Source organism: Eucyclogobius newberryi, unplaced genomic scaffold (assembly GCF_026437365.1).
Source record: "Eucyclogobius newberryi isolate DKJ021-1_F unplaced genomic scaffold, fEucNew1.0.hap1 SCAF_11, whole genome shotgun sequence".
NCBI lineage: Eukaryota > Metazoa > Chordata > Actinopteri > Gobiiformes > Gobiidae > Eucyclogobius > Eucyclogobius newberryi.
This window is the reverse complement of record NW_027315735.1, coordinates 30704329-30955278: the sequence shown is the minus strand read 5'-3', so window position 1 is coordinate 30955278 and position 250950 is coordinate 30704329. Positions and strand designations below refer to the sequence as shown.

The 250950-nt window shown below is 41.6% G+C and overlaps 10 protein-coding genes across 16 annotated transcripts in view; 5 read left to right on the top strand and 5 right to left on the bottom strand.

The window, feature by feature from the left end:
- micu3b (mitochondrial calcium uptake family, member 3b) overlaps positions 1-3720 on the top strand; it is a 36365-nt gene extending 32645 nt beyond the window's left edge. For both annotated transcript variants that reach the window (XM_072439895.1, XM_072439894.1), the window contains one exon: positions 1502-3720. The gene's annotated coding sequence lies outside the window, so the exon portion shown is untranslated. The remainder of the gene's footprint in view (positions 1-1501) is intronic.
- Positions 3721-7374: 3654 nt separating this feature from the next.
- On the top strand, positions 7375-32896 carry zdhhc2 (zDHHC palmitoyltransferase 2). Of its 2 annotated transcripts, XM_072433892.1 has the most exons (13): positions 7375-7541; positions 17212-17238; positions 19286-19380; positions 22104-22224; positions 23702-23771; positions 23858-23890; positions 25431-25551; positions 25638-25676; positions 26650-26782; positions 27730-27856; positions 31177-31269; positions 31453-31568; positions 32825-32896. In XM_072433892.1, exons 1-13 carry the CDS (start codon positions 7418-7420, stop codon positions 32863-32865), a joined length of 1140 nt encoding a protein of 379 aa, XP_072289993.1. In that variant the 5' UTR covers positions 7375-7417; the 3' UTR covers positions 32866-32896. The 2 variants fall into 2 exon arrangements, with proteins under 2 accessions (XP_072289993.1, XP_072289999.1); XM_072433898.1 differs by lacking the exon at positions 25638-25676.
- Positions 32897-38470: 5574 nt separating this feature from the next.
- Positions 38471-54002, bottom strand: cnot7 (CCR4-NOT transcription complex, subunit 7). Of its 2 annotated transcripts, XM_072439892.1 has the most exons (7): positions 53812-54002; positions 53377-53500; positions 52421-52614; positions 50690-50851; positions 41400-41544; positions 40929-41039; positions 38471-40130 (listed from the first exon to the last, which is right to left on the bottom strand). In XM_072439892.1, exons 2-7 carry the CDS (start codon positions 53491-53493, stop codon positions 39999-40001), a joined length of 861 nt encoding a protein of 286 aa, XP_072295993.1. In that variant the 5' UTR covers positions 53494-53500; positions 53812-54002; the 3' UTR covers positions 38471-39998. The 2 variants fall into 2 exon arrangements, with proteins under 2 accessions (XP_072295993.1, XP_072295994.1); XM_072439893.1 differs by lacking the exon at positions 53812-54002 and having other exon boundaries at positions 53323-53500.
- A 319-nt stretch (positions 54003-54321) lies between these two features.
- mtmr7a (myotubularin related protein 7a) lies at positions 54322-78281 on the bottom strand. The gene is made up of 14 exons (XM_072439891.1): positions 78163-78281; positions 76973-77095; positions 76075-76267; positions 70328-70485; positions 69634-69762; positions 66015-66149; positions 64787-64919; positions 62652-62761; positions 61943-62068; positions 60762-60811; positions 60497-60697; positions 57787-57921; positions 57593-57719; positions 54322-56885 (listed from the first exon to the last, which is right to left on the bottom strand). The coding sequence occupies exons 1-14, from the start codon at positions 78184-78186 to the stop codon at positions 56568-56570; spliced, it is 1962 nt and encodes a 653-aa protein (XP_072295992.1). The 5' UTR covers positions 78187-78281; the 3' UTR covers positions 54322-56567.
- Positions 78282-88220: 9939 nt separating this feature from the next.
- On the top strand, positions 88221-118901 carry slc7a2 (solute carrier family 7 member 2). Of its 2 annotated transcripts, none has more exons than XM_072439890.1 (12): positions 88221-88317; positions 92194-92571; positions 93659-93814; positions 95695-95860; positions 96940-97076; positions 98234-98456; positions 104229-104365; positions 106857-106959; positions 109246-109445; positions 110188-110354; positions 113117-113225; positions 114583-118901. In XM_072439890.1, exons 2-12 carry the CDS (start codon positions 92202-92204, stop codon positions 114741-114743), a joined length of 1929 nt encoding a protein of 642 aa, XP_072295991.1. In that variant the 5' UTR covers positions 88221-88317; positions 92194-92201; the 3' UTR covers positions 114744-118901. The 2 variants fall into 2 exon arrangements, with proteins under 2 accessions (XP_072295991.1, XP_072295990.1); XM_072439889.1 differs by lacking the exon at positions 104229-104365 and adding an exon at positions 102572-102711.
- Positions 118902-122060: 3159 nt separating this feature from the next.
- Positions 122061-127940, top strand: pdgfrl (platelet-derived growth factor receptor-like). The gene is made up of 5 exons (XM_072432408.1): positions 122061-122356; positions 123600-123751; positions 125262-125555; positions 126207-126343; positions 127584-127940. The coding sequence occupies exons 1-5, from the start codon at positions 122061-122063 to the stop codon at positions 127788-127790; spliced, it is 1086 nt and encodes a 361-aa protein (XP_072288509.1). The 3' UTR covers positions 127791-127940.
- A 2384-nt stretch (positions 127941-130324) lies between these two features.
- mtus1a (microtubule associated tumor suppressor 1a) lies at positions 130325-165028 on the bottom strand. Of its 2 annotated transcripts, XM_072439886.1 has the most exons (16): positions 164985-165028; positions 163955-164058; positions 160125-162394; positions 159864-160053; positions 157615-157848; positions 154309-154401; positions 153951-154040; positions 149666-149901; positions 142817-142883; positions 139440-139654; positions 138353-138458; positions 138208-138281; positions 137457-137543; positions 135124-135249; positions 133298-133395; positions 130325-132050 (listed from the first exon to the last, which is right to left on the bottom strand). In XM_072439886.1, the coding sequence occupies exons 3-16, from the start codon at positions 162333-162335 to the stop codon at positions 131819-131821; spliced, it is 4059 nt and encodes a 1352-aa protein (XP_072295987.1). In that variant the 5' UTR covers positions 162336-162394; positions 163955-164058; positions 164985-165028; the 3' UTR covers positions 130325-131818. The 2 variants fall into 2 exon arrangements, with proteins under 2 accessions (XP_072295987.1, XP_072295988.1); XM_072439887.1 differs by lacking the exons at positions 163955-164058; positions 164985-165028 and adding an exon at positions 163560-163776.
- Positions 165029-169308: 4280 nt separating this feature from the next.
- Positions 169309-174029, bottom strand: sybl1 (synaptobrevin-like 1). The gene is made up of 8 exons (XM_072439885.1): positions 173890-174029; positions 172791-172969; positions 172219-172276; positions 171753-171890; positions 171587-171677; positions 170423-170490; positions 170228-170320; positions 169309-170135 (listed from the first exon to the last, which is right to left on the bottom strand). Exons 2-8 carry the CDS (start codon positions 172934-172936, stop codon positions 170067-170069), a joined length of 663 nt encoding a protein of 220 aa, XP_072295986.1. The 5' UTR covers positions 172937-172969; positions 173890-174029; the 3' UTR covers positions 169309-170066.
- Positions 174030-174326: 297 nt separating this feature from the next.
- On the top strand, positions 174327-178948 carry polr1d (RNA polymerase I and III subunit D). The gene is made up of 5 exons (XM_072433882.1): positions 174327-174434; positions 174881-174978; positions 175391-175467; positions 176300-176382; positions 178773-178948. Exons 1-5 carry the CDS (start codon positions 174396-174398, stop codon positions 178818-178820), a joined length of 345 nt encoding a protein of 114 aa, XP_072289983.1. The 5' UTR covers positions 174327-174395; the 3' UTR covers positions 178821-178948.
- A 7011-nt stretch (positions 178949-185959) lies between these two features.
- LOC140354697 (endothelin receptor type B-like) lies at positions 185960-201142 on the bottom strand. 2 transcript variants are annotated; one of them, XM_072439884.1, is made up of 7 exons: positions 200662-201138; positions 196719-196831; positions 195127-195331; positions 192504-192653; positions 192285-192418; positions 192095-192203; positions 185960-191156 (listed from the first exon to the last, which is right to left on the bottom strand). In XM_072439884.1, the coding sequence occupies exons 1-7, from the start codon at positions 201046-201048 to the stop codon at positions 191013-191015; spliced, it is 1242 nt and encodes a 413-aa protein (XP_072295985.1). In that variant the 5' UTR covers positions 201049-201138; the 3' UTR covers positions 185960-191012. The 2 variants fall into 2 exon arrangements, with proteins under 2 accessions (XP_072295985.1, XP_072295984.1); XM_072439883.1 differs by having other exon boundaries at positions 192095-192418; positions 200662-201142.
- Positions 201143-250950: the final 49808 nt, after the last annotated feature.

Here is a 250950-nt window from a genome sequence, read left to right as displayed (position 1 = left end):
TGGTAAATATGTATTATAGTTTTACTTTCGTTAAGTTGCAGTTAGTGGAGACATTTTGAAAAATAAAAGACAGGAAGTGGAGCTTAAACAGAATCCCTCTGTGATGTCATCAATGTGCGACGTGCCACTGGAAACACAGAGACAGTTTACACTTAACTGACACTTTTCTGACAGTTTAAATGACAAAATAAAGGTGTTGTATGGTATTATTGTTGGGTCATTTATATGGATTCTGGCTCTTGTTTACAGTCTGGTTGCTAGGTAACAGTTGTGGAATTACCTCTACCTGTGTCATGTTTGCTGCTCATGTCCTAACAGGAAGTACAATTATAAACTTTAAAAAAATGGTCAAAATGGGGAGAAATAGTCAAAACTGTTTAGTAAAACCTGAAATATAATTGTGTTCACTGCGTTTGAGTGAAATGTGTAGTTTAATCTGTCACGGAGACTTTAAGTAGATGATTGAATAAGAAAGGAATTTGCTTTTAGTTCAAGTTTAGAAGCTCAAAGTTGCAGCTCAAACGTGGTTAACAACTGTGAACATGAGACTGCAGACTGAATTATGGATGACACAAGGACTCAGGTTTACAGAGTTTCTCAGGTGCTTTGAACACAACGTGTGCGACTATTGTAGGCTCTAAAATATATGATATTCATATCTCTACATTGCAATAACACAGGTCTTTCACAAGATTTATGTTTCTCACTGAGCCTAGAGTTTTGTGACTATAGAGGTGGATAATATATCACCTGATCCATCATTTTGTGACTGTTGTTTTGACAATATGCTAAGTTTGAATTGTTATTTGAATTATTATTATGTGCTATAAATTATGTCAAATAGTTGTGAACATCAATCGAGGGTTTAATATTTAATTTTGCACATTTCTGCACAGTTCTTTCACCTTTGAATCCTTAACTAACACATTTAAAGACAGGTTTTAGCACATTTATACTGGATTGCCAAAATATCTTCTGAATATCGTAAATTAGATCATAAAAAAATAATTTATTCAATGTTTCCCACTCTTTGTGACCTAAAAATACAGCTCTAAAAATGGTTATAAATCATAATTTCTCTGTGTATTTCTTGTTTTTGTATTTTTTTTGTATTTATTTGACTTGCTTTTTTTTTTTTAACATGAAAACTGTTGCAATAACGTTATCAAGATTATGTTTTTTTCCCTCACATCATAGCAATATCATAAAACATGTACAATGAGTCACTGCTGAGGCCGAAGTGAGACATTTCACGCCCGAAAATGTGACAAAACGGTTCAATTAAAAAGAACACAACGCGACAGCATAATCTCTGGTAACGAGGCGCACATCATTCACACGCTCTTCCTGTCCAGGCGCTAACTGCTTTTTTAAAGTGTGACAAAACAGTTTATTTCAATTCTCCGGACGCCAAATTGAGTCAAAAGCAGCACATTCAAAAACAAGCGTCTCCGTTTGACACTTCACCTCAATCAAATGTTCTTTTGGTTTTGTTTTGCAGGTGAAGTGTGGCGTTCGCTGCATGTCTCGCCCGCCTCTTCGGCCTCATCCTGGAGTTCAGGAGGTTCATGGTGAAACAAGAAGAAGAAAAAGAATGACACAGTGATCTAGTTTGTAGACGGTCAAGCAAATTATTATGCTGATATTTTCTTTTCCAGGTTCTTAAAACGGGTCATTTATGATTCGTATATATAAATATGTCAATCATAAATTAATCCCTTTATGACGACGCAATAGTCCCTTTAAGACGACGAATAAACGAAGTTTATTTTTAGGTTTATAATTTCACTTCCTGTTTGTAATTGATCACATCCCACTAGGTAATTACCCAGCAAACACTGGGCAAAAACTCATCAAACGTCATGAGTGCAACTTTATTTTGGTTGAATTAATGTTTAGAGAGTCAAAAAAGTTGTTTCTTTGTGTAGATTCTGCATAAACTTTGACTGGAATGAGTGTCCCTAGAGTGATGTCACTTCCTGTCATTTTTGTCAGATTTTTCAAACTTTTCTCCACAAATACTGGCTCAATTGGTGTAAAACTATAATTTATATGTACAACAGGTATAAATGCACTTAATGAAGTCAAAATTTGTAAAAACCTGTTATAGGCACTTAAAGTCTCATTGGGTCAGATCAGCTTAGAACTTGCTATTTAGTTTTTAATTCATAGTGATGATATAGTGCTTAAATAATAGATAATTTACTCAAAACCAAATAATCTTAGTCCTACAATGACTGAACGGATCGATTTAGACGCGCGTTTTGTAATTTACGCGAGACACTGCAGGCAAAACCCTTTTATTTATTTTGTTTTGTTTTTTGGGTCAGTTTGCTCTCTCAACATCTAAGTTTTCAGCTGGAAACAACAGCAGCCTCCAGTCCACTCCTAAAAGTGCTTTATTGTTTCGTTTAATCTTCATCTATAGATTTCTCCTGGACATTGCAACTTCAAAGGCTGTTTTCTCAAAAAGCACTTTTCTCACGCAAAGACATAAAGATCGGGCCTTAAAGCAGCACCTACACACACCAAACTTTACACTCTCATATTTAACAAGGTTTTCACTGGACGTGCCGAAGGATTTGTCCATATCTAATTCAATGGCTGATTTATTTAAGTTTTAGCTCCAACATAATTAGGCGGAATTTGAATCTGTGAGCTCCGTTTTACTCAAATAATGAAGAAATCAAACATTTTAATTTTTTTGTGTGTCACACTAAATGGAAATGTGTGTATGAAAACATTACGTGATGAAATAATAATAACACATGTTTCCGTGCTTTTCTGTAATGACAAAAGTCATTTTAAGAATCTTTCCTGTTGGCCTGCAGCGTCTCGTCGTAAACGTGTAGTTTGTAGCTTTAGTGGTGAGAGAATGTTACTGTTGTATCGCATCGTGTCATTTTTGAAGTAAATTAAGTCTTATTTATTATTAAAATGTTATATGTTCTTTGCAAAAACCTTTAGAAGTGCGTGTGGAGGGTCTAAGCCTGTCGTGTACTGTGGCTGTGTCTTAAAGTCTTAACGTGCCCTCTTCATGTCCGACGACTCATTGAACTAAATTGCAGTTAAGATAAATATAGTTTGAATTTGCTAAAAATTTTAAAAATGTCATCACAGAAAACTCATCAAAAGTCTTTTTTTTTTTATTTGACAAATGAAAATATATGACAGCAACTTTATTTTGGTTGAATTAATGTTTAGAGAGTCAAAAAATATGTTTCTTAGTGTAAATTCTGCATAAACTTTGACTGGAACGAGTCATGTCCCTGGTGTGATGTCACTTCCTGTAATTTTCTACAGATTTTTCAACGTTTTCTCCACAAAAAACTGCTCGATTGGTGTAAAACTATAATTTATTTGTACAACAGGTATAAACACACCAAATAAAGTCAAAATTAGAAAATGGTAAAAACCTGTCATAGGCACTTTAAGTCTCATTGGGTCAGATCCGCACAATATTAACATAAAGGAACTAAACCAGGACGAAACAAGGCCAAAACACAACTAATTAAGAAAAGTCTTAACTTATAACTTTTATTTACTTACACAATCTATGGTTAAAGGGCTGAGAAATGAGTTTGAGGTGTGTGAAATGCTGCGTTTTGTCTGTGCGTACACCTTTAGTAAGAATAAATGCATAAATAAGACCCCAGTCCTGTCCAGAAGCTCCGCCCTCTGCATGTTGTGAGCGAGTGTAGTTACAAACCCGCGCAAACTTACATAAATGAGACCCAAACCACATCTTAGCCTGGGTTAATTGTGTGTAAAATCAAGACTGGAATTGGAAATGAGCCGTAAATAGTAAAAACTGGAGCATTGGACCCCGACCCGAGCTGCTTTAAACTAAAACAGGACAAAGAAACGGCATAAAGTTCAAATAAATATCCCTTAATATCTTAAATATCTTGACCACATCTTACTTTAGGCAACTACCTCCATTTTCCACATTCTGAGCTTTATAAATATACGGAAATACATGAGCCATATGTTTGCTGACTCTGGGACGCTTTCCTTAAATGAGTGTTTGTTTTTTAAAGAGTCGTTTAGGCACTTTACCCTTTGACCTTAAATGAGCTGGTTTAAAACAGAAACATGTTGTGAGGTGTAATATTCTGGTTTGTAAAGCACGAGGCAACTGACTGTTCACAAATGTTACGCTGCAATAAACCTACAATTTCTGCAAACAAATACTGTAAATTTTGAGATTTCTTGTAGTTTTGATGTTGGTGATGTTTTTTGGGGATTTTTTCTGCTTGTGGTCCATAAAAAATACACATTTGTTTCGATATAAATATATATAAATGGATAATATTACAATAATTATTTTGGAGGTATACAACATTTTAATATTGATGAACTATAAAAACTATAATAAAAACTAAAACAATTATTATCTGCATAAAAATAAAACATGAAACTCGTTCAAACACGTATATAAAGTGACATTTCTGTACTTTCTGTACTGTATGTGATGACTTTTATTCACTTTTCCTGTGATACTTGAACCTCAACACATCCACAGCCTCATTTGAGCACAATTCGAACAGATCGCCATGGAGATTACACACAAACACATCAACATAGTCATTTCTGTCAATACGGCCCTCCTCTAATTAATAACACAAATACCCATCTGGAATGTGTTTTAAAACGTTACAAACTTTTTTGATGACTCCAGGACAAAAGAGGGATTTTTTCACTCATCACCAGTTGAACAACAAGACAGTGTTATGTTTTAATCGACTTTAATCTACTTTTAGTGCAGTTCAGATCTGATTCCTGATGCATTTGCCGTTATATGACAGGGCAGGACATGCAGAAAGGGGGCGAAGAGTGGGGCGGGATGCTTTTGTACATTTTTCTTCAACTAACAACTAGTGGAGGACTTTATTCAGATCTCAATATAGTTTATTTTGTTTTTGATTGTAGAAAATGTACTCGACGTTCTAGTTTTGGACGAATCTTCAAAACAAGAGCCATATGATCACTTACATGGCCCTGACCTAACATTGACCCCTGACCTAACCCCTAAAACATCCTCCATATTTCATAGTTCATTATCTGGTCGGCTTTGCACTTAAATACTACAGCATTTCTTCACATGTCGTCGGCTTGGATCGTTCTCATGGTAACGCCGACGTCCACACACACTCCTAATGAACCCTTACTCGATCACGTATTTACCGCAGACGTCGCCGGGTGAATGAGTTTCTTTTCTTTGCACCTGAAGCCACGTCGTTATCAGCGTTAGTCATCGAAGCGCGTGGGCGACAGACTCCGATCAGCGACGTTTAAGCTCAGATCCGTTTGATCGCTTCTGCTGTGTCTGCAGGTGACGGAGCGGAGTGGAAATGAGTGGTAAAAGTACAAGTACAGGATGTATATATGTGAACTTTACCTTTTGAAGACGTTAACCAATCCAAAAATGTCAAAATATACTCTGACCAGCTTTAATTATAGTCATGTTTCCAGTAGGACAGTCACAATAATAACTGTGTCGACTTGTCGTTCAGTAAATGATGCAGAGAGTACTTTTTCTTTTTGACTTTTTGTTATTTTTCTGTACCAAGACAAGATTTGAGCGGTAAAAACTCTCATTATAGACGCAAACTAACGACTAAAGTGTTTAATTCTGCCAGTTATTTATAGAAAGGCTCATTCTTAACTCTTAACTACTGCTATTACTAAAAGTGCTACAAACCAACGACTGCGACTTGCTCTGCAGTTATGACACTATACTTAGGCAAATAAATATGTTGTATTTATATTTATGTTGACTGTAGTAGTAGTAGAACTAGTAATGTTGTCAATGATTCCTATAGATGTTTTTGTTTTAATGACATTGGTGTCCAAAATCCTCAATACAATTCTTAAGGATGTAAAATGTAACACAAATAACACTTTTGTCATTCAAACACTTACATTTTACCTTCTTACTGCTACTCATACTACAGTTACTACTACTCATACTTCTACTAATCCAAACTTAATATCCTTAATATTAGCATAAACATGTATTACTACAACAACTATTACTACTACTGCTGCTACTACTACTACTACTGCTACTACTGCTAATATTACAAAAACTACAACTACACCTACTACTAATCCAAACTAAATTTAATTAATATCAAAACAAACATATAGTACCACTACTACTACTACTACTACTACTACTACTAGCTGCTACTACTACTACTACTACTACTACTACTACTAGCTACTGCTAATACTACAAAAACTACAACTACTCCTACTAATCCAAACTAAATATCCTTAATATTTACATAAACATATATTACTATTACCACTACTACTACTACTACTACTACTACTACTACTACTACTACTACTACTACTACTACTACTACTAGCTGCAACTACTACTACTACTACTACTACTACTCCTGTTGTTGTTCTGTTTGCATCCTAGACAAGCTAAATGTCCTTAAAAAGCACCATAAACACCAAAAACACTACAAAATAAACCCCAAAAAGCGGCACCATTTTTTTACTGACGCGATTCCCTCAAGTTCATTCAAGGTCACGACACGAGCAACGCGTTTTTGAACTCGTTTAAGCTCATCCCGCGCGCCCCGGAGCTCGTGTCCGTCCCTGCACCAGCCCGGACCTCCCGCAAGAGCCAAACTTAACCTGATCCAAGCACATCGCACAACACTTCAGAGCATCACGCCTGAAACTGCAGCTTTTTTTTTAAGGGGGGGGGGAGACATTACGACGCCACCTTGTGTTTATTCTTTTTCATTATGAGTTTGACGTCTGCGCGCGCCACGAGGAGACGCGGGGACGTGGAGAGCGGGACGTGCGCGCGTGTGGACCCGGCTCCGTGAAACACCAGTGTCGGCTCCCTGAACTCATTGCACCCGCAGTGAAAAATGTGCCAGCTTTGCAGCATCCCGCGGACGTCATGGCAACCGAGGCGCGCGCGCGGGAGCGGGAGGACGAGGAGGAGACGGACGGCGCGCGCACACACACACACAGAGACACACACGCACACGTAAAACACACGCACAAACACGCACACGCACGCACACGCACGCGCACGCACCGACTCCCTCCCTCCCGCGTCCCCCACAATTCCCCGTGTCTGCGTTTGAACCGTCTGTGATATTTGGAGTGACCGCGTCGTACGTAAAAAGCGGAGCAGTGCGGCACCAAAACAGGGGGAAAGACGCATGACACCGCAACAGCATTTTCCTCTGTGATATATATATATATATTTTTTCCTCTGCTCAGTGTTGACAATTTGAAACGCTACGATGATGCAGTGACAGCGGCTTCTTCTATTTTTCTTAATTTTTTTTTCTTTATTTTTTTTTGTTGATTGCGGGCGGCTAAAGAAAAACAAAACATTAGGCGCGTGCGGAGTGATGCGCTCCTCGTAGCGACTATGGCACCGTCGGGAACGCGAATCAAACGCGGATGTCAGAGAGTTCTGTACTGGATCCCGGTCGTGTTCATCGCCGTGATAGTGGCGTGGTCGTACTACGCCTATGTTGTGCAGCTGTGCATAGGTAAGCGGCCCGTCACTATGCGCCACGAGCATGAATGAAGAGGTGCGCGCGTGTGTATGAGTCGCGGGTGTGTGTGTGTGTGTGTGTGTGCGTGTGTGCGTGTGTGTGTGTGTGTGCGTGTGTGTGTGTGTGCGTGCGTTGGGGCCAATACTGTGGATGGGAGGGGGGTGTTTGTGTTGGTAAATGTGCCAGACTGGGCTCCGTGTTTACGCAGTGTTTGTTGACAGTGCCATTACTCACACAATAAGAGCGGGTCGGCGACCAAAAAACGCGCCCGGGAAATAAGTTTCATCTTGCAGCACCCGATGGCCCCCGCGTTACGTCCAGTCCATCGATTTCTGAGGGACATTTCGTGCATGTCGAAGGGGGATCGATGCACACTGGATCACCGCGTGGATTAGCTGTAATAGTATTATGGTAATGTGTGTTGCGCGCACTGCAAGACATGACGGACGGAGCGCAGTGAATGGATTACGCGGGTCTATCATGTGGATGTGTGTCACTGGCTAAACCGCCTGAGGCCCATAGTTGCTGCTGCTGGTGCTGCTGGGACGCTGCAATGGCAATACGATGATTGAATGAATAATATATCACATTTGTTACGTTTTTTCCGAGTAGCAGATGTCTAGCAAAGGTAAATAGAGGAAACTGTATCGGAAAAGTGGTTGGATTTTCAAATTAAATGCAGATGGACAGTTGAGTTACAACTGGAACTGCCATAACTAACATCAGTCTGACTAAATGCACCGTCATGACAAAGCAATGTACAATAATGAACGCCTAATGTTGCTGTATTGTTGCATCGTCTCTACTGCTGCAACCGCTGTTCCCGTTGTGTCATTGTTGTGAAAGAACATGACATTTCTGGTTCCCAATACTACGAGTACTTTTACCACGATTGCAGCGACATTCATGTTCCCAATACTACAAGTACTTCTACCACGACTGCAGCGACATGTCTGTTCCCAATACTACGAGTACTTTTACCACGATTGCAGCGACATTCATGTTCCCAATACTACAAGTACTTCTACCACGACTGCAGCGACATGTCTGTTCCCAATACTACGAGTACTTTTACCACGATTGCAGCGACATTCATGTTCCCAATACTACAAGTACTTCTACCACGACTGCAGCGACATGTCTGTTCCCAATACTACGAGTACTTTTACCACGATTGCAGCGACATTCATGTTCCCAATACTACAAGTACTTCTACCACGACTGCAGCGACATGTCTGTTCCCAATACTACGAGTACTTTTACCACGATTGCAGCGACATTCATGTTCCCAATACTACAAGTACTTCTACCACGACTGCAGGGACATGTCTGTTCCCAATACTACAAGTACTTCTACCACGACTGCAGCGACATGTCTGTTCCCAATACTACAAGTACTTCTACCACGACTGCAGCGACATGTCTGTTCCCAATACTACAAGTACTTCTACCACGACTGCAGCGACATGTCTGTTCCAAATACTACAAGTACTTCTACCACGACTGCAGCGACATTTCTGTTCCCAATACTACAAGTACTTCTACCACGACTGCAGCGACATGTCTGTTCCCAATACTACAAGTACTTCTACCACGACTGCAACGACATTTCTGTTTCCAATACTACAAGTACTTCTACCACGACTGCAGCAACATTTCTGTTTCCAATACTACAAGTACTTCTACCACGACTCCAGCGACATTCATGTTCCCAATACTACAAGTACTTCTACCACGACTCCAGCGACATTCATGTTCCCAATACTACAAGTACTTCTACCACGACTGCAGCAACATTCATGTTCCCAATACTACAAGTACTTCTACCATGACTGCAGTGACAAGAACTTCTACCACAACTGCAGCGACATTCATGTTCCCAATACTACAAGTACTTCTACCACGACTGCAGCGACATTCATGTTCCCAATACTACAAGTACTTCTACCACAACTGCAGTGACAAGTACTTCTACCACGACTGCAGAGACATGTCTGTTCCCAATACTACAAGTACTTCTACCACAACTGCAGTGACAAGTACTTCTACCACAACTGCAGCGACAGTCATGTTCCCAATACTACAAGTACTTCTACCACGACTGCAGTGACAAGAACTTCTACCACGACTGCAGCGACATGTCTCTTCCCAATACTACTAGTACTTCTACCACGACTGCAGCGACATTCATGTTCCCAATACTACTAGTACTTCTACCACGACTGCAGCGACATGTCTGTTCCCAATACTACTAGTACTTCTACCATGACTGCAGCGACATGTCTGTTCCCAATACTACAAGTACTTCTACCACGACTGCAGTGACAAGTACTTCTACCATGACTGCAGCGACATTTCTGTTCCCAATACTACAAGTACTTCTACCACGACTGCAGCGACATTTCTGTACCCAATACTACAAGTACTTCTACCACAACTACAGCAAATTTTCTGTTCCCAATACTACAAGTACTTCTACCACGACTGCAGCGACATTCATGTTCCCAATACTACAAGTACTTCTACCACGACTGCAGTGACATGTCTCTTCCCAATACTACAAGTACTTCAACCACAACTGCAGCAACATTTCTGTTCCCAATACTACAAGTACTTCTACCACGACTGCAGCGACATTTCTGTACCCAATACTATAAGTACTTCTACCACGACTGCAGTGACATGTCTCTTCCCAATACTACAAGTACTTCTACCACAACTACAGCAACATTTCTGTTCCCAATACTACAAGTACTTCTACCACAACTGCAGCAACATTTCTGTTCCCAATACTACAAGTACTTCTACCACGACTGCAGCGACATTCATGTTCCCAATACTACAAGTACTTCTACCACGACTGCAGTGACATGTCTCTTCCCAATACTACAAGTACTTCTACCACAACTGCAGCAACATTTCTGTTCCCAATACTACAAGTACTTCTACCACAACTGCAGCAACATTTCTGTTCCCAATACTACAAGTACTTCTACCACGACTGCAGCGACATGTCTGTTCCAAATACTACAAGTACTTCTACCACGACTGCAGAGACAAGTACTTCTACCACGACTGCAGCAACATTTCTGTTCCCAATACTACAAGTACTTCTACCACGACTGCAGAGACAAGTACTTCTACCACGACTGCAGCAACATTTCTGTTCCCAATACTACAAGTACTTCTACCACGACTGCAGGGACAGGTACTTCTACCACGACTGCAGCAACGTTCCTGTTCCCAATACTACAAGTACTTCTACTGCAGCGTCAGCGGCTCAGTTTGTTACGACGCTTTCTGGAAGTTCAGTTCATTTTAGTTCCTTTATTATTTGACATATCTGATATAAAATAGCGTGTAAAAACAATATGGTTTTGCTTGAGAAGCAAAGTGAAAACAGCACCTGTAACCGCGGCCGTGGCTTCGTCAGGCTAAAGACTAATGTATTATTCATGCAGTGGCGGCCTCACAGTCCATTAAGAACGTGCCTAATGACAACATAAATATACTATCCACTGTCAGCAATCCTTCATATTATCTCTTTTATTTTATTGTATTCGAAGTGCTTGAAGTGGCTTTCCGTGTTGAACGAAGACAATATTATGTTACTTAGAGTTTTGGTACAAACAGAGTTGAACTAATTAGTATATTTAGTTCTCCACAAACACAAATCAGCAAATAAGCCAAACAAAACTCAGCAAAAGTGAAGGAATTTAGAATGAGAGCGTAGACACTATATTTTTGATTTTGGCAATGTTTTTTAGATGGTAAAAAGCTGCTGATGTTATTGATTTGATGTGGCTGTTAAAGTTAAGTCTGAGTCCATTATTACCCCCAGATTTCTAACTTGATTTGTAGGTTTTAGAGCGAGACTCTGGAGGTGACGCTAACACTTTCTCTTTGTTTCTGTGGCCAAAGACGATGATTTCAGTCTTGTCTGAGTTCAGCTGGAGAAAGTTGTTTTGCAGATGCAGTGACAGAGTGATTCCACTGGTCATATTTACCTGCCGACAGTGAAACATAGATCTGAGTGTCGTCTGCATGATTCTATGTACGTCAGTTACTATGCAGCAAAAATGTGTCCTAACGTTAGCATGTAGAGGTTGAACAGAAGGGGTCCCAAGACTGACCCCTGGGGCACCCCATAGGTCAGGGTCATGTGGTCTGAGACCCAGGTACCAATTTCAACAAAGATATCTTCCAGATAGGACCTTAACCCGTTTAGGGCAGTGCCAGTGATGCCCACCCAGTCCTCTAGTCTCTGTAAGAGGATCCCATGATTGACAGTGTCAAAAGCAGCACTCAGATCCAACAGAATTAAGACTGAGGCTTTGCCCGTGTCAGTGTTCAGGCGGATGTCATTTGTCACCTTGACAAGAGCAGTCTCAGTGCTGTGATGAGGTCTAAAACCTGACTGAAAAACATCAAATGAGTTTTTTATTAAGAGGAAGTCAGTGAGCTGGTGGTAAACAACCTTTTTGAGGACTTTGCCCAAAATGGCAGATTAGAGATGGGTTGGTAATGACGAAATACCATTTCCTGTCTTTAGCTCATTCATCTTGTGTGCACATGTCGTATTCCTGAAGTAAAACGGAGATGTAATTTCCTTCAAACAAAACAGTGCTGCATAGTGTCTAAATGTATTAACAAAATCTCCATAGTTCACTATTTCAATCTTCACCATCATCAATGTAGTTATTGCTCAGATCTCGTACATTTGGGCAAGACACTCAACCCCCCAGTGTTATTATTAGCCTTAAGATTATAAGAGGTAAGATTATCTGTTTTCTGTTCCTAATCTGTCTAACATGTATTGCAACATTGGAATTTCCCCATTGTGGGACAAATAAGGGTTATCTTATCTTATCTTATACATTTTAGTCCCTGGCTCTGCATAAGAATTGAAAATATACACCACATTCCTTTTTAAAGAACAGAACAGATCCAAAGTTATTGTACCGTGTCACTGACGTCCCTAAACGACCCCTGGACACGCTATAGCAGAGCGTCCCGTGCAGTTTATGGGACGACACGGCGTGCGAGCAGAAGCCCTCAGAATCTGTCACGTATAAAGTTTAATAAACAGGACACAATGAAGCATAAGTGGATTACAAGAGTCCGGACCCTCTGACCCGGCGTTTGGAGGGTTTTAGTTTCATTTGTTAACAGTGAAAAGTAGAAGATTTGGGGCACCAGTGGTTTCATCCAATATTACAGGGTCGGCTCTTCAAACCCATCTGGGACTGGTGCACATGTGGCAGTTTGGTGGTGGTTGGAGCAGCCACTGGTGCAGCTGGGCAGTCCACCCCAGGGCAGCTGTGGCTATAGAAACACCAGATCCATGTTAAGTCATAATTACGACAGCTTTGAAAGACTCACACAAATGCAAGGAATGACTCATTATTTTGATATTTAAACGGCCCAGTGCATTTGTATGAACTGAAAATGCGCTTAAAGTCACTGCCATCGATGCTGCAAATAGTACTATAACCACCACTCCTGCTTTTACCTTTACTACTACTTCTACTGCTATTACTTTACCACTACTACTACAAAGCAAAACCTTGAAAGTCGTTGAGTTTTGTAGAAGATTTGACATTTTCACGATGAGGCGGAAGTCGCGGCACAAACTTGAAGAAAGGAGAGAGAATGCATTCATAGTTAAGTTTTGGATTTGTAAATGATCTTTCTGGTTGAATCCGCACTTATTAAGATTGATGTGGTTGATGTTTTTCCCCTCGTCACATGATGCCACAAACTGGAACATGACTCTGGGAAAACAGGACAGGTTTTTGGGAGCGGAACACAGGCGGCGTTTGTGTGGAAGTGTCGTCAGCTGATGGTTCAAACGCACATAATCCCATTGTGCCGTTTACATAATGCACCCGGAGCCATCTGCGCACGGCCCGCTCGCTGCACTTTTCAAGACGGGGGAAAATGTGGTGTTTTCATGCGCTCTAAGTGGGTCGCTCGCGGTGAATTATTGAGTTTGACAGCGTTTAAAGCTGCAATTTTACCTTATTTAATCTTTTAACAAACCATTTGAGGCTAAAAAACACTTTGAACAGCTTTTATTTGAAGCCCAAAGTCACATTTGAAGAATACAATTGCAAAGACAGCTTCATTGCAAAAGACTTTACTCTTTGTCTATCATTGTATTCAAAAGATGAATCCATCTTTAACTTTTAATTCATTATTTGTTCCAAGTTTTTAATTGTGAAGTCATTTTCCTTTGAACTCATCCTCTAGCTGATTAAAACCAATTAAAGCAAAGGGTCCTAACCAACGCTGGCACAAAACGATGTCTTCTATATTTGTACTGGGACCCCGTTCGATACCGTTCTACTACAACTTAATTATCAGATTTTTCCATGCAGGGGTCTTACTCGAAAGTCCGGGCCACATTTTACGGGCCCCCACTACCCATTCTCTTCATGATGAATGCACATTACAGACTTTGTAAGGGCCCTTTTGTGCACAGGACCCTGGATGAACGATTAACTCCCCGTTATCGTCCGGAATGCCTCAGGGGTCAGTACTTGGGCCAGTTTTATTTCCTCTGTCTTTATGTTACCACTCAGACATGTTATTACTGAGGCGCAGCTAAATACCTAAAATAAAAGTGAAATAAATATGTGCATTTATTGTTTTACTGTCCCTACACTTTTATGTCTGATTTGTTACACTTCAGTCTGATTTTAATTACATTTACTCCTCGTGTTTATGTATGAACTTGTGTAACGCTCTTTGTAGTTTTGTAAATTGCTCTACAAACGATGATTATTATTATTTGCCCCAGTCTGACGTTGTCCCTGTTGCCATGTCCCTGAACACAATTTGACGCTAATGTTCCTCTTTTAGCTGCTGCGTCGTCGTTTGCCTCCTCAGGCTACGGCGTCTTTAAGATCTAATTATTTATTTCCTGTTCACTTCTGCGTAGCCTCTGTCCTGCTCGTGTCCAGCTCACACCAGGAGAACTTCACAGAGCTCTCCTGATGTGTCCTTGTTTCGTCTCCTCTCACGTGTCTCGCTCTCGGACTCTGGGGCTTTTGTGCTGCTGGTGCTGGGTTTTTGGCTCCGATCCTGGACCCGAATCCCCGGATCACCTCTCCTCACGCTCTCGCTCTCTTTTATGTCTTCTCTCTGTCCCCCGTTCTCTCTACACATTCCCTCTCTCGCTTTCTTTGCAAACCCCCCCCTCTCTCTCCTGTCTCTCTCTCTCCTGTCTCTCACTACATTCCCACTCTTGTTCTCCCTCTGTCTCCTTCTCCCTCTAATCCTCTTTCCTACAACCCTTGTCTCCTTTCCTCTCTTGTTCTCTTTTTCTCTTCTTTCTCTCACTGTATTCTTTTTCTTCACTCCTCTGTTTCTCTCTCTACTCTCACCTCCCTTTCCGTAACATTCTCTTATCTTTTCTCTCTGTTTGCTCCCCTCTCTCTCTCTCTCTCTCTCTCTCTCTCTCTCTGCTCCTTTTTTCTCCTTCCTCTCACTCTTCCTCTCTTCTGTCTCCCTCCCTCTTCCCCGCTCCCCCCCTCTCTCTCTCTCTCTCTCTCTCTGCTCCTACTCTTTAGTCTCCTCCCTCTCTCACTCTTCCTCTCTTCTCTCTCCCACTCTATCCTCTCTCTCTCTGTCTTCCTTTGTGTCTCTCTCCCCTCTCTCTCTGCTCCTACTCTTTTGTCTCCTCCTTCTCTTCCTCTCACTCTCTCCCTCTCCCCCCCTCTTTCTCTCCCCCTCTCTCTCCCCTCTCTCCCCCTCCTTCTCTTTCCCTCCCTCTCTCTCTCCCTCTCTCTCTCTCCTTCCCTCCCTCTCCCCTTCCCTCCCTCCCTCGTTCCCTCCCTCCCTCTCTCCTTCCCTCCCTCCCTTTCTCTCTCCCCTTCCTCTCTCCTTCCCTCCCTCTCTCTCTCCCTCTCTCTCTCTCCCTCTCTCCTTCCTTCCCTCCCTCCCTCGTTCCCTCCCTCCCTCTCTCCTTCCCTCCCTCCCTCTCTCTCTCCCCTTCCTCTCTCCTTCTCTCTCCCTCCCTCTCTCTCCCCCTCTCTCTCTCTCCCTCTCTCCTTCTCTCTCCCCTCTCTCCTTCTCTCTCTCTCGCTCTCTCCTTCCCTCCCTCTCCCCTTCCCTCCCTCCCTCATTCTCTCCCTCCCTCTCTCCCTCCCTCCCTCCCTCCCTCTCTCCCTCCTTCCCTCTCGCTCTGGATAATTCACTGAGAACAGATGAAGTTGTGTGCTCAGCTAATCACTGATTAAACATAATACTTTACCACATAAATATTAACTGTGTCATGCTATTGAGCGACTCCATGGCACAGACGGACTGATAATGTCATGACGTCGTGGTGAAGAGGAGGAGGAGATAGAACGGCTGAGGAGGCTGGTGCTTCTGCTGCTGTGATGAAACGACAGGATAATGGAGGGGAGAGGGAGTGTGTTTATATGAATGGTTTGGTAGGTTTCAGAGGTTATGGTAAAGTTAGTGACGGTTATTTTTTGGGTTGCAAAACAATGACATCGCTCTGGAGACGAGCAGGAGGCGGGGCTTCTAAAAGTTACACAGTGAATAGACAAATTTGAGCATTGAGTGCAATTTTGCCCACATTAATTGAGGTTATTGGTTCTATTCCCACCATTTACTTTAAAATGTCACGATTGTTTTAAATAGATATAGAGTAAATTGGTAAAATAAGGTTCCTTAGTAAACTGTTTATAAGGCGTTAAGCAACAGTTATATGTTTGTAAGCACTTAGACAATAGCATTTGTAGATGGCTTATAATACCTCAGAAATATTAATATTCTATCTCCTAAAAACATGTTTGTGTTAATAAACCCATGAACCAAATGATTGTAAGAGCATTGATAAGCGGCAAATGATAAATGCTAGTAAATGCCTTATAAGCGCTAATAAACAATACTGACTGCAATACTGACTTTAACCATGTGCAATACCGTAACATTCATGTGCAATTACTGTCATACTTTACGCAATAATGTCACACTCATGTGCAATACTCAGACGCAATAATGTCATATTCATGTGCAATACTCAGACGCAATAATGTCATATTCATGTGCAATACTCAGACGCAATAATGTCATATTCATGTGCATAGAACTGCTGTAAATAAGAGTGTTTATTTTACCACTCTGATTAGTATTATTTTGTCCTATGTTAGCTTGTTTTTTTTAATCTTTTTATTTCTATTTTATTTATTTTTATTTTCAATTTTATTTTTTTCCTCTTTTCTCTATTAAGAATATGAGAGGTTCTGTACATAGGAGTTTTGTTTATAAGAGTTTGTTTCTATAAAGAGTGTTTATCTGTTCCTTTCCTCTATATCTCCTTGTGTTGCAACACCCAAATTTCCGCATGTGTGGACAAATAAAGGCATATCTTATCTTAAACACATGACAAATGCTCATTAATGCAGTATATGTAGTTTACTAAAGAATCTAAAGCGTTACGATGTGAAGTGTGGTCAAACGGGCAATAAGTTCAGAATTACCACGTCACATTTAATATAATGCAAAGCTATTCAAAGACGTGATCCAACAGAGTACGCCATGACCTTTTGGCAAACCTAATAAAATAATTCACATTTATTTGATTAGCTGAACTATGGCGCCTGTTTCTAACTGTTTCTTCTTCTTCTTCTTCCTGTCATCTCTGCAGAGTCCATTGACGACACGGGGGAAAAGGGTAAGTCAATTTCAAATCTGCTGAAACATGAATCGGAATGAGTGCGCTTTTAATCCGGGACGGATTAAAAGCGTTTGGCCGGGATGCCCCGCCTGAGCGCGCGCTGCCAAAAACTTCAAAAACACCATGATCTACAGAGGGCCCCGAACGCGCCGCGCGACAGCGAGACCCACTTTCCCTGAGCTTTGAGTCTTCACAAACAGCTCCCCCCAAAAAACAGCTAATTTAATCCCGCCTTGGCCCACATTACAGAAGTTTGTCTGCCCTGAACGGCAAACGGAGAGAAACAAACACAAAAGAAAGAAGTAGACCCAGTTTTGTTTCAACGGGGACGTGTTATGCAGCTTTAATGATCTTATACTATCATTACAATGGTGTGTTTTCCATCATTAGTTTATCTATCCTTGTATCGTACTTTTTTCATAGTTTTGGCCTGCGACTACTTATATTTATACTTATATACTTATACTTATAGTCCAGAGCGACTTATATGTGATATTATTTGTTATTTTCACACTTTCATACTCCACTGCAACTTATATATGTTTTTTTCTTCTCTATTATGCATTTTTTGGCTGGTGCGACTTATACTCCGGAAAATGTCCATATTTAGTTTGATTCCTGCATGTTTATTAACCCCGTGTTGTCCTGTGCTCAGAAAATTCCTGTTTCCACCTTTCCACGCCCACATCCATGAATTTAATTACTGATATTTGACAAATCAAGACTCAGAGTGACACGTGTTGGTTCTAAAACGTCACGTAGCCACTTTTCAAAAACTGAAATGTGTAAATGACTCTGATGTCATTTACAAGTCAAGTCTGATGCTTGTTACTGTGAAAAGTGTTTCTGTTGCTGAGGCTTTCTAATCGATATTTCAGTTTAAAATGAACAAAAAGGATGATCATCTCATGCTGTAGTTCAATATCAAGTACCGGAAAAAGCACAATATCTCTCCTTTAAGTGATGTGAGACAATATTTTCACAATGCATCAGGATTGTGCCCGGAAACGTCTTGGTTGAGTTAAGTACTGCACAAAACAGGAATGGACCAAAAAATATAACTTTACACTCTTGTTTTGATGCCATTTTAATCGTTTTAATTATAGACGATATACTTGATTTTTGAATATCTCCAAAACAACAATTGTGATATTATCCACTTTTAATTGTATCTCCCACCTCTACTGTCCAGGTTCACACAGATATGCACAGTAATAACATTCACAAGATACTTTAGTGCCCATGTTGGTAGAATTTGCCTATAAAATATCACTCTTTGTGTTTTTTTGATGAAGTTAATGACGATACAATTCTAAAAGTAAAACAAATGGAAGTTTCATGACAAATCGGTCGAAGGATCAATTCATTCAGTCATACAACAAACACCTAAACAACAATATGTTTTATCAGGGGGACGATTTAGACTGCAAAGATTAATCATCTAATTATAACTAGTCAACTATAAAGCTATGTCGATCATCTAAAGCAACAGTGGAACTATCAAATCAATACACGTCGAAAATATGTCTCTATCTAGCAGCCTTCAGTCACCATATTTCTGTATTCTGTATATTGTATTATGGTTAAAATGTGTATTAAAATGATTCAGCAATAACCTTTGAGTCCTTAAATAACCGTTGACCCAGTGAAAAGACAGACATTTGGGACAGCGCGATACACATAACGTTAAGCAGCTGTTTACTAAAAGTCTTTGTTATTAATGCAACGTTTTAATGGCGGTGCATCATTTGTAACAGACCGAACACAAACACAGCAATAAACAATTCACCGACTTCAGCATTTGTTTGATAAAATGACACGTTATTGGTTGATTGATGAAACTGAACATAAAGTCTGAAAGCGATTATGTCATATTGTTTTGCTTATAAATGTCTCAAAACGATAGATTTGTGGTTAACATCTGGTCCTGGCGGTGTTAAGAGACTTTCACATGATCACGGATGTCCTGCAGGAGAATATAATTACAGCGGCCTCTGTTATAACTGATTATTTAAAGTATAAATAACATTTTCCTCCTCCTCAGTGGTGTATCTGCTGGTGTACCACGTGGTCTTCGTCATGTTTGTCTGGGCGTACTGGCAAACCATCTTCACGCAGCCCATGAACCCGCTCAAAGAGGTAAAAGTCCTGCCCCAGTCCTGATTTAGTTCAGCTGTAGATCTACTAAAGTCTTTTCCAAGTCTAATACTAGTTTTATTTCAACTATGCTTCTGCTTTAAACCCGAACAAGTCACACTCCTAGTTTAGTTCAGTCCTCTTCTTTAAACCTCTCTCTGTTCATCATATTATAATCCTGGTCTAGTTTTGACATTTTGTTCATTTTATCCGATCAAAGTCCCGGTTTACATCCCGTTTAGTCTGGTTTTAACCATGGCTGAACCTTTTCTGATCCTGAATGAGTTGTGTTAAATCGAGTTAAAAGGTTTAGATCTGGTTTAATCTTGACTCCTTTAGTTCTGGTTCAGATCGGGGTTAGTCCTTGTTTTGTCCATTGTCCAAGCTTGTTTTTTTAGTCCTGAATTCAGTGAAATAGGTCAGGATTATGACTGGATGTCCTCAGGATGTAGGTCACTGTCTGGACATGTGATCAAAACTTGCCTTGAGACAGTTTAACTTTATTCTTGTCTTTTTGGACCGACACAAGACAAGAGCAGACGATTTTGAGGTGCTCTCACACAATTTTAAAGCCATTTTTCCGTTTCATTTCAATGTCTTAATACAGGAACATATTCAAATACAATAAACAGGCCCTGGCTCATTGAAAACAGTGTTGCAGCAGGTTCTTTTCGTGGCGTTCTTTTCAGGACGAGAACAGACAAACGCAGACACTACAACACCCACACAGCCTTGGGCCCAATGAAGTATGCACTGTATGTCTGTTTAAAGTGGGTTTCAGAGCTTGTAGTTCAATAAAACAGAGATACGCGAGTTCTACGGGGCAGTAACAGGTTAAAAGTCCGGGGGAAAAGAGACCAATAGCCACGAGAACGAAATCCTTGAACAGAAATGGCCTCGCTTGACCTGTAGGTGGTCGAAACTTGTCGGCGCGTCCCTGTTCTATTAAAGGATTACACTATTATATCAGAGTGCCTCGGACCTCTCCCTTCTACTGGGTTTCGGAGCAGTTCGTCCTAAAATAGAGAGGACGTGATTTAAGAGCCTGGTGCAGCTGCGGAAGAACAACCTCGGGAGAAACACGCGCTTTTTTTCTATCCAAAAAGTCTGACAGGAAATGCTCTTTACATACAGTCATTTCAAATGTCAGCGCGTTACATTGCGGCCGGGGAGTCTGCAGTGAATTTCAAACGGCCTGGTCTGACCACAGGCTCCGGCGCGGTCAGCGATGGGCGACGGCGGAGAGGACCTTTGCTGTTTGACGGGGACGAGTGCGGCCCGAGTTTGTTTCGGACAGAAAGCTTTAGTCGTGTTTGTTCCCTCGCGCCGAACACGTCGACCTTGTGGGTGTCGTGTGTCAGTTCACACATTTTAAACACTTTTGATGAGCGAAAGCTGAAACATGAACTGCTAAACTAAGGCAAGAACACCATATATTTCAGAAAACAACCCATGATTTTCACCCGGTGTGCCAGGGAACGTTTGTGCGCTTAAGATAATGCAACGTGTGCCAAGGGAAAAAGGCATAATGTCTTAGTAAACGGAGTCACGCGTGGATTGAATTGAGTCATTCATCATTTTGAAGTGTCCTGAACAAATCTCTGTTCCAAAAAAGAAAGAAAAACTACCGCCATTGCCAAATTTAAAGAACCGGACTGTGCCACGGAAACTATTCTGCACATTATCTTTACTAAAATGTCTAATTTGGTCACATTTTAGTAGGTGGTGTGTGCTACGACTCAAAAAAGGGTTGAAAAACACTGGTTTGAACGACAGAATTATCAGTCAATCAGTCAAATGATCAATTATCATTATTTTAGACACAAGAAGACCTTTCAATTTGCTTAATATTCACTCAGATCTAGTTATATTCTATTATATATATAGAAAAACACTTTGATCTACTTTGCGTTTCTCCTAAAAAAAGAAAGAAAACTAGACCATTTATAGTCACGCGTGCTTAAATGATCCGCACTCAGATGTGATGTTAGCGCGTCAACAACAGTGACTCTGCAATAGCCTCTTGTAAAGCTTTTATACGTGGTTTGATTTGGATTGAGGCTGAATGAATGAATGAATGAATGTGCTTTTCTCTCTGGAGCTAGAGTGCCGTGGTCAGGATCAAACACATTATAGATTACAGCCAGAGGCACTTTCATTGTAAAGTATTACGGTCTAAAAGCTCGATCAAACGCCCTGAACGTGAGCCGCACTTAAGTGGATGTGAGAGGTTTTCAAGAGGAATGAACAGAGCATCACACCCAGCACAAGAAGTTCACTCGATATAAATAGTTTTCATGATGTTTTGCTGATCCAAAGCAATGAATTTAAGTCTTACACTGATCCACACACATTATACTATTGTCAGTCCTTGTATGGTTTAGTCCTGCTTATTTAATTTGTACATTTAAATACGCAATATCTCAAGAAAACTCATGATTCAATGTTATAGATTTGTTCAACATTGAAACTAAATGAACACAGTTTGTAAAATCAGTCATTCATTTTTCCATATTTTTGCTCCTCATTGTTCCTATAAAGTGATGTAAATGTATGCATGCCTTCTCTGGTTTAGTCTATTTTATTTATGATGTTGCGACGATTTCATTGAACATTTTCAGCGATTAATGCGGCTAAACTTCACAATATAGGTCACATTACCATATTTTCCACTGTTGCCGTTTGCGCACAAATAAATATGTTTTGTGCTGTTTGTTTTGGCTCAGTTCCACCTGTCGTACTCGGACAAAGAGCTGCTGGAGCGTGAGGACCGAGGGGAGTCTCAGCAGGAGATCCTCCGCAGGATCGCCAAAGACCTGCCCATCTACACACGCACCAACTCTGGAGGTCCGACCTGGTTTAGTTCTGCTTTAGGCTGAAGGTAGACCTGGTTTAGTCCTGAGATAGACCTGGTTTAGTCCTGAGATTGACCTGGTTTAGTCCTGAGATAGACCTGGTTTAGTCCTGAGATAGACCTGGTTTAGTCCTGAGATAGACCTGGTTTAGTCCTGTGGTAAACCTGGTTTAGTCCTGAGATTGACCTGGTTTAGTCCTGAGATAGACCTGGTTTAGTCCTGAGATAGACCTGGTTTAGTCCTGAGATAGACCTGGTTTAGTCCTGAGATTGACCTGGTTTAGTCCTGAGATAGACCTGGTTTAGTCCTGAGATAGACCTGGTTTAGTCCTGAGATTGACCTGGTTTAGTCCTGAGATAGACCTGGTTTAGTCCTGTGGTAAACCTGGTTTAGTCCTGAGATAGACCTGGTTTAGTCCTGAGATAGACCTGGTTTAGTCCTGAGATAGACCTGGTTTAGTCCTGAGATAGACCTGGTTTAGTCCTGAGATAGACCTGGTTTAGTCCTGAGATAGACCTGGTTCAGTCCTGAGATAGACCTGGTTTACTCCTGAGATAGACCTGGTTTAGTCCTGAGATTGACCTGGTTTAGTCCTGAGATAGACCTGGTTTAGTCCTGAGATAGACCTGGTTCAGTCCTGAGATAGACCTGGTTTACTCCTGAGATAGACCTGGTTTAGTCCTGAGATTGACCTGGTTTACTCCTGAGATTGACCTGGTTTACTCCTGAGATAGACCTGGTTTAGTCCTGAGATAGACCTGGTTCAGTCCTGAGATAGACCTGGTTTAGTCCTGAGATAGACCTGGTTTAGTCCTGAGATAGACCTGGTTTAGTCCTGAGATAGACCTGGTTCAGTCCTGAGATAGACCTGGTTTAGTCCTGAGGTAGACCTGGTTTAGTCCTGAGGTAGACCTGGTTTAGTCCTGAGATAGACCTGGTTTAGTCCTGAGGTAGACCTGGTTTAGTCCTGAGGTAGACCTGGTTTAGTCCTGAGATAGACCTGGTTTAGTCCTGAGATAGACCTGGTTTGAGCTGACTTACCGTAAGTAAATAAATCCAGATCACACTCTGACTGAAGCCTTCACAGTCTTTACACATTTAGAGTGTGAGTGATGTGATAATATATGATTAAACATTGGACATATTCAGAACAAACGCTGGAGGAAGAAAACCCGGTTTAGACCTTGTGTAGTTTCGACTGTACCACAGTTTTCCTTGACACATGCACAACGGGTCAAATCCTCCAGCTAAAGTCCTGACCAGGTCTAGGATCTGGATCTGGGCCCCTGAGCGCTGCTCCTGACAGGTTTCTCCAGCACCAACAGGATGGGTCAAATGTAGAGGACACATTTCTCTACGGGGACAATAAAGTGAACCTAAACACTTCGTGAAAACCTGTTTTTTAAATCGCCTCTTTCTCTTTTGACCTTCTCTTTGCCCTCACGTCTCTCGTCTCTTCCTCTCTTCAGCGATTCGGTTCTGTGATCGTTGTCAGCTGCTGAAGCCTGATCGATGCCACCACTGTTCAGTCTGTGATAAGTACGACTCACATCTTTATGCTTCAAATACACCGAAATGCACTGGAGATGGTGGAATCATATAAACTGACTGTACGTGTGTCACAGGTGCATTCTGAAGATGGATCACCACTGCCCCTGGTCAGTACAAACTTTGTAAATACAGCATTTTAAGGCCATTAGCATTAGCTCTGTTTGAATGGATGTCCAGCACAGATCTGCGGCTGTAACTCTATTTCTCCATGTGCTGCTCATCTGATCTCACATTTTTGTATTGGATATTTATTTGCTTCTGCTTCTGCTCTGAACCATTGCAAGATAGGGCCAAAGATCTCTGCAACACAAAGGGAGGAACAAATTACTTGAATTTGTTACAATCATGAAGCTAAATGACCTTTACCTTTCCTTTACCTGTGAACCTGAAGTTAAAGGTGCACTATGTAACCTTGCAGTATATTTTTGGTTGATTTCTATAGTTTTAATCCCACGTAATCCTTAGTTAATCTCTTAATTCAGACGGTTTACACACAGGCGTTTAACAATAACCGCATCTATCCCTGGACACACTGTCACTTACATTTCTATCTTGAAAACGCTGGGTTATTGTTCAGCTTCTTGTTAGCTTTTCTGTCCTTGTTTGCTTTGTAAATCTCTCCTCTTCAGCCGCTTGAGCCGCCTGTCGTCAGCTGAGCCAAGCCAAAATAAACACAGATTCTGGAGCAGATTTCAGCTTTTTCCCTCGACAGACTGAGAGACAGAAGAGCTGAAAACGACACGTCCAATTGTGGCGCGGCGTGAACTGAACCCGACGCGGCTCTAGTTATGAACATAAGCATCTATTTTCAAAACCTAAACGAGCTAAAAACACGACATCTTGTTCATAAATGGATCAATAAACTCACCAGGAAACAAAATAAACTCTGAATATTAACCATGCGTAAACTTCACCAATGGAACCTTTTCTGCTGGAGGTTTTGCCAGTGTTATGGCTTTAAATGTATCTCCATGGAGACAAGCATGTGGCACCACCAGGCCAGGTCAGATCTGTGGAGAGGTGACCCTGCCGGTTTTGGCACATCAAAGTTTGACTGACTCTGATCCGCTTTCTATCGTTTATCAAGACTTTAAATATATAGTTTTTACTGAGTTTGATCGAACAAATCTCAAAAATTAGTTTCTTTCCAACTATGGTTACTGTAGCAACTATAGCGCTTGTGCCAAAGTATCTGGGCGAGTGCAGTCTGAAAAACTGTGCCAAATCTGGCAATGACAGACCTTTTTTTCAATCCAAGGTATTTCTCAATCCAGTTCACTTTTATAGCACATTTCAAGATACGACAAAAAGGAAGATATTTTTGATTAATTTTACTGCTTCTGACGCAATAAAACCAGTCAAATCAAATAAGAACAAAAAACATAACCAGTTTAATCAATGAAAACACCGTTATGTTTAATGTCATACTATGGGATATTCCATGCAAAGCAACACCATCTCCATGGAGACAAGCAGGTGCAAGATCCCTCACCAGAGAAGCTACATAGCACACCTTTAATTAGACCACGCCTTTAAAACAAAATCTCAAATACTTTATTTGTGTGGTAATTATTGTTATCTGCGTCAAACGTCATCATCAAAACAACAGCATTTGCCAATTTCATTTGTATAATTGTGTCCTTCCAGGGTGAACAACTGTGTGGGCTTCTCCAATTACAAGTACTTCATGTTGTTCCTTTTCTACTCGCTGCTCTACTGCCTCTTCATCACTGCGACAGACCTCAAGTACTTCATCAAGTTCTGGCTGGTCAGTTTCCGTCGCTTCACAGCCGTTAAAACATCCTATAAAGTGTAATATTGTATCGTGATTGTGATGTCATTTGTCTCTAAAAGGCCGGCGGTAGAGCACATTTCCGCCTCAGAGAGTACTTGGTATGAAAACGTAGTTAATATCGACTAGAGAAGTGTAGATGAGTAGAAATCCTGGCTAGATTCAAGGTAAACCGGGATCGATGGTGGTTCTAGTCATAGTGTTAGTTGTTGTTGTTGTTGTTGTTGTTGTTGTTGTTGTTGTTGTTGTACACTAGCAGTCAAAAAATGTATGTTATATTTGGATTATTGAGAAATGACTGTTCTTTGCTTTGATCGCACGCGCTTGGTTTTCCACTTCTACGGCAACCGGCGAGTCCCAAACGGTGACGTGAAAACCGTTGGACAAGACGTGATCGGGACGCCCGTTTAGAGAAGGCCAAGGGTTTGCGGCGCCTCCAGGACCAAAGACGTTCGCGGTCGACCAAAAACATGCTCTGCACCTCAATTGGTCGTGGCAAAAGCATCTCAAAAACTCGATTTCCCTGTGTTTCTGTTCCCAAAGTGCACTTGCCGCGATACTACGGGAGAGAATACAGCACCGCACTAGTACACGGTGTAAACAGTGTATTTATCTGGAAGAAGACTCGCAATTCACACCGACGTCTCAAGATAACGCTCTCTAACGCGAACTTTAGTCGACCGAGACGTCACCGACCGATTAATCGACTAAAGGTCCGCCGCCCCACCGTCAACAAAGCAAAGGGAGAACTCTGAATCCAAAAATATATAACATACTTTGAGTTACATTTCGTCTTTGCTACATAATTCCACGCGTCTTGCTTCGTGTGTTTGATGTCTTTAGTTTGTAGAAAGTAAAACGTGGAAAACCATTGAATGAGAAGGCGTGTCCAAAGGTTTGACTTGTAGTTTTAGTTGCAGCAGTAGCATAAGCAGTAGTCGTAGTAGTAGTAGTAGTAGTAGTAGTAGTAGTAGTAATAGTGTTCGATGTGATCCCTCAGTAGGCAAAGGTTTCAAAGGTTGTCTCGTCTGTAGACACCGAACTCATTGACGACTTGCCTCTTTTTCCGGTCAGAACGGGCTCCCGGACACTCAGGCCAAGTTCCACATCCTGTTCCTGTTCTTCTCGGCGTCCATGTTCTCCGTCAGCCTGGCCTCGCTCTTCATCTACCACTGCTGGCTCGTGTGCAAGAACCGCTCCACCCTCGGTGAGCGCCGCACCTTCCAGAAGCCTCGGAAGAGTCTCGCCGGGCCTCTCATCGCGGCCGCACGTTTGTTATTTAGGTTACGGCGGACATTTGCAGGACTACTCTTGTCAGGAATCTGAGGACAGACACAAATCTGGTCCACGGGCAATAGCTTGGACACCTCTGCCTACAAAGCTGAATATGTTTCTGTACCAACTGGGGTAAAGAAAAATCTAAAGAAAGCCAAAACGTCAGATGAAAGAAAAAAAGCACGATTTCGGGGGCTTTTTCCACTGTTCGCCATTCTGTTTTAACAATATTCACTGACATTTTCATCTTAAAAATGTGAAAAATAGAGCTAGTTCACGTTAAATAGTTTGCATCAGTCCAAACTCACTTTACTGACTCATTTTCAAGCATCCTAATTGTTCAACCGCGACGAGTTTATGAGCGCGTTTCATGACTTTCAGAGGCCAGAGCGTAGGTTTGCATGCTAACAGCGCTAACAGCCCTGCTTCCAAGTTCTTGACCATAAAAATGCTCTATAATTTGATACAAACAGCACACAGCAATCTCATCTTGACCCTAAGAGCTGCTTTTACAGTTTAAATCCTGTAAACCAGTTTCTTCTGGGGCAAAACGTTATATTCCACTTTATGTAAGAAATGGGGTCCTGTCCCTTTAAGTGGATTTGTTCTTTGTTCTTTTATGGTTCTTTACAGTCTTTACTCTCCCACACTTTCTCACACTTCACATTCATCGACAAGGTGGATTAAGTGCATTGCCAAAAGACACAACAACTTTATGTATTGGTCGAAACAGGAATCAAACCCTCAACCGTTTAGTTAAAAGTCAACCGCACCTGAGCCACTGAGCCACTGTTTCCCTGCTGATATTTGTGAATGTGTGTTTGCCTGTATTAATGAGTTGTTTGTTTGTTTGTTTGTTTGTTTGTTTGTTTTGCGCAGAGGCAGTTCGGGCGCCGGTCTTTCGCCACGGCACGGACAAAAGCGGCTTCAGTCTCGGCTGCGGCAAAAACTTCAGGCAGGTTTTCGGAGACGAAGTCAAGTTCTGGCCCGTCCCGGTCTTCTCCAGGTAAAGCCCTCGCTCATAAACCACGACATTTTAAACCACGACAAGTGAAGAAAAGTGTGAAAAACTTTGGTGAAAACTGTTTGAAAAGGTATAAGATCCACAGATTTGGTGTCGCGTGTGTTTTGATAAGTCAGTGTTGCAAAGATGTTAACGTTTGATATAAGGACCGTATTTTCCAGAGTATAAGTCGCACTGGAGTATAAGTCGCACCTGCCAAAAAATGCATAATAGAGAAGAAAAAAAACATATTTAAGTTGCACTGGAGAATGAAATGCGGTTGCAAGTGTGAAAATAACAAATAATATCACATATAAGTTGCTCCGGAGTATAAGTATACAAGTATAAGTATAAGTATATAAGTATATAAGTATAAATATAAGTACCGTATTTTCTGGACTATAAGTCGCACCGGAGCTTAAGTCACACCAGCCAAGAAATGCATAATAGAGAAGAAAAAAACATATACCGTAAGTCGCTCGCACTGGAGTATGAAATGCGGTTGCAAGTGTGAAAATAACAAATAATATCACATATAAGTCGCTCCGGAGTACAAGTATACAAGTATAAATATAAGTATAAGTCGCACCCCGGCCAAAACTATGAAAAAAGGGTGCGACTTATAGTCCGGAAAATACGGTTTGTGTTGTTTTTGGTCATAATGGTCTTTAATAAAGTTCAGAAGTAAGTGAATTATATCATCCAGGTTTGGCAACAGTTAAAACAAATCACAAATAAATGCATGACACAGATTGAATCAACTGTAACCAACTCTGTGTCATGTTTTTATTATAATTTTATACAACAATAGTGTCCAAAGAACTCACTCAGGAACTAACAACTAATTTAGGAACGGAAATAAAAGTTGGAGGTTGCAAATATAAAGTAAAAGTAGCTAATTGTGTATCTTAAAGACAAGTAGGGAAAGAGTGCTAAAGTTACATGGCAAAAAATATGCAAATTGAACAGTTCAACGTTGAATTAAGTTGATGCAGTGACGTTTTATGCTTTTCGGTGTAAAAAGAGGCAGAGACAGGTGAGACGATGACAATTTACAATCACACAGTTAGATTTTCACTCAAATCTACTCAAAATAGTGCAATTCAGCAATTACAGCAACGTGAGTTTTTTTAATCCACCACTTTTCCCACTGTAGCAACCGATAACATAACAACTGCCTGCAATGGAATAATTTTGGCCAATTTTTACATGTAACGAGCTCATAATGTAATAACTGAGCCAAAACGTATTAATTTTTCACATGACAATAGAGGACGATGAAAAGAGAAACGCAGACAATTGTATCGGTGTTTTGTGCATTTGATAAAACGACGCTAACTCGTGATTTTGTAAACACTTAAGGCTCATTGCTGATTGCGCCGTGCGGTCGTAGCGTTCGTTCTGTTGTGTGGGTCAGTAAGTGGACGTCGTTATAATTGTTGACTGCTGATTGCCTTGTATAATTCATAATTCATTCCTGTGAATGAGCAACTGCGGATGGAAGCTACAGTATTTAGCCATGATCTGGTGCCTCTGCTAACCTGGAACGTCTGCGTTTTTATGAGTTTAACCTCTTTGTAAACTGCCCTCAAATAAAGACTAAATTAAACTAATAAAGTCTTGCCAATAATGTAATTAGTCATATGTTATTGGCTGTACATGGAACATTGAAGCTTTGACAACGTAATAGCTACTGCCAATGATAAAAAATGCTGCAAAATTACTGCAGTTACGATGTTCTCGGTTGCTACAAACTCCCGCGAAACCCCAACAGAGGTCGTTATGCAATACTGCGGACGATATTTGCTGACAAGCGAGACATCCATCGATGAAGGCGGTGAGTTTTGTCCCACTTGGTGCGAGCAGACCCGACATTAAGCTGCCACGGCGCCCGACGCGGCCGACAGAGGAGCTGATTAGCACGCTTAAGCTCTTTAGACTTGTGGGCGTGATGCTGTCGGCTGCGAGTGAACATTTTGTCCTTGGAAGTTTTTTGGTCGGACGAGGGAAAAGTGTAGATTTAACAGACTTTGACAGGGCCCGTCATGTGATGGAGACGGACAACTGGGTCAGAGCGTCTTCGGGGCTCCTCTGGGGGGAAGCCGTCAGGGTCTGTGTACAGGGAAGAGGAAGGAGATGAAGAAGGAGAGGGAGGAAGGAAGGAGAGGGAGGGAGGAAGGAGAGGGGGGAGTTGCTTGGAGAAACGAGTGTAAGGGGGAGAGAAAAAGAGAGAGAGAGAGTGAAGAGGATGTGGAACTCTCTTGGTCTGTAAAAGGGCTGCAACGATTAATCGACTAATCAAAACTATCTGATTATGATATTAGTTGGGTAGTTATCATTATCTGGACAATATAGACTCTAAAACACGTACAAAAGTGGCATTTTTCACTCAAAATGTTAAATTAAAAATGAATTAAATATTTAAAATCCACTTAATGTGTAAATATTCTCCTTCCGTTGCCATATTTCAACTTTTTTGATCATGTATTTCAAAAGTCTCAGTAGAAATAATCGTATGACGTGTCGACCAATCAAAACATTAAACAGATAAACATGTGACTTGTCGACTATTGAATAATTGTGAGTTGCAGCTTTAGTGGTCAGCTTGTTCGGCCCCGCCCACTTTTATATCTGATCCACACTGCTGTTGTGATTTGTTGTGTGAGACATATTATGTAAAACTGACCTTTATGAATGTTTAATCCAGTTATAATAGTGTTATATTCATTGCTACTTCATTGCTTCATGCACGTTTGAGTAAATCCTGTGTCGTCCTGTATTTGAGGCTTGAGAGTTCATTTCCCTCTTTTCAGACTCGGGGTCAAACATGCTGCGCTCAATAATGTCATTAAAAACACGTAAATGACAATCCACGCGCGCTAAAGTGGAACAGGAAGTCAATGGACCCGTTTCTATTATTAATCCGTTTTAGACCAATAATGTGATTTACAATGACAAAAAAACAACTAATACCGTAATACGTCTCCTTTTACGTGAGAATGACATGAATTTCTGTGAGGAAGAGGAAAGTCTTGTCTCTAAAATGATATAAATTAAGTAGATTTGTGTAAAAATAAAAAATACATTTGCACATTTTCTCTGGCTTCTGGTCAGAACTGCCCCGATGCCAAATCACACAACTGGACACAGGGCACAGTAAATGACGGACCCTGTGGCGATAAAAAATACAAATTTACTAATAGTTTAATACCTACTTCACACTACTTATTGATTTGGGATTTATTGATTTTTTATTAGCACAAATCACTTAACATTTCATTAATTGGACGATTTCCTCTGACTGTTTGGTTTGTTGTTTCCAGTTCAGGAGATGGATGTTCATTCCCAACATGTCTGGTGAATGTTGACCCTGAGCAGCCACCGTCCCCCGTGGGCCCCATCGCGACCGCAAAGAGGTGAATGGTGGTCTTCACTCTGGATTTCAATAAATATGTACTATTAAAAGTACTATTTTTGCTGATTTTAACACACACAAGTAAAGAAACGCTGCTGCTATTACCTGAGATTTGAAAGTGGAGTAACTTATAAACTTATACGTTTAAGATTAAAATTATTTCTGTCCGTGTTATTCTCCTCAGTACAGCAGAGGGGCGCCAGTTCCCCTCCAAACCGCTGCGGGAGTCTCAGAGCCGGCTGCTCACCACCGCTCCCTCCTGGTCTGACAGCGAAGGTGCAGCCGACAAGGACAAGAAAGGTGCAGCACAACCAGACTTAAGTTTAACCAGGGCCAATTACACATTATTCAGTGGTGGAAAGTAACAAAGTACAAAAGTAAAAGTACAAGAAAATGTTGTCAGCTATCAGCACTTACTACTTAAAGGACACATATTATGGACATTTAGCATTTACCCATATAAGTCGCACCGGAGTATAAGTCGCACCAGCCAAAAAATGCATAATAGAGAAGAAAAAAACATATATAAGTCGCACTGGAGTATGAAATGCGGTTGCAAGTGTGAAAATAACAAATAATATCTCATATAAGTCGCTCCGGAGTATAAGTATATAAGTATAAATATAAGTATAAGTCGCACCCCGGCCAAAACTATGAAAAAAGGTTCGACTTATAGTCCAGAAAATACTGTAGCTTCATTCACACTAGTTTGATGAATCCTGGTAAATCCTCTCCCCTCCGAGCATCAAAAACACTCCGTTCTGAATCTCTTCGATAACTGACCTTTTGTCGATCTGTGACGTGCCTCTGAGAATCTTCATAAATCATCACCAGACTCATGCTTTTCTGTCCTCTTATCACATCAGTACAATTTTGTGCTGAGGTCCTGATTTACCCTCCTGTGGTTGTGTGGACTGTTGATTGGTGGCACCATCTAGTGGCTGCAAGGGGAAATCACACCCTTACACCAGTTTGGAGTGTTGGAAATAGAGAAAGATTACAATGTCATTTTGTGTGTTAAAGATATTGTAATTTTTTGTTCTAAAACATGAGATGCCAAATTAAAAGCACTTAAGGGCATGTTTAAAGGCTAATAACAATACAAATAATGCATAATATTTGTCCTTTCAGTTAATTTAGCTGTGGATACTTTACACTTCACTACATTTGAGAGCAGATATCTTTACTTTCTACTCTGTTACTTTTTTGAGTTGAAGTCACGACTAGAAGCAAACAAAAATATGAACTTAAAACTCAATTTAGATTTTCTTTTTATTAATTGGAATTGCTACTGTTGACCAAAGATCAGCACAAATCTTTATCAAATCACCACATTTAACACTTTAACGATTCTCAAAATCTGTGTGAAATACTTTTTACTCTTAAAGTACATTTTTAAACAGGTACTTTCAAACTTCTTTTACTGAACCTTTTTCCCACCACTGCATACATCAGTTCTTATTACTACATTTGTAAAAGTTTGTTTGTATGGTTAAGTTAGATTCTGTTATGTACAATATATTTTGACTTTTCTAATATAAAACGCTGTGTTTCAGGTGCTAGTAATCCAATAATGACCATTGAACATGAGGCGTGACTGACGACGAAATAGATGTGACTCTGAAGGTAAAATGTTGGCATTTTCATTAAAACTGTCAAGAAAAAGAATAAACCTTTTTTTTTTTTTTTTTTTTTTTTTTGAGCCGATACCGATATTTGCCGATATCCATTTCATCCCATGTATTTTCTTTATGAATATGAGGAAAGACCCCCATCATTGCGTAGCTTCTCTAGAGTCTGTCTCTGTGTCTCCGTGGAGATGTTGTTGCTTTGCCTGTGTTGTTCCGCAGTATGGCATTAAAGTCATCTATCAAAGTGACAAGTCAGACAGAGAGGCGACTCAGGGCGCGGTGAGCAGGCATGTTTTTCTGGACCAATAAAACCGCTGTAATTGAATAAATGCGAGATTAGGGCCGAGCAATTGATCAGTTTTACAATTCAGACACGTCTAATAAATCATCCGTTTTTTTTAAACCAAGCTCAACAGTCAATCCTCTGTCAGTAAAAGCATGTTGTTGGGAGCAAATTTATTTTATTTATTTTATTTATTTTATTTATTTTATTTATTTTATTTATTTTATTTATTTTATTTATTTTATTTATTTTATTCATTTTATTTATTTTATTTATTTTATTTATTTTATTTATTTTTAATCTATTTTATTTATTTTATTTATTTTATTTATTTTATTTATTTTATTTATTTTATTTATTTTTAAATGTATGCATGTATATATATATTTTTTAATGATTTATGATTTAAATAATTTCTTCATTTATTTAATGAGGTAAAAAAAAAAAACTTAGAAACCTCTTTTTCATGTGTGACCTGGGCCAGAGTGTGAATCATAAATAATAACCATCATAAATAAAAAAAAACATTTCCACATTTCCACAAACAAAAGAGGCGCGTTAAAGAAGATTAAAACAGACGTATAGGTTCAGATCAATGAGAGTTCCAGTTGTTTATGATCATTAAATCTTTACGGAAAGACATTTGTGTTTTATTTTTGAAAAGAACATTAACATCACCATGGCGACAAGCAGCTGGCCGACACCCACAGTGCACCTTTGATATCTTCCGTCCCGTAACATTCAGAAATATCACATCATGTTTTTGCTGTACGTTTGACCAGAAACAGCAGATTCCAACGTCTTTATGATTGTCTTGTTTTTAGTTTTGACTTTATTTCTTTATGATAATACTGTAATTATAGATGATAGTTTTGCACTAATCAACCTACAATATATTATTATCAAATACGACTTCGTCTACCATGATGCATTTAAAGGTGCCATAACATGCTTTTTTTCACGTTTCGTAGTCTATCCTAAGTGTATAATTGATAATAATAAGTGTTGTGCAACACCCTTAACATAATAGTTAAGAAATATCACCCAGACCTTGGACCCCCTCACCAACCCGGAAATGCAAACGGCTTGGTTTGATATTCGCCCCCACCCTTGTGAAGAGCGATCTGGCTCCCCCGCCCAACCCGTGACGTAGTCTTAGAGCGTGTGTGTGCCCCGCCCACCCGTGACGTAGCCCCACAGCTGTTAGCTCCGCGCTGCGCAGCTCCGCGCCAGTGAGTGAGAAAGAGTCTACTTTGAGACAAAATAAATCTGGTGTTAATGCTACAGCGTGCGCAGAACAGATATATATATATATATATATATATATATATATATAAACGCGTACCTGTGGTTATGATGCGGTCTTGTAGACACCGCCCGTCAGTTTGGAGATTCGCGAAACACTGCGGGAATCAATCTAAAAAACACTCTGGATACATGTATGAAGCACAAATAGCAATGTAAGAAGGTTAAAAGCTCTGAAAAGTCGATTTTGCATGTTATGGGACCTTTAAGTTAATTCATGTTAGTATGAGGCGTTGGTCCTTGCGTTTGTGAAGAAAAGTTGATTATTAAACACATTAATGACATTTCACTCGCGAGAAACCAGAACGTCTCGCACAATTTACACAGGAAACACATTTTTCTGACCCTTTAAACATTGATTCAACAAAATAAAGCCGTTTTTATGTGTCAAACGATCATTTCTGGAGCGTGGCTTGTCACATTTCTCTCTTTTCTCTGCTTGTTTCCCTGCAGGTCGTCCCTCTCGTTGAGTTTGTGCCTGAACGTTACACGGCGGCGGTGGGATTTCTATCCCCACGCGCCTGTTTGGAAGAGGGCTCTACCGCAAGACAAACCACCGCATCACGACTGCTCTCTGTTACTTTTTATGCTGGGGAAAAAAAAAGCAGTTCACTCACGTTTGTCTGAAAAGCACACAGATTGTTTAAAAAAGAAGTTAAAAAAAAAAAGAACACACGACACACACAGTATATCTCACGATATTTGTGTTGCATCTCGACTGTAGAGCGTAGAAAGAGTTGCCAAACATTTTAGACTAGCGCCGACAACAAACCGTACGTCGATGTTGAGACTGTTTTAGCCATTTTTATATCGGAGAAACAAAAGGACTGATGCATGCGTCATCTCAGGATGTCTGTCGTAGTGAACCTTCTTTATGCTTGAGGAAAAACAAGAAAAAAACATACTTTCCATGTAACTAAGGGCTCTTTTCGATTTTAAAAGCATGAATGAGTGTGGATCTTTTGCCGTTACACCCGACTACAATAGCTGCCAAACTCTCTCAACCTCAGATCACCGGTGTTGTGCTGAGAAATGAACCCCCCGTCAGTTTGTTTTGTCTCCTTTGAGTTACGTTGTGCTGTCGCGTGCCACTCTGCGCTCCATATATATTATGGTTTGTGTTTAGGTGCATCTCCTGGTCCAGAGTCTCTCCACAGTTCAGGCTTTGTCGATTCAAGAAATAATCGTTAAGCGGTCCACACGCAGGTTCCTGAACGTGCCACGAGCTGAGAAAAGACGTTTTTACGACTCAAATTGAGCCGCGATTGCACGAAATATGACGCGGAAAGTCTGCGAATTCAGTGCATTTGACAAATACGTGGTTTTTGTCCGTAAATGTGCTCCGCCGGGCTCTTCCAAAGGCTTCACTTCAGCTTTATCCGGGTCAAATTCAGTAAAAATCGTGACTTTTGCGTCCTAAACAAGCCAGTCGGACGAATAACCGCTCGACTAATTGCAATCAGCAACATGATCGTTAGTTGCGGCCATGATGAGAATCTTCACACCCTCGATTAGTTTTTGCTGAGGTACTTTTCAGAGGATCGGACTTACTGCGTTGTACTGCGACAATCGGGACGTGTTTTGCTCAAGTCAATCTCAAAGTCAATGAGAGACAAGTCCAAAGTCAAGTCCCAGGTTCAAGTCCTTTCAAGTGTTTGTACCAAATTATCGAATACAATCTGTATTTTGGTCATTTCTATGACTTCTGTCAACTGTCTCACTTAAAAAGAAAGAAAGAAAGAGTCACAGATGAAGAAGTGGAGTCGTCTCAAGTCGGCTCCAGGTCCAAGTCGAGTCCCGAAGCCTTGGTCCATTTAATCGTTAAAACAGCGACTCGAGTCCGACTTCAGTCCGAAACGCGACTCGTAAATCCGGTCTTCGTCCGTCTTCCCACGACTCAAAAATCCCACAACGTACAATTTAGAGAGTCGCAGGGTCCTTCGATTCGACACAATACACGGCTCACGACACGATGATATCAGGATTTTGCAATGCGTGCGATAATCGATATATTGCTCACGATATTCTACGATACATCACTATTTTTAATACATTTTAACTTTGTCAAAAAACCTGCACAAACTCAAAATGAAAACACTATTCGATGTGATACGCGGCTCACGATACGACATCATCACGATTTTGCGATAATCGATATATTGCGCACGATAATCATCACGATTCTTTACACAACCCGATACATTTTAACAACATTTTTCTTTGCTAAACCACGACCTGCACAAACTCAGAATGAAAATGAAATAGAATCATTTTAATCATCAAAATATAATTCAAAATAAAATAATTCAAGTTCAAAAATGACTCATGGCGATACAGCAGCCCCACGATATCGATACTGTATCACCAAATTTAATATCACGATATATCGATATTTTGGCACGCCTCTGGCACAATTACATGTTACAATTTAGATTTAGGTTTAAAAATGGACTCGAAAAACACTCAATTCTGGCCAAAAATTTACACAGCTGCAGCGTCGCGATTCCTATTCATCCTTAATGTGCAAGTTACCGTGGTTATTCTGCTCGTCGTCGTCAGTAATGAGGCGTTTAACACTTTCTCCGACTCAAAGACAGACATTCTCCGACTCTTAAACTCCCTTTTGTCCTTCGCTTCTCAGCACGACACCGAAGCGACCGCCTCTGCTGCTGAACTCCACACACTCGTCACCGTGAAGTGTGAGCGTTTCTTTTTACCGTCGGTGCAACAAAACAAAAAAAAAAACGAAACCCGAACAAAATCAAAACAGCCGTCTCCCGAAACGTCTCTGAATGCTCTGTACGTTACTGCGGGTCTCGTTTTGAATGTACGCTCGTCTGAATATATCTCCTACCGTGACCGTGACATCTATATTTTTCTATTCCGTGCGTGGGGAACGTGTACTGTGCAGTGCTGATGCCTTATGACCAATAAACAAGCTCTTCTTCGGCCTCAAACCACTGAACGTGTCGAGTCTTTTTCAACGGAACAGCGATCAGTCATATTGTGGTGAATTTGATGTTAATTTGCATTTATTTGGCTTTATTTCATGTCCTGTAGAACCACGAGACATGTTGAGATCATAACTTATGTACAACTACGTCCTAATGGAGCAGAAAAATAAGTTTATTAAGAGAAAAGTGTTGGTAAATGTCTCAAAAGCAGAAGAATAATGGTTACGCAGAATAAAAGACATTAACGGGATGAATAAATACTAAAATACATTGAATCAACTACGTATATCTGTGCAGATTACCGGCTAGTTTGATTAGTTTAGAGTGCGACTCATTTGATTCTTGTTAAGTTTAAGGTAAAATATATGTTTTTAAAATGATTGGGACCAACAGTGGACAGTGCGGAGGTTCAGTTACATTTTCTGAGAAACTATTTAACAAGGGTTTGTAGAGTGGCCAAAACTGTGGGAGAAGTAAGAGTAAAGTTACTTCGAAAAGTACTTGTCTGGATGTAACTGAACTGAACATATTAATAAGCTAAAACAAAAGATCTAATTTTGAATTGAGGTAAATGTAATCTGAAGGACAATAAAATGAATTAAAAAAATAAATAATAAAATAAATAAAAAAATTAAATCAAAATATGGTATTCAAAAGTCAAACCATAAAAATTGTGAAAAACTAAATGATATCCAATTAGTGGCCTACACTACATTTTTTAAAGTTAATGAGTAAATTAGTAGGTACTACCCACGTCTATTGTTTAAAGGTGCACTGAGTCACTTTTCTCGTGGGTGGTGATACTGAGATGTTACTGCTTTGCCTGTCATGTTCCACAAAATGGCATTAAACATATCAAACTCACATTTATGTGTTTAATGGCACAGCATACTTCATGCGTTCTTGCTGTGCCAGAAAAGTTAAATAATTCACATTTAAAAAAAACGTATTAACGCTAGATTCATCACACCATTAAGAGTATATTGTATTTTCTTATATTGATCTTGACATAAACCAACATGAGTCTAATGATGGTAGAAAAGTTTGAAGCCTTTATTTACAAAATAACCTAAAAACAACCCTCAGGTGTATTGCATATTCCTGTTTACAGTGTGTCATGCTGCAAAAACAAAAGAGTGAGCTGTTAAACCTTTATATTATCCTAATTTATGAACAAATCTGCACAAACGTCAGCCTGCAACTCAACACAAGTCCAACACCTCCTTTATCAAACATGTCAACACATGCGGCTCAAAAACGCAGAGTGGAATATTAATCAAGAAAAACAAACTAAATATTTAAAAGCAAAGCGGTTTCCAAAGAATAAAAGTGTTTCCTTCTATTATTACTACCCTAAAAAGCTACAAACAAAATGAATTGCACTCTCTAAACAGGAGTAGTTGTGGTGCGACGTCGGAGCAGCTCAATCTTATCCAGGGTCAATTTGAAGGCTTTGGTTTTGCTCCATTTAAAATATAGTCTCAAAGAACCTGTCAAAAGTTGGGACACATCCGTTTTCGGCTCAGAATACCTCAACTTTTCATTAAATTCAGATTTTCCTTATTTATATTACAGTGAAATCGACCTGTTATACCAAACTATGGATTAAGAAGAACTAAAAATGGACAAAACCAGGGGCAAAAACTGTCCCTCTGAACTCATGGTGTGACTGGGACAAACCCGGGAGCAAACGAGGATTGACCCGGGACTGAAAGAGGCCTACACGCATTTATTATGAAGAGCTGATTTGGAACAGGAATAAAACTCGGTTCAAATTAAAACAAAATCATAAACGACATGGACAAGTCTTGCAGGACCTCAAAAAACACCATTTTGAAAAACAAAAACAAACACACACGTCCAAATGTTTGAAGAGAACGGTTCACTTCGGATACTGGAAGAGCACAATTTTCAAGGTGTGAAACCCACAGGTACAATAGTGCTAGCGTGTTTAACATCATGCTACATTATTACTTATTCCCCCCCATATATCTGATCAAACGATAGCTCGATCTGCATGAACAACAAAGAAAACAAACAGTACTTTGCATGTAAAGAAGACATTCACGGGGCACTCCACTTCCCACTGCAAAATGAAGGAGCTTTCTGACGTGTTTTAATAAATTAGCGTTTCTTTAAAAGATATTATTAGCTTGGCTGAACTTGGCGGCAGAAGTGGCGACGATGAGACAGAACCACACAATGTAAAAAAATAGCAAATATTCAGAAGGCAACAGAGAAGAGAGAGGGAGGGAGAAAGAGGCGTGGAGTGACATTTGAGCTTTCCTTATAAAATCAGGTTAGAGTTTTAAAGTGCAAAAATCTACAGAACATTTCAGGAAAACTAAAATCCACGTCATTTTTTTTTCCTCAAGCAATTCGAACTGAACCGACCATCAAAGCTGCTTCTCGGGAATAAAAAGACTAGACTCCCAAACACAGGCCTTAAATTGACCTAAACACGTGGATGTTTCCCCCTATGTTTATCCGTCACGTTTGGGGCTCGGCGTGGATTGTTGTCATGGCGATGGAGGATGGAGCGAGATCAGGTGGGAGGTCACGACTGCTGCTTGTTGGCTTCCTCCTCGTAGGCGTTTCCCGTCCCGTTCTGGACGTAGGCGGAGCCGGAGCCGAGCCCGTACAAGTGGCCGCAGTACTTGGCATCGTCGATGTGATCCTCAAAGAACATCTGAGAAGAGCACACGTGTAAGTGGTTGTACAGTATGAATGCTCAGAAATTAACATCACCATTTTAAAGATAAATCAAACTGTTTTTTTTTGCTTAAAACTTGCTTAAAGACATGTTTGTGAGTCAGTGTTATTTGTGTATTTGGTGTGGACAGTGCGTGTTAATGATCACACACACTCTTTCACTCACACACAGTGGACGTGGAAGTCAGAAGGGAACATGAGAGCCACACGATGAGAGACACTGACATAATGTGTCAGGATTATAAAGGCCCAAATTATTGTGGTTAACAATAATATCTATTGTTTCAGGCTTCACAGAATCACTTAAATCAGGAAGCAGTCATTTGCCTCAAGTCCATGAACTAAACTAGCTTAAAGTTTAAAAATGGAAATAATCAACTGACTTGTCATGTTCTGGAGTCAAAGAGATATTGATCATTTCTTAACAATAGGTTTTATTGTTCACTGTCAGCATCCCAGATTTAATCAGACTCAGCCCTGGTCAGATCAGGCGTTTAAGCTCTCCACTTTGTGGTGGTAAGTACTTCCAAAGCTACAGCTGCCCTGAGGCAGACTGACAGAAGTGTGGCTGCCAATCTGTGCCTCCAACCACCACCAAACACTCATAACTCATGCTTTATACACAGAAGTGTGGGAAGTGTCTTGCCTAAGGACAATATGCACTAGTCAGAGCTGAACAGTTACAATTTATGGCCTCTTCTAGGTCAAGCATGAACACTAGCCCCTAGATCCTAGCTCCTAGTTCCTAGCTCCTAGCTCCTAGATCCTAGCTCACCTCTCTCATCTTAAAGAAAGCCATTCCTGTGAGTAAAGAGTCCGAGCCGGCCTGATGCTGAGGCCCGATCCTCTCCAGCTCCAGCTGCTCCGCCACTTCCTGCAAACCGCCCTGAAACACAGCAGTGAAACACAACCACAGTCAGTTATACACGACCTCACAGTGAGGAAGGAGGAGCGTCTGGCTCAAGGACACAACAGCACACACCGGTTGGAGCTGGGATTGAATTACCAACCTCTGGATACCACCAATAATGGCCTACTCCATGTTCACTGCCACACACTGACTAATATATAATGTTGTACAAAAACAATAGTTATCTGAGGCGTTTCCTTAGTAACGAGGCAACACCAGCGCCATGATAGAAGCAGAGCCACAGAGCCACATGTCGCTCATCGTCTGCTGCGTCAGGATTGGACCGACTCTCTGACAAAAGACACAGGTTTTTCTCCCCTGGTCACGTCTTCTCACCTTTAGATTTTTACAGCTCTTCATGAGGTACTTGACGTCGTAGATCACCGGGAAATACAAACGCAGAATCTCAAAGAAGTCCACCTCTTCCTCGGGCAGGTTTGCGTTGGACAGAATTTTGATGAGGTATCCGAAGTCATACCCACTGCAAACAAACACGATTTAAAGTCATAAAACTCAAATGTAGCAAGAGCAGAAAGTCACTCATGTAATTGTAGCTTATATATGTCGGTGTAATCCCTCATTCGTCCAGGCGTGTTCCATAGTAGAAAAAGCTTCAGTTGTAGTCATCTGGACTCAGTTAGAAAAAAATAGACGTTTCGACTCTCATCCAAGAGTCATTGTCAATAAAAGAATTTAGATCGAGAACTCCGATATTAATACTGTTCTGTGGTAAGACCCGCCCATTGGGCGGAGCCTTCCTGAAGTAGAAAGAGTTGTTTGTTTCAACAGAAACTTCCCCCTTGTATCTACCGAGCTAGCCTATTCAGAATTTTAATGGGCTATTAGAATCCTCTTTGTCTTTGTGAGACCCTGGCTCACCCACCCTGAGTACCTGATTAGCATCTAAATGTCCTGGTCCTGGTCCTCTACCTTTCCAGGGGTTCAGTATACCATTATAGATACCAGGTGCTGGTATAGATACCAGATGCCAAAGTCCACACCCTCCTCGAGGACACGACCACATACGAACGCTTGAAAAGAGATCCGACCAGTGGCTACAAGAAGAAAGTGATAGACTGTTTACAAAGGCTGGAAAAAGAGGAAGCGATAGACCGGCCTCTGTATTACAGACTGTATCCTGGTGAAGCCATGCCCTGCATTTATGGCCTTCCAAAAATACACAAAAAGGATGTTCCACTCAGACCAATAGTGTGCAGCACAGATTCCATCACTTACAATGTGGCCAAGCATTTAACAACTATATTGGCTCCGCTTGTGGGGAATTCGGAACATCATGTGGAAAACACGCACAACTTTGTGGATAAAGTGAAACATCTCCAACTGGACCCAGATGACCTCATGGTTTCATATGATGTTGTGTCCCTGTTCACCTGCATCCCGACCTCTGATGCAGTAGCAGCGGTGAGGATCAGACTGCAGGAAGACACCACCCTACAGGAAAGGACCAAACTGACACCTGAACACATATGTAAACTGTTGGACATCTGTCTGAACACCACTTACTTTCAATTCCGGGGACAATTTTACAGACAGATTCATGGCTGTGCCATGGGCTCGCCCGTCTCTCCCATAGTGGCCAACCTGTACATGGAGCACTTTGAGAAGAAGGCACTGGCCTCTTTCTCAGGCATAGCCCCAAAACTGTGGCTTCGCTATGTCGATGATACTTTTGTAACAATCAAGAAACAAGAGCTGGAAACCTTCTCTGATCACATCAATGCTGTGGACCCACATATCAGGTTTACAAGAGAAGACGCTAAGGAGAATCGCTTGGCCTTTCTTGATTGTTCCACGATCAGAGGAGAGGACGGGAAACTCCAAATAGAAGTATATAGGAAACCTACACACACGGACCAGTATCTGCTCTTTGGTTCCAACCACCCACTACAGCACAAGCTGAGTGTGATCAGAACCTTACAATACAGAGCTCAAGGTGTGCCCACCAGCTCAGAGGGCAAGAAGAAAGAGGAAAAACATGTCCGAAATGCCCTCTCAGCCTGTGGTTACCCCGCTTGGGCCCTCAACAGAGTGAAGAGAACCAAGAAGCAGGACAAAAGGGAAACTGAACAGAGAAGGAAGGGTGTTTCTATCCCTTATGTGTCTGGCCTGTCGGAAAAACTGCAGAGAATTTTTAGACAACACGAAGTCCCTGTTTATTTTAAACCAGGAAACACTTTAAGACAAAAACTGGTTCATCCTAAGGACAAGTTGCCGACTCAAAAACAGAGCAATGTAGTTTATTCGATCCAATGCAGTGAAGAAAGCTGTAAAGAACGTTACATAGGTGAGACGAAACAGCCTCTACACAAGAGGCTTTATCAGCACAGAAGAAATACAAGTTCAGGACCACAGAGTGCCGTGCATCTCCATCTTGAAGCCTCTAATCACTCGTTTGAAGACGGTGAGGTGAAGGTTTTAAGCAGGGAGAAAAGATGGTTTAAAAGAGGAGTCAAGGAAGCTATTTTTGTTAAAAAAGAAAGACCTTCTTTAAACAGGAATGGAGGGCTAAGATTCAATCTTCCTGGTATCTATAATGGAGTACTGAACCCCTGGAAAGGTAGAGGACCAGGACCAGGACATTTAGATGCTAATCAGGTACTCAGGGTGGTTGAGCCAGGGTCTCACAAAGACAAAGAGGATTCTAATAGCCCATTAAAATTCTGAATAGGCTCGGTAGATACAAGGGGGGAGTTTCTGTTGAAACAAACAACTCTTTCTACTTCAGGAAGGCTCCGCCCAATGGGCGGGTCTTACCACAGAACAGTATTAATATCGGAGTTCTCGATCTAAATTCTTTTATTGACAATGACTCTTGGCTGAGAGTCGAAACGTCTATTTTTTCTAACTGAGTCCAGATGACTACAACTGAAGCTTTTTCTATGTAGCTTATATACCAAATTATTATGTAAAAACTTGTTTGTTCTGATCATCTTATATCTATAATATTTGTCCCAAAAAATTCTCTCTAGTCTTCTTTTAGACCTGGTTTAGTCTCCTTTTAGACCTGGTTTGGTCTCCTTTTAGACCTGGTTTGGTCTCCTTTTAGACCTAATTTAGCCTCCTTTTAGCCCTGGTTTAGCCTCCTTTTAGCCCTGGTTTAGCCTCCTTTTAGCCCTGGTTTAGCCTCCTTTTAGCCCTGGTTTAGCCTCCTTTTAGCCCTGGTTCAGCCTCTTTTTACCCTGGTTCAGCCTCTTTTTGCCCTGGTTCAGCCTCTTTTAGCCCTGGTTCAGCCTCTTTTAGCCCTGGTTTAGCCTCCTTTTAGCCCTGGTTCAGCCTCCTTTGAGCTCTGGTTCAGCCTCTTTTAGCCCTGGTTTAGCCTCCTTTTAGCCCTGGTTCAGCCTCTTTTAGCCCTGGTTCAGCCTCTTTTAGCCCTGGTTCAGCCTCTTTTAGCCCTGGTTTAGCCTCCTTTTAGCCCTGGTTTAGCCTCCTTTTAGCCCTGGTTCAGCCTCCTTTTAGCCCTGGTTTAGCCTCCTTTTAGCCCTGGTTTAGCCTCCTTTTAGCCCTGGTTCAGCCTCCTTTTAGCCCTGGTTCAGCCTCCTTTTAGCCCTGGTTTAGCCTCCTTTTAGCCCTGGTTCAGCCTCCTTTTAGCCCTGGTTTAGCCTCCTTTTAGCCCTGGTTTAGCCTCCTTTTAGCCCTGGTTCAGCCTCCTTTTAGCCCTGGTTCAGCCTCCTTTTAGCCCTGGTTTAGCCTCCTTTTAGCCCTGGTTTAGCCTCCTTTTAGCCCTGGTTCAGCCTCCTTTAGCCCTGGTTCAGCCTCCTTTTAGCCCTGGTTCAGCCTCCTTTTAGCCCTGGTTCAGCCTCCTTTGAGCCCTGGTTCAGCCTCTTTTAGCCCTGGTTTAGCCTCTTTTAGCCCTGGTTCAGCCTCCTTTTAGCCCTGGTTCAGCCTCCTTTTAGCCCTGGTTCAGCCTCTTATAGCCTTGGTTCAGCCTCTTTTAGCCCTGGTTCAGCCTCTTTTAGCCCTGGTTTGGTCTCCTTTTAGCCCTGGTTCAGCCTCTTTTAGCCCTGGTTCAGCCTCTTTTAGCCCTGGTTCAGCCACTTTTAGCCCTGGTTTAGCCTCCTTTTAGCCCTGGTTCAGCCTCCTTTTAGCCCTGGTTCAGCCTCCTTTGAGCCCTGGTTCAGCCTCCTTTAGCCCTGGTTCAGCCTCCTTTTAGCCCTGGTTCAGCCTCCTTTTAGCCCTGGTTCAGCCTCCTTTTAACCCTGGTTCAGCCTCCTTTTAGCCCTGGTTCAGCCTCCTTTTAGCCCTGGTTCAGCCTCTTTTAGCCCTGGTTCAGCCTCTTTTAGCCCTGGTTCAGCCTCTTTTAGCCCTGGTTTAGCCTCATTTGAGCCCTGGTTCAGCCTCCTTTGAGCCCTGGTTCAGCCTCCTTTGAGCCCTGGTTCAGCCTCCTTTAGCCCTGGTTCAGCCTCCTTTTAGCCCTGGTTCAGCCTCCTTTTAGCCCTGGTTCAGCCTCCTTTTAGCCCTGGTTCAGCCTCCTTTTAGCCCTGGTTCAGCCTCCTTTGAGCCCTGGTTCAGCCTCTTTTAGCCCTGGTTCAGCCTCTTTTAGCCCTGGTTCAGCCTCCTTTTAGCCCTGGTTCAGCCTCTTTTTAGCCCTGGTTCAGCCTCCTTTTAGCCCTGGTTCAGCCTCCTTTTAGCCCTGGTTCAGCCTCCTTTTAGCCCTGGTTTAGCCTCCTTTTAGCCCTGGTTCAGCCTCCTTTTAGCCCTGGTTCAGCCTCCTTTTAGCCCTGGTTCAGCCTCCTTTTAGCCCTGGTTCGGTCTCCTTTTAGACCTGGTTTGGTCTCCTTTTAGACCTGGTTTAGCCTCTTTTAGCCCTGGTTCAGCCTCTTTTAGCCCTGGTTCAGCCTCTTTTAGCCCTGGTTCAGCCTCTTTTAGCCCTGGTTCAGCCTCCTTTAGCCCTGGTTCAGCCTCCTTTTAGCCCTGGTTCAGCCTCTTTTAGCCCTGGTTTAGCCTCCTTTTAGCCCTGGTTCAGCCTCCTTTGAGCCCTGGTTCAGCCTCTTTTAGCCCTGGTTCAGCCTCTTTTAGCCCTGGTTTAGCCTCCTTTTAGCCCTGGTTCAGCCTCTTTTAGCCCTGGTTCAGCCTCTTTTAGCCCTGGTTCAGCCTCCTTTTAGCCCTGGTTTAGCCTCCTTTTAGCCCTGGTTTAGCCTCCTTTTAGCCCTGGTTTAGCCTCTTTTAGCCCTGGTTCAGCCTCCTTTTAGCCCTGGTTCGGCCTCTTTTAGACCTGGTTTGGTCTCCTTTTAGACCTGGTTTAGCCTCTTTTAGCCCTGGTTTAGCCTCTTTTAGCCCTGGTTCAGCCTCCTTTGAGCCCTGGTTCAGCCTCCTTTGAGCCCTGGTTCAGCCTCCTTTGAGCCCTGGTTCAGCCTCCTTTGAGCCCTGGTTCAGCCTCCTTTGAGCCCTGGTTCAGCCTCCTTTTAGCCCTGGTTCAGCCTCCTTTTAGCCCTGGTTCAGCCTCCTTTTAGCCCTGGTTCAGCCTCCTTTGAGCCCTGGTTCAGCCTCTTTTAGCCCTGGTTCAGCCTCTTATAGCCTTGGTTCAGCCTCTTTTAGCCCTGGTTTAGCCTCCTTTTAGCCCTGGTTTGGTCTCCTTTTAGCCCTGGTTCAGCCTCTTTTAGCCCTGGTTCAGCCTCTTTTAGCCCTGGTTCAGCCTCTTTTAGCCCTGGTTTAGCCTCCTTTTAGCCCTGGTTCAGCCTCCTTTTAGCCCTGGTTCAGCCTCCTTTTAGCCCTGGTTCAGCCTCCTTTGAGCCCTGGTTCAGCCTCCTTTAGCCCTGGTTCAGCCTCCTTTTAGCCCTGGTTCAGCCTCTTTTAGCCCTGGTTCAGCCTCTTTTAGCCCTGGTTTAGCCTCCTTTTAGCCCTGGTTCAGCCTCCTTTGAGCCCTGGTTCAGCCTCTTTTAGCCCTGGTTCAGCCTCTTTTAGCCCTGGTTTAGCCTCTTTTAGCCCTGGTTTAGCCTCCTTTTAGCCCTGGTTCAGCCTCCTTTGAGCCCTGGTTCAGCCTCTTTTAGCCCTGGTTCAGCCTCTTTTAGCCCTGGTTTAGCCTCTTTTAGCCCTGGTTTAGCCTCCTTTTAGCCCTGGTTCAGCCTCTTTTAGCCCTGGTTTAGCCTCCTTTTAGCCCTGGTTTAGCCTCCTTTTAGCCCTGGTTTAGCCTCCTTTTAGCCCTGGTTCAGCCTCCTTTTAGCCCTGGTTTAGCCTCTTTTAGCCCTGGTTTAGCCTCTTTTAGCCCTGGTTTAGCCTCTTTTAGCCCTGGTTTAGCCTCTTTTAGCCCTGGTTCAGCCTCTTTTAGCACTGGTTCAGCCTCCTTTTAGCCCTGGTTCAGCCTCCTTTTAGCCTTGGTTCAGCCTCCTTTTAGCACTGGTTCAGCCTCCTTTGAGCCCTGGTTCAGCCTCCTTTAGCCCTGGTTCAGCCTCCTTTTAGCCCTGGTTCAGCCTCCTTTTAGCCCTGGTTTAGCCTCCTTTTAGCCCTGGTTCAGCCTCCTTTAGCCCTGGTTCAGCCTCCTTTGAGCCCTGGTTCAGCCTCCTTTTAGCCCTGGTTCAGCCTCCTTTTAGCCCTGGTTCAGCCTCTTATAGCCTTGGTTCAGCCTCTTTTAGCCCTGGTTTAGCCTCTTTTAGCCCTGGTTTGGTCTCCTTTTAGCCCTGGTTCAGCCTCTTTTAGCCCTGGTTCAGCCTCTTTTAGCCCTGGTTCAGCCTCTTTTAGCCCTGGTTTAGCCTCCTTTTAGCCCTGGTTCAGCCTCCTTTTAGCCCTGGTTCAGCCTCCTTTGAGCCCTGGTTCAGCCTCCTTTAGCCCTGGTTCAGCCTCCTTTTAGCCCTGGTTCAGCCTCCTTTTAACCCTGGTTCAGCCTCCTTTTAGCCCTGGTTCAGCCTCCTTTTAGCCCTGGTTCAGCCTCTTTTAGCCCTGGTTCAGCCTCTTTTAGCCCTGGTTTAGCCTCCTTTGAGCCCTGGTTCAGCCTCCTTTTAGCCCTGGTTCAGCCTCCTTTTAGCCCTGGTTCGGTCTCCTTTTAGACCTGGTTTGGTCTCCTTTTAGACCTGGTTTAGCCTCTTTTAGCCCTGGTTCAGCCTCTTTTAGCCCTGGTTCAGCCTCCTTTAGCCCTGGTTCAGCCTCCTTTTAGCCCTGGTTCAGCCTCTTTTAGCCCTGGTTTAGCCTCCTTTTAGCCCTGGTTCAGCCTCCTTTGAGCCCTGGTTCAGCCTCTTTTAGCCCTGGTTCAGCCTCTTTTAGCCCTGGTTTAGCCTCCTTTTAGCCCTGGTTCAGCCTCTTTTAGCCCTGGTTCAGCCTCTTTTAGCCCTGGTTCAGCCTCCTTTTAGCCCTGGTTTAGCCTCCTTTTAGCCCTGGTTTAGCCTCTTTTAGCCCTGGTTCAGCCTCCTTTTAGCCCTGGTTCAGCCTCCTTTTAGCCCTGGTTCAGCCTCTTTTAGCCCTGGTTCGGCCTCTTTTAGACCTGGTTTGGTCTCCTTTTAGACCTGGTTTAGCCTCTTTTAGCCCTGGTTCAGCCTCCTTTGAGCCCTGGTTCAGCCTCCTTTTAGCCCTGGTTCAGCCTCCTTTTAGCCCTGGTTCAGCCTCTTTTAGCCCTGGTTCAGCCTCTTATAGCCTTGGTTCAGCCTCTTTTAGCCCTGGTTTAGCCTCTTTTAGCCCTGGTTTGGTCTCCTTTTAGCCCTGGTTCAGCCTCTTTTAGCCCTGGTTCAGCCTCTTTTAGCCCTGGTTCAGCCTCTTTTAGCCCTGGTTTAGCCTCCTTTTAGCCCTGGTTCAGCCTCCTTTTAGCCCTGGTTCAGCCTCCTTTGAGCCCTGGTTCAGCCTCCTTTGAGCCCTGGTTCAGCCTCCTTTAGCCCTGGTTCAGCCTCCTTTTAGCCCTGGTTCAGCCTCTTTTAGCCCTGGTTTAGCCTCCTTTTAGCCCTGGTTCAGCCTCCTTTGAGCCCTGGTTCAGCCTCTTTTAGCCCTGGTTCAGCCTCTTTTAGCCCTGGTTTAGCCTCTTTTAGCCCTGGTTTAGCCTCCTTTTAGCCCTGGTTCAGCCTCTTTTAGCCCTGGTTTAGCCTCCTTTTAGCCCTGGTTTAGCCTCCTTTTAGCCCTGGTTCAGCCTCCTTTTAGCCCTGGTTTAGCCTCTTTTAGCCCTGGTTTAGCCTCTTTTAGCCCTGGTTTAGCCTCTTTTAGCCCTGGTTTAGCCTCTTTTAGCCCTGGTTCAGCCTCTTTTAGCACTGGTTCAGCCTCCTTTTAGCCCTGGTTCAGCCTCCTTTTAGCCTTGGTTCAGCCTCCTTTTAGCACTGGTTCAGCCTCCTTTTAGCCTTGGTTCAGCCTCTTTTAGCCCTGGTTTAGCCTCTTTTAGCCCTGGTTCGGTCTCCTTTTAGCCCTGGTTCAGCCTCTTTTAGCCCTGGTTCAGCCTCTTTTAGCCCTGGTTCAGCCTCCTTTTTAGCCCTGGTTCAGCCTCCTTTTAGCCCTGGTTCAGCCTCCTTTTTAGCCCTGGTTCAGCCTCCTTTTTAGCCCTGGTTCAGCCTCCTTTTTAGCCCTGGTTCAGCCTCCTTTTTAGCCCTGGTTCAGCCTCCTTTTAGCTCTGGTTCAGCCTCTTTTAGCCCTGGTTCAGCCTCTTTTAGCCCTGGTTCAGCCTCCTTTTAGCCCTGGTTCAGCCTCCTTTTAGCTCTGGTTCAGCCTCTTTTAGCCCTGGTTCAGCCTCCTTTTAGCCCTGGTTCAGCCTCCTTTTAGCTCTGGTTCAGCCTCTTTTAGCCCTGGTTCAGCCTCCTTTTAGCCCTGGTTCAGCCTCCTTTTAGCCCTGGTTCAGCCTCTTTTAGCCCTGGTTTAGACTCTTTTAGCCCTGGTTCAGCCTCCTTTTAGCCCTGGTTCAGCCTCTTTTAGCCCTGGTTTAGCCTCCTTTTAGCCCTGGTTTAGCCTCCTTTTAGCCCTGGTTCAGCCTCCTTTTAGCCCTGGTTTAGCCTCTTTTAGCCCTGGTTTAGCCTCTTTTAGCCCTGGTTTAGCCTCTTTTAGCCCTGGTTTAGGCTCTTTTAGCCCTGGTTTAGCCTCTTTTAGCCCTGGTTCAGCCTCTTTTAGCACTGGTTCAGCCTCCTTTTAGCCCTGGTTCAGCCTCCTTTTAGCCTTGGTTCAGCCTCCTTTTAGCACTGGTTCAGCCTCCTTTTAGCCTTGGTTCAGCCTCTTTTAGCCCTGGTTTAGCCTCTTTTAGCCCTGGTTCGGTCTCCTTTTAGCCCTGGTTCAGCCTCTTTTAGCCCTGGTTCAGCCTCTTTTAGCCCTGGTTCAGCCTCCTTTTTAGCCCTGGTTCAGCCTCCTTTTTAGCCCTGGTTCAGCCTCCTTTTTAGCCCTGGTTCAGCCTCCTTTTTAGCCCTGGTTCAGCCTCCTTTTAGCTCTGGTTCAGCCTCTTTTAGCCCTGGTTCAGCCTCTTTTAGCCCTGGTTCAGCCTCCTTTTAGCCCTGGTTCAGCCTCCTTTTAGCTCTGGTTCAGCCTCTTTTAGCCCTGGTTCAGCCTCCTTTTAGCCCTGGTTCAGCCTCCTTTTAGCTCTGGTTCAGCCTCTTTTAGCCCTGGTTCAGCCTCCTTTTAGCCCTGGTTCAGCCTCCTTTTAGCCCTGGTTCAGCCTCTTTTAGCCCTGGTTTAGACTCTTTTAGCCCTGGTTTAGCCTCTTGTACAGTCCGTGTCACCTGTGAAAGGAAAGCCACTTGACTCCGTCGCACAGCACGACTCCAGACGTCATCAGCAGCTCAGCGAAGTACAAGGTCTCGATTCCCTCGTCCTCGTGCTTCTTAAACTGAATCCCTGAAGTGGTGAGGAGCTCGATGGAGTCCTGCGCGTACATGTCCTCTCTGACAGGAAACAAAACTGTCACAAAAGAAGCTCACAAGAGTCACAAAAGAAGCTATGAGTTATGAAAAGGAGCAAATACGAGACACAAATTCCATGAAATGAGACCAAGAATTCCTTAAAACACATTGATTTCCTTTTGATTGTTAAAATATTCAGTATTTTCCGTAAAAGCAGTGGTTGATAGTGTTGTGATCATCTAATTCAAATGTAATGTACCGATATTATTGTATATTGTACTGATATTGAGACAAGTTTGTGGCATTATTACAAAAAAAGTATTTCTCGAGAAGGTTATCATCATATTGCAGGTCATATCTAGAGATCTATGAGGATTAAGGCTGGAACAAACTATTATTTTTGTAGTCGTCTAGTCAAATAATTACTTCTATTGCACATTAAGACTTTTAACATACATTATCAACCAAATAAAGGGTGAAATGTGCTGACCGAAAGCTTCTATATAGAGAATATTTGGTGTTTTATTGATACAAATCTGAAATTGTTTGGTCTTTTTTGACATTTTGACTTAATCATGCTAAAGTCGTTGTTATAAAAATGGGTTTGAGACTCTTTATTTCCAAATCCAATTACAAATTTCAGAAAACAACTAAAAGAGTCCAGACGAGTTGATTTGAACAGCCCTGATTGAGTGGATTGTGTAGATTGTGGCTCATTTCTGTCGTTAAAGCCTGGACGGACTAAAAAAAAAGACTAAACTAACACGGAAAGAGACGAAACGTGAGAAGAGGAAGAGGAAAAGTGGCACAAAAGAACAAAAAAAGCAAGTACAAATAATATAAAAGCCGATATGAAGCCGCTTTATACATATACACATCGTCAATTAAACGATTATTGCAAATGTTCTCTTTTTTCAATCACATCCGGACGGTCCTGAATGATACGCTCAAGATGATCGGCCGCGGAATCGAGTCTTCCACAGGTTTGAGGAAGCAAAATATATAAGAATAACAGATCTGCGAGTTTTATCAAATGTAGAAACCGAGACAAAGCGCGAGACGTTTCAGTTCTTCAGGATTTAAAGGGTTTCCACTGGGATATTTGAGGCCCAAAGAGGAGGATTATGGATGTAAAGTCAAGCGATTATTCTTTCGATTCATAGATTTGTTGTTTAGAATGCGACAGGCCAGTGAATTTGAGCGTTATTCCTCAATTTTACCCAGATAAAGCTGAACTTAATCCATTTGAGGACGTCCTGGTGGAGGATATGTTCAGACAAAAGGGTGTTTTCATTCAAAACAGTAGATTCCTGCTCGGTCTGAGTAATAAAACCTCTTCTCTCAGCTCATGGCGTGTTTTAGTGTCTGTGTATTGACCCGTTAGCGATTATTCAATTACTTATTCTTCGCTGCCAACTGTTTCCATCATCGATTAGTTGCGATTCATCGATTAAACTTACATTACGTGACACAAGAAGCATTTATTTCAAACAATTCAACTGCATTTGTGGCGTTTACGTTCCGACACAAACTCCAGTCATTCGTTTGGGATTTTTTACAATTCAACCCGCACAAAACAGGACTCCGACGCCCTCGACAACCGCGTCTTACGTGAGGTTGAATTTGAAGTTGAACTGCCACGTGGACGTCCCGGGGGGATATTCGCCCTGCTCGTTCATAAAGGTGAGTCCGAGCTGGATGATCTTGAGCAGGTCCACGTTGCAGCGCAGTAACTGGTACTGATAGTCGGCGTTACTCCTGAACTCGCCGATGGGCCGCGCCACCACGCCGGGAAACTCTGTGTCCTGCGAAGAGACGCCGCCAAACGCCGTTATTCTGACTTCTGACTTACCGCGCGACACACAAGGAGCCAGGACTTATCAGGTGCACATTCTTTTTGCACTGGTTTTTTGTTATTTCAATGAAGTGTGATAAGATCTGTGCTTCAAACAAATGAGTAATTTCTATGACAAATGATTGCTACAAAGTAATAATGACTAAAGGGTTTGTGTTTGAGGCCGCTCACGTTCTACAAAGATAAAGTGGGATTCTCCTGCTTTTGAGCTTTGTGTCAGTGGCATTAAGTAGTTTCAATATAATCGTACATCGTGGTGTTTTAATGTGGCAGTGTATTGTTGACACGTGAATATTAGGTGATGTTTTGTTGTATAAGTGCAAGTGTGAGATGCTCATTTAGCGACTGCTCGACTTTCTGGGGATCCATACATTTGGAAATATGATTAGTTTGTCTTGTACAGCTTCTTGTGGAACACAAATACGCCTTCAAGTCAATTAAGACACACACATTTCTTCTTATTGTGTCAAAATGGGTTGTATAAGTGTCACAAATGGAGACATATATAATGACAGCCTCAGTCAATAAAACTCTGTTTGTTTGTTTGTTTGTTGCATTAATATCTGGTCAGTCATCCATAAAATGGCCTGAATCGGAACAAACATTCAATGGAAGTGTTGAACAGAAATACCTGAGGACAACATGACATTTGACTGACCTGAAGAGAGCTCATGCATTAGGAAAGCTGAATGAACTTAAAGCAAGTCCATACCATAGCAATGTAGTTGTATTTGCGGATGACATGTCTGATCCTCTTCAGCTCCTCCTCCAGGTTGTTGGCCCAAACCTCACATATTCTTTGGCTGTGATCCACAGTAGCTGCGGGCATAGTGCCACTGCAAGCACAGAAACACCCCCATCAGAGCTGTAGTATGTCCTGATGAGGCGCAGGACAGTGACACTGATGTAAACACATGCACAGATGCAGTGTAAAGGACATTAGCTGCTCTCTCCTTTAGCTCAGCTGCAGCAGAACTACCCTAGGCTCCATGAAGCCTCAGTCACAATGGGACATGTTCCATGCACATGTCATGCAGCTCTGGACATGTGCAGAAAGGGCACCGCAGACCCAGGACCCGCAGGACCCGCAGGACTCGGCGTCACTTGCATGTTTTGTGCAGCTGGAGCCTCGTAAACTTAAACTTACCGTTCCCGGACCCGCGACTGAGTGTTTGAAGCGATTACAATGTTAAAACTTCAGCTTTCTCCACGTTCAAGTGTCAGGGGCTTTCCGCCAACTTTGAAATACTTTATATTCTGAAATGTGCATCGGTGTCACCCTACAGCTGCCATCATCGTTTAGCCTACAACACAACGTCACCACGCACAGGGTGAACGCCACCTGCGTAAGTACGCACGCACGTGGCCCGCACGGACCAACTTTATTTAAGTTTCATTTGAATAGAACATTTATTTGTAATGTAAGTTGTGTAGTATTGTTTTCCACCCTAAACCACATCTGAATGTGATAAGAGCTAATAAGAGTTACTGTATTACACAGTGAGCTTTGACATGTGGTAAACAGCGACATCTAGCGGCTGAAAGCCACATGAACCTGTCACGGACACTACTGTAGCAGCTGTGCACTGCACATGCGCACACGACACCAGTACAGGTCTGTCACGTGTTTATGGGATCTTACAAGACAACAAACAAAAAAGCTTTACATTTTATTTCAGGTCAAAATAATAAAACGGTACAAAAATAAAGGGTTTAAATACATGCTTAAACGATTATTTTGCTCTTTTGAGATCACAAAGTGTACAAGATGTGACTCAGACACTCATATTCAAAACAAATGACACGTGCTTATAAAAATAAAATGCAGTTGCAAAACGAGCAGCCCATAGACAATATTTAGCTTAAAATTCTGTGAAACCTTTCCATTTGTCAGATACAAATCATTGCAGGTTGAAGATGAACTAGAACACACAACACTGCAGCTTTGTTCTGCTGTGGCCCCAAGGCTCAAATTACCTTTTACAATATACTTTATAATGTGTTGTTGTTATGGCCCTTAGAGTTATCACAGTTTTTACATTTGATACATAATTCAAACTCAAAATATTACCACTCAATTTAACACAACACCTGGCGCTTCTATTGAGCAGCAAGAAAACCACATGCAAACTCTAAAGTGCAGATCAAAGCCATAAAGGAACGGTGCTTGCATAAGTTGTTAAACCACATAGTCCCATAAGCACCTAAAACACAGAGGGACAAAAAGGAGGCATCAAGCTTAAAAGTGCAGTCAGTGAGATTTGGCAGCATCTAGTGGTGATATTAGAGATCAGATTTATTGGCATTTATTACTTTTTGTAAACAGATAATGAGCTCAAAAAGTTCTAAGTGCCCAAAAACTTAAAATAGCCTTTAACTCATCCCCTTAAACAGATTTTTGCCCTTTATTCTCACTTAAATATATAAAATCCAGGTCTAAAAAGAACTAAACCAGTGTTAGACGAGTTTCTAAATCAACACTAAACCAAAGATCTAATTTTGTTTAATGAATTGTTAAGGAGGAGTAATAGTTTTGCATATGATTTGTTATTTATGCTACACAATTGGCTGCCACGTCTAGAAAACAAAGGAATGGAGCTCAACCGTGGGAGGAATGACTTAATCCAGAAGTAAAAGTTGTTTACATTAAGGCAAAAGTCAGGTTTCTATGGAAGAATTCACCTTTTAAATGTCAAAATGCAGATGGTTTTGTTCTGGTTTGTGGTTAAGACCGCTCTAAATACTGAGCCTTTCCACACGAAACAAGAACCGGCACAAAGTTGAGGACCCGATCTCCAACAAATATTAATATGGTTCAACGTTTTTGTATTTTAAATTGGGTTATTTCTTTGTAAATCTGTGTCGTTTAGGTCTTTAAGTAAATCAACACAACAGATTCACAGTTTAAAAGGTGATATTTTGAGGACTTTTACCCATTTAAAATAGATAATAATTTGTGTTGAATTGATAATTGTGATGCTAGATTTAAAAAAAACTCAAACTTATGGATTGTCATGCATTTCCCCACAGACTTTTAGAGTTCAAAGGCTTGACTCATAAAACGTTAAAAAATTAAATTTTCTACCACATTTTTAACCAACATTTTGACTTTATGGAAGAGTTATATACGAGTAGCCCACGTTGTGCCTTTAAACTCCATTAGATTTTAATTAAATTTGAATCTATGGGGAAAATGAAGGAGAAGCTTTTTCTGTGAACCACGGCTGAGCTTCTTTTCAGTATTTGTCAGTATTTGCACACGTGGGTCTTTACAGTGCACTTTGTGGCTGCACAGTCTGAGGAGGAAGCACAATCTGAGAGAGCAGCACTATTATATATAAATCCATAACTGTTGTCAACAGGGAGGCATCAAACGATTATCTTAGTTTATTTGATTAGCCGACTGTCAAACGATTATTCCCATTTTACATTGAGACTTTTTAAACATATATTTCAACCAAATAAAGGCTGAAAAATGCTGACTAAAGACTTCTAGATAGAGAATAATTAAGAATAAAGTGTATTATATGTTTCGCCATGTGTTTTAGAGTCTGGTATACTCATGGTAACGATTAAGATGATCAAAATATTACTTTTTTTATATAGTTGCCTGGTCTCAATTAGTCGATTAATCGTTGAAGCTGTCAAATAAATAATTAAATATGATGTATAAATGATGATGGGTGTTGATTATAATCTGGCCATTCATTCCAGGTGTAATTTGGAACTTTACTCCACTTTTCTTGTATGTTTCTTATTAACTTATGCTTGGAGTGTGCATTATTTAGTTATTATGTATTTATTATTACTTAAATATTCGCTCAAAGATAAAACGCGCATTCAGGCCGATCCTGCAGATTGCGCCCCCTCCGCAGACCCGCAGCATCACACCTCTCGTCTCATTTACGCCGCGGAATTGACCGCTTCGTCCGAATCCCGGGCGCTGTCCTCGCTGAAAGGCGATCGCCCGCTCAGGTCGGCGATGCCGGACTCCTGGTCGCTGCCGTTGGAGGAGTTGAAGCTGGACGTCTGGTTGGGGTCGTGCGGCGTGAGGACCGGGCTGCCCCCTGCTGGCCGCGGGCTGCTGGTGAGGAAGCAGGAGGTGTAGTCCTGCGGGGTGTTGGCCAGCCTCAGGTCCGGGGTGAAGATCCACGCCGTCGGACTCTTGTCAAAAATATTCAGCGACACGGTCCACTTCTGCTCCTCCAGCTTTGAGATTTTCTGAGGGACGAAATAAACAGGAATTCATATGTTTCCTACAGTTTGTGTCATCAATTACACACTAAATTAAATGATTTGACAGCAAATACAAAGAGTTCAAATGCAAAAACAGGTCTTTTCCTTTTGTTCTACTGGTTTTATCAATACAAATGTTGTTAGAGATGAAATAATATCTTCATTGTACTAAAATACATTTGGCTTTGGAAAACATTGCAATACAAAGAGTAAACTGCAAGTCTCCTTTTACCTTTACTTGAATCTGTTTCTGAATGAGCCTTTAACCTTCTTACAACAGCGTTTCCTCGTCATTAGTTTTCTCAACTCTCACATTCCTGCACTTATTGCAATTATTAGAAAATATAAGACTCGGAGTGACACATGTAAGGTAAAAAAACAAACATCTCATAGCTGCTTTTCAAAAATAAAATCACGTAAATTGCATTCTCGTTATGTTTGAACAGGAAGTCAATGGACCTGGTTTTATCACCAAGCCCTTTTCGATCAATATTGACATTTACAATGAACAAAATGTCTAATAATAATCTGGTCATGCCGTAGTTCAACACTAAATCCGTAAAAAGCGTAACATGTCCCCATTAAAGTGAAATCCGTGCAGGGCTACGCAGGGTTACGCAGGGTTACGCAGGGTTATGCAGGGTTATGCAGGGTCACGCAGGGTCACGCAGGGCTACGGCGCGGACTTTCACCTGTTTGTGCGAGGCCAGCTGCTGCTCCAGTTGCTCCGTCTCCTCCCGAATCGCCCGGAGACAATCCTCCACCGACTGGCGAGGGTGGACGCCGCGGTCGAAGCGGTTGTAGAGGCCCCTCCAAAATCTGCAAGTGCGAAGCGTGCATCATCAACACATGGAGCCACGGAACGCGAGCGGAAAAGGCGACTTACTTGAAGCAGTAGGGGGCAGTAGAGGGCCGGAGCACTCCCAGGGTTTGGCTGTGGTCGGGCCTGAACAGGGGATTGGTGAAGTCTGCTCTGTTTGACCACAGATAAGTCCAGAGAGAGTGGGTCCTCTTCTGAATCCTGGAAAAAGACAGACGGAATCTTCTTTCAGGGACGAAACGAGATCAAAACGCCATAAGATCAAACTTGGATCAACCACAGATCTGCTTTCGATGCAGGTTAAGTGACATTAAACAGCTGAATAATCAATTATAAATCACAATTTGCCATGGAATCAATGCTTTTACTGAAAATAAATCATTAAAAAGCACGATATATAGACAAAATATGAACATTAAGCATCGATGAGCCGTGCATTAAAAGTGTTCAGAGTCTGTTCCTTCACAAAGAGCGTTAAAACTGTAACGCTCGTGGCTACAAACTGAAACACTTCACTCTTGAGACTGAAAAGCCGGTTTACTTTGAATGGCAGATTTTGATTAATTTCTGTTTTAAGTGAAGCTAGTCCCTCGCAACCGTTTACAGCATTGGTTTACCCGTTGCTACGGTGGTGGCCGCAGCGTAGTGATACAGAATGTAGTTTAACTGTTGCCACAACTACACATGCGTTATACAAATTAAGCGCACAGCATTTTTCACTGGCGGTTGTGTAAATGTTTTAAAAGTCTATACGACAGATTAGACTTCACATTTCACTTAAACGTAGTGAAAACTATTTTACTCAACATTATGCCTGTTTGTCCCCAGTTTGACCATTTCTGTAAAGTTTATAATTGTAATTGGTTGTACATGGGCAGCAAATATGACACAGGTAAAGGCAATTCCAAACCAGTTACCTAGCAACCAGACAGTAAACAACAACAACAACAACAGTTATGATTTGACAAACAATAATACCAGGCTGAGCAAAATAATATGTCTGTTTGCCGTAACCCGACCGACCCGGTATAAAACTAGCCGACTGAAAAAAAATCAGCATTTTGTCAAAAAAACAACAATGCCAAATTCTTTTATTTTTCTAATATTTTTCACAGACTCACCGACCGGTCTTTCCAAAAGAGCCGTGTAGAATAATTTTATAGTGCTAGTAAACTTAACTTTTATCCCAAGGGACAAATAACACATTGCGCAACGCATATGAGTCTGTAAGAAACAGACCGTGCAGAAGGGAACATATATAGTATTTTAAATATTGATTTGTCTCTGTCAGCGCCACTGGGCTGGCCACCGCTCATAACGTTCTCCATCACGGTGTGACTTGATTTAAATTTGACTTGCGCATTGCATTCTGGGTGAGAAACACGCCCAGCAGCGTCATCACAACAAACATGGCGGCGACCGTGTGCCCCGCATGTTCCCTCGCTCGGCTTCGCTACCAAAATAAAGGATAAAGGCGTGCAAAAGGTCAATTTAAATATCTTAAAATCAGGAGATTTAGTTTCCTGATTGGGTTGATCGAGACGTTTTTCGTCATTGACTGATGAAGCCTGACCCCTGGACTGTTGAAGCCTGACCCCTGGACTGTTGAAGCCTGACCCCTGGACTGTTGAAGCCTGACCCCTGGACTGTTGAAGCCTGACCCCTGGCGGTCACTCGGAGTCAAAAAATGGCAAATCTTTTTTTTGCCTTCAAAGTAAAAAAAATAAGAATTTACCTACCGACCGACCCACTTGAAAAATGTTGGGTTAGGTTACAGCAAACAGACAATTTATTTGGGGTAGCCCCATATAAAAACTTTTATTTTGTTGAACGATCGTTTAAACTGTCAGTTAAAGGTGGTATGGACGATTTTTTGTATCATATTTCCTCGTGGCGTGGATAAATCATTTGTCCTGCCACGTATCAATCATAAAACGCACCTACCGCTCACCTGCAGCCGCGTGCGGTTCGTCCCCACGTTTCCGCGTGCCTAAGCGCATGGATCTATCATAATATAGTTCCCTCCCTGTACGGGGCAAAATGAAGACGGAGAAAGACAGTTCGAGCTGACGCAGAAGTGGACAGAAATCTATGGGAGACGAGCGATGCGCTCCATTGCGCTAATAAACAAACGCACGTGTGTGTTGTATCAGTCCGCACGGGGGAGGGCGCATGCGCACTTCTACCTGCGTTCTCAAATCGCCGAAAAATCGTCCATACCGCCTTTAAGTGGAAACGGTCTCTTTTGTTTTCAACGGCACGTCGCACATTGATGACATCACAGAGCGATTCCGTTTTAGGACTCAGCTCAACTTCCTGTCATTTTAAACTTTTTTTTCAAAACATTTCTTCACAAACTCCAGCTGAACAGAAGTAAATCTATGATAAGCATTTACCGCAGAGGCAAGACCACCAAACTAAGTCATAATTAGAAAAACGGGAATGACTTTTTCATATGGACTTATGTCTAAATCTATCAGGACTTGTTCTTGTGGACATGTATTGTCTCGTCTCGTGGGATTTATGTCTCCTCCAACAGTGAGAACAACGGTTGCCCTCAGAGGCAACTGTTGTTGTGATTTTGGGCTTTACAAAAATAAATAGAATTGAATTGAATAAATAAAGCCCCACAAAATGGCAATATAGTCAAGAAAATAATGTTTTAGTGACTCTTTAAACTAAACGTGTTGGAATCGTCTGTTCTTTTACATGCGACTTGATCAGATTTAAAGTGTGAAAAGGCCCCGTCCGTCAGGTTTGCCCACTTGACCCTCACCCAAGTCGTTCCCGCTCCTTCTGGTTGTTGCCGATGAAGTTCCCAAACTGGCAGGAGTAGACGTGGTGGTGGACGGTGATGAGGAACCGCTCGTTGAACTCGAAGGCGCAGGGGAACTGCTCGGCGAGCTGCCACACGCACTCCAAGAACTGGTCCACGATCGGTGACGACTCCTTCGGGTCGCCGTCCAAGTGGTTACACCTGGAGAGAAACGTATTCAAGCGTGTGTAGGGCCGGGCGAAAGTGAAGGTGGACTTCATCAAACCTGTGGGAAAACTTGTGGCCAAAGGAAATCCAGTCTTTTTCAATGAGAACCTGGAAAACAAACAAAAAAATCAGGGTAAAAATAAGCTTCTCAAAGTGGCATCTGTTCCAAAACGCAACGTGCAAACGTGATTTCGATACCAAGGAATAGGTTCGATATTCGATACAGATTTTTTACACCACATTGATATGTAAAACTGCTTTTTTTTATGATGAAATGTCATTTTCAACACAAAATAATAGTCTGATAAAGCTCAATATCGTCCTTAAACTGTTCAAATTCTTGTCCTATTTATATGATTTTCTTCTGCGTCGAAACGAGTTCAAATGAGTGTCTAGTTTCGATAAGTTTTCGTTTTCGATACTTTCCGCCGACCCTACTGTCATCGTCCTTCGGTAACACGCTCTGCGCACGTTGCACGTCTGAGCGAGTCTTCTTTTTGCGAGCGGTTGGTGTTCGCTGGAGGAAGCAAAGGCAAATGACGTCTAAAGTATCAAAAATCTGATTCTAATCGATGCTAAAACTAGTATCGAAACCAGATACTCCTTTGCGCACGTACCGATACTTCTCAAACTCTACACTGCAATACAAGAAATACCGTATTTTCCGGAGTATAAGACAAAAAATACATAATAGAGAAGAAAAAAAACATATATAAATTGCACTGGAGTATGAAATGAAGTTGCAAGTGTGAAAATAACTAATACTATCACATATAAGTCGCTCCGGAGTATAAGTATATTAGTATAAATATAAGTATAAGTCGCACCCCGGCCAAAAGTATGAAAAAATGTGAAAATACAGTACCTCCAAGACAATACTGTTGCAGAACTACACTTACAAAGGATCTAATTTGGATTTGATTTAGAGACTCAAAAAGAACACGGATTCATTATTAAAGGCGTTTCACTGCCCGCTGTGCTCTGCGTGGGGCCAGCGTCCTGAGACAACGGGTGGTCCGCTCCCCGAGGCTTGTATTTCTACCGCAGTCGTATTCCACCGCAGCTCAGAGGGATTTTAAGTGAATCTGAGCTGAGGGTGAAGCCTGTGAGACAAGAGGCCGGCTCGGCGATGCAGAAACCCAGCGGATTTCTGCAGAATCCGCAGGCGCAGCGCTAAACTCGGTGAAGCAAAGACGTTTTCATGCGTTTGAACTGCCGTCTGAGACCATGAATTCTCACCATGAATCCCTTGAGCGTCCTGTAGTGCGGGTCCAGCAGCACCGAGGCCACCGAACACACCTGAGTCGTTCTGTCCCAGCCGTCCGAGCAGTGGACCAGGACACTCGCTCCCTCCTCCGACACGGCCTGGGCGCACAATGAAAAAAGGAACTGCAGGTTAACGCAAAGGGTTCCCATAGTGACGGCCCAAAACGCGCCCGGTCAATTAAATCCGCCTGCCCCCGCTCGGGTCCTGACCAGGCCGAGCTCGAAACCTGGAGCCCGGGTCCTCGAGCTCACTGCTACGGACAGTTTCCCCAGCGGCGTTGAAGGATGGGTCAAATGCAGAGGATACGTTTACTTACAGGGACAATATCTTACCTTACAAGTTAATATATTGTGATAACAATGATTGCCCCAGCCTTTATTGTTATTTAATTGATTTCTGTAACTCGTCTGATCTAGTGGCTTGAATCACAAAATATTGCTAAAAAACTAAGATAAAAATGCACTATTTGCTCTTGAATTGAGCCCGCTTTAGTCCTGTAGTGGACTCGACTTGATCTTGTTCTAGTCCATGTTGAATGTGAACACACTTAGGTCTGTTCTTGCTCTACAGGTTCACTTTTGACAGCATATGAAGAACTGTTTCATACAATCGTGACTGAAATCGTGACCTAAATGATCGTGATAATGTTCAGGCCTGGCCGGCGACACGGTCCGAACTGACCTTGGCGATGAACACGGCTGCGTCCAGAACAGCTTTGATGTGTTTGAGCCACCCCGAGTTCTCCACTCCCTCCAGGAAGTCCGACATGGAGGGGCTCCGCAGCTCGCACACTGGAACCACAACACAGCTGCGTCTCACACACATGACACTGACCAGAAAACGTGTGCAAAACTGCAGGAAAGACAACATGAGTCTGAGGTTCTTCTGAAACAGTCCTCGGCCATAAGAGCTGTAAAGGACTAAAGAAACCCATGACCAAAGACATGACATTGAATAATGGACTAAAAGGGGGCGGGCCATGGTACTGGCAAAAGCTCTCAAATGTGTAAGAAACCAAAAACACACTGAAGTACTTGTAAACACAGCGACTTCACCGGTGAAAAGACAGATTAAGACAGCCACTCAACTGTCAGGTCTCCAATAACGTTTCTGAATAACTTTCATTTCAAGCCATATCAAGATCTCTAGTTTAGTTTAGTTTTGCTCAATGTAAAATGCAATAGTTTTCTAAAATGGTCCATTGACTTCCTGTTTAATCATGACATTTCATTGCACGTATTAGGGATGTGACTCAACTAAACAGGGCAAGTCGTGTATAAAATAAGGATCTTTCAACCTTTATTTGGTCGTATTTTGGTCAATGTACAACAGAAATGGATCTCCGACTGATGGATCACTCAAATTCGTAGTTAGTTGCAGTATTACTACGCCGCAATAGCAAACATTTGTGTAAAAAACATGGTTGAAAGCTCATAAAAAGGTGAATTTGCATTCATGTCTCCTTTATATTCTTTTACTTATTCAGTACAAGTCCAACCTAATCTTATTTATTTCATATATCATTGTTGCTATCGCTGGAGTTGTTCCTGGTTTGTGACTTTTTGCGTTTGTTCACCGACGATGGCAATAGAAACGTTTTCTCTGCGTCAGGTGAACAGGTTCAGCCGCCCCTCTCGTCCTCAGGTCGCTAGTAATCCTCTGGGACGGCGGGGGATTTGCTCGGGGAGGGGAAAATCTAATTACAACCCGGTCTCCTCCCGTCTCCCCAACTCTGCAGACTTCCCCTCACGCCGCCGGGGGCCACAAAGTTATCACAGGCCAAAATCCACGCCGCGACTCTTCACCGTAAACATTTGGCTCTTCTCACGCCCTCCCGTCTCTGTTTGGGGGCGCGAGGGCCCAGCTCGGCCCGCGCCAGGAAACCAAAATAGCCCCCCGAAATAAAGTCCAGATGGGATTTTCAAAGTCTTCCGCGCAGGACCCCCGCACAATACCCAGAACCTCTCCACGGATTCATTACGGGGCCCGATTGCAGCGACGGCCGGTCCGTATGAAGACATGTGAGCGCCGCGGGGAGAGCGAGAGCCCCGCTTGGCTACAGCTGAACTCAACAAGCAGCTATTTGGACGCATTTGGTCGTATGCATGTTTAATAAATATAGATGTGATGAAATATGTCCCGACAATGATGGATGAGGGCGCACTGGATCTGGGTTGGAGTGAAGTCGTGGCTTTAAAAGGACACATATCGTGCAGTATTTGTGCGGTCGACCTCTGCTTTGGCGTTTTGTGTTTAAGAACTTAAAATAATGAACGCATCTACTGAACAAAACTTTGTATTTGCGAATCGTCCGCTCTTCTTGATTTGCACTCCATCTACTGGCAGCAGAGGGAATCACCGCGGCTGTAATGAACGCGATTCAATGGCAGAAATGCTCGAATGACGAATGTAGTTATGGCTAAAAAAAATTAATGCTAGGCAATACTTGATTTTTCCTGGTTATGTCATAGTTTTAATCTGGTTTAGTTCTCGTCTGAGGCTGGGTTGAGTCTGGTTTAGATCTGTGTTGTGTCCAGATTTGGTGTACACTTGGGTAAGCCTAAAGTCTGTTATGAATGTACTTAAAAACACTAAATGAACCGAGTACTGCAGTTTTACCTTGAAATATTAAATCGTACCACGCAATTTCAAAGCTAAAGTTAATAGTTTTATCCACATTCTTTGTGCAGTAATAAATAAATGTAGTAAAACTGAAATTAATGAAATGAAACGGCTCTGTGCACGACTAGTTCAGATCACGTCGTTCTCGTTAACGCTTGTTCTCTCTCTCGATGGCGGAAAAAAAAAAGTACCACCTTCCAGCATTTTCTGCTGACTGTTCCTCATGACGTGGACGTTCTCGATGCCCATGAACTGGAACTTGATGTTGGAGTAGTTGTCCTCGTTCTCGTAGCCTTTCCCCGCTGCTCTGTTGGCGATTGCGTTCAGCTGAAGACCAAAAACACAAGGCGATTTTGTGAATAAGACAAGGAACTGATAGGAGTTTTAGAAGTTCTATTACGGACGCCTTGCATAATCTGGGGGGGGAAAAGTGTGTATACTAATGAGGCGTGCTGGGTATTCTGCATTCTGATTGGACAATTGGACTTGAACCAAATATGAAAACTTCTTACATTTCTATGATGTCAAATGTCGTTATGTCCATGAATAAATCAACATTACGACAATAATTGTGAGAAGAAAGTCACAAGAAAGTCAAGTTATTCATGATGATCAACAACATCGATTTCATCACAAGTTCCATGAAATCGAACTGAAAAAAGAAAAGAAAACACTTTACATTCAGCTCGACTTATTTTAATTTGAAATGACATCAGCTCAATATTTTAATATTCAGACGGTATTTTCAGAGCGCATCAGGAATGTGCTAGAATCTGTCTGTGAACCACAAAAAGTCCAGAAATATTGCTTTATACCTTTGGAGGTTACGGTAGACATTTCTGTCTTTTGTTGACATAATTTTAATTGTTTTAATAACATATATATTTTATACGGCAAAACGTGAATTGAAAGTAGCTTCTCCATTCTTTCCTTGCATATCTCCTAAACAACAACTACTATATTGTTAATTTTTTGATATATAGCCAACCTGTAGCTATTATTATTATGTTTGAGTTCTCAGGAACCAACAGTTATTCTGTTCCCACATTCTGGGAACAGAATAACTACAAAAATCCCGTTACCAAATAATCTGGACATCTTTATACTGAAGCCAAATCCTACAAATACATTTATATATAAAATCATCAGTGATCACAGCCCTTTGTAAGATGACAAATGGACTGGTTTTCTCTGTACATTTTTCCACACGTCACATCTTCGACACCCTGAGCGTTTTACTACGAGCAGCTGCCCAAGCACCGGCCCACCGCAAGGGACCCCCGCACCGGCCCCCCGCACCGGCCCCCCGCACCGGCCCCCCGCACCGGCCCCCCGCACCGGCCCACTGCACCTGGACACACAGAGCCGAACGCGGGGCCGTGTTTGTGCGCCGTGTTTGGACAGCTCTGACGGAGGACTCACTTTGGGCCGAGTGTCCACCACATAGAGGACCTCGCTGCGGGGGTTGGACCTCAGCACGGCCCCCAGCATCTGCTCGTCCTCCAGGCACCGCGCGCTGAAGCCGGACAGAGGCTGGCTGCTGCGGCACACGGCGGCCTGAGGAGAGGGAACGCGGTTCAGCTGGTTATGTTGTGTTAAAGGAGACAATTCAGGCATTTAGTGTTGATCCATAACTTAAGTAGATCACCATTTTACATTTTGTTCAGTCTAAACAGACATATTGATCTAAAACCGCTTAAAAAATAAACAGGTCCCTTGACTTCCTGTACAAGATTGCAGTTCATAGTGGCATCTCACTGTAACAAGCAAAACCACCTCTAATCGGGTGCATAACAGGTACACGATGTGACTCTTCTGTTGGGGGCGTGCCACCTGCTCGTCTTCATGGTTATTGCTTTTAGGGCCGCAACAAACTATTAATTTGATAATCAATTAATCTGATGATTATTCTTCCGATTAATCAATAACTTACTAAATGTTATTTTTATATTTAGCAAAAACTTGCATTCTTACTGAGAGCAGGGTTACAGGTCAGATCTATGGAGAGAGGTCTTGTGGAACGTTCTAAGCAAAGCAATAACATGTCCATGGAGACAAGCAGGTGGCAGACCCTCCACTAGAAAAGGTACATAGTGCAGCTTTAGGCCTAAACCAGGACTGTTCCAGGACTGATCCAGGACTGTTCCAGGACTGATCCAGGACTGATCCAGGACTGATCCAGGACTGATCCAGGACTGTTCCAGGACTGGTCCAGCTCTAAACCACGACTGATCCAGGTCTAAACCAGGTCTAAACCAGGACTGTTCCAGGACTGATTCAGGACTGATCCAGGACTGATCCAGGTCTAAACCAGGACTGATCCAGGTCTAAACCAGGACTGATCCAGGTCTAAACCAGGTCTAAACCAGGACTGATCCAGGTCTAAACCAGGACTGATCCAGGTCTAAACCAGGACTGATCCAGGTCTAAACCAGGACTGATCCAGGACTGATCCAGGTCTAAATCAGGACTGATCCAGGTCTAAACCAGGTCTAAACCAGGTCTGATCCAGGTCTGATCCAGGTCTAAACCAGGACTGATCCAGGTCTAAACCAGGACTGATCCAGGTCTAAACCACGACTGATCCAGGTCTAAACCAGGTCTAAACCAGGACTGTTCCAGGACTGATTCAGGACTGATCCAGGACTGATCCAGGTCTAAACCAGGACTGATCCAGGTCTAAACCAGGACTGATCCAGGTCTAAACCAGGACTGATCCAGGTCTAAACCAGGTCTAAACCAGGTCTAAACCAGGTCTGATCCAGGTCTAAATCAGGACTGATCCAGGTCTAAACCAGGTCTAAATCAGGACTGATCCAGGTCTAAACCAGGTCTAAACCAGGTTTAAACCAGGTTTAAACCAGGTCTGATCCAGGACTGTTCCAGGTCTAAACCAGGTCTGATCCAGGTCTAAATCAGGACTGATCCAGGACTGATCCAGGACTGAGAGATTGTTAACTCAACTTTAACTGAGCGCCACCAGTGACGCCTGTATCACTAATTGAAAATAAAGTTGGTGAAGCATAGGTATTTAAAGGCATAGTGTGTTACTTTCTAGAAGTTGAAAGTCACCTGTAAAGTTCCATTAAAATAGAGAGTTAAAGGACAAATATTTGTTATTGGCCTTCAAAACATGCTCTTGAGTATCTTTACTTTGGCATTACTGGCTGCAGAGGGAATTAAACTTAAATTTAATTAAGACAATTATCCGGCGATGATTTACGGATTTAAAACAGTAAAGAAGATTCTCAGAGCCACGTCACAGATCAAGAGTCAGTTATCGAGATTAAACTTTCCAACCAGGATTCATCAAACTAGTGTGAATGAAGCTAAGTGCTACTGCAGGTGTGTTTTTGATGAGGGAACAATGTTAGAACATGGTTAAAAGCTCAGAAAAGTACATTTTGCATGATACAGTATGTGTCCTTTAAAACCACACTCTAAATGTTATTTAGATTGGAACAATATTTCCATGGAAACAAGCAGGAAGCTCCTCCAGGCAGGTTTGTGGAGAGGCAAGAACGCTCACAGTAAAGAAGTTTTTTTAATACAATTTTAGAGCAAACATTAAAAAATAATTAAAATTAAAAACATGCTTTTGTTTTAGTCTATTTTTTGGCTAAAACTGTACTGTGCCTTTAAAAATAAGCCAAATATACTATAGGCTATAACATGGTGAAACTACACAAACTACACAATGACAAATTATTGAAGTGGAGTGGATATGAATAAAATAACCTTTCATGTTGCCCGTCTGCCTCAGTGAGTTTGTTTTGTTTTGGCCTCCTCTCTGACTGCATCGGCTTAATATAATTGACACTATGATCCTCTGCTCTGGGAATACGACCTCGGGGACATAAAGCATTCACAACTGTCCAGACAATGATTAACGCAGAGAGCTAGAGAAGCATCTACATTAGTGAAATGACATTTATAAACATGCTTGTTCAAGGGAATGACTGTCACGGAATGATAAAGTGCAGTTTGGTTTTTACAGCCTCTCAGAATCTCAATAACTCAGTGAAAATACGATACTTAGCTTATGTTGTAAATAATTCAGTCACTTTTCCCCACCCACTCCTCCTATTGGTAACTCTCTGTTGTTCGAGTGACAGGTGGATGTAACCAATCGCAGTATAAAGTATGACTGAATGGAGCTCGACAGTGACGAGCCACAGATTGGTACAAAGCAAAGTTTCCCATATACAGTAGATTCAGAAAAAAAAAAAAAGGATTGTATATTTTATATGTTTGAAAGTTTACTCAGGGCTAATTAGCGGTGTGTTAAATGAGCACAAAATCTATTATTATTTTTCAATTTTTTCTTTCTCAATCCGTTTCTGAAACTTTATAAGCCGCTAAGTTATTGAAACATTTAGTAGAATTTAGGTGCGACTTATGATATTATTTGTTATTTCACACTGGCAACTGCATTTCACATGTTGATTATTTTCACACTGGCAACCACAAGAGGGCGCTCTAGGCTCTAAGCGACGCAGAAGAAGAATCAGCACTTCCTCTACCTCTGGAGTTTGTGGAGTTGTTTAGAAGTGACACAGAGGTAGAAGAATTCAATGGATTTAGTGATTTGGAGTAAAAACTGATGCTTTGGTAAACTTGTTAGCATGTTCTTTATGCTATAGTTATCTGAATAACTGTTCATATGTTACGTTAACATACCAGACACGTCCGACTTTTTGGCTGGTACAACTTAACACTCCGGAGCGACTAATAATCCGAAAAATACGGTAGTTACCAAAAAGTTGCTTGTCCGCCGTCTTTTAACTCTTAGTGAAGTTGGCATATTACTTCTGCAGTATGATATGTAAATGAGAGTTCAGCGAGTGTAAACGTGTGGGAGGCTCTGATCCTATTGAGACTCGGTTGATCCGAGAGAAACTGCCACGCATTAAAATGGTACTACAGCGTTTGGATCGAGGAGCAAACATTGAAATGAAAGTGCGAATATTCTTAAATTTTCCCCAATCTCCAGACAAAACCAATTGCACTCCAACATTATCGAATAAGCCCATGGACTCACGTGGTTTCCCCGGTTGTAGTAGGACAGAGCGGGGAATCGTCCTCTGCTTCTGAACTTGGAGCTGCCGACGATGACGGGAAGTGTGGCCGACTCGGGGACGTAGAGCTCAGACGGGTACGTGTCGCTCACCTTCAAACAGGAATACAACAAAACACGGCCCGAATCAGGACATATTCAAGATCCAGTGCAAGATGGACATAAAGGAAGACCAAACGCACAACTAGTACAAATATATAGATTTGACTGTCTCCAGGGTGTCATTTGACTATTTTTGTTGATTTTTGAATGATCTTTCGTGACATACAGTAGGTTCAGAGTTTTGTTGTCAGGTTGTGACTATCAATACCACGTACCAAAAGTATGAATAATGGACATTTAGAGGCGGGATTTTGGTTCAGTCGTACTTAAAATGTACGTCAAACTTCTTCAGTTTCGCTCACGTGTCATTTCCTTCAGCTCGGATCACGTTCAGACTCATTCCCGTATCCCGCACAGTACATATCAGAGGTTTTGGACCATTTTTGTCGCATTTCCATGTAAAATTTTCTTTTTATAGACCACAAATGCAACTGTGAAACTAACGTACGCAACATTTTTCGACATGCGAATTGTAAATGAGACCCCCGGGCATTTCCTGCACCACCACGTAGGCCACATGTGGATGTATAGAGCACGTTTAAATTCCCGTGCTGACCTTGAACTTCTGGTTGGCCGGGGACAGTTTCCAGTGGGAGTTCGGGAGCCCCATCCTCTTGTATTCAGCTCGGAGGTCCATAAAGTCCCACTCCCGCTGCCTCTCGTCTTCGGCCATGTTCGGTTTGTAGGCAAAGCAGTAGAGCTCCTCGCACGACTCTGAAACACGCGGCAAAGTTTGAAAATGAACCAAAATCAGCAGCGTTACTCGTGTTTTGTTACAACGCCGGCCTCTGTAGCGCGTCAGAATAACGGATATGATCGCAGAGGAACGCAAACAAATCTATTCTAAATGTACAATATTGTTTAAAAAAAAACGCAAATACAATGAATAAATAACACCATAGTTAGTGAGTGTCTTAGAAAATTTAGAAAAAGTCCCAATATTACAAAAAAATGACTGTTCCACAGTATTGATTGCGACCAGGAGCAACGCCATGTCTCTTAACAGGAAACATTCCTAAAAAATGTACTTACATTTTGGTTTTATTATTGCCTTAAGGCTTCCTGGCTCAGCACAGCACATTGTGTAATTCATGTTGTGCAGCGGTTTGCATGTTTTATGTAATCGTTCTACAGTTTGGAGTATTAGGGCGTGTTAATAATCCTTACACGACTCAGAAACGTGCAGGAATAATTATAGAACATAAACAGAACAGTCCGTGCTTTTACATGTGTACTTCTTTGAATATCAGAGGAACAAATCTGATCACGACAAGGAGGAGCTATGACAAACTCATCTACAACTGTGTCTTTAAGTCAGGAATACTCTCGATTCTGTAACGATTTTGATGCCACAATGATAATTAAGAAAGCTTGTTTTCAGCTCAAGGCTATAAACGATAGATTGACATTTTCAACACAAAATAATAGTACTTTCTTTATTAAACATTGCGGTTTTATACTAGATCTGACAAAGCTGAAGAACATTCTTAAAATGTTCAGGAAAGATCACGTTTTGTCCTGTAAAATTGTTTTTTTTTTTTTAGTATCAATACTTTCGATTCTAGTTTTAGTATTAATTAGAATCTGATTTTCAATACTTACCCTAGATTATGTTATAATACTGAGGCAAGTAATATTGCAAAATGTGTTTTTACAGAGCAAAGGCTGCATAAGTAATACAAATGTAGGCATAATAACAAATGTAGGCATAATAACATGACATCTGTAAAACAAAAACAGGGTTAAATCTGGGGCTGAATGATTTTGGCAGAATAATCTCATTGCATTTTTTCTCACGATCGAGAGTCGAGATTAGATATGCAATTTGTTTTGATTGTAGAATTCAGTTCAAAGTTCACATTTTACACGCGCTCAAGGGACAGTAACATTTCTGAAACGTGAGCGCCAAAATGAACACAAGAATCACCACAAGCAGCGTTTCAGAACAGGCCTGAACTACAGGGTTCACAGCTTTAAGAGATATTGTTATTCGCACTGGAAATTGTAACTTAAATAATTGCAGTCTTTGCGGTTTTGATTCGATAGATGTATTCATTCAGCTTCATAATCATGTGCAATACTGTCATAATCATGTGCAATACTGTGATATAATGTCAATCATCCTGGTGCAATATGTTCTGTCCATATAACAGCTGTAAATAAGAGTGTTATTCTTATTAAGAGTATAAGAGGTTATAATAAATTCTGTTTTTTTATTATTATACTTCTGTGCCTTATCTGTTTCTGTACCTAATCTGTGTTGCAACCATGGAATTTCCCCATTGTGGGACAAATAAAGTTGATTGAGTGTTACAGGGTTGTCACAGGGTTTTGGCCCAAAAGATGCCGCCAGGTATAAAGATAAACGTGCAATCAGCCGCAGCTATTTTTAAGTACTTTTTTTTTGTTCCACCGCCACCTTCAGCCTCAGCCCAGCGAGAACACTGCAACATGTCTTGGCTTGAAAAATTGTTTACAGTGTGCAGTAATTCGCTATTCATTTAGCATTTAATCAGATGCTGTTCCCTCACATCTCATTTGTCCCGGGCTTGTAAGATAAGATAAGATAAGATATTCCTTTATTGTCCCACATGGGGAAATTTCATTGGTGCAACGCAGGTAGATACAGAGGCAGATACAGAAGAACAGATCACTTATAGGAAGTATGAAAAACACTTTCAGTAGAAGATCTCCTATAAATAAATAAAAACTCCCATAGACAAATAAATAAATAAATAAATACCATTGCATGTGATCCCGACAGTAATTGCACATGAATATGTGTCACGACAGCACATAGATTGCACATGAATTTCACATGAATTGCACATGAATTCCAACAGCAATTGCACATATGACAGAATTGCACATCAGTATTAGGTTAGGTCAGTATTGCGAGTGTTCAGTACTAACAGTTTGTTATAAAGTCTGACAGCAGCAGGAAGGAAAGACCTACGGAACCTTTCCTTCACACATCGAGGGTGGATCAGTCTCTCACTGAAGCTGCTCTCCAGAGCGGAGAGAGTGTCCTGCAGGGGGTGACACTCATGGTCCAGCATAGATGTGAATCTAGCCAGGACCCTTCTGTCCCCCACCTCCTGCACCGTGTCCAGAGCACAGCCCAGGACGGAGCTGGACTTCTTGATGACTCTGTCCAGCCTCTTCCTCTCCCTCTCTGTGATGCTGCTGCTCCAGCAGGCCACACCATACAGGATGCCACCACAGAGTCGTAGAAGGTCTTCAGGAGTGGCCCTGTCACTCCAAAAGACCTGAGTCTCCTCAGGAGGTAGAGCCGACTTTGGCTCTTCCCGTACAGTGCGTCTGTGTTATGAGTCCAGTCCAGTTTGTGGTTCAGATGAACACCCAGGTACTTGTATGAGTCCACTCTCTCAATGTCCCGTCCCTGGATGTTCACTGGTGAGGGGGCAGTGGGGTGGCGTCTGCGGAAATCCACCACCATCTCCTTGGTCTTCCCCGCGTTGATGAGGAGGTGGTTCCGCTGACACCAGTCCACAAAGTCCTGCGCCAGTCCTCTGTACTCCTTGTCATCATCGTCCGTGATGAGTTCGATGATGGCAGAGTCGTCAGAGAACTTCTGCAGGACACAGCTGTCCGTGTCATGTCTGAAGTCTGCAGTGTAAAGGGTGAAGAGAAAGGGCGCGAGGACAGTGCCCTGGGGCGCCCCCACACTGCAGGTCCGAGTGTCAGACACACAGTTCCGGGCTCTCACAAACTGGGGTCGGTCTGTGAGGTAGTCCAGGATCCACTCTGCCAGGTCATACTCCACACCAGCCGTCTCCAGCTTGTCCCTCAGGAGCAGCGGCTGGATGGTGTTGAAGGCGCTGGAAAGATCGAAGAACAGAATCCTCACAGAGCTGCCAGGCTTTTCCAGGTGAGAGAGAGAGCGGTGCAGCAGGGAGATGACGGCGTCCTCCACTCCGATGCCAGACCGATATGCAAACTGCAGCGGGTCCATGGCTGAGCTCACGGTGGAGCGGAGGTGGTCCAGGACTAGCCGCTCCAGTGTCTTCATCAGGTGGGACGTGAGAGCCACTGGCCTGAAGCTGTTGAGGTCTTTGGGGCGCGGTGTCTTAGGCACAGGTACCAGACAGGAGGTCTTCCAGACCTGTGGTACCACCCTCGGCTTCAGGCTCATGTTGAAGACATGCTCCATAACTCCACACAGTTCATCTGCGCAGGACTTAAGGAGCCTGGGGCTGATGCCATCAGGTCCTGCTGCCTTCCTCACTTTAATCCTCTTCAGCTCACTCCTCGCCTGTGCTGCTGTGACAGTCAGTGGTTGGCAGGGGGACCGTGTGCTGGGGGGATGGGTGAGTCCAGGCGAAGTGGGGAGCTGATGGTCCGGGGTGGAGAAATGAAGAGGAACGGATGCAGGGCATTGTCCAGCTGTGGAAGAGGGAGCATGCAGCTGTGCAGGGGGAGGGGCGGGTGACTGATCAAACCTCAAGAAGTGAGCATTTAAATCATTCACCCACTGTAGATCCCCCTCTGTCTGGGCAGGGAGGATTTTGAAGCCCGAGATGGTTTTCAGGCTCCTCCACACTCCCTGAATGTTCTTTTGCTGCAGCTGCTCCTCCATCCTCCTCTTGTAGCCGGCCTCAGCCTGCCTGATCTTCCTCCTCAGCTCCTTCTGCACAGTCCTCAGCTCCTCCTTGTTCCCTGACCTGAAGGCTCTCTTCTTCTCCTTCAGCAGAGCCTTCAGTTCACGGTTAATCCATGGCTTGTTGTTTGGAAAACACCGCACCGTCCGGGAGGGAACAATGTTCTCAAAACAGAAGTTGATGTAGTCCGTGATGCACTCTGTGATGGTGTTGATGTCCTCCCCATGTGGGTCATAAAGCTCAGTCCAGACAGTGGTGCTGAAGCAGTCCCTCAGAGCCTCCTTGCTCTCAGCAGACCACATCCTCACCTCACGGGACACCACAGGCTGCCTGCGCACGATGGGTTCATACACAGGCCTCAGATGTACAAGGTTGTGGTCCGAGCTGCCCAGGGGAGGGAGGGGGGAAGAAGAATAAACCTCCTTGGTGTTGGCAAAAAACAAGTCCAATGTTCTATTCTCTCTGGTGGGGCAGGTAACATACTGGGTGTATGTTGGTAGAACAGAAGAGGGAGAAGCGTGGTTAAAGTCACCAGAGATGCCTGTGGATGCTGTGTTTGCAGCCTACAAGTGCAGGAGAGCAGTGTTTCACAAGCATCTTCAGCATTGGCAGACGGGGCCACATAGACTGCGATCAAAATCACATGTGAGAACCCCCGGGGCAGATAATATGGCCTCATGCCAATAGCCAATAGTTCAATATCCCCGTTACATAGCTGCTCCTTCACTGTGCAGTGTTCAGGTTTGGACCAGCTCGTGTTCACATACACCGCCAGACCTCCACCACTTTTCTTCCCGGATTCTCTAGCTCTGTCCGCTCGCAGCAGATGAAAATTGTCCAAACCTACAATAGAGTCTGGCATTTCTGCTGTTAACCAGGTCTCTGTGAAAATCAAGACGCTGCTGTCCCTATAAATCCTCTGGGACCGCATGAGGCTCGCTATTTCCGTCATTTTAGTTTGAAGGGACCTCACGTTACCCATGACTACGGCGGGAACCGACTTCCTGTTTGTCCCTCTCTTCTCTCGGAGTTTACGTCCAGCCCGTCTGCTTCGTTGCGTTTTCCTTAGGATGTCCGCCGGGATAACGTGACGATCTCCGGGTAAGACGACAGTTCTCCGCAGTTTCATGAGTTCCTCCTTTGTGTAAACGCGGTACAGCGCCGGCCGGGGGGCGGGGCTGGAGCCGGGGGACTCAGAGCCAAGACACATCGCAACGACACGACGAAAACACTCAATCCAGCCGAATAAAGTCAAAACAAGTTAATTTAAAGCGATTCCAGTGCGTGTCCCGATCGTTCGTGAAGTTCCTCTTTCATATAAACGTGTATATAAACGTGTACCGACGACACGCCGTACTTTAGCGCGGCCGGAGGGCGCGGGGGGGGGGCGGTGGGCTCGCTCGGAGCTAGCTCACGTCACAACAACACAACGAAAAACGCTCAAATCCAGCCGAAAAAAGTCAAAAACAGTTGAATTAAAAAACTATTCCAGCGCGTGTCCCTATCGTACAGTAAAATAGAAAAAATATACTAACTATATTTACAAAATATAGGAGATAAAGCACAATAAGTGTGAGAAAGAAGAGAGAGCGTTTACACCGGGCTGCCAGCTGTACCAGCGCCTTATGACGTAAACGTACTGGTTCACAGCGCTTTAAGGCGTGTCAGGCCCTGGGTTTACCTGGCTGCGAGAGGCGCTGCAGGGACAGGAGGATGTCCTGACAGTCCTGCTCCTCCGGGATCACAAAGTGCAGCAGCTGAAAGTTTTTACAGTGAACCATCAGAGACACGACGGGGGAAGAGGAGGAGGAAGAAGAGGAGGAGGAAGAGGAGGAGGAAGTCTTCTCCACGCTCGACACCAGACTGTGGAGCACCTGCAACGACGGGACACACATTTACACTGAATTGTGGAGTATTATTATTATTAGGTTTATTCAAGCAATGTAAAAAATAAAATAAAAACATTGAAAAAACCTTGCTTAACATTGACATTAATTAAAGGCACACTATATAACTTTTCTGGGGGAGGGCCCGTCACCTGCTGTGGAGAAAATAAGTATTTGAACACTCTGAAAAAGTCCGGAAATCTTAAAATAGTCAACGATTATTTTAATAGCGAGAAATAGTCCAGATTGTTTGTCAAGTGTAACGACGGAAACCCCGACATCCAACTAAATTTGGTGATACGGTATTGATATCCTGGGCTGCCGTATCAATATATTGCCATGAGTCATTTTTTATATAATTTCCCGAATAATTTTGTAACTGCACTACAATTGTGTTGCGTGTTTAACAAAAGGGAAGTCGTTTTGATGATTAAAATGGGTGTATTTCATTTTGAGTTTGTGCAGGTCGCGGTTTAACAAAGAAAAACGTTAAAATGTCTCGGGTTCTTTAAAAAAATAGCGATAAATCATAGCATATCGTGAGCAATATATCGATAATCGCAGGTATGGCAAAAAATCGTGATATCATTGTATCGTGAGCCGCGTATCGCTCCAAATCGTGAGGGACCCTGCGACTCCCAGGCTTAGTTCGTATGTGCGCGCGCTACGGTCTCGTTTTCGCGCTCGACTTACCCATGTCTCGCTGCGCACCCCATCCTCGTTCTCCACAAAGATGGTGTGCGTGGCGGTCAGGTACAGGGTGCCCGCTCGGCTCTTTCTGGGCGCCACTCGGTCGAGCAGCTTCACGTGCTCCACCTGCGGAGAAACACACGCCTGTCACACACCGCGAAAATGTGTTTCTTCAACGTGCAGACGGTGGTGTCAACTCTGTACGACAAGTCAGACTACGCAGTGAACGCAATTATATTTCAGATTTAATTAAACATTTTGCCTATTTGTCCCCAGTTCGACCATTGTTGTCAACTTTAGAATTGTACTTCCTGGTTGAACATGGGCCACAGCAGTTACCTAGCAACCATACAGTAAACAAGAGCCAAAATCTATAAAAATGACAGTTATGATTTGACAAACAATAATACCATATAATACATTTATTTTGTTGAATGATTGTTTAAACCGTCAGAAAATGTGTCCGTTAAGTGTAAACGGTCTCTTGTGTTTTCAATGTCACGTCGCACATTGATGACATCACAGAGGGATTCTGTTTGAGAACTCAGCACTACTTAATCGACAATTGTGATTATTTTGGTCACAAGACAAATTATAGCCGTGACATTTTTAGAAGAAATTATTATTATTATTATTTAATTCAATTTATAGAAAAGTTACAATTTTCGAACTGAATTAGTTAGAAATTGAAGAAATGCGACGATTGAGAAGAGGTAATGTGTTAAGAAAAGAAGAAGAAAATAAAATAGAAGGTTTTATTATTGTTGTTTGGGTTGCGTGATGTTAATAATCACAAACAATCGTTAAATCGCGATAATAATTCTCACAACAATTATTACGCTAAAACGTGAAATCGTCACGTGCCCAATTTAATCTACGGGTTAATGACTCGTGCGTATTGCGCAATGACTTACTGCCAGCGTGGCGACTCTGATTGAATGAAATGAAAGTAAAAAATATGACAGTGCGTTATTATTATTATAAATGAATGATGTCACACTTAGAAAAATCATAAAAACCACAGTCAAAACACGCTACAGTAACATTATAACGGCAAATAACGCGTGAATACTCGAGTGTCCGTCCGCATGTATAAAGACGTAAAGCCTGATTGCGCATTCGGTGTGCGCGCTGTGATACATCTAAACGAGTGCGGAAATCTCGTCCTTTATTTTCCCCCTTTTCTTTTTTACCTTTGGCAGCCGGATGTGCTCCATCTGCAGCGGTGCAAAGAGCCGCGGGCCGACGCAAACGAAGCTTATAACGGGACCACGCGATGCGACATGAAGGAGCGGGCGCGGAGCGACGTAAAGCGGCGGGTTTGAGGTGAAATTCGTGCGGTGAATCTCAGGTAAACTCAGCCATGATGCTCCTGCGCCTCCTTCAGGGCAGATGTGGAAGCGCCGCGGTCCTAAAGCCCGACTTGTGCGGGGCCAAACAGAGGCAAGAAATCACGACTCATTATTAATCACAATAAACGCACTGAATAATTATCTCTATTGTTCTATTGTTAATCATCTCGCTTTATATTTGCTTTTGTAACGTTTTTGTGGGGTACTTTTGGTTATAGCGTCAGGAAACATCCACAATTCAATTAAACTGGCATGTTTGTGTGTGTTGTCCCATTGGTTTTAGGTGTTATTGTCAATGTTAGTTATTGGTTTTAAGCAATAAGCCAATTTTTATTAGAAACTGTCACCCGTAAAACTCCTCTCCAACTTTGCTCAATGAATCAGTACTAATAAAACAACAATTTTCACATGTAAAACAATGTCTAATGCTTAAAGTAATTTCCAATTTTGCCATGAACTACCTGAAAAATAGATTTTATTGTGACAAAGCTCCTTGGTCTGCTTGTCACTCAAAACAACACAAAACTTCCAATTGATTAAAAGTAGTGTACATTGTTAATTCATTGCAAAACGATCTAGTTTATTTGCACTTTGACAAAAACAACAACAGTCCTTGGTGGGCGATATCGACAAATATATAATTTAAATGGCTCAATGTGGATTTTTTTCCATTAACTCAATAAAAATATTCAGACAATATTTCAACAATGCATCAGATATGTGCTAAAATGTGCCTGTGAAGGTTTTGTTTGCGCTTCAAGTATGGCACAAAACGCATTCACTTAACCACTAAAGGGCCGAAACCTCACTCTATACCAGAGGTGTTCAAACTTGTTTTAGTAGAGTAGAGGGCCACAAACAACCCGGCAATGTCGAATTTGAAGGAAGTGAATCATTCGAATTTGGCTTTTGACATTGTTTCGATGCCTCCACCTTTACTAAGACCTGGAACATTAATATTAGGTTTGTATAACATCACAATGCTTGAATTTGTCAAATTTTACAGCAAAATGTGCTACTTTTTGTTGTTTGGACCAACTTAGCAGGAAGCTGGTGGGCCAACAAATGTTGATCTGAGGGCCGCATTTGGCCCACGGGCCGCAGTTTGGACATGCCTGCTCTATACCTCTATTTGGAGATTATTCTACATGTTTCACTCTTTTTGAGGTAATGTTTGATAATTTTATTCATCAATATACTCATTGTTCTAATTTTGCATTCCTCCAAAACAGCAACTCAGAAATGATTACACATTTTCCGATTCTCCGGTTCTCATCAGAGGGACGTTTGGGGTGGATCTTTCTCTGGTTTCTGTCATTGGCTAATCCTCTCCTCTGTCTTGACCCTGATCCAGACTAAAGACCTGTTTTTTGCACTTCCACTGCTCCTCGTGTCGTGAACTCTTAACACACCGTTTTCTGCTGAACTGTGTGACCATCTGTTTGGTCAGAGCCGTGAAGAAAAGCTCTTTGGACTGAAGTGATGGACTGTTGAGGCCGGGCGGTGGACGCTGATGTTAAGATTTATACATTTAAACCAGGAACAAACGGTCCAGTGTTGCTTCATTCACGTTGCGTTGGTGTAAGTGCCTCAGCTACGTTTTACCCTGCACTCGCTTCTGGTTATTTGGTAGGTTTCCCTTGTTTCTTAGAACCACTGAATTCATTTAGTTTGAACTCATAGATCCTGGATGCAAGTACAGACAGGAAATGGCTTTTGGGGGTAGTCGCCGTGACGATGCATGCGTCCATAAACATACAGGTTTCCAAGGAGCTCATAAAAACAGACTTAAGCTGGATCAGGGGCAGGCGAACGCCCCCAGGGTTCAGACTGTCGTTGATACTACAGTAAGTCCGCAGTGAATAATCAGAACGTTTTGGGTATTTATGGTTTTGAAAGTCCTTTTTGACAAATCTTTAGAAATGTTTTGACAATGCACAGGCTGTTTTCTAATGGATTTACGCTGCTTGATGTTATAGTACTGAACATGACACAATGACATGTATAAGTGTGATACGTTGCAACAGAAAGTATCACAAAATATACAATAATACTGAAACTGCGCTGAGAGTGACAACCAAAAAAAAAAAGATTCCACACGCCAAACTACAATCTTGAACATGAACAGGCTTGTGACAAAATGTACTGAAGGATTTGTTGATTTAAATTCTAATTGAAATTGTAATTTATTCAGGTTTTAATCTAAAAAAATGTGGCGAAACTTGAATTTTGCAGTCAGAACTAGTTCACTCAAGAACTAAATAAGATCAAAATCCAAAATTCCCTCCGAGCATTTTTTTTGCAACTACTATGTCAACAAGTTAAAGTTAAATTCTTTCAGATTTAAATATCCCAAATATGAGCAACAATTAAAAAAAAATCGTATGTGAGTAAACGACAGGAGAAGTTTCAGATTGATATCTTTGACTTTAAGATTTTTTTCCTCTTCACCTGCAGCGTCTCATCATTTATTCTCTCAAATCAGGATCTGGCCCTAAAAAAAATGTGCTATAAATACTACCTCCACGTGCTTTTTCCAGTCACACTTTTTTTTTCATCTCTATATTCTCACGTCGAGCGGTGTCACTACTCCGCAGATCTGACCTGACGACGAGAGCACGCAGAAAGGTGACACGGTGCGCCTTTACCGCTATCAGTTTGACCCAGAATAATCTTCGGGCCCGATAGCCCCGCGCTCTCTTGACTCAAGCCCACGCGCTGAAAGCTGTTGTCCACGTATCAGTAATTGTTCACTCGTACATTTCCCCGGCGACGCGGCGGTGAACTGGAGCGGACGCGGCACCGACTCCGAAGTGCAAACACCACTCAACCTGTTGGTGCTGCGTTTTTTGGAGCGGGGGCACTCAGCCATCGGGGGGCCCAAATCTATTCAATTGGCTTCACACAATTAGCGGAGAGTCAACACGGAGCGGTCGGCTGTACTTTCAGGCGGCTCCATGGCGACCGGGCGATCAAACCCCCGCACGAGAGTCAAAAGGCAGAGCTCCAGCGGCGTTGATATGTGCGTTTGATGCGTGTGCGTGTGTGCGTGTGCGGTTGGATGAACAAAACAAAAACAACAAAAGAGTCGACACAATTGACAGGCGACGTCATTGTCACTTGCAATTGAAAGTTGGTGTTTTGCTTGGTTTGTCGTCCCCTGGATTAAAGTGCCCATGACAGCTTTTTATGATGTTCTGATTTTGACTTTATTCTGTGTATTTGTACCTGTTGTAGATATGAATAATTGTTTTACACCAATATAGCGGTTATTTGTGGAGAAAAGTTGAAAAAGCTGGAGAAAAGTAATACAGGAAGTGACACCAGGGACAATCCAAGTTTATGCATAATTTACACAATCATCAATTAAATCAATTAAATCATCAATTAAACAAAAATAAAGGTGCTCTCATATGTTTTTTTTTATTACATGTGACATTAGATGAGTTTTGGGTAATTTCCTAGTGTGATGTCATCAATTACAAACAGGAAGTACATTTATAAAAAAAAAAAAAAAATGCTATTCTGGGATGAAATTTTTATATTTTTTTAGCTCAATTTTAAATATGCTCACCTTAACTGCATTTTAGTTCAACGAGTTGTCCAACCTGTCCAAACTTTAACTACTTACGGGATATCGTCATGGAAATACGATAAATACGGCAACAACATTTCTACACATTTTACTTACATGCAGTACTTTTACTTGTGTACTTTTACTTTTTTACCACTTGACTGAACCTTCATTTTTATTCACTTTATTCATCCGAGTTGGTTGATTAAGCTCTAATTCTCATTTCAGCCCGCACAGATACAACATATACGAGCGTTTTTCCTTGATAATATTCCGTGACAACTGTAATAACGTTGCACAGATTTGGTCCACCGCCAACTTCGCTTTGGTTAATCACTGTTAATCCCGGGGCTAACGTGGTCGCAGATCACGATTACCCAGAAGTCTTTGGACAATGGGAGAAAATGTGACCCGAAAAGGCTTATTTTGAGCATAAATGTTAGGTCTCTGTCCACAAACTGTACTTTCAAATGCACAAAGGGCTGGGCGATACTTGCATAAACGAATCGGATCATCCTGGCGACAATAGTCAGACGATATTATGTCAATCCAACATAAATGTGCTAAAACAAGTCTTTAAACGTATTGGCTGAGGTTTGAATATCAGACAAATGTGAAACGTTTGTAAAATTAATCACAAAAGTGCAAAAATATCACTTTATTTGAAGATTTACAACATACCGTATTTTCCAGACTATAAGTTGCACCAGCGAAAAAATGCAAGAGAAGAAAAAAAACATATATAAGTTGCACTGGAGTATGAAATAAGGTTAGGTATGTTTAAGTGTGAAAATAAGTATATAAATATAAGTATAAGTCGCACCCCGGCCAAAACTATGAAAACAGGTGCAACTTATAGTCCTGAAAATACGGTAGCTTTTTTCTTTATAATCAGCTTTTTTGTGGTATTTTTTACTATAAACTATATATTCAATGTTCAAATTTAGCATATCTTCAAAACAAAAACAAAATACTCTGCTCGGTTTATGCGCTTTTAACGAGGCAAAATAAACCCATACATTTGACTTCTACCATTACATCATCTCGCTGCTCCTTATGTAGGTCATTTTGTTCTCTTTGACTTGCGCTATCTTGTCCAATTCCGCTGCGTCGCCCCTCGCTGCGTCGCCCCTCTCGCTGCGTCGCCCCTCGCTGCGTCGCCCCTCTTGCTGTGTCAACTGTGTGCTTTGTCCCTCGTTAACAGTACGTCTCTCCAGGGGCCCCATTTAAAGCATTTTCTCTCCCGTTTCCCGTCAGATTTCGGGTCAGGAGCGCTTTCTTTTTTGTACAGGGGAAGCTAGTTTCTTTTTCTTGTCCCGCCGACGTGGGCCGGACAGGGGTGAGGGCCAGCTGCCACCTTCCCACCCATGTCCCGGTCCGGTTTGAACTGGTCCCGGCTCAAATACCTCACAATGATGCCACACAACAGAAGCTTTAGTGGTCCAGAAATGCCGCCTCGGAGTTCTTGTCCCCGCGCCAGGATCGCAGCAGTTTGGGCGGCCCACTGTTGACTTTTTGTGAGAAAATTTTTTCAAATGACTTGAATTCATTGTGTTAATCTTGGATAACACATTTAGATTTTTGGGGTTTTCAATCAAGCCTGGAATGTCAGATTACAATTTCAATAGTAACTCAGTTTACGACAAATATACACATAACATCTTTATCGTGCCTCTGCTTCTTTACACTTCATTGTGATTGTCGGTGTAATCCCTCATTCGTCCAGGCGTGTTCCATAGTAGAAAACGCTTCAGTTGTAGTCATCTGGACTCAGTTTGAAAAAATAGACGTTTCGACTCTCATCCAAGAGTCATTGTCAATAAAAGAATTTAGATCGAGAACTCCGATATTAATACTGTTCTGTGGTAAGACCCGCCCATTGGGAGGAGCCTTCCTGAAGTAGAAAGAGTTGTTTGTTTCAACAGAAACTTCCCCCTTGTATCTACCGAGCTAGCCTATTCAGAATCTTAATGGGCTATTAGAATCCTCTTTGTCTTTGTGAGACCCTGGCTCAACCACCCTGAGTACCTGATTAGCATCTAAATGTCCTGGTCCTCTACCTTTCCAGGGGTTCAGTAACCCATTATAAATAACAGGAAGATTAAACCTTAGCCCTCCATTTCTGTTTAAAGAAGGTCTTTCTTTTTTAACAAAAATAGCTTCCTTGACTCCTCTTTCAAACCATCTTTTCTCCCTGCTTAAAACCTTCACCTCACCGTCTTCAAACGAGTGATTATTTATAATGGGTTACTGAACCCCTGGAAAGGTAGAGGACCAGGACCAGGACATTTAGATGCTAATCAGGTACTCAGGGTGGTTGAGCCAGGGTCTCACAAAGACAAAGAGGATTCTAATAGCCCATTAAGATTCTGAATAGGCTAGCTCGGTAGATACAAGGGGGGAGTTTCTGTTGAAACAAACAACTCTTTCTACTTCAGGAAGGCTCCTCCCAATGGGCGGGTCTTACCACAGAACAGTATTAATATCGGAGTTCTCGATCTAAATTCTTTTATTGACAATGACTCTTGGATGAGAGTCGAAACGTCTATTTTTTCAAACTGAGTCCAGATGACTACAACTGAAGCTTTTTCTACTATTTCATTGTGATTGGTTAAAGCCACCTGTCACTCATTCAGAGCCTTACAGCGGCTGACCAATGGGACAAATGGGAGGGGCCAGATTGATTGGTGGCCTTCAGATCTGATTACACTTCCACGATAGAGCTGCATTCAAAAGAAGGGGATAAATGAGGATATCACCAAATCAGAGATCATCACAGGAAGAAGATCACTTTTGTTCTTCTTTCTTTGCTGCATTTTTTGAAAGTACAAATTTTACAAGTGGTAAAACATCTAGCGGCATAAAGCAGCTGTTAACAGTGGTGTTAATTGATTTGTCCATTAAGTAAATAAATCAGCCCAGTTTGGATTATTTGCTAAACAATATTATCTATATGACGGATTAAACTACACATTTCACTAAAACAATTATATTTCAGCCTGTTTGTCCCCAGTTTGACCATTTTTGAAAAGTTTATAATTGTGTTGGACATGAACAGCAAACACGACACAAGTAGCGGTAATTCCATAACTGTTACCCAGCAACCAGTCTGCAAACAAAAGCCAAAATCCATACAAACTCACACAGTAATACCATATAATATCTTTATTTGATTGAATGATCGTTTAAACTGTCATAAAAGTGTGTCAACTGTCTAAACTGTAAACTGTCTCTGTGTTTTCAGTGGCACGTTGCACATTGATGACATCACAACAGAGGGATCCTGTTATAGAATGCAGCACTACTTCCTGTGATGTTAAACGTTTCCATGTCTGGCTGTTTATATCGCATTCATTTTATTTGATCATTTACAAAGTAGGATTTCAGAAAGACGGTCGCATACAGTACATGAGAAATGGTAAATCTGTGAATGAAAGTAAAGATTTTACTGTTGTTTCTTCTCCCAACAACAATATTCTATACATTGACCAAACCTTAATTAGGCCTATATTATTTCACCTGCTTCAAGATAGTTTAAGTTTAATTTGAATTTCAAGCTAAATCTATAGTGCTGGTTTGATCTGGTCTGACTGTCCTTGCAATCTAAAGCCACTTTGACTCTTAAAATAAACTTTGACTAAATTGAGTCAAATGATCTTATATCAACCAAGTATGTAAATAATAACAGATAATCCTTTTTTACTGTGTCGTTTTAGCTCTATTGGTTTAGTTTTTTACGCGGCCACTAACTCAGGGAGCACATTGAGCAATTCGGGCCCTCCAATAAAAGGCTCTTGCCCTCCTCCTCCTCGGAGGCCTGGCTCTGGTCCAGGACTCTGGGTCTAAGTGTGGTCCACCCTTCACTGACCAATCAGGAGCAGGCTTTTAGCTTCCCTCCTGTCGGCCGCGCTCTGCAAACAACTGTCTGTCTCTCTGTTTGTCAAAGTCAGTTTCACAACCATTTATCAGCTGCTGCAGCGCATCTGAGCGAATAAATGGAGTCCTGGTTTTTTCCTGGTTTACTCCTGGTTTAGGTCTGGTTTACTTCTGGTTTAGTCTCGGTGTAGTCCTGGTTTACTCCTGGTTTACTCTTGGTCCAATCCTGGTTTACTCCTGGTTTAGTCTTGGTCTAGTCCTGGTTTACGCCTGGTTTAGTCTTGGTCTAGTCCTGGTTTACTCCTGGTTTACGCTTGGTCCAGTCCTGGTTTACTCCTGGTTTAGTCTTGTTCTAGTCCTGGTTTACTCCTGGTTTAGTCTTGTTCTAGTCCTGGTTTACTCCTGGTTTAGTCTTGGTCTAGTCCTGGTTTACTCCTGGTTTAGTCTTGGTCTAGTCCTGGTTTACTCCTGGTTTACTCCTGGTTTAGTCTTGGTCTAGTCCTGGTTTACTCCTGGTTTAGTCCTGGTTTATTCCTGGTTTAGTCTTGGTGTAGTCCTGGTTTATTCCTGGTTTACTCTTGGTGTAGTCTTGGTTTACTCCTGGTTTAGTCTTGGTCTAGTCCTGGTCTACTCCTGGTTTAGTCTTGGTCTAGTCCTGGTTTACTCCTGGTTTAGTCTCGGTCTTGTCCTGGTTTACTCCTGGTTTAGTCTTGATGTAGTCCTGGTTTATTGCTGGTTTAGATCTGGTTTACTCTTGGTTTAGTCTTGGTCTATTCCTGGTTTAGTCTTGGTGTAGTCCTGGTTTACTCCTGGTTTAGTCTTGGTCTATTCCTGGTTTAGTCTTGGTGTAGTCCTGGTTTACTCCTGGTTTAGTCTTGGTCTAGTCTTGGTTTACTCCTGGTGTAGTTTTGTGTAGTCCTGGTTTACTCCTGGTTTAGTCTTGGTGTAGTCCTGGTTGACTGCTGGTTTAGATCTGGTTTACTTTTGGTTTAGTCTTGGTCTATTCCTGGTTTAGTCTCGGTCTTGTCCTGGTTTACTCCTGGTTTAGTCTTGATGTAGTCTTGGTTTACTCCTGGTTTAGTCTTGGTCTAGTCCTGGTTTACTCCTGGTTTAGTCTTGGTCTAGTCCTGGTCTACTCCTGGTTTAGTCTTGGTCTAGTCCTGGTTTACTCCTGGTTTAGTCTCGGTCTTGTCCTGGTTTACTCCTGGTTTAGTCTTGATGTAGTCCTGGTTTATTGCTGGTTTAGATCTGGTTTACTCTTGGTTTAGTCTTGGTCTATTCCTGGTTTAGTCTTGGTGTAATCCTGGTTTACTCCTGGTTTAGTCTTGGTGTAGTCCTGGTTTACTCCTGGTTTAGTCTTGGTGTAGTCCTGGTTTACTCCTGGTTTAGTCTTGGTCTATTCCTGGTTTAGTCTTGGTGTAGTCCTGGTTTACTCCTGGTTTAGTCTTGGTCTGGTCTTGGTTTACTCCTGGTGTAGTTTTGTGTAGTCCTGGTCTATTCCTGGTTTAGTCTTGGTGTAGTCCTGGTTTACTCCTGGTTTAGTCTTGGTCTGGTCTTGGTTTACTCCTGGTGTAGTTTTGTGTAGTCCTGGTCTATTCCTGGTTTAGTCTTGGTCTATTCCTGGTTTAGTCTTGGTGTAGTCCTGGTTTACTGCTGGTAAACCAGCAGTTCTTGTGCTGGTTTAGTTCTCGTTTGGTCATGGTCTTGTTTTGCCTTGGTTTAGTTCTTGTCCTGGTTTAGTTCTGGTTTGGTCCTGGTTTAGTATTTGTGCTGTAATTTTAAGAAAACTATACTCACTTTTTTGGATGAAAATCTACAGTTGAATGTCTTATTTTCCCCTGTTTTGTCAAATGTCAAAGTTTGGAAAGTTATGTCGCAATCCTTGTAGTACTCCACAAAGCACAAGTGCGTACATGAGGCTCTCTCCCCCTCTCTCTCTCCCTCTCTCCCCCTCTCTCTCTCCCTCTCCCCCCTCTCTCTCTCACTCTCTCTTACTCTCTCTCTCTCTTATGTTCCCCCTCTCTCTCTTACTTTCCCCCTTATCTCTCTCCCTCACCTCCCCCTCGCTTACCTTCTCTCTCTTACTCTCTCACCATCATCCCCTCTCTTACTCTCTCTCTCTCTTATGCTCCCCTTCTCTCTCTCTCTTACTCCCCCCTTCTCTCTCTTACTCTTACTCTCTCACCTCTCTCTTACTCTCTCTCTTATGCTCCCCTCTCTCTCCCTCACTCCCCCTCTCTCTTACCCTCTCTCTCCCTCACTCCCCCTCTTACTCTCTCTCTCCTTCACCTCCCCTCTCTCTCCCTCACCTCCCCTCTCTCTCCCTCACCTCCCCTCTCTCTTACTCTCTCTCTCCCTCACCCTCTCACCCTCGCCCTCTCCTGAGTCGTGGTGGTGAGCGACAGTCCAAGCTGCAGTGCACGGGGCGACACACCTCTCTCTCTCTCGCTCTCTCTCTATGGGACATCTATAATTCCACATTTGTTGTACTTCTTCTGCAGTTCTCCCTGAACAGCTGAAGAGAGTCGCTGTTTGCAGACTTTCAGGTATGTGATATTTGCATTTCACGTTTGCGGCGAAAAGGCTGTGTTTGTGTCACAGGTTAAAACATGAACTTTAGAGGGAAATTAGTATGAGTATGAGCTGGGGCCGGTGTGAACATTATATAAGAGTTTTGAAATGCAATTGAAGTGGTCTGAGCTCACTGTTAGTTTTAAGCCCTGAGTCTAAAGCCTGGATAAGACCGAAGGAGGTCAAAACTAAGTAGTACTATTTACTGCTACTAATGCACCATTAAAACATAAAAGTAAATATATAAATAAGGGTATGGGAAAAGGCTTTTGATGTCTTCTGAGATGAAAAGTGTCATTTGAATACTAATTATATTTAAGTTAAGATTGCTATGTGAAAAGTGATGAAATGATTAATTCATTGTTCACTTGGTGCACAGTTTTTATTGTATTTATTCTGTTATATTTTTGACTGTTGTAAGATACAGTATGTCAAATATTATAATAATTGCGTAAAATGATCTTTAAAATCTATATAGGAACTTTTTAAACATAATGCATATTCAGAAGTGATTGTATCGTTTTTACATTTTGCAGCAAACAGTGATTCTATTTTTTTTAAAAGTAACGTTTTACAGTGCACAGTGCTGAAATGACATAATAAAGCATAATACATTATTATGCAAATTAGCTGTCATTTGTAGCGCCGCGTTCTTTTGATCGGGAAAGCCCGCCGCCGCTTCTGTCGGGGCAAAGTAAACGGCGGTCCGTGCAATTTACTGTGCGAGTTTGGAGTCCTGCCGACAATATTATGTGTCAGTGTGAACATTATGTCGGTCCTTTGCAAAGCGCTCTCTTTTAACCCAAAACAATGAGCACCCTTTCTGCCCTATAGCTCTGGACGTATGAATGCGCCCCTTTGAGGGCTCTAAACCCAAACAATGGACTTTAATGGGCACTGCAGCTCGGACATTGCCACACTACGGCTCCTGGCAGCGCTCCTAGATTACGCTTCACAGTTTGTGGGGTCAACGTCTTCCTTCGGGGTGGACAATGAGCGGGTGCATTGGCCCGGTTGCACAACGGTCGGAATAAATAATAGTTCAATGTGCATTCTGCTTAAAAGGTTATGTAATGGAGATAAGAGCTCGCACGCGTCGGTCGAACACAAGTTGGGGCTTAACTGGAGCTAAACCGTATAGATCTGGACTGAACCGTGTGGACATCAGAGTTAAACTGGGCTGGAACCAGGACCAAATGCACACTTAGACTTAACTGTGTATTACTGGGAAATAAAGTCAAAATCAAGTTTTAGGTTGAAAAAAAGAAAGGATTTGGGGATTTTTAAAAGTGGGATTTTTGTTTTATTTCTGCTGCAGTCTGAAATGCACACCGGGGCGTCACAATCGAGTCATTTTTAATACGGTGCCAAGTTGGAATGGATGCAAAATGTTACGTCTGACGAGGACTTCTGTTTCAGGGCATGTCACGAAAACGTCTTCACATCATATTATGTATAATATGTGATTTACATCAACACAACAACTCGAGTATTTACTTCATTACAGGAAAGCATTTAATCCTCTTTTTAAAAATCAAACGTGAACTAGCTTTAAGGGTCTTCTACCTGATCGTCTCAATGGAGATATTATTGCTTTGCCTGTCTGGAATGTTCCACACTATGACGTTAAAGTGACATTTAATCAGATGTGTCCTTATTGCTGAAATAAAAACTCCAAAATGGAATTCTTACCGAGCGTGAGATATCGTTTCTCCGCAGATCTGACTTGTGTTGGTCGTTACCTGCTTGTTACTATGGAGATAAATAAAGGTTTAATGCCATACTGTGGAGCTTTGAAGCAATAACACGGCAATAACCTCTGTAAAGTGCCATGTGCAGCTTTACACGAGGACCTTCACAGTCTCAGAGTGACACTGAGGCTCTGACTTCACTGTGAGATTAAAAAACATGGTGGCATTTCAAAATTTGACTCGATTCATGTTAGTGTGGGACGTTTTTTGGGACTGACCTCAACACAGCCAGAAATATTGAGGTTTGGAGAAAAACAAATAGCTGGACGTTCCAGGGGTCACCTGAGGTCACCTGAGGTCACCAGAGGGCATCAGAGGTCACCAGAGGGCATCAGAGGTCATCAGAGGGCATCAGAGGTCACCAGTGCACGACTCTTGCTGTGATGGCTCTATTTTCCTTCATTTGAGTTCTGACACTGTCCTTGGTTTAAGTTTGACCTCAGAAGTACAGTATACTTTGTTATGGCACAGGTCGGTTGAACTGGGGCTCATGGAAGCGTTTGCAGATGATTCATTGAAATTGGCAGAACACCAGAAAACTCAGTATATGAAAACTTTCAGTACAGCCCCAAAGGCAAAACCCCCAAAGGGGTTATTTTTCTCACAAGTCATTTAGGAAACTCTTCTGATTGGTTGCTGCCTTGAAATGTGTAAATATTTTGTATTTTCATAATTGCTTGCTTTTGCACTTTACAGACTTGTGAAAACCCCTCAAAGCTCTACTCATTACTCATTCACTCAATACTCCTGAGAAAACCACTTGCCCTGGGACTGTCGGACATGTGGCTGCCAATCTGTGCTATCGGCCGCTCCAACCTCCAACAAACCGGTTCAAAAAAGGAATATCTAAAAGAAAACAATATCTCCATATTTAATAGACTTGACCTAAATAGAATTGAAAACCATCTGAAAAGCGCTTGACTGAGGTTCAAGTATGGCAGAATTCTTGAACCAAAAGTGCTGAAAATATCACTTCATTACTTATTTCTGCAGCTCTTTTTGTTGTGCTAAACACACTTCTTCATAACAACAATTTAAATGTCAATACTTTGATTTATAGTAGGGCTGCAACAATTAATCGACTGATAGTGACTCTTTTATAACTGTGACTGTTATTTGGACCATATGGGGGTAATAATGGACTCAGACTTCAACTTTAACAGCCACATCAAATCAATGTCAAATCAATAACACAACAAACTTAGAAGTACTATGTTCACTGACGCCGAGGAAATCTAAAGAATAAAGTCTAAAGAATAAAGTGGATGGCGGTAAATGCACCTTTGCAGTTGGCTGGCAGCCGCCATTAAAAGCAACAACAACATCAGCAGCTTTTTACCATCTAAAAACATTGCCAAAATCAAAATGATAGTGTCCAAACAGACTTATCCATGCGTTTGTCTCCAGTAGATTAGACTACTGTAACGGCCGCTCACTGGCCTCTCCAAACGAGCTGTCAAACAGCTGCAGTACATCCAGAACGCTGCTGCTCGGGTCCTGACTAGAACCAGGAAGTACCATCACATTAGTCCTGAACAGGAACCAGGAAGTACCATCACATTAGTCCTGACCAGAACCAGGAAGTACCATCACATTAGTCCTGACTAGAACCAGGAAGTACCATCACATTAGTCCTGACCAGAACCAGGAAGTACCATCACATTAGTCCTGACTAGAACCAGGAAGTACCATCACATTAGTCCTGACCAGAACCAGGAAGTACCATCACATTAGTCCTGACTAGAACCAGGAAGTACCATCACATTAGTCCTGACCAGAACCAGGAAGTACCATCACATTAGTCCTGACTAGAACCAGGAAGTACCATCACATTAGTCCTGACCAGAACCAGGAAGTACCATCACATTAGTCCTGACTAGAACCAGGAAGTACCATCACATTAGTCCTGACCAGAACTAGGAAGTACCATCACATTAGTCCTGACTAGAACCAGGAGGTACCATCACATTAGTTCTGACTAGAACCAGGAAGTACCATCACATTAGTCCTGACCAGAACCAGGAAGTACCATCACATTAGTCCTGTGCTCAGGTCTCTGCACTGGCTTAAATGTGTCTCAATCTGTCTGTCCTTCTGCAGGTGCAAAGATGCTGGACAAATGCTTGTCTTTCGGCCGCTCCCTGGTGCGGAGGAAGGTGGTGGACATGAGCTCGTTGGAAGAGTCCAACCTGTGCCGCTGCCTGGGGACGGTGGACCTCATCGCGCTGGGAGTGGGCAGCACTCTGGGAGCTGGGGTCTACGTTTTGGCCGGAGAGGTGGCGAAAGGAGACTCCGGTCCCAGCATCGTCATATCTTTCCTCATCGCGGCTCTGGCCTCCGTCATGGCCGGACTTTGCTACGCTGAGTTCGGGGCGCGAGTGCCCAAAACGGGCTCGGCGTATCTCTACAGTTACGTGACGGTGGGCGAGATCTGGGCCTTCATCACCGGCTGGAACCTCATCCTGTCTTATGTGATTGGTACGTCACTATCAAACTGTCAAACTAGTGTATTAGACCAGAAGGTAAACACTGAGGTTGTAGTCGACTATAGACACGCCCTATCGAGCAATTAGTCCTGTAGAAATATAATGTATCACCATGTATCTAACCAAAACTGCACTCAAAAGACTACAACTCCACAGGAATTCATGCAAAAAATTAACTAGTACTAGTATTTGTAAACAGTGTATTTATATGTTATATACGTTAGATCCCATATAAATAATTTTAACAGTAAATTCAAAATGGTCAACACCATCGACCAAAGGAATACAGCTCCAGTCATCACACCTTTAAAGCTGCACTATAAACTATACTTTTCTGGTTGATGGTCCGCGACTTGTTTGTCACCATGGAGATGTTCTCGTTTTGCCTAGAATGTTCCACAGTGTGGCATTAAACTCATCGATGGAGAGGCCACACTCAGGGATTTTTCAGCAATAAAACATTTTTATTGTATAGTGTGGAACACTATACAACAGTCAAAGCCTCTCCATGGATACAAATAGGTGGCGGACAGGAAAGTTACACAATGAGCCTTTAAAGCTGGAAACTGGAAGCCGTTTTTTAAATGTTTATAACTCGTTCCTTGCTTTAAATCAAAATCAAATCAAATCAATTTATTTTTGTAAGGCCCAAAATCACAACAACAGTTGCCTCTGAAGCTTTAGCGCGTTGTTAACATCCACACATTACGTTTGGGCTCGTGACAGATTTAAAACGGCTTTTTTCAGACGATGAAGTGAAACTGGGGTAGACCACCCGAGCACAGCCAATCAGAGCACTGCTTCCAGTTCTTACTTCCAGGTAGACAAGAGACAACACTTTTGTCACAAAGTACTGCTTTAATAATAATCTAAACTGTATTAAATCATTTCATAGACCAGAACACCAGAATCTGTGCATTTAATGTTCTGTTCGTTTACATTTACACGTTATTATAAATCCAAATATTGCTCATTACTCAAGTACTATTTCCTGCCAGTACCTTTTCTTTGACTTTGGAGTAACAGCATTGTAAAGTAACACGGTCGGTCCTCTTCATTCACTCTGTGTTGTGCATCAGGCACGTCGTCAGTGGCCCGAGCCTGGAGCGGGACGTTCGATGAGATGATCGGAGGACACATCGAGAGCTTCTGTAAAACCTACTTCAGCATGAACTACCCCGGCCTGGCCCCGTACCCTGACTTCTTCGCCGTCTGCCTCATCCTGCTCCTCTCCGGTGAGATTCTGCACTGTTTGTATTCCACACGACCGGGGAAATGGGATAACAGGACAGGATAGTAATGAGTTGCACGAAAAACACCATAATGAGCCAGGCAAAGTTACTCCTCACGCTTTTAATTTCTACATTTTAAAACCAAATTTTAAGAAAGACAAATGAGCTTGGTACTTGATACAATTTTAAATATATATATACATTTACATTAAAAACACAGATAACTGCAGAATAACCAAATGACCCAATTACTAGGTCTGATTTTTGGTGTGATTTTAAAGTATTTAAAGGAAATCTGATGTCTAAACTTAAGCTTAAAGTGTGAACAATCAGAAAGAAATCACCAATAATTGACTTTATTTGTAAATTTTAAATCACCGTATTTCAACTTTTATTTGGTTAAAAAGTCTCGACTACTAAAATAAATGTTAGTTGGAGCCCAAATTACTTTTATATTTTAACTTAAATTCGTTTCTATCGTGATTTTAATGCATCATTTCTTATTTTGTAAAACCTTCTGAATTACTTTTTGTATAAATTGTTAGTACAGCAAAATGTTAAACAGAATAAATGATTGCTGATTTTCATAAAAAACACACTTTATTTGGAAATATCGTTTATCTAGAAGCTTCAGTCACCACATTTCTAACTTGTATTTGGCTGATAATGTATTTAAAAAGTCTTAATGTACAATAGAAATAATCGTTTGACAAGTCAATTGCTAAAAGAATGGTTAGCGACCGCCTAAAGAGGTTGTAACGGTTCTTTTACTGTTGTTGTCAGGGCACGATTTGTACACAAAGTGATGCTTCAGAGCGCTTTACAAAACAAGTAGCAGTCGTGTGTTTGTGTTTGAAATGTTTTCGTAGTGGCCGGACAAACAAACATAACATATTCCTCAGTTTGACTCTGAACCTTTGGCTTTCACGGTTGATTTTGTTTCGGTGCCAAATCACACAGTGCAACTCGTGGCCCCCCGAATTTGGCCCTTTGCCCCGAATCTGGCCCTTTCCCCCGAACTCGGCCCTTTACCCCAAACCCGGCCCTTTCCCCCAAACCCGGCCCTTTCCCCGAACCCGGCCCTTTCCCCTGATCCCGGCCCTTTCCCCGAACCCGGCCCTTTCCCCCAAACCCGGCCCTTTCCCCCAAACCCGGCCCTTTCCCCCAAACCCGGCCCTTTCCCCGAACCCGGGCCTTTCCCCCAAACCCGGCCCTTTCCCCGAACCCGGCCCTTTCCCCCGATCCCGGCCCTTTCCCCCGAACCCGGCCCTTTCCCCCAAACCCGCCCCTTTCCGCCAAACCCGGCCGTTTCCCCCAAACCCGGCCCTTTCCCTGAACCCGGCCCTTTCCCCCGATCCCGGCCCTTTCCCTGAACCCGGCCCTTTCCCCCGATCCCGGCCCTTTCCCCGAACCCGGCCCTTTCCCCCAAACGCGGCCCTTTCCACGAACCCGGGCCTTTCCCCCAAACCCGGCCCTTTCCCCCAAACCCGGCCCTTTCCCCGAACCCGGCCCTTTCCCCCAAACCCGGCCCTTTCCCCCAAACCCGGCCCTTTCCCCGAACCCGGCCCTTTCCCCCAAACCCGGCCCTTTCCCCCAAACCCGGCCCTTTGCCCCAAACCCGGCCCTTTCCCTCCCGAACCCGGCCCTTTCCCCTGAACCCGGCCCTTTCCCCCGAACCCGGCCCTTTGCCCCGATCCCGGCCCTTTGCCCCGAACTCGGCCCTTTGCCCCGAACACTTTTTCAAACTTTGGCCAAACAAATCGTACACTTTAAATCGCTTTCCTTCTGATTATCTGACGTCGAGACACTGCTTTGGCCTTGTTGGACTGCCGTTCGGTACAATTTCAGCGTCACGATCGTTTCCTCTCGGGTTTTTCCCGCAGGGCTGCTGTCGTTCGGCGTGAAAGAGTCGGCCTGGGTCAACAAGGTCTTCACGCTCATAAACGTCCTGGTGCTGCTGTTCGTGATCGTCTCCGGGTTTGTCAAAGGGGACGCGGAGAACTGGAGGATTTCCGAAGGGTCGCTCGTCAACATTACCATAACACGGAGGTGAGCTGCTCTCATTCGGCTTCGGTCGTCGGCAACAGCGTAACCAGGGACTGACCGGCAGGAGAGTTTGCCACCGCCACGGAAATGTTATCGCTTCGGCTAAACTACTATATCTCTATTTGATTACCTGTTTGTTTGTCATTTGCCTGACCCATAGCTTGGCCTGTTTCCATGGAGATGGACAAGTTTAATGTACATTTACGTATTCTGGACGTTTAAATCTGGAAAAATGCACAGAGACAAGGTTTAAATGTCCTGGTCTCTTTTGTTGACATAGAGAATGGAGGAGAATTTTGACATCTCATTTAGTATTTCAGTAAACCAGATCTCACTGAAAACATGCGCAAAAATAATCACAGTTTGGAATGAAAACTCTAATAAATCGGGCTTAGAATTTATGTGAGTAGATCAAAATATCATATTACCGTATTTTTTCGGATTTTTTACATAGTTTTGGCCGGGGTGCGACTTATACTCCAGGGCAACTTATATGTGATATTATTCGTTATTTTCACACTGACGACCACAAGAGGGCGCTCTGCACTTCCTCTACCTCTGGAGTTTGTGGAGTTGTTTAGAAGTGACACAGAGGAAGAAGAATTCAATGGATTTAGTGATTTGGGGTAAAACTGATGCTTTGCTAAACTTGTTAGCATGTTCTTTATGCTATAGTTATCTGAATAACTGTTCATATGTTACGTTAACATACCAGACACTTACCACAGTTCTGTCTGTGCCTCATGTAGCTGAAGGTGTTAGCGTTAGCATACGTAAACCTATTCACCATGTTCTCTCATCTGTTATTATTTTAAACTGCATTTCAAGATTAAATTACTGTTCTTAGTCTTGGATTTTATTTATTTTTTTAATCCCCAAAGAATGCGACTTATACTCCAGTGAGACTCATAGTTCGGAAAATATGGGAAGTTTTTGTGTCTGTACGAGAGAGCAGCTGTAACTCTAAATCCTCTGAACACGAAGACGAAACTGTGACATAAATATTGATCTTATCGTTACCGTCCGTCTTAAACTCACCGCGGTTATAGAGTCGTGTGAATAATGTGGCGTTCCCGTCGCAGGAACCTGACTCCATCGGCGAACGTGAGCAGCGACTACGGCGCGGGGGGGTTCATGCCGTACGGCTTCAGCGGGACTTTGGCCGGAGCCGCCACCTGCTTCTACGCCTTCGTGGGCTTCGACTGCATCGCGACGACAGGTGAGCGCCACGACCCGCCGCCGGCTTTAAGGAAGTGCACCGCGTTTACAGCAATGGTCCAGTGAAGGAAGAGCAATGTTGACCACGCACTGACCAACAGTAGTAGGAGCAGTTGTTACGGTCAAATACCAACTGTGTGTTTGATTATGGATAAACGCACGTGTTGACAAAGTGTTTGCATCGCTGTGATTTAACTACTGTCTACTTTACAGTGTCAGGAACAAAACAAAACTATAAATATCCTGTTTATTGTAGTTCTTAGACTGCAAACAGAGAGATAAGGTTTGAAGTAAAGATTGAATCGAAACGACTAATTTTTGCTCCTAAAATCCACAGTTCTCGTGGGAATCAAACATTCATTATTATTCTTTTTCTAAAACTAAAATGAGCCCCAATTCAAACTGATGCTGTTTCTGAGTGAAAACAAATGTCTGAGTCTCTGTAGTTTTGGCCTCTAAAGCCTGATTTATTCACATTATAAGTGTAAATAAGCTCTGCCCCTTTTTTAAGGATTAAGTAAAAAACGTTCAGCCACAATGTTAAAAGACTTATTGAAATGTTATCAATATAGGCTCATTTTAAGTACAATTACACTGGAGAACGTGCAAGACAACATAGATTGATTTGAGTCTGAAAATAAGATTTGCCAAAAGGAACAAGAATGAAATGTGATGTTTTACTAAAAATAAGGAACTTGACATTAGAAAGAAAATGCTCCTGTTCTTGAATTACCAAAAATACAAAATAATAATCCCAAATAGGTATTCGTACTATTTATCTTGATTTTAGCATATTCTGACTGTCTAAAAAGAACATTTGCCAATAAAATAAGTTGTCTTTTTCTTAATTCAAGAACAGGAGCATTGTTTTTCTAATGTCTAGTGAGAAATTGCTTGTCTTTTCTTTATTTTAGTAAAACAATACATTTTACACTTGTTCCATTGGCCAATCTCATCTTCAGACAGTCAAGAAATACTATTAAGGTAAATACTACTTAACTAAAGCGCTTAGTCACTTCTTGTTTTATTTAAGTCACTGAACTGATCCCGATTCCTCCCAAAGCGGTTGATTGGACTGAAAATAAGAGTAGTACATTCATGTTTCAAACGCCCTGGAGCTCGGTGAACACAAAGGTCTCACCCTGACCCTTTGCTCAGGCGAGGAGGTGAAGAACCCGCAGAAGGCCATCCCCATCGGCATCGTGGTGTCGCTGACCGTGTGCTTCTTGGCGTACTTCGGCGTCTCGGCGGCGCTCACGCTCATGATGCCGTACTTCCTGCTGGACGAGAAGAGCCCGCTGCCCATGGCCTTTGAGTACGTGGGCTGGTCGCCGGCCAAGTACGTGGTGGCCGTGGGCTCGCTCTGTGCCCTGTCCACGAGGTAAGACTGTTCAGCTTCTGTCTGTGAAACCGTGGAAACTGAGAGCAGAAACGCCCTTCAGAGCTTGTGTCAGATCATTTTATTCAGTTTACGACATAAATATAAAAACTAGGACTGCGACTGACGATTATTTTAGCAGTCGATTCGTCAGCAATTCAGTGTTATTGATAAAAATCCTGAATAGTTGGTTCTTTTTTGTCATTTTATTCAAGGCGAAACGCTGCAGGAGAATAGGAAAAAATATTAAATTTAAATGTATCAATTTGAAACTTCTCTTGTAGTTTATTCACGTAAATGGAAGACAAAAATGTATTACACGTTTTTCATCATGTCATGTTTTCATAGAGAAATGAGGCGTTTTATGTGTAAAAACTGACAAAATTGCACATATTTGCAACGTTTAAATCTGAAAAATGGACAGAGCCAGGTTCAAATGTCTTCATTTTGTTAACATATTAAATTAGAAAAAAATATTGAGGGGATTTTGGATGTTTTATTTAGTTTTTGAGTAAACTCGACCTGACTGAGTCAAAATTTTTGGCACATTTTTTGACATAAAACTTGAAGTAAAATCAGGATCAGAATTAAAAATCAACAAATCCTTCTGTACATTCTGCCAAAATCTTGTTAAGTCTGAGTTTGTGCAGTTTGATGTGTTGTTTCCACATAAATATATATGTCAAGAGAGAAAACTGACCAAAAACACGTTCTTCCTGCAGTGTCTCGCCTTAAAAATGCCACTTATTTGTCATAAAAAGGTCATTTCGCATGTGATTTAGAGTCTGTATCGTCCAGATAACGATTACAATGATGAAAATATGATCATAAATATAGTCGACTAACTGATGCAGCCCTAATAAAAACATCTGAGGTGTTTTAGATCCGGGTTATCTCATGTTTAACTCTCAAAGGAGGAAGTAGGTGTTGTCCTCATCAACTGTCATTCCCCAAAACATAAATCTAACTCCTCATCAGGGTTTTACTTTCAATAAAACGTCATACAGTTCGATACAGACGACTTGCAGCAGTTGAATTTGTTGCTGCTTTTACAATATAATCTTGATGACGACATGTAGTGGTAACTAAAGCTTTCAGAACGTCCTGGTCACACGCTGCCGGCTCTGAAGGGCGCCTGTGTTTCTCAGCTCGAGCGAGTCATTTTGCTCACTGGGAACTTCTGAGGCTCAGCTTGACTCTCTGTGCGACACAATCTACACTTTTGCATGTTCAATACTGTAACTGTGACATTGTTTGGGTGTGTTTCCCGTCAAAGCAGGATTATCAATGTGTTTCTTCTTCCTTGAACGTTCAAATGCGAAAGCAAAGACGGCAAAAAACGAAAACCAATCTTAAAGGGCGCGGCGTGTCTTTTTTCCAGAATGAGGGTCCTCCGCTCGCTCATGTTGGCGAAATGTTCCGCAGTACGGCTTTTAACACGCCCGTCAAGCCTTTGTTTCATTGCGTGTGGCTTTAGTGATAGAAAATAACACGCAAAAAACAACATGCAAAAAACACGCATCCTCATAGTCGACTCTCCGCAGATCTGACCTGTCACTTGGTTCACGCCGTTGAAATAGACGTTTAATTAATGCTACGCTGTGGAACATTCAAGGAAAAGCAAGGACGATATTGACAAAAATTAATATTTCTATAACGATATTCAGACGATATTAAGTCAATCCAACATAAAATGCGTCTTTAAACTGATCAATTATCAGACAAATGTGAAATATCTGTCAAATGAATCACAAAAGTGCAGAAATATAACTTATATAGCCTCATTTGAGAGTTTAGAACGGAATTTCTATCATTTTTTTATTCTAAATTAGCTTTTTTTTGTAGCGTTTTTAACTATAAACGATTGATTATTCATTGTTTAAATCTTGCGCATCTTCAAAACAACATCTAGATTTTGACATTTTGCCACCTCTTTAGTTTTTACAGGTGCATTCCGTGCGTGCAGGAGGATTAACATTTATAAGACCAAGAGATTCAAGCTAATGAACAAAATAAACGCAGTTTGTAAAGCGTGCGCGTCTTTACGATTTTGCCTAGAGTTCGGCTTATTGTCCATTTCTAATCAGACGTTACTTTCCACCAGAACCAGAACCAGAACCAGAACCAGAACACCTCAAGCAAACACAGTCTAAATCAAGCCAAGATGGAGGCTGCGTTCACACTTAAACGAGCTCATTTCAGTTCTGATGTGGACTTGGTTCTCGTCCTTGCTTCGTTAAAGGTTCATCGTTGGGTTTCGTCCCAGTTTCCAGTGTGATTCTGGCTCTAAACCGGTGCCAAACGACCACCAGAAACGCGCTTTAACCTCGCGTCCGTCCGTCCGTCCGTCGCTGGCGTAAATCGCAGCTCACGATAAATCCCGTAAATCGCGCGTGGCCTCGGGTCGCGCCCTCCGCCAGGTTGTGCAACTCTTACGCAACAAAACACACAGCCGTCTGTTTGTTTTGCAACGACTTACGGCTCCAAAACATTCCCCCGGCGACTCCCCACGCCCTCTTTTACGCAACAATGAAGGCATTCTACGATTCAGGAGTGAGTGCAGCGCGGCTCCAAAGCACAAACATCTGTCGTCGTTTACATGCGCAAGTTCGGGGAGAAAATGGTGAAAATACACACGCTTTTTATGAATATTGTGATTTTAAACAAGGGAAAAAAAACAGCGATTATTTTATAGTTAGAAATCATCAGGTTCAACATTTGTGAATTTACTTTTTGGACGTTTCTTGTTTCTTTTTGATTCAACAACATTTAAACAAACACAATGAAAGAAAAAAAACATAACCAGAGAGAAAAACGAGATGGAATAAGAAACAGTCGACATCGAGCGAATAAGAGAAAATCAAGGCACACGAAACCCAAAAGAAAACGTCCCAAAGTCTGGCAAATTTGTACATTTTCAAAGTCTGAATGTAATTTTTTTCCCTACTAAGAATGTTTTTGGACGTTTCTGCGTAATTGCCGGGCCGATCCGCGCAGAACAAAAAAACGGCACAAAATCGCGTCTTCCCTGTCGACACGAAAAGCACAAAAGTGGAATAACTTTTTCACAACGGTGTCGGAAAGTGGCGCCGTTGTTCAACTCCAGAGACGCGTTTGCTGTCGGTGGAAAGGACTTTAAGACACGTTTTAAACAAGCAGAGGTGACCGAGTATTAAAAGGTTCTACTCTAGTAAGAATAAAGTTACTTCAAAGCAATTACTCAAGTAGAAGTATAAAGTAGGTGGTCCGAGATACTGCAGAAGTATTAGCGAAACTATCACGCAAATTTGTGAGACTGGAAGGAAAAAACATTAAATAATGGACACAAAAAACAGAATTGAATTGAAGATCTGCACTTTAATAATAATAATGATAATAATAATGATAGTAATAATTATAATAATGATAACAATCAAAATGCTCTTATTTAGATTTAGATATTTTTCATTATTAAACCCACTCGTTCTGATGAAGCCCTGATCACTCTGTAACTGCTTTTGAAAGGTTAAAATGTGTCACGTTTATTCACATTTTTTGTCGTATCTATTGCTCATACGATTATCCAGTTTCGATACTAGTTTTTGTATCGCTTAGTATCTTGAGTTTTGATACTTTTGACAACCCCATCAACTCGTATTAATAATTAGCCATAGAAACACATCCCCCATAATAGTGCAAAGAAAATGTACAGCAAATATTGAGCCCCAAAATGTATCGTTCCAGCTTTCATTTATTGAATGGAGACGATTCATTTAGCAGTTATTTCTCTGGAACACTGAGACCTTTAAATACATTATCAATCAAAAATAGGTATAAATATGACGACCGAAGGCTTCAAGGTAGAGCATATTTACAAAGAAATCAGAAACGGTTTATTCCTTACTGACATTTTAATTTAATAACGCCTCTCTCTGTGTTATAAAAGCATTTTCGCGTGTGTTTTTAGAGTCTGCGCGATTACTTTTCGGTCAAGGAAGAAGCGCGTTGCCAATCCTCTGTTGCGACGGCTCGTTTCTGTGTTGGGACTAACGTGTTTTGGCCTGTGCATGTGCGTGTTGCGTGTGTGTGTGTGTTGTGTGTGTGTGTGTTGTGTGTGTGTGTTGTGTGTGTCGCTGCAGTCTGCTGGGCTCCATTTTCCCCATGCCTCGCGTAATCTATGCCATGGCCCAGGACGGCGTGCTTTTCAGAGCCTTAGCCCGAATCAATCCCAAAACGAAGACGCCCCTAATCGCCACTATGAGCTCCGGCGTCGTCGCAGGTGAGCGCGGCGCCCCCTACGTCTGCTACAACCTGCCAAACCTGTCCTTTTTATTTTGACGTGTCGCTGTGTTTCCAGGTTCATTTGTGGACGCTGTTTATGTTTTTTGATTTGTTTGACCCCGTTTCAAAGAGCAGGTTCAAATAAACTCGGAGAGAAATGCACAGATTACAATAAATTATGCAAATGTATGAGGTTTTTATGAGTGGGAATGTTTAAATCAGTTGTAAGTAACTCTCACGCCTTTGTTTATCCGACATGCTCAAGTTTTCCCGTCAAATTATTAACATTACCACCTGATTTTAAAGTGCCCATGACAGATTTTTGTTATTTTCTAAGTTAGACTTTATTTGGTGTGTTTGTACCTGTTGAAAATATTAATGATAGTTTTAAAACAATCAAGTGGCTTTCTGTGGAGAAAAGTTAAAAAACCTGTTGAAAATGATCACAGGAAGTGACATCACACCAGGGAAACTCCATCCAAAGTCTCTGCAGAATTTACACAAAGGAAACAACTTTTTGGACGCTCTAAACATCAATTCAACAGAATAAAGTCGCTCTCATACATTTTTAATAGTCAAATAAAAAAATTAAAAAATTGCAGGATATTTTTTTCCCAGTGTGACATCATCGATTACAAACAGGAAGTACAATTATACCCCTAGAACACTTTTGTTTTTAATGAGTGGTCCAACCTGTCATAGAAACATTTTTACCTCAGCATTACAAATTAAACCATTTTATTACACTTTAGAAATGAAAGTATTAGAGTTGCAAAGGTTTGGGAATATTTTAAGGAGTTTGAGACATTATGTGATTTAAAAGAGAAGGAGAAAAGTACAGAAGCAAAACACCCAGAGTTACTCAGCTGAGAGTAAGAGACCAAATGAGACCACTCGCTGACATTTAAGGAGATAAACATATTCCTCTGCATCTAAATGTCTCCTGATGTTATAATTGTCTCTCAAACATCCTCAAACTAATTAGGATCAGTCACACGTCATACATTCTGTGGCGTCGCACACACAGGAAACAGATTACAGTCACAACAACAACAACAAACGTGTTGGGGTAAGAGGAGTAAAATGTTCTATAAGGTGATAAATCGATCTCTTAAAAGGTCGGTTTGCATTAAAGGTCCAAAAGTATGAGGTTTATGTAAGTCTTTTTTATGTCTGAAAACGACCAACAGTTTCCTTTTGCACATTTAAAAACAAAAATCACCAAAAACGTTCAGAAATTACAGTGAATTTTCCACCCCTTTGCAACTCTAAAACGTATATTTGGTGTAATAAATAAGGTAAAGTGGCACGCTTTAGTGGATTTAGTTGCAAACCTGACATAGTAACGGTGGGGAATGACAAAAATGCATCCACCTCTTAATCAAACGTTTTGGTTGAACCTGTGCACTCCCGAGTCGTTTAAACCTGCTCACGTGGCCCCGGGACTCACGTGGCCCCGGGAGCACTGCATTTGACCCTGTTTCATGTCCTTTAACCTGACGTCTTTTCCTCTAGCCTGCTGGGGTCCATGTTCCCCCTGCCGCGCATACTCTTTGCCATGGCGCGCGACGGTATTCTGTTCAAATTTATGTCCAAAGTCAGTAAGCGCCAGTCGCCCGTAGCTGCCACCATGATGGCCGGTGCCACCGCCGGTAAGCGCCAGCGCGAGGGCCACGCCTCCGCCGCCGCCGCCATCTGCGCGGGCCATTTTGTGGATCTGTCGGTGACGTTGTTTCGGTGGCGGTTGCATGCAGGAATTTGGTGTTTTAAGTGCATGTTGTTGTGGTGTTTTAAGTGCATTTGCAGAGCTCATTTGCAAACACAGATATTCAGAAACGCTGTTGTTGTTCTAAAGACATGCAATAATAATATAATAATACATGGAGTATATCGTCCATGTAAGAACTGTTAAAAGGCTGCAAAAGAAGCAGTTTAAGAATAAAAATATGTCAAACTTGCCACATACTCTTTAAAATGAAGAGAAGAATGTGATATTTCAAACATTTCAGCACTTTTTTGGGTTAATTTTGCAGTGCTTTCATGTTTTAAGCGAGACTTTAACAGTAAAAAACAACATTTAGCACATTTTAGCACATTTCTGACCAACTGCAATAACATCGTCTGAATAATTGTCATCGAGATTGTAAATTTTTAGGTTTTTAATCACAATGAGTTTTAAAATCTGGTTAAATAAGGGCCAAAATAATTCAATTTTAATACCATATTTTACACATATGATTAATAACAGTACAGTTGCTCCAAAAGAGTGATATCATAGTTTTCTTCATACTATTTTATTGAAAACATTTTGATTATCTGTTTTTGCAAATTAACTCTTCTTTGTGGTGTAATATGTTTCTTTGTGTTGATTCAGCCATTTTTTCAGACCGAAACGAAACCTGAAAGCGTGAAATCAAGCAAAGACGAGCCAATGTGGAATAATCTTCAAAGTTCAGACATAGCATAATTTGCTTGTTCACCACTAAAATATGACACAACTTCTGCACCGTTTCTCTCTGGGTTCCTTGAAAACGATGGATAAATTGTGTTCCGGCCTCCGCAATGAACGCAGAAAACCCCACGAAGCCTGTGCATTTACTCCAAAACCTGCATTTAAAAAAAAAAAGAACACTTCCACTTCAGATAAATCTTCGTCACATTGTGGTTTGTGTGCAGGCTTCGTCTTGTTTTCTAAAATCAAGCGCAAGCCAACAAACACGCGACTGACTTGGACTTTGGGCGTTTTATTATTTGTTCTCTTTAAGGCGAGACACTGCAGGCACAACTATTTATTGTTGTTTTTTGGTCCGTTTTCTCTCGACATTGAGGCTTTCACGTAGAAACAATACAACTGTCCGACTTCATCCCCAGAACTATTTGGCACATTGTAACTTCAAAGGCCGTTTTCGTTCAAATGCACTATCACCACTAATCACCATTTAAATCAGCACCTACGCACACCAAACTTTACCATCTTGAACTGAATACGATTTTGACGGAACATACAGAAGGATTTGTTGATATCTAATGTCAAGCCTGATTTATTAAAGTTTTAAAACCCAAAAATTGGGCGAAATTTGAATTTTTAGGCCAATTTTCAGTTGGATCGAGTTCACTCAAAAACTAAATAAGATATGCAAAATCCCCAATGTGATTTTTAGTTGTAGTTAAGACATTTAAACCTGGCTCTGTCCATTTTTTAGCTTAAAATGTCCCAAAATTATGTGTAATTCTGGCTGTTTTTACACATAAAACGGCTTTTTCTATGTGAGAACACGACATGATAAAAAACCTGTAATACATTATATTCTTACATTAATGCGATTAAAGTACAGGAGCAGTTTCATATTGATATCTTTAAATTTAAGATTTTTTCCTATTCACCTGCAGCGTCTCGCCTTTGCATGAGGCTGAAAATACTTTGACGTTTGTATATTTTTTGTGTTTGCTCAGGGTTCCCACGCAATGTTTGGCAGTGTTGTCACAGTGAGTGGACAGGTATCACTCCCAGTTTGGAAAAGCACACAAAGCTTTTACATACTGTACATACCTTCACAACGCCCATCCAAACCACCTCGTCCTTGTAAATTGCAACGTTCATCTCTAGAAACACGTACAACTAATTAGAAATGGTTCGATAATTGACTTTTGACTGCTACTGAACCACATTTGAACCAACATTTCCGGTTAAGCCGGACTCTGAGTCAGTCCTACGGAGAACTGGGGAAGGTACAGTCGCTAAAATGTGACATAACGTGGGGATTTGTGTAGAAGGTTCAAGGTTCACGTGCTCCAACAAGTCAACGCTGCACCGATTCGTTGCCCGTCTCCAGAACGTATTTGCCGCATTAAACGCCCAGAAAGACGGGTAAAATAGTACGGCGGCGTTCCATGGCAATTTCTGGACTAAGGTGGCTAGAGAGGCGCGCAAACTGAAGTAAATTTGTTGTAAAGTTTGCAATCTTACAACTTGTGACGACACAGACACATTTAGCTCTAGACTGTTTGAAAAGACACTGAAACTGGAGCCGCTCTACACGTGGACACCCAGGAACGCGTGGGGACCCTAATTTTGTCTTTTATCACGTGCTTATTCATCGTTCTACTGCGCCGCATTGACTGTCTGCCCTGTGGTTGCCGTAGCGATCATGGCGTTCCTGTTTGACCTCAAAGCCCTGGTCGACATGATGTCCATCGGGACGCTGCTGGCCTACTCGCTGGTGGCCGTCTGCGTCCTCATCCTCAGGTCAGTAGAACTCGACAACTAAGCTTAAAGGTGCACGTGACGGGTTCTCATCGTTTTCTAAGGATTACAGTACTTTGTTTGTTCCTGTAGTCAATAGTTATCTTACTTTTACATCAATCAAGTGGCAGATTGTGAAGAAAAAAAAGATAAGTTGAAAAGTACATTAAGTAGAGCCGAGTTCTAAAGCAGAATCCCTCTGTGATGTCATCAATAAGCGACATTGAGAACGCAAAGACAATTTACACACAATGGCCACGTTTTTCTGACAGTTTAAACAAGCATTTATTAAAGATGTTATCAGGTGTTATTATTGGTCAAATCATGATTGTGTAATTAATATGGTTTTTTTGGCCGTTGTTTACAGTATGGTTGCTAGGTAACCGTTGTGGAATTACCTCTACCTATGTCACATCTGCTGCTCATGTCCAACCAGGAAGTGACTTTATAAACTTTATAAAAATTGTCAAACTGGCACATTTTCTTGGTAAAATCTTAAATATAATCATCTCTAGGTTTTAGTGAAACGTCCAGTTGAACTTGTCACGTGCACTTTAAAGTCAGAGCTATTTAATGTTTTCCCAAGGTATTGTCAGCAATAAAAACATCAAAACAGCATAAAAACATACACATAAGTTTAATGTCAAGGCAAAGAAATAACAGATCCTTTTCCAGAAAAGCTTCACACTGCACCTTTAATTGCAGCACATCAATGAGGAGAATGTTGTGTTATTGCTTTGCCTGGAACGTCTGTGTGAAAGGTGCTCTACAAATAAAGTTTGTTTCACTTACAAAAAACTCCAATACTAAATACTTTGGTTAAAAAAAATACTTTAAGAGTAAAAGTAATGAAGTATTTCAGACAGATTTTGAAAAACGAATTAAAAACTAACTAACTTATCCTGCAGTGGAGTAGAAAGTACAGGTCCTGCTCTCAAACGCAGTAAACATGACTTCAGCACATATTCTGTTACTCTCCACCTCTGCTTTGTAAATAACCCGTGACCTGTAACTGTGATATACGTCAGGAGGGGCATCCCACACAAATGCACGTGTGCGTAGTGCTGCGTGAAAGGCCCGTGCGCTCTGCGTTTTGCCGCTGACGCAACGGCACTGAATGCTCCTTTTGTGCGCCTCTGAACGCAGCTGAGCGATCGGGACGTGTTTGCGCAAGTTTCCGCGCTCGCCCACACGAACTCCGCCCTCCGGTCCACAACACACGGGGACAGTAAACACGTTCTGAAGCCAGAGAGACGCAAAACACCAGAAACGTGTGCTGGAGGTTGAACTTGTATGAACTGTACGTGTGGATGAGACATGAATACCGTATTTTCCGGACTATAAGTCGCACCTTTTTTTCATATTTTGGCCGGGGTGCGACTTATACTCCGGGGGCGACTTATATGTGATATTATTCGTTATTTTCACACTGACATCCGCATTTCACATGTTGATTATTTTCACACTGACGACCACAAGAGGGCGCTCTAGGCTGTAATCGACGCAGAAGAAGAATTTGCACTTCCTCTTCCTCTGGAGTTTGTGGAGTTGTTTAGAAGTGACACAGAGGAAGAAGAATTCAATGGATTTAGTGATTTAGTGACACATTTACCACAAAAATCCGACTTATACTCCAGTGTGACTTATATATGTTTTTTTCTTCTCTATTATGCATTTTTTGGCTGGTGCGACTTATAGTCCGAAAAATACGGTAAATGATGGAGAAGTTGATACTGGTGCACCGTGGAAGAGTAGAACAGCAGTTTACTCAAGTAAGAGAGACATTATATCAACATTATTTACCTAAAGTCGAAATGCAAAGTTAGGGGTCCAAGAATTTGCTCAATTAAGAGTAAAAAAGTTTTGCCTAGAAAGTCCAGAACTATTTCAAACAGTGCTTTTTATGCAGATTAATATCGTTTGAGTTGATTTTGCACAATGTGTCCCCTTTAAGATTGACCTCTTCCCCTTTAAGGTCGACCTCTTCTCCTTTAAGCTCGACGTCTTCCCCTTTAAGCTCGACGTCTTCCCCTTTAAGCTCGATGTCTTCCCCTTTAAGGTCGACCCCCTCCCCTTTGAGGTCGACCCCTTCTCCTTTAAGCTCGACGTCTTCCCCTTTTAAGCTGGACATCTTCCCCTTTAAACTGGACATCTTCCCCTTTAAACTGGACGTCTTCCCCTTTAAGCTGGACGTCTTCCCCTTTAAGCCTGACGTCTTCCCCTTTAACAGCCGCTCTTCTCACACATGAACATACCTGTGTGGGTCATACATGCTCCTCCCCTTCTCAGGTACCAGCCGGACGGGGTCCTGGAGCGGCGGTCCGGTGCGGGGGAGAGGGACTTCCTGTCTGAGTCGGACCTCACGGAGTCCGAGTCGCACCTGAACATGCTGAAAGGGGGCGGGTCCAGCTTCCAGGCCATGATGCAGCCGCCCGCCACGCCCTCGGAGCAGTCCTCGTCCGTGGTCAACATGTCCGTGGTGGTGCTGGGTAAGAACACGCGCAGCAAGCTACAAACACGGCCTCTTCACGTGATTATAACGTCCATGTGATTATAACGATTATAACGTCCAGATGTGATGGATGTGGAAATAAAGAGCTGGAACAGGTTTGATTTATCGCAACGATCGAGTATTAGGACTCAATTAGTGATGGAATAATTGTTACACAGACTCCGGAACATGCCGTGTGCTGAGAGAAGAGGTTTTATGCACCAGACCTCAAACTGACACAGGAAACATGGCAATTTAGCGTTTTTTTGGGTTAAATTTAGCAGAATTTCTGACCAAACTGCAAATTATGTGTATTTACGGCCAAAACTATGAAAAAAGCTACGGAAAATACGGTATATGAAAACGGATGTAAAACGCCATGGAAACGCGTGACCTCTCTGTGACCGCTGCGTGACCTCTCTGTGACCTCTGCATGACCTCTCTGTGACCTCTCTCTCTGACTTCTCTCTGTGACCTCTGCGTGACTTCTCTCTGTGACCTCTGCGTGACCTCTCTCTGACTTCTCTCTGTGACCTCTGCGTGACCTCTCTCTGTGACCTCTTCGTGACCTCTCTGTGACCTCTGCGTGACCTCTCTGACTTCTCTCTGTGACCTCTCTCTGACTTCTCTCTGTGACCTCTCTCTCTGACTTCTCTCTGTAACCTCTGCGTGACCTCTCCGTGACCTCTGCGTGACCTCTCTGTGACCTCTGCGTGACCTCTCTCTCTCTGTCCCGTCAGTGATGGCGGTGTGCGTGATGAGCTTCCTGACCACGGTCCACGTGGGCGACATCGTGTCCCTGGTGCCGTGGGTCCTGGTGCTGCTGGGCTTCAGTCTGCTGCTCTTCAGCTTCTGCGTCTTCATGATCTGCCAACAGCCGCAGACCACCAAGAAAGTCTCCTTCATGGTGCGCGCTCACACCGTCGCTCACACCGTCGCTCACACTGCCGCCGCCGCTGCCGTTTAATCCCCCAATCCAGCCCGTTCCACGCCCCGTGTGGACTGGGTTCGGGCTCGTTTTGGCTTTCGCTCGCATAGGTCTAAATATAAAGCGCTTTTTTAAATCTGTTTATGCCACATTCACGTTACTTTATCATTCAGAACCTTTGCATTTGTAAACCTGGTCACACGCACTATTAGACAAAGAGGATATATCATAATTAGACAAAGAGGAAACGATATATAATAATGAATCACTGTTGTTTTTTATTCCTGGTGTGATTAGATGTCAAATGGTGAAACTTACCTCACAATAATCGTATCACTAACGTTACGATATCGTGACGATTCATATGCTTTCTTCTGGAGTTTTATTCTACTCTTAGTATTTCCTGTTTAATTCCTGCATTTGGCTGGAAAATCACTCCGGATCGAGAAATATGTTTATAAATTGCCAGAAGAGTGAAACTAAAAGCAACTGGCGAGGGAACATTGTGACGTGGTTAAAAGCTAATAATAATATGAATATGAATAATTTAGGATATTATAGGTTTAAATTACTTGAATTTGAGGTGGGAAAATGGGTCCGACTTGGAGAACGTGTCTTTGTCCAGAAGATTCCTGAAAAACAAGCGGAGGAAAGTGTCTGTGAGTGGTTCTGTTCTGTCGTTTAGCGGTTAGCGGTTCGCGGTTAGCAGGGGATTACGGGATGTTCTGGGGCCACATCAAAGCCTCGACCACTGGAGACATTTCAGACACGTTCCTTTTTTGCATATTCAGCTTGTCGTACGAGCAAAAAAGCAAAGAGGATTTCACATTTTTTTAATCTTGTTTGAGGCGCAGTTTAGGACGGAACTGTAAAAGACACTTTTTTTTCCCTTCCAAAAATACTATTACGATACATCGATACATGTAATAATTTATATACAGCAAAATATATTCTGAAAGATAACAATTATTTACAATTTTTACAAGAGTATTTCTTTGCCAAACCACTGCCTGCACGCTCCATTTATGAAATACATTTAATTTAATCTGATGATGCAGTAATTGCATTATAGACTCCATACTTTTACTCCTACTTGATTCAACTGCGTAATCATTTTCTTACTTGAGTGACATTTTTAAAGTTACTCTTACTACAATGTTGGGCCACTCTGTATTACATAATCATATTTACTTTCTCTCAATAATCAACACAATTCTCGTCCTGCCACAGTTTACTCGACACAGATATCGATTCTGTATCAGCGTCGCCAGGGCCGGCCCCAGCACATTTGGTGCCCTAGGCGAGCTACTCCCCTGGCGTGCACTATGTTACATGCTCCCCTCTCAGTGTTGCATAATGGGACAGTCCAGTAACAGCTCTGTGTTTTGTATGTTTAAAAGATGCATCTGTGGAGTCTTCATTACACAAACACCACCAGGACGCAAATGGCGCTTGGTTAAAAGTGAATACAAAAGCCCACAATAGATGTCAATCTTTATAATGTGTGTCTTTTAGACGTCACAAACAATAATGTCCCCGGTGCAGTGTCACATGTCAGGTCCCGGACCTGTAACATGACGTACCACGGTGTTGGTGCTCACGTGTGTTGGAGCTGCGCTCATCCATATTGTATGGATGACGTATGGATGACGTATGGATGACGTATGGATGACGTATGGATGATGTATGGATGATGTATGGATGATGTATGGATGATGTATATGCGTAAAACATGTCGCTTTTTGGCTGTGCCTAACATGATCCGGGCGTCAGGAGGAGCTGAGGAAGCGCAGACGGATGTTTGTGTTCTGTGTGTTTTACTGAGTTTGTCCAAAGGATCACAAAAGGTTAGAATCCGGGCATAAAACTGAAGTGCACACAATGAGCACGTGAGAAGAGTGACTGTGCTCAAAGTGCCCACGTAGACGATCAACTTAGAGGAGCAGAGAACGTGTGAATATAACACCGAGGCTGCTCCTCCTGTCCCCGGGCGGCTGTGGCGCGGAGCACGGCTGCTGTTTGAGCCCATGATGCACTGCAGCTGCATCAAGGAGAAAGTAAAGAGTTTATCCAACTGTCAGTGAATGATGCGACACAGGAAAGGTGCTGCTAAACGCAGTGTCTTGTCTTGTAATAAACACACGTAAGACATCGTTTTAAAGGCCAGGGAACACTTTGACATCTATTTCAGGCTTTTATGTAGTTCTAAACTGTCCGTTCTTTTGAAGCGACTGCTCACGTCACTTTGAATCAGCGCCTAAACTACGACTTTTTTCTCGTTAATTAAGGAGTTTTTTTCTCATTAATTAATGACTTTTTTTCTCGTTATTTAATGACTTTTTCTTGTTATTTAATGAGTTTAATGTCGTTAATTTACGACTTTTTTCTGACTTCGACTTTTTCTCATTAATTAACGTCTTTTCTCATTAATTAATGACTTTATTCTCGTAGTGCAGCGCTTTTTTTTTTCTTGGTTGGCCCTTATACTCCGTGGTACATATATAACAATTTTCGTTAGATTTATTTGTCAATTCCAAAATAGTGTTTGGATACATAGAAGGGGGCGCAAAAAACTCCGGCAAGCAAAAAAAACAAAAAATTGCCAGACGGGGGCCCCCCCCTGCAGTGCCGCCCCAGGCACCCGCCTATACGGCCTAGTGGAAGGGCCGGCCCTGAGCGTCGCATCTGTAACTTGACTTTTGAGTTGGAATCCAAACCCAGTTGTCCCGTTTGGCCCTCAGGTTCCCCTCCTGCCGTTTCTTCCCGTCCTCAGCGTCTTCGTGAACATTTATCTCATGGTTCAACTCAGCGGCGACACGTGGATTCGCTTCTCCGTTTGGATGGCGGTCGGTGAGTGTCAAGCGGTCAATCCATTTACTGAAGCGGAATCAGTACACATCAGGCACTGTTTGACTAAGAATATATGCTGTACCGTATTATCCGCACTACAAGGCGCACTTAAAAGCCTTTAACCTTCTCAAAAAACCGCAGTGCAACTTATATTTTCTGTAGTAGATGTTTTGTTTCGCTTAATGTGTCTTATAGTCCGCTGCGCCTTAATATATAAAAAAAGATCGAAAATAGACCTTTCATTGACAGTGCGCCTTATAGTGTGGAAAGTACGGTAACTTGTTTGGACTGATTTTGGCTGGGTTTAGTTTGTCTAGTCCAGTTTAGTCTACATTTAGTCACACGAAAAAGCTAAATATTATATGTGCTGTACTTATATATTCCTTTACTTTCTACTGCACTGTATTTTTGAAAAGTAAAAAGTACATTTCCTGTGTTTATTTTTAGCACCTTCACAATGACGAGGAACATTAAAGGAGACGTATTATGCAAAATCCACTTATATGAGCTTTTAATTGTGTTACAACAGTGTTTTCGCGTCATGATCGTACTCACGGTTGTGTTTTGATTGATTCGTACGCATTAAGAGTTAATCCTGAATTGTCCTGTGCTCAGAAAATCCCCGTTTTCACCTACCCCCTGTCCCCGCCCACATCCATTTACGTAGCTGCGATTATCTGGGGAAAGTAAGACTCCAAGTGACGCGTGACATTCTAAAATGTCACGTAGACATTTTTCAAAAATAAAAACATTTGAACAACACAGGAAACGTCACAATAAAGAGGTGGGGCTTATCAGATCCGCGGTCCATTAACTCTTGCTATTACTCAGCCGTTCTATATCAACATTGCAGTTTACAAAGAACAAATATAAAATGATGATCTACCGTATTTTCCGCACTATAAGGCGCACTGTCAATGAATGGTCTATTTTTGATCATTTTTTCATATATAAGGCGCACCAGAATATAAGGCGCATTAAGCGAAACAAAACATGTACCGAACAAAATCGCTTCAAAGCACAACCAACATTAATCCATATATAAGTCGCACTGGATTATAAGGTCGTTTTTCAAAAAAATTTAAGGCTTTTAAATGCGCCTTATAGTGCGGAAAATACGGTAATTATGTTATTGTTCAATACCCAAAACTACCTAAAAAAAGAATATGTCTCCTTTAGAAAATTTATATCGTTGCTTCTGTCCAAAGTACTTGTTCCCCCCCAATAATTTTAATTAAGTAGATTTTTCATGTGATAATATTACTTTATTGCTCATGTATTTGTACTTTTACTTTGGTAACAACATCGAGCATTGCGTTTAGCCTTTATTTTTTATTCACACACGTTTGTTCTTCAGGTTTTGTCATTTACTTCGGCTACGGCATGTGGCACAGCGTGGAGTACCAGCGCCACCTGCAGCATTCGCAGAAGCAAAACGGCAAGAACAAGTGCCACAAAGCGGGCGCCGTGACCAAAGAGCAGAGTCTGATCCGCCCGGAGAAGACCAGCCAATTCTAGACACTTTTAAAAACATTCACAGACAAACAAACAAAAACAACAACAAACGTCCGTCGCGAATGGGCGCCCGCTGCTTTTGCGAAGGAGACGCCGAAAAAAACCACGAAAGCGGCGCTCGCTCTGAAGACCGGCGTCGGCATTGGTTTACGGGTGGTCACGTGACGAGGTGACATGTGACATCACCGCTGTGCTTGCAGCGGCGGCGGCGCGAAGACGACAGGTAAGACACTGGAAGGAAGACGCATTTTTACCACGAAGCATTTTATCGCCGACTTAAAAAAAAACACACGTATATCTATCTTGTCTGCCTTTTGTGTTTACTCCTACTTAAAGGAGCGCTGTGTAGCTTTTCCGGTTCCGGGTCCGCTTCCTGATTCGCTCGACATGTTCCACGGTTTTGCCGTTAAATGTATCTGTCGTTTTTGATTGATGGAATAAAAAAAAAAAAATCAGTCTAGAAAAATCTAGCTTGAAAACATTCATTCTCGCCGTTAGTGTACGCTCTTGTCGCCATGGGGATAGAGACGTTTAATGCCATACTGTGGAACTTTCCAGGAGAAGCTAAAACATCTCCGCGGAGACGAGCAGTTCCGCAGCGCTCCTTTTACGATTTGTAGATAGACGTAGAGATTGTATTTTTGAAAATGTTTGTATCCGACTGTACGCGTAGTTCACAATGAGACAGGAACTACTTTATGGGGGGGGAGTGATATCTGGTTCTGTTCCATCCACGCAACATTTTTGTACGTACGCGACCTTTTTGTACGTACGTGTTGTTTTTGTACGTACGTAACGTTTTTGTACGTACGCAACGTTTTTGTACGTACGTGTTGTTTTTGTACGTACGCAATGTTTTTGTATGTACGCAACGTTTTTGTATGTACGCAACGTTTTTGTACGTACGTGTTGTTTTTGTACGTACGCAATGTTTTTGTATGTACGCAACGTTTTTGTATGTACGCAACGTTTTTGTACGTACGCAACTTTTTGTACGTACGCGTGCTTGTCACAATTATACAGAATTACCGTATTTTCCGGACTATAAGTCGCAGCGGAGTATAAGTCGCACCAGCCAAAAAATGCATAATAGAGAAGAAAAAAAAACATATATAAGTTGCACTGGAGTATAAAGTATAAGTAAATAAGTATAAATATAAGTATAAGTCACACCCCGGCCAAAACTATGACTTATAGTCCGGAAAATACGGTATAAGCTCTATTGTTTACGTTCATTCTTAATAAAACATAAGGAACTACAAAGACCATGATCCTTTGCTCCATGTCAGTGGACAACATGAAGAAACAACTGTAATTAAGCACTTTTCTATCTTAATTGTGTGTGTCTGTGATTCGCATGAATGGTTGTCAAGGTATTTTAAAAACAAAAAGTGTCATTTCTACATTTCCTACATTTTTCTCTTTACAATATCACAAATAAATATCATACCGTGAAATTAATATTGTGATAATACTGTGATTGTACTGTGAGATTTGCATATCATTACATTCCTAATACATAAGACCCCAGGTAGTTAAGTACATTAATAAAATAATAATATCGTATTTTTGGGACTATAAGTCGCACCAGCCAAAAAATGCATAATAGAGAAGAAAAAAAAACATATATAAGTCGCACTGAAGTGTGAAAATAACAAATAATATCACATATAAGTCGCTCCAGAGTATAAGTATGTATATGAGTATAAATATAATTATAAGTTGCACCCCGGCCAAAACTAGAAAAAAAGGTGTGACTTATAGTCCGGAAAATAGGGTAATCATAATAATAATAGTTCCACTGAATGCATTTTTTTCTTGAGTTCTTTTCTTTCCTGTTCGTTTTCTCTTTTGCCAAACCACATGACAGTATAATCCCCTCTCTACCGTTGGAGAGGTCAAATTGGTCAAAAACAATGTGATAACTGGGACATTTCCTGTGTTAAACCGCCTGGGACATGGGACACCGGGGTCCAGAGTGAGACCGTCCCGGGTAAAGGGGGCGTCTGGTCACCCTCGATGTTCAGGTGAGACGACGTGTACTTTTTTGGCACTTGAAGTTGAACAGTAAATCTCAAAACAGAACGTTCACTGCTGTTATAGTTTTCACCTTTTCACGCCTCTGATTCCAGCGATGTTACTGTTGATTGTAAATGAATTTGTAGTTGTTTTTTTAATGGCAGACAGTATTTACAGTATATATTTTGTGTTGCTAGATTGACCTGAGGCATCGAAACAGATTTGAAAAACTGTGGGAAAATGCCTCCAGTGTTTTTCTTACAGATGCTATAGAGTTAGTGAATATGTCAATCATCATATTTTTGCAAAGTACATTTTGTTACATTTGCAATTTCTGAAGATACTTTACATGTGTGGACAGGGTTTGTTTTGGTTCAAGTTGTACTGTTTTATAACTGTTTTAGGCATGTTTCAAACCTGTTTTAAGTCTGTTTTACACCTGTTTTAAGTTTGTTTTCCACCTGGTTTGTTGGTTTAGACTTGGTTTAAGTTAAATCACAGTTACATCTTGGGATAGTTTATTCTTGCATTAGTTCTGCTTTAAGAATCCTTACTGCGGACAACACATCACTGTAATAATGCAGATACCACTTTATAATAAGCACACCTTAATTACCCTTTATACATCTCATTCATAATGAACGATTAGTCTATTGCAAATGATTCAGGCTTTGTAACTACTTCATTAAGGGGTTAGGAAGAGTAAGTATTAATGTAGTTACCAAGCCTAAATCCTTCTTAATAAACTACTATTATTAAGAGTATCAAAAGTGTAGTTATTATAAAGTGGGAATCTAAGATTTAATTGTAGCAGAAATACAATAACTGAAACAAAACATGTCTAAACCAAGCCTAAACTAAATAAAACGGGCCTGAACTAAATAAAACGGGTCTAAACCAGGCCTAAACTAAATAAAACGGGTCTAAACCAGGCCTAAACTAAATAAAACGGGTCTAAACCAGGCCTAAACTAAATAAAACGGGTCTAAACCAGGCCTAAACTAAATAAAACATGTATAAACCAGGCCTAAACTAAATAAAACGGGTCTAAACCAGGCCTAAACTAAATAAAACGGGTCTAAACCAGGCCTAAACTAAATAAAACGGGTCTAAACCAGGCCTAAACTAAATAAAACATGTATAAACCAGGCCTAAACTAAATAAAACATGTATAAACCAGGCCTAAACTAAATAAAACGGGTCTAAACCAGGCCTAAACTAAATAAAACAGGTCTAAACCAGGCCTAAACTAAACTAAACTCTACAGCTCAGACAAACCCTGTCCATATTCACACCTCGATAAGGTCATTACTATAATATACATATATCATTTCTACATCATTTTGAGTTAAATAAAACGACATTCACGTTTCAAAAGACTTTATACATAACATGTTGATGCCTTGTTTTTGTGAATAAAATATCCTCCAGAAAGTATTGAAAAGTGCCTGCGTTGGACAAACTGTATCACTTTGTCTTTCTCATCTTTGCCTTCAAAATGAAACTGTTTCTCGTCTCATTTAGATGGTACAGTACGTTCTCCTCAGCTGTTTATTTATAAGAGCGAGATCGTGTTAGAACCGAGCGTGAGGCGTGCGCTGCAGATGTGACCTCTAGGGGGCAGTGTAGAGACACATGTGGTTCTGCTGCACAAACACTCGTCTTTTGTAACTGTTTTTACACGAACACAATTTTTTACTTCATTTGTTCTGACTCTGATGTCATTTTCCTGACTCGACAGTTTGAGCAGCGTTTGGAGCGAAAACCTAAAATTTAAAGTATTGAATTAGGAATATTATTTAATCTTGATTTGAGTAGATTTGACATGTTAAGCAAAACTATCTCCCAAATGAATAAGACTTTTTATACGTTAAGGTGCACTAGTGTTATTGCTTTGTCTGGAATGTTCCCCTGCAGGGCATTAAACACATCTCGCTTGCATTTATTACATTACAGTGTTTTTATTATGACACACAAAAAACAAAAACGTTTCACTTTCTTCGTCTCCATTGAGATAGACACGTTTAATGCCGTACTGTGGAACATTCCGGGCAAGGCGATCTCCATGGAGACCAGCAGGTGCCAGAAAAGTTACACAGTGAACGATCAAAATAAGAAAAACAATGTTATTTTGCCTGAATTGCTTGGGATAATTTGATTTGACGCTTTACAGATACAAAATAGGATTAATTCAAGTAATGAATAACTTGCTTGGACATTATTTTTTGCAGTGTAAAGGTTAAAGTGGGTCAAATGTTGTTTCACTTGGTGCCAACTCAAAGTAAATGTTTTATTTCCCCCGATGCATCAGAGATTATTCCAGATATGATACAGTATACTCTGCTCTAGCCCTGTGGTATTTTGTGTCTTTTTTACTGCACAAACTCCTCGAATAAAATGAATAAAACTTGAACAAGCCCCTTTGTTGTATTTGCTTCTCTTTCCGTGTGCAAGAAGTCGTATCAACGCAGATTTTAGCCTTTAGATTGAGCTTTATAAACTTAAAATAAACGTCCTTGAAACAACATGAAAAAAGTCACAATGTCAAGATGAAACTCTGAGATAAACTATGGAGATTAATTCAACACAAATGCAATGAAGTGACATTTCCAGCTCTTTTAACAGTAATTCAGACACATGTGCTCAGTGGAGGAAAGACTTGTACGTTACACCTCAAAACCTGCTGTGGAAGTCACTTTTACTTCAATAATAAACTAACAAGTGTTTTTCCTGTGGACTTTGGGATTCCTGTAGAGCCAAGTACCACTAAAGGACGTATTTGGTTTTCCAAGCAGCCAGAGGTCTAAAACTGGTCTAAAACAGGTCTAAACCAGGTCTAAACCAGGTCTAAACCAGGTCTAAACCAGGTCTAAACCAGGTCTAAAACAGGTCTAAAGCAGGACTACTTCAGGTCTAAAACAGGACTACTTCAGGTCTACAACAGGTCTAAAATAGGACTAAAACAGGACTAAACCAGGACTACTTCAGGTCTAAACTAGGTCTAAACCAGATCTAAAACAGGACTAAAATAGGTCTAAAACAGGACTAAAACAGGTCCAAAACAGGTCCAAAACATGACTAAAAAAGGACTAAACCAGGACTACTTCAGGTCTAAACTAGGTCTAAAACAGGTCTTAAACAGGACTAAAATAGGTCTAAAACAGGTCTAAACCAGGTCTAGACAGGACTACATCACAGTATCAGAAGTTATAAACAAGGATTTACCCAAAAGAGGAGAAAAATGTGGATGGAATTGACTCCAAATCAACACTACAAGTACAAGCTCAGAACCACAGCTGAAGAGCCAGTACTGTGGAATATACAAATATCTCACTTTATCTGTCAGTAATCTGGTCTGACGTGGAAATGTCGCCCTCGTGTGGATATTTACAGACATTAGTTTACAGTTTATTCTCAGAAACAACCGGAAACAATCAAACAGGCAAAACACCACATCATGAACCACATCCTTGTAGTTTATCCTGGACAAAAGTGGCTGCTCAGTTAGCCTAATGCTAAACTTAGGAAAAAGTACTTTAACACTGCAGATTAATAATGTTTTTTTCAGTAGTGGCCCAGCGGTTCATCAGGCTGTCCCGCGGCGTTTTACGTTTACTTTTTTGTTCACATAATTTTGGCTAATGTTCTATCACTCGGAAACAAACATGGCAGGTTTCCATGGCAACAGACTTTTTTTCTTTCTTTTTTGACGTTTCAAAACAAATCAACGTCCTCCAATCCAAATACTTCACTGTAGCAAATTAAAATGTCTGCATGTTTTTTTACTCATAAACTATATATCCTGCATGTATTATTATTATTATATTTAATTTATTTTTATTTTTATTTTACTTATTTGTTTATTTATTTGTTTTTTTATTTATTTTTTTAGCAACTTTTTCTAGCAGATTTGCACGTGTAATGTAAAAATATGGCACATGTTTACCTATTTGTTATTCCTCTCTCACATCTACATTCAGCCCTGTAGCCTTCATCCCTCTGCTGCTTCTTGACCATGAAACATCTGCTTTTCTGTCCTTCTGAGGGTTTGTCATTCGGCTGCAGTGCCGTCTTCACCCCAGCAGAGGGCGCAGGATACAGATGTTACAAATGGGAGGAAACTCGAGCTCAGTCCAGTGTTCTTTTCCCCCTTTTCTCTCCATCTGACCCTGAACACAAAGCAACAGCAGCAGATTCCACTCAGACACAAACAGTGAACCCGTGTCCGCAATGAAGACCCGTCTCCTCCTGTGCGTCCTGTTGGTCCTGGTGCAGCTCCAAACTGGTGAGTGTCTTCAGATCTCTGCAAACAAGCATTTTTTAACAGTTTTTTTTGTTTTAATTGTTTCAAGAAGTTAATTTAATGTCTGAAATATGCAAAAACCCAAAGATTGATTGTTAACTAGGGCTGCAGTCGATTCATCTCAACTTATCGATTGTCGAAATGACCGGCAACTCATTTAATAATCGAATAATCGTGAACTGATCGATGCACGAATCCAATAGACGAGCTCAGACAAGACGTTTTATGACTCAAACTGAGCCACAAATGCATGAAAATGAGACGGAAAAGGCTGTAAATCGAGAGTATTTGATGAAAACGCTCTATCGTCTGTAAATGTGCTAAATTCAAACAATTTATTGATTTTGTATAGTATTAAAAACAACTAAAAAACAACTAAATTAACAGACATTAACGGACAAGCATAAGCAAAAACAGTTTTAAAGTCATATTTTAACTCAACTTTGGCCCCCGTTTTGTGAGATTCATCTGCTTCTTGGTGTTGTTCGTTTTCTAAATTGGGAGATTCATTATTTGAATGATAAACGTTGTCGGTGTCACGATCTATAGTTCAAACATAATCAGAAAAATAAAACAAATGCATGTTTATAAAGTTGTGTAAAGCAAAAGTACTGCAGATGCCAGTTTGTGTCGACGTAAATAAGTGTTTTCTTCTTTGTTTTGATGCAGGAGCGAGAAAATACAAACCAGAACATGTCCGTGATTGAATTGCTTTAGTTTGAAATTTCCAGCTTTGAAAGATCGTCTGTAGAAGTCAGTTTTTCCACACGGCTCTAAGTGTTTCTGCAGAGCTTTTCCAGTCAAACTCTCTGGATGAAACAACACCAGAGCTGCAGAGAGAGGAGTCAGAATCGTGCCAGGATTAAGGATCACACGTCAAACTCCATTTCTCTGTCCTATTATTTGCTTTGTTCAGTTGTAATTAATCCAATCCTAAACGAACTTAGATAAAGACTGACCTGACGATCCACAAAAAGGCTGCGTCTGTCTTTGCACGAATGACTTTGCTTCCATTGTGTCCAGGGTTTGGCCAGGACAAACGCAAGAAGGATTCGAGGGAGAACCGCGTCCGACCCGGCGGGAAAAGGGTCAAGCCTCGTCCCCCCAAAAGCAAAGACCCCGGAGCCCGAGGCCAGTCGCTCCTCACCCAAGTCCTGGACAAGGGCCGCTTCCTCCGGCTCGGGAACACGACCGTCCTGACGCCGGGACGGACCGTGGAGCTCAGGTGCAAGGGCAGCAACATCGACTGGGTCTATCCGGCCTATCTGCAAACCTACAACGACTCCAGGCTCAGGTGAAGAGGAGGCCTGGTTCTGCACAGATTCTGCACAGGTTCTGCCCTGGTTATGTCCTGGTTATGTCCTGGTTCTGTCCAGAGTCTGTCCAGAGTCTGTCTTGGTTCAGTCTTGGTTCTGTCCTGGTTCTGTCCTGGTTCTGTCCTGGTTCTGTCCAGAGTCTTCCCTGGTCCAGTCTTGGTCCAGTCTTGGTTCTGTCTTGGTTCTGTCCTGGTTCTGTCCAGGTTCTGTCCTGGTTCTTCCCTGGTTCTGTCCAGAGTCTTCCCTGGTTCAGTCCTGGTTCTGTCCTGGTTCTGTCCAGAGTCTTCCCTGGTCCAGTCTTGGTTCTGTCTTGGTTCTGTCTTGGTTCTGTCTTGGTTCTGTCTTGGTTCTGTCTTGGTTCTGTCCTGGTTCTGTCCTGGTTCTGTCTTGGTTCTGTCTTGGTCCTGTCTTGGTTCTGTCTTGGTCCTGTCTTGGTCCTGTCTTGGTCCTGTCCTGGTCCTGTCCTGTCCTGGTCCTGGTTCTGTCTTGGTTCTGTCCTGGTTCTTCCCTGGTTCTGTCCAGAGTCTTCCCTGGTTCTGTCCTGGTTCAGTTCTGGTTCTGCCTTCTTTGGAGATAGAGTTCCCCCTGCAGTTCCCTTGTGACACACGGTCAGACAGAGACAGAAAAGCTGTTTTTCACTTTCTTTCTTTCTTTTTCTTTCTTTATCATAACAAGACAAAGAAGTAAAATCACATACAAAAACATTTCACGTTGCCAATACGAAAAAGAATCAGGGTTTCTCAGGAGAGTCGTCGGTCGAGGCTGGTTTCACTTAAAGCGCCCCAAAAATACATATTCAATCATCGTTCGGACTTATAAAGACGTTCAGTAAGATGAAAATGTTACTTAGTTTTGCTTTAAAAGACAACAACAACAACAACACAAATAATGCTTAACAAGAGTCAAAAGTAATAATAAGTAATTTTCTGAACACAGTGTATCTTATAAGGCTTATAAGTGGCTAACTAGTTCTCAAAGCTTTTTGTTCACTTAATACGAAATATATTGCAATCTATCTTCAATCAAACGCCTCGTACGTCACAACTCGGGTCGTTTCCAGATTTCCCATTTCTACATCTTCCGGTCGTGAACTCTTATTCACGGTTTTTGCCGCCGCCACATGAAAGCACCATTAGCTCTGGTTTATTCAAGGGGCGGCGCTGGTTTAGTGCATGTCCATGTTGGTCTTGTTGATGTTCTTCCGTGTTCGTTGTGCTGCAGCGTAAATCAGATCGACAAGTACGGCCAGCTGATCCTCACAGCGCCCTCTGCTGCCGACACCGGGCTCTACAGCTGCGGGGTCATTCTGTGCGATGGAAAAGAGTGCTCCAAAGACCCCGACAGGAGCTACTCTTCCTACGTCTACTTCACCGGTAAGACAACAAACAACAACAAACACCAACAACAACCACCAACAACCACCAACAAACAACAACCAACAATGACAAACAACAACAACAAACACAACAACAACACACACAACAACAACCACCAACAACAGCCAACAACAACGACAAACACAACAACAACAAAAAACACAACAAACACAACCCCAACAACAATACATATTTTGTTCATAATCTTTTGCAGTTCCACATCTGGTTATTGTTTTCCTCGGGCCTCTCCTCCATGTTGGTTTTCTCTCCTCCATGTTGGTTTTCTCTCCTCCATGTCGTTTTGTTCTCTCCTCCATGTTGGTTTTCTCTCCTCCATGTTGGTTTTCTCTCCTCATGTCGGTTTTCTCTCCTCCATGTCGGTTTTTTCTCTCCATGTTGGTTTTCTCTCCTCCATGTTGTTTTTTTCTCTCCTCCATGTTGGTTTTCTCTCCTCCATGTTGGTTTTCTCTCCTCCATGTCGGTTTTTTCTCTCCTCCATGTTGGTTTTCTCTCCTCCATGTTGTTTTTTGCTCTCCTCCATGTTGATTTTCTCTCCTCCATGTTGATTTTTTTCTCCTCCATGTTGGTTTTCTCTCCATGTTGGTTTTCTCTCCTCCATGTCGTTTTTTTCTCTCCTCCATGTTGGTTTTCTCTCCTCCATGTTGGTTTTTTCTCTCCTCCATGTTGTTTTTTCTCTCCTCCATGTTGATTTTCTCTCATCCATGTCGGTTTTCTCTCCTCCATGTTGGTTTTCTCTCTCCTCCATGTTGGTTTTCTCTCCTCCATGTCGTTTTGTTCTCTCCTCCATGTTGGTTTTCTCTCCTCCATGTTGGTTTTCTCTCCTCATGTCGGTTTTCTCTCCTCCATGTCGGTTTTTTCTCTCCATGTTGGTTTTCTCTCCTCCATGTTGTTTTTTTCTCTCCTCCATGTTGGTTTTCTCTCCTCCATGTCAGTTTTTTCTCTCCTCCATGTTGGTTTTCTCTCCTCCATGTTGTTTTTTGCTCTCCTCCATGTTGATTTTCTCTCCTCCATGTTGATTTTTTTCTCCTCCATGTTGGTTTTCTCTCCTCCATGTTGGTTTTCTCTCCTCCATGTCGTTTTTTTCTCTCCTCCATGTTGGTTTTCTCTCCTCCATGTTGGTTTTTTCTCTCCTCCATGTTGTTTTTTCTCTCCTCCATGTTGATTTTCTCTCATCCATGTCGGTTTTCTCTCCTCCATGTTGGTTTTCTCTCTCCTCCATGTTGGTTTTCTCTCCTCCATGTCGGTTTTCTCTCCTCCATGTCGTTTTTTTCCCTCCTCCATGTTGGTTTTCTCTCCTCCATGTTGGTTTTTTCTCTCCTCCATGTTGGTTTTCTCTCCTCCATGTTGGTTTTTTCTCTCCTCCATGTTGGTTTTCTCTCCTCCATGTTGGTTTTCACTCCTCCATGTTGGTTTTCTCTCCTCCATGTCGTTTTGTTCTCTCCTCCATGTTGGTTTTCTCTCCTCCATGTTGGTTTTCTCTCCTCAGACAAAGACAACCTGTTTGTTCCGTCTCCCATCCACTTCGAGCTGGTGTACCTGCGTCCGGACCGCCCCGCCGTGGTGCCCTGCAGGGTGACGGACCCCCAGGCACGAGTGTCCCTGCACCGAGAGGTCCCCGCCCAGCAAATCGCCACCAACGGGACGGCCGTGACCTACGACCCCGCCCGGGGGTTCGTCCTGGAGAGTCCGGGGCCGGAGCTGCAGGGGGTTTTCTACTGTAGGGCCCAGAGCAGAGCGGCGCCGCAGATCTCCACCAAGTACCAGCTGCTGTACGTCGAGGGTAAGAGTTAGTCCTGGTTTAGTCCTGGTTTAGTCCTGGTTTAAGCCCTGGTTTAAGCCCTGGTTTAAGCCCTGGTTTAGTCCTGGTTTAGTCCTGGTTCAGCTCTGGTTTAGTCCTGGTTTAGTGCTGGTGTAGGCCACATTTCCGCCAAATACTAGCTGCTCTACATGAAGGTGACATAGTCCTGGCTTAGTCCAGCTTTAGGCTGGGTTTAGTCCCGTTTTTTTCTTGGTCTAGATGTGATTTAGTCTGGTCTAGTCTTAATCTAGTCTTGATCTAGTCGTGTTTGAGTCCTTCTAGTCTGGTCTAGTCTTCGTTTAGTCGTGTTTGAGTCCTTCTAGTCTGGTCTAGTCTTCGTTTAGTCGTGTTTGAGTCCTTCTAGTCTGGTCTAGTCTTCGTTTAGTCGTGTTTGAGTCCTTCTAGTCTGGTCTAGTCTTCGTTTAGTCGTGTTTGAGTCCTTCTAGTCTGGTCTAGACTTCGTTTAGTCGTGTTTGAGTCCTTCTAGTCTCGGAAGAGGAACCAAAGCTTGTTAAATATATGACTTAAGTAGGAGTGTGGTGTATGGAAACTACTGAAGAGTCTCACTTCTGACCTGCAATCGTACGTTTTAAAGGGATTAAAAATGATCAAACTCTCGTCGTATTTGTCCAGTTCCCAGCGGCGCTCCGTTCGTCAGTGTTGAAACGTCTCCAGATGTTGTGATGGAGGGCGACTCTGTGAACGTGACCTGCACCGTCCTGGGAGAACCTGAGGTCAACATCGACTTCAACTGGATCCATCCCAACCAGGTCAGGCCTTTATTACAAGTGTCTTAAGTCTCTTTTTGGTGCAGTTATTCATAAAAAAGTGTGAAAATAAGAAATACCAGAGACTTCAATGTTTCCACAAGACCCAACATTTGATTTAAAACCTGTTTTTGAAACTTTATGAAGGTTTATATGCTTAGGTTACGTTTTGGACTGAAAACCACTGCGTTATGGGCATTTGTAGCCTCTGTTTTGTCTTTAATATTTTATGATTTCTTAAAGTCTAAATAGAAAAGTGAAAGGGACATTTACCTTTGGAACCTGGGCGGGCTTTGAAGTGGGTGAAACTGCTGAGAAGTCTTCCACCATGTTATGAAAGAAAAAAACACATGAAAAGCTTTGATATGTTGAAGGAATCCTCTACAAATAAGCAGTTAGTATAAACAAAGGGTTATATGCACGGCTTATGAATCAGAACGTTCAAGGGGAAGAAAATCAAAATGACTGTATATGTATACATCATTTGGACGGCCCTTCTACAAATTACAAAGTAATTTTGTTTTGACTGATGAAGAATAGGAAAATATAGTATAAATGTGTTATTTGTTAACTAGATAATGTGCAATGGCTGAAGCAATTGCGAGTGTCTGCGTTCTTGCGTAAAAGTACAACATGTGTGTAAGTAGTACTGGTGGTACTACTTAAGATAAAAAATCTCTGATTTAATTGACAACAAATTACATTAAAGCCGCGCTAGCGATGATGATGCTCTCGCCTTCCCGCGCGACCATGTTTTCTGCTGCGTTTATACCAACGACTACACAATCATTCAGTTGATGATTGTGTAGTTTGTGATTCAAATAGTTGTTTGTCTTGACAAATTGCAAGATCAAGCTGAATGAAGACCTGATCCTAATAAATGGGAATACAAGAACATATAGTGTCTGCTTTATGACATAAGCAGACACTCAAAAAATAAATAAATAAAATAGCAATACATACAAAATGGAACAAAATACTGCAGGTTTGAACTGAAATTGAAAATGGACAAATTCGAAAGACTTGTGACTTATTGCATCAGTTTTGCTGCACTAAACGTACAGGACTATGGAAGGGAACAAACTATTGACATGAAACATCCAGTGTCATATTATTTGTTTTGTTTACATTTTATAAAATCTGAGCGTCTAAAACCTGTTAAATTAATCTTTCCTTGTCTCATTGATGTGCGAGTTCCTCCATTGGCCTGACATATATAACCAGCTCCTCTCGTGTTCTGCAGCCGGCCCGTCGTGTCCAGGTTCACTTGTCCTGGCGCCTGGTGAAGCGGGGCCTGGGCCACACCACTCGCGTCTCCCAGAGCGTCCTCAGCGTGAAGGACGTGAGCTCCAGCGACTTCGGCAGCTACATCTGCAAAGCCAAGAACCCGTACGGAGAAACCGTGGTGGCCGCCAGCGTGACCTCTGGACAGACTGACCACAAACTCTAGAACTGTGCTTTGAATCCATCTGGAAACGCGGTTAACGGGAAGTCATTTCATCCAAATGTTTGAATGTTTGATTTCCTCCGAACAGCAAAACCAAAGCGAAACCAAAACTCTCATCATCTGATTTCTTTATTCTTCCAGTGGCTATGCAAACTTTCTCTTCAAGATCCGATCAAGTATGAAGGTTATTTTGTGTTTTTATTAACATTATTTTTTTTTTACATCGAATCTAGTAAAAATATTCATTGTATATAACTATGATTACATTGTATTATTTTTTTTACATCGAATTTAAAAACAATGTAAAAAAAATTAATTCGATGTCAAGAAAATTTAAATTCGATGCAAAAAATAAATTCGATGTAAAAAAATAAATAAATAAAAAAAATCTGAATAAAAACACAAAATAACCTTCATCATCAAGACTCACGCTCCACCTATCTCCGGCCCTTTGCCCGGACCACACAGAAACAAACAGGAATATAAAGGAATAAAACTCTGGAACTCTTTGGTTTGTCATTTAAAAACATCCACTACTGACTATTATTACAGTTTATGGCAATAACAATCAAATCATATGACGAGAATAATTAAAAATGGGGGCGGAAGACTCAACCATTGAAGTGTGGCATGTTGTAAATGTAAAATATAAAACAAGTCGTCTAAACAAAATGTGTTCAGAACAATCTCGTTTTTTTTGTTTTTTGTTGTATGAAATTTCAAGAAAGGGGCAGATATTTATAAGATTTTTTTCCATCTCTCTGCTCCTTTTCGGTTGTGATGATACTTTAAGTTAATTAACAATTGAAATAAAGAATAATAAATAAATAATACATTTCTGGGATTATCAGATTATTGACATGTTAATAGTTCCATCTCATTTCTTTGATTGCCATTTTTTGCCTTGCACAACAAATGTATGCATTTTAAAATATAAAAAAAAGGTGCTTCTAAAATCTATTTACTCAGATTTATCATTTTTCATGTTAAACACACAATCTGATGCAATTATTGAGTTATCTGATGTTTTTCAGTGTAAATGTACCAATGGTGGTCGTAGTTTAATCCTGGTTAGACTGAAAGTTTTATCTAGACTAATCCATTTATTTAAATAATTGCCTATAATATTAGTCTTAGCAAATACATACATTTGAATTACTTCTCAGCCAGGGAAATTGTTTTTTGTGATTAAATGTGTCAGTATTTTGTCCTAAAGCCCCTGAAGCTGCAACGATTAATCGCCTTTTATAACAAAGACTGTGACTAAAAAGAATCAACAATTTCTAATTTCCATCAATAATACACTTTATCTGTAAATATTAAGTTTAAAAAATCTGTAAAAATAAATATGATCCTCTTAGAAGTCTTCAGTCGACATATTTCAACCTTTATGTGGTAAGAAAATGTAATTTGACAGTTAAAACAGTTGTTAGTGACTTTAATAATGCAGTTCTCCCTGACGTGTTGAATGAATAAAAGTGAAACTGGTTCATGTTGCGTCTGGTGTTTTAGGAACTGCGTCTAACGATCTCCATATGAGGAATGTGATCTGACGGACCACAATGCACTGCTCTCATTGTTACACTTTTGCTCAAATTCTTTCCACAGTCGAAGGTTCACTTGAGTCGCAAAAAATCCACTCAAAAATAATGATCAAACTAAAGAAAGTCTGAAATATTTTAAAACACAATCTGAGAATTTACAACAAAAATAAATGGAGTAAAAAATAAAAAATAAAAAAAAACACCCTTTTCCTGGTCTCAGGCCTCTTCAGTGCATTCTTTACTCAGTTTAAAATTGCAACTTCCATAATCATTTTACAATATGATGATTACTTTAGTAATTGACTTGAATCATTTATTTCAATTAGAGTCAAATTATTTATATTGTGTACTGAGACTTTTAAAATATATTTAAACCAAATTAAGGTTAAATATGATAAATTAATATGTTGAATTATGAATATGTTGAGGTTTTTAGATGGAATATTTTCTAAATAAAGTTTATTATTGATACAAATTTGGAATGGTTTATTATGACATTTTGATTCAATAATGTGATAGTTTCCGTTATAAAAGCGTTTTAAAGTTTGTACAGTCCAGATAATTGATGGTCGACTTCATAATCATTCTGATTAATCATTGCAGCTCTAAACAAACAAACGTGTATATAAAATTACAGAGACATTCATCATAGTTCAATTTGATTTTTTTAATTTATTTTCAACTGAATCATCCTCAATTGCACTTTTTCTACATTGAAAATTGTTTGCGTTGCATTTGACAACATTTTGTCTTCAAAAATAGACTCTGGATTTTGAAGAAGAAATATTGTAACTTTGAGGTTTATTTACTTTGACATAGTTTGTGAACTCAGACTTTTGACAATTACCATCACCAATTAATCTAGACGGACTGAAAAAACAAACTCTCTTTTCCTCAATTAAGTTCCATAATGTTTTTCCACACTTTTTATTAAAGCTACATAAAACCAGAAGAAGAACTAGCACAAAGAAAACATTCCATTGTCATTTTTGATACAAGACTTTATTAATTGCATATTTTCGAAGCGTTCCAAACAAAAGCACTCCCACGTGACTCTGACAAACGTGAACTCTTCATGTTCCTCTGCACAGACCAGTTTAAAGCTGCTCTGGGTCATTTCACACAAAAAACACATGTACAAAATGTTTGATTGGTCCTTTGGTCAAAGAAACACAAGTGTGAACAAAGAAAACGGTGTAAAAGTTGCGGATGGATCCCACCAAAGTGTTGAGGGCCAAAAGGATCCTTTATGGCTTATTGGAGGCGTTTGAGTGACATAAGTGAATGGCTTTGTTACACAAGAGATTAAGGCTTGACATATTGAAAAAGGGTGGAACAGTTTGAACACTTTGGACGATTAATGACCTTTTTGGTTGTACAATCATGTAATAAGTGTGTCTCCTTCAGTGTGAGCCGTGATAGTGCCGTGTTCAAGACTTAAGTAAATGTGTTTCCGATTGCCGTGAGCGAAGACTAAACCATATACAGCTTTGAAGAGACGACAATAATAAAGCACAAATAAAGTGTGTTAGGAAGGGCATCCGGTGTAAATCAATATGGACTCGATACCAAATAAAAGGCCGATGGGTAACTGGCAAAGTCGAGGAGAAAATGCACTTTTAGATTTTTTTTATGGTTATAATTTAGAGTTACTGGTCCAAATAAAGGTGTTTTGTTTGTGTTTAAATAATAGCGGTAGTTCGAGTGATCAAAAGTATGAATACACAGACACTAGATATAATATATATTTAACCCTTCTTGAACAGTTTTAGAATGCTCAGAACCGATATAAACGACATTTATTAGCGTTAAACTGATGAATCGACACATGTATTTTAACAGTTATGAACGTGGCTTCTCCAGCAGAGGGCGATGTTCTGTTTGGGGCGACCAGCTGCCTTTAGAATACACATAAAGCTTTACTTTTAACACTATGAACTCAAAGAGCCAACGACATGAAGCGTGACTGCAGTAAAACATGAATTCAAATGAAAGATTCAAACTTATCGAGCTCATTTTCTCTGAATTCGAAAAAAACAACGAAATCAACCGTGAAAAACAATGAACATATCGACGTGTGATATTAATTTGTGTTGAAAATGACATTCTAATAAACAGTTTCACAGTGGTGTAGACATGTAGTTTGAATCGTTAGTATCACGACAACATTAGTGTTTATTGTTGTTTGTTTCAGTTGATTTTACCGACTCGTTACTGGACCTTTTGCCCGCGTCTTTGACCGTCTGCTCTCACAAACCGTTTAGGCCTCACGTTACACACTGAACGACTGTAAACCGAACTATAAATAACAAAAAAAAACAGTGAACGTCTCCTGAGTTTTCCCCCATCCACGTGTCAGATGTGAAAAGGCAAAAAGTCTTAAGTGCTCCAGTGCGTTTTCTTCAGTTCAACGTCAAACACCACAAGTCCGGTTCAAACCTCAAAGTCTCCGTGGACTCCGTGGTCTCCGTGCGGGTGCTCCGGGCGCTATCTGGGCGACACCGGGGGGCTGGTGTAGAGCGAGGGCGGGCGCGGCGACTGCAGGCTGCTAAAGTGGGGCGAGGGCGAGCGGGCGCCGGGGCTGAACATCCGGGGGCTGCCCGCGTCCCCGTTGTGCAGCTTCCACATCAGCTCCTCGTTCTCCATCGACAGACGCTTGTTCATCTTGGACTCTTTGTGCAGCGTCTCCTGCAGCAGAGCCTGGTCTGTGGACAACTGTCTGAGGGACGAGGGACACGGGCGGGACAACGTGAGTGTCGGGACGTTTAAACAGCAGCCAACGTTTAAAAGCAAAAGACACTTGTTATGCACTATATTGCCGTATTTTCCGGACTATAAGTCGCGCTGGAGTATAAGTCGCACCAGCCAAAAAATGCATAATAGAGAAGAAAAAAACATATATAAGTCGCACTGGAGTATGAAATGCAGTGTGAAACTAACAAATATGATCACATATAAGTATATGAGTATAAATATAAGTATAAGTTGCACCCGGGCCAAAACTATGAAAAAAGGTGCAACTTATAGTCCGGAAAATATGGTATGTCTCTGGTAACGATTTATGGACTTACAAACAGCAGAGAAGACACTCTGACACTCTGCTAAATGCTACTCCAGGTGTGTTTTTGATGTGGGAACAATGTTAGAATAATAACAAACAAAAAAACAGTCCTTTAGCGTAATGTTTGATCCTTTTAAATAATGTATGGATTAAACAAAAGCTAGCTTGCCCCCTTCATGCTAATGTAAGCACGCAGTTGTGATAAACGTGTCTGCTGATGATCTCTGGACTCAAATGTCGGAGAACTTAACACAATTCATCAAACTAGTGTGAAAGAAGCTAAATGCTCCTCCAGGTGTGTTTGTGACGAGGGAACACTGTTATAACACGGTCAGAAGCTAAAAAATATGTACATTTTTCATAATAAGAGTCTTTAAAATAAAAGCCAATGACTTAAGTACTTCTTAAATTAATAAACAAGAACACAAAATAAAGCATAGGGATTTTAAAATAAAGTGCTTAAAGATGGGTTTTAGAGGAATAACATTTGAGACTTGAAAGAAATATTGTATTTTCTGGACTATAAGTCGCACCTTTTTTCATAGTTTTGGGCCGGGGTGCGACTTATACTTACATACTTATACTTATACTCCAGAGCGACTTATATGTGATATTATTTGTTATTTTGACACTTGCAACCGCATTTCATCCTCCAGTGCAACTTATATATGTTTTTTTCTTCTCTATTATGCATTTTTTGGCTGGTGCGACTTATACTCCGGAAAACACAGTAATTCGAGATGTGATTATGGCTCTAGAAAGTATGACACTGAATAAAACACATTTGTAACATTTGGTTTTCCAACACCCGGATGTGAAACAAAGACAAACAACATAAATATCCTGCTCTTTTGTTGAGAGTCATTGTGGCGCTCTCATTATCTGACATGTTCCTGTGTTTGTACCTGGACAGCGCCGCGTGCCGGTCCATCCGAGCCTTCAGGTCCTCATTTTCCTGTTGCACTTTCTTCAGAGACTCTTCCAGCTTCAAGCCTTTCTCCATCTGGAACCAGAGCGCGGTCATTATCACCGTGACACGCACACACGGTCATTATCACCGTGACACACACACACACACACGCGGTCATTATCACCGTGACACACACACACACGCGGTCATTATCACCGTGACACACACACACACACGCGGTCATTATCACCGTGACACACACACACACGGTCATTATCACCGTGACACACACACACACACGGTCATTATCACCGTGACACACACACACGCGGTCATTATCACCGTGACACACACACACACGCGGTCATTATCACCGTGACACACACACACACGGTCATTATCACCGTGACACACACACACACGCGGTCATTATCACCGTGACACACACACACACGGTCATTATCACCGTGACACACACACACACGCGGTCATTATCACCGTGACACACACACGCGGTCATTATCACCGTGACACACACACACACACGGTCATTATCACCGTGACACACACACACACGCGGTCATTATCACCGTGACACACACACACACGCGGTCATTATCACCGTGACACACACACACACGGTCATTATCACCGTGACACACACACACACGCGGTCATTATCACCGTGACACACACACACACGCGGTCATTATCACCGTGACACACACACACACACACGGTCATTATCACCGTGACACACACACACGCGGTCATTATCACCGTGACACACACACACACACGGTCATTATCACCGTGACACACACACGCGGTCATTATCACCGTGACACACACACGCGGTCATTATCACCGTGACGCACACACACGTGGTCTTTATCACCGTGACGCACACATGCGGTCATTATCACCGTGACACACACCCACACGGTCATTATCACCGTGACGCACACATGCGGTGGTCATTATCACCGTGACACACACCCACGCGGCCATTATCACCGTGACACACACCCACGCGGCCATTATCACCGTGACACACACCCACGCGGCCATTATCACCGTGACGCACACACGCGGTCATTATCACCGTGACGCACACACGCGGTCATTATCACGTGACGCACACACGCGGTCATTATCACCGTGACGCACACACGCGGTCATTATCACCGTGACGCACACACGCGGTCATTATCACGTGACGCACACACGCGGTCATTATCACGTGACGCACACACGCGGTCATTATCACCGTGACGCACACACGCGGTCATTATCACGTGACACGCACGCGCGGTCATTATCACGTGGCACGCACGCGCGGTCATCATCACCGTGACACACGCACACACGCGGTCATTATCACCGTGACGCACACACGCGGTCATTATCACCGTGACACGCACACGCGGTCATTATCACCGTGACACGCACACGCGGTCATTATCACGTGACACGCACGCGCGGTCATTATCACCGTGACACGCACGCGCGGTCATTATCACCGTGACACGCACGCGCGGTCATTATCACCGTGACACGCACGCGCGGTCATTATCACCGTGACACGCACGCGCGGTCAGCGGTCATTATCACCGTGACACGCACGCGCGGTCATTATCACCGTGACACGCACACGTGGTCATTATCACAGTCACACACACACGTGGTCATTATCACAGTCACACACACATGGTCATTATCACCGTGACACACACACACAAGGTCATTATCACTGTGACACACACACATGGTCATTATCACAGTCACACACACACGTGGTCAGGACTTCACTGGACTCACCAGTTTGTCCACCTCCATCAGCTTCTTCTCTTGTTGATGCAGTTGTTGGTTTTTCAAGTCCAACACGACTTTGATGCTTTCCAGCTCCTGCTCCAGATAAACCGTGTGGGAATCCTTCTGGAACATCTGATCCAGAGTGTGGGAAACAACGAGTATTATAACATAAGAACATGGAATATAAGCATCTAGACTTTGATTGTAAGCAGAAGATTATACAGGAATAAATCAAAAGCCCTGATAACAATAGATGAAAAGACAAAGTTTGACCTTTCCTGAATCGTTTTAGAAAGGTCATAACTAAATAATAAATAAAATAAAAGACCACATTATAATAAAAGACACCGTTATTTTTACATGTTAAAATGTCATTCGATAGCAAAAAGAATAAAATCATGTTCGAATGATTTGATGTAGTGGATTTTAAGTGAATTCTGCTTCACTAAATTGAGTAAAATGAGGAGATTGATCTACAGTGTGCGAACAATACATTTCTGTGACATTATTTACACTGTATATTATTGGCAGAAGCTAATATTATTATGAGCAGATATTATTATGAGCAGAAGCTGATATTATTATGAGCAGAAGTTGATATTATGAGCAGAAGTTGATATTATTATGAGCAGAAGGTGATATTATGAGCAGAAGGTGATATTATGAGCAGAAGCTGATATTATGAGCAGAAGTTGATATTATTATGAGCAGAAGCTGATATGAGCAGAAGCTGATATTATTATGAGCTGATATTATTATGAGCAGAAGCTGATATTATGAGCAGAAGTTGATATTATTATGAGCAGAAGTTGATATTATGAGCAGAAGTTGATATTATTATGAGCAGAAGCTGATATGAGCAGAAGTTGATATTATGAGCAGAAGTTGATATTATTATGAGCAGAAGTTGATATTATGAGCAGAAGTTGATATTATTATGAGCAGAAGTTGATATTATTATGAGCAGAAGTTGATATTATTATGAACAGAAGTTGATATTATTATGAGCAGAAGCTGATATTATGAGCTGATATTATTATGAGCAGAAGCTGATATTATGAGCAGAAGCTGATATTATGAGCAGAAGCTGATATTATGAGCAGAAGCTGATATTATGAGCAGAAGATGATATTATGAGCAGAAGATGATATTATGAGCAGAAGGTGATATTATGAGCAGAAGTTGATATTATGAGCAGAAGTTGATATTATGAGCAGAAGCTGATATTATGAGCAGAAGTTGATATTATGAGCAGAAGTTGATATTATTATGAGCAGAAGTTGATATTATTATGAGCAGAAGTTGATATTATTATGAACAGAAGTTGATATTATTATGAGCAGAAGCTGATATTATGAGCTGATATTATTATGAGCAGAAGCTGATATTATGAGCAGAAGCTGATATTATGAGCAGAAGCTGATATTATGAGCAGAAGATGATATTATGAGCAGAAGATGATATTATGAGCAGAAGCTGATATTATGAGCAGAAGTTGATATTATGAGCAGAAGGTGATATTATGAGCAGAAGGTGATATTATGAGCAGAAGTTGATATTATGAGCAGAAGTTGATATTATGAGCAGAAGGTGATATTATGAGCAGAAGGTGATATTATGAGCAGAAGTTGATATTATGAGCAGAAGCTGATATTATGAGCAGAAGGTGATATTATGAGCAGAAGGTGATATTATGAGCAGAAGTTGATATTATGAGCAGAAGTTGATATTATGAGCAGAAGCTGATATTATGAGCAGAAGTTGATATTATGAGCAGGTGATATTATGAGCAGAAGGTGATATTATGAGCAGAAGGTGATATTATGAGCAGAAGCTGATATTATGAGCAGAAGGTGATATTATGAGCAGAAGGTGATATTATGAGCAGAAGGTGATATTATGAGCAGAAGTTGATATTATGAGCAGAAGTTGATATTATGAGCAGAAGTTGATATTATGAGCAGAAGCTGATATTATGAGCAGAAGTTGAGTGGCAGCGTCACGTTTCAGGTTCTAAGGGGCAGATCGACTTCACCAAATTAAATCTTTCAAAGGAAAACAGCCGCCCTTAATGACATTTATTTATTTATCTAGTGCATAAATCTAGTGCATAAATCCGTCCTCTAATCTCACTTTCCTCTTCCGTTTTGCTCAGAGCGAAGCAGGAGTCTGGTCATGGGACCTTGTGACGAGGAAGGCTTTGCTCTGCACTTTATTTCCAGGGATTTCCATTCATTCACACTCAATGAGCCTTGTTTCATCAGCGTTCTGTACTGTCCCTCGGTTCATTTGCAGCTTGGTGGTAAAATAAGGGCGGTGGGTTGAAGAGGTCCTTTTACCTGCGACATCTCCCGCCTTCTGTTCTCTTCCTCTGCCAGTTTCTCCATCAGAGCCTCGTTCTCCCACGTCAGCTCCTGGATCTTCTCCTGTCGACGAGCACACAAACATTAAGAGATGGCATTACACATCTACAGGAAAAACATACATACAAGAACAGTCAGATGATGAAAGACGAGATTTTTGGTATTATTATTTGCACGTAAATATGATGTTTAAGTATTTTTTTGTTATAATTCTTCCATTCCTTATTTAAATTAGGACCAAGCCGCTTCAGCATGCAGTAAATATGTCACAGATGGCACAGAAAAATAGTAGTAAATAGTCAAATTTACATATTATACAGAAAACAGATTATTTACAGTAAAAAAATCAGTCAGAAGTTAAAAAAGATCATCTATGGAATACATTTACCGTATTTTCCGGACTATAAGTTGCACCATTTTTCATAGTTTTGGCCGGGGTGCAACTTATACTTACATGTATACTTATACTCCGGAGCGACCTATATGTCATATTATTTGTTATTTTTACACTTGCAACTGCATTTCATACTCCAGTGCGACTTATATATGTTTTTTTTCTTCTCTATTATGCATTTTTTGGCAGGAGGTGCGACTCCGAAAAATACGGTAATACATTATTCATTCTCCAGGAGTTTTTTTGTCCAGTTGACTATCAGACACATGCAGAGTTTATTGGAAATGTGCCCTTTGTATACTACAGTTTAACACAAATACCAAATAAACTTACATTCAGGAGCATCTCTGCATCTTTTAGTGTTTGGCTGAGGGACTGCAGCTCCTCCGTGTGGCCGGCGCCGAGCTCTGCAGGGGAAAAGGGAACTTGCGACGAGAGTTTTCAAAGGTCAGTTTGGACTAAATAAATGCGTGTTTACCCTGGAGTGAGAGCTGGTGTTGCTGCGTCAGACTCTGCAGCTCATGTCTGTGGCTCTGCTCCAGCTTCAGCTTCAGGGCTTCATGAGTGACCTCCAGCTCCTGCATCTGGAACACGGCCAAGCGGGACAACTGGTTTCATATCTCAGCAAATATTAAACTGGTTAGATAAATAATACTAATTAGATAAACATTGGCACCGCCCTTTGCCTCTGTGTATTTTGGCAAAAGCTAGAGTGTGGTGTATATTCATCTTTATCAGTTCAGATGTTTTAGTTTGAATGTTTTCGACTAAAGACATTCACAGAGCCTCAATTAGTCGACCAAAAGGGGGGAAAAAAGCTCTCGAAAAACTAAACCAAAAACTGCTGCAAATGTTCAGAGTTCAGACTAAAACTATATTTGTTTAATTGAATAAATGTACAAACTCAAAGCTCATCTCATGCCTTCTCCTTTCTGCAAATAAAACCTTTACAATCACAATAAAATAATGAAAACTATAAATCTAAATGTCGACTAAGACGTCAGCGATCCATTTTAACCCTTATTTTGTCCATAATATTAATATGTAGTGACTGAAGAGTAAAGGACAAAAGCAGGGATTATTTCCGAAACATTTGTGGAAACATTTACAATTATATTAGCAGCTTTATAATCCATGTTGTATTCAGAGCTTGTTTTCCTTTTGAGGGTGACTGAACCATACGGCTGTAAGATGCTGTATAGTTCAATTAGAAAATCACTAAGACTGTAATTATTTGAGAAACGTACATAATGTATTTTTAAGTAAAATAAAACGCTAAGCCTGTATGTGTGTGAGATTCTTGTAATAGTTTAAGAGTTCATATTTCCGTTCTGTTAAATGTTCTGGACGCGTTTAAAATGTCAACTTAGAACAGAATCTTGCCATCAAAAACTAAATCACGAATCAAATCGTAAAGCTCAAGACAATGTTTTAAAGCATATGATGTTTTAAAGCATATGCTCGTCAACTATGAGACCGTTCCTCGATGTTTTAAAGCACATGCTGCTCAGTCAAACGCCTGGTCTCTCGTAGTAAACGCCTGCCCTGGCGTCGTGAGCGCAGACCTGTTGGTGCAGGCTCTGTGCGCTCCTCTCCCGCTCCTCTCGGCTCTTCTCCTCATACGCCCTCCTCTCGTCGTGGTGAGCTTCTCTCAGCCTCTGCTCCAGCTCCTCCAGGTCTCTGTGGTGCTGGGCTTGGACCTGCTCCAGAGCCTCCTGCAGCGCCGCCTGCAGAGACTCCTTCTCCTGGACCAGGCACTCGGACCTGTTCACCGAGCTCACTGCAAACACCAGACGACGAGACCGGCTCAGCTGCATGCGGTTTATGATATCAGACACTTTACAGAACGCCAGTAACTTTCTCTTTGGACAAACACTGGTAAGGAGGAGAATCGAACTGTTCTGAATCACTGATCTGCTACATTTACCCACAATAAATCACCTGCGAGTTCAATTACAGCTCCGACAATTTGCTGAAACTAACCTCGGAAAAGAAAAAGTGCAATGAACCCAGAGTTAATTGACAAAGACCCTGATGAATCGATAAAACAGAACGTGTGTCTGTTGGAGCTTTGTGACCTTTCTTCCTGTTCTTGGCACTCGTCTCCATCACTGGCGTTTATCTGACCGCTGAAGTGGGCAACAGTGACACAGTCCATGAGCTGTCTCCCGTTTAAGACCATGACACCGAACGCACTGAGCCCGCCGGGGACACTATCAGCAGCACGAGGGGCAGTTTAACAGGTCACTGCCTTTAAAAGGGGGCAACGGCGAGATAAACCGGCAAAGCAACACAGATTACACATCAGGCGCCACCAGCAAGACCATTTAAGACCAATCACAAATAGTTCTGGTTTGGTCCTACAGCACGAAGACCAAACAAGGACTAAACCAGGAGTAAATCAAGGTCTAAACCAGAACTGGGCATTTGTGGCCCCAGGGGCAAGATGTGGCCCTCTGTATGTTTTAATCTGGCCCCCAGAAAGTTTCTATTTTTTAACTGTCTGTAACATCTGTCTGCACTTATCCTTAATAAAGATGACATGAAATGAATTAAATAATAGATTCAATAGCCTATATTTGACAGAAAAGAGATATTTTATATATATATATATATATATATATATATATATATATATATATATATATATATATATATATATATATATATATATATATATATATATATATATATATATATATATATATATATATATATATATATATATATATATATATATATATATATATATATATATATATATATATATATATATATATATATATATGTATTTTTTTCTTTTTCACACCAATGATTGGGGGCCGGCCCTCCGCTGGATTCGAATATGGCCCTCGGAGGAAAATAATCGCCCACCCCTGGTCTAAACTGTGCCCAACCTGACTAAACGTGGGCTGTAATGAACGACAGAACTACATCAGGCTTAAGTAAAGGACTCAAATGTGGTCCTGGTGCTGCAAAGATCACTGGTCATAAACATAGGACTGATGGACCACATTGAACATACGTTGCCGTGGCGGCGGTGACTCTCAGACTTTGGCCTGTGCCGCTCTGCATTCCTCGACCATGTGCTACAGATCTGGTCATATGAGGCTTTGGGTTTAAATCCGAGCTCAAAAGGCAAGTCAACCCTGATGTGAACTGACCACGCAGCCTTTAATCTGTAATATACATAATGTTTAGGTGAAAGGGAGGAACAGTGTGTGCGTTTAGAGTTACGCAAAGGAATTAAGAAACCCAACACAAATGTAAGCATGACCAGAAATCCTACTTCCTAATCCTTCTTTTAAAAAAGGTACAATGTGAAAAAGTCAACATTTAGACTAGTAATATAGGGATTAGTTACAAATATAGGGATTAGTTACAAATATGATAGAATATCCATATAACTATTATACTTCATTATTATATAACCAATTACCTTTTTATTTGTAGTAGTAATATTCTGTGACACTAAAACGACCGTAGACATCCTTTTTTTGTTTTATTTTACATGATAAATTGCATTCTAAAATATGTGTTTGAATGCCCTTACAAAGACAAATACAAAACATGATCTTGACTTAATCGCTGAAGGGTTTTTGAAATTAAATGGGCATAGCAGGTTTCAAAGTTGAACAAAGATGCAAATAAATAAAAGAAATAAGAATATCACTACATCTACTGGTTTTCCCTACATAAACACTTCAGTTTTTGTGTTTCTCACTTTGTAAAATGTGTTAAGTTTGGACTCCACAGGCAGAGAGAGAGAGGGGGCAAGTCATGTGTGAGTCTTGAGGCAGAGTCATGGGCGGAGTCAAAGCACCAACAGCATCAGAGGAGACCATAGACCTGCCCCGGGACGTGAGGTCAGGGGTCGCGTGCAGCTCCCTGAGGGTCCTGTCTACTCAGACTGTCTGCTCACCTTTTACAACAGTATTAACGAGACGTGCCTCAGGAAATGAACAGGGGAACATGCCATGGAATCATGACCAAAGAGCTACAGTCATCCTGGTCTGGACTGAAGAAACAATGACACCTGCACTGACCAACGTATGAGGCAAAGACAACTGCAGTGGCTGCGTCCGAGTGTCCACACTTTCCCCTGCACAGGACACGACATTTCAGCAGAGCACTCAAAATTTCTCACAATGTACCTAGAAATGTAGACCGGTCCATATAGACCACAATGCATTGCGAATCCTAAAAAACAACTCTGTGCACAATCTGGTCTGCTAAATAGAGAAGGACCACGTCGTGAAGGAGGGGTGAGCAGTGGGACAGAGACATGTCTGTAAAATGTGCACAACACGACTGAATTTAAGCACAAATAAACACTGTTTAGGATAAAGGATTACATATAATCTTGACAAAATAGTCTCTTAAGGATGACAGCTGAATAATCCTGTCCGTTTTCTTCTCTAACGTGAGATCCACGTTTAATAAACCATGTGTGATTAATAATTGTCCTTAAATGCTGCTCCAATATTATTGGCGTTTCTGAAAATTGTTTTTTTCACCCAAAGGCTAAAGTATTTTTAGAAAACAAACTGTTGCCCGGTGACGGAGTGGTTAAGGCACAGCACACGTACGCCAGGGTCCTAGTGCAGCTGGCTGCAGTGTCATGAGCTTGAATCCCGACAATTTACTGCATGTCCTCCCTTCTCTTTCATCCCCCATTTCACACGTCTTTCCTGTCAATAAAGTCTACGGGCCCAAAAATATTTCAAAAAAAAGAAAGAGAAAACAAACCAAAAATGAAACGTGCCAGAATTTTTTTTGACTGTTGAGCATTTGATGATGGTCACACCACCACAAACTGGGACATTATCTTATGCATTTAGTTTATTTGTGTGGTTTAGTTTAGTTGTTTACATCTTCTCAAAGACATACATCCTGTTGAGTGTGAATGGCCTTGTACTGAAGCGTGTCCTTGTGTACTTACCCAGTTCTCCCCTCAGCTCCAGCAGCTCTCGGGACAGACCCCTGCGCTGCCCCACGGCCTCGTCCCTCTGCACACAAGATGAAAACGGCAGGTTCAAGGACTGGTTACAGACAGAGGGAATTCCTTTTTATGCCTATAAAATAACGATTAGGTAATGCCATGTGTTCTTTCCCTCTTGAGTGGATGAATGTCATGTTATGTCAGGTTTTAAAGCAGCAGCACTGCACAATTAGCTTAATTTAAACCGTGATATCATTGTTAATAGCTCTATGTATTTGGTGAAAAAGAGAAAACAAAAAAAAAAGTAAATTCAAAGCCTTTTTACTTTCGTCTTCAATATCTTTAAACATAAATCACAAAGAAAAACTCATTGCCACAGGTATATTTTCTATATTTATGCTACAAAGCCCATCATTTCCCTTTTAAAATATTCATAATTACAACTACAACCCAACATTTTTTTCTCCCCATGATTGACATGCCAATAATTTCTGACGAGGACGTAATAATCACCCGTAACATTAGCTGCCAATAAAGTCACTATTAGTAAGCCATTCATAAAGTGTAAATCAATGAGAAAGTCACTCAGTCAGATCAAAAACGTCACCGTACAACAACGTCACCACACTTATTGATTTTTGCCAACTTAGTGAAAATACAGTGTCAGCAGTACAAGCAGCAGACGTTTAATCCAAATATTGAAGAGTGTCAACACAAACAGACAAAACATCACAAGTTAAAACTGAAACCACAGATTATTTCATGGTCTAAAGGTTAACAAAAAGTCCTGGTTTCATAAAAATACTGATTCACAAACAAAATAAATACGATTATAAAGCCATTTTTAATCCATTTAAGTGTTTCAAAAGTGTAAGTATTCGTACAGCTGCTTATTCAGTAAGACAGTCTATCTTTGGCTTTTAACTCACTTCTGCAGTAAAGTAAAGTGCTGATGCTGTGGCTTCAGAGCACTTTGTTCTGGGCACTACGTTTAATACACTATTTACATTTAGACACTGCACCATAACTGCTGATTCAATAAAACTAAGCACATCCAAAACACAAACAGTTTTTCATTAACAAAACAGTCCGAATTAAAAAGTAATCTCTAGCAAGAGGCAGATTTGACCAATGAGGAAGTATAAAAAAAACACAACCAGGACCTCATAAAAGCCAGTTTACCCCATCTGCAGCGTAGCCAGCACCGAGGCACGCACGGCTGCCGGTGCAGCCCATGATCGAGCCTCTGTCCCGGGGTTATTGAGCCGGAGAGAGACCCCCCCTCCCCTCCTCCGGCTATGGAGACCCAGTGCTCCGGCGCCTGGAACGATCCGACCACATCCACATGCTGCCTCGCCCACGGCAAAGACAACAACTGAGACTGAAGCCAGACCGTGAGAGAGAGTCAAGAATGCCCCGTGCCTGCAGACTGCGCCGTACAGCTGCCAGACACACAGAGAGAGGCGGGACCAACGTGAGCAACGAGCTGCCGGTGGACCAATCAGGCGACGGCACTTTAAAGCGGCTGTACAGGAGACGCCGATAGATTGTAGTGATGGAAGAAGCAGCCTTGCCCGGTGCAGTGACCTCCTCCTGGGGACGTATCCGGGCGCTTCATTAGCACCATCCCCCCATCCCGCCCCTGCCTCGTTCACTGCGCAGGACCTGTGGCCGCATTGAGACACACCGTCGTGACAGATGGGAGTTCCTGTTTCTGGCGATGAGCAACAGTGTGGCAATAGATGCAAACGGAGAAGAAGCGGTCACGCCGACGGGCTCAGGGTTTGGTGATGACCGGGCTGTGTCATGTTTCTTAAGAGTCCAATGCGAGGACGTCGAGATGATGGCATTTCCCACAGGTTTATACGAGACTGATTAGTGAATAATTTAGTGCGATACCATTTTCTGGAGTAAATGTGTCACTACTATTCAATAAAGGACTGATTTGAAAGATTAAATGACATATTCATGACAATATAACAAGCAAAAAGCATCATTCTCGTTTCATTTTAAGACTATGAGAAAGGGTGCAATACAAGAACTAAAATAAAATAATTGTGGTCAAGCAATATTGAGCCACAACACTTGGAGATTGTGACATCTCAGTCCATTATAACACATTATTTGATCTTAAAATACATCTTAGACTTTGTATTGTAGGTTAATTTAGACTAAAATGTGTGTAAAACAAGCAACATTTACATTATTCTATATGCAAAATGCTAGAAGATGGTGAAACAAAGCAATTCAACTAGGCAAAAGAAAATGGCAAGGTTTACAGGCAGTTTAGTGAAAGCAATTTGAGCTGTGACATGTTTAAAATGAGTAACTTTGTGGATTAAAAGGGGCAAGAAAGTATTCAAATATGTAGAGTATGTTTTTGGTGATGAACAAACGTTATAAAACCTAAAACACGTCAGTGAATCCACGATAGAGAAGCCGATGACTCAAAATGTGGAGGCACGCATCACACTGCGGGGGCGTTTTGTGTGGATGAAGATGAGATCAGATCAGGTGTAGAGTGACACGAGGCTGGGGAATAAGGCCCATGAATAAATGCAGCGGATTGTGTTACACTTTCCTGGAAAATACATTGAATGCATCTGTCGACATTTTAGGGAACGAATTAAAAATACCAACACTCGTTCAATGGTTTTTAGCGCATAGCATTAGCATTTAATAAGATGTAAATATAGGGGTGAATTAGCTTAGTGAAGGATCATCTGCATCAGGTCAGTTTGATTTTTTTACGACCAAATGGACAAGGACATTTAGGGTTTGAATAATTCAAATTAATTTAAACAATTTCTGATAAAAAAAAAATTATAATAATAGATACAGTGCAACTAACAATTATTGTGCCCATTTCCTGTGTCATTTTAATGCTTTAAGTGCTGCTTTGACAGTCATAAAAACTCTTCTCTCAACACAAGCTTTAAGATGATTAATATTAGTAATTATTATTTAAATTAGCCTTTATTTCCCTCGTATTTGACCCCTGCCAACCCCTCTTCAGGAGCAGTGGTCCCATCTCCAGATCTTTGCACTCGGCTTGGTCAGGACTACGATTGACTGATTCACTTCCTATTGCCCAAGTGTCATGTGTGATGTTTATTTCACTCACAACAGACAATAGACCAACTCCTCTGCTCGATAAACACTCCAGAATATCCCTGATGTTGTTGTGTGCATTCAGGAAGCAGAAGTACAAACCAGTTTCACAATCGTCCCACTCAAACATGGGCATGAGTCAATGATCAGAGCCTCTGCACCACAGACTGTTGAGCGTTTAGCAGCGATTTCCATAGACTTTAACCATTTTTGTGTCTGGATTAAATAAACATATCACGTGAAATGAAATGTGTCGCTGTAAAGTTTCTGATATATTTTGTTAAGCTTTAGCTGTAACAGTTTTCTGATAAATATTTCTTCACATATTCAATTTGCGGATTCTAATGTCACTATATTTCATTATATTTCAGCTGTCGTTTTTGAACAGTGTAGTTACTTTTTGTGACAATGCAATGAGCAATAAAGTGTTCTTTTGTCATGTTTTTAGACTCTCGTTGCTTCCATTGTCTCTTCTATGAACAGAAAACACTCCATTTCGAAAAAGATCATAATGGATGACTGAAATCTGCTCGGGGCTAATCAGTTATGTGGCAAGTATTTATTCCAAGACTTCACGGCAAAAATGAGTAACAATGCAGAAATAAGCGGGATCTTTCACGGATGTTTTAAAAATGTTGTTTAGTGTTTGATAAGTTCTCAATTGACAGTTTTGTAAAGGAACACTGTCTAGTAAAGGAGTTTTATTATGGAACAATTGTTGTGACGAATAAAAAAATGGCACTTCTTTATTTCAGTTTAAAAGTATCTTCAAGACAATAATCATAGAAAAATATTTAGCAGGATAAAAATGCAGTTTTGTCGTTATGAAACTTGGAATGCTTGAGGAGGATACTTATGAGCAAACTGTCCAGAGTTATGTAGTGTTGTTTTTGTTGTTTTTGTTGATGAACTGTCCGATTGTGAACTTCAAAATGACAAATGTCCTTCAATGTTGAGAGTTTGAGTGACGGGTCGGCATAATAAGCCTTGGCTTCTGCTACACCTGGTCAAATAACACAAATGTATCTCTAATTCTGTTTTGTGCTCGAATGTTGAGCGCTTTTTGTTTTTGACCAAACCACATAAGGCCGCAGTTATTTTATTACTTGGTTTACGGATTTTTAAATGAAATATATTGCACAAGCGGACGGAATATAAATATAAATAGAATTTCAATTTCAAAAGATGTTTTCTTACAGGTTTGCCCAAAACGCACCACGGAAGGAGAGGGGGTACGTCACAGACTCCCGTAGGAGTTTGGCGAGAAATTGCTTCAGGCGCTCTTGTCTTTTGACTTAATACCGCTTTTTATATTTGATTTAATGCCATTTTGCTTTGTCGGCGGTACTTTATAAAAAAAAGAAAGAAATTGATAATAATTTATTTTATTTATATTGTATAAATCAATAATCTAAGTGCGGCGGATCCGTAAACCAAGTAATAAAATAACTAAGGCCTAATAAAAATAATAGAATAATAACATGATCAAAATGAAAAAAGTCATTGCAGTTTCATCATTGTTGTTAACGCTTTATCCCTCATGTCACTATCAAGTCGTGAGCTGTAGACTGGAGACAGACCTCTCACTCCTTCATGTGCTGGTGTCACTGCTCGACATTGTCCTCTGACTGCAGCTGTCCGTGCTCGTCATGTCATGTATATTATATTATGCAACAGGGAAGTCTAAAGTTATCCACGGTGAGAGAAGCGGTGTTCAAACAGAGACTGGCCCTCTCTCTTCCCCTCTTCAAAGGGTCGATCATAATGGAGTATATTTTAGCTGGTTTGCTGATGGGATAAATCTGTTTGTATTGTAGAGTCAGATGAATAATGCCTCGAGGCGTCAGGTTCCAGGAGAACAATCACACGGCTCGTCTCTTTAAACGCTGAAATGCCCTGAACGTCACACACGCTCACAGTTCCGCTGCCAAATGCACATCCAACAAATTTCTCCACGAGAGCCGCTCATAACACGTGTCCAAAGTAACAAAATATGAAGAGAAACATGTGACTAAGATTTGGCATGAACAAGAACCAAAACCAGGAAGTAAACAAGAATAAACCACGGTCGGACAGACTCAACACTTCAATATATTCAATCAATATAATACAAGTTTACTTTTCCTAGTTAATAAGAAGATATATATTTGTGTTTATCTTGCTCACCAAAATTCAACAGCTACAACCAGTTTAACTGTGGTGGACCAGGTCTAACCAAAGATCCCAAACACACAAGAAGATCTACCTTAAAATAAATATGTAACACAAGGTTTTTGCCATTTCTAATACTTAATTTGAATTTTATTACATTTTATTTACCTTATATTGTAATGTGTGAGCTACAAAGTGTGTCCAAGTCTAACCAGAAGTAGCAAGTCCCACACATGTCACATTCTGTACCAAGAGCTGCACAATATTAGAAAACACTGAAGTTTATGTCTAAACCTTGAGATCCTGTTCAATCAGAGCGCGTTTAAAACAGTTAAAGTTTAAAGTGCTAAACTGCTAAACAAAGTCAAGCAGAGCAACAACAACAACAAATACCCGGAGTTAATAATAGAACCAAACAAGAACTAAAGTCAAAGCTAAAACAAGATGTGTTCAGAGTGCTAATCTCAAACACGTCCAGGAACATTAACGTTTGAGAATCTCATGTTTGAAGAGGTCGAAAAACTAAAATGTTAGCAGTTTTCTATTCATGAACAAGATATTTTGTTACAGTGGACATTGTATTAACTAAACAAGTGCAAATTCCTTTTATATTCTGTCATATCACGCAGACCTATTCATGAGAAGCACAGATGCACGACGACACCACCACTAGAGGCAGCGGTGCGGTCGCTCCACACAGCAGCAGCTTTACAATCCCAGCGAGGTGTAAAATGAGACGTAACAAGGACGCACGAGGAAAGTAAGTCCACTGGATCCGCAGCAGTTGTTCAGTGGGTGACACAAGCAGAGCCTCGTTTCCCTCTTGTTGGACGACTTCCACTTGGACATGTGCGACTCATGAAACTATCTCCTCCACTGAAGAGCGCTCGCGTCATCTACAACGTCCCAGTCCTGCATTTCACTTTTATTACACTGACACGTTACGCAAAAGTCTAGTCTTGGAGCGGTTTGACTATTATTGGTATTAAACTGGATATTCTAAAAAGGTATAATAGCAAGCCAACCACAGAAACAAGTGGAAATCTAGAATATAACAATAGAGAAACAGAAATAAATATGGTAGATGAAAGGAAAAGTTAAATTGGGAAATAAAAAAAACATGTCGTGCAGCAAATTATTATTATTTTTTTAAATGACCAACTTTACCTCTTAGTTGTGGAAGGATTACTCTATATACAGCCATTTCTAGCCAACAAATGACATGTTTTACATCTTTTATATCCATATAACAAACAAGTAATAGTCCATTCCCTAGTGTCCAATAAAAACTACAACACATTACAATTACAAAGCATTAACTACCGTATTTTCCAGACTACAAGTCGCACTTTTTTTCATAGTTTTGGCCGGGGTGCGACTTATACTTATATTTATACTTGTATACTTCTACTCCGGAGCGACTTATACGTGATATTATTTGTCATTTTCACACTTACAACCGCATTTCATACTCCAGTCCAACTTATACATGTTTGTTTCTTCTCAATCATGTATTTTTTGGCTGGTGCGACTTATACTCCGGAGAATACGGTAGTAAGATGACTAGTACTTCACACGTCTTCTTACCTGAGCCAGAGCCTGCTGCAGCACAACAGCGAAAGCCTCAAAGTTGCGGTTGCTCCGTGCGAGCTGGTCCTGCAGGAGCTGGACCTTCGTCGCCGCACTCCTCCGGGCCTCGCTGACACCAGGGGGCCCCGCATCCTGAGCTACCGACCCCTGCTGAGGCCTGGACGAGCCCCTCTCGCTCCTCTGCTGCTGCTGCGGTGGGGGACGAGAGCCGGCTTTGGGCTTGTCCTTGTCCACTGTAAAAGAGCAGGCGTCGAGTGTGGTCACAAAGTTGATCATCATTATTCCCGACTCCATAATCCCACCGCTTTCTGCCCACTGCACTCGTGCCCCGACTCGCGTCTCCTCTGGGCCCCGCGCATGAAAATGGACCTTGTAAATGCAATTTCCACATCCCGATTTATCTCGTCCTCCCGCGGACACTGGTCTCCAAGGACAACTTAATTTAGCAGGGCCGTGTTCCTGTGCTGGTCTTGCTTTACATCAGCGTTATAAATAAACCAATAATATCAACAGTTGTCAGTCCCATTTATTAACAACGTTCAAACGCTGAGCATTCAAAGAGCCACAAGCGAGTGGTCAACACGTATGAGGCTAATCCACAGTACGACTTTAATTGTGCGTGGTTATGTAACACGGCGGCGAGGACAGTCCGTTCTCATGAGAAATACCAGCTGTAATGAATGGAATATAGTGCGACACCGGGCAGAACACGCAACACTTTAGACTGACACGCATCAGTGTAAAAACAGGGCAAACAGATGTAAATATAGAAAAAAAATAAAATGAATAAAACATATGTAGAGGAAAAGTGTATTAACTGGGAACTGAATAGTTAAATTTAGTCAATGTCAACCTAAAGATGACGTCAATAACACCAGTTAGTTATTTACAACATGTTAAAAATAACAATAAATGTACAATTAATCCCATCTATAATCTGCCACTTTTCTCATCAACATGGGCTTTTAAACTAAAGTGACACAAAACACTAGTAATAAATAATAATAGTATAATATTTTTTATTATTATTTTATTTAGTTATCTGTTCTTTGTTGTTTACTTCTGTACCTACTCTGTGTTGCAACTCTGGAATTTCCCCATTGTGGGACAAATAAAGGCTTATCTTGTCTTATCGCTATATTCTTCTTCTCAGGTTAATTTTGATCGTATAAAAGTTGATGATTTAACTGAATTATGAGCCAAATAATCTTTGCCAAAATTGAACAAGCCGAACCATCAGTAAAGACAATGGACAGGTAAATGAAAACTACTGACCCAAAAAAATGCTTTGGATTGTTTCCTTTGCTGCGAATTTGACATTACATCAAATTGTGGCATCCTCTGCTGGTTAAGTAACGTATTGCAACGGTTACAACATTACAATGAGTAAGAAAAATGCAAAATAAGAACTGGAACATGCATTGAAGTGGATATTTGCCCGCGCAGCACTGGGTAAGAAAGCTTTTGTCTACTCCACTACTTTTGAAATGAAAATTGACTCGTCTTATCCTTAAATGCCTTAAAAATCTAAGAGGAAATCGTTAAAAAAAAAGACTTTCTGGATAATGTGCAATTGTTTTCTGCGCTTCATCCTGTTGTTATACTGTCGTTTGCTTGCTTGCATATTGTAACCGAGTTGAACCTTGCAGAGTTTTTAATCTTAATAGGAAAAAAATTCATCCACAAATACATAAATTCCATCTGCTGACATTCTTGCCCAACCAGCAGCACACGCCACATCGAGTCAATCCGAGTCTGCAGGTGCTTCAGTCACAGGTCTGAGTCCCGAGGGAATATTATGCAACACCCTTTATGCTGGACAATCAAAAATTCATGCTTGGCCCAGAAATAAATCATTCAAAACTTCTGCAATGTGGACATAATGTTCCAAAGTGACCTAAACGTAGATCTAAATCGCTCAACAGATAATGGGCATCAGTAGAACTTACTCACTACACACACCCCCACACACACGCACCCCCCCCCCCCCCACACACACACGCACCCCCCCCCACACACACGCACCCCGCGCGCGCACACACACGCACCCCGCGCGCGCGCACACACGCACCCCGCGCGCGCGCACACACGCACCCCCCCCCCCCCACACCCCCCACACCCCCCCCCCCCCCAGAATCGCTACACTCTAGATCACAAACACTGTAAAGGTGACTTCCTTGATTTCCTGCCATAACAAACCCGTTTAACACTTTTTTCACTTGTAATGTAAAGGCAGGTGAAAGGCTTCCATTTAAACCGGTCCGTTCATTCAATCTCGCCAATTAAAATCTCCCGCTGTGCATCGCAGCAGAGTAATCATCACAGTGTTTCCATGGCGTTACCGGGCTACCACGAACCAAAATAACCCTGATGCATCTCCAATGAAAGAAGAGCACACACACACAGGCTCCATGTGACAGGAGAAATGCTGTTTTGACCGATGAAAGAAATGTCTTGATTTGATTAACAAAGGAGGAGGAAGAAGAAGACTGTAATTTTTGCTTTGGACAACGTCAAAACATCAAACTTCAAGCGGCGTCTTCCTTCTTAGGGTCATTCGAGCGACCTTGGTAAGTGACAGTTGAACTCAGAGTAGAAATTAGACTGTGCAAAACAAGGTCAGGTCCGTCAGAAGCGGCCGCTGAACGCTGCCACGATACAAAACACCAACTAAAGCGCTTTGCAACATGAAATGTACAGACCTGTTCGGAAAACCACCACGTTCCTCTTGCATCCCGAGAGCAGGTGGATGTTTCGGAGCAAACCTTTGGCGGTTAAACGCACGTGGATGTTCGACAGGGAAAGCGTCGGAGACCACAGCATCTCCAACAGCGATCAAAGGCAATCCGCAGGTAAAAAACAACAACACGGAGAACTATGAATGTGTCTCTTTAACCATTCTTTAAGCCAATAGTTATAGTTAGCCAATAGTTAGCCAAAGAGTCAATAAACATATCAATCAAAAGAAACTAATGGGATAAAAATCATGAAAGCGTTTGGCTCCATTTGATTGTACTTCCGAGTTTAAATGTGTGATATCCAGCGATGAATCCAGAACGAAACAAAGAAGATTTAAAAGCTAGAGATTTGTGTCTGATTATTGTGAGATGGAAAAACACATTTGAAATCCTTTAATCCTCTTGGTAAAAACAGGCTCGCGTCACAAACCGCAGAGACAGAAATGCCAGAGCAGAGCTGCATCTCCAGGCTTCACGGTGGCTGCTGTGGCAGAGCGGGACGCACCGACAACTGAGGAGGCGAGTGGGAGGGGCTAAGGGTGTCACGTGACCAATGAGAGAGCGCGAGGGAGCGAGGCAGCGAGGGCTCGAGGTGACAGGTCGATTATTCAGCACAAACAGGTTTCTAAATGTCGATTACGTGGATCGGACGAAAGCGGCACAATATCGATATGATTGCAATACCTTTTGATGCAATAATTTCAGTTCATCAAAACAAATATATTCATGCCTTGTTATTTAAGTTAAACTGAAAACAAGACTGAGCTAAATAAAAAATAAAAAAATCAAGGCAAATTTAGACAGAAAATTAGAATAAATCAGCCTTTTTCATTGTAAAAACAGTACATTTCTGTCAGATGGACCCTAGTGTCGTTGCGATACATTTACCATAGTTTGTTGCGATATCCGTTAATGCATCAGCCAGAATTGATACTCTTGTGGTATATTAAAATAATAATTTAATGGCATAATAATGTAGGCTTTGAAGCCAAATACACAAAGCCGCAAGGAACAATCTAATGAAAATGTTGCATTCTGTTCATAAAGAATTTTCAAACCTAAAGCATTTTCCTCGTCTTCCTCTTTAGGTGTAAAAATGTCACTGACAGTATCTCTAACACTAAAAGCAATTTAATGGTACAATATTCAAATATATATTCAGATCAGCTAAAACAAGTCTGTGTTAGAGGCGGGAGGAATATAAAGATTATATTGCAATTGTTGTGTGAAGTGCAAAATAGTAATAAGCGAGTATAAGCTCTATAATAAACACTAAAAAAAGGCTGCAAAAATAGATATTTTGGCCCTTTTCTAGTTAATTTTACAGTCCATTCTTCCCAGTTTTGAACGCACCGTGTTGAACCTGAAACACTGCACATTTTAGAATATTGCTTAATTGTTATTTGTATACTTAAACTACTGCTATACTTGATGCTAAAAGTACAAAGAAAGCCGTTATATCTCAAATAATATAGCACAAGGAAAATGTGCACAACCGATTCCAACACTACAAACAGCAGATTGTTGAAGAATTAAAGTCTTACCAGAAAGGGCAAGTCGAAAGAGCTTTGTGGCGCTGGTGGTTTTCTTCTGCGGGCTGACGTGACCGCTCGCGAGGCCTTTGGTGGTCAACACTGGCACGAGCAGAACAGAGAGGAAACTGGAGTTTAACTGACCCATAATGGCGCCGGAGAAGCACGTGGCATCTGACCGACACGACAAACCCCAAGAGCCTTTAACCCCGACGCTCCGAACGAGTGTTTTTGATCAAAAGGAACGACAACAAAGGCCCGTTTAAACCAATCAGCACTCATCAACACAAAAAAGAACTCAATCAGTTTTGATGCAAATGTGGGATTGATTGAACTACTTTCTTATCACGGAGCGCAGTGTTGTTTTTACCTGCTCCGCCGGCTTTAGCTGGAGTCGTGACGAGTCTCGACTTAAGGATTGGGATTTTGAAAGGAGTAGCGCGTCGTCCCGCTCCAGAAGAAACTGTGAAAACACAAAAGAATTGATTCACTTTTTAACACTTGGACTGGTCGATGGGATCGGGGTTTCACAGCAGCACAATCATTTGCCACATTAGTAACGGTTAAGTGGAGGCTGTGTACATGTTGAGAGTGTTAATTATAATTATAGGCAAGGTCAGGGCGAATAAGGTTATACAAGACATGGGTGAATTAAATGCATTTCCTGTAACGTCTCCAGTTTAATAAAACGAACAAATATCTAATAGTTTGGCCACATTTGCAGATTTTAACAGTAACAAATGAACCAATAAAGAGTGCCAGTCCAGACATTGTACTGAGCATTTATTGCACAGAGAACAGACTTTTTTTGATAAAATTAGATTTTTGACAAATTCAAAATGTCGTTCGATATCAATTTCCTGAACATGGACAAGACAGATCTTTATTAAGTGCCATTTAAAACAAATCTGAACACCGCTCCAAGCCACAGCACTGATAGTTTGGCCTCTCATTTAATAAAATCCAAGCTGATCGTGGTACGATTAAACATAAAAAATAACGCAATTAAATCTGATAAAGTAGAGAATCAACAATTACTGAAGCAAAATACACGAAGCGCTCAGCCTGCTCTCCCGCACCGATGCATTTCCATAACAAAAGCCCACTACCACGGATCGTTTGGTGGTGAAACTCACATCTCCAGAGCGTCCCGCCTTTCCCTCCGAAGGCCGCCAACAAAGGAACGATACAAAAGCGATAGGATGCGACGAGCAGACAAGTCAAGAGGGTGAGATCGCAGCCGCCCCCTGCTCCGCCGCCGCCTGGTGCCCCGAGAGACGAGGAATTGTGGAAAATGTGCCACGGAAATTCAGCCATGGTGCCACTTCGAACGGCGTTGTAAACGGCCATCGATTTAAACAAAAAAAAGCGCACAAATGTAAATAAAAAAATGAAATGAGTGAAAAGGTGATGCTGTGTCTCGCGCTGCAGACAGCTCTGGTTCTAGTGCGTCTGTTCGATGGCACCTCAGGGCGGCGTGTGAACTAGACTGGAACAGACATGTTTCTATGACAACAAACACAAGGGGTCCAGGCTACTAGAAAGCCTGGACCAATCAGAGGAGAGCGAGTATGTTGCTTCAGCTTTGGACGTGTTTTATTCTTCAGTTCCCTACGACCACAAAATACTCTTCTTTTAAGAGACACAAATGCAAATGAATGCTTTCAAAATAAAAGTAAAACTATATGAAACGTGTGCATTTGTGCATGTGCCAAACTGAGATATAGAAAGAATGCAGTACATGTTGAATAAAGTACATGTTACATATGATGGATTATTTGTTTAGTTATTGGCCTTTAAACATGCTCTTGAGTGCTTTTTTTGGACACTAAAGAAATAAGAAAAAATAAAAGAAAAAAGACTCCTGTAATGATGTATGGACTCAAAAACATTAAAGAAGATTCTTGGTTGTGAAAATGTCAGTTATCGAGGAGATTCAGAAGAGACGGTGTTTTGACGGTCGGAGGGGAGAGGACTTTTTAACCAGGATTCATCAAACTAGTGAGAATGAAGTAAAACAACTCCAGGTATGTTTTTGATGAGGGAACAATGTTAGAACACGGTTCAAAAACTCAATTTGGCATTAGGCTAACCCAAATAAATTGTCTGTTTGCTGTAACCCGAGTCAACATTTTTTAAGTGGCTCGGACGGTAGGCAAATTCTTATTGTTTTTATTTTGAAGGCCAAATAAAAGATCCAAATTTTGTCATTTTTTGAGTCGGAGTGACCACCAGGGGTCAGGCTTCAACAGTCAATGACGGAAAACATCTCTATCAACCCAATCAGGAGACTAAATCTCACGATTTTAAGACATTTCAATCGACCTTTTGCACGCCGCTATCCTTTATTTTGGTAGCTAAGGCGAGAACATGCGGGGGACACGGGCACCGCCATGTTTGTTGTGATGACGCTGCTGGCCGTGTTTCAATCCCAAAATGCATTTGCGTAAGTCAAATTTCACACCCTGACAGAGAAACACATGTCCTATGGAGACTTCAGTGGCGCCGAAAGGGGCAAACCAACCTTGTAAAAAACAATGTGACGACTCCTACGCACGGTCTGTTTTATTATAGACGCATGTGGAGCACTGAAAATGATGAATGCGGTATGTTATCAGTCCTTTGGGATGAAAGACATGTTAACCAGCGTCATAAAAATATTTAACACAGTGGTTCAGGAAAGACCGGTCGGTGAGTCGGCGAAATAATTGAAAAATAAAAGATTTTGACGTTTTTTCAGCAAAATTATGATTTTTTTTTTTTTTCAGTCGGCTAGTTTCATAGCGGGTCGGTCGGGTTACGGTAAACAGACATATTATTTTGCCTAGCCTTATGTGTGTACTTTACAGTGCATATGACATGTAAGACTACTCTTTTCACTAAAAACACTTTGACACTTTGTTCATTCATTTCCTACCACTTGTTCCATTTAGGGGTCGCGGGTATTTATAAACCTTATGAAAGAAATTAATATAAGTGGAATACAATCTTAGAGCGACTCATGTAAGACATAAAAGGACTATAGAGGCCACAGGGAGAACACACACTAAAAAACCATGACCTCCATGGGTGATTAATCCGTTTAAATAATGATCTACAGACGTCTTAATAAATGCTGCACTGCGGGACATTGTTGATGACCCGGCCTATGAACCTACAATACATGGTAGAAAGCAAAAAATAAATAAAAATGTGATTGTCCAGCTTTGAAGTAGACCACTAGTTAAAGGTTGAATGGACGATTTTTTTTGGCCCAAATCTGAGTCTTATTTCCTCGTGGCGTGGACTGCCGATTAGTCCTGCCACGTATCAATCATAAAACGCACCTATCGCTCACCTGCAGCCGAGTCAGGCTCGTCCCACTTTTCCGCGTGTCTAAGCGCATGGATCTATCATAATATAGTTCCCTCAGTGTACGGGGCAAAATGAAGACGGAGAAAGACAGTTCGAGCTGACTCAAAAGTAGACTGAAATCTACGGGAGACGAGAGATGTGATGTGATCCGTTGCGCTAATAAACAAACGCACGTGTGTGTTGTATCAGTCCGCAAGGGGGAGTGCGCATGCGCACTTCCGCCTGCGTTCTCAAATTGCCGAAAAATCGTCCATTGTGCCTTTAAGCGTCTCCTCTTAATGTCAGATTGTAGTTTTCAGATGAAGGTTCCCGTGGGGCTCACCTGGTGTGGTCTTCACGCCGTCGCTGGTCTCACGGTGAACTCCAGACTCGCTGGTTCCTGGTTGGTTCCTGGATGGGCCAAAGGCTTTGCGTGGTTGGGGTCTGGACACGGGTGTGGAAGGGGGCCCCATCAGGGAGGAGCGAGAGGGAGTCCGAACATTCGGGGGGAAAGTGAACTTTTTAGAAGCAGTTGGGGTGGCTCCAAGTGAAGTCTCTGCAGGGGCTTTTCTAAAACCTAAAAACAAAGAATCAAAACCAAAAATACAAACACAAGTAAAATGTTGGCCCCATTTACTGTAAATACATCACCTTTTACATATACATTTTATGACAAATACATTTTACACAGATCATCTTTAAAAGTTAAATGATTTGCTCTGGATTAGGCTTATCAAAAGTATCAATACCAATCCAAAATCTAAAATGTGTTTAAAGAAAAAGAGTTTTAACGAAACAAAACTTTAAAAACAACATTTTGGAATCACGACAACACAACTTTGGATCAATAAATATGAAATAATCCAATTGAAAAGAGTGACACAAAATTGAAATAGGATCAATTGTTTTTGGAGTGTACATAACTAAGAATAAAATAAATACCTCATACAGTAACATACCACAGCCTGCTCTTCAAGTACAAGTAATACCCCACTGAAGTAGCAGTACAAGTAATACCCCACTGAAGTAGCAGTACAAGTAGTACCCCACTGAAGTAGCAGTACAAGTAATACCCCACTGAAGTAGCAGTACAAGTAATACCCCACTGAAGTAGCAGTACAAGTAATACCCCACTGAAGTAGCAGTACAAGTAATACCCCACTGAAGTAGCAGTACAAGTAATACCCCACTGAAGTAGCAGTACAAGTAGTAAATAAAGTCCTGTGAATCTGCGCCTCTTTGTGCGTGTAGTGTAGTCCATTTAACATTTAAAGCTTGTGTCTCACTTTTGGCCTTACGCTGTGATTTACACCTCCCTTTCCTTCCCCTGGACTTTCCACTGGTGCAGATGATTTCCCAAGAGAGGAAGAAGAGGAAGAGGAAGAGGAAGAGGAGGAGGAGGAAGAGTCTACGGCCTTTCCCTAAACCTCCCGTCAGCCTCAATAGGTTCAACAAAGAGGGACCTGGATTGAGACCCGATTGTCTGGGCTAAAACGGGACACTCTGCCTTCCTCTTGTGTGGCCCAGGATAAAGCAAGGGGGCAGTGGGCAATGGTGCCCTCTGCTGGAGGAAACGGGGAGCAACTGTACACCTGAAGTCATTATAAAATGAATTTCTTTTGCTTTTAATAAATCAATAGCAACAATCTTTATTTGGATTCAGAGTTTCTATAGTGTGAAAAGTTTCTTGTAGGAAAATAAAAGTTCAATATTTAGCTGATAAATTGTCACATGCACTAAAGGTCACAATATATGATGTATTTGTAATATATAGTATGTGAGTATTACTGTCTCTTGTGCCGGCAGATCTCGCGAGATAGAACTACAACTAAATTGAGCATGCGTGTGGAAAATTAACTTCTGAGATCATTTCATGCAATTACATTTAACTTTTGGCAAAATAAATAAATTAAAGGGGTTAGGGGCTGGTTAGTTAAGTTTTTAGAAGCTGTAGTTAAAAAAAAAAAAAAAAAAAAAAAAAAGTGGCAAATGACAGTAAAATCTATATTAATGCAAATTATGTCAAATTCTCATTTTGTCTCATTGTCAAGAATCCAATCTCATGTCATCATCTTGTGGGAATTGTGTCTCATCGCTACTGTCCCCATGGTTACCCACTTTAAAAGGCGTAATGGACGATTTTTCAGCGATTTGAGAACCCAGGCGGAAGTGCACATGCCACTCCCCCGTGCGGACTGATACAACACACACGTGCGTTTGTTTATTAGCGCGATGGATCGCATCGCATTTCTCGTCTTCCGTAGATTTTCCGTCTTCTTCTGAGTCAGCTCGAACTGTCTTTCTCCGTCTTCAGTTTAAGATAAGCCTTTATTGTCCCACATGGGGAAATTCCATAAATGTTGTCCCGTTTGCCCCGTACACTGAGGGGACTATATTATGATAGATTAATGCGCTTAGACACGTGGAAACGTGTGGACGATCCCGCACGCGGCTGCAGGTGAGCGGTAGGTGCGTTTTATGATTGATACGTGGCAGGACAAATCGACAGTCTACGCCACGAGGAAATAAGACTCAGATTTGGGCAAAAAAAATCGTCCATTCAACCTTTAACTATCAAACGCATTCCCTCACTTGTGTTTTTGTTCTTGAGCAGTGGAGTGCTCACAGCTGTGGTGTTCCCGCCGCCCGCCGCCCCTGGTTGGAGCTTGTTGAGCCGAGTGGTCGTCATGGCGCTGGCCGCTGGAGGCTTAAAGCTGGAGGCTCTGACTGCAGGGTTTGGGGGAGGATGCCCAAGCGCCCTGGTCTCCGTACAGGACCCAGACTGCCAACAAACAAACAAACGCTGTCAAATATACGGTGCGGCCAAAATGTCAATCAAACCCATCTACTTACCACCAACCCAATCTTATTCACTTTTCCACAGCTGGTTGCAGTGGTTCCAGGTTTACTTTGAGAGCTGTTCTGATGCCCTGCTTTATTACGGCTCATGGGGTTTTCAATTTTGGATTTGGCGAGGGAAAAACTCGCTGAGAACCTTTGCGGCATTTTGAAAAGTCTCGACAATGCAGTGGCACTTTCAGAACTCGAGCGAGGACGAGGATTCGGGTTTGACTTATCGTGGCCTAAAGCGGAGCCCGATTTCACCTTTTTGATTTTGTTGCTCATGGCATTCTTTGGAGCTGGCTCTGGTGCAGATTTGTCATTTTTCAGAGGAGAGTTCTCTGGGTAACTGAAGGTGGAATTTGCGATGTGCGCTTTTGGATCCGAGTTGGCTCGGCTTGAGGCGCTTTGCTCAGTGTCTGGCCTGACTGCTCTGCTGGCTGGGGTTTGTCTATTTGAATCAGTGTTGAGAGGCGCTCGAGACGCTTTGCTTTTAGCCTGAACCTCTTCGGAAACAGCAGAATTTCTTTGCGAGTTGACTTGGCCTTTATTTGCTTCAATGTGTGGTTTTCTTGGAGTATTGGGGGCAGTTTTTGGGACTGGGGTGATTGTACCATTACTCATTTTAGTCGGACTTGGCCTGGATCCAACTTTGTTCCCTTCTTCTTTGGTGTTCGTTTGCGGCGGTTTATCCGCTACAGGCCGTCTCATCAGTTTACATTTCACGTTGCTCATGTCCGACTTTGGCAACTTGTTAACTTCTATTTTAGTCACTTTATTGCCCGATATTGGGGTTCCTTTCTCGCACTGTCTGGGAGTGACAAAGCTTTTCTTCCTCAATACCGGTCGGAGAGCAGGGCTGCCAGTATATTCAGTGTAGGGAGATGCAGCAGAAGAGGGCAGGCTGGACATGTGGCTTGTCAGGGTTTGTACAGGAGTAGAAGTATGGATGTCATTGTTGTCAGAATGCAGCGGGAGATCAAACGTCACCGGCGTCGGGAGAGGCTCGGACTCATTCAGCAGCTCCACTTCAGAACAAATAAATCGGGCTTCATTTGCAATATCTGACGGGGAGTTTTCATAGAGAAATGTTGTGCAAAGACCTTCCCTCTTGTCGGGCAAAGCTAAAAAGGAGCTGGATATTCCTTCACCCTCTTCACTTGGGAGCTCCACCTTATCTTCCAGTACAAATGTCATGCCGAAGCACAGGTTGTCAGGGGTTAATAGAGACTGTGATTCAATGTGGTTCCAGGATGGAGGAGCCGACGACGCCTCAAGTGAAGGCATTACTGAAGGTACAGCCTGATCCTCTAGGACAAAACTGTTGCTCCGTACGACCATCTCTGCGGAGCTGAGGGAGCCTCTGCGGGACGCCTCACACAAATTTGCCGCAGCTTGGTAAAGAGGTTTAGTTTCACTCAGCAGTTCAGCTTCAGGATAAATAAACTGAGAGTTGTTCGTGAAGCCCGAGGGTACGATTTTGAAGTTGGTACGATGGTCATCTTTCTCTCCCGGCAAAGCTAAGTAAGAGGATTCACACGTCGCTTCATGCTCTTCACTTGGGAGCTCCTCTTTGTTCCTCAACATAAATGTCATCCCGAGGCAGGGCTGGTCTCCCGCGTGGTCGCTCGCACCACCCGTTTCGTTCAAAGGCATCAATAAAGACTTGGATTGGTCGTGGTTAGAGTCTGGCGGCACGGGAAAATCCTCGAGCGAAGACAGCACCGACGCCTTCTCCTCCAGGACAAAGCTGTGGCCCCGCATCACCATTTCTGCAGAGCTGAAGGAGAGGTCCATGGAGCCTCTACATGAAGTCGTACCCGAACTCATCCCGATAGAGTCCGGAGACACCGCTGCGCTGCTGCTCCCCTCGGACGCCGTCTTGAAAAAGGTGTCGTTTCCTCCCGACTCGTGGCAGCTCAACAAACTCAAGCTATCGTTCCAGAAATTGAGACGGCTGTTGTCCGGCGTGTTTTCCACATTTGTCAAGAGCCTTCCCCGAGTTACTGTCGCACCATTCGGAAGCGTCACCGGTCCACCCGAACTCTGCGTGTTGATATCAGGGGACGTGCAGTCTCCAGTCGCGCTCAGGTTAAAATTACAGCCGGCAGAGTCGGGTGACAGGGACAATGAGCAGTTGCCGTCGCTGTCCAACAACCGGCCTCCGTTTGTCAGAAATAATTGTGCGTCGGCCGGGTCCTCGCTGGCCATGTTAACGCTCATGTCCGACAACGTAGACTTCCAATGACATGCAAACGCTGCACTTAGTTGGAATTAGAAATCTGCAAAAAGACAAATACATTTTAGTACTCACATGAAAAACTAATTAATTAAAATATGCCAAGTCAAAATTGTAATTTACAGTCACATCTACAAAATAAAAATGTACAACGCGAGCAAATGAATACTAATCTACCCACTTATAAAGCACATAACAATGTTAAATGTTAAAGGCATTCATATAGAAAATTGATCTGTACAGTTTAAATTATTTATTGCAACGAACAGTCAATACTGACAATATTTTTCCACCAGTCTTTGAAAACCAAGTCACCGTAACTTCAAAGAAAGTGAGTGACTCCTGACTGGAAACAGTAGCTGCAATAACTTATTCATGACAAGACATTAAAAATACAACCGTTTGAATACTGTATAACGCTACAAATTAAAACATACTACACGACGTTTCCTGGCAATTTTCTAATGATACAATGAAACACATCAACACACTTACACATGCACTGAGCTGTTTACTCCATTCATAGTTTGTAATCGAGCTACGCTAAATTACATCGCTGTCTATTAATGGCTAAAAAGCTATTTAAAGATGACCACAACATGTTTCAACTTTCAGGCAGGTAATTAAACAACAACAACAACATGTGCACAGCAAATACCAACGTTAACTAATCTTATCAACGAGTCAAGTCAAGCAGAAACACGTATTGCAGGCGGATGCGTTACCACACGGCGCAGAGTGACTCGTCCAATAGGGATAATAAATAACCAGCGTGTTAGTGAAAGGTCAGCATTGTTTGGCTTCACAGCTTAGACCAGCAGTTATCACCGGTGCGCCCGTGTGTAAAAGATAAACCTGTAATTTTATAGACGTCAGGACTAGAGGCAAAGATCACAAGTGTGTTCATTCAGCGGCCGTGAAGGGGAGCGGTGGATTATCTGCCCGCTCAGATAAAATACAGGCTGGGCGAGCTGCAGTGCACGTTGAACCTTGGCACGAGCAGCTCTCCCAAGGCCACTGCGGTATTTTCTGACACAAGACAATCACACAAAAGTGCACCGGTCTGTTACGGGAGGGCGTGAGTGCACCCGACACGACGTCCATGACCTCACAATGTTAACGCGCCCACACATAGAATACCGAACTCCCTCACAGCAAGTTCACAATACTTTTAACATATCCAAACACTGTCAATAAGACTGGCTTACCTGTAGTTCAAAGCGTCTCGATGTGAAACTCAAGAAAGGTCCAATTAAACATCTTATTTCAGCCAATTCCAAATACACGAGAAAATTAAGCAATTTCAAATCAGGATAGCTCTAAAACTGATTAAATGTTGAATGTTTTAAATCTCCAAACACATCAGTAATATGCTCGGGTGAAAAGTACAATCCACATGTATTCCATCCCACTTGGAAAACTGTAAATAATGCCCTTTCGCAGAGGAAGAGAAGTAGTTCAACAGTAGTTCAGTAGTTCAACTGCAGTGACTGGTCCACGTCGTTTGTCAATAACAGGCGTGTCAAGGTCCAGCCAGGCAGCGTGTCCCAAGCAGAGCTGTGCTCCAGAGTTTACAGAGGCTCGGCCTGAAAAAGCATGTTACCTTATCCATGCGGACCACAGCGTGAGGGGAGTGGTCAGAGCCGACTGGGCTCGTGGCATTCACTGTTGCTTAGCACCAAAGTCCCTCTTCTCTGAGTGAATGGGCTGTGCAGAGGAATTAGCATAACAGCAGTTAAAGCCACAGACATCACAAAGTTCAACAACGCAAAAAACTAATGTCGGGGAATGAGACTCGGGACAAACAGGCTCAACACATGGTCCCACGGTGGGCTGACACCTGAGTCTAAGACCCTTAAGTCCAACGCTATTTCTGCATAATCTAAACGAGGAGCATGACCCTGACTGAAAACTAATCTACACCAGAAGAAGAAGCGCAGCGCATAAAGCCTCATATTTTTTAAACTGACACGAATGCAACACAACTTTAAAAATGAGTGTTGTAAAGGACAAAGCAAAAAGTATCACGGTCTGTAGTTGACATTTAAGAGCTCAGACAATGTTCAGACGATTCTCTCTTTGTTTGAGAGAGAAAAACCCCTCAAAAGAAACCAGCTCGCAAAAATATAACATATATAACTAAGTGTCTTGACGTAGCATTTTGTCCAAATAAAGCTGAATGCGTCGTCTGTGTGGGTATAAATTATATAAGTCGAGATTTTCCCCACAGACAAAAAACAAAGGCACTCGGTTTTAATAAATCAATTATTACAGAGTGCATTGTTTTTTTGGCTGTGGGAAAATACTTGACTTATATATTTTTTTGCCACAATTTATACCCACATAGTCAACTGTTTTTTTCTTTTCCTTGCAGCAAATCACCCCGTTTTAATTTGACCATTTTCTGGACATTCAAGGACCCACGCAGCGCTCCTCATTTCTATTTCTTTCCTCATACGAAAGCTGAATGTGTGTTGTAAAAATGTAAATGTTGTTGTTGTCGTTTTGGAGCCTGGACTGGACATGAGAGGGACCCACACGGAGTTGCAGCGTCTACAATCCGGGACACAAAGCCACCCACATGAGCGCAGAGCGGAGCAGCGGGTCACTCTGGGGGATTCCAGCGAACATACCATGGGACAACGCAGCCTTCTGTAAAGCACAGAAAACAGCAGAGTCGGCTGCACTGGCTTCAGCTCCAGAGGATGAAGACGCCTCTTATGAAAAAGGCTTTTAAGACAATAAAACGAGACAAGAATCCAGTGGAAGAGGATGAAACTGCAGCTTTACGCTCTCTCTGGACATGGCATCGGCAAATTAGACACTTTACAAGCCATAACTCACATTATTTATCACAGAATGTAATTTACTGAATTATTCCGGGGAGGAAAATGCTCAAACAAACACAAACTCTGAAACTAACATAATCATGATTTCAAATACAATACAAATCCCTCTGCTCAGAATTACATGTGATACTCACGACACAAACTCTGGAGCAAAGACACTTTTATAATTCACACAGGGAAAATTCAGTGAAATGGGACGATTAAGCATTTTTGAGTATTTTTGCATGCGAAAATTAAAAAGTCACCCATCTATCGTGTTCTTAAACTGGCTTGGGGTGAAGTCATTTTAAGATTCTTTGAGTTTTTAAATAATTTGGTTTATTACTTAGACCCATTATTCAAATTGACACCAAGACCTAAAACAAATGGAAAACATAATAAATACAAGTTAAAGTTGATTAAGGTAAAGGTTTCCCCGAAGCCATTACCAAAATGTTTCCTGAATATATTTAAAACAGAAGTGTCAGAAACATTAATAAATTATTATTACGCTTTCTCGACTGGTTTATTTCGACAGTACAGAAGTCATCGTTAGAAGTAATTGTTTGACATCATCAGGATTTCAATTATGAGCTAAAGAAATTGTGATCATATATTTTTTGTCATAATGGAGCAGCTTTATGTGACAGTGAGAAGTGTGAGGAATCAGAAGTTTATAGACCAGAGCGTCTCAAACTTTCCTTCTCGTCACTGTGGATCACTTTTACCACTGCGGGTCCACGACAGTCGCACACAGACTGCTTTCTGCGCGGTGCCGACTCGTACCACTGCGTTTACGTTTCATTGTCTTCAAAGCCCATGGAATAAAAACAGAAAAGAATCGACACATGGCTTCTTTTTGCATATGCTCTACATCGACACATGAGCGGTCAGAAGCAGAGCAAGTTCAAAAGTTAGACTCACAAAGGAGTGTAGCGTCCAGCCGAATTGACTCTCTCCCTCTCCTATTTTATTAATAACTATTTTTAACGGTATAGCATAAAACACATACTTTGAAGATGTACAACTACAGTAGGCGGAGGTAAATGGACCTTTTCAGTTGGCTGTTAAACGCCATTAAAAGTAACACAACAACAACAACAACAACCACCAGTCAAATTGAGAAGGCCAGAACTGACGGTTAGATGAGTTTTTATTATTATCATTATGATCCATTCCGTTGACTGTCAGAGCTAGGCAAGAACAAATAAAGAATAATCACAATTTTGTCCATCACGGTTACTCGTTCATTACATTTGCAACCGGTTTCCAAACATTAGCCAAAAACACTTAAAATGGTTCAATAATACATTCATTAATCTTTCAAACCTTGTTCCCCAGTCGACTGCAGCTTGATCATTGGGTTTTTATGACTTTCACCATGTTTTTTCTATGTTTTCGCCGTTAACCCAAGCTTACTTTACACTTTGCCTCTTTTCTGCTGGACAACGTGGGACAGCGTTTGGACTCAACTGAAACCTTTTAAAACAAAGACCGTGGCATTATTACTGATAAATCCAAAAATATGAATGACACTTACTAATCTTCACACACAGTTAGTCGTCGTCATGTCAACACTGCTGGCTCGTGACCCTGGATTATCCTCGTGTGAAGAAAACTCCCAGTTAACATCTATATTTAGCCAGGTAAACATAGTATGCATCTACAAATAGCAGAGTAAACACCCTCTGCAGCAGCTCATGAATGGTTTTAAGGCACTCGTAACTGTGAGGGAAGTGTTTGTGCTCAGTTTTACACCAGTAATCAACATATTAAATACAGAAAACATCAGATAGCCTGGTCAGGTCTGAGGCACAGCACTGTAGACTTAACAACAAACAGGTGAAAAATATGACGTTTTTATCATAATTTTATGTATTTTCAATGGGATTAAACTGGGATAACTAACTGGAAACTGGGATTCACCTTAGAATATGAGCATTTGAGGGCCGATAACTGTTGCATGAGTGATGTCCAGTTCTGTTTACGCACACGTGATCTACAGTAGTTGCATTTATACAGATCTTACGCACCTTACCACAAATTATACTTCCGAAATGATGTCTTTGTTGTCTTAAAAGGCTTGGCTAAGGTTATATCTGACGTCAGTTTGCTAGCTAATCGTAATATCTGATTTAACGTTACATTTTACAGTTACCTTTGTATCACACGCAGGAAGCATTATTTCTGCCTCAAAATGTGTAAATAATGAATATCAACATCTTATTTTTACTTTTCTTACCTGTTCACGTAGTTTTCTCAACAACTTTAGGCCAGATGATGACTTTTGGCACAAGGTCAAGCTAACACTAACAGTGAAGCAATAATGCAACGTTAGCTGTTATTTGCTTTGTGAAAATGTAAAAACAATAGAAACAGTTGTACATCTTAAGGTTCCCTTTTTAAAAGACTTAAATTGATGTTTAAAGCGTTAAAAAAGCGTTGCATCTTTCTCAGAAAACTACTTTTTTTCCTTTTACAGCGTTTACTTGAAAAGTGAAAATCAAACGTTGAGCGCATGCGCACTGCATCACTAATCAAACGCACCTGTTGATTTTCTTCACTTTCTTTTCTTGTTTTTTAAAACTGTTATATATTATATATTATATATTCTCAGAGTCAGTTTAAACACTAAACTATATTATATATTCTCAGAGTCAGTTTAAACACTAAACTATATTATATATTATATATTCTCAGAGTCAGTTTAAACACTAAACTATATTATATATTATATACTCAGTCAGTTTAAACACTAAACTATATTATATATTATATACTCACAGAGTCAGTTTAAACACTAAACTATATTATATATTATATACTCACAGTCAGTTTAAACACTAAACTATATTATATATTATATACTCACAGAGTCAGTTTAAACACTAAACTATATTATATATTATATACTCAGTCAGTTTAAACACTAAACTATATTATATATTATATATTCTCAGAGTCAGTTTAAACACTAAACTATATTATATATTATATACTCAGTCAGTTTAAACACTAAACTATATTATATATTATATATTCTCAGAGTCAGTTTAAACACTAAACTATATTATATATTATATACTCAGTCAGTTTAAACACTAAACTATATTATATATTATATACTCAGAGTCAGTTTAAACACTAAACTATATTATATATTATATACTCAGTCAGTTTAAACACTAAACTATATTATATATTATATATTCTCAGAGTCAGTTTAAACACTAAACTATATTATATATTATATACTCAGTCAGTTTAAACACTAAACTATATTATATATTATATACTCACAGAGTCAGTTTAAACACTAAACTATATTATATATTATATACTCACAGTCAGTTTAAACACTAAACTATATTATATATTATATACTCAGTCAGTTTAAACACTAAACTATATTATATATTATATACTCAGAGTCAGTTTAAACACTAAACTATATTATATATTATATACTCAGTCAGTTTAAACACTAAACTATATTATATATTATATACTCACAGAGTCAGTTTAAACACTAAGCTATATTATATATTCACAGTCAGTTCAAACACTAAACTATATTATATATTATATATTCACAGAGTCAGTTTAAACACTAAACTATATTCACAGAGTCAGTTTAAACACTAAACTATATTCAGTCAGTTTAAACACTAAACTATATTCACAGAGTCAGTTTAAACACTGACACATCACAGATAGTTTAATGTTTTAGTATTGAACATTTAGAGGTCTTGTCTGCTGCCTGAGGGAAAGATCACCCCTAGAGGCGACACTCTCTTGATGCAGGAAATTGTTTTTCCTTTGTAAAATAAAGATTTCAAACATTAATATTAATATTTGTGAGTCCACAAACTCATGAGAACTCAGAACTCAGAGGGCGACACAATGACGTGAGGCTGGAAGGTTTCACATATAAATACAGCTCTATTCAGACCCATCTCTGTTGATGGATTATGCTTTACATCTTCCTATTCTATACAGCTTTGATTTATCCTTTAGCCTACTTTTATTTCATCCTACTTGCACATATACATGTATATTTTATCTTATATATTTTTATTTTTTGTAATGAAAAGCCTTGAGCTTCATATAGAAATTCACCATGAAAGAATTGTGAGTCTAACATGACCAGATTTTATTAATTCCAATCTGAATGTACAATAATTTAATAATTACACAAGTATAAACCACAAGGGTGGAAGCATACATATTTACAATGTAAAAGTGCATTGTTAAACTAAACATGAAGGACTATGATACAGACTGATTAAGTGCAGACCAGAAAAGATCCCATCTACCGGTGCTTCCAAAGAGAAAAGACCCCAAGAAGTCTCAAAATAACTATGGCACCTTTCAAACTGAAAATATCGATTAAACTCATTTAGAATTGGTGAGATCAATTGTTATTATACCATATCTACTGATTAAGTTAAGACTGTGCTTGGTAATGAAACAAAGACGTTTTGTCATTGACGACGTGCCATCCACTGCAGACGACACGTCGCTCATGAAACTACGACGCCGCGGTTACGGGTCGCGTCCAATCAATGCATCCGACAGGCAGCCCCGCCAACTGTGTCGTCCACGGGCAGATTGTCCCGTGGATTCCGTAAAGGTTTAGAAACAAACCGACACATCGAAGTACGTATTAGACATGAGCGCCGGAGCAGAGTGTAGTTCCGTTGATCCGTAACCATGGTATTCAGGGTCTCTAGAAGGCAATGTAGATGTGCAGTTCAGGAGGAGACGAGCGGGGAGCGTCTACGTCATTTCCGTAGAAGTCTGTTATAGCGTTTAATGTTGCCGTTCGGTTGACGTCCACGTTCGACCGACGTTCCATTTTTGTCCTCCGTCCCCGTTGTCGCTCGCTTATTTTTTGACACAGTTTGGCCAAGCGGGACCGCCGCACGAAGCAGACACGATGACGTATATGATCACCTACATGGAGCAGAGCCAATACTTCCCGGTCAACGGCCACATCGACGACACGACAAACGCGGTGAAATGTCGCCGGAACTCGCTTTACTCACCAGGCACACGAAGAAGATGAGAACAAACAGCTTGAGGTTCTTCATGCACATTGCGCGTGCCAGGTTTCGACTTGTCGTCTTAAATGTAACAGACTAAAAATAAAAAATAAAACATCAAGAAAGATCAGTATAACGGAACTATGGAGAAAAAACAATCAGTGGTTAAAATATGTAAAGACAAATAAGGAAACTCACCGAATCAACTAGATTTTCGGTCTTGTCTATGAGCAGCTCAATCTTTTCTCCTCTCTGAGCAACCAAATCTGTATAAAAATGTGCAGGAATTCAACATTTAGTGCATTTATTTGGGGGCAGTAAGATATCGCTATCGAATTGAAATCATCATTTGAGCGGTCGCAATTAGCACATTGAAAAGACTGCAATAACATAACATGTTGTTTGCAAAGGGAATCATAATATCCTATCATATTGTGTAAAGGCAAACTCTGTAGTACTCTCTCTTTGCACTAGAGGGGAGTGTTTTGTTATTTTTGTGATAGAAAGATTAGAATTTAGCTGCGGAGGGCTGAATAAATAACTTCAGCGACGATACTAAATGACTGACTCCATATAGTGTTTCATTCTGCTCTTTATTACAGCTCGTCTTTTGTAATGATATTGCATTTTTGTTTATTCAGAAAAAGGCTTTACTGGGAACAAATTGCGTCAGTAACAGACAATACGTGTTACTGTGACAGGCCTACAAATGGGACTGGGATTCATTGAGCAGTTTCACAAGTCAGTCAAATGTTACTGTGATAACTTAAACTGGGACAGACTAAAGACGGCTATGAATTTTATGATTGTGATTTTACTCAATGCGATTTAAAAAGACAAATATCATGCATCATTTGTTTTGTTATTGGCCTTTAAACAAGCTCTTGAGTGCCTTTACTTTGGCATTTCATGTTTTAGAACTTTTGCCACAGACTTGGGAGACGCCACAGTAACTGAGTTTTGGCTCCATCTACTGGCTGCAGAGGTAAATAAACAATATTCAAATCAACACTGTTTGCAAATGCAGCTGCTCGCCGACTTCCTGGTTTAAGTACGCAGTTGCAATGATCGCGATTTGACAGCAGATATGCGTAGAACGAGTCCGGCGAGAATTTAGGGAATTTAAGAAAGGAGCAAAGAAGATTCTCAGAGCCACGTCACAGATCGAGAAAACGTCAGACATCGAGGAGATTCAGAACAGAGTGTTTTTGACGGTCGGAGGGGAGAGGAATTTCTAACCAGGACTCATCAAACTAGTGTGAATGAAGCTAAATGCAACTCCAGGTATGTTTTTGATGAGGGAACAACGTTAGAACATGGTTAAAAGCACATGTTCTATATTTTGCCAACCAAAGAACTCACCGATGTTGCGGACCATAATCCCCTTCAAATCGTCCACCTGCATCTGCGTTTCGGTGAGACGATCCGTTCCCCGTGGGTCCGAATGATGCTTCTACAGAAACAAAACGTGGTCAGGGATTGCGCTTCATGAAATATGTGCGGCGCAGGGCGATGAGCTACACGTCACCATCTGAGCTGCCAGCGTTGAGGAGAATTCACTGTTCATGGCATAAGGGAGCGCCGTCTGCGCCCGGGACCCATACGTCGTTTGGAAGCGTTTCTTCACTTCGCTGAGGAAACTGAAGGCGCGCGACCTCTCAAAGTCCTGTGTAATGGAAAATTATTAAACTATTTTCACTTCTGAAGAGAGGCATAAGAGACAGAAAGTATGGCTCCGAAATGAGATATGACAGATTAACCGTTTGACATTTTCCAGCATTTCAATATTGCTTGAAACAAAATACTAAACTCCAGGCAGAGACACATTGCGACAATGTTCACGGGGTAATTCTAAAATAAATGTAGTATGTGGTCAGTCAAAACAGTGCAATCTATAAAGTAGTTTGCACGCATCATCTTCCATTTCCTGTTTTGTCTCGTCCTTCTTCCTGCAGATAAAACCTCTCATGAACTTGAACGTCATTTGTACTTACATCATCCGTAATACACAGATATATGATTCTGTCATGGCAAATGTAGTGGAACAGGTAGCTGAAAGGAGAAAAGAAACAGAAATTGATCAAATGTATTGTTGTTTTTTTACATCCTCTGCTCGGCACTTTTTTTACCTTCATTTTTAGCAAGCAAAATAGTGTTTTTGTTCATGTTTAAACTTCCTATACGTTATCTGTCCTTTTCCTCTGTATCTAACTGCGTTGCAACAATGACATTTCCCCATGTGTGGACAATAAAGGAATATCTTATCTTATCTTTCAAATATTATACAAAATAATTTATACCACATGCTTGTCAAGTCATTCTAAAAAAGGGAAATGTATGTCAATTCTGCCTCTCCACAATATAGCAATAATTATTAGCATCTAAGAATGAATATTGTGATAATATTGTTACATCTCTGCTGGTCAATAATAATAACGACACAAGGTTAACCCATGTTCCTAGTATATCAGCTCATGTGTTCTTTAAACCAGCTTTTTGAAATAGTGAAAGTTTGAGGGACGAGCTCAAGGCATCGATTTCCAAACAAACGAAACATGACACACACCTTCCATGGCTGTAGGTCAGCTTGTTGTTCTCTGAAGGGACTTTGGCTAAAATCTGTTCCGTCACCTCCAGGAAGTTGCCCCCACACCAGGCGTGTTTGGCCAAGATGGTGGTCCCACGAGCCACCACCGCAAACAGGATAGCCATGGCACCGTTTGGCACGTCACAACCGCGAACAATCTGGCGAAACAAATGCAAAACAGGAAAGACCAGTTTATGTTTAAGTATTTCAATGTGCTTTAAAGAACAAGGAACTAAGCATTCAAATCGCAGTAAAAACAGATCTAAAAGTCATAGAAAGTAGAGGCTTGTCTCACATCTTCAGGGCATTCACACATTTATTGATCGACATGTCAAATGAGAAATAGAGGCTTTTGATTACATTTTTAACCAAACCAAGGTTGAAATGAGGTGACTGAAGACTTCTGGATAGAGAATATTTATGATTCAAGTGTGTTATTGATGGAAATCATAAAGTGAAGTCTTTTATGACAGTTTCAATTAATATTGCAGCCGTTTTTGTGATTAAAAATGCTTTTCGTTTGTGTTTTAGAGTCTGTATAATCCAGATAACAATTACGACGAGATTTTTTATAGTGCAACCCTACAATAAATGTGTATTGTGTCAGATAAACTCTTTTATAGTGCTACAATAAGCGATTAATTCTTCTTCTTTCTTTTTTGTTTTTACACTATAATTAATCATTTATTATCCAGAGAGAATCCTACTGAAATATGAGTGGGTACGATATATAACGCGCATATGTTTTATTTTGGAACTTTTTTTTGTTTTAATCTTGATGAAGAATTGTCATTGTTGTTCCAGTCAGCATGCAGGAAGTGAAAATGCGAGACGAGACGTTTCCAGCGTGAACAAACGACAACGCAGAACAATTACTAACTGTCACAAAAGTACATTACGCAACTGTCACGAGGATCGGAGCCCAAGAGTCATTTTAGCGCCACTACTAGCGCAAATGAACCTGCGGACTGCGGAGTTAGCAGAATGTAAACAACATTAGCCGCGTAGCCCATGAAGCGCGGCGCCTCGTACAAGCGGCTCGTACAAATGGCACCGCTTACACTCGTTTGTTTGATACCTGTGTGGGTCAGTGTTGGTTAATGCGGCCCATTTACAAGGAAGTCCACCATCTAGAGAGATTTCGGCGCTTGGCTAATCCTTTTCGAGTGACTTCTGCCTCTTTTGCTTTGCGAAACCTGCCAACGGGAAACGACGACACCTGCGTTCTGGGTAATGTAGTTCTCGCGGAACGTTCTGCCGTTTTTCATCAGTGGCCTCGTCAGTTTAGAGACTACAACTTCCGCATTCATATTGTTTTAGTGCATCATGGGGCATGTGACGATTTCCCCCTTAATTTGGTCTTCTAGGTTTAGATGTTAAATGGTTGGAAAGATACATTTATTTCAAACCCAAAGCTACACTTATTTTTGTATGTATTTAGTGACTATATACTATATTTTACCTATGACTCACTTGGTATGATGTTTTTTTTAAATTTATTTTGCTTTTCTCTCGGCTGTCTCTCTGCCTGCCAGACTTTACTGCATTGAGTGACTCTTCTACGTCATTTGCAGCAAAACGAGCATGGCCGCGGATGGCGAGAAGAAACCGGTCCTGGAGATGGTATTTTACATGCTTTATTTTGGCTGAAGTTACACTTATATGATGTTTGGTTCTTTATAAAGTCATAACTCTACAAAATAGAATTCTCTCTTTGTTCTTATCGCAGCTGAACTGCTCGCGTGGGCTATGGCCATGTGGGCAGAATGTAAAAACACACGTAAAATGACCCTCTGTAAGCTCTTCAGTGACACATACTGCTCCCAAACGTGCACTGATCGTTTTAGAAACACTTAATGACTGCTAAATGTAATAACTTACAAAAGAAAATGGATTAAAAAGACTGCACTTTGGCGTGTCCCGAGTTTGTCCAGTAAGGGGCAGCATTTTACCAAATTTCTCCTGCATAATCACAGAAAATCCGTTCAGTTGTAACTGTTTCCCGCTGTTTTTATGGCTTTGCAAATGTATTATTGCTATTAAAGCTCTGGTATGTGGTTTGCCTCTAGGTCCAGGCCGATGGAGCAGATGACGGCTGTGTGACGTTTGTGATGCACGATGAAGACCATACTCTTGGAAACTCTTTACGTTACATGATCATGAAGAAGTAGGTTTTCTCTGTGTGTGTTGGGGGAAAACGGAATACAATTATGGATATTATTTGTTTCTTCTTTAAGCTTTACATGTTAATTGTATTTTCAATGTTAAGATCTGTGTCTTTTACTGGATCTAGAGGATTTTTATTAGATACAATTACCTTTTGTCATCCATTTTTAATTCTAAATATTACAGCATTTAACACAATACTCTTATTCATTTTAAGAGGCTAATTGGCGGACGACCATTTCATGCTCTTTCTGTTCAAATATTTTTTCTTTATATTTCTCAACATGTAAAGCAGAAGTTGAATGCACTCGTCTACTTCCTTAAACCTTTGATACATTTTAAGATATAGTTAGATTATTAATACCAGTCTATCCTTGTGTTATTTATACACTTTTCCCTTCTCTCTCCAACAGTCCTGAGGTGGACTTTTGTGGCTACACCATCACACATCCTTCAGAGACTAAGATCAACTTCCGTATCCAGACTCGAGGTAAGACGGGCACTAAACATCTCCCCTTTGGCCCTCGACCGACGCTGTTTATGAACACTATTAAGTCCAAAACATGCGCGTTCACATCTGCGACAGTGTAAAGGTTATTCCTCAAGAGTAAACATGTTGATGAGAGTCCGGTGCTTTCACTTTGCCTGTAGCGGGCCACGCCCCCCTCCCTCCGGCCGCTACCTCCCGCTGCGCACGGGACCAGAACCACTGGCGCTGCTGTGAATAAAAACATCACAGCAGCATGAAACGGATGCCTCGTCACTTGAAGTCACTCTACAGGAATTAAAAAAAACACTAACACAAAGATTTGTTTTGTACGGTATGAGTTTCAGGGAATTCAAGCAGCGGAACCAAATGGCTGGAGGTTGAATTCCCAACATAAGTGCGGCGTGTGATTGGTTGTTGTCTGAAAGGCCCCAGTCACTGTGTTGCAGCATTTATTTTTTGTCCCAGCGTTTATCAATTTAAACGTGCAACAAAGCAAAAAACAAATAGAGAATATGAAAGTGGTAGAAAAGGTTTGAGGTTGTCCAATGATATTTAATGGAGAATGTGTTTGAAATCAAGAATATTTTCTAAAACATGGTTCAGATTGTCCACTTTTAAAACTTGACGAATGAGAGATCACACCAACTAAGGATAGAAAAGGAAATAAAATATATTGTAATTGTTAGAACGCTACATGGTCTAAATTATTATTTAAAGGCATTATCTAGACTAAACGTCCTGAAATAAGAAACAGATCGGCACATTAATAGTAGGGTTAGTTTTTCTGTTTGTGGTGCTTTGTCGTTTTATTGCTGGTGTGTTTTGTCTTCAGGAAACATCACGGCCACAGAAGCATTTCGACAGGGCCTGACCGACCTAAGTGAAGCGTGTCAACATGTTCTCAACACGTTTCAGGTGAGCAAAAGTACTTCTGTTTTTAACCACTGCACAAGGAGTAGAGTAGACACTGAACACCTGAAATGTTATTCTTGTGTCTAGTTTTGTCATGTAATGCCAAGTAATCTTATCTGTGCACATTATATAGTACAACATGCTTTTATTGCTTATCGAGGGATGAAAGTGAGAAAACATGGGTCATTCTAATAATAATATGAATGCATTTGAACCAATTTGATCCATAAAGTGCTTATTGGACGTTCAAAGGTGCTTTATGTTGCATTATTCCTTCTCTCCACACTCGGTGGTGGTAAACTATTGTAGCCACAGCCTCCCTGGGACAGACTGACTAAAGCAGGACTGTGTCTGTCCTCATACTACAGAATCATACTGGGCAAAGTGGGTGAAGTCGTCCTGCTGTGGTCCTTGGTATTGACCAGGCCCCGGCTGAGAGGACGAGACCGGGCCTTGACGAGCAGGAATGGCCACGAGTATAGGCTCATATTCATATATCTATAGACCGATTATATTCATTCATTTTATTTATTTATACAGGGAAACCCAATGAGAAAAGTTCTCTTTTTCATGGGTCCCCTGTTAAAACACAACACAAAATAGACAACAAACAAACACAGGATACTAAAACACAAATAAAACATTAAATTAAATTGTCCAGTACATAACAGAACATTAACTAATAAACTTAAACCACCCAGTGCTGTTAGGGTCAGGGGAAGTCACAAAAAACACCCGGGCCGTAACACGCGCTTTAGACCTTGTGCTGCTCCAGGTCGTTAAACACAACCAGGAACAACTTAAACTTTAGAGAGAAGACTGAAATACTGACAAACTAATAAAAGAATAGCATACAATTTTGCACAGGTTTAATCTCCACGGGACACTGTGGGTCCAGAGGTGGAAGTGTTGTCGCGGCGCTGTTCTGTGATGAGCGCCATGTGTGGGAAAGCCCTTTTCAAGCCAGCGCAGACGCATATAATGCAGCCTGTCACACTCAGGGACGGCGTCGGACTCATTTTCTCTAAAGCCCAGCAAAGTGAACATACTCTGTCCAAAAAAAGAGAGGGAACCGGGGAACGAGTGTGGATCTGTGGCCAAGAATCTGCTCTCAGAACGCTCCATCAGCTGATAACGTTATGCAGAAATCAAATTATTAGATAAGAGAATTAAAAACAAAGAGCACATGGATTAACTGAACTTTCTGCTTTCTTTATGCATGTTTTTCCCCAAAGACTCCACCCATCTGCAAAAGATTATCTTCCTATTGGCAACCCGAGCCCCCTTGTCTGTCAAACTGATAAACGTCCACTTTTAAGACATCCACTTGTTCTCTGACAAATGCATGACACATTGGGAGTTGGGGCTTTGTCTTGATCACATCGCATTAATAGTCCAGCTCCAGATTTTCACCTCTGACAAGTAAAACAGGAAGCGTTTCCAGTTTGCCCCCCGCAGCTTCACAGTCGGGGGCCATCGCTTGCGGTTGACCTCATATATTCAGCCTGACACGCCTCCACTGACTATTATAACCCTCGTGCATGTCTCTTTAGATGTGGATTCCCGATGATGCACACGAGTCGCGTCGGGTTGTTTTACGGCCTGTTCGCTCCTGTGCTAACGCGGCCATCCGTCTTTGTACGGCTCTCGCCCGTTAACGCGTCGCAGTCATTGGTGTCTGACCTCTCCGCGACCTTGCCAGGGCACACGAGCAGCGCACCTCGCCCCAAACGCATTAAACGCTCCATCCGTGTGCACTTTGGGAGCGTCAGAGCGGGGGTAATCGCAGAAAGCCTTTTTGAAATGTGAAAAATGTAAACAAACCACCCGGGATGTAAACCTCTCGTACCTTTTTCTCACTGTTATTTTTCACTGGTGTAACGTACCGTGGGACATTACGAGTTCTCTGGTTTCAACTCGAACCCGTTTGGACTCGGGACCCTTTTTTATTTGGACCAGAACAGACTTGTAAGTGAGTAAAAAGTGGTGTTCTGTTCTCATACAGTGTCACACGGCGATGGCATTTGGAAACGGAGATGCATAAACCCTCGTGTTGTACTTTATTGAAGGAAATGTATATATAAAAACTGACAGATTCTCTTCACGAGTCATTTATTTGTGACGCCGTGACAGTAAACGTCTGTACTGTACCTGAAACGGATTACATTTGTGGACTCAACCTAAACAAATATATATATATCTCACGAGCTCTGTCTGTGCGTGATGGCGCGTGACACAAAAGAAGTAAATAAACTCGACTGCATGGTCTTTGATGTCTCGAGAAGGCAAACCTGTTCGACCAGAAGTATTCGGTTTTTTGAGAGAGCTTGATCAGGATCCTGAAGGTCAGTGCTGTTCAAGACTCGTGACAAACTTTACCTTTTATTTTCCAGACTCGAGTGAATGAGTTCAAAGACAAGGCGGAGCAGCCCATGGAATGAGGGGCGGGGAAGCGGAGACCACCCAAAGACCTCTGTTAAATGTACATATATAATTTCTTCTTTTCTAAGTTTACTTTGTACAGTTGTGCTTTTTGTGTTTTGAATGAATAATAACATTGTCTTCAAGATGTTCCTCCTGTTTGTTCTTTCATTGCCTCATCGTCAGAAATGGTTTAATCTCAGTTTCTATGTTTTTAACTGAACAACATACATAAAACACACATTTTGGTGAATTGGTTCAGGAATGATCAGCATTCAGGTAAAAGCTGACAAGATGCAGGTTAAACTAAGAATACTGCTACTGCTACTTCTGTTACTGCTACTTCTGTTACTGCTACTTCTACTACTGCTACTTCTGCTGCTACTTCTTCTGCTGCTACTTCTACTACTTCTACTGCTACTGCTGCTACTTCTACTACTGCTACTTTTACTACTTCTACTTTTACTACTTCTACTTTTACTACTTCTACTTCTACTACTACTGCTGCTACTTCTACTACTGCTACTTCTACTACTACTGCTGCTACTTCTACTACTACTTCTTCTACTACTGCTACTGCTACTACTGCTGCTGCTACTTCTACTACTACTTCTTCTACTACTGCTACTGCTACTACTGCTGCTGCTACTTCTACTACTGCTTCTACTTCTTCTACTTCTACTACTGCTGCTACGTCTTCTACTACTGCTGCTGCTACTACTTCTGCTACTACTGCTACCTCTACTACTTCTGCTACAGCTAACTCTACTGCTACTGCTGCTACTTCTACTACTTCTGCTACATCTACTGCTACTTCTGCTACTACTACTTATTCTACTACTGCTACTACTACTTATTCTACTACTGCTACTACTACTTCTTCTACTTCTACTGCTTCTACTGCTACTACGACTTCTACTGCTACTTCTGCCTCTGCTACTTCTGCCTCTGCTACTTCTGCCTCTGCTACTTCTGCTACTAAATTCCGATTGGATTTTTTCCAGCTTATACAAATATGTGATATTTGTCTGTTGTGGAGTGATGACCCACATTTGCCAATATCAACATTCTTGTTTTACAGCCAGGCTCACAAACTGATGTGAAGTTTACAAAGAGCTCAAAATTTACCCCAGAACTAGAAGGCGCTTGGTTTAGATTCTGATAATGCTCTAGCTCTTTATGATTACATAAGTGTTGTTCTGTTCTACATCATTTCTGTCCGTTGAAGGAGACAAAAAGCAGACGTGATGGTCCAAAGTGGTCAAATGGTTCTCATGTGTCTGTTTGAAGAGTGACATCACAAACGTGGGAGATGGGCTGACCTTATTAGCACAGGAATGTTGCACAGAGCCAAGAAATGAGAGAAAATAATGAGGTAAAAGTCATTCGAGGTGAGTTCTGAGCGCGGTCACGAGGATATGAACTCGACAGGTTGAGATTATTCAGAGTAAGAGGTTCAAAGGTCTATGAGCTGAGAACGTTACATTAGATTAAACAAAATGGAGGAAAATAGTGTCTCATAAACTAGCCATCTTCCTGGTCACGTGTCACTTGTCGGCTGATGTTACTTTCCTGAGGCGTGGTCAGGGGCGTGGTCAGAGGTGTGGTCAGGGCGTCCAGGGGGGGTCCACATGCCCCAGATGTGAACCCACGAGGACCTGCCAGAGATGATGACCACAGACCTGCTTCAACACAAAATGACCACATAAACCTGCACGTCTGAAACACATCTGTATGAAAAGGCTCATCGACTCCGCCCTCACACCTCTTTTACTTTATCTGTTGTTATTCTTGTGGTTCATGAAGTTTCAGAAATGTGTTAATCATTAGTTACCATAGAACTGATGCCTCCATTGAGCTTTCAAACTGATATCGTTTTCCCCTAAAGATCTTTGGGAAAACGGGGATTTGACTTCCGCAAACTGGGCAGGGTCACAGCTGTCGAACTCATGATAATCATAATAACGGTTGTGTTGAATCCAAGTTCAAGCTCTTCCTCCGTTTATTTGAAAGAGATCTTTGCTTACGTTGAGATGCCACAGGATCACTTTCTCTTTCCATGATGTAGATGATGGAATCACGAGCTCAGACCTGCAGCTCCACAGTCCAGGTTTTGACTCCAATGGAACAGAACAGCTTTATGGAGGACACATTCAATGAAATACATCCATCAATTCATGAATCAAATATGTCATTACATGTATAAATGACTTCTTAGATCCTTGGAGCGTTTGTACAGAGCGCCTGCATTCTAAAAGCCCACATGCATCAGTGCACGTGGCACCAGGACACCCTAGGCCGGAGGTCAATGATCGACTTAGTTGTCGTGTCATCAGACCTCCGGCCGCGTGTCTTGGACACTCGGGTGAAGAGAGGGGCAGAGTTGTCAACCGATCACCACCTGGTGGTGAGTTGGATCCGCTGGCGGAGGAGGAAGCCGGACAGACTTGGCAGACCCAAGCGCATTGTGAGGGTCTGTTGGGAACGTCTAGTGGAGCCCTCTGTCAGTAGGGTATTCAACTCGCACCTCCGGGAGAGCTTCTCCCATGTCCCGGGGGAGGCTGGGGACATTGAGTCCGAGTGGACCATGTTCTCCGCCTCCATTGTTGATGCGGCTGCTCGGAGCTGTGGTCGCAAGGTCTCCGGTGCCTGTCGTGGCGGCAACCCCCGAACCCGGTGGTGGACACCGGAAGTAAGGGATGCCGTCAGACTAAAGAAGGAGGCCTATCAGGCCACTCTGGCTTGTAGGTCTCCGGAGGTCATCGACGGGTATCGGCAGGCCAAGCGAGCCGCGGCTCGTGCTGTCGCAGAGGCAAAAACCCGGGCCTGGGAGGAGTTCGGGGAGGCCATGGAGGAGGACTATCGGTCGGCACCAAAGAAATTCTGGCAAACCGTCCGGCGCCTCAGGAAGGGGAAGCAGTGTCTCACAAACACCGTTTACGGTGCGGGTGGAGGCCTGCTGACCTCGACTGGGGATGTCGTCGGACGGTGGAAGGAATACTTTGAGGATCTCCTTAATCCCTCAGTCACGTCTTCTGAAGAGGAAGTAGAGACCGGGGACTCGGAGGCTGGCTCATCCATCACCCAAGCTGAAGTCACTGAGGTTGTCCGCAAACTCCTCGGTGGCAGGGCTCCGGGGGTGGATGAGATCCGCCCTGAGTACCTAAAGTATCTGGATGTTGTAGGACTGTCTTGGTTGACACGTCTCTGCAACATCGCGTGGCGTTCGGGGACCGTGCCTCTGGACTGGCAGACCGGGGTGGTGGTCCCTCTGTTCAAGAAGGGGGACCGGAGGGTGTGTTCCAACTACAGAGGGATCACACTCCTCAGCCTCCCGGGTAAGGTCTATTCCAAGGTACTGGAGAGGAGAATCCGACCGATAGTCGAACCTCGGATTCAGGAGGAGCAGAGTGGTTTTCGTCCCGGTCGTGGAACACTGGACCAGCTCTATACCCTCCATCGGGTGCTCGAGGGTTCATGGGAGTTTGCCCAACCAGTCCACATGTGCTTTGTGGATCTGGAGAAGGCTTTTGACCGTGTCCCTCGGGGTGTCCTTTGGGGGGTGCTCCGGGAGTACGGGGTCCGGGGCCCTTTGCTCAGGGCTGTCCGGTCCCTGTATGACCGGAGCAGGAGCTGTGTTCGCATTGCCGGCAGTAAGTCAGACCTGTTCCCAGTGCATGTTGGACTCCGCCAGGGCTGCCCTGTGTCACCGGTTCTGTTCATAATTTTTATGGACAGAATTTCTAGGCGCAGTCAGGGGTCGGAGGGGGTCCGGTTTGGGGACCACAGGATCTCATCTCTGCTGTTTGCAGACGATGTTGTCCTGATGGCTCCATCAAACCCGGACCTGCAACATGCACTGGGACGGTTTGCAGCCGAGTGTGAAGCGGCTGGGATGAGAATCAGCACCTCCAAATCCGAGGCCATGGTTCTCGACCGGAAAAAGGTGGCTTGCCCTCTCCAGGTGGGTGGGGTGTCCTTGCCCCAAGTGGAGGAGTTCAAGTATCTCGGGGTCTTGTTCACGAGTGAGGGAAGGATGGAGCGTGAGATCGACAGGCGGATCGGTGCAGCGGCTGCAGTGATGCAGTCGCTGCATCGGACCGTTGTGGTAAAGAGGGAGCTGAGCCGAAAGGCAAAGCTCTCTATTTACCGGTCGGTCTACGTTCCTACCCTCACCTATGGTCATGAGCTTTGGGTAGTGACCGAAAGAACAAGATCGCGGATACAAGCGGTCGAAATGAGTTTCCTCCGCCGGGTGGCTGGGCGCTCCCTTAGAGATAAGGTGAGGAGCTCGGCCACACGGGGGGAGCTCGGAGTAGAGCCGCTGCTCCTCCACGTCGAGAGGAGCCAGCTGAGGTGGCTCGGGCATCTGTTCCGGATGCCTCCTGGGCGCCTCCCTCGGGAGGTGTTTCAGGCATGTCCCACCGGGAAGAGGCCCCGGGGAAGACCCAGGACACGCTGGAGAGACTATGTCTCTCGGCTGGCCTGGGAACGCCTCGGGATCCCCCCGGAGGAGTTAGAGGAAGTGTCTGGGGAGAAGGAAGTCTGGGAGTCCCTGCTCAGACTGCTGCCCCCGCGACCCGGCCCCGGATAAAGCGGCAGAAGATGGATGGATGGATGGATGGATGGATGGATGGATGTATAAATGACTTCTTAGATCCTTGGAGCGTTTGTACAGAGCGCCTGCATTCTAAAAGCCCATGCATTAGCTCCATGTGTTAGCGCCATGCATTAGCTTCATCCATTGCTCCACACGTTAGCTCCATACATTAGCTCCATGCATTGCTCCACACGTTAGCTCCATACATTAGCTCCATACATTAGCTCCATGCATTAGCTCCATGCGTTAGGCGGATGTGTTAGCTCCATTTATTAGCCCCATGAATTAGCTCCATGTAATAGCTCCATACGTTAGCTCCAATGCATTTCAATGGGAGTTAGCTTTAACCTCCGAACATCACAAACTGAAAAACCTTGCCTACTTCTACTACTACTACACTTACTTCTACTTCTACTCCTCTTCTTCTCCTACTATTCCTACTACTACCACTCCCACTACTACTATTCCTACTATTCCTACTCCTACTACTACTTCTACTTGTACTACCACTACTACTACTACTTGTACTACTAATACCACTACTCCTACGATTCCTACTAATACTTCTAATACTACTCTTACTTCTACCCCTACTGTTCCTACTCCTACTACTCCTATTCCTACTCCTTCTAATACTACTACTACTACTCCCACTACTATTCCTACTCCTACTATTCCTACACCTACTATTTCCTACTACTCCTATTCCTACTCCTTCTAATACTACTACTCCCACTACTATTCCTACTCCTACTACTCCTACTATTCCTACTCCTACTACTCCTATTCCTACTACTATTCCTACTCCTACTACTGCTACTATTCCTACTCCTACTACTCCTATTCCTACTCCTAATACTACTACTCCCACTACTATTCCTACTCTTACTACTCCTACTATTCCTACTCCTACTACTCCTATTCCTACTACTATTCCTACTCCTACTACTGCTACTATTCCTACTACTCCTATTCCTACTCCTTCTAATACTACTACTACTCCCACTACTCTTCCTACTCCTACGATTCCTACTACTACTTGTACTTCCACTACTACTACTTGTACTACTAATACTCCTGCTATTCCTTCTACTACTTCTACTACTTGTACTTGTACTACCACTATTAGTACTACTTGAACTACTTTCACGTGTACTCCTCGTCCTTCTGGATTCTAAAGGGAGCTCATGTCTTGGGCCCCGTCAGCTCCAGGGCCAAACCTCACGTCCCCTGTGATCTCTGGAGCTCGTGGGGATCCGCGGGGGGAAGTGTTTTGTCTTATGCAATGGTATAAATGGCGCTGTAGATATTGATATGAAGCACATGTAACCTCGGCTTCAGGAGGTAAAGTGGAAACAGTTGATGACCCCTGACTTCACTTATAAGACACTGTGGTCTTTGTGTGGGCTGCACTTCAGTTCATAGAAGCTTTGACAGTGGGTCATTATGCATCATTCTGCCATTTCAATTCAATTATATAAAAGTGAGATTTGGCTTTTACTCATTGCTAAGGGTCGGACGAGAGACAACAAAAATGACGAGATTTTGCCATCTTGTTTTAAAGTTTGTGGTTCAGCTCAACATTTGGCTATTTTCTCTTTTTTATATATTTTTTTGCTGTCGTCATAGCACTGTTTTTTGGAGCTACAATTCACCCGCTCCTAACTTTTGTCTATATAAGGCAAATTTGAACACTAGACATTCAAATGCACGCTCAAGTTTTATCTCAAGATCTTGCTCCTGCAGAAGTCACTCCTCAAAAGAAAGACTGTCAGTTGATGTTTTCCACACTCAGAAGACATTTTTTCCCCCAGAATGCAATGTTTTCTGTTCTATGGTAAACAGAACTGTCTTTTTAATTAACGGAAATCAATTACAGAAAGCACAAAATACACAGGAAAAGGTTATTTTTTTGGGACTGTACTGGTTTTGGGATTTGATTCCTTCCTTGGTTTTCTTTTAACCACAATTCTGCGATTTGAGAACGCAGGCGGATGCGCACTTCCGCCTGTGGACTGATATAACACACACGTGCGTTTGTTTATTAGCGCAACGGAGCGCATCGCATCGCTCGTCTCCCGTAGATTTCTGTCCACTTCTGCGTCAGCTCGAACTGTCTTTCTCCGTCTTCATTTTGCCCCGTACACTGAGGGAACTATATTATGATAGATCCATGCGCTTAGGCACGCGGAAACGTGGGGACGAACCACACGCGGCTGCAGGTGAGCGATAGGTGCGTTTTATGATTGATACGTGGCAGGACAAATGATTTATCCACGCCACGAGGAAATATGATAAAAAATTTGCTGAAAAAAATCGTCCATACCACCTTTAACCTAAAATAAAACACAAATAATAAAAAAAAATTAACGGGCCTGAGCACCATTTTGCCGTCTTTATCATAAGTAAAAATGTAATTAAATTGGCGATTTAATTACATTTTGGACATCTTCTGTTGGTCGTAGAGACGTAAGCTCTGACTACTTGCAGGTGTCGCCAATGGTGACGTCTGTACTGTAAACACCAGCTCGTTCAAACACATCAAACGGGACAACATGGATGCTATAAAATATGATTTATTACCACCACAAAAAAAGTACATTGTGTATAGAGCGTAATAAAAATAAGCTGTCGTTGCATAGTCTTTAATCTTCTCTTCAAAAGTGCGTCTCGGTGGTCAAAGCCGTGAAGACGCGGCTCCGGGGAAGATGAGACATGGAGGCTTAATGAAACGGACACTGCCCAATCAGATGATCCCAGCGGGGAAACAAAAGGAGCTCGATCAGTTCCCAGTGCGACATAATCCAATCATATTCAATGTTCAATCCACAAAACTCGCTCAGTACTCGCTCCGTTTGGCTGCGAGTGGTGACGTCAAACAAAATAACAAAAAAAATAAGTGTGTTCTATTAATCTATTACAATAAGAAACACACACACACAAAAAATATATATATATATATATAGTCTATTCATCTTGTGCTTTTTCACCAGTTAAATTATACGCAAAGGTTTTACATTTTGCAGAAGAAAGAATACGTGACTTATTGCCGACGGTATACAATGTTTGGAGAAGCAGACGGGAGTGATTACAGCAGAAGGTAAATTATAATGAGGATATTTTACATCGACATAAGCAGACGGGAGTGATTTACAACTGGCAAAGATGAAGAAAAGAAAGTGCGGGATTTTACGTCGATTTTAGCGTTTGACGCGGTTTTCATTTCATCACATTTTGAGCCAACATCTGGTCAAATGATGTATAATAATGATGTCATTAAATCGATTGCATGTTTTCCCTGTGTGTGCTTGCATGTTTTCCCTGTGTGTGCTTTTACGGTTTCTTATGTGACCCAGTGTTTCCCATTACTGGAGGAGACTAACCCCTCCATCCAACGGGGACTAAACCAAGGACTAAACCAAGGACTAAACCAAGGAGTAAACCAAGGACTGAGCCAAGGATTAAACCAAGGACTGAACCAAGGACTAAACCAAGGACTAAACCAAGGACTAAACCAGGGACTAAACCAAGGACTAAACCAGGGACTAAACCAGGGACTAAACCAAGGACTAAACCAAGGACTGAGCCAAGGATTAAACCAAGGACTGAACCAAGGACTAAACCAAGGACTAAACCAAGGACTAAACCAGGGACTAAACCAGGGACTAAACCACAGACTGAACCAAGGACTGAACCAAGGACTAAACCACAGACTGAACCAAGGATTGAACCAAGGACTGAACCAAGGACTGAACCAAGGACTAAACCAAGGACTAAACCAAGGACTGAACCAAGGACTGAACCACAGACTGAACCAAGGACTGAACCAAGGACTAAACCACAGACTGAACCAAGGACTGAACCAAGGACTAAACCAAGGACTAAACCAAGGACTGAACCAAGGACTGAACCAAGGACTGAACCAAGGACTGAACCAAGGACTAAACCAAACCTGTGGGGCTCAAACTGGGCCCAGATCCTCCCCCTGGTCTAAAAACAACCAGGACAAAACATTAACGTCACACTTTGTTGCCTTTGTATTGTCATAAATATGTAAAAGTACTAAACGGATTTCAATTAAAGCCTAAAGATGAAATAAAAGCAATCATCTAATCTACAGAAATTGCACACATAATTCAACAAAATCACCCTCTACTAACTTTCCATGACCTACATTTAACAGTTAACTTTGATCACTTTTGTGTTGCACATTAAAAACAAGCTTGTAATTGTCGCCCACAGTTATAAATATAAACCGTGCACCGCTTTGCCTCTGTCGCCGCTCCCGTTTGCCTCTCCAAATTTGTTACGCGCAAATATCTGCGGGAAATAAATAAACGAAAGAACCACATGTACAAAATATGACTCTATTTCACACAACAAATATATATAGTGTTCACCGCCTAATCTTATAGTAATAGTATTAACATGATATTTATTAAGAATTATTCAGGCTTAACCACTTAATTAATCCCCTAAACCTTATTTCCTAACCTTAACCTCCTAATTACGTAGTCATTAAGCCCGAACCATTCTTAATAAACCATTTGTTCATCATGAATTAAGTGTTTGTTCATGTTTTATTGGACGATCTTTATCCCAAGGCTCCATATTCCTCCATTTCTTGGCAAATCGGAGCTTATGGTAACGGCAGACTGTGAGCGCTTCTGTTGTATCGGGCCCCTGTGTCGAACATGTGACCCGGCTGCCCTCCTCATGACTCGGAGACGAGCGCGGATTCACTGACGGGGCCGTTCCACACTCCCGTGACTAAAGGCCGATTGCACGCACCAAAGCAGATGCAGCGCCGCAAGAGTCGAGCGATAAGCCAGGCGTTGTGTGCGGTTCTGGCTCTGGGTTCAGTCATTGTTTAGGCTCAGTTTTAATGTGGTGTTCAAGCAAGTGTAAGGTGCGTGGTCGCCTCTCCACGGATCTGACGTGTACCTTTGCTTGGTGGTGATGCAAAACCTTTGCCGTGCAGAGCAATAACACTTCCACTGAGACACACTTTTCCTTCTACTGGAAAAGTTGGACAGTGCATATGTATTTACAAAAATGTGTGTGAAACTTTATGTGATTTTTATATTTTTTAAAGCGCTTTTTGAAGATTTGACCGACCAGAATAATGGCAATGACCTGACTCTTGAATGTATTAACACAATTTCCCCGTGTGTGGACAATAAAGGATTATCTTATCTCATCTTATCTTATTAAATGATTGTACTGTGGTTATGACAAATGAGAACATAAAGATCAGCTTGGAATATAAACATTCGAATATATATTACACATTTAACCCCAGTTTTTTAGCACTGCATTAATAAAGGGCTTATTTTGATGAAGCAAAATGAGTAAACAATAATAATACTTCAAAAGACAAAAATAGCAAAAATAAATCATGTGGTGTTGACTGGTGTTGGTTTCAATCTGTCAGACTTTCATGTTCAAACAAACGTGATTAGAAATGAGTTTTCATCCAAGATAAAACCAGGATATTTCACATGTGGTTTCAGTGGTTTCAATGCACAGTGGGACGTTTTGGCGCCAACCTCAAAAATACCCAAAGCTAATGAATGAAACTACTATAAACCTATTAATTTTGTCTGTTGTTCTTGATCATATTAAGTGCTTTTATTTTATCAGGTAAACTTAGCAAAACCGCAACTTCGATTTTAATGAACGCGATTAATCTTCTTAAATGTCTGTCTCATGAGCTATCGCCGCTAATCAGTGCTAAGTTACTGTATTTAAATGATGGCACGTATTCATTATAGATATGCCACTTGTAATAACAACACAACGCACAAATCCACGAGTGGCTTCAATCCATGGCTTTCAGACTATGAGCAATTCACAAATATAAACGGTATAAAAGAAAATATAACACTTTATTCTGGGTACACGTATTGACAATGCTAGCTGCTCGTGAGTAGTTGATTTGACGTGAATTAGTATTTATTTGTCTTTTGTTTATGTCTTATTCTGCATAACCTTCTGCTAACATCTACTAGCACTTTTGTTCACTGACAGTGACAATAAAACCTTTCTGATTCTTAATAAATCCGTTATTACTGCTGATTTGTACTGATTGGAAGTGTACTATGCAGGAATTAGGAGTGTATTTATAGGGAAATTTCTATTTTAGAAGCAGAATCAATCAGGCCCAAATAAATATGAATTAATATCAAACGTTCACAAAAAAGCAGCTAATTAGATGTCGATAAGTGTACCCTCAAATAAAGTGTTACGCAAATATTATATCTTTTAAATGGGCAAAAATCCTCAAAATATCACTTATAAACAGGAAGCCGAACCCCCTGAACAGCCAAAACAATACGACCACTGAGCAGTCGACGTATACATTGTACTTAAAGGCGCACTGCGTAGCTTTCTGGTATACGGTCTGCCACCAGCCCGTCTCCATGGAAGTGCTATTGCTTTGGAATGTTCCGCAGTTTGAGGGAAGCATTTCATTTCAATGTAGAAGAGTTGCTCTATCGCCCGCTGCTCGACAACTGCAAGAGCAAACGCCGGGTTCAGAATGTGCCAAATACCAATATCCGAGAAAGCTAACGATGGCTACGGGCTAAATGCAGCCGCAGCGCTAGCGCCACCTGCTGTATTTGAACATCTGCAACACAATCTGTTTTACTTTTCAGAGGTAACGACGAGTAACGACTTCAAGACTCATTTATGACTCGGCTTGAATTAGTTGAGCATAAAATACACATAATTTGTCAGAAAAACTTATTAAAAGCGGGAAAAACTTGTGTTTCCCATTGAATCAACTGTGTTTTCACCCACACCTGACAACGCCCATTAACATGACGCATTGCTGACTATAACTATTCAATTTATGGAGAAGCGACCTGCGTACAATAAGTACAATTTTCAAGGTTTTTTTACGCAGTGACCCTTTTCCAATTGACCTTATTCAGCCCCGCACTCTTTTGTCTTTTTTGCCACAGATCGGCGCTTCTGTTGTGATCGCACGTCCGATCGAGGGAAAAAGTCCTGCAGTTAAAATATGCTATAAAGTAGACTGATCTGTGTAAAATGTCCAATGTTCACGTGACCAACAAGTCAACAATGCACAGATTCCCTGGGCCTGAAAACAACATTTTAGTCTGAGTAAAACTTATTTTCCTTCGCGGTCGGCAGCCCTGTGTTCACTAATACAACAGGAAGAAGGGTTACATCGTACGGCGGCGCACAGACGGGCTTCTGGGATAAGCATAAACGGGAGAACGGCTCGATAAGTTGGTCAGAACATCTCCAAAACTGCAGCTCGCGTGGAGCGTTCTCAGTTTGCGGTCCAATCCAGCAGATGAGAAACGGCAGCTTTAAGCGGTGAAGGATTCATGATGCTGCTTCTTAAAAACATTGAAGAATCCACACAGTTTGTGATCGTGTGCTAATGTGGCTGATGATGTTGCTCGAATGATTTACAACGTCCGCTTGGAACTGTGGAGTCCTTCGCTCTGTTCCTCGGAGTCCGGTGTAATATTGCGTATAGTTCCACCTACAGTTCCTCCACTTTGGGTCGATGCGCTCGTTTGCACCACCCAGAACACGTGGCTTTCTCTTATAGGCGAAAGTCAGTCCGGTGTGTTTATGAAGAGGAGGAGTACTTTTGGGAGCTGGAGCGAGAACTGGACCGATCGAGTCCATTTCCGTGACACGAGCCTCTCCAACTGTGGACGGAGCCTCGTTTGTCCAGAGGAGACGTTCTGTAGCACCAGCAGCACAGGCAAGACTGGAACAGAAACGCACAGCTTAAATTAGACGGGCGGAGTCCAGTTGTGGATTTGCTGTTGTATTCGTTTATCTATTTACACGTAGTAACTCAGGTCTTGTGATGTTCTAAATGGACTGTATTGTGAGCGTCGACGGCCGGAGCTGCCAAAAATAACTGTGATGTGACGTGGGGAAATAAACGATCTGAGAAACGCATGGTCCGTTTGGGTCAAAGCGAACGCGGCGAATTATGACGGAAAAGAAAAACAAACGACGGAGAAATAGTGCTTTTTTGTTTTGTCTGCAGAAACGCTGTGAAGCTGAGGTGAAAGAAGTTGCATGTTTAGTTCTGAAAAGGAGGCGCAAATGCTACAGCCGCGATTGGAACGTCCCAAAATTGGATGCACGTCTGATGCTCTGTATGAAAGCAGGACACGTATTGCAGTTATATTCATGTAATATTCATGGGTTTCAAGGCAAATTAATCCTCCCTGACTTTGAAGGATTTTGTGAGAGCCTTTCCCCGTTCAAAAGCCATGTTTTGATTTGGAATTGCACCATTGCTATGACGATGTAGGACCGTCGCCATGACAAATCCTTCAAGTCGAAATGGAATCCTTCAGTCTGAAACCCATAAATAGGCGTAGCAACATATGGTGCTGTTGGTGACGTGAAGGATGAGTCAAAGATAGCAAATGAAAGTAAAAAAAAAGCTGCTACGATCACGATTTCATTTAAATGACATAAAAGTTACAGTCTTTTAGATACAAATGATGCGACTCGGATCAACATAAGAACACAGACCCACATTGTATTGGGATGATTTGTTTCAAACGGTTTTAGAGGTTATCTTTTAATTGTGAGCGCGGATAACCCCAGACGACCTCTTATCATTCGAGCATTGTCTTTTCATAAATATCTCCCCGCTCCCAGGCAAGTCCGCCACCTCTGTCATACCTGGAAGCAGTTTTTAAACTTCTGACTGACAAAGTACAGGGCGATGGGGTTAATGCAGGAGTTCAGGGACGCCATGTTGATCCCGATGTAATCCATCACCAACAGGAAACTGCCAAAGGAAAAAAAAACGAGATGAAAACAACAGGATTTCACCGCATTGTCGGCGCTTTGTCGTGTGGGCGCCGCGTACCTGAGCAGTTCACAGCGGTTCGGGTCATTTTCGTTGTAGATTGTCTTCTTCAAAATGCGGCTGAGGTGAAGGGGCAGCCAGCACAGGGCGAAGATAAGCACCAGGCAGAACACCGTCTTGGCCACTTCCCGTCGCTGTCGAGACAAAAATAGGTCGTAAATCAAACCGCGCGTGACGCCATCGGGAGGTTAAAAGGTCGCGGTCGCTCTGTGAGGGCACCTGCTTCATGTGGTCGTTGAGGGCAATGCGCATCCCCTTCTTTCGACTGAGCATCTCGCAGGTCATGAGCGTGTAGAAGATGAAGGTGCAAGCCAACGGGAAGCAGAAGTAGAAGCCGAACAGCCACCAGTCCTTCACGTTCTGGTAAAACTGTGGGAGACGATAGACAAATGCCGTGAAAAATACATTCACAATAACCACAACCTAAGAAAATGGTGTAAATGAGTGGGAAGAGACGGAAAGACGTGTGCGTGAAGTGTTCCCGTACTCCCAAACCTGAGATACTAGTTTATCATATGTGTCTAATCGAGCTCGTCACATACCTATTGCACATCAAACGTATATATTTATATAGTAGCAAAAGCTTCAGTTGTAGTCATCTGGACTCAGTTAGAAAAAATAGACGTTTCGACTCTCATCCAAGAGTCATTGTCAATAAAAGAATTTAGGTCGAGAACTCCGATATTAATACTGTTCTGTGGTAAGACCCGCCCATTGGGAGGAGCCTTCCTGAAGTAGAAAGAGTTGTTTGTTTCAACAGAAACTCCCCCCTTGTATCTACCGAGCTAGCCTATTCAGAATCTTAATGGGCTATTAGAATCCTCTTTGTCTTTGTGAGACCCTGGCTCAACCACCCTGAGTACCTGATTAGCATCTAAATGTCCTGGTCCTGGTCCTCTTACCACAGAACAGTATTAATATCCGAGTTCTCGATCTAAATTCTTTTATTGACAATGACTCTTGGATGAGAGTCGAAACGTCTATTTTTTCTAACTGAGTCCAGATGACTACAACTGAAGCTTTTTCTACTATGGAACACGCCTGGACGAATGAGGGATTACACCGACATATATATTTATATGTTTATTTTATTGAAGAGACTCTTTGCACCGTAATTAGAGAGCGCATTCGTGGACATTTGAGTCTGCAAAGACCCTGTCGCTGCACCATCTGAAGGTTGAGTTTCAAGCGTGTGTTCTAACCGACTTGGAGCACATATTTAACAGAGAATAAGTGTATACTAGTGGCGTAAGTCTGGCCAAACAAGACAAAACCAGAGCGACCCGCGTTGTCGTCGTGTCAGATTGATAGTTTGGTGCGGCCTGGTGGTGTTTAAACGCTCGCTCGCTCTTTTTTTCTTCGAGGAGGGTTTATGGTCCTCCGCCAAATCTACGGAGAGCTTTGTGATCGGCCGCCGCGTGCGTCTGCGAGTTCCGCGTAGATGTGACGGCGGACTACGAACCAGCAACGACTTCTGTTCACGTCCGCGCATCGCCGAGACGCCAACGGTTAGTAGTTACGTTATGGCGAGTTCGGTTTTCAGGCTTTTTGTTGCCGTCCACGAGCCGGGTGGAAATGTACTAGTTCTGATTGTTTAAACTCCAAATGGATGTCACGGCGATGAGAGAAACGCTCCGAATCTCAAGGCTTATCATCATTTTGTTTATGATGCAGGTTTTTTCAAGCAACTAAATCATACAAAACACTTATTCTGGAGGTTAATCAACGTCTTTATCATCATTACTATGTTTTTTTATCTCATTATTTAACAGCTGTCATGTATTTTGATAAAGTAACGCGAGTGTTGGGTTGTTTTTTCCCTGGCAGATAGCGCAGCGCCGAAGAATCCAGTACAGCGGCGCATTGTGACGACGATACATGTCAAACATAAAAGTATCACGTACCACAACCGGGCTGTTTTCAGTTGGATTTCATGTCAGCAATAATGAGGTCTGACAAGCCAGAAATCCCCCCATGACTCCAGCTTTTGACACACTGGCTTATTTTTGTGTGATTTGCATTTATTTGACATTTGCGTATTTTGTCGCGGTTGTTAAGAGAGAACGGCTAAAACAGAAATGGAAGAAAAGCACGTTGTACTTTTAGTTTAGTCTGCAGGTGGATAATGCTTTTGATCAACAAATGTATCTCGGAGGACACGAGGCAGATGTGCAACGCGGCTCTCAGCGTGATAAAGGCTAACGTTTACGCCAAGAAATTACTCATGGACAAGTCAATTAGCGTTCGCGCTCTTGTGACTCCGCGAGGAATGCGGTAACGAGATGTTTGGACAAAACACTTCACACGTGAGTCAAGCCTCTAATCATGCAATTTGTCTTCAACTAAAGTCTTTGGCTGTGCTGTAATTATGAAAATTAAACTTGTGGAAATGGCGTCTGAGATTCTTTCCCAGGAGCAGTTTTGAAGAAATGTGTGAAAAAAACAAAAAAACGAGCTTGACCAAAACCATTTTTACCATTTTTAGCAAAGTTTCTAGCACATTTCTCTCAAAATAATATCACCGATTCAAAACTACATATTTGGGCAATTTGGGTAGCAGAAATGTTCTTCGGAAACCACATTTAGACAAGAAATTAAAGTGTATTTACTTTGAAACAAACAGTTTGCTTCTCAAATGCATTTGCTTATTTTAAGCTTATAATGTGTTGAAATATCAAATCAGTGAAATGTTCTACGTCACATAAACCTTTAAAGTGCATATGTTGGATTATATTTTTCCTTTAATTTACATTGAACATGTTTTGTTCAGGCCCAAGAAGATAATAAAAGTCCAGATTAAGGAGTGTTTTTCTTGTTTCAGGTTGTGTTGTCCTGCACACACCTTCATGAAGCTGGTGGTCTGCTCGGGGTGCAGCAGACACACCCTCAGCTTGGTGCCTCTGTAAGGAATTTCTAACATGTCAAAGGCCAGAGCTTCAGGGACGGCGAGGAGCACGGCCAAGAGCCAGATGGACGTCACCTCCACCGCCTTCCACAGCGGGATGCCCATGCCCTTCACGCGGCTCCACGACGTCACCGCGTGGTACCTGAGGTTCAGGGGTAGAGTCTCGTTAAGAAGGGCCCCGGTGTTAGACAGAGATCGTGAAAATAGATCACATTTTATTATTGTTAAGAGAGAGTCTCAGATGTTATGGCTTTAACTGGAATGTTCCACAGACGTGACAGCTCAGATCTGTGGTGACGGTGGTGTGGAACATTCAGGCAAAGCAATAGCATGTGGTGGATCTCCCAGAGAGGTTTCATAGTACAGCTTTAAATGAGGGATAATTGCATGTGCATCTGCAGAAACACATGCCATAACCCTTAAGTTGTTCTTAAGATTCCTGGAAGCAATTATTAGCTATTTTTTCGAACCTTGGAGGCAAAGTAAGACCATCTCCATGGAGACGAGCAGGTGGCAGATCCCCCAATAGAAAGGTTACAAGTCAAGTTTGTGAAGAAACAGGCCTCTTCACGGTGCATGTTTTTCAAGTTTTTCAGAACTATAAAAACACCTGTAATTAAGTCATAGTCTTTATTTAAAGGTGGAATGGACGATTTTTTTCAGCAAATTTTGTATCATATTTCCTCGTGGCGTGGATAAATCATTTGTCCTGCCACGTATCAATCATAAAACGCACCTATCGCTCACCTGCAGCCGCGTCAGGCTCGTCCCCACGTTTCCGCGGGCCTAAGCGCATGGATCTATCATAATATAGTTCCCTCAGTGTACGGGGCAAAATGAAGACGGAGAAAGACAGTTCGAGCTGACGCAGAAGTGGACAGAAATCTACGGGAGACGAGAGATGCGATGCGCTCCGTTGCGCTAATAAACAAACGCACGTGTGTGTTGTATCGGTCCACACGGGGGAGTGGCATGAGCACTTCCACCTGCGTTCTCAAATCGCTGAAAAATCGTCCATACCGCCTTTAAGTTAATTTTCTTTGCTTAAATCTTACACTATGGTGGGGCAATATTTGCTTACATTCTGTCACTTATGTAAGTGACGTTTGCCCTTCGAGACAAAGGCTTTTGTGCTTTTGGCCAAAAATAAATTGAAAATAAATGTAATTTTTTTCAGACTCAGTATTGAATAAGAGAAGTCGATCATCATTTTACATTTTGTTCATTGTAAACTTTAATATTGATCTAAAACGGCGTAATAATAGAAACAGTTCCATTGACTTCCTTTTTAAAACGGTGAGGCTGATAATACAGGAATGTGGGCGGGGATAGGTGGTAGGGGAAACAGGATTACTCAAACTTGCATGAATCAATCAAAATACAGCTTTGAGTGAACTAATGATGAGGAAACACTGTTTTGACAAGTTTAAAAGTTGAAGTTAATACTATGTCCCCTTTAAAAACTCCCAACAGTAGTTCTTGTGTATTTAAGGTATATTTTTGTAATAATCCTGAGTGATGTTACTCACCGGTCGATGCTGAGCGCACACAGGCTCAGGACGGTGATTCCCACTGATGCTTTCTGGATAAAAGGCATGAGTTTACAGATGTAAACCCCGAACGGCCAGTCCTCTGCCAGGAGCTGCAGGGAACAAACCGCATGAGGAATAACTCTGATGGACAGTAGTTCAGCTGACGTGACTCAGACAGGAGGGGAATGCTGCAGAACAATGACACCAACCAACTTATGTGTGACGTCAAGAATGTTTCAAAACTCATGAGTCGCATCCAGACTGAGCAAAATAATGTTTACGGCAAATAATATGTGACTACGGAATCGATTTAGACCTATTTTATTGAAAAGGTGTAAATAATGATTATAGCCCTGTATGCAGAAGAAACTAGTCAAAAGAACAGAAGTGTGAAATAAATAAGTTACTATATTTATTTGTTTTAGACATTGCAGAATGAAACTGCTCAACGAGAGACATTTTACACATTTAATCTCATTTTAGGGAAATTGTTATTATTTATTTATTATCAATTGTAATGTTTAAGTCTCTTTTTATTGTTTCATGCATCGTTTTTTTTTAATCAGCATGTCTGTATTTATTGTTATTTATGTATTGTCAAATTTATCTCCAACTGCAAAAAACAACTTCAACAGAACTGATTAACTCTGACTTTACTTAAAAGTGCACTACGTAACCTTTTAGATGCTCGTCTCCGTGGAGATGTCATTGCTTTTCCTGGAAAGTTCCACAGTTTGGCATGAAACACATTTATCTCGACAGTACACGGAGACTGACACGTTTAATGCTGTGCTGTGGAACATTCAAGGTAGAGCGATAGCATCTCCGTGGAGACAGACAGGCTGTAAAATGTAAAACTAGAGGAAGAAACAGGCTCACTTCTAGATACCCCCACAATGATCATAAACATGCTCCTTTTTTAGACATTAGACCGACATTTTCAACACAAAATCACACTTTCTTTATGTTACCATGACGTTTTCTACAGATAAAGCTTAAGATTGTTTTTAAACTGTTCAGAAAAGCTACAGTTTTGTCCTGTTTATATGTTTTATTCTAGTTTTTATGCATTTGATGACTACACCACATCACAGCAGTTCAATAACGTCTACCTCATCAGTTAAGCTCATACAAAACAATGATTATTCACTTAAATCTTCTTTTTGTGCCAGAACGCAGACGTCCCTCTTCACAGTGGCCATTAAAAACCTGTAAATCCAGTTTAAGCCTTTGTATCTGTCAGCTCAATCACACTGAGCGCTGGATCCCAGTCTGGAATGAATCAGGGCCAAAGCGCGGCTGGTATCAATCCACCTCAAGCTGTTTCCCATTGCCCTGAAATACTTGTGCTATCTGCACATTCATCATCCCGAGCGACGCACAAACATACAGACAACAACACAGAAAACACAAGGAGAAAGGTGAGGAATTCTTCTTTCAAAGTGAATCAGATTTGAACTGAAGACATATTTATTGCCTTTAGTAGAAAAATATTCAGTTGTATTCAGTTGGACTCTATTTTTTTTTTAGAAAAACAAATCCTTTCGACTCATCCAAGAGTCATTCTCAATCTGCGAATCGAGTCTGGAAACTCAGATATTTATCCTACTCTGTGTAGGCCCTGCCCACCGGGCGGGACCACCTGGATAAAGGGTGTTTACAGTTTCACTTCTACATCCTATTGTAACCTGACTTTGGCTCCCTCCTCACTGAGTACCTGATTAGCATCAGAATGTCCCGCGCCACAGCTTCGACACACTGTTATACACGACCGGTTGGTTGTATCTTAAACCTCCATTTCTGTTTAAAAAGGTATTCTCTTTTCTAACAAAAAATGCCTCCTTAACTAAAATAAACCCATTTTTCATCGTAGGAAATAGTTTAGTTAAGTTTTTGTAAGTTCTAGTGTACTCTTGAACGGTTTTAGTCCACAATCTGGGTTAAGTTTCATTTTAGTCCAAGTTATCCTGTTTTAATCCTCTGCATTGTAGGTTAAGAAGACCACGTTTAGATCACGTTTGCAGTTTAGTGAAGATGTAAACTAATGGTTGCTGCATGACGATAGTAAACAAACATCAAGTACAAGTACATGTTTGAACAGTTTGATGAGCAGCTTTGCCATCACTCAAACCGGCTGTTTTCTTGCTCCTTTGACGTTGAGTTTGGTTTGGAAAAGTCTCTCGGAAACAGGAAACCAAAAACATTGAGTAAAATGTCGGCACCCGACCGCATCAACACGGGTTTAATCAAGTGCAGTCGCTCGCTACGGCGGGAAATGACTTCTTTTAACTCAACTCGACTAACAAAAGACACTACACAGAAAGAGCACCACTTTATTGGAGCGTTTTGATAAGGTGTAAAATGAGAATTGTGGTTTTACACAGTGTGTGCAGTCGTCAAATGTGTTTTATGAAGCCAGTTCAAAGGAATGACACGGAAAAGTGCTATTTCCATTTCCATTTGCCTGTTAACTACACTTGGTTTTGACGTGTGAGACGCTCTGGTGCCAGCTTTTGACATTGTGATACGTCATAAGCAGTATTTAATATTTGCTGGAAGGATTGTGAATAGATAAAGATATAATGTGTGGCTGCTTTGTTACGGTTCATAACTTTTAATAACACATTTTACTGCGCTGTTCTGGACACTCAAACGCACCACATGGGACGTTACCGTGGCGCATTAATTGGGCAAAACCACAACAACACCCTTAGACTCAGGCGCCTGATTTGTCAGAACAGCTTTAGCGTGAAACGGGGAGCGAGAGGGGAGGGACATTTGGCGAGCGTTCAAAACCACAGCACCACCAGAAAGCACTAACAGTCGTTTTATCGTTTTAAGTTTTTATTATTTAAAAGCGTATTTTCCCACCTTTATCGAAGAGATTTCAATAGTTCTTCCACTGGTTCTGTTAAATAACGTTTAAAATGTGAAAATTTCAACTGTATGTTTTTGGAGAGAGAACAACTTTATAGTTTGAATAAATAACACTTTCATTCATTGTCTGTAATAATTATTATCTTTCCTGTTAGGGCCGTTTGATTGATCAATATTCAGTCCTTTCTAATTATCAATGATCATCTTGTGTCTTTGTAATCCAGAGGTTTTGTTGATCCTCTAAAATCATGTGGTTTTCTGTCATGACTTTGGAAGAAAATTTACTTTTTTTTAACATTCATAGTACATTTGCCCAGAAATCAGCACAATTATTTATTACAATTATTTGTCAAGATCACCACATTTGACACTTAAATTGTTCTACTTATTTTTATCGCTAAAGTACATTTTTCAACTGGTTCTTCAATACTTATATTATTATTAAATATTATGATATTTACGTGATAATTTTACTTTTACTTGAGTAATTTTTGCCCCTCTATCTGTGCTTTTGTCTAAAGTGCGTATGACACGTTTTTAAGATTTTTTACTAGGTGTACTTATAACTGTTGTACGTATAAATTATAGTTTTATACAAATCAAGGAGGTATTAGTGGAGAAAACGTTGAAAAATCTAAAGAAATTACAGGAAGTGACATAGCACCAGGGATACTCATTATTCTCTTCAAAGTGTATGCATAATTTAGACAAAAGAAACAACTTTTTTGACCCGCCAAACATCAATTCAACAGAATAAAAGTTCTTTAATAGGTTTTTGATTGTCAAATTAGATGTTTTTTTGCGCAGTGTTTGCTGGGTAATTTCCTAGTGCGATGTCTTCAATTACAAACAGGAAATGAAATTATAAACCTAAAAAATGAGCTATTCTGTGATAAAGATGTTTGTAATTTTTAAGCAAAATTCCGTACATATTTATCTTTACTGCGTTTTAGTTCAATGAGTCGTCCGACCTGTCGTGGAAAGTAACACGAGCACTTCTTCCACACCAGTACTTTATATAGTGTAATTGCTGTATATTCTGTATATGCCGTCGCGCTCTTACCTTGAACACGTTGATGGGAATGGCTATGATGATGTAGAGCAGATCTCCCAATGCCAGACTCCCGATCAGAACGTTGGGCCCGTTTCTCATGCACTTGTTCTTATAAATGATCCGGAGCAGCGTGGAGTTCCCGATGATCCCCACCACGAAGATCAGGCACGACACGATGGTGTTGACGTACTTGAAGGCGTTCTTGATCTCCGTGGGTTTGACGCACATGGGCGGGAAAGCGCCCCTCGGCCGGCCGGGCGGCGGCGGCGGGACCAGGGCCGTGCTGTTGGACGCCGTGTCGGACCCCGGCGCGCTCTGGGAGTCCCGGACGGTTCGGGCGCACTGGACCCCGACGGCGAGGACGCTCAGGAGGCAGAGCAGCGCGGCCGACCTCATCTCGGCTCAAAACGCACAGTCCAACGCGGGGGGGAAACGCCAGAAGAGCCGCTCGCACGCGGACGCCGTCATACAGCGGCGACGCACTCCGGACACGAACGCCTGAAACGACAAAGGAAACGAAATATGATCAGACACACAATCAGGATTTAGGGCTGTGGTCGACTAAAGACTTTCTCTGTGCTTCGTTTGGACTTAAAAGAGGCGACACGATGGCGAAATCTCTCAAAACGATGAAGTATGTCTATGATTTGACCACGTATCTGTCCCCAAAGTGCACTGACGAGACCACGAGATTACCCGAGATCACGGGTTGCAAATATTAATACAGAAAACTATAATTAAACAGTGAATTTATCTGTAAAAACGCTGTTGTGAATGTTAAAATCCCCCCAAATAATCGCTCGACAAATACAAACTTTAGTCGACTGATCAGACTCATACAACAAGCTTTTTATAACAAAAACAGGGGCATTATTGAATCAAATTGTCAAAAAAGAAGAAACAATTCCGGATTTTCCTCCATGATACATTTTATTCATAAATATTCCCTGTCTAAAAGTTTTAATTTGCCACATTAATTGATTGATAATTAATTTAAAATGTCTATAATGAGTAATAATCGACTGTAAATCGCTGTAACTGGCATTGCGCTTGACTTAGAGATCCACTGTGTAACTTTTCACGCTCGTCGCCACGGAGACGTTATTGTGACGCAGCATCCTGGCTGAGTTACAGGTCAGATCTGCGGAGAGACTAGTCCGTTCACAGTAAGAATGCATATTTTTCAAGCGGTTTTGGCAATACAAACACATGCGATTGAATAAATGCAATGTCAAGTTGACAAGTTTAAAGCCAAACGGTGGAACATCAACGCACTCATTTTACAGAGTTACGCCGTCTCAAGGACAAAAGAGTGTTATTTAACGTTCGATACAGACTAGACAGGCGAAAGTTGCATTTCCCGTTCGGTCAAGCCACGATTTAAGCCTCTTTCTCGACTTTTCGACGGCAAAACTCGGACGCAACTCCCAAAATCCCAAATCATGAGCGGGAAGAGTGGAGCGGGAGGAGTGGAGCGGGGGTCCAGAGGAGTCTTTGTGGTGGCAGCGCCGGCCAGACCTCTACAGTCAAGGTCATTAAAATACCAAGAGCTGCTGTGAAAACAATTACTCCGTCCATGTGGATCCGAGACGCGGGCCGAGCACAAGTGAAGCAGAGCGCGCCGCAAATGGAGAGGAGCAAGTACTTTCAATATTTAAAAGACAACAGGGCAATCAGGCACAAAATATACACTACTATCGTGTCTTTTCGGTGTTTTTAAAGTTTTATTGAGCAAAAGGGAAGCGGGGGCGGACCAATCCCAGCTGCAAACTGTGCGGAGCAGTCAGATTTAGCCATAAAGTGCTGCTTTTACAATAAACTTTATGACTTGTATGCTGGAGTGTAAACCACTAGTGTGCCTGCAGGTGATCTATTACAAATCTCCACTTTGAGTAAATGGATTCACACATGTTTAATGGAATTATTTGTCATTCTGGAGTTCCCCGATGAAAAAAGATAAAAAATAATGAAACATTTTAAGATCTAGACAGTGGCATGGACATTATATATCCATTTTTCTTACTAAAAGTGCTGATTTTATGATATTTTAGTGTTGGGCCAAGGAATCTTTTTTTTTGAAGACTTTATTGTTCCACAAGGTAAAAGGTTTAACATTTAATTCTATATTATTTAACTATTGTGATAGCTACTAGAACTCGTAATACTCAGTCGATCCCTTCTTCTTTCCGGGCCTCAGGACTCCTGCCATGGACACAATCAGCAGCTACTGTATCTCTGGATCATTCTCAATCAAAGAAGGACTGGACTAACATTATACTAGACATTCGACAAATTGAAAAAAAAAAATCATATTCGGACTCAATTTGAAATTTGTCCGACTGTGGGCAAAGTGGGACATTTGTTTGGGTTCCAATGTGTTTTAGTTTTTATTGTTTTGTGCGATGTCTTTTGATTTATGTCTGTTGTTCTCTCTCTGGTTTTGTTTTGTGTTTTGTACATATTTTAGTTTATTCTTTTTTTTTATCAATTTGAAAAATCCCTCTCTTTCCTCTCGTTTCAGCCCTAAACTCTACAACAGCAGCTTAAGCATTAGCCTCCTAAACTAGCCCAAAAGGTGATACATTGTCTATAACAAATCCATCATCTCAAAATAAAAATAATATCATGAATGCAAAATGCTACAAAAAGAGATAATTTAATAAAATATGTTGTAAACTTTTAAATGAGGGTACAAGGTGATATTTCTGAACTTTTGTTACAGATAGTTCACATTTATCTGATAATTAAACACATTTTGACACATTTCTTTTTATAATATCGTACGACTATCGTGGGCCGACGTCTCTTCTTGTCAAGGTACAAGGTTCATCTGTCAATCATGGAAACATTTCACCTTTTCCTTAGTTTCTGAAACGTTTTGACTCAGTTTTCAGTTTTCTCCTAATGATTTTGACCCCATTTTGGAGATTGCATGTAAACAACAGCACATGAGAAGCGGAGGCCCACCTACTGCGATCACTGCCCCGGGACACGGTGACGTTACTTTAGAGATTAGCGTAATGGTGAACAGCCAATGTACTGATTAGAGACTGGCAGAACCACTACAACACGTGTCGCTTAAAGGGAGTAAAACGGTACAAAAGTGCGGTTTGAAGGAGACGATTGTTGCTCAGTGGAAGAAAACAGAGAGTTTTACATGTGTGCATTTTCTTTTCTTTTAAGACATTGTTGCAGAAGTTTGCTGTATATTCTTAGCAGCTTGAGAGACGCCGGGACAAACTTGTGTAACAAACGCTAGGAAAATAAAGGCGCTGGACCTAATTTTTTGAGTGTAAACAACATAAAAACATAACATTTTAAACTGTTTGCAGCAGCACATCTACACGACACATTAGGCGACACCTTTCCGTCAAACAAAGAGGGAATATGTGAAGATTTGACCTAACATGTTCTCCAATTTGGCAATTTTGGCGACGTTTCTAATGTCACTTCCTGGTTGGAGGTAATTCCACAACTGTTACCTAGCAACCAGACTGTAAACAAGAGCCAACGTCCATTTGATTCGCACAATAGTTATGATTTATGAAATTATTACACCTGACGACACGTTTAATTGGTCATAAAAAGGTGTACAGTACATTTGTCTCCATATCTTTGGTGAAATGGCACTTTTTGATGACATAGACAGAGGTATTCTGCTGTAGTACGCAGCACTACTTCCTGTCATTTTAAACTTTGTATTTGTCAAATATTCTCTTCACTAACTACAACGTGACTGATGAAAAACTGATAATTGTTTACAGCAGTGGCGTGCAGTGACTCTTAGTTATGGCCAAGCAGATCTGGGGTGTTCATCAATATTTAGTAGATAATTGAAAAGTGAAAAATAAAAATAAACATCATTATGCAAGGGTGAGATTGAACCCAGATAGTTTTAAGTCTGTTTGTTGAAACTTGGCGCTGCTGTTGCTTCATTTCTGTTCTGTTTTTTCACGATTTTAAGACAGTAAAAATCAGGTACAGTGCCTTTAATTTACCGTATTTTCTGGACTATAAGTCGCACTGGAGTATAAGTCGCACCAGCCAAAAAATGCGTAATAGAGAAGAAAAAAACATATATAAGTTGCACTGGAGTATGAAATGCGGTTGCAAATGTCAAAATAATAAATAATATCACATATAAGTATAAGTATAAAGTATAAATATAAGTCGCCAAAAAAGGCCAAAAACTATGAAAAAAATGTAAAGACTTATAGTATGGATTAGGCCAATTAGATTCAAACGATATATGTGTTATATTAAGCTTGCATGATAGAATCATCAATAAACCTTTAACATTTTTAGAGTTTTAGTCGACAAAGTCATCGCTGGTTGACTAAGGACACGTATTAGTCATGTAAAAGGGGCAACGCTGGCAAACGCTCCCCAAACTGTTAACAGTTTCTATAATCAGACATCTGACCCAAACTGCGCTGACGAGACAAGATCGCAGGAGTCGACGGAGTCACAAATATTTACGGAAAACTTTCAGTAAACACAGATGTATTTATCTGTAAAAAGGGCAAATTGAAATCACAATTCAAATCCAAATCTCAAACTGATTCACTCCAAGCCGTATAATGACGAAGAAATAATAACAAATGTGGCTGACTAAGACTCTAACGAGCTTTTAGTCATTTATTCGATTAATCTGTCGACCAGAATTTGGCACTATAGGATTAAGCAGAAAAGGAGAAGCCACGGGGAGAGTTGGTTAGAGAAGTAGCCAACCGTGAGTTTAATCCTTTTTTTTTACACGCAGATACATGTGTTTCTATGGCGTTTCTTGATATACTTAGATCAATTTATACAGACCAACGCGTATCAGTTCTGAGAGATCATACCGGCAAATGCACACAGCGTTTATTTAGTCAACTACGGCCCTACAACGGCCCAGGCCCTCAGTGATGCGAGTCATGACCAGAGAAAATCGTCCTTTTTCACAACGTGTGCAGTATCTCGACGAGGAATCCTGAAATGTCTGAGCCGCAGCGCTGGACATGGTTAAATGCGTCTGAGTCCAGAAACAGCGGCTCTCCCTCTCAGACAGAAGCAGTCATGTGCATCTGCGAAGCCCAGCGGGCCCCCGGGGGCCAGAGTCGGCACAAACGAGCACATTCAGGGCGCAAGAAGAAACCGCGGAGATATAAAGTCACCTCTTCACGTAATCACATGACAAGTACAATGTATGTCTAACAAACTTATCAAATCTCTTCATTTTGTAAGGCGAGATATCACTGAAAGGCAATACTTTACTCGCTTTATCTTAAATACAATTAAATATGTTGCTGCCTTTCAAGCCAGAAGTGTCACGGGCAAAAAGGCCGCCAAATAAAATCAAATAAATTAAATACTTTCTTTGTTTTTGCGCAGTTTTCCGTGTAAACGTGGAGTGAAAATGCTCTTCTTTTTTTATTATTAATGTGCTGAGCAATATCGTTAAAAAACACAAACTGCACTGAATAAGTAGCTGTAGTTACCGTATTTTCCGGAGTATAAGTCGCACCAGCCAAAAAATGCATAATAGAGAAGAAAGAAACATACATAAGTTGCACTGGAGTATGAAATGCAGTTGCAAGTGTGAAAATAACAAATAATATCACATATAAGTTGTATACAAGTATAAGTATATAAGTATAAATATAAGAAACTATGAAAAAAGTGCGACTTATAGTCCAGAAACTACGGTAATTGGTGACATTCTGAGTCAAAAAAGTGACTCATTTCCCTCGCTGCAGCTCAAATCTTATCAAAAAACAAACAAAAGTCAATATAGTGGCAGGTCTACAGTTCAGTGCCACTTGTGAACGCTGCGTCAGAGTTTCTTTTCAGATCAATGTAAGAATAACATCACTACAGTGGAAATGCAGCGAGGTGGTTATAGCGCTTTCAAACGCTGCAAAGATCCTTCTATATTTCTTTTGATTTGATATTCATTCGTAGTGGCAAACCCCGATGAATATCTACTGCGTCAATACGACTCCAAACTCTGAAACACAGGCGGCCTTTCTACTTCCACAGTCACAACAGTCACATGAACAAACTTAGTGAAAAGGAAGAATGTTTTGCTGTTTTCCACTTGTATCTGCTGCATTTTATCAAGCGCTTTATCCACTGTTTTGGACCAGTTCTAAAGCTCATTAAAGCCTCTAAGACTGGACGGCATAAAATAATCACTGCGCTTGACTTTGATCGGGGATAATGTTGAATCTGTTGCCTGAGAAAACAACTTTGATCTTTACGTCAGCTGGATTTCTCTGGAATTTGGCAACAAAACGACATTACAGTCCGAGAAAGGAAAGGAAGTAGTTTAGTAACGCACTGGGAGCAGAGAGAGTCCGTTAAGAATAAAACCATTTAAAATAACAATTAAAAACAAACTTGAGGTAAATGTTGACCATGAAGCACAGATTCAGAAGTATCAGAGTAACTTTACTGGTGGAAATGGCATTAAACTAATGATGACGGATCAGTTTAATGCCATACTGTGGAATATTCCAGGCGAAGACATAACCAGCCTCCTCCAGAAAGGTTACACTGTGAAGCTTTAAAAGGCAGCTAAATACATCCAGGATGAAACCAGAGATTTGATTAAATTAGAGCAAGATGAAGCTACAGAGATGCCACTTTTAGAGCTGTTTATTACCAGCAAAACATGTTTTTCATTAAGTAAAAGCACTCTGTTAAAAATTATGATGTCTATATTGTTATTTTTAATGGTTCTGATTACTTTTTATTACATTCTGCTCTGTCTCGGTCATAAAACCTCTTCTCTCATGTTCTGGAGCCTGTTTATAGTTCAGAAAACGATTATTCGATTACATTAGGGCAGCAACAAGTTATTAGATTAATCACAGCAAATTGATTATTGAAACTGATTTAGTAATTGAATAATGGTCTACTGGTCCAAAACATGGCATGAGCGGAAAAAAAGTAATTATATGACTTAAATTGAGCTGCAATTACATGAAAATTGCAAACAACATGCGTAAATGTGATGAACAGACTCTTTTGTCCATAAACTCCAGCAGGATCCTCAAACGGCTTCACTTCAGCTTCATCTGGGTCAAACATATTATGTACAAATCTTTTCAACAAATGACTTTTGGGTTCTAAACAACTAATCTAGTAATCGAAAGAGTAATTGCTAGACTCATCGATTAGCAAACTGATCATTAGCTGCAGCCTCGGACTAGTTAAAGTTGAAGACCTGTTTCATGTCATAATGTCACTACTAAACAAACTAATAAATAACATAAAAACTTGAATATAACTGTCCCTAAACGTGATAGAGGACCTACTGTTACGATGTATTTGGTTGTGATGTTTTTTTTACCTATTGTGCCGCGCTAAAGTGGACATTTAAGATATTCCTTATTGTCCACACATGGGGAAATTTCATTGTTGCAGATAACTTATAGGAAGTTTAAAAAACACTCTTAATAGAAGAACTCTTATAAACAAAACTCTTATAAACAAAACCTCTCATTTCTTAATAAGGAATGGAGGTGAAAAATAAAGATAAAATAAAATAAAAACAGCTAGAGTAAGACAAAATAAACTAATAATAAACTAATAATAACAGTCAAATAAACACTCTATTATCATCAGACATTTATTACAAGTACAATGAAATGATAGATACTCAACACCTCAAAAAGAAATGTACTATAAATATATATTAACAAAACTGCCCCTACATTAGAGGTGCGTTACCTCACTTTTCTGTGGAGCGACGTCCTAATGTTCATCTCGTGATATGCGGTTGCTTTGGTTACACAACATGACGATGAGCAAGACCAGGCTAAGTATTTCTAACCACCAAAAACTATTCCGTCCACGACACAAATCTGTAAACGGCACAACTCCTCCTGAGCATTTCCATCCCAGCTGCAGAAGCGAGCGCCTCCTTTGCAAACAAACAGCTGGAGCACAAACACCAGCCAAAAGTTTCATCTGCCTGTTTATTCCAAAGGCAAATCACCGTCCAAACCGTTAGCCTCAATATTTTCTGAGCTAAAGTAAACAGTGACAGTGCATAATATTATTTGCTCAACTTTTGAGTCAAAAACTGTGATAAAGCTCCATTCTTCCCTTATGTAGACGTTCAGCAATACATCTAGAGACCTTTGACTTCCCATTTATTGTGTCCATGGCAGGAGTTTTGAGGCCCATGTTCTAACATTGAGAGGGATGGCTTATTATTTAGAAACAGAACAGTCCCAGAACATGTGACAGTGGTTTTCCTCCTGAATGCCACAGTTTCTCCCGCTGCGCTGTGCTCACATTTGATCTAAAGCCACATTAAAGACATTTTAAGTAGACTACAGCCTGCAACATGAATCAATTGGTGTCCAACCTGCTGAGAATTAAACTGAATCATCTCATTTGCCACTTGCAATGCCGCCACAGACATTTTCCAAGCCTTTAAGCAGTATTTACAACGATTCAATTTGCAGAATCTGGAGTGCGTCTTTGGACACGCAGCAGTCGTTTTGGACTTTTACGCGTGACATTGCACTTTCCCTGCGCGTAAAACTGAAGGTGCACAACCAGCAAACAACAGCAGAAAAAACAGTTAAATGAAACTATTAATAAGTAAATGTGCAGAACGTATTGACCTGGGACGTCATCCTAATCAATCATCGTCAACAATTTAGTTAATTATCAATCAAATAAGACTTTTTACGTGTCAAAACGTAAAGCAAACTCACCAAATCCGCAGGTTGTCAGAGCTTTTTGCAGACAGCTAATCCACCCGCGCGCTCTTAACGGCTCTTAACGGCTCTTAACGGCTCTTAACGGCTCTTAACGGCTTCTATTGAAGTTTTGGAGCCCAGACCGTAAAAAGTTTACGATGCGTCGCGTGCGTCCCGCGGCTCACGAAGACTGGACGCGGGACCGGGGACTCGGCTTTATATCCACCGCTCCGGAGACTGCGCAGACGGCCAATCAGAGGAGAGCGCAGCGCGGAGCATCCCTGCCCTCTGCGACAATGACCTCAGACTGTTCTCATGTCCTCCTGACGTGACCGTGAGAGGCCCCCGCGCCACGTCCGGTTTGGAAACAATAAAACATTTACGCGGAGCGACAGAGGCGAGATGACACTCAAAGTAACAGTGCATCAAGTATAATATTACTCTAGTGGAAGTGCAAAGTAGTGGTCGAGGAAATCACTCAAGTATACGTGTAAAAAAGTAGTAGTAGTAGTAGTATTTGAGGAAATTACAGTTCAGTATTAGAATCAGAAAAGGTTTATTGCCATTGTCAATGCACAGAATCCACAAACATAGGAGCTTGTCTTGGTGATTTGGTGCTAAATAAAACAATGAACAATGATAAAACAGCATAAAACAATGATAAACAACCTATATAAGTCAAAAAGAAACACAATTTAAACCTGCTATAGGATAAAAATAACAATAGGCTATAAGATAAAATAAGAAAAGAATAAAAAAAGCTTACTGGTTCAATAAGTGTCTGGACGTAACACTGGATTTATAATTTGAATTTAACATTTCCCCCAGTTTTCTGACCAGTTGGGTGAAGTTTATAATTTAACTTCCTGGTTGGACATGAGCAGCACACAGTGATGGGAAGAATACTTTGAAAATGTATTTACTTGAAGAATACTGAGTGCCTGCATTAAATGTCTTTTGTAAAGTATTCTGGTACATGCTCCAATCAGAGCGCTGTACTGAGTGGTGTTGTATTGTAGTGCAAAAACATGACAAAACTGCTTTTAGTTCTTGTTTCACAGTTTGTTCTGCACTGTAAGATGAGAACACCGTACCACAAAAATAGACAAGGAACAGTTGCTATAAAAGCTTAGTTCCGCATATATTTCTCTCTAATTCCATGAAGTTTGAAGCCTAAATTGTGTGTTTTCCTCTGAATTGAGAAAAGTGACTTTATTCTGAAAAACACCAAATGAAAACAGAAAACAGTCACTCAAATATGTATTCTGAACACGTATTTTCAGTACATGTTTGTCACATTTCCAACACCGGCAGCAGATCTACCACCGTCACCTAGCAACCTCATCGTAAACAAAATAAATATATCATCTACACAATAGTTAGGATTTGACAACAAAGAAAGAAGTTTATTTTGTGAAATGATTGTTTACACTACCATATATAGTCGTGTACATTGTGCATTTTTGCCTGATGACATCACGGCGGGATGACTCAGTTGGAGATCTCGGCTGCTCTTACTGTCATTTTCAACTCGTCTTTCCGCAATCATATTCCTCACAACCCGCCACTCGACTGATGATGAATACTGACATCATCAAACAACGTAAAAATCTGAAAACAACAAAAACAGCACCTGCCACGAGCACTTTAAGCACCGAAAACACCTGCAGCTGAATAAACGCAACACACTGCGGTTTAATGACACACTGTGGAACATTTCAGGCAGCTGGCTAAACCAAAGCGGGACAGAAAAAGGCACAAAGTCAGTGTTTTCACCCACGTCGACTCCAGCTTGTTTACATTAGTGGTGTTTGGTTTGGGAAGCTCTGCGATAAGGCGGCACTTCCACTCTGTGTGCGCGGGACAGATAAACGATGACGTCACAGGGACCGGGCCCGTGCACACGAGCTGTTCCTGCCAGATAAACCTTAGATAAATACAACGCGCTCGTGTCGTATAAGACCGAATGTTTTGCGCGCACATTGCTCGACTTGTTTATTATCACGTGTTGTTTTTAAAATGCGGAGGACAAACGTTGCAAACTCTAATATAAAGAAGTGTTGGAAGTAGCTGTGATTTACCGTGGCACCTTTTGTCATAGTTTGGCCGGGGTGCGACTTATATGGGATATTATTCGTTACTTTCACACTGACAATCACAAGAGGGCGCTCTAGGCTCTAAGCGACGCAGAAGAAGAATCGGGACATCCTCTACCTCCGGAGTTTGGGGAGTTGTTTAGAAGTGACACAGAGGAAGAAGATTGTTATTCTCATCCTATAGTAAATTTAGATTTCTCTTTTGACTTATTCATTGTTCATTGTTTTATGTTGCACTGAATCATCAAGTTACTATGTTTGTGAATTTTGTTCATTGACAATGGCCATAAACCCTGAGTCTGATTCTGAGTCTGATTCTGAAGAATTCAATGGATTTAGTGATTTGGGGTAAAACTGATGCTTTGGTAAACTTGTTAGCATGTTCTTTATGCTATAGTTATCTGAATAACTGTTCATATGTTACGTTAACATACCAGACACTTACCACAGTTCTGTCTGTGCCTCATGTAGCTGAAGGTGTTAGCGTTAGCATACGTACACCTATTCACCATGTTCCCTCATCTGTTATTATTTTAAATTGCGTTTCAAGAGGAAATGTCTTTTCTTGGTCTTGGATTTTATCAAATGCCTTTTCTCAACAAATGTGACTTGATGTACTCCAGTGCGACTTATACATGTTTTTTTTCTTCTCAATTATGCATTTTTTAGCTGGTTCGATTTATACTCCTTATAGTCCGGAAAATACTGTAACCCATTTTACTCAGATCTCTACCACCAGTACACATTTCAGCACACTTTTTACTCCTAACATTCGTAAAACTCACTTCAGGTTAAGGGAGAAATGCAAAAAAACAAACAAACTGACAGACGTACGTGTTCAGCTTTGACCATGAAGGAAATGAAGAGAGCGTGAACGAGATGTGGCACGCCGCCCGTAAAACATTGCGTAGTAAAGCGCTCACTCCGTTTTTTCCACCACATCATTCACTGTCTACACTTCCAAAATCAAAGCCTCAGCGAGAGACAAACGCGCTATAAAACACCATCATAAAGCCGACCACGACAATTTTGCACGTTCAATAAAAGTAAATGTCCCTTGAAGGAGAAAGACGGGGATAAAGTACCGGCAGGGTCAAACGCGCTGTGTGTGTAAGCAGCGCTGGGTAGGACTACTTTTGTCATATACTTTTACTACTACGAGTTATTTTTTATTGAAGTAACAGCATTCTGACTTGAGTAAAAGTTGTGTTTACTCTTCCCACTGTGTAATTGGACATGACACTAGGTTTATGTCGACAATATTAAAGGATTTGAACATTTTGAGTCTTTGGAAATGACAGAATCAGTGCGTTTTGTTTGCATTAAGTCAGAAATACTTTTACTCAGTGCTCAAGTAATTTCTACAAATACTTTTTTTTATTTGTGTAGTTTTTTTTTAAACTTCTACTTGAGTGATATTATCTTAAAGTGTCATTACTCTCAGTCATCAGAACTCGTGTTACATTAAGTGCATTTACTTTCCAGTCATGTTTTAGGAAATTCACTTCTCTAAGTAGTTTTTCACACATACTTTTACACGTACTTTACAAAGACAGTGAGAGTCAGTGGTGGACGTGTTGGAGTACAAAAGTAAAAATACTGTGCTTAACTAAAATGTTAAGGTATCTCTTCTTTACTTGAGTAGATTTCTATAGCAGACACTTATTACTTTGACGGTATTTGTACTTTCAATTTCACATTTTTTTTTTTTTTTTATGACATCTCGGCTCAAGGTTTTGAGTTCAAGTCCCAGCATTAAGCAAACACAAATGTACATGTAAGTATAGAAACATTGAGACTTTGATTGACAACAAAACTAGGAACAAAATGTATCACTGCACACATCTAATAGTTGAAAAATATACACAAAATACTTTTTACAAAAACAAAAACAACAACACATACATTTTATTTTTTTTTGCTCCTGTATCTATACTTTTACTTCAATAGCAAAATGTAGTACTCCTTTGACCCCTGGCAGTACTTACGGGTACTTGAGTCATTTGTTTACGCTTCTCTGTGAGTGAGTCCAAGAGTGACAGAAGCTGTTGAAAAGTAAAGTATTTGAATATTTGTGTTTCTTGCTCCTCTGCTTCAGATTGTATTTAGAATGTTTGTGGTCTGTTCTGTGAAAACACCAGATGTAGTGAAATGTGTATTTAACCGGTCACATGCACTTTCAGATCCTTTGAAAAACATGCATTACTTTGAGTGGGCTCACCTCTTGTGACATGCTTGTTGCTATGGCGACAGGTTAATGATGTGTGTGAAGTTGGCCCCCTGTAGTGTGCGATTAAGCCCATAACAAGTGTATCAAACGTTTTTGAAAATCACCAGAAACAAACTCTTCCCACTGGAGGATATAAGGATATTACAGAACACGTCAAATAGAACATGTGGATTTTCATAAACGTTACAGAATTGTATGTAATTTGCAACAGGAAAACATTAAGGCAAAAACTTGTTTTGAGCAATATTCCATTTTAAAGAGAAACTTTTCACTAATAATTATTGACTATTGTCACGGTAGTTTATAAATCTAAATACAACATTAGTTTGAAACACTCACAGTATTTGCATTAACAAGGCACAGGGACTAAACCAGACCAGGACTAGTCCAGGACTAGACCAGGACTAAACCTGGACTAGACCAGGACTGGACCAGGACTAGACCAGCACTGGACCAGGACTAGACCAGGACTAAACCTGGACTAGACCAGGACTAGACCAGGACTGGACCAGGACTAGACCAGCACCGGACCAGGACTAGACCAGGACTAAACCTGGACTAAACCTGGACTAGACCAGGACTGGACCAGGACTAGACCAGCACTGGACCAGGACTAGACCAGGACTAGACCAGGACTAGACCAGGACTAAACCTGGACTAGACCAGGACTAGACCAGGACTAAACCTGGACTAGACCAGGACTAGACCAGGACTAAACCTGGACAAGACCAGGACTAGACCAGGACTAAACCTGGACTAGACCAGGACTAAACCAGGACTAGACCAGGACTAGACCAGGACTAAACCAGGACTATACCAGGACTAAACCAGGACTAAACCAGGACTAAACCCGGACTAGACCAGGACTAAACCATGTTTTCTGTTTACAAAGTCATTATGTACCAGCCTATAATTTCAAATTAAAACATCCAGGACATGGCAGACTTTAAAACAAAAATAAGATTCCTTTAAATAGATAGATAAATAGCAATAATATTTTCCTTTTGGGCCCATGCTTCTAATAACCTTTATTTAAATTGCACTTTTCAAAACAACAGTTACAAAGTCATTCACAAAAAATTAACACAATGAAAAACATTATTCAAAGCGAAATGCTTGCAATGACTTAAAAGCCCTTAACGCTTGGTGTAATTCAGAGGAGAGTGTTGTATAAGGAGCGGCCTCGGACAGGAAATACTCGATCTGCTCTTGAGTCCATTTGGGATCTGGTTTTTCACACTACACACAGAGCTTCTTCACTGGCCCTGAGCGCTCGGGACGGGGCCTATGTGAGAGGTCACTCATGTGTCTTGGTACCAGGCCATGTAGGCTTTTAAAAGTGTGACCTATGCGACTTAGTTGGCGACCACTGTTCTAGTCAGTAAGTGTCTAACCCTCCGAGCCTTTTGAATCGGCAGCACAAAGCATCTTCAGTGGAACACGCTCTTGATGACTGCGCATGTGAACGGCCTCCTCTGATTCATCACCATCAGAAAAACAATGGCATCTTTGACCAAACTGAAGTCATGTGCGTTTGGTTCAGGCTTATTATTGTGGACTGACATAATGTTAGAGGCTCATTTAAGAAAACACTTGACAAAAACAGTGCAGATCCAGTTTCATGCAGATGTGGTGTGGACCTTATCACTTAGAAGTAGAGCTAAGTCTTATTGGCTCATCAAGTCCCTTTGAATGAACAGTCCATACAAAGACAAAGTAGTTGTACACCAAAATATACTTGAAGTGTCAGGCTAGACACATAATTACCTTTATCGTTTTAGTTTTAGTCATTCTACTTCCTGGACGTGGGCATCAGATGTGACTTATAGAGGTGAATGTTAGTTTGCAATCAAGGGCCAAAGCTTGTTTATATATGTGGCGACCGAGAGGTCGGGTTATAGCTTAGACTAATAAATTCCCCACTAACCCCCCAATATGTTACCCACAATGCATTCTGTGCAACGCCCCCTGATTAAGGGTCCAGGAAACCCAACTATAATTTAGCTCACCATAATTGGGGAACTAAATACGGAAACAGAACAGGAAATATGAAAATGACATTCTTTATTTGAACAGATGTTAAATTAGACACATTTGAATCATCAACTATTCTAAAAATAGACCATAAACCATGCGCTCTCATTCACACATAAAACATGGTCCTTAATAGAATTTTTTTTAGAAACTATTACCAACTGAGGACAGTTCAATAACACAACACTTAGTGCACTAGCGGTACCGAGTCCGACCCAATAGTCCACAGGACGCAGTGGAATGGGCCCTGAACAGTGAGGAGGAGCGGGAGGAGCAAAGAGGTGGTCCTTAACAAAAGGGGGAGGCTCTAACCAATCCTATTGCGCACAATAGATTTTACATTAATGAAAGTGTTTACTCATGCACAGAAACATACCTGTAGCACTCCAGAGGCGAGACACAGAGCAGTAGGTGGTCCGGGTCGGCCAGTGTGCACGAAGCAGCTCAGGGTCATTAACGGAACGAACATTTGGGCCAGGAGCAACCATCCATGGGGCAACCATCCATGGGTCAACCATCCATGGGGACAACCATCCATGGGGACATCCATCCATGGGGACAACCATCCATGGGGACAACCATCCATGGGGGCAACCATCCATGGGGACATCCATCCATGGAGGCAACCATCCATGGGGACAACCATCCATGGGGCAACCATCCATGGGGACAACCATCCATGGGGGCAACCGTCCATGGGGACAACCATCCATGGGGACAACCATCCATGGGGACAACCATCCATGGGGCAACCATCCATGGGGACAACCATCCATGGGAGCAACCGTCCATGGGGACAACCATCCATGGGGACAACCATCCATGGGGACAACCATCCATGGGGCAACCATCCATGGGGACAACCATCCATGGGGACAACCATCCATGGGGACAACCATCCATGGGGACAACCATCCATGGGAGCAACCATCCATGGGGACATCCATCCATGGAGGCAACCATCCATGGGGACAACCATCCATGGGGCAACCATCCATGGGGACAACCATCCATGGGGACAACCATCCATGGGGACAACCATCCATGGGGACAACCATCCATGGGGCAACCATCCATGGGGACAACCATCCATGGGAGCAACCATCCATGGGGACAACCATCCATGGGGACAACCATCCATGGGGCAACCATCCATGGGGACAACCATCCATGGGGCAACCATCCATGGGGACAACCATCCATGGGGACAACCATCCATGGGGACATCCATCCATGGGGACAACCATCCATGGGGACAACCATCCATGGGGACATCCATCCATGGGGACAACCATCCATGGGGACATCCATCCATGGAGGGAACCATCCATGGGGACAACCATCCATGGGGCAACCATCCATGGGGACAACCATCCATGGGGGCAACCATCCATGGGGACAACCATCCATGGGGCAACCATCCATGGGGACAACCATCCATGGGGCAACCATCCATGGGGCAACCATCCATGGGGACAACCATCCATGGGGCAACCATCCATGGGGACAACCATCCATGGGGCAACCATCCATGGGGCAACCATCCATGGGGACATCCATCCATGGGGACAACCATCCATGGGGACAACCATCCATGGGGACAACCATCCATGGGACAACCATCCATGAGGACAACCATCCATGGGGCAACCATCCATGGGGCAACCATCCATGGGGACAACCATCCATGGGGCAACCATCCATGGGGACAACCATCCATGGGGCAACCATCCATGGGGCAACCATCCATGGGGACAACCATCCATGGGGACATCCATCCATGGGGACAACCATCCATGGGGACATCCATCCATGGGGACAACCATCCGTGGGGACAACCTAGATTGTGCGCACAGAGCCAGGGATGCAGTGATCAAAGCACAAACAGTGGAGCGTGTAGTACCCGGGCCTCAGGCCGTTTGAACAGCAACTTACAGTGTTTGAAACTGTTAGATTGACAGGTTCTGAACTGGGTGCTCTGCTTCAAAGCGGCCCACTTGTGTGCCAACGTCAGAGGTGTTTTTAGTTTAAACTAAATTGTGTTTGGCTCCACTACACTACATCACTTTTATGGCTTGAAGTCCTTTTAACACCACTTTCTCATGCTGCTGTGAAAAAATACAAGAAACAATATGTTGGCCATTGGGCCAGTTTTTTACTTTATAATCCAATCATTCATTCACTGCTTCACAGTTGGTGGTGAGCGACTTCTGAGGCCACAGCTGCTGCACAAAGTTGACCTGCCACCAGGACCAATCACGGTCATGCTAAAATGTTCACACATACACATGTTTGTTGAGGAACCTTGCCTAAGGACACAGCAACAGTGTGCAGTGTTTGTGTGGAAGATTAAACTTACAACCTTTTTTTTGGGATAAGAATATAAGAAAACCTTGTTCATTGTAAAGTCTGAGAGCAGCAGAAGGAAAGACCTGTGAAACGTCTCCTTCACACAGTGAGGGTGGATCAGTCACTGAAGCTGCTCTCCAGAGCGGACAGAGTGTCCTGCAGGGGACAGAATGTCCTGCAGGGGGCGACACTCATGGTCCAGCATAGATGTGAGTTTAGCCAGGACCCTTCTGTCCCCCACCTTCTGCACCGAGTCCAGAGCACAGCCCAGGACGGAGCTGGACTTCTTGATGACTTTGTCCAGCTTCTTCCTCTCCCTCTCTGTGATGTTCCCGCTCTGTGAAGAGCTGATGTCACCTCAGAGTCTTAGGAGGTCCTCAGGAGTCGCTCCCTCACTCAAAGACCTGAGTCTCCTCTGGAGGCTCTGGGCCTTTCTGTGCAGTGCATATGTGTTGTGAGCCCGGTTAGTGGTTCAGATGAACACCAGGAATCCACTCTCTCAATGTCCCGTTCCTGCACGGTCACTGGTGAGGGGACAGGAGAGGTCCACCACCTTGTCCATGGTCTTCCTGTGTTATTCTGCATCGTCACCGTCCACGATGAGGCCGATGAGTTGCTCAGAGAACGTCTGCAGGACACAGCTGTCTGTTGTGTCTGAATAAATGTCTTAACACAAATGACAAATGCCCTACAGGAACTCAACTTTAAAACTATTACAAAGTGATGCCAAACATCAAAATCAAAGAGCCGCCTTATCTCCAGATCTGTGATGACTTTAAATAAAAACAAATTGACTTTTTATGGTTAATTTTTTTCCCTCTAATTTTACTTTTATGACTTTGTTTCATCTTGTCTTTATGGCCTTTTTACTCTTTTAAATAGGACAAGGCAAGTTTATTTGAGGGGCACAAAGTAATCCGACGTGTTACAAAAGAAGAAAGCTGCATTAAACACAGTAGAGTACATCCACTTTCCTACAAACAAATAAAAACATGCACATCTGAACGGAACTGTTTTGAGCCTTTGAATATTGTCAGAGTAAAAGCCACATCACATCTTCAGGAAGACTCTTTTAGCTGCATAAAACTGACACGCGGATTCCCCATGTTTAGTCCTGACTCTGGGCACCAGCAGGAGGCCGGTCCATGTTTAGTCCTGACTCTGGGCACCAGCAGGAGGCCGGTCCATGTTTAGTCCTGACTCTGGCACCAGCAGGAGGCCGGTCCATGTTTAGTCCTGACTCTGGCACCAGCAGGAGGCCGGTCCACCCTGCACAAAGCTGTGTCGTGCCTCAGAAAAGCTGCTAATGTTGTTGGTTGATTTGATGTGGTTGAGTCCATTATTACCCCTCGGTTTCTAACTTGATTCATAGATTTTAGAGAAAGAGACTGGCGTTTACTGAGACTTTTTCTGTTTCTTTGGGTCAAAAACAATGACTTCAGGTCAATTTAGCTGAAGAAAAATCCACTTTCATCCCGTTATGTTTGGTTTGATCACATATTTTTAATCTTATGAATCCACAGTAGCAGCAGCTGTGTCGCACTCAAACACAGCAATAAAAATAAATAACGTGAAATTCTACGGTTGTAAAAATGCACTGGGCAAACACCAAACACTCTCGCCATTGTGTTATGCTAAAACTTGTGACCCACTTAGCCCCGCCTCCAAACTCACATGTGCAACAGCAGAGCTCTCAAACACATTTAGGACATTTAGGTTGGGGGGACAATCCCAGTTAGTTAGCGATTAAACCAAACAAAGACCCCTCAGAGCATCCCGTTTAATGACGCCAATCCCCCCTTTCTATTTTTGGGACCGGTCTATTCCGGGCACAGCGAGACAGTCGTTAGCACAGGCTCATGTAATTAAGCCATTAGCACTATTAGGAAGTTGGTTAGACGCATTATCCAATGAAAGATGGCCCTCACTGCACCTGCGTGTGGAGCGATCACACATTCCTCAGTGGAAACAGAGGAACGCTTCCACTTTTACTTCATTAACACTTGAGGTTGAGGTGGGTATACTCGCTCAGTTACTCTTAAATCAAGTTTGACATTATTTCTTTACTCTTTCTTAATGTATTTGACTTTAAAGCATGTTTTGGTGATCGATCAGAATCAGATAACATCATATTCATGTTTTCATATACTCATCCCAGAAGGGCAATGCAGTTTGAGGGTGTCGCTGCGTAACGAGAATGCAAAAATACACAATCACTTGCAGCCATTACATGAAAACAGTGTGGATAACAGTTTGTTTTCCTGCCGGCGAAAATATTTTCCGTATTTTCTGGACTATAAGTTGCACCCTTTTTTCATAGTTTTGTCCGGGGTGCAACTTATGCATTTTTGGCTGGCGCGACTTATACCCCAGTGCGACTTATATATGTTTTTTTCTTCTCTATTATGCATTTTTGGCTGGCGCGACTTATACCCCAGTGCGACTTATATATGTTTTTTTTCTTCTCTATTATGCATTTTTGGCTGGCGCGACTTATACTCCAGTGCGACTTATATATGTTTTTTTCTTCTCTATTATGCATTTTTGGCTGGCGCGACTTATACTCCAGTGCAACTTATATATGTTTTTTTTTCTTCTCTATTATGCATTTTTGGCTGGCGCGCGACTTATACTCCGGTGCGACTTATAGTCCAGAAAATACGGTATCTGAAAACTCTGCTTCAGGAAGTGGTCGTGGTGGCCTAATATGGTCGACAACACGCCTGCTCCACTGGGCATCCGAACGTGGCATCTTCACACCAACCATTGTGGACCAGATCTTTACAATGTCCATAAATTAACTTTATTTTGACATGTGAAGAGTGGGAACAAGTATGTGCAACAGAGGATAATGGAGGACTCAACGGAGGGGATATTGTTGGCAAAAGGTTAACGCGTTTCTTCATATCACCAGGTCAAACTGCTCACTATTCACAAGGGAATGCCAACTGCTGGAGGTTATGCGGTTGTCGGGAGGCAAACCGTTACCATGTGTCCGGGACTGTCCTGTTCCCGAGGACTGAGGTCAATAACGCATTTTTGACACACCACCTGATTTCAGAGCTATGTATTTGGGGCCTCAAAACTCCAGCCGTGGACACAATAAATGGATAGTTTTGGCTGCAGGAAAGAAGGTCATTGCAAACATATGGATGACGCAGACAGCACCAACAAGCACGGACTGGACCAAAATTATAACTGACATTACAAAAATTGACAAAACTGACTCACCATTATTTTCTGGAGTATAAGTCGCACCAGCCAAAAAATGCATAATAGAGAAGAAAAAAACATCTATAAGTCGCACTGGAGTTTGAAATGCGGTTGCAAGTGTGAAAATAACAAATAATATCACATATAAGTCACTCCGGAGTATAAGTATAAGTCGCACCCCGGCCAAAACTATGAAAAAAGACTTATAGTCCGGAAAATACGGTACTTAATTTGATAAATGACCTTTTTGAAGGACTAGATGCGACTCATATGTTGTGCCGTTGTTCACTTGCTCTCAGTGTCGTGTTCTTTGTTTCGTGCTGTGTGTTTGAATGAAAAAACCTACAAAATATTAAAAAATAAACAATAAAGGTTACAAAGAACGCATTAATGTAACCACAGGACAAAAAGCTCAGTGTCACAAACAATTCAGCGGCTCATCTGCCACAGTCGGAGATATTCTGGTTGATTTCTCAGTGTTTCTAAACGATTTGCGCTGACAAACTGGGGAACACACTTTTCATTATGGTCTGCTTTTGATAAGATAAGAGGACATGTATTTCTCCCTCAATGGGCAATAAAAACAAGATAAATAAATTTAAAACAGACTTAAATCTAGCTAGTTTATAATGTTGCTTCACCTTGAGAAAATATGTCCAAGATTTTAGCTGTATCTTTTATCTGTCTGAACTACCGTATTTTCCGGACTATAAGTCGCACCTTTTTTCATAGTTTTGGCCGGGGTGTGACTTATATTTATACTCATATACTTATACTCTGGAGCGACTTATATGTGATATTTTTTGTTATTTTCACACTTGCAACCGCATTTCATACTCCAGCGCAACTTATATATGTTTTTTCTTCTCGATTGTGCATTTTTTGGCTGGTGCGACTTATACTCAGGTGCGACTTATAGTCCGGAAAATACAGTAATGTGTACTTTTATTACTGTTGTTGTGTATTCACCTGGGACTGCAGATTGAAAGTAACAGTGGCTAAATCTGGTGCAGATCATCTTTTCTCTTGGTCCCTGAAAAATAAAGACTAAACTAAACTAAACCAAACTAGACTAAATTCAATTAAACTAAATTATTTTAAACCAAACTAAACTAAATTAAACTAAACAAATTCAAACTAAACTAAACTACACTTAACTTAACTAAAAACTAAACTAAAAACTAAACTAAACTAAACTAAAAACTAATAAAACTAAACTAAAAACTCAACTAATCTAAAAAACTTAACTAAAAACTAAACTAAACAAAACTAAAAACTAAACTAAACTATAAGTAACAGTGGCTAAATCTGGTGCAGATCATCTTTTCTCTTGGTCCCTGAAAAATAAAGTAAAACCAAACTAAACCAAACTAGACTAAATTTAATTAATTTAAACCAAACTAAACTAACTAAACTAAATTAAACAAAATTAATTCAAACTAAACTAAACTAAAAACTAAAAACTAAACTAAAAACTAAACTCAACTCAACTAATCTAAAAACTGAACTAAAAACTGAACTAAAAACTAAACTAAACTAAACTAAACTAAAAACTAAACTAAAAACTAAACTCAACTCAACTAATCTAAAAACTGAACTAAAAACTGAACTAAAAACTAAACTAAACTAAACTAAACTAAAAACTAAACTAAAAACTAAACTCAACTCAACTAATCTAAAAACTGAACTAAAAACTGAACTAAAAACTAAACTAAACTAAACTAAAAACTAAACTAAAAACTCAACTCAACTAATCTAAAAACTGAACTAAAAACTAAACTAAACTAAAAACTAAACTAAACTAAACCAAACCAAACTAAACTAAAAACTAAACAACACTTAACTTAACTAAAAACTTAACTAAACTAAACTAAACTAAAAACTAAAAATCTAAACTAAAAACTCAACTAAACTCAACTAAACTCAGCTAATCTAAAAACTTAACTAAAAGCTAAACTAAACAAAACTAAAAACTAAACTATAAGTAACAGTGGCTAAATCTGGTGCAGATCATCTTTTCTCTTGGTCCCTGAAAAATAAAGTAAAACCAAACTAAACTAAACCAAACTAGACTAAATTTAATTAATTTAAACCAAACTAAACTAACTAAACTAAATTAAACAAAATTAATTCAAACTAAACTAAACTTAACTAAAAACTAAAAACTAAACTAAAAACTCAACTAATCTAAAAACTGAACTAAAAAACAAACTAAACTAAACTAAAAACTAAACTAAACTAAACTAAACTAAACTAAACTAAAAACTAAACTAAACTAAACTAAAAACTAAACTAAACTATAAGTAACAGTGGCTAAATCTGGTGCAGATCATCTTTTCTCTTGGTCCCTGAAAAATAAAGTAAAACCAAACTAAATTAAACCAAACTAGACTAAATTAAATTAAACTAAATTAATTTAAACCAAACTAAACTAAATTAATTCAAACTAAACTAAACTAAAAACTAAACTAAAAACTAAACTAAAAACTAAACTAAAAACTAAACTAAAAACTAAACTAAAAACTAAACTAAAAACTAAACTAAAAATGTAACTAAAAATGTAACTAAAAACTAAACTAAACTATAAACTAAACCAAACACTAAACACTAAAAACTAAACTAAAAATAATCTAAACTAAACTAAACTAGTTTCTTTCTACATTTCCAGCAGAACAACCATGTTTGAAATCTGACTAAAACACCTGCAAACAGACATTTTAAAACATCATCCGGGAACAAAATATAAATTTATATTGATCAGGTTTGTTCCAGGGAAGTTTTCAGATGTTTCTTCTGGCCCCACGCTCAGAGCAGCGGTGTTGACACATACATCCATGAAACGAGAAGAACAAAGTGGCTTTTCTCTCCGCTCTTTCTGTCTCTACTTTAGATAAAAGGCAACGTCCTTCAAGAAAAACATCAACCTTTTGAGTTTGATCGAACAAGAACGAAAAAACGTTCATAAACTTCCTCTTTTGGTTCTTTCCGGTCGGACCAGGAACCTTTTGGTGACACAACACACTGCCTTTGCCGGGAAATGTTTGTTCTATTCATTCTCGGACTTAGATGCACTTTACTGACTCACAAGAGATGCTCCTTTAGAAATACTCTCTCCAAAAGTACCATTCTTAATAAAAGTCCTGAATAACTGTAATCAGTGAGTTTAATTGTTCATAGTTACATTATTTTTTTGGCTCCAGTTGCTAATTTTACAGAGCTCAGAAGTGTAGGATGAAGGCCAAAAACAGCTAAATAATTACTTCTTAACAACTTCTTAATACAGAGCATTACATGGTGTTATACTTTGCCTCAGGAAGAAGGTTCTGGGTTCGACTCCTGGGCTTTCTGTGGAGTTTGCATGTTCTCTCCGCGCACATGTTTTTTTTTTTTTTTTGCTTAATTGTTTTGCTCCAATTTACCTCCTTAAGCAATTAAAAAGAGATTAAAATTCTTAGTGGGACGAACCTGGTGAATTAAAGGTCAGTAAATATACATAAAATACAGTTATGATATGCAATTGCTGTGATGGAGAAGAACAAGACATATTTCTAAACATATTTTCTTTTCATTTTTAAACATACTGTACAAAACCAGAAAAACACACAGAGAATAGAGGGAAAAAGGCACATTGTATCCTCCAAAGTAAGTTTTCCACATGTCGATAAGTGTGCATTATTATCCTTACCGTATTATCCGGACTATAAGCCGCACCTTTTTTCATAGTTTTGGCCGGGGTGCGACTTATACTTATTTTCATACTTATATACTTATACTTATACTCCGGAGCGACTTATATGTGATATTATTTGTTATTGTCACATTTGCAACCACATTTCATACTCCAGTGCGACTTATATATGTTTTTTTCCTTCTCTATTATGCATTTTTTACCTGGTGCGACTTATACTCCGGCAAATACGATAACTGTCGGTGCCGATTGCGTCATTGCCCTCCTCTTTTCAAACATTTACACAAAGCTCCTGGCACTTCGACTGAACCCTGCTGTGATTTACACTTGCTGTACACACGGACTTCCTTTTTCCGAGCCGCGCGTTTGCGTCGGCGTCTCGATGTAATTCAAACAGTAATCTGCACATCTTCACAACCTCGCGCTCCGAAACAAAGCGGGTTCACTGGACGGTCACTTCCCGCGCGCCTCTAAAGTTTGAATGTGAAGTAAAGATGACCTCTGCGTGTACGGGGCATGTTTAGGGACCGGGGCAGAGGAGGGGATGGTCCCGTCTTGTTGTTGTTGTTGTTGTTGTTTTATGGCGGTTGGCATCCAATTGTTGCATTACCGCCAGACTTTATTCCTCAGACTTTTCGTAGTCCTCAGACTGTCGTAGTCCGTTGTTGTTGTTGTTGTTGTTGTTGTTGTTGTTTTATGGCGGTTGGCATCCAAGTGTTGCATTACCGCCAGACTTTATTCCTCAGACTTTGTCGTAGTCCTCAGACTCTGTCGTAGTCCGTAAAAGTACTCCTTCCATTGCTTTGGCGCTACAAAGCCCATTACCGCCAGTTGTTGTTGTTGTTGTTGTTGTTTTATGGCGGTTGGCATCCAAGTGTTGCATTACCGCCAGACTGTATTCCTCAGACTTTGTCGTAGTCCTCAGACTCTGTCGTAGTCCGTAAAAGTACTCCTTCCATTGCTTTGGTGTTACAAAGCCCATGAGGTCATGATATGTCTTTGTGACTAGAATAGTTGTTGTTGTTTCAGAGACCAACCGGCTTTATTCCAGGGAGACTCTTCTTCATCTTCCTCTCCTTCTTTGACGTTCGGTGCTTCCACCGTACAGCTTTATTCTTCAGGCTTCATTCTATAGGCTTTAATATGTCCACTGATGTCGCTGCTTGGTAGCCGTGCGTCTACGAGACTGGGCGAGGACAGGAGACCACCCCCACCCCCATCTCGTCACTCTGATCACTCTGACTCCCCAAAAGCAGACCCCCATCACTCCGACTCCCATTTAGCGCCTTTAGCCTGTTTCCTATATCTGCCCAATCAAGCACCTTTGTTCCAAGGAATCTCCCTGCAGCTTTAGCAATGATCCTGATCCTTTCAGTTCTGCTTTGAGTCTGAGCAGCACAGTTTACAACATCCACCATAAAGAGTACAAAACCCTCTCTATCCACAACCAGGGTATTCTCATTAATTCTGGAACCTGCACACTTGGGACCTCCACTCTTGAAACCTTCACACTTCGTGAGCCACGCTGGCCTTTCTCATTTCGCCCTGGCTGGGAGCAGCGCTGGCTCCCCTCTCTGTATTTACTCTAAACTCGTTACTTGAAACTTTCTTGACTGCATCTGCATAGGATATACCTTGAGAGACCTTTATTTTCTGCACCTCAGCAGCTCTTTTGCTAAACCTGCATCCCCCGAAGGCAGAGCTATGTTCTTCCCCACAGTTACAGCACTTCAGTTTTGCACCCACGTCACACTTCCCATACTCGTGGTCTCCTGCACATTTACCACATCTTTGCTTCCCTCTACAGACCGCTGCAATATGCCCAAAGCGCTGGCACTTAAAGCAACGCAGGGGCGGCGGAACATATGGCCTGACGCTATAGCACATGTACCCAATGAACACCTTACTAGGCAGGCACCTCCCTTCAAGTGTTACCATTACCGACAAGCTGTCACATCTTACCCCAAACCGGGTCACCTTCAAACGCCTAGCGTCCACCACCGTAACTCCAGTCAAATTCTCCTTAACTTCATCCACAGACGTCGCCGTAGGGACACCTACGATAACTCCTCTGACCGTGTTTCTTTCAGCGTCTTGTCCTTTGATCCGCAGAACTCTCGGATACCTGCGTAAACACGACTCGCCCTTTTCCACGGGACGTCCGCTTTGATGTCGACCCGGAGCGGTGCGTTGTTCTAACCTATAGCCCAAAATCCTGCTGTTGGACAATGACGAAGGACAATGTTCGTATATGTTTTGGAAAACTCATGGGAGAGCGCTTTCTTACTATTACTGCCAATGTTAAAGGTGGTAGAGCAGCCGAACATTTTAATCTAGTAAGAGTAAAGTAAAGTTTAAGATATTATCACTCACACAGAAGTACGAAGTAGTGGTCCAAGTAAAAGTATTTAAGGAAAACCATCACTCAAGTAAGAGTAACTGTCTGGACGAAACATCTGATTAATCATTTTAAGTTGATGTATTTGGAAGGACGAGACATGAAATAATGCACAACATCTGGTATTTTCAAAGGATAGGCTCAACAATGAGAAGAACTAAATCATATTTGAAGGAGCGGTGCAATTATTTAATGTCGTCAACATGAAGCTTTTGTCACAGTGGGAAAAGGAACCAACACTTGAACTCAATTTAATTCAATTAAATTTGTTTTGTAATGGACAAAATCACAACAGCAGTTTCCTCGAAGAGCGTCAGTGAACAACAGATTAAACAATGTTTATAGGGACTTGGCAATGTCCCAGGGTCCCGTGTCCTTAGACAAATGTCCCAGCATCCCGTGTCCTTAGACAAATGTCCCAGCATCCCGTGTCCTTAGACATTAATGTCCCAGCATCCCATGTCCTTAGACAAATGTCCCAGCATCCCGTGTCCTTAGACAAATGTCCCAGCATCCCGTGTCCTTAGACAAATGTCCCAGCATCCCGTGTCCTTAGACAAATGTCCCAGCATCCCGTGTCCTTAGACAAATGTCCCGGCATCCCGTGTCCTTAGACAAATGTCCCAGCATCCCATGTCTTTAGACCCTCTTTGGGAAAAAGTATAAACCTGGAGGAGTTCCACAGTGAAGGAGAGATCTGACTTCCTCAGACGGACGTGAGATAGACAGTGGAGCTGGAGCCACTCAGGAGGAGAACCAGTTCTTCAGGAGGAGAACCAGTTCTTCAGGAGGAGAACCAGTTCTTCCAGGCAGAACCGCTCAAGAGTACTGTTACTTCACTAAAAATATTACTCAAGTAGGAGCAAAATATATATATATATATAGTGTCAAGAAGTTACTCCAAAAAGTACACTTTCTTGAAAAAAAAGAACACTACCCACCTCTGGCTACCCTTATCAACAACTATCTTTTATTACAACCACAATAATATGATTTACATAGCTCTTTTTGGACTCTTTACAATGTACTATTCATTCACTCTAAACCCGTGGTAGAAACATGATATTAAAGCGAGGAAGTCTTCATGTGCTATGACCCAATTCTCTGCCAACATTTTCACAAGCTTTTCTTTTATTTAAATGTAGCTTTTATCTTACTTTTACACATACACTCTTGTATGACTGTACGTGGTGTTTTTGAAATGCACCTGTACTTTAATGCACTTGCAAAGAGCTGTGTTTACGGTATGGAATGTGCTATATAAATACAATATTGTTTGGATTATTAAAGATACGGTATGCACTACTAGTCCAAGTGGGAATCAATCATCTAACTTTCAGCTTCTACTATCATCAACTTGGCAACAACAACCATCTTATTTAAAAACGATAGATAAGGAATAATTTACCCTCCAAAATAAACATACTCGTTGGATCAAGATGATTTTTTTCCCCACTGACAAACCACAGACACAAATCGAATTAAGTCTGCGCCAAACCGTCACACACACAAATCCAAGTTGACAAGTTATGGGACAAAAAAAAGGTACGAGTTTGAGTGAATTTGACAAGGATCATTGTTCGTTGTGCAGAAAACTGGGACAGAGTTTGCGCCGTGTCCCGGTCTCACGAGGGGTCCAGACTGAGGAAGGTAAAAGTGTCAAACTCAGGTGACTAATGAATGTTCTGCCTCACGCCTCGTCCCGTCTGGAAGAAAACCCACTGCTTAAACTGTTTAAAGATGTTGTGTCAAGCCAGCGATACATAATATATCACATGCAATTATAGACCTGACGATGGTTTTGACATCGAATTATTCTAATTTGTCCGCTCAGCTAAGTGTGAAAAGTCATCAAATCGCTTGTGCCTGCGGGAATATGAATGAAAACCAACTACTTTAACAAATGTCGTATTGAGCGAGTCCCAATTCAAAGCGGTCATATGCTCCAGACGCGACACAGAAGCGTCTCTGTTCCAACGCAGTTCTGGTTTCACATTCAGTGCTACTTTTAATAGAACAAGAACTACTTCAAAGTTAGAGACAGGGTCATATGAAATAAAACAAGATATCAAACAGTGCAACAGACTGCAGGCCAATCGGTTTACACTGAAATGGTTTAAAAGTGCGTGGATTAAAGGTGCACTGTGTAACTTTTCTGTGGAGGGTCGACCACCTGCTTCATGGAAATTGGAGGTTCCTGCTTTGCCTCGAATGTTCCACTCCACAAAATGGCATCATCCATCTCTATCTCCATGGAGACAAGCAGGTAACACCACTAGGCCAAGTTGCAGGTCATTGAGTCCCTCAGGGCTCAATTTTAGGCCCACTTCTTTTTTCACTTTAAACACATTCAGGGATTCTTAACGGATAAAGCAGCAGTCACAGTTTGGCACTCGATGATGCAATCCCATTATACACACAGACTAAATTGTTTAGAGAGTTTAAAGCCTCCAAAATACTGCGTGAACTCCAGCAGCACTTTATATCGTGTTTGGCTGCGGAAAAGGAGCTGCACGAGCTAAAAATAAAGATAAAAATCATCCGTGCGCACTGCCACACTGTTTACTGCTCTTATACCAATATAACATAATAATAATAATGATAAGAGTTCAAAGTATCCAGAAAGTGTGTAGTCTATTTTCTTGTGTCCAGTGGCGCCTGCAGGGGTACGCCCATAATTATGTACTGAGCTTATCTTGAATTTACCCATTGAATCCAAATGGGAGCATCCAAATGAACAGCAACGATACCAAACTATTCTTCTGAATCGCTGCTCTTTAGTCAGGGCTGTAGAACTGAAATCTCTTTGTTTCTGATACTGGTGACTGTAACAACACAGAGCTGGATCTGCTCTTTGCGCTCGGCTCCCTGTGTCGCCCCAGGCAACAGTTCCATGATAACTTTATCAAACCAATGGCACGCTCTCAAGCAGCTGTATGGAATTGTACCGGCGCTGCACTGTATTGAGGTATTTATCGTATCGCGAGCCTAGTATCGAAATATGTATTGAATTGCCAGGTTCGTAATGATACCCAGCTAGTGACAACAGCCCGGGTCATACATAAATGTCTTTATAATTCACGTTTTACTGACAAGAAATGGGATGGGAGAGAAGCTTTGGGAGTTAATTTAGGTAAATAAACTGCATGTGAGAGAGTATTATCCTCCCTCTATTATCCTCTATATAAATAAACTATGGGTCAGATTTTTTGAAGCTACTCACAAGAGTCTCATGTCTATTGTTTTCAGGACTGGATTGTGCATATAATTGTGTTCTGTAAATACTTTCATTTATCAGTCCCATTTGCTGAGGTCTGTAAGAACAAAACCATCTTGCCACGAGAGTCTAGTATTTCTATTGTTACTGATTTGAACATTTCCTCTGGATTAAACCAATTTCATGGTCACAAGACTGGGCCAGAACAAGGTCAAACAATGTCCTGTTTTATTGCATTTGAGTCTTTATGAAAGCATTTTAATGGTTCGTGACGATGAACACTTTAGACACATTGAATCAGACGATTGCAACCTTTATAACAACCACATTATTTGACTATTTAATGACAATGCCTTTATTTTGTTGATAGAAATGCATGTAGAGATGTGGCGCTACAACCTGTAACTTTCTTCTACTTTTTTGGCTGATGTAAGACTGATAAATATTTACCACAGGTACTATTCAACCAAAAGGGCCTTTGTAAAGTCTTTGGATGGTTGCACGCTGGAGCTCACTATGCCCCCTGTTTTGGTCCATATGTTTTTTAATACCTTTTGAAAGTATTTACAGTTTAAGTTGCAGCCATTGAGTGATTTATAGTGCGCTGTGACCCAACACACTCAACAACAGCATCACAAAACTAAATGGAGTGAAAAGAATGAGAGCTTGTACATACCTTTGGCAGCCACTCTTCCCATCCATACGGCACGTTAGATACATTCCAAGCCAAAGGTTGATGCCATCATAAATCCTGGAGCACTTCTCATTAGCGGAGAATGGGTAAACATTCGCTAAGCGGCTATAAAACCACCATATAATGTGGTCCTTGCCCCTCTGACGGTGAGCCTAATCTCCATGGCCAAAAGCACTTGTAAATCAGCCTTTGTCTTCTAATGGGAAAACAATGCAACAAAACAAGTGCGTGAGAAAAGCAGCTACAAAATTAAATTAACTTCTAACAGTTTTAATTTTGTAGACAATTTATTTTTTGAAGTTTTTGGTTTAATTATTTAGTTCATCTAGTAATTTACTGTAAGCTCTTATTTGCATGTATTTATTTAGTTTTATCTTTGCTTTAAAGCGCATGCTACGACCCTGTTTTGAAACATGAGACCTGGTTTAGGCTTGGATTAGTTTCCTTCATTGGTCTTCATTGGTGGAAACCTCGTATCCGATTCAAACCTCACAACGACGAAAAGAAAAAGGTCATTGTCTAAAAAATGACTTTATTTCAGCTCAAATCTGAACACTGCTGTACTGATGTGACCCGGAGTACAAGGCACCTTGGAATAATATTGAGTGTAATGCTGTGCCTGAGGTTCCAGTACAGGCCAAGTCATCTGGAGGAAGTAGAAAATCCCTGGGTTTGATCTGTGCTTACGACATGGAACAAGATCATCAAAACATAGAAATTAAACAAATACTTTAACATCTTAAACTGGTTGGCTTATGACCCAGGTTTTAAAACGATTAGCACCGACCTGAGAAAGGTCTAAGAGTTAAGTATACATTTTTTCAGATAAAATTAGATTACACAAATCGCACCGATGATTAAGGACTGGACCAGCATCATCAACATACACAAAAATCACTTTTTGACTGACAGACACTGGATTAAATGAGACTTTTACTTAGGACTTAACATACTTTCATTCTTTTCTTTGGATTTCTAATTTCATGTATTACTTAATTGGTTTTCTCTGGTCCTGCCCAGTTTACTCACAATGATACCTGGTTGTTGTTGTTGTTGACACACCCTGGTGTCATGAGTTTACTGTAAGCTCTTATTTGTATGTATTTATTTAGTTTCAAACATGTTTCATCTTAAAGCATGAGCAGTTCTGTTTTATCCTTTGTGTTACTGTTCCTTGTGTAGGAATAATCCGTCACCCATTTACAACGCCCTCCTCAGACCTAAAACAAAGAACGCAATCAAACTTTGCTCATAAAATGATAGATGTATATGAAAATAGATGACCCATTCAGTGCATGAATACTTTTGTAACGTATAACTGTAGATGATAGTTTACTGCTTCAATAGATTTTATCATTATCATTTATTAATTTGTTTATTTGGTCGGGACAGTGCAGTTCATATTGGCAGAGGTCTTACTTCTCAAGTGATTATACGTTCTTTTAATTCACTATTCAGTTCTCCATTCTTCTTCTTTTTTTGACATATATATTCACAGTAAACGTCCATCGCTCTGGCCATCTGCGATAAAGCTCTTGATATAGTTGTTTGTTCTGGATGGATTTGGAACGTCTCCATCTCAAACCTCAGCCAAAGCAGCAGTGTTGCAACTGTGTGATTTTGATTTCCCGTTGGATCGAAAAACATGCAGAAAATGTATTGCCTCAACGATTTATCGCTTCTGTCAGTCTGTGGCCTTGGCTTCTCAAACCAAAGCCTGCTGTGCTGATACAAGGAAATGCTACAGGAAAACCATTCAAATGTCAAGGCCACTTTAGTCACTCTTAATGTCAGCTCAATTTTCTTCTTGTTTTAGCCGCTACGCTCCTGTTTTGAAACATGAAACCTTGTTCAGGCTTGGATTAGTTTCCCTCATTGGTCTTTAAAAATGTCCTGTACAAATATTCAGCTTTGTTCGGCCTTGTCAGGGTTTCATTCAGTTCATTTTTCAATCCAATTTCTTTTTGTAACGCTCAAAATCGGCAGTTGCCTCGATGGGCGACAATGAAAGAGTTCGATCAAACCGGAGAGAGTTCCTCAGACTGTTGAGGAGCATCGGGGTCGACAGGTCAGGGTCGTGGGATGGGGCACGCCTCCCCGACAGGTGCAGGTACAGGTAAATGCTGCTGAGAGGGAAAGCATGAAGAAGCAGAGAGCAGTGCTGAAGCTGACATGTTTTATACCTGCTATTTCAAAGAGTTTTAAGCCTGGTCTTATGTGAAGAGACTGTGTCGGCTTCTTTAACATGGACAGATATAAATTCAACTGTATATTTTGTGTACATAGTAAGCCTACTTTTATTCTTTGTCCAACAACCTATTTTTATTTGTATCCTATAGCCGATTTAAATTGTTTTTTCTTTTTGACTTATATAGGTTGTTTTATCATTTTATAATTGTTCATTGTTTCACCAAAGCAAGTTCCTGTGTTTGTGAATTCTGTGCATTGACAACAGCAATAAACCTTTTCTGATTCTGATTGTGACAAGGAGCTGGTTCCATTACACAGGAGCTTGGTAGCTAAATGCTATACTCTGGAAAAGTAGCTCCTCGGGCCAAAATGAGACTGCTGTGTGTTCTGTAGCTAGTTATAGTGTTGTGTTTTACTCTCAAAATAGTAGGACGTTGTTAGCTGTACTGTGACGGCAAAACTCACTCTGGGCTTTTGAAAGTGCTTATAAACTCAAAGTGGTGAATATTTAGAATGCTGAGGAAAACTGTTGGACTTCTGCAAACTGTGTCCCCTTTTTAACACACTATAAAGCAGTGCCTTTAAGAACAACTGACATTCATGAGCTTTTAAACGTGTTATAATAACCAACTTTTTCAGGTGTTGTCTTTTGAGTTACTCTTGCATTTTTCATGATCCTGTCTTCAGGCTTAAGCGCTCAGTCAATTCCCATCTGTACCTTTCACCTCTCCCCGCTCATAACTTTGTGCTGATGAGTGGAATAAAACTATCTCTAGATTCATATGACATGGTAAAAACCTTGTATCCGATTCAAAACCTTACAACTACCAAAAGGAAAAGGTGGTTGGGGCTTTTCCTACTTTATTTCAGCTCATTATTACTTGATTTGTTTTCTCTGGTCCTGCCCAGTTTTCTCACAATGACACGGTTGTTGTTGTTGTGTGATAAAATGTGAATATATGAGTATATTTCTGTGATGTATTTTATCTGCATAATAGTGATATTTTATCTGCATCATTAGTCTAATAGAAGAACGGGTGTGTGACAGCATTTGTTTGTGAAGGGGTCGTAAAGATGGGCCAAAGGATGTTGCCCCAGAGGGGGGGGGAGTTGCACCCCCCCTTGCAGGCTTTATCTCTACGGAAAAATACCAAGTGCCTTGATGTGAGGCTGACCAATGAGAAATGTGACCCGCCTATTCCAGAATATCTAATAAAACCAACCAGCATGGGAAAAAACGGTGTGAGACGCGGGGGTGAGACGCAGGAGGGTCAGCCAGGCTCCTTACAACGGCCTGGCTGACACAGTCCCCGCGTTTTCTCCCATGCATGCCACACAAATGTCTGATGTTTCTGTGTCGTTTCATATTCTAGGTTGAATTGTGTTCTCGATGTGTTACGGAATAGCATCGGTGAATGTCTCCATCCCAGGACATTTTCTGGTCCTATCGAGCCGGACGACAAGCAGCCCCTTCGCGGAGATTGACGGGTGAATCGGTGAAGTCTGTGCACAGCTAAAGGAAGTCCACTTTTCCCGTGGCCGCCCATCGCACCTCAGTCTCCGCGAGGAGAGCGCGTCGTTTCGAAGCAGCAGGAGAACACAGGCGACAAAGAAGGTCAGACTAAATTTTGTGTGTGAAAAAGAGTTAGCCATAAAACGTTTTTATGCATTAGTTTGATATTTACTGGAAAAATATTGTAGGCTTATGGACGAGATAAGTTTCTCACATAAAGCAAGACAGTTAGGTATTACTGAGGAAATACCCAGTTTCATATTACTGAGGAAATACGCAGTTTAGGTATTACTGAGGAAATACCCAGTTTAATATTACTGAGGAAATATGTGTGAATGTAAGCGCTGTGCACGAGCGAAGTAAGTAAGAGAGAAGTGTGAATGTGTGAATGAGGATTAATAAGTGATTAACTAACAAGTGAGAATCACAATTAATCATACAAGGGTCACAAGGCGTTATTCTGAGAGATCTAAAATTTGCAGTCACGGGTGATTCTTTAAACACCTAGCATTATCTCCGGTGGAAAATCAATAAGAAATTCTACTAGAAGCTTGAGATATGACGTGTCTGTAAAGCAAGTAGCATTTCTCTCAGACGACCGAGACCACATAATGCCAGAATTATCACCCCAAACTGTAAAAAGACAAAGGAAATAAGAGGATTTTGGAGGGAGACTTCCGGTGTGCTCAGATGACGTGGCAGAGAGGGGGAGATAAGGGGGGTCAACAAGGCAGGAGAAAGGGAAGAAAGCAGTTCAGAGGACGCTCTGAACTGATGAAATTAGAAATTAAACCCAGCTGGTTTTAAATTTTAGTATTTGAGAGCTCTGTATTTCAACAAATTTAGGGTTTTGTTTGATTGACAACAATCAATTATAAAGATTGTATTAAACTTGATAAGAGATGAAGATTAATTCAGATTTTCATAGATGGCCAATTTTTTGGGGAATGTGATCACAGACAGGACACTTCCTGTCCCCGACATAGAAGACAAAAGTTGTGTTTTTACGGTATCGTGTTTTGTGTGTGCACCAAACAAAGCCACGTTTTGTTTTGTTTTATTTTTGGACTTGACAAAATTATCTTTTGGACTTATTATGTAACCATAATGCATGACTAGATGAAAGTACAGGACGAAAAGACAGAAGTGTTTTTAAATTTAGGATCAAATACAGGCACAGGCCTGGGAAGTGATAATATGGGTAAATGGGTGACTACTGATGTTTTTGGACATAGGAGTAGAATGAGTAGTAAGTAAAGTGATAGTAAAAGTTATATCAGTAACTTATTTATTTGTATTATCATGAGGAAACCTCGTATTGCATGTTGACGTAAGTGAGGGAATAAGTTAAATAGTGACGTTCGATATCCTCCTTGGAAAGACATGAATGGGTCATTAACTAAAGGCAAACGACACCAAGTCATAAAGGATAGTCAGAGATAAGGGGCTATTGACTGGCAAAGAATCTGGAGGACTCAGGATGGAGCAGATGTTGTTATCTTTGCGTATCAACAGCAACACCTCAGGGGGGGTTGATTGATGGGTAATAGGAAAAGTTAAAATTAACAGGGAAAGAATTTGACATTCTAAAGTAAATACCTGAAGGATTGTGGAGATTCAATCAAGAATTGAATAGATTTAAATAAGACAATATCATCTAAATTTAGACGCTATAGAAGTTATGAAAAACAGTGATAACAGGAACTTAACATTACAGGACTCAGGACGGAGTCAGGACGGACCCGGGGGGAGGAGTGTAATGCAGAAGAATACATTTTATGAGACCCGCAGATTACCTGAAGATAGTGAAAACTAAACAGGGGGATGGGTAATCAATGCATGAGTTTAGAAGCAGAATGACAGGGATATTTTAAAGATAACTAACTGGAATCCCAGGGGATGCAGCGTCTGATACTTATATCAGCAGCAAAGAGAAAGTAAAAGCAGGTTACTAGTGAGGGTAAAGAGTAAGTGAAAAGAGAGAAAGAAAAAGCAGGTTTAGAAATTTGGAAATGGGTGTTTCCTCCGTTGCGAGAGGAAGACAGAGAGAGAGACAAGGGGAAAAAAAGGGTTGATACAAAATGATGTGCCTTATAACCAAGGGGAAGGTTTAGGATCGTTTTGATTTGTTAATACACATATAGACTTGCTAGAACAAACTAATACACAATGTTTGTAACGCACCACATGAGCAGGTGTGAGAGATTGAGTTTGAAACTCACCTGAAGCACATATAAAAGATTAGCACATATTACATTAGATGTGTGACTTTATGCAGGCCACACAAACAGAGGAGATGTGAAATTATTAATTATGTGAAGAATTCTAAGTTGTGAACTGACCCTTATGGCCAGCTCAACGGGGGAATTATTGAGACAATTATTATTGTTTGATGTATTTGTATTGCACACACACACACACACACACACACACATACGCGCGCACACGTGGAGACCAAACATTTAGAGTTTGAGACATTTAGAGTTTGAGACATTTAGAGTTTGAAACTTTTAGAGTTTGAAACATTTAGAGTTTGAAACATTTGGAGTTTGAAACAAATGGTGGTAAAACAGATAGGTTAGGGCAGTGTCGGATAACAGACACATAGACGGATTACAGACACACAGGGGGGGCCCAGCGCCGTGGAAGGGGGGCTCAGCCAGGGATGTGACCACTGAACTGTGAAAGGTCAAGAGGTGCCATTGCGGAGTGGAAGACAGACGCAATTCCATCTCTTCCTTGATTACATACTGGATTAGTGAACGTTGTAAACTATCTGGATTATTGAATTTTGTTTAAATGTAGTAGTTTGAGAAATGGGCAAAGCCATATCTCAAAAAGGAGGGATATGATACGTGTAAACAAATATTCCGAATCAATAATTACTAAAAAAAAAAATTAAACAAGAAAACTGTTTGAAATACACTGAATTGTCGAAAAGACTTTGTTTATCACCACAGCAGGACGTGTTGGAGATGTGGTGTTTACAAAGACGAGCCAGGTGGACGAGCAAAGTGAACGGAGCCACACCGTGTCGTCCTCACACCGACCATTGGAGGGACGAGAACATGGGTGCTCTCATGGGAAAGTGAGAGAAAAGTCTGGACAACACAGCACCAGATCCATAACATCGCAGACGCAGGACTTCGTTTGTATGAGTTTTGTCCAGAGTCTACGGTAGAGTACGATACTCTGCTACGATGAACGAGAGACAGAGGCTACGGTGCGCAGAGTACCATACTCTGTGGAAAAAGAATCAACAGTTATCATCATCACAAGCGATGACGATAATATGGGTGCTGAACACCTGTATTATGCACCGGACAATCGGGACAATCGGGATAATCGGGACAATCGGGACAATCGGGACAATCGATCAACATACACAACTGTGTATACCGGTTAATGGAATATAGAGGGAAGAAAATAAGTGATCAACTTGAAAGGTTATGAAATGCATAATGTATAATGTACAATGTATAATTGACATGACAGTAGCTGAAGAAACACAATGGCATATTATACAGCCACAGTTGTTTACACTAACTAAGAGAGTTTTTTATCTGCTACAACATAACTACATGTAATGTTAATGAGATTATGAATTGAGATGGGAAATGTACCAGTTCATATGTGTCATAGGTGTGACCAAAGCGAGCAGCGGAAGAAGGTCTCTTAAGAAACCAAGAGAGGACGTATGGTGATGTGGGGACACTTGTGGGACGTTGTGCCTATGTATCCCTTTTGTGGCCAGCCATGGTCATAACAAAGACCAGCATCACCCAGAACCATACCGCAGGGTCAAGGTCGAGAGGTTAGTGGACAGTCTGGTCCCAGTAGCACCTGATACTACGTATTTGATTCTATTGGGGTGTCCAGAGAGGTCCCTGACGAGAACTGACTGACCAGAGAACAGCGGTTTTAAGGGCTTTCCGCTTGTACTTTCATATTTCCCATCACACCGCACAAATTATAGACAAGATAAATTGTCTGTTTGTCAAATTACAGAGATTAACCAATCTGACTCAAAATTTAGGACAGTAATGCAGTAGAAATGTTGTGGGTCGAGAGAAAAGAATTTTGTTCAATGTTGAGAACTGTGCATCACTTTTTAAGTGTAAAAGTGTCATTTTAACACCAATATGAAAGACATGTTGAAAACTGAAAAGAAAAATGTGTTTGGCATATGAGACAGTAGACTAATGCTTTGATAAACAGGAGGGAAATGTGATAAAATGTGAATATATGAGTATATTTCTGTGATGTATTTTATCTGCATAATAGTGATATTTTATCTGCATCATTAGTCTAAGAGAAGAACGGGTGTGTGACAGCATTTGTTTGTGAAGGGGTCGTAAAGATGGGCCAAAGGATGTTGCCCCAGAGGGGGGGGGAGTTGCACCCCCCCTTGCAGGCTTTATCTCTACGGAAAAATACCAAGTGCCTTGATGTGAGGCTGACCAATGAGAAATGTGACCCGCCTATTCCAGAATATCTAATAAAACCAACCAGCATGGGAAAAAACAGGGTGAGACGCAGGAGGGTCAGCCAGGCTCCTTACAACGGCTTGGCTGACACAGTCCCCGCGTTTTCTCCCATGCATGCCACACAAATGTCTGATGTTTCTGTGTCGTTTCATATTCTAGGTTGAATTGTGTTCTCGATGTGTTACGGAATAGCATCGGTGTATGTCTAATTCCATGACATGTTGTTGTTGTTGTTGTTCCATCCTGGTGTGGCGAGTTCCTCTGCACATATGCCGGTTGCACTGCTCACATTGGGTCTTTTGCACCGGTCCTTTTTGGCCCCGAGCACTCCAGACTGTGCTGTTTCCTGATCTGGCCCCTGGATCTTCTCTCTTCTCTTTCAGCAGTGGCTCTGGTCCAAGTCATCCCACTGCCAGAGATCTGCAAACATTGCGTCATCACTCGAGCCACATCTGGACTCACAATTTCTCACAATGGACCGTTAAACGCGCTCCTGTCGATACGTCGTGACACCGGCACCTGGACATTAAACTATTCAATATAGAATTGTATTTGCAGCTTTCATTTTTGTGTCTGTATTTTATATTCCACCTTCTAGTTATACAATAGCTGATTGTATATGATATATACTCGGTTATCTGACAGAAGTGATCATCAAATTGACATTATCATCTCATGTGTCGTCAGCTGTCACGCATCAAATCAGATCAGATGATTTTTGTCTTTGTAAGTTGATCAGTGGGAGCATTTAACATTGAAATACAAAGATAATACACCGCCCTTCCAGCGTTAGGACTTGTCATCACCAATAGACACTCAGATTATTCCCATCTGGACCTCAAGGAGCAGCTTGCATAAAAATAACTGGCCTCAAAACTGTGGAAAACTGTGTGAGTGAGAGACGGGTGGAAGAGTTGTATCATGATCTCCAGATGGGCTTCACATGACTCCACAGTTTGGTGTTTGAGTGGCAGATTGGAAGTTTGTGTTAGAAATATACAACTTTTAAACTTGGCCGGGTCACGACTTGGCAAATCATCTAAAAGGCGCACATACCAGTGATGCGGGGGAAACAGTCATATCATGTTTGACGCTGAGCTAGAGATTAAAACGATAGATGGGTTTATAGCTGTTATAACAAGGTAAACGAGACAAATCACTACCGGTAAATTGTAAAGGGACATATTACACATTTCAGGGTGGGAAACATGCTTCGCCAAAAACACAGCTTGGTACGATGTTTCTGTGTGTCATTTCACCTTCTCATATGCTCAAAAAGTGTCCCTTCTGCATGTGTAAGGCGCTAAATGTCCCTCCCTACTCTTTACCTCCATGTTTATGTTCCTAAATTAGCTTTGTTTGTGTGATTAAATGTGATGAAATAGCTCATTCTGCCTCCTTTCTCACGGCCTTTACAGATTTATACGTTTATAGAAACCTTGATGTTTTTGGAAGAAGCCACAAAGAACGCCATAGAATTAACGGATTACATTTTAAAACTATTTTTGGACTATTTTCAGGTCAAGTGTGAAGATGTGGATCCTATAAAGCTGTAATGTTTGAACAAGTCACTCTGCATCCACTGCATTCACAAAGAAAGTCCTTTTTTCAGAGCAAGAGAGATATGAGCTTGTAGTCATTTATCAAAATGGTGGACATGTGTTTTAGTTTCCTTTAATGTTGTGAGTGTTTGATTCTCGTTGTTCATTTGTTCCTCTATGATTGTCAGACTGAGATGTCATCCATCTTCTTCTGCTGTCAGATCATCAGATGCACTTTGAAACAGTTTCCCTTTGGACTGGCTTGGAATCAGCACAAAAACTGGTACATTTATTCTAAACTAAAGCTCAAAGTTTTCCGAGCACTTTTCCGAGTCCATCAGTGAGACACGACCTCCATTCTGTGTCAAAAGCTTCTCCGATGGCGCCTGGCAGCAGAGAAAACACGTTTCACCCACACTTTACAGAGACGTGTATCAAAGAAACATGGCCGCCGAGAGTTAAAAAACACAACACAAGGACCTAAAAACAGCAGATTCCCTTCTTTAGAATCAATGAGTCGAACTCACTTTTACTCCAATTCTTTCGATCTGGTGTGGTCTCCATGGAGAGTTTGAGATTAGATTTATGCATTGTAAATTCTGTTCAATTGCAGGTGTTTTTGTCGCTGAGAATGATTGTATCGTCATTTTAAACATTTGCTCTGTAAAGGACCTTAAATTAGAGTTAACAAAGAACAAATACCGTATTTTCTGGACTATACGTCGCACCTTTTTCTTCAAAGTTTTGGCCGGGGTGCAACTTATACATATATTTATACTCCTATACTTATACTCTGGAGCGACTTATATGTGATATTATTTGTTATTTTAACACTTGCAACCGCATTTCATACTCCAGTGCGACTTATACTCCGAAAAATACGGTACATTTGCCTTGCCTATTTTATTCTTAATTGAGCTCAGTTACATGACATTACCCATAAACGTTACACTCTTGTTCTGGTGGTAAATGCCCTCTTTCTCAGCTCTTTGTTTCTTCTTGTCTCTTGTGGCTCTGGCCCCTGTTATCTTCAGTCCTGGGGCCACACGTCTGTTATTGAGCAACTGCTAATGCTAATGCTAACTACCAGCACCGCGGGTCGGGGTAGATGTCTCCAAAAGCCTGTGAAAAGTTGTAAATACAGCGATTGTTTTGAGCAGACACCGAGCAACTAAAGCGGAAATGATACGTTATAATAAAATGTTCATTGTGTGTCAATCTGGGAAAAGGCTGTGGAGTAATTTCACAGGTAGACAACATTTATTTTGACGTTTTACATACAAATCCCTCTTCTACATGATACTGATGTACAAACGTTAAGCTTGTTTTCCACAGTAAACGTTGATGCACTGGATTTGACTGGTCTGTCACTGATGCTCAATAAGTTGCTGTTTATCCTGGCGCACACTGCTCTACTGTACGTTGAATTGGTAAATTGAAGGGTCAGACGGTTGGTCACTAAGTCTGCGTCTAAGGAGCTGAAAAGAAGTTACCACAGAAAAGGCTTGTGATTTCATAACATTTGTTTTACTATAGCTTCTTACTATCATGAGCTCAGTGTTGATCATTTACTGGGACTTGCCTTGGTTTAGTTTAGTCACAATTTGTCCAGTTTTGAGCAACTCTTGGTCTACATCTGGTTTAGTCTGGGTTTGGTCCTGTGTGGTGAGCCTTTTTGTGTTATTTTAATCTTATCTTGAGTATAACAATGAGTATGTTGGTTAAGGTTTGCTTTCCATGCCCATTTTGACACTTCTGAGAAATGTAAAGCCTTAAACTTTACATAACAACTTTACAAATCTTCTACTGTAGCACAAACAGGCCTAAAATAGTAAATCACAAATTCTATGTACTTCTGCTACAGTTCGTGAAACAATTCTACTTCAATTACGGGTTTTAAATCGCCACTGAAAATGATTAATGTATTATTATTAAAGAATGCAGATGGAGACTGAATGAAGAGCATCACAAACACATTTAGTGTTCCTCCTGAGTGCCTCTGGAAATGGTTGATGTTGGATTTAGCAGAAACAGACTCTTAAGCGAAGGAACAGGAGAAGGAGGCTGTAGGTGAAAGGAGCTGGAGTCAGGAAATCAGATTTAAGGTTTCTAGAAAAAAGTGTTAACAGGTTTGGGATTTCAACCTTTAAAGAAAATGTGATCCATGTGCCTCATTGGAGCGTCACTGCTGGCCAGCACGTCTACTTTCTGGGGTAAAAAACGATCATTTCTAGCTAAAGGAGCTGTATGTGGCCTGTGCTCACACTGTTTAACTGGGTCCTACGATCCCAGCTGACCCTGTGTTGCCAGAGCTTTCACCTGCAGACTCAGACACACTCCAGTGTTTCTCAGTTCATGCTCAGGCCATGGCTCATGTTCAGCTCCTCCAGGACTCTGGACTGAGCTGCAGAGGCTGCACCAGCTCTGGCTCATGATTGGTGCAGGAGCTGGGCTTTAGTGGTCATTCAGGTCAGAGAGAAGACGCAGAGTTTTAAACACATTCTGCTTTCTGATTGGAAAATCATCCCCAGAACCAAAACAATAAATCATCATAAGAAAAACATGTCCATCATCTCCAATGTTTTTGTAAATTCAACATTATGATTGTCATGAAAAAACATATTTGATTTGAACATATCATATCTCGTATCTAGGGACGCAGATAGATCATGTTCATGGAATTTAAATTCTAAATCGTACAAACTGTTTAAGTTTGAGACTCTAAGGCAACTATAACATTGCATTTGCTTTTCAGGTTATGTTTTTGCCAATAGAAAAACTTGAATTTGAATAAATATAGGTTTAATGCCAAACTGTGGAACCTTCCAGGTAGAGCCATAACATCCTCAAAGAGACAGAAGGTTAGGTGCACTATGTACAAAAATATATTTCTAAGATGTTATATATTTAATAGGTAAATAAATGTTTATGAGTTAAACATATCTGGTCCTCTCTGTAAAAGAGTTCCCACATCAAGGTGTATTTGCCCAAGGATTTGAGTGTTTTGCTGCTCGGGAGCGTGGATTCCCCTGACTCTCTGTCTAACTCACCGTGTACTGTTACTTCCACCGGTGGGACGCTTCTGACTTCAACATGTCTGAGGGTCTTTTTCCACTTACTGTTATCAGCTATAATTAAATGATATCTTCAATCACTTCATCATGGGCACCGTGCAAAAGTACATGTGTCAGCCCTTGGCCAATACCTGGTCAGTATTACCACATGCTGTTGATCCAAGGCTGCTGTATTCTGTGATAGTTCTGACACACCAGTTCAGTTCTGCTCTCTCATGTGTCCAGAACAGTCACGTGTCTTTGATGGATGCGGGAGGCATTTCTCTGTCTGTGACGTGTTGGACGGGTCTTTACTTGTACTTTTACTGCTGTGAAACGCTCAAATCTCTCAGACTGGCCACACCCGGGAGCACGAGCTGTTTAAAGTCACACATCAGGTAAAAACAAAGACCGTTACATTTAAACCACCTGCCACTGGCTTGTCTCCATGTTATTCTTTTGCGGTCGAACTAAATTCATATCTTGCATTCTTTCCAATTACAGTTTTTCCATTGCTTAACTCAACGGCCCCTTGTCGTCACAGTCGGACGGGCGTCACAATCAGTGCTGCCTGGGCCCTGAGGGCCCCTGGCTGTGCTGAGTGGGCCGTCTCAGATGTCCCGGTGGCCTCTCCTCTCGGCAGACCAGACCCAGTGGCACGTGTTAATTTTTTGCACAATTACGAACTGAGACCAAGTTTATTTTTATTTTATGAGTAAATTATTTTTTTATGCATGCCTTATTTGATTTGCTACTATTATTATTCATCGTTGCATGTTGTATGTTGCACCTTAACGCCCAAACAAGTTCATAATGTTTGTGAATTTTGTTCACTGATAATGGCAATAAACCTTTTTCTGATTCTGAGTCTATCTCCTGGATGTTGTGACCCTCTGAGTCATGTGGGGCCTCGTCCTTTAAAGTCTATTTTGTTACAGATGGTGTGTTTTTTGGCTCGGCGTAGGACTGGGACTGGGCTGTACATGATCAGAACGTTTCTGTGTTTCTGTTCGTTTGGTGGAGACACTCCAGTGCTGAAGTATAAATATTGGATTTAGTTTATGTGTGATCGGAATAGAAGATAAGTGGCCGCTCCACTTTCAAATGAGTCCCTTGTTAGGATGTAGTGCCATTTCCCACACGAGGATGCTCCTCCGTTTGGTTCGATCAGGGCAGGGGTGAATGTGCTTGAAGTTGAGGAGCCCATCCATGATGCTTAGGGGGGAGACACCCGGACCCACTGGGCGACAGAAAAAGCGTTTAGACTTAGCTGCAGACTGCAGTGCATAAATATCTGCCGTATGCGACCGCAGGAAGAGCCAGGCCGAAGCAGTTAGGTCTGTGCGAGGTAACGAGGGCGGGGGACTTCGAGGGTCACGCCCACTCTCTACAGGTCTGTGTTGTGGGCTCAGTGTATCGGTCTGTTTCGGGTTTAAAACGTTTTTGTTTTTTTAGATTTGCAACAACAAAAATGTGTCTGGCTAAACACGAGCATTAGAAACATTCTCACTGCTGATGGACAGAGGCGTGCAGGGAGAGGCAGTGCTCAGGCCGGGAGAGGTAGTGCTCAGCAGGGAGAGGTAGTGCTCAGCAGGGAGAGGCAGTGCTCAGGCTGGGAGAGGTAGTGCTCAGCAGGGAGAGGCAGTGCTCAGGCTGGGAGAGGCAGTGCTCAGCAGGGAGAGGCAGTGCTCAGCAGGGAGAGGTAGTGCTCAGCAGGGAGAGGCAGTGCTCAGCAGGGAGAGGTAGTGCTCAGCAGGGAGAGGTAGTGCTCAGCAGGGAGAGGCAGTGCTCAGTCGTGACATTTGTCAGATTCCCACTCTTCATGTTGCAGTATGTGTTTGACTCCTTCAGCTCAGGCTGGGCAAGGACAGCAGCGCAATCATGTGATTAATAATATGCTTTGTACAGGAAGAGCCTGGGGGAAAGTGTGTGTAATATGTGATACGTATACATGTACTTATACATGTACTTATACATGTACTTATACATGTTATAGAAAGTGACAAATCAAAGTAGACTGTTAAAACCTGAGTTCCACGACTCGATTCGCAGATTGAGAACGACTCTTGGATGAGAGTCCAGATGATACAACTGACTTTGTTTCTACACTAAATGCTAAATGTATGTTTTGGAAATCCCTTTAGAAGCGGCTCAAACTGGGGTCACAAGCAAACAGTAGCTGCCTACAGGGCGGAGACCCCTGGTAAAACTTTAGCTTGTGGATTTACTGAGCTAATGAGAATTACATATTTTCCACAAAACATCACTCCAGTGCAAACCGCAGCGTGCCGTTCAGCTTCCTGCTCTTATTTTCTCTGACAGTAAAGTAAAACTAACAAGCGCCTGAGCAGGTCCAGATCCCTGAGGCTTCAACCAAAACAGCACCAGGACGATCCACAATGGACGTGTGCACAGGCAGCAGTGGACCGAGCGGCCCCCAGAGGAGTCTGGACAAAGACCAGCAAACAGACTGTAGGATATCAGCATTTTATTATACAGGATACTTACCTATTGAAATCAACTACACCAGGTTAGACTAAAACAGAACTAAACTGGACTAGACTAGGACCAAACCAGGACTAGAACAAGATCAAATCAAGTCTGTGTACAATGAGATGATAAATCAGAGAGAGAACGAAGCCAGTGAACCAGGATTCAACAGGACTGAATCAGGAGAAATATAAGAAAATAGAAAATACCAAAGAAGAAAAGAAAATACCAGGTCTAAACTTGTAAGACAAAACCTGGACTTGACCAGAACAAGAACAGGACCAGACCAAACTGTCATCAGGGCAAAGCATGGACCAAACCAAGTGTGAACGCACCGAAAGTCAAGTCTAAACCAGGACTCAACGGGGACTAAAGAAGATGCTCTGCTTTACCAGGACAACGTAAACTAGCACAAAACCACCAAATCACACCTGATCTTACTCTCAATCAGGAATAAACCAGGAGCTCAATATTTCATATTTTCACATCAAATATGTCACTAAACTTTGATTATTATGAGATACTGATATATGTATTTATTCACTTTTTGTGTCTTGTATTTGACATTTTGAACAGATTTAAATCCTCTTTTCTTTTTATTTTGGGCCAAAGAAAACTACTATTTACATTTAACATATTTAAGCAGCATCGAACAGATAATTAAATCAGAACGAGACAATGCAAATGGCTTGTTTCTGTTTTAAAGTTTATATTTCGACCGACCGGTTCCTTTAGCACAAAGTAAAGAGTCGTTTATTTTCCATTGTTATTTTTTTTAACTCTGAAGCAGCAGAATGTAATATTTGTTTGATATTATGGGTTACTGAGGTTAAAATGCACCATTAATTGTGAAAACTGTTATCTGCTCTTTCCTCCTGATGTCATTGTTCATCAGTGTTTCCTGTGCAGAAAGGAAGTCCCACCCATCCCCTCCCTCTCTCCCTCCCTCTCTCCCTCTATCCCTCTCTCTCCCTCTCTCTCCCTCTCTCTCTCTCCATCTCTCTCTCTCTCCCTCTCTCTCTCTCCCTCTCTATTTCACCCTCTCTCTCCCTCTCTCTCTCTCCATCTCTCTCTCCCTCTCTCCCTCTCTCCCTCTCTCTCTCTCCATCTCTCTCTCCCTCTCTCTCTCTCTCTCTCTCTCTCTCTTTCACCCTCTCTCTTTCACCCTCTCTCTCTCTCTCTCTCTCTCTCTCTCTCTCTCTCTCTCTCTCTCTCTCTCCCTCCGTCTTTCCTCTCTCTCCAGTTCAGTTTATAAACTTACAGGAACAGTTTGCCCCTCACACTAACACAAAGAGGGGCTTTGCGGATGTGAGCGTGGAGTCGTTTCAGAGTCATTCTTCCTGTCCCCGGGGTCAAAAACAGGACATAGTGGTCACTCAAAAGTCAAGAGAAAGTGTGCGTATAACTCTGACTTTAGATACTTTAAATAAACGTAATAACTATCAGGCCAGACGTGATAGGATCTGTTTCTTTGGGGGGCTCATTTCCATATATTGAGCTATAGGTTCATGGTCATGAGCGCGGTGATTCAATCCTTGCCACAAACGTAGGTTCTTTTTTAAGATAGATTTTTAAGTCATTACCTTGTTGACATGTTTGGGCTGCTTGAGGTGCGAGCCGTCGTCAGAACCGTCACTGGCATCGGGGGTGTGTCACTTGTCAGCTGATGTGACTTCCTGAGGCGCTGTGTGGGATGTTCTGCATGGAGTTTGGATTTGATCCGGGCGGGTTTTCTCTGAGAGTTCTGGTTTACACATCGGTCACATGCACAATAGACAAACAAATCCCATAACCATAACATTTACTATTGATTTGTGTGCATGAACTGGAAAATCATTCCGTTAAAACATTCCTCTTTGAAAAATCTTAAGGTCAGGCCAGTTAGGAACAGAAATAAAAAGCTACAGTTTCCCAGCTTGCCCTACTTTTACAATATCTATTCAATTTACATATATAATGTACAATATCAACAGTATTTCATATTTGAGTTCCCCTGTAGTGTGTTCATTGCTGTTCAAATGTTTTCCCTCTCTTCTTTCGGGACTGATCCTGTTTCAGAGTCCGAGCATCATACTTACAACACGCTGCAGAATACATTCTTGAATTGCTCTCAAGTATTAACTCAAATAACTCATCAAATGTAGTAACACTGTAGAACACTATTGATTCAAATGGCACCATAAATCCCAAGTAAACTCCACATGCTTTTGGCATTGGCTTTTTTCTCAGTTTCTTGAATTTCTGGACTCATGCGGGGCTCAGACAGCACACGCTCCAGCCATGGTTGCTATGGTTGCTGTGCCGGAGCCGTATGTTGGAGTTACAGTGCAACAGTACAAATTAAATTTACTGCAATTCCAATTTAATTATCTCTCTCTCTCTCTCTGTGTGTTTGACACGCACCCTATGTTTTTTAACATGCTCCAATTCTGCAATTTGTCTGTTTTTCTCTTGCTCCATTTGTAAAAATGTGCTTCTCAAAGTTAAGCCCATCAAACGAAGAAGAAAACAGCTCGGGTTTAGAATGAACCCGGCCTGAGCACTGCCTCTCCCTGCACGCCTCTGTCCATCAGCAGTGAGAATGTTTCTAATGCTCGTGTTTAGCCAGACGCATTTTTGTTGTTGCAAATCTAAAAAAACAAAAACGTTTTAAACCCGAAACAGACCGATACACTGAGCCCACAACACAGACCTGTAGAGAGTGGGCGTGACCCTCGAAGTCCCCCGCCCTCGTTACCTCGCACAGACCTAACTGCTTCGGCCTGGCTCTTCCTGCGGTCGCATACGGCAGATATTTATGCACTGCAGTCTGCAGCTAAGTCTAAATGCTTTTTCTGTCGCCCAGTGGGTCCGGATGTCTCCCCCCTAAGCATCATGGATGGGCTCCTCAACTTCACCCCTGCCCTGATGTCACGACGATCTAGCTGTTGCTAAGCGAGGCAATACATTGGTGTAGTCTATGAGTTTTGTGTTGATCTGATGCTCTCCATTTAGACCTGCACAAACTTTACTCTCCTCTTTCTCTGCCGTCACTTCTCGAGCACTTCTTTGACCTCGTCTGTTTCTGTTTTCTCTGGCTCGGGTGGGTTTAGAATCAGACTCAGATAAAACAGACGTACAGGTGGATTAGGGCCACAGCCTTGTTCTGCTGTGTCCAGCTACAAAATGTATTTTATATGATGAGAAAACCCATAGTGCCTTTGGTCTCATGTTGTCACACGTGGAGTGTAAAAGTTTATATGATGTAACAGTGACAAGCAAAACATCCACATCAAAACCTGCACCTTCATAAGATTTACCTTTATAACGAAGTCCTCAGAACATCTTTTACGGCATGCATTTCTGGCCAAGTTATTATTTATCATTTTTAAAATTAAAATTATAATTTTTTTTATTATTTTTGTTGTTGTTGTTGCTGCAATAATTGTGTTAAAATATTCTCTGCTCATCATAAACAGACGACGCCTCGCCTCATTGGCACCTGTCGCCAATGCATCATTTTAAAGGCTCTGTACCTGATTTTTACGGTTTTGAAGCGTGAAAAACAGAACTACCTGTAGCTCATTTGAAACTCTTTTCAGCTTCACACGTATCACTCACTCAATGCTTTCCCAACATCCTAAATATCCAGTTTATAAAGACTTTTCACGAGCCCAGACCGAGTTCTGCAGCACAGAACACGTCAACAAAGTCAAATCTGTTCTGTCTCACACTAGTACTTTACTTATTGTTGTCATGAGATTTTAAACTTGCAAAAGAAGGTGCTTATGTGCGCCAATATGCCACCGGGAGCTTGACGACCGATAAACCGCACACTGTAAAAACATACATATCGATTACTCCTGACAATGTGTTTCTCAATTTTGTTTGGAATAAATTTACTGCTCTTGAATTTACAGCCTGTTCTCTTGTAGTCCAGGGTTGTTTGTTTGCTGAGCTCGTTGACAGTGTGTGTGTGTGTGTGTGTATGTGTGTGTGTGTGTGTGTGTGTCACCGTTCACGTTTGTTTCCTCTGGCCCCTAATGTGGCCCTCATGGTTGTTATTAGAGAAAACACAGCTCTAATGAGAAGCACAAAGCCGCTGCTGTGTTTGGCCACTGCACAACACGCTGCGCAGATACAGTACCACATTTAAGTCTTTCATATCTTTGAGGCCAAGAGATACAGAGAATGCATGTATTAATTAATGGTGTGGCTAGTTTAAAATAACTTTACGTTTTTGTGCCTGATTTGTTCTGTCTTAAGCCCTTTCCGGATGGGATTAGTTTTAATAAGACCTCGGGTAAAATTCTTTCTTCTTTTTGATATTTACTTGTATTTTTCTGCTGATAAGACCGATGTAAAAAAGGTGTGAGCTCGTTTACCTGATGAAAATGTATTTCAGCAAACTCGGACGTCCTCTATGA

Bases quoted from the DNA above. Each gene is read 5' to 3' on its own strand.
- zdhhc2 (XM_072433892.1), top strand. From the start codon at position 7,418: ATGGCACCGTCGGGAACGCGAATCAAACGCGGATGTCAGAGAGTTCTG. The intron at 25,552-25,637 runs GTCAGTTTCCGT...TGTCTCTAAAAG, and splicing joins ACTTCATCAAGTTCTGGCTG to GCCGGCGGTAGAGCACATTT. The intron at 31,270-31,452 runs GTGAATGGTGGT...TATTCTCCTCAG, and splicing joins CCCATCGCGACCGCAAAGAG to TACAGCAGAGGGGCGCCAGT.
- cnot7 (XM_072439892.1), bottom strand. From the start codon at position 53,493: ATGCCCGCAGCTACTGTGGATCACAGCCAAAGAATATGTGAGGTTTGG. The intron at 52,615-53,376 runs GTATGGACTTGC...GTCTCTTCGCAG, and splicing joins AATACAACTACATTGCTATG to GACACAGAGTTTCCCGGCGT. The intron at 41,545-50,689 runs GTGACACGGACT...GTTTGTTTGCAG, and splicing joins AAGTGGCTTTCCTTTCACAG to TGGGTATGACTTCGGATACC.
- mtmr7a (XM_072439891.1), bottom strand. From the start codon at position 78,186: ATGGAGCACATCCGGCTGCCAAAG. The intron at 62,762-64,786 runs GTGGTACTTTTT...TTGTGGTTCCAG, and splicing joins TCAGCAGAAAATGCTGGAAG to TGTGCGAGCTGCGGAGCCCC. The intron at 56,886-57,592 runs GTGAAAGTCCGC...TTCGTCCCTCAG, and splicing joins AGCTGGCCTCGCACAAACAG to AAAATCTCAAAGCTGGAGGA.
- slc7a2 (XM_072439889.1), top strand. From the start codon at position 92,202: ATGCTGGACAAATGCTTGTCTTTCGGCCGCTCCCTGGTGCGGAGGAAG. The intron at 93,815-95,694 runs GTGAGATTCTGC...TTTTTCCCGCAG, and splicing joins CCTCATCCTGCTCCTCTCCG to GGCTGCTGTCGTTCGGCGTG. The intron at 97,077-98,233 runs GTGAGCGCCACG...CCCTTTGCTCAG, and splicing joins CGACTGCATCGCGACGACAG to GCGAGGAGGTGAAGAACCCG.
- pdgfrl (XM_072432408.1), top strand. From the start codon at position 122,061: ATGACTTTGCTTCCATTGTGTCCAGGGTTTGGCCAGGACAAACGCAAG. The intron at 122,357-123,599 runs GTGAAGAGGAGG...GTTGTGCTGCAG, and splicing joins TACAACGACTCCAGGCTCAG to CGTAAATCAGATCGACAAGT. The intron at 126,344-127,583 runs GTCAGGCCTTTA...CGTGTTCTGCAG, and splicing joins ACTGGATCCATCCCAACCAG to CCGGCCCGTCGTGTCCAGGT.
- mtus1a (XM_072439886.1), bottom strand. From the start codon at position 162,335: ATGAGCGTTAACATGGCCAGCGAGGACCCGGCCGACGCACAATTATTT. The intron at 139,655-142,816 runs GTAAGTACACAA...TGGTGTTTGCAG, and splicing joins GGAGCTGAGGGGAGAACTGG to TGAGCTCGGTGAACAGGTCC. The intron at 137,544-138,207 runs GTAAGTTTATTT...GCTCGTCGACAG, and splicing joins ATGCAGAGATGCTCCTGAAT to GAGAAGATCCAGGAGCTGAC.
- sybl1 (XM_072439885.1), bottom strand. From the start codon at position 172,936: ATGGCTATCCTGTTTGCGGTGGTGGCTCGTGGGACCACCATCTTGGCC. The intron at 171,891-172,218 runs GTAAGTACAAAT...TCCATTACACAG, and splicing joins ATCTGTGTATTACGGATGAT to GACTTTGAGAGGTCGCGCGC. The intron at 171,678-171,752 runs GTGACGTGTAGC...TTGTTTCTGTAG, and splicing joins CAACGCTGGCAGCTCAGATG to AAGCATCATTCGGACCCACG.
- polr1d (XM_072433882.1), top strand. From the start codon at position 174,396: ATGGCCGCGGATGGCGAGAAGAAACCGGTCCTGGAGATG. The intron at 174,979-175,390 runs GTAGGTTTTCTC...TCTCTCCAACAG, and splicing joins CGTTACATGATCATGAAGAA to TCCTGAGGTGGACTTTTGTG. The intron at 175,468-176,299 runs GTAAGACGGGCA...TTTTGTCTTCAG, and splicing joins CTTCCGTATCCAGACTCGAG to GAAACATCACGGCCACAGAA.
- LOC140354697 (XM_072439883.1), bottom strand. From the start codon at position 201,048: ATGAGGTCGGCCGCGCTGCTCTGCCTCCTGAGCGTCCTCGCCGTCGGG. The intron at 195,332-196,718 runs GTGAGTAACATC...CCTGAACCTCAG, and splicing joins TGTGCGCTCAGCATCGACCG to GTACCACGCGGTGACGTCGT. The intron at 192,654-195,126 runs GTGTGTGCAGGA...CGTCTCCCACAG, and splicing joins AGACCACCAGCTTCATGAAG to TTTTACCAGAACGTGAAGGA.